This window comes from Tauraco erythrolophus, chromosome 5 (assembly GCF_009769465.1).
Source record: "Tauraco erythrolophus isolate bTauEry1 chromosome 5, bTauEry1.pri, whole genome shotgun sequence".
Taxonomy (NCBI): domain Eukaryota; kingdom Metazoa; phylum Chordata; class Aves; order Musophagiformes; family Musophagidae; genus Tauraco; species Tauraco erythrolophus.
The window spans coordinates 15886656-16175013 of record NC_141469.1 but is presented as its reverse complement, the minus strand read 5'-3'; the positions used below and the strand labels follow the sequence as shown (position 1 = coordinate 16175013).

General features: G+C 41.6%; 4 protein-coding genes across 5 annotated transcripts; 1 reads left to right on the top strand and 3 right to left on the bottom strand.

The window, feature by feature from the left end:
- Positions 1-49456: 49456 nt before the first annotated feature.
- On the bottom strand, positions 49457-51168 carry POU4F2 (POU class 4 homeobox 2). Its single transcript, XM_086611934.1, has 2 exons — positions 50851-51168; positions 49457-50398 (listed from the first exon to the last, which is right to left on the bottom strand). Exons 1-2 carry the CDS (start codon positions 51166-51168, stop codon positions 49457-49459), a joined length of 1260 nt encoding a protein of 419 aa, XP_086468060.1.
- A 31707-nt stretch (positions 51169-82875) lies between these two features.
- On the top strand, positions 82876-232360 carry SLC10A7 (solute carrier family 10 member 7). Of its 2 annotated transcripts, XM_086611834.1 has the most exons (12): positions 82876-82975; positions 86708-86790; positions 91810-91946; positions 96517-96592; positions 134321-134359; positions 182110-182145; positions 196483-196566; positions 207403-207568; positions 210552-210603; positions 212138-212211; positions 228773-228918; positions 232231-232360. In XM_086611834.1, exons 1-12 carry the CDS (start codon positions 82876-82878, stop codon positions 232273-232275), a joined length of 1038 nt encoding a protein of 345 aa, XP_086467960.1. In that variant the 3' UTR covers positions 232276-232360. The 2 variants fall into 2 exon arrangements, with proteins under 2 accessions (XP_086467960.1, XP_086467961.1); XM_086611835.1 differs by lacking the exon at positions 182110-182145.
- Positions 232361-246290: 13930 nt separating this feature from the next.
- On the bottom strand, positions 246291-254887 carry REELD1 (reeler domain containing 1). Its single transcript, XM_086612523.1, has 6 exons — positions 254677-254887; positions 252967-253189; positions 251201-251367; positions 250173-250473; positions 249450-249513; positions 246291-246878 (listed from the first exon to the last, which is right to left on the bottom strand). Exons 1-6 carry the CDS (start codon positions 254870-254872, stop codon positions 246291-246293), a joined length of 1539 nt encoding a protein of 512 aa, XP_086468649.1. The 5' UTR covers positions 254873-254887.
- Positions 254888-265760: 10873 nt separating this feature from the next.
- Positions 265761-271021, bottom strand: LSM6 (LSM6 homolog, U6 small nuclear RNA and mRNA degradation associated). The gene is made up of 3 exons (XM_009988939.2): positions 270928-271021; positions 267312-267425; positions 265761-265795 (listed from the first exon to the last, which is right to left on the bottom strand). Exons 1-3 carry the CDS (start codon positions 271019-271021, stop codon positions 265761-265763), a joined length of 243 nt encoding a protein of 80 aa, XP_009987241.1.
- Between the last annotated feature and the right edge of the window lie 17337 nt (positions 271022-288358).

Sequence of the window (288358 nt, the reverse complement as noted above, 5' to 3'; positions counted from 1 at the left end):
CAAATGGTGCCCTCACTGTTGCCAGGCACTGGGGGAGCTGTTTCTGTTATACCTGCCTCTCAATAGCTGTACTGAGAAACATGCCGAAAGTCCAGTGCTGAGATATGTTTAATTTTGATATTATTTTCTTTCCAGTGAATTTGTTTGTCAGCACCAGTTTTTATCCCTAAGTTCAAGTCTCCAGTATTGGCAGTGGTGAAACATCGAGTTTAAATAAAACAATGAGTTTCCAGTCATCTAGTTGTGATTTTAGCAGAGTCAGACGTTGTTAAAGCACCAATCAATAAATGGTTAAAGCGTTGTTTATATAGCACCTCTATTCCTGCTAATACTGAAAAATTCATAACACCATGACATTTTTCAGATAGAAGTGCATATGTCGTTGCAGACAAAAAGAACATCTCCTTTTATGTATCAATATACCAGTGTTTGATTTTTTTAATCACACGGAATGAAGTGTGATGGAGAAAGTAGAACATGTAGCAGAGGAGAAAAGATTCATGTTTTGATAAAGTATAAAATAAGAGTAGCTGTGGTAGAGATACAGTTGCAAGGGACATCAAGGATAACAACTATTAGTAGGTTATTAGCCAGAGGAAGATCAAGAGGAGTATCGGTGTGCTATACAACAGAGGGGAGAGAAACTCTTAATAGATGACCTAGGGGAGGGCAACATGCTTTAATGCTTTTTTTGCTTTAATCTTCACTGAAAAGGTCAACTGGGATCATGTGGCAAACAGAGTTTATATCTGCCACAAAAAAAACAAGATCCAAGGCTAAAATAGGAGAAAGTAGGCTAGAGAGTACTTAGAGGAGTTAGATCTTCAAATCAGATGGGCCTCAGAAACTTCATCCTACAACACTTTAAAAACTGGCTGGAACAATCTTGAGGTCATTAGCCATTTTTGAAAACTCATGGAGGTCAAGTCAGGTTCCAGAGTAGTGGAAAAAGACAAACCTGAAGCCTGTTTTTAGAAAGGAAAAGATGAGGAGCCACCAAGGAATTTCAGAGAGATGAGCTTGAGATCTTGTCTTGGAAAAACACCAGAACATACAATCGGATGTTTAGTAGATACCTAGGAGAAAACAAGGAAATGTGCGACAGCCAAAATGGATTTGCCAAAACTAATTGTACCAGGCCAAAATAATTAACAGGACAACAGGACTTCTGGGTAAAGAAGTTAAAATAACTTCTAATAAGGAGAATATATATGATACAGTCTGTCTGAAGCTTTTGACATAGTATTATACGCAACATTTAAAAGCAAGTAAGGAAGTATGGACTACACGAACCACGTGGCTACACGAACCAAGTGGCTGAATAATGATTATAAATAAAACTGACTATTAAGAGCTATCAGCGGTGGCTGTTAGAAATGGAAGGCTGTTTAGCATGTGCTTCTAGAGGGATCTGAGTCTGTACTATCTTGTACTTTCATTCCTTATCTGGAGACTGGAATAGAGAGTAGACTTGTTCCATTTGCAGATAGCACAAAGTAGAGAAGGAACATAAGCATTCTGGTTCATGATATTGCAATTCAGAAGGAGTTTGACAAATTGAGAAACACATGTTATAACCTTCTTGGAATTTGTGTGTGTGTATGTGTGAGTATATATAATGAAGAATAATCAAGTACAGAGTTACAAAAAGGGAGCAAGAACCAGTTCTGTAGAGAGGAAAAAAAAATCTAGACTTGCAGTAAATGATGAGCTGAACCTGAATCAACAGTGTTAAGCTGTTGTAAAAACTGCAAACATCTTACTAGGGTATTAAAAAATAATGACTCATGAAGTAATCCTTCTGCTCTACTCAATACTTTATAAGGTCTCAACTTAGTATCATAGTAGTTCTGGATATCATGCTATATGAAGTATGCAGACAAGCTGGAGAAAGCTCAGAAAGGCTGAAAAGGAGCCAAAAATCATGACCAAAAGAAAATATTAATTTAACTGTAGCTTTTGAGCTTCTGTGTATACAGAAGAGACCCAGGGAAGACACAACAGCAGATTTGAGATGTGTAGAAATTGGAGAGGGGGAGAAAACAATGATCTTTTCTCCTCGTCCACAATAGGTCGAACTAAAAGTAGCGGGCCAGAAAAATACAATTACTGTAAGGATGCTTCTGATTAACCACTGGGAAAAACTTTGTAACAGTTTGAGGAATGGATTGTGTGATGTCCATTGTAGCCGCATATTTCAATGGTTTATGAGTTGCCATAATGAAGAGGGTGATTATTATATGTATTTGTTCATTCGTGTCAGACAATACAGACAGCAGCATTCTTGACGTGCAGTAGTTCTGAAGATAAGGCTGTGAAATGCCAGTGACAGGGTCTTGTGGCCTAGCAGAGAGAAAAAGAAAGCTAAATTATTTTCTGGGAATAAAGAAATGTGCGTTTTATTTGAAAATAAACACCCATCTGCTAAGGAAGCTTGGGTAAATCATTTAATTTCTTTGTGCTTCAGTTTGCCCGTCCGTGAAATCAGCTTTAAGATGTTGATATTTTTTTATAAAATAGCTTTCCAAAATACTTCTTAAGGATAGTAAGAGATAGATATTCCTTGCCTACCCCAATTCGTCCCCTCATCCTTTCCTCCCTGAAAGGTCTCCAATTCTTTCTTCTCTTCTTATCCCTGCTCTTCTCCTTCTCAGAAACCATTTCAAGGCTACCAAAATCCTGAATTCTGTCATCCTATAGATCCTTAGGGCAACAATATTCAGGTTTGCCTATTGTTGAAAAGCCTGAAATCTGCTTCGTATTCAGGTTTAATGTGAGGGAAGGCTATGAAGATTGAGAGTGAAATCCGCTTTTGCCTCTTGGGAGCAAAGTTTTAACAGCTGTGGTTTATACTCTTCCCTCCTTCCACTGCCCGTTTCTCCTCTGCCTAGATTAACAAATCATCCTTTTCATCCTGCTTGAACAGGTATTGCCATGTGTCCCTTGTCCACTCTCCAGCCCAGGACTGTTTCTCTCTTCCCATTATCAGGCTCTGGGCTGCCAGGACTACAAGTAGTAAATGCAATCTTTTGCATTTTCAGCTGTTGTCTCAGTGTTTCCTTGCAGAGCATCGTCCCTTGGGGCTTAAGCCACGTATGTGACCTCATATTAAGTTGCTATTAATGACACTTTTCATGAACATGCTGACTACACAGTACAAGTTTGTTGTTGGTCTTGTGGAGTTTTTATCCTCAGGTTCAGATATTTTCAAATGCAAATATCCAAGTCAAGAGAACATACATATTCTAAATTTGTGACCTCCCCTTTTGCTGTTCCCTGGGCTGGATGCCCAAAAACTGACAAGCCTGTCTTAAGGGAGCAGCATCACGCAGTGCCTTCAACATCCTTTCTGCATAGAACCTAAGGGCTAACATTGGCAGCTTTGGCTAGACAGGGTGGGAGGCTAGGGTGCCTAGCAGCAACTCAGTATATTCCTCAGGGTTTTTTCACATAAGCAGTTTGGTTGTAAACAAAATGGAAGCTATAGGTAATGGCATGTATGCATGCATACGTTGATGAACATGGTTTTTCCTGCAAGTGCTGAAAAACTTCCACCATATGAGAAAGAGAAGTGTAGTTACTGAATGGTTTATAAGACGCTTTTGTGCTCAGTCCTAGTATTGTGAAGAATATTGAAGCTCCTAACCCTTGTGTAGGAGTTATTTATGAAAACCTGAATATGGCATCCCTGTATAGCTGGGATATATGTCAGGGAGGAGCTCCAGTGCAAATCATTCTGGAGACTGGTGCACAGATCCTGTTTGAAAGGCATGTGAGAGCAGCTTACAAGTAGTAGCATTAGGATCAAGAGTAGCTTGCAAGTAAGAATTTGGGGTGGAGGTTATTTCCTACTTTCTTGTTCTTACTTCATTTTATGAAGCTTCCCTGCTTCTCCAAGGGCGAGTCAATCTTGCCTTGAATGTTTTCCAAATAATGCACTGTATAATTACTGGTTTAAAGCTACTTTAAGGTAAAATGTTCCTGTATTTGCATTTTTGAGTCCCACAACCTCTCCTTAGCATCCAAAGGTGACTACATGCTGTAACTGAAATGCTTGTTTCCACTGGCTGGTATCAACCAAGAGATGTAGTTTCTCATTCGACATTTTATGTGCACTCACAGGATTGTTTTCTTGCTGCCAAGTCATCTGATATAGTGTGATTTTCATTAAAATTCATTTTTCAATTTAAAAATGTTTCCATGTCAATTCAACTTTAGGCATAGGTAACTAACAAGTAAGATGAATTGACAAATTCTTTTGGGTCTGTAGTGTTTTCTCCCTCTACTCATTATTAAGGGATCCATAACCCAAGAAATAAAGGCTTTTGAAGGTAAACTAAGGAAACAGAAAATCAAGGTGGGGGGTTGTATGCTGTAAAATATTACGTGTTTGAGCATTTGTTCGTGTCTTTTGACCTCTAGAAATTACAAATATTTATAGATTTGAAATTCAGACAACTATTTGAAAAATGAATAGAGTACAATATTTTATGGTTAAACTTTGTCTATAATTTCACCCATTTCCTGCAAGTGTTTAAACTATTTGATTGCTTACATGTTGAAGGAAGGAGAGAAAGAGAAAAGAGTTGTAGAATGATGGAAGTTGCTTCAGAGTCTGACTTAATAAATGTGACAATCAAATATGAGGATTTTTGGAAACAGAGATAAGTGATACTAGCCCGAAGGCTGAACTTAATGTCAAAGAGGGCATTCATGCAAAGTAAAACAGTGTATCTAGTAAACTAGAGAAATATCATCTTTGGAGATAAAAAACTCTCTAAAGATTTTACGCCACTTGTAAAAGACAACAACAAAAAGGCCCTGGCTGTACCTCAGGATATGATCAGTCTTTTTGAACTGAATTTGTTCAGTGCTTTTTTTGTTCTTCAGTGCTGTCTGCAAGCGTTCCCTGTCTCAGTCATAAGGCTCGCAGTTTGGCAGTTTCATTTCTTTGTTATATTTTCATCATGTGAGATAAAAAGTCATGGATGAGTGATATAATGGAAACAAATGTTACCTGTGTCTGAGCAGGAGGAAAAAAGCCCTCAGTTGCACTGAATTCGTGCTCTTATTCTTTCATAAAATTGTTTGAATTTTTTTGAAAATGGTAGGTGATTTTTTTTTAAGTTCTTTTTTTTTTTCTTTTCTGCTCAGCCAAACTGCCTTTCTACTAGAAGTGAAGTTCAGTAGCCACTTTAGGAATATAATTTCTCAGGATAGCTGAGGTTCAGACTGTTGTAGGTATGATACGTTCAGACTCGATAGGAGGGGATGAAGGCTGCATGGCTCTGGAGTAGCCCCTGGAGGTTAGCTCAGAGCAGCAGTACAGCTTTGGAGGAAGCTGTCAGCCCTCTGGGCTACAGGGATGTGCTGTTTTTAATAAGTACATTGCACAAGGCAGTACCTACGAGTTAAGGTGTATTTTCTCACAAGAAAGTCTTTTTTAAAAGAATGATTAATAAGCCTAAAGCCACATAGATAATTTTTGAAGAATATAGTGTATTCAAAATACCAAACAGTCCTAGATGTTCTAAATGTGAATAGAGCCTAAATAAAATACATTCTACAGACGGGCAGTTTGGTTCATCCCTTGCTCAGAGATTTGAATTTGAGCTCTATTTGGTTTTGGCAGTTGCGAAGGAGTTAGAGATATGAAGATGGTTTTATTCAACAGTGGCTCTTCAGCTAAATAATATTTAATTTGATGAGCCAGCATATTCATTTTTGTGGGGGAGTAATTGAGAGGACGATAAAAAAAATAGGGACCATCAATAAGTATGCGTTTTCTAGATATCACAATGCCATACATATTGCAATAAATTGTATTTCAGAATATGGAGTGCAGCAGGTTTTGAGGCTATTGTATATACCTTGTACTTTCATTTCTTGCTTTAGTATTTGATGATGGCAAGCACTTCATGTATCTCATATTTTTTCAAGTTTAGCTAGTTATGCTCTTCAATTAGTTACTGAAAGATTAGGCTTTTTTATTGGATACACGGTAAATAAATACATCAAAAAGTTACTCAAAAATTAAAACAGAGCATTATGTTATTAACATAATAAGCAAAACTCATACATTCACGACCAGCTACTGAGCGAGCCAAATCAGACAATACTTTAAATATGACATGACAAGGACTCTCTTGTATTTTCTTTTATATTATATTATTATTTATATTATAAAATCTTGTAAATTTATATTCATAGGCACAGTTCCCTGACCTGTTCATTGGATTTGGGCAGTCATAATCATAAAGTCCTGCAGAACGTCATTGACAAACTGGTCTAAAATGAGACCTCAAGATTGCCTAGCTTTTATTTCCAAAGAAATGCATGTTAGCCAGAAATGAAGGATGAGGTTCTGGTTGTCCTAAAATTATTATGAGTAGGAGATTATACGGGCATATATGGTAGTGATGAACAGAGATCAGAGAGACCAGAACATCAAGGGGAAGGAGAAAGGGGAATTAAGAGATCAAAGATTGTAGAGAAACTGGAGGGAGAGTTGGCTTTGTCTTCTCTGCCAAAAAAGGTGTGTTTTTTGTAGTGAAAAAACTAACAGTAATGTTAGTTATTTTGCTGAAGAAGACAACAAAAGCTCTGTGGCTTTTACTGTGTTGTAGCTGAACAAGTTCAACTGCAGAAGTGAACTGTAACACCTCTGTCCTTTGTCTCCCTTTTTACTTAACAGTAAGATAATTTTTAATGAATGAACAGTGAAAAAATTACTCTGAATTTCTTCGCTTTATTTCATTGAACACAATTCAGAGAGGACAAGCCTAACAATAAAGAGCAGCCTAACTTGGACAAAAAGGATGGAGTCTGATTTTCATACTACACAAAATTTGACAGCATAGGAAGGACTCACACTATCAGCGAAGCACGTAGAGAGTAATATCTGGAGAGGATAAGGTGCTGAGGGTTGTGCGGTATGAGATAGCAATTTATTTCCCTCTTTGCTACCCATTTGCTTTGTGAGTGTTGAAAACACACTTTTCCTCTCTGATATGTTTTTTTCTTGTTTCTTAAATAATAACAGAAAAGCACAGTTATTCATTAATTCTTCTCTTAATCTTTCATTATTCAAGGAAAAGAGCTTACTGAAACCTAGGGTCAGATCTCTTTAAAATTGACTATTTATAATTCGGCAGTGAAAGCCATACCTAAATATTTCAAGCAGTTTAAGGTGTTGATTACCCATAACTCCCAATGGAAATATACACTTTATTTATAAGAAGCCTAGGGAGAGAATGAAATATGTGTATTTTTGGAGTTTTTGAAAGAGTATGTTAGAAAAGCATCTGTCTGTCCAAAGTGGTTCAGACAGTTGATTCTGATTCCCATCAAAAGTATTATTCCAGGACCATTTTTTAATTATCTTGCACATCTTGGATTTCAGTCAAAGACGTGGCATTAAATGCCTAAATGTAGCACTTCAGTTTTAAAGATATTTTCTACAAATTATAGCTTTTATGTACTCTCTCATCTAAAATTAACTGTGTCTTTGAGGAAACTTGTCTACAATTTTCCCCCATCTCATCAGCAGTAGGCAAGGCTTTGTCAGAAAGCTTCCTGTAAAGAAGAATATGTGAGAGCATGCTTATGCTGGGTCATATCCTAAGTCTCCTTTGTCATACAATTTTCTGTAGAAGGAATTCGCACATGAGTATTTGCGTATAGTAGATCTAGCAAGAGTAGAATTTCTCATGCATGAGTTACATGGGAAACAGTTGCTTCTGTTGGTGAATTATTTTAGTTCTGTTAAATTTTCATCTACAAATGCGTACTAGAAGCCAACGTACCTACCACTAGTTTCTTGTTACTTTCTGGAGAATGTGGTATATAATTCTCATTTTTAGCACCTGAGAAATGATTAAGAGTAAAACTTCCTCACCCCTGAAGTTAAAGAGCAATAGTAATACAGCCAAATTGTAATAACTTTATTTTCTGGTCTTCAGGATAGACCTCACAGTAGTATCCTCACAAATTCACAGCAAAATAATAGTTTTTAACAGAGTAAATTTTCCTCTAGGATTATGTGTTTAACAGATGTCTACTGTATACCTTATCTAGGGACTTGATTCTTTGTTTAGTATAAGTAGCACTGGGATCACAGTAAAAGAGAAGGCTAGTCTCCTTTGCTGTCTGCAGACTAGATTGCCTTAAGAGACATTGAGACCAGTAGAGAAAAAAGAAATTACACTGATCCAATAGATATACTGCTGAGAGGTTTCTATTATATTCTTACCTCAGACATTGTACCACCATTAAATTCACACTTTCAGGCCCTGGGAATCAGGTCAGCATGACAGAGAAGTTTGGCTAAAATGAATCTGCTATATTAGTTTTTGTGAAAATGATTAAGCTCTGCAGGTTCAAGATCAGTACTATTTTTCAAGCAGTCATTGTTTCAAAGCTAGGCAAATAAACCCTAATATAAAAGAGAAAATGATAGGGAGCCAGCCAAAGATGAAGTTGAGTAGCAGAGCAAACAAACTACCTGAATACATGATCTCAACTAGAAAACAACACAAAGTCATTCATTTGGCACAGTTAAAAATCAGCTGGCAGGCAAATTATTTTTTTTTTAAGTATTTTAAGTAGACTGCCCATCAAATAAGCATAATTATAATCAAAATTCTTACAACGTTCTCAAAATTCCTAAAGGCAATCAGCTCCACTCAAATTAGTAACTTGGATAAATCACCATTAATTAGCTAATATAAGCCAGCAGGTGGTTTTGAGCCCAGAGAGATTCCCTGGTTATTTAAATTATGTATACTATACTACACCAAAGATAGAGTAAGTGAAACAGAAACAACAGGCACAAGTTGGTTTAAGAACAAAAAACAAAACAAAAAAAACCTAAAACTGTTCAGGGATGATGCTCAGCTAAAGTCTTCTCCAACTCCCACATCCTACCAAAGGAATACAAGGCAGCTTTGACCCTCAGCTCGGCTAATATAATCCAGGAATGTTCTGCATAGTTCCTATTTCAACACATGCAGGAAACAAAATCTACATTGGAAGCTTGCTTGAATAGATTTGTTCTAAAGATGTTGTAATTACTAGAAGGATTGACATAGCAGTGACTATGTTTTATAAAAATGCATCATCGAAGCCATAAGGATGGCCTTGTCAGCATACACATTAATCACAAAAACAGAGGGCGATTCTTTTTTGTGAGCTTGTGATAGGCATTTCCTATAAATAAATAAAATAAAAATTAGATAGTTTTGAGATATTAATGTCCAATCTTCTGTGATCAATGCTGTCATTCTCAGTTGTGGATGATAACTGTCAGGAACCAAGCTGTACGCTTTTGCATTAGTACAGCAGAAGAAAATCAGAATTTTTTGAAATACTGCTACTGATAACTTCATGAGATTCAGAGATTCTTTGAAAAATCTGACCCAAATCTGTGTGCAAATCTATTGGCTTGCAGTAATTTCTGTTTGCATAGTGTGTTACCCTAAAAATCCCAGAGATTGCCAAAAAATTTGGTCATAAATTACTGCCACCCATAAAACTTATGCTTAGTGATCACACAAAATCGAGGCTCAACTATGGTTTACAGTCTGTGATTGAATCTAATGACATTGTGTGGGAGGAAATAGCAGGATCAATACAGATATTTGCCTTTGTCCCAGTGATAGCATCTCTGAAAGTCAGGACTGTGATGCAGTAACAGTACTTTAAAGGATTAAAAATCCTGCCAGGTTTTGCTGAATGATGTGCAGGTCTGGTAGTAATATTTAATCCCAATGCGTGCTCTTGGATCATCCACGCCTTTCACATTGATCAACTCGGTATAATGCTCTGTTTACAAAGAACTAAGATTGAATATTGCATTGTATTACTGCCTCTGTGTCTGGCAGGCTCGTTGCTGGCATATACTTCGTGCTGGGTGATGTATTTTGATGAACTTGTTGTCGTACATTTGTGCAGGTTTCTAGTCTATCACATTTTTTGCAACGTAAATGATAAATGTATTATAAATATATTATCCAAGAATTATTTAGCGTTTCCATTCAAACACAAATTTCTGTAAATTGAGTCTGTTTGATACTAGAAAAAATAGCATAGGAAGAAGTTTTTTTCATTGCCATGCTATAACCCAGGTCATGAAGTCCTTACTGTTTCACTTAACAGAGAAACCGTGAAGCCTGAACCTACCTAAGTCCTCCCCACTTCCACAATAAACACTTAGGAACTGGGTTTATCACTCATAAACAGAGAGTCAAGGCATCTCCCGAGTTACCTGAACAAGCCTCAAGACGTGTTGCGAACTACTGTGCAGTCTTCACAACGTTTCAATTAAAAATCACTATTCTGCGGACCGTTTCCTATGGCCTCGTAAACCTTAGTGGATCCAAGTCCCTCACAGAAGAGGACAATAGATATATACTGATTGAAAGCATGAAGACAGTGCACATTGTCAGCTTCCCAGCTGTTGACTGAGACTCAGTTAAAAGGTGAATACAGACTGGAGCTTTATTCATTTTCCTGTAGACTTCTTTACCCATCGCCAATCTCCATGGTCCTACCGCAATTGCTTTAGGCCACACTGCCAGGAATGAGGGAGCCTGAACAAGAGTGTGTGTGTTTGAGAAGGCCTGGGCAGCACAGGAGTTTGCCAAATTTGAGGGTGATTTTGCCTTGTTTTTAAAAGGTTTTCTTAACCTTTGCCCCAGCCTTTCATTCTTCCACGGAAAAAAGAGTGTTAGGGTGTAAGCAATGATTTCAGAATGTATCCTCAGTCAAATGCAAAATATGTGAAAATGGTAACAACCATAACTAATTCAGCAGGTGAAATTAATTCCATGTATACACAGAAGTAATATCACTAGTTTTTAAAAAAATGTATCCTGTGTTGTATTTTAAACTACCTTAAAAATTCTTTTTTTCTGGGCATGGTATAGAAGTGTACAACTGTTCAGGGAAAAAGATGCAGACTTGTTGCTCAACACATGCAACAGTGCCCTTTGATATCTTTTTTTGGACTTTGTAATAATGCTGTGACTACCGCTGTTCACAAATATTTTATTTATAAAAGCTGTCCTCCCACAGGGCTGCTGCAGATGATCTGCAAGCTGAAGACTAGCCTGTAAACTCCACTCGCTCTAGGAAATGGTGCTTCTGTTTTTAAATGTCAGTACTTGGATTGGGATTTTTAGTAACTAGTAGTATGCTCTCAATTTCAGTATATAGAGCGAGGGATCTAGCTCTTGGGTAAAGTGTTGAGATAATAGTTTAATTTCTAGTCTTGCTATGATGATGCTGTTAAGCTCTGTTGTCAATAAAAAAATGTAGAAAAACAGTCTGAATGCCTTTATGTTAGCACGACAGGTAGAATTAGTGTTATTTTTGCAAGTAAAAATAATCATTTGATATATTGGAAAGATCAGCACTCACAAATCGTTGTTTGTTAGTAGCTTTTGAATGGAAGCCAAATAGGCATTAGTGCTCAGAAAACGTCAGGTTTAATAGAATGAATTTTAATGGGCAAAAATAAGAAATTTAGAGAGTGATGAAAACCCTGGGATAGTGTTTAGCAGAGGTAAGTGAAGTCTGATTTCACACAGTGAACAATTGGAAGAGTTCCTATGTAGGTTTTTTATGTTAACCCTTTTCTAATCTCCACAGTTAGAGATCATGCTTTTCTAATAGTAACATGATATGCTGAAAAAAATGACTGTAGTAAGCCAGATCAAAGGTCTGTCTAGTCTGGTATCTGTCTAGCAGTGGCTAATACATTAGGAAAAAATATAAGAATAAGAAATTTGGAAGCAACACTTCTCTCTGGTATTCTCTTCACATCTTCAGCAGCCTGCAAGCTGGGGACTTTCTGAAGAAGTTGTTGAATGTAGATCCCACTATATTTAATAGGCTTTCCTGTACTTGTCCATGAATTTGTCTGTCCCATGTATTTCTGACTGTGGCGTAACTTCGGCAGCCAAGACATCTTGTGGAATTTCACAGCTGAAAAATATCCTCATTGAATCTGTCCTTAGCCTGTTGTTTTGCAATTTCAGTTGTTGCCCCTCACCTTTTGCTCCATGAGAAATAGCGAGTGATCATTTCTCACTCCTTTTCTTCATGGCACTCATGAAAATACATACATCTCTTTATATCCCACCATCAGTCATCTTTCTATCAAGATGAAGCTTGCAATCTACCCCTGCATAAAAGACTGTTTTCCACATCTGCATTAATTTGCATTTATTAACACAGAATTTTATTTGATGCTTTATTGCCCAGTCACAAAATCTTTTTGAAGTTCTTTAAAGTTTTTATTTTGATTATCTTGTGTAGTTTTGCGTCAGCAGTAGATTCTGTCACTTTGTTGTTCACTAACAGTGTTTTCTTTTTTTTAGTGTTTAACTGTACAAATTCTGCCTTAGATCCTTGTTGAATTCGCTACTGATGTCTTCGTAGTGAAAATCAATCCATCTATTCTTACCTTTATTTCCTACGTTTAACTAGTTATTAATCCAGAGAAGATATCTGAAGCATTCTGGGAATCTAATCAACCAGGTAATATTCATCCAGATCCTCATGTGTTCCTCAAAAGAGCAATAATCTCATGAGACCTCTACAAAAGCTATCTTGATTTCTTTTCCTCATTATAACATTTTAATTCACTGATCTACTGTTATATCCTTTATTAAAATTGTAGCTAATTTGCCTAGTATGGAAGTCAGATTTTTACTGGTCTCTCCTCCCATGGAACATTCTTGGTTTTAATTAGTGTCGTCTTTAGCGCCTCACATTATTCTGGTATTGAGGCTGATTTAAGCAATACCTATGTGCGTGTCCTTTAAACCTCTTGAGCAAATACTGTTTTCTTGCCCGATTCATTTCTCAGTTTTTTCTAATCCTCCTCCAGTGGTGTTTCACTTTGAGACAGTTCCTCTCACTCTTATGTAGAAAATAAAGATGCTGATCTAGATTCCTGCTGGAGGTCTTCCTTAGTAACCACCATCCCAAGAATACATTTTGCCTTCCTGCTGTTATATTTTATTCCTTGAGTTCTCTTTTAACTCTTTTTGTGTGTGTGTGTGTGTTTTTCTGGAAAAAATAAAAAGCAGCATACAATTATGCTTTTTCCACTATTTTCTTTAAGGACACAAATGAAAATAGGAAAACAATGCAATCTGTGGATTTGTGTAATTTTGTTTGGATACTAAATCTGTGCTCTGTTATCTGCAATGGACTAAGTTGTATTTTTATGCCTATATCCTGAAATCTTCCAGCTTTTCTACTTTAGAAAATTGTCTCCAATATCTTGGCATCATGAAAGTTAACTTTAGAGCTCAGTTTAAAAATGGGCAGTCACCAGCTATTTGTAGGTGCAGTGAGGGTGTCCACTTGATGTTCTTGGGTTGTAACAGTGAGCAGGTTTCTGTGTTGGTGGCAAACAAGCAGAGTGATTGCAAAACAGCTACGTTCTCCTGTGCTATCCAAGGGAATTTCTGACAGGCATGTCAAACTACAGAGGTCCTGAGTCCACTTTTAATTAAGAGCTATACGTTAGAAACATCTATATCTTCCTTCTTGCATGTTGAAAAGTTCAGGGAGAGCTTCCACAGTAATCAGTGGCAGAATACAACCTCATGTGGTAATTAAACTTTTAGCAACTTACTGTTTCTTCACTGTATTGTCTTATTCATTAATCGTATGAAAAACATTGCTATATTGTTCATGACCATTTCCACCCTTTCTTCCTTCATCCTTCTTTTCACATTTGTGCTGTCTTGAGGGTTTTCTTCCTGTTTTTCCCTGCATTTCTTTCCTCACAGGGAATTCACTCCTAGTTCTTTTATCACAGCACTGGTTAAATAATCAGAGATGAAATTTGACTTGATAGCAAAGTGTCATTGTTTGAATTTAGAGATAACATCCTAATCAAATAGGCAGTGGAGGAAGCCGCTTACTCCTCAAGGGATGTTGCTTTAAGTTGTCTGCCAACTTAGGCAAGTACCACTGCATTAGTTATTGATCCATCAATGAAGGAAAAAGTTGAACCTCTTTAGGGAAACAAATTGAGGGAATAGCTCAGTGAAGGTATCCTAGAAGTCTTTGGGTGCTGGAGAGAAAGGGAGAGAGAAAGAATTTGGAATCCATAAATGTAGTGAAACAATAGAAAGCATCTTAGGTACATGGACAGTGGGATCGAGTGCACCCTCAGCAAGTTTGCCAACAACACCAAGCTCTGTGGTGTGGTCGAAACACTGGAGGGAAAGGGTGCCATCCAGAGGGACCTTGACAGGCTGGAGAGGTGGGCCTGTGCGAACCTCATGAAGTTCAACAAGGCCAAATGTAAGGTCCTGCATGTGAGTCAGGGCAATCCCAAGCACAAGCACAGGCTAGGCGGAGAATGGATTGAGAGCAGCCTGGAGGAAAAGGACTTGGGGATGTTGGTTGATGAGAAGCTCAACATGAGCCAGCAACGTGCACTTGCAGCCCAGAAAACTAACTGTATCCTGGGCTGCATCCAAAGAAGTGTGGCCAGCACGTCCAGGGAGGTGATTCTGCCCTCTACTCTGCTCTTGTGAGACCTCACCTGCAGTACTGCATTCAGCTCTGGTGCCCCTGATGTAAAAAGGACATAGAGATGTTGGAGCGGGTCCAGAGGAGAGCCATGAAGATGACCCAAGGGCTGAAGCACCTCTCCTATGAGCATTCTTGTGTGATCTGATCTAGGTGGTCCTGCTGAGGCAGGGGGATTGGGCTAGATGATCCTTTGAGGTTCCTTCCAATCCCTAACATTCTGTGATTCTGTGACAGGCTGAGAGAGTTGGGGTTGTTCAGCCTGGAGAAGAGAAGGCTCCGGGGAGACTTTCTAGCAGCCTTCCAGTACCTAAAGGGGGCCTACAGGAAAGCTGGAAAGGGGCTTTTTGCAAGGTGCATGTAGTGACAGGACAAAGGGCAATGGATTTAAACTAAAAGAGAGTAAATTTCAATTAGATTGAAGGAAGAAATTCTTCACTCTGAGGGTGGTGAGGCACTGGAACAGGTTGACCAGAGAAGCTGTGGCTGCCCCATCCCTGGAAGTGTTCAAGGCCAGATTGGATGGGGCTTTGAGCAACCTGATCTATTGGAAGGTGTCCCTGCGCATGCAGGGGGGCTTGGAACTAGATGATCTTTGAGGTCCTTTCCAACCCAAACCATTCTGTGATTTTATGATCAGCACTCAAAGAAGGAAAGACTTACATCTTCTAAGAATTAATTCTTCTATTAACTAATTCTTCACTTATATCTTCTAAGAATTAATTCTTCTATTAACTAATTCTTCTAAGAATTTTTCCTGGTCACCCCAAAAGTGGGGGCAGGGATTTGAAAGAAATGAAAAATTCAATTTGTGATCCTTTTTTTTTTTTAATTCTTTTTTTCCTCTGATGTGTTTGTAAAGGAATCCTGAAAGCTTCTAGACTTGCTAACTTGAAAATTTCAGATGTGGTGTGTGTCTATAGTATGTTGTGTGAGCTTTCCAAAGTTATCTTTAAAGCTGGCATATTACATTTTCGCCAGATTACATTTTCTCACAAGCATATGATGTATGCTTGAATTAAGATGTCGTGATTTGTTTAAATGTTCAAAAAAATTCAAAGAACAAAAAATGAAATAAAGTTCATGTCCTTTTTTCAACAGCTTAACATTTAATCTTTCACTTTACAGCGTCCTAAGATTGCTGGATTTTCTGTTTACTGTCTTGACATAGTCAAGACCTACATTTAAAAGAACAATGTGTAAAAGTATGTAGGTAAAAATGTAACCTTAGATTGATATTATATAATCTTTTTGTATTAAGGCCTTGTCTGCAGATGTAAGGCCTCTTGGCTTTCAAGTTAGTTAAGTGGCATCATAACACAGTATTAAAAAAAAAACAACAAACCCAGACAGATAAACTTTTAAGCATGCTCTGCATACAATGAAATACTTTGTGCGTGTTCCAAATCCCATCATAGTTAGCAGAGTGCATGCACACACACAGGTGAATAAACACTAAGTTAGAAGACCTTTTAAATTAAAGGGTAATGTTGACAAAGAACTTTTTTTTTTTTAATGAACTGACTCATTGATTGGTTTAGGGCAGGAACTAAAGGTAATGAAGTTTTGAAGAAACCCTAAAAATAAAGTATTAGGGTCTTCTGTTAAGGTAGGACTTAATACTTCAAGGAACAAGATTATGCTGTGTGAATGCCACAGTTGGACTATGGTCCTAAAAATTCAGAGGGTATTGATTCAAGCTTGTAAACTGAAGAACTGAAAAATTTTCAGGCACTCCTTGATGCCTGATTCAGTGATTCCGTTTGGGAGAGTAGCTTATCATTCCCTTCATAGCTCCCTTCTATTCAAGACAGTTCTTTATGGTCAGTTTTAAGACTATTGAGGGTCTAGTTAGTGCAGTTTTGGTTTCTCTCCCTCTCTCTTTTTCTTTTTTATATAACATCTTTAGAAGTGAGGTTCAACCATTGTCTCAGTATACTTGGGGAGAGATGGAAAACAAATTTAATTTTAAGATTTTGAATTCCTTGGTGACTTGAGTGTGAAGTAAAAGCCTTGACCTAACATTTTACAGAAAATATCTAGCTGTACAAAAAAGTTTCATTAGAATCACCAGATTTCAGTTGCCATTAATGGAAGAATTCAGTTCAGATTATTTAGTACCAATCCCTCCATTGTTTTGTGAAGAGATTTGTGAAGCTTTACAAAGTCAGGATTCAGTCCAGACCTAAACCACTAATTTGGCAGTGATGCAGCTCGCATTAAGTTGTTTATTTACCCCTTACTTTTGGTGAATAGATATTTCCTTAGCAAATGTATTATATACAAAATAATTAATTAGCATTGTCTTAATAAATTTAGTTGTCCTTAAACAGACTTAGAACTCTTCAAAATAAACCTCTCGCATTTCATAATTCAAGCTTCTCTACTAAAACTTTTAAAATGCCAGTAGCTGTAGTCTTTATTTATTTGTAAATCCTTTGTGTGTGTGTGTAGTTAAACTTCAGAATAAGTTATAATACATACTCTGTTTTGTTACAGCATTACTTAAAAGCTCCCAGGGAAGTGAGTTGTAAATATTGCTCTTTGTGACATGTTTTTTCCTATAAAGTAGGAAAACCAATTTCATACTAAATTTGCCTTTTCATATAATTATTACTTGTGAGGATTTTTTGCTGTTACAAAAAATAATGTGAATGCAAATATATCAAAAAGATTTGTATTTGAGAAGTCTATACTTTTAATAGAGGTGAATTTACTTAGCAATCTCTAAACTAACAATGTCCTAGAAGACCACAGAATGATTCCTCTTTCTGAATTTCACTTAAGACGTCTAGAATAATGAATAGTAAGAATGACCAAAATTCAGAAGTGATTTAACTAATGTGCAGGTGTGCCTCCATGGATGTAATCGTTCTGGTCTGAATCAGGTAACATTATCAGTAACATAAATAACACATCAAATCAGAAATTCAGTTGTGCTTCAAATCGAAGGTCTGTGCAAGTCACTTTTGTGTTGCTGGCATCTGGTACTGTCTAATGTCAGCTTTCCCCTTCACAGCTGTACTCAGGTGTTACAAAGAACTAAACTTAGACTTAATCCTTGCAGAATTTCCCAAGTAAGAGGGCTGGTGTTGGGATTGTGTTACTGCAGAAGTACCCACTTTTGGGAAGGATTCGAACTGTGTTGAAGTCTCATTGTTGATTTATTGTGGACTCCATCCATGTTGTTGAGGTGAGAGAGCAACTTTTGGTAGTGTGAAATGGTGATGAGTGGTGCAAACGAACAACTTTTCTGTCTGTCCTCTGTGTGTTGATAAAGGGAAATCTGACCTCACTGCCTCACAAGCCATTTCGGCTCCATGTCTTGGCTTGAGTTTATACAATACCAAATCTCTAAGAGTAGCTTCTGATTAGAAATTCCTTGTAGTAAGTCTTTGAATATGCCATCTTATGCCAACATAAGGAGAGGGTTTGGGGAGAACAGTACTTGGCTACAACTGATGTATGCAGGATGAAGATCTTTAGTGTCAGTAAAAATAGAAGTGAATACTCCTTTTTTGAAGAAGTATTGCTTCAGCAATATTGCATCAGCACATAGGAAGGAGTAAAACCATACTGAATGAAATACCAATAATAATGGTATGATTAGTGTACATATCAATAAGTTGCACAAATTGGTACTCTAGATTTGGATTAGCATTAGAAAACTGATCATTGTGAAAGTTATTTTATTTGCATATTAAACAATTGCATTAACGAAGAATACTACTGTTAAAACAAATACATAGTTAAAGTTCTTACCCAGAAGTAGAACACACAAAAACTAACACTGACTTTGTTTTCTCTTCTTTCAAGTAAATAAACTTGCAGATAGGTTCAAAATAATTTAATTACTATTAAAATTGAAATCAGTGACTAGAAAGAGCATCTAGTGAAAATGTGCATTGCAGCTTACCCCAAAGGAAGAAATATTGGGCCGATGAAAGCAACCTATAGAGAATGTGAAATAACAGCCAAGTGCTGGCATTTTAGGAATGTCTGTTCACAGATGTGCAAGTTTTATTTCACATTGTCCTCACCCTTCTCAATAAGAATGACTGATAGCTTCACTTTGTGATTTCCCAGCTTTTAAGAGTCTATTTTTATTTATTTTTTATGACCAGCCTTACACTTGTTAAATGTAATTTTTGCTTTATGTAACATAAAAAGAGCACATCTGCAGTATGCTGTCCCATGAATTAACAAGAATGACTGGACATAAGACAAGAAATCCTTTAAAAACATATGTTCACATTAAATATCTGGGCTATCTCAGTAAGGGAGGTCTTATGGGGTCATTTTTGATGCAGTGCAAGTAAACCATTTCTGCTCCTCTGAAATAGTTTCTTTCAGGTTTATATTGAGCTTGTATAAAGGCACATTACATAAATAAGGGCTTAGTTTGTACATTAGTCTTTTACATCTTGGATTCTTACTAAATCCTTGTTTTTACCAACTTGATGCTTAAGAGAGATTGATTTCTGTTACACATGTCTACGGTGTTTATTTTGATATGTCTGGGATTAAAAACAAAATTAACACGCATAATCAGTTTTCTTAGAATTAAAAAGGATTCTTTGGTACCTTTGGTTGCATTCTTCTGAAGAAAAAGGAGAGTAAAAGAGATGTGATAATAAAGGGATCGATTTATTCAATCACTGGGTATAAAAACATTAGCCCTGGGAAAGAGCCTTCCTCTAAGAGCTTTAGCTGCCCAGTCTCACTCGTGTGGCACAAAATAATTTGCATTTTTAGAGAAATTTCATGTCTTCTGTGAGCTCTAGTGAAACATGAATAAATCGCTTTCTTTTCCTCTTTTTCTGATTTTATAAAGCTGTATCCATTAGGGGCTGATTCAAACTGTAATGAAAGAAAGGAAACAACTGAGGTGATAGAAACCCTGGATTAGATTTCTTAGTAGTCCAAGCCCAGCTGTCATGGCCTACGTGTCAAGTTAGTGCTCTTTGGGGAGGCCCGACAGTACTTGTGAATATTTTTTTTAACTGCTGTGTTACAACAGGTCTCTGAAGCAGCTAGGAATTAAAGAGAGAAGCAAAGATTAAGAATTAAATAGAGCCACAGCAAGCGGTTCACCGGAGAGGTTTGCAGTCAGACAAGTAAACCTTTCCAAGGCTGTTAGCCCGCTGCCATCCGCCTGGCGGGCTCACATGTGACCCCCTGCTCCCTGCGTGCACGCCGAGCCGATGCGATCGCTGAAGATGCGTGTAAAGGATGCGGCTGTGCGTGTTACTGAGCGCCCTGGCCTGGCACTGCTCTGGCACGGTCTGTCGAGGTCGCCACGAGCCAACGCTCCGCTCAAGGAAAGCGTCTGCGAAAGGTTGGCATTTTTATTCTTTCGTATTCCAAACATTCTTCTTGGCCGGTTCATAATATAATGGTACGATCTAAACAGAACCCAGAAGAAGCTGAAGCGCAGTTTCTAGTTTTATGCCTAATAAAGGAATTTGCACACCAGGATCAAATTAGGGCTCTGCTATTGGAAGACAGGCAATCTTCAAGATTTGTGCCTGTGAAATATTCCTTATGCTGGAATGAGGCTTTGTTTGAAGACTCTTAAACCTCCAAGTAGAGGAGTGGTCTTCTAATTTATAGCAAGAAAATTTGTCTATTATACCTTGTGAGCTTTGTGCTGATCAGAACATAGATTCCAGCATGGATTTTAAGGGGAAAGCCGCACATTATTGTGTTTATCAGAAAGAGCTGCTTTCCTATCAAAGCACCAAACATTCATCTGAGCACACTCTGGTGTTAAATTGTCAAATTACTGTTACCCAGAGTCTTCTACCTAATGCTTGGAATTTATCCAACTTCCAAAGAGACTCTCACTTCCTCCCCTGAAGGGGATGATGACATAGGCAAGGGGTCCCCAGATCTGTAATGGATTCAGATAGCTGAAATCATCTTACTTTCCACATTAGCTTTGTGAATTTGGGGAAATTATGATGTTTTCAAACCTGTATTAATTTCAAAACAGATTTCCTGAATTGTGAGAACAGTTAAAAAAAAGAAAAGAAAAATCTGCCAGAATCTCTCAGAGACTTGCATCTTGGGCAAAAATTCTTTCCTTATTTCTCAGCTGGTGACTTTGCATGATTTACCACGTCTTAGGAAGGCATTTCAAACTGACAACAACTGTAACTGAAGTGGTGCCTGCCTCTACTTCCGCTGGTGCCTTTGTGAGGGGGACAGGACTGAGAGTCAAACCTTCCCTTAACAGTCTAACCTATGGCAGCAACACCGAAATAGCAGCGTTCCCTTTTCTCCCCTTGCATCATGGTTTGGGGAAAGGTCCAAAAGAAACCAGATCACCTGTGGCTGCTCTCCTTCCCTTGGACCTTGAAGTCCAAGCCTCGCTTCAGCCTCGTTAAGTCTCTGCTGCACTGAGAGAATCTGGTGGTGATTCTTATCTCAGCCTTGTCACTGCAGTCGAGGAGTTGAGTGGCAGGGCGACATCTTGTACTTCATGAAGACATTTGTTTGCCTGGTGGATGTTTCTAAGCTCTGCTGTTCCTAGAGCAAAGCAATGTGATTGGTATGGCATAATTCAAAGTGAATTTAAAATTACTGACGTCAAATGTTTTCTAAAAAGACCTGTTTTGAAGCAATTTGGCAAAGCTGACATAACCATGCTGATTTCAGTGAAGCTGCATTGGTTGCATCACTTGAGGTTTGGGCCCGGACTAGCCAGAGCATTTATTTTTAAATTCTAGCTTCTACTGGCATGTTCCTAAAAAATCTCAGTAGTTCTATAACTTTCTAAAGTAGCTCACAAGTCTTATACTGACTGCTAATAAAATAGAAAATCCATTTCCATTTTTCAGAGTAATCTTTTTTTCATGTGAATCTATTTCTCATCAAAAGAAGCAGATGACTGGCCTGAAAGCTGGAGTTCTCTACTTATCAATAAAGATGGAAGAAGACACGTAGTGGCCTTTCAAGTTGTCTCATGTTGTCTGAAAGAACATGACCATAAATCCGAAAACTAAGAGGAAGAAACCCAACACTCAATGTTGCTTTGACCAAGAAAAGTATTATTCCCAATGCCTGGTGAAGAGAAGTAGGTCTGATCTCACTCTGTTGGTAAAGTCAGCAAGGAAAGCTAAGACAAAGAAGCTTCTCCAAAGTGTCCATGGGAAGAGGTATCTCACATAGCATTATATCCATGCCACCACATGTGAATGCAAGAACTCTGCATAAACCTGGCCCTTAATTTTCAGCAGCTGTTTTTTTGTTGCATGTTGTGGGGTTTTTTAAGAGAGAAGTAGGAGCACTTTGCATCAATCTTAGAGGACAGCTTCTGCTGCTACAGTGAATTGGGCTGGGGTAGAGCCAGAGATGAGATGCTGTATTGAAACTTCAGTAGTTTGGATTTCATGTAAAATTTGTTGCCAGTAAAGGTAAAACTATAAACTAAAAACTGGCTGCTATTTTTGTGTGGGTTTCTTCATGTTTGAAGTGATCTTCTTGATGACTGATTTTCAAAGCTGATTTTTCTGTGTCACGAAACTTTATGTAGGATTTTTGTGATGTATGTGTAACTTCCAGATACACAAAAGACAGTGTCATATTTTAGCCTTGAGAAAGTCCCTTTTTTCTACCTACAGTCAACAATCTGACCTGATAGAGCTGTTATTTAAAGTTAATACTCACAAAAACTGTTTCTGCAAAAGATGCTGCTCTACTATATTGTCACAGACTAGTGTGTAATTTTCACAATGAACAGAATGGAAAAATGTAAGCTCAAGAGAGATTTCCGTTATTGTACAAATGTCTGGCACATGCCCAAACTGTGTGAGAGACAAAGATTAACTTGTCTGAGGACTGTTGAATATGAATAAGTAAACAATGGAAGTTATTAGGCAGGGAAAAATTCATATTCCCGTTAGGTTTTCTCATCCAAACCAGAAAAACCTTGCACTTTCCTTATAGTGCCACAGTCTGAGTAGGCTCTTTAAAAGCATATAAAATAAATTCTGCTTCTCATTCATAAACTTACCCATCTGTGAAGCCTGTACTCAGAGAAACCTACCTGCTGAAATGCTTGCTGTAGTTCATTAAAGGCTCCCATTTGTACTCATAAAGACTCGTTCATTGCCCTGAATAATATATACGGTATACTGAAAGAGAACCAACTCCTGCTTTTACAATCTAAATTAAACAACTTTGTCTAATAAAAGAAACACTGTCTCATGTCTAAATAGGCCATAAGCCCTAAGGGTCTTGTATGTGTGCATTTATTTATTTATTTTTGCCAAATTGTCCTACAAGGATCTGAGAGCTAAGTGAACCGAGCTGACTAAATTGTTTCTCTTTTTCTGCCTGCTTAGAAAGACTGAAGCAAGCATGGGCACAGTTGTGTTGAAGTAAATACTCGTCCATAAACTTATTCTAAAATGCAATCGGATGATCTCCTGTCCTTTTCTTGGTCCCACCTTCTGACCTTTCTAATCTTGAGAGTTCATCTCTATTATATGTGGCTCTTACAAAGGCCCATGATTAATAACTACTGTGAGTCATTAGCCTGTGTTGTTGGTATTGTTTCCCAATGGGACTATTCGCTATCTAGGGACAGCCCATGATTACTCTGCCTTGTGGAGCAGTAAGATGCTTTCAATCTAATGCACTGTCCATGTTTTAGCATAAAATAATATTAAGGCATCCACATAATGGAACCGTGTGAAGATCCGTTTTATTAAGCGCTGAAAGAAAATGTGTGTGTGCTTGTATGTGGGAGGGAAACATAATCAGCAAATCTTTTTCACCAGAAACGTAATTTCAGTAAGCGTTTCGCGTAAAGACGCAGCTGTTTTGAGGTATAGTTCTTTGGATTTGAGGTTGAAAAAATACTTTATAGCCAATATCTTACCTGGTACAATTAACTTACTCAAATTATATATGGCCTATTCAAAGTAGGAAAAATAGGAAACAGAGTTAGATTTGTTAGATTTATTGTATTTATTCCATTTTGCGGGTATTTATTTTAAATGCAATCTACCTTCAAGTACAAAGCTGTAGTGCTCTTAAAGGATTACTGTTTCGAGTTACTTCGCATACCTTAACAGAGCATGTAACCTTTTTACATTATATGATCAACTTTTTGACAGTGCAGGGCCAGCACAGCTAATGGAATAATAGCCTGCAGGGTCCAGCTAAATGATATACGAATATAATCAACCTTTGTGATGACTATTCAAAAGTAATCCCTTTAGCTTTCAACCGCAACATATATTTCAACCAGGCAAAGCCATATGAAGAAAATCTCTGCAGACTCCACTGATACAATATGGCCTTCATATCCCCACAGTGTGTTTGCTGCTCACAGTGAGTTTTAAATTTAAGGTAATGGCTACTGTATATTCATGTGAGCATAGAACAATACCTTTGATTTGTTGAAGAAATGTTACATTAGCTACCAAGGGCCCTATTCGGTAAACTTTGACACTACCCTTATATATGGTTTACTGCTCATTCTAAATGGAATATGCCTGATAAAAATGCTTTGCATGCCCAAATTGTACAAATTCATTAATCTTTATATTCATAAAACCTCCAAGTACAACTGCCTCCGTTCCAAGTGAATCTAGTCAGGATACATGGCTAAACATGTAGGCCCAATCTGCTTTTAAAAAAGCATTCCATCGATTTTCATTTATCAAGACAGAAAAGAAGTAGGAAAATCCTCTACAAGTGTGGGACGTGCATGTTGTTGGCAGTCGTATTATTTGCTGCTGTATCTTTATTCCTACTTCATTACATCATTCTACAGATTATGTAACTGGAAACAGCTGCATGCCCTTTAAAAATGTAAGTAGTTTTTAAATTACAATAATGAGTAAGATCTCACCAGCTGCATTATACCAACTTGATAATCTAGCATACCCTGCCAAATCATGGGGTGGGTATAAAGAATATGGTGAGATAGTCTTGCTTTCTCTCTCTCCCTTTTGTGACAGAAGTACAGTATTGGCTAATAGTGAATCTGAATACTGGAATTATATGAGAGGAAAAGAGAGGTAATGAAAACACTGCATTGCCTTATATTACTTCTTGTGTATGTACAATATAGTAAGAGTTCACTCACATTACCGGCAGTTGCAAATATGATCTTGTTTGCATAAATACGTGTGAAAACATAACGGCGCTGTTGCTGTCTTTTGTTCGAGGTGTTGTCTTATAGGGTTTTATGCCACTTAAATGAGTTAGCTGTAGGGGAAGAGTAAGAGAGGGTACAGACTTTTCTACTGTTAGTTTGCCGTGTCGCTTTTTAAGCCCGCAGAAAATTGGGCAATCCTCAGCATCCTGCAGCAGGGAGTTCCAAGGAAGAGTTGACAATGCACAAAGAACCCCTTCCTTTGTCTCCAAGCCCATCACTTGCTACTTTCAGTATATCCTTCCTCATTCTTTTACTGGAAGAGACAGTGAAAAATGGTTTCTGGGTCACCTTCTGCATTCTGCTCTCATTCTCACTTTTTTCATCTCCTCAAAATATTGCCTTTCTATTTTTTCAAAGCAGTTTCAGCTCCCCAAATCAATAGTCCTCTTATGATTCTTCATCAGTTCATGGAGCTTTTCAGTGGAGTTCTTGTTTAATAAAGTCCAACAGTCTCTGAACAATGCAAAACTTGGATTTGAATGTTTTCCCATCTCATGGGCATGCAAGCTCAGGAACACAGGTGTTGCCTGTTTCATTTTCTTTGTAATCTTTCGAGAGAATGATGCCTAAAATTCCTGTCCTCTCTGGAGTTGGTGATTATTTTATCTTCAGTCTTTGTAGGTGCGGCTTTCATTCTTTTCTATGACTTTTCAGAAATCATATTGTGTAAAGGACTAGCAGTTCTGCTTAGCTTTCTCCCAGGAACGTGAAATAATGAGATTTTTAGAAGTGTAACGGTCTTTAGACAGACACATGTAAACAGCAAGAACAGAGATGCCAATTCTAGCTCCACTGAAAATTCGACCAGACAATTTTAATTGTATTTTATCAACAGCAGTGATAATATGTCAGGAACATCCTATTATGATTAATTATATTTACATACTATTAATACATATTAATGTTTATCTCTGCGTTTTGTGCAACACAATAAGATAGAAGGAGAATGCTTGATGGTATGATCTGTGGTGGTATATATGTATTATCATTATGAATATGAGATGCTTTTATTGTTGCCAAACAGCACAGGCCAAACAAATGCGAAGAAAACATTTATGGCTCAGTATTCCATCAGTTATCCTTGATATGCTTCATATTTGCTGGGAGGGTAGAACTGTTAATCAGACAATAATAGCTTGGTGTCCTAGTGTGAAGGCAAAGGCCAAAAGGTGCATGATAAAGCAATTTATGCTATAATTCCCCATCTGTCATGTACGTATCCTCACCGTTTTTTGCATGTGTCAGCATATGTAGAGTACATTGTTGTCAGAAGCACACTTTTATGTGTATTTACTCGCAAATACATATATTATAGTACATGCCTAGACACATTTTGGGCTTGAGTCACCCACCTGTCTTGCACCACTTTTTCAGCAATGAGCTTCCACTGGAAAGGGCAATAATGCTACACTGGTGTGAAGCTGGGGTGGGGCAACGTAGTTCAGTCCCCTTGTTACCACTTCTGAATTGCATGAGGCTCTCAGCTGCTTCACAGTGTTTGAGTTCCTAAGCCAAACTGAGAAGTTATAGGCTGTGCAGCTGTGAGCAGAGCCTCTTGTATTCCATTAGGTTTTATTAGATTTTTTTTTGTTGTTTAGACACAGTCTGCTAGTAGAAGATCTTCCACTAATGTACTTTGGACCTAGTTTCAGAAAATGTTGCCTGGAATAACTACGTTGTTAAATACAGAGTAAACCACTGACGTACATGTTGTCCTTGTACAAAATGAGACTTCACACGATAATTTACGCTAATTCTCAGATATTCCTCATAGATTTACTTACCCTATTCTTACTTGCATACAACTATGGATGAAGTCCTAGTTAGCAATTAGACTTAATAAAAACCTATGATATGACAAAACATAAATTTTACTGAGTCTTGAGTGGTCCAGTAGTTTGCGTCTGTTCCAAATATTGCGCCAGCAGAGACACTGCTTTGAACACTATTTTTCATCTCCACCAGAACTGGATTAATGTATTTATTTTGGACATGAATTAAATTAGGATGCCGAATAAGCACCATTGGTACTGCTGTGACTGAAAGACAGAGTTCAGTTTTAGGCATTACAGTGCAAAGAAGTAGTGACAAATTGAGGAGGATCCAGCCAAAGATTATACAGAGGTCAGAAAACAGGAGCTCCTTTCAAATATTGAAGAGACTGCATTTGCTTAGCCTCAACGAGAGAAGATTAGAGGAAGGGAAATAGTCTCTCAAGCGATTAGGAGTTATTAGAAAAGAGAACGGTGTTCCTTTGCTCTTCATGTCTACAAAAGGTGGAACGAGAAAAAAATCAGCTTAATTTGCAATGAATATTTATCTTAAGTATTAGGGAAGAAACTGAGCTATACGATTGTGAAGCACAGGAACAGAGAGATTAGGGATGTTGTGAAATGGCCTTCATCAGACGCCTTTGAGAATAGATTTGACAAATAGGTGTCAGGGATGGACTAGATATATGTGCACTTTCTTCATTTGAGGGGGTGAACCAGATCAGTAGTTCTCAACATAGGAAACAATCCCCCAGGGATTGTGACTAGGCAGAGGGAGGTATGTTGCTGGAGAGTCACTGGAGAGAAAGCAGAAAGTGCAACAAGGAGGTGGGAGTTTGGTGCAGAAACGGAGCAAGGGAGGAACAAGGCTGAACACCACAGATCACTGGAGCAGAGGAGGTGTGTGGCTGCCAAAAGCTGCGGAGTTAAGGCATTGCTTCCCGGCCACCTGCTCTTTGATCACGTCCCATTAGGAGGACCCCACTGAGAGGTGGCAGTCTTACTTATCCAGCCTCCTCATCCTGCTCTGGCTTTCTGCTCTGCTCCCTTCTTCCCCTGGGTAGTCTTCTTACTGCCTGCCATCTTTCAGTACTGTCTTTGCCATCACCTTCTCTCGAATGCATCTTCCTTGTCACCTCCCCAGCTGGATCCACCTGGACCGATCCTGCAAAACCAGCCTGTTTGAGAACTGCTGCACAGGAGTGCAAGAAATAAGAACAGAAATCCCTGTCAGTTCTGTATTTCTAGGATTACATCTTATGTGGCTCACCTATCTGTTGTCTTAGATTTCCTTTTCTTGTGACTTTTTACTATATTACCTGTTTTTCAAATAAGCCTTCTAGGCTTTTTTACTATTAAGAATGTTTTAAGTCTAAATCACTAATGCACTTTTTTTTTTTTTTTTTTTGATAACAGAACTTGATAAAGAAACAAGTGATTCAAAGCCCCTGTGAGCTTCATCCAAAGACACCAGTTCTAGATCCTTCCTGGTACAGTATTTGCTCTTACTCCATAGTCTTTATACCAATATGCTGATTTTTGCAAAATATCATCGTTATCAAAATTTAACCTGATTTTGACAGGCAATTGCACATCATCTCTGTTTTACTTTGTCCAAATAACAATATTTTTCCTGCTCATAAATGAACAAATTCACACTTCCTCCAGATTTTTTACGTGTTTTCCCAGTTTTAGAATTTAATTGTCTTTGGTCATGTAATTGCTTTTAATCTGCAGAAATAAGCCTTTGAGATAGAAACAAATCTATTAACCAGATGCTGAACCCAAATATAAAGCATGTAGATATCAAAGTGTATATATAAACTTACAACATTTACTATCTTTTTATTTGTTGTTTTTCATTATAGAGAATGCCTGCTTACTTACAGAGAAGTTGGTAGATGTATAATGAGTACAGGAAGATCCTTGAAGAGTCATGCAGCAAAGTAGGAATTTCAGAAGAAATTTTGTCATTTAAATGGGAGCACAGTGTTGCAGTATAAATATCTGAGAGCTCTAAGTTCTTTTATGTATGAAGTGTGGCTTCAATGTGTATTACATGTTTTTGTCAAAAATAGCTGGTGTCATTGAAATAAATACAAAAGATAAAGAGTAATATAGAATAGAAAGTTTGCACTTTGTACCCCTAATGCCTATTGTCTTCCAAAGTGTTAAGATCCTCCCACTAAGATATTAAACATCCTTTATGCCTGCTGAGTAGGAATCCCAGATGCTCGATACCTTATAAGATTGGGTTCTAAATGTGCCCAGAGAGTTTTCTTTAAATCCCAGATTGTTGTCCCTTTCAGAAAAAATAAACTACAAGCTTGATGCCTTATTCATAGGGCTATCAGTGATTTTAGCAACTGTGCTTAACAGTTGTCATTCAACTGTAATTTGAATAGAACAGATCCAGCCCGGGTGGTGAACTATGGTGCAATTTTAATCTAATCTATAACACGGGTTGCACCCAAAACACAACTAAGTTTAAAATCTGGTTAAGCACACTCATGAAACTGTTGAAAGCCTGTACAATCAAAGCATTTGAAATGCCATTGACTGTCTCAAGTGCAACATCAATCTATAGGCACAGCTGAAACAACTATATTTAATGATGAAAGTGCATCTGGTAGAATACCTGTATGTCACATTTTCAAAATTGACCCGAAATTCCCCTTTGGGCAAAGCCTGTGTTCATTCACAGAATCAGGCAAACTCGAATTCTGCCTAGATTCTTTTTGATAAATAATCTGAAGCATTGATTTTAGAGTGTGTGTGGAGAATTGTCTCCCATTTTGAGCTGATGAAATTCTTGACAGTGGGTTCCCAACGTGACCCACAGCAGTCCGAATCCTATGGTCTTCACAGTCCTCAGAGGGCATTTTCCAGCTACCATCACTGTTGGGCCGAAGAAGAGTTAGAGGACAGAAGATGGCGGTTATCACTTTGCAAAATATACGTCAAAGCAGGCTTTGGAACCTTTAAATGTTATTTAGGAAAATTGATGTAAGCTTTCATAATTTCACGTATTAGAAAATCTGTTCTTTCAGACTGCATAAACAAAGCTTTATGAACCCAAACAGTCAACCATTCCTTTCTTTAAACGGAGGTTTCCACATTTGGAGTTTGAAGCATGGTCCATTAGATCTATAATCAGTTTTTATGACAGTCTTTGAGCAAGCAATAGCTTTTGCCATAGTAATAACTCAATTCACGGTTTTCTTCAAGATTGCAATTCGAGTAACTGGTTGACATGTGACAATAGGATTTCTCTCTGTTAAGGCGTGGTAAAATGTATCATTAACCAGCTTTATTAGACCATTTTTGATCAAGATGCTGTGTACATGCAATGTAAATACAAATACCTCAATACTTCTGTCCTTTTACATAGAGGTCTTTATTGTCTGAACACCAATCTTATTACAATGTTCATTTAGAATGTTTTTACAAGGCTGAAAAGTTGTAGAGGCATGTTCCTACATGCAATTATGCACGCACATAAGCATACAAATCTCTTTACTGAGTGTTAAAAAGAGGTAAACATTTTATGAAAACCAGGAAGAGAAACAGGACCATGAATTAAATATAAACATTAACAGTATCCAGTTTACCCCTTATATTTTAATGTTATTGATACCAAATATGAAAAACATTATAAAACTAGTACAGTTTTGCAAATATCTGAAAATCACATTAATCTACAAACTCTTCTAATTTTGATAATTACAGCATGACTGCTTGTAAAAGGTTGCTATTTTTAGATATTTGGAATTTCTTTTATCAGAGTATTGTCAAAAAAAATGGCATATTTGAATTTATCCTTCATCGTAAAAAAAAATATATAAAATAACATAAACCAAGCAGACATTCTAGAAAATACAATTATCAATTTTTCAAAGGCAAATTTCTAAATTCTTAAGAGTTTTCTACCTCACATACGTTTCTGCAGCAACTGAACATTCTGTGTATGTGTCCCAAAAACATATTATGCAGTTATATTAAGTAGCATCCATGATCATCACTGTTTTTTGCCAATCTGCAGTAGTTACTAAGTGATAACTTTTGTATGCTTGTGAAAAAATGGTCACAAATTAATCTTCTAGGGCATTAGCTCTCCCATACTTCTTAATGAAACTTTCCGATCATAAAGCTTTTAATAAATATAAGGGGACTTTTATCATACATCATCCTATAATAACATAAATGCAAGTTGTGTTCTTCAGAGTCAAAAAGCTTTGGGAGAAAATTATATTTATTGAGCTAAATGTACCTGCCTCCCATCCCAGGAATGATTTGTCTGACAAGTAACAATCTGTCTGGCAGAATGCAGGCGTTGTTCTGCTCCTTGCAGACTTTTTCAGCAGGAAAACGAAGGCTCTGCTTTCCCCTTCAAATTAATGGGGCAAGGAGGTTAGGCAGAATGCTGTTCCATACGTTATACTTTGGACAGGATCTTGGAATAGAGCTCTCAGCTGTTAGAAGCAGTCAGAGCTCCGTGGGTCATAGGCAGGCCTCGGCGCGACGCCTCGCATGATCCAGCTGAAAGCACCGTGCTCACCAGCACGTGGCTGCCGTATCAACTCAGTGTTTCTTTAGAAGAAAAATCACCACTTGCTGAATTACCAGTGCTTCTTCCAACATCACTCTTCTTTGGTGATCTCTTGCCGGCACAGTCCTGCTCATGAGATCAGCTGAGATCAGAGCTCAAATCAGTATAATGGAAATTTTGTACTTTGTCTCTTTACGTGAGAGATGCTCTAATTTCTTTAAGGAGCTCCTCGTATGGAACAGAATTATTCTGCACTCTGCCTGGTTCATTATCCTTGCAGTCTTTCCTCCAAGTTTTTCCAGAAAGCCTCTGATCCCCTGACTCTGAAGACTGCAATCAGAAAGAAGGACTCATGAGGGAATATGAATTGCTGTTGCGTGTTTTTCTGTGCTCAGAGAAATTATAGGTGTAGTTGACTTTAATGAAGTTAGGAAAGCAGGTACATCAGTTTAGCCTACAATGCCAGTTGTTTGTTTCCAAACAAAGACTTGTTAAACGTATTATAGCAGATGAATCTCTGAATAGTTCTGAAGTGTAATATTGATGTCTCTAAAATCTACGTCGTGTAGGTGCCTGAGGTGTGTGAGACTGACAATCAAGACTGCGTTTTGGATAGGGTTTTAGTAGGTTTCACTCTGGATGTATCAGATGGTATTGACTAACAATTCATAGCAGAGGGGAAGGTTGTACCATAGAAAGGATTCTGTTTATAATTATGAAAAGCATGTTTTCTGACCATTAATAGGGTATATCTTGTTAATTATGATGATATATAAGGTATTTCACCTGTGAAGCCATTTAGAAAATTAATGTTTGAGTCACAGAAAGGTCATTGCCATTCTGGAAGGAATCCATTCATCTCTAAATAGGCCATCCGAATATAGGCTAAGAAGTATACTATATATAATTACCTAGAAATAGATGGAATAAATAAGATTGATGATAGGTATTACTAAAGTCACACTGTAGTTTCCTGCTAGGAAAAGGTAGAACGTAACTGGAAGAAACAATAATATACATGTAAAAATGCAAGAACTCATCAGCCTTCAGAAGTGGTGTATATCAAGGACTTTGTCCTGAGATGCAGTCAGGTATTTCTGAAGACAGCTGCAACAAAGAAGAGAATAAGGATGATTTTTTTTTTTTTTCAAAACTGTGTCTTGTTCGACAGTATAACTTCATAGTATCTTTATATTTGCCACACTTATGCTTACAAGTAGATAAAATGTATGTGCTGTCTTTGAAGATAGGCAAATAAACACATGAATGAATGTTTCCATGTGTGAGTCGTCTTTTGACACAGGCATATCACTGAAGAGTGATGCTGAGCATGAAGGAGCCCAGCAGCTGTGATGGTGAAGCACATTGACAGGAATTTAACCTTAGGAGATAAACGTCTCTTTCTAAACATTCAAGGTTTAGTTTTTCAAACTATGGAATAAAAGTCCAGAATGGCTCTTGGTCAAGTGAGCTCTGAAGCCCGTTTAGCAGAGGAGGAGAAAGAAAAAGGTGCAAATGTGTCTTTAACTGAAAGCCTGCTATTTAATCTTAGCTCATCTGTGGGATGGACAGAGTGAGTCCCAGATTCATACCCACTCACTGCAATGCTGGCTTGGAGGAATTAATCTCGATAGGTAAGAAAGCAATTTAGTAACTAAAATTCCCTGGCCCAGTCCCTGCTGAATGAGTAGGTTTGTTTCACCGAGGTTAACAATGAAGTTACCTGCTTGTTTCACTACCACATGAAAGGCAGACAACTTTGCAACAAGAGCAGCTTTCAAGCACAGGTGACCTGGGTGAGGTCTGAAGTGGTGGCGATGGCCCTGCCGGAAGTGTCTGGGAGCTGAGGGCATGCAGCCCCAGAAGAATTGCTTAGCTCTTTGTAGGATCACAGAGAGGATGGGGAGAAGTCTCAAGTTGTCCTGGCAGCTACCTATTCTCCAGCTCAGTTCTGCAGCTTGGCCACCTGCAGTATGGGTAGACGGAAAACTAGTGGACAGCAGATTTTCAGTAGCACACGGAAGACCCCGGGGCTGAGAACTTCTGGGAGCAGCAATAGCTCCTGGCTTCCACTCAGCTCTGAACCCAGCTAGGACTCAGACCTGCTAGCCTAGCAGACTGATGAGAAGTACGCCTTGTCTCTGCGAGGCAGCTTCCTTCAACACCAGCTTTCATAATTGGCACATTTAGCCCCTGATTTGGGACATACATATCCCTACTCAGAGGTATATCACCTTTAAAAGGTTGCTACCTCCTACACTGAGCTATTCTACTTCTGGCAACGTTGCTCCCTGGTCTTCCTGGAGCGTTTCAGAAAACATCGTCCCATTTGGCCACAAGTTCACTGTTTGTAACTGAAGTGGCTTGAATCTGGACTTAACCACAGCGGTGCCTCTAAAAACATCTTCAGAAAGCCCTCCCTGAAGCATGGTGGTCACTGTTATTTTCTCCTATTTTCTTTCATAAGAGTTTTCTGCCTCCTGGCACCTCAGCATCAGTTGGCTGAGAAAATGAGACATTCTCCCTTTCCACGTGAGTACCAGGAAATCAGTTTCCCTGGCATTGCTGTCTGCTTTCTGGGCAGACCGCGCTCATGCCAGGCCTCACAGTACAGATTAAAACAGAATTTATTTATGATAAGGGAAGTTCAGGATTACCTGGCTTCCATCTCCAGGCCCCGCTCTCTCACAGCAGCCCCTTTAACTTCTACATTCTGAATTGTGATGAGCATTCACGTCTGCTGAGGCCTGATACTCTCAGAGGAGCACTGTGATATTAGAATGATTGATGAATTAGAGCCTTTGCTTTTACTTCGCCTCTACAAACTGTGGTCTGGGAGAGCGACATCACCGACACATTCATGTTTTGCAGCACGTTTGGCAGAAATGGCTAAACAACTGCTGGAGATGGGGACAGTTAAGCAGAAAGGGGTGAGGATTTATGGCTCTTTGAATTCTTCCAGGCGCTCTGAAATCCAGTGCTGGTTGTACGGAGGCTCTCATGGCAGTCAGCAGCTCCCTTTTGTGGCAAACATGGGGTTTTTTTAAATGATGGCTGTAGGCCACCCAAGCTTGGGGCTCCACAAAAGCAATACAAATCGAGACGGCACTATGTATTCTGTGTAACTACGGGGGAACACCACAAACAGGTCTTAGTGATGTGCCTGTAGGGGAAGTTCTCATTAGCCAGAGTTGATAACCCTTGTGTGAAACCAGCCTGGACCAAGCCAGCTCAATCTCCTGAACGACAAAATTTCAGGCCAGCAAAGGTGACTCCGGCAGGGGCAGGAAAGATGTCCAGGATCAGTATGAATATTTTAGGTGCAGTAGGAGCCGATTAGACTGTAAGAAGTTAGGACTAGGAACCATCCTTGAGATAACTTGTGTGTACCAGGCGGCTTGGCACGGTAGCTGGAGACCGGGAGTGCTGCGCTGGCAAACTGGCTTGGAGCAGGCAATGTTCAATCAGCATTGCTGGTTGGGGTCACTCATATAAGTCATGTTCTAGGTTTTTTTACCTCCTTCTTCCTAATTAGAAAATTGTGAGATAGTGGCACCTACCTAGAAAATTACTTTCTGAGACCATCTGTGCCACAAAACTTGGTAGTTTATGCAAAGTAAATAAAAAACAGGCTGTGAAGGCGAGCAAAGTAAAAGAATAAAAAACCTAAACTAATATATTTGCAAGAAGTATGCTTGCCTTAGTCACCCTCTCTGTTTCTCCCAGATCCCACATCCCACTGTAGGGAGCTGCAGTATTTCCGTAAGTGAGACAATGCACTTTCCCTTGAAAGCTGCTGGGTTTAATCTCACCATCAGATGGTGTGATTCATTTCTGCAGTCCCTGTTGTACATTTCTTAATATCAGACATGAGTGAAATATCTTCAGGACTGTGAGTGAGAGTGGAGTTAACTATTTTTTCAAAGGAAAAGGAAGCTGGCAATATATAGTGGTCCTCATCAGCTGAAAGAGCATGTGAAACCAAGGCCAGACTCCTGGGCTGCACATGATGAGCCTGTCGTGGAACAGACTAAGTGAACCAGAAAGAGTCTTTCACACCTGTAAAACAGAGCCAGTTTGGTTCAGCCAAATCCTGGGCATAGTTCAGAGCCTTTGGCCTAGCATGCAGCTGCCTGGACATGGTCACATCTGGTGACAGCTACACCCCGCAGCGGAGAGTGCCCATGCCGGCTGCAAGGCTGTGCTGCATGACGTTTGCCTCTGCGTGCATTCATCCTCCACAACACAGCAAAGCTTTCCTCTGCCTTTTGTAGTGCTATGGTGGCTCCACAGAACTGCATGAACAGATAAAAAGTTTCATGTGATAGTTTAGGGTTTCTCTCATCTTCTGTGAGACCATGTACATAGTCCGCTTTAAATGTGGTCGTCGTACGTGTTGTCTCAAATCGTTGTATAGGTCAAGAAGTCCTCCTGAGAGCTGCATTTAGTGAAGACAGGCTGAAGTTCTTTTACCTTTTCCTCTGGTTTCTGAGCTTCTGAAGTTTGTCCAGGGTATATGCTAAAGCTCTTTCGTGCAACAGCTTTTCTGCAATGGAAGCTGCAATTCTCAGGTCATCACTTGACTTCTGAAGCAAAGGCGCCAAAGCCTCCCCAGGTATTGCAAGCTGAAGAAAAAAATCTGCATGTGGAAGCCCTGAATTATGTGTGTTAACACCTTGGCTTCATGATGGTTGTACTCAGGCCTTTCGAATTTCTACCTGTAAATAATCTTCAACACCTTGGAAACACAAGTGCTAATAATGTAACTATGAGCTAAAAAAATTACTTTCATGGTTTAAAGTGGTCCTGCCATCTTTAGCTGTTCTTTTGCATCCCTGCATAATGATCACCCATTTGGGGGGAAAGTACTTTCCATGATTTTGTCTGTTTTGCCAAGACCAGTTCCTTGGTTAGGAGGTTGATCCTCTTCTCTCACCTTTCTCCACGTGCAGCATTGCAGCATTAAAAAAAATAATCCATTGATCAGACAGATGGATATTCTCACCGGAACTACTTCAAAATCTCACTCCCCAGCAGAAAGGCTTTGAGTCAAGACACAAATACATAAATTACAGTAAAACTGAAATTTTGAGCCTGCTGTATTTCTTTCCCATTTGCACTTTCTTCCCCACTTTTCCTTGTACTCATTTGTTTCCTTCTTCCCCTTCCTTCAAAGTCTCCCGTCTTCACTGTTTTGATTGAGTTCTGCAAAATCTCGTTCACCCACCCCTCACATCACCTGCCAAAAAGTTGGCATATGCAATTTCTTCTTTACGAGGAACCACCGTCTCTTTTATCTGATTGTCAGAAACCACTTACTAACCCAAGGTAAGTCACGTCTCCAAAGTGATCATGCAGTTGTTTACACTGCTAGGAAAAGTGAAACTGTTCTGTACTACTGAAAAATGAGTAAACTCATTGGCTCTGTGCACATGAGAAGTGGATAGGTTCAGTTTATCTGTGTTTATTCTTGACTTCACAACTGTTTTCCCCAGTTTTCAGGTGTCAGCAACCTTTGAGGTAGCAGGATTTGCTCTGTATTGCTATAGCCTGGGATTTTGGTCTGTCTGCTTTGCTTCGTAGCCTTCCTTCCTTGTCAGCCTTGTATGCTGCTGAAGGAAGACTTGATACAGATAAGAAGTAAAGACAATGAGATATTTCTAATTAAACTTTGCTGCAAACAGCTGATTTGTAGAAGTTACCTTATGCCCTCAAAAAAAAAAAAAACGAAGGTACTTGAGCCTAGATCACCCATCTCTGTACACCAGCCTGCTGCTAAATGCCTGCCAAACCCTGCCCTTCAGGAACTCGGATCCTAATCTTCAGGTCTGGCTGCAGGGCATGCTAGTGGATCCGTACATCAGAGCAACCCCATCAGTTGTAACCTGGTAGTGCTTTTACCCAATATCATCCGCAACGGCCTCCCCATTAATTCTCTCAGCTTGGAAGCACCCTGATGTCTCCTTAACAGGGGTTAGCATTATTTATAGCAATTTACAGGTGTGCTGCTAAAAGACCAAGCTGTAGATCACCTCAAATGTTCCGTGATGAAGTGCCTCTATGTTATTTAACAAATTGTTCCACCATGACTGAACGATGCACAATAGAAAAACTTGCCACAGAAACGTAATATTGAAAAGGCCACAATACTGCGTGTTTAGTTCAGATTTGTAATTGCAATTGGTATTCTTCTGGCAGTTTCGTACTCCAGGAGGATCTTCTGCTTCAGAAAAGCAGAGTACTTCTGTCCTGGGGCTGTCAGCGGGGCAATCCGATGACTGATACGTGTGACACTGTTATACAGCTGGCCTTGCAGATGTATTTGACACAAAAAAGACCGGGCTGCATGTGCGTGTTTTAGTTACAGCTTACTGCCTAGAGTGTAAGGTAGCAATGTTGTTTTACAGTGTATGAGAGTGATTCTGCCTCGGTAGAAAGAAGATTGAGGTGTGATGAAATGCCAGCCAAAAATGCCTACAGATACCTCAAAATAAAAAACTACACGTGTTCTGAGATGCTGGTCCATCATATTCGGCCTTAATCTGAGCACAGTGCTTTCCCGGATCAAGGAAAGGCTCGTAATTTTGACACGAGAGGAAAAGAGGATCAGCATCTTCTTTCCTAGAAAGCCTGAACTGAAAATAAGCCACATCAATTGTTATATTGGTCCTTTCTCTTGTCATTGCAGCTGGTTTTGCTCCTTCAGATGTGCAGGTACTATTATGCGGCAAATGGCTTCTGTTTTTTCTTTACTTGCTCAAGGACAGTTTAAAGATTGTCATACCTGAAACATACACCTGGTTGAGACCTCACTGGGTGAGATCTGGCACAAAACCTAGCGAAGCAGCCCGGCACCAGCAGCCAGGTCAGCTGCTGATTTCCTCTGGGAAAAAAAACTTGCTTGCAAACACCAAGGGGCATATTTGGAAGGGCAAACGAGAGAAGAAGGGATCTGGAGGGGTGAAGGGATGGCTGGTGTCAGCGCTTCCTTCCCAGGGATTCAAGGTTTGGAGGTGTATGAATTAAAGAGTCTTTTTTAAAGGTGAGAACTGAACAGCCCCGGCAATGCCTCTGTTGCTTTAACTTTTTTTCAGTTTAATCTTTTGAGTTTTTTCAGTTAAATCTCAGCATCAGTCAGATCTCTCCTAATGTGAAGTCCAAGACCTTCTGAAACTATTGGTGAGGATGTTTAAAACATTACTAACAGAAATGAAGCGTCCATTTCCACATGGATAACGGGGCTGTTTGTGTTCACGTGTGGGTGTTGAAACGTTCACCTGAGCAGCATCGCTTCTTCAGGTGGCTCAGGGTCAGATGGCAGCCGGCTTCCTCAGGAGGGCCCGGGGGACCACACTCTGCACGGCTGTCCCTCTCTGTTTGTGCCTCTGCCTGTGCCTCCCCCAGCCTCAGACTGGCTTTAAAACCCTTAACCCACTCCAAGCCAATGGAAGAAATAGGGAAAGGGCTTAACCGTGAATATATCCCCACGGATTTTGTGCAGCGAAGCAGCTGACAGAGGGGACAGACCCCAGGTGTGTCCCACAGGAGGGAAAAGGCTGAAAATCACACACATCTCAGAAAGCCTCCCCCAGGCAAGAGGTTTTATTAACTCTCCATCCTCGCAAAAAGCATCAGTCAGAGTTTATGCCTTATTTGGCACCAGAGAACCCAACCAAAAGACCTGAATCCCAAGGAAGTCGGCTTCCACTGTTACACTGCCACTCTGCCTCCCCACTGCGGTACCGCTGAGGCTGAGCTTTGAAAACGACTGCTGTGCTGCTGCTGGGGAAATAAATGACTTCTTGCTGCAGTCTGAGGTGAACAGGTGTTTCACTGGGCACGTCATCCTCCCAGCGTCCTGGGAGTAAGATATTCACAGACATTACTGGTTCAGCTCTTTGGAGGTGCTGTCAGATGGGGCAGGGTTGGTGCTCTGGTCTGAGCGCTCTCCTAGGGCTGAGGAGACTTCTTTACAGTTTCTCTTCCATTCCAAACTTCTCTGTTTTCCTCTGCTGTAAGGTAAGGTAGCAGCATGTCCCTGCCTCCTGGGGACATTGTGGGGATCAGTATGTTAAATACCTTGAGGCACTCTGATACTACCAGAAAGAGGGGCAAAAGCACTGAATTGCCATAAAGACCCAGAAAGAACTGTAAAACCCTTGGAAAAAAAAAAATCCCTTACAAAAAAAACAACAACCAGTCCTTCGGGACGCAGTGTTAAATACAGTCACTCACTCTCAGTGTGGTTTTCCCTTTTCTGCATGCTTCCTTCCTCACATTGCCACTGCTTTTGCAATTCGAGCCGGCGGCATGTATAAAATGGGACTATCGCAGCACACACAAGCGTTGGAGTTTGGACTGTGTGTTTTCCTTCACAGAGCACCGCCGCCTTGGCACTAGAAACCTCATAAGTGATGCATTTTGCAAAAATAAATAAATAAAGGAGCGAACGAAAATGTCATCTACATAAACATGCCACAAGAAGTTTAGTCTTTGGATCAAAGTGCTCAAAACGAGACAGCTTTGAAACAGAAAGGTAGGAATCAAAATTACACATCCCCGCGTATCAGCTCGGATGCCAGCTGTTTAACTGAGGTGTACGTACCGTGGCTGATTAAATGAAAACATTTTAACAGCTGTCTAAAAAAGTAAAAACCTCTCCCCATCTTCCCGAGGCTGCCTGGTAAGCCATCCCCATGGCCTGCCCATGGCCACTTGGCTCCAGCCCTCACCTGCCCCGTCTCCGCTCACCGGAATATGCGTGGAGACCACCGGGCACACACAGCCGCTCTGGGCTCATCTGAAGGATGAGCGATAAGATCCTTGGCAAGGTCCGGACCTCCTCGAGTCCTGGTGCCATCGACTCGCAAACCTACGTCTGGGCAAGAGCCCGTCGGCTGCCTGGCTCTGATCCAGACTGTTCAATAAATTAAAGGGAATGCTGGCTGATTCAGGGGGACAAAGCGGCTCAGCAGGTTGAGGGGAGAGGCGCTGGTTTTCATATCCAAGCCAAACACAGCCCGACCTCCCCAGCGGGGAGGAGGCTTTATGGAAGAGAAAAAGCTTTAGGTAAGTGGTGGGTGGTCTCTGGTGGCTGCGTCCCTGCCAGTCTGCAGAACCAGCTGGGAACCACTCACCAGCCCTGGGGCCGAGCAGCATTGCGTGACTGCTAATTCCCCTCCTCTCTTCCCCTCCCTCCCCAAAAGTGCGTGGGCACAACCGAACTGCCTGTTTGGAGCAGATGCTGCCCTCAGCCTATGGCCAAGCATTGCTTGGGAGGGTGTTTATCAGCCCTGTCCAGCACAGCAGAGGCAGAGCTCTCTGGGGCCAGGCTGGTGCCCCCATCCTGCCTTGTTTCCCAGTGCAGGCACAGCCAGGAGGTGCTGCCCCGTGATGCTGGGCTGGACTTGGGGGGGCTGCACCAGATGGCCTCCCAGGATCCCATCTCCCCGGCTATACTGGGAGGATGGTGATACTTTCGTGTAGTGCAGGTGTTGCCACAAGCCCCAGCACTGAGTCAACAGTGTCCTCAACAGGGCTGGCAGCAATCGCACAGCCTGGACAGCATCAGCCATCGCCCCTCTCCAAATGTGACCACCCTGGCTGTGGGGGGTGAGTGTTTCCCCAGCCTTCCTGGGCAGACAGGGGATTAACCTGGGCAGAGAGACAGGGACCGGAAACATCACCCCTCCACCACCCCCAGTCCGCTGCTGACCTCCACCTCGCGCCTACCTATCGATGGAAGCCGAAATGAAGAGTGGTTTAAATTGCCATCAGTTGGAAGGATACAGAGGACCAGGCAGCCACCCCAGCGTTGTGAGGGAGCTGCATCAATCAGCAACGGGATCCTACATGGACCTCCCCCACGGCGATGCCCCTTCTCCGTGGGGAAGGGCCAGTAGGAAAGGTTTGGGAGCATCTTCACGTATAAAGCACAAGGAACTTGGGACAGTTACGTATCAAGGCAGCAGGCATGTCCACTCACACTCATTTCTAAAGATGCTGCGTTTTAAGACTGTATTCTTAAAGAATCTGTATTTCTAAAACAAAGAGCGATCAGGAGAGAAATTTTAAAACCCAGGCTGTAAAAACAATTTCAAAAGGTGACATCTTTTGCTTTTTTTTCTTTTTGCACAGCATCTGTTGTGTGCAAGTGTGTGCATGTGGTTTTGTGCGCACCTGTGGGATGGAGGCTTTTATCATGCTAAAGTTTTTGCAAGCCCTCCTCGTCACATTCTTCTTTGGCCAATGGGGCTTTGCATTGCTGCCAGGTGGGTGCTGCCACATGTGTCGCTGCCAGAAGCCCCTCTACAAGAGTCACAGCCATTACCAGGGTGGGAATAGAACCTCTACATGGCTCATTCACTGCTGTACATCCACCTTTTCTGCCCACAAAATACGGCAAGAAACTGAACTGCTTTTCACTTGTTTAGAAGCCATAACGGCTGTTGTCGTGAAATGTTGTCATCGTCACAAGACTTTTCCATGGCTTTACCTCCCCATCTGGCGGGGGCTGACTTGCCCAGCTAAGTTTGACATGATGTTGGATGCCAGGTTGGATGAGGCTTTGAGCAACCTGGTGTAGTGGAGGGTATCCCTGCCCGTAGCAGGCAGGTTGGAACTAGATGATCTTTAATGTCCCTTCCAACCCAAACCATTCTATGATTCTATGTTCTTTAATGGCTTTTTTTAAATACAGACAAAGCTATCTCCCTGTAAAATGCTCCCCAGAAAAAGTATGTTCTCACTGTGAAGTTTATCCCACCTACTTCCACAGCTTTTCTTCCAAAATAACACCCTGCCACAGGCAAGAGAAAAGCTACTGTTTCGAGTGAGCAGATGGGTGAGAAAGGGCTTTCCACCATGCAGTGAGCCCTTCTCAAATCCAGCAGGACACACACATGTGCCCACATGCACCCTGAGAGTACTCGATCCTCAAATGCCACACACAAACGGACAGGGACAAGACATGCCAGTCACATGCTCAGCAACGTGCCGCTGTGCTACATCTCCTATATGTTCCTGCTGGCAATAACTACAAGCACATCTGCAAGTACCATTCAACGCGTCAGCCTCGGGCCTTATGGTGGCTCTTTGTGCCTCGTGTTTTTGCCTACGCAGGGTGATGCTTTTGCTCCCCATCCTGAAGGTATTTTTCTCTTCCTCTGCCCAGAGAGCATCTAGGACTAGAATAGTGGTGGTGGCTCTAGGAGGGGGCTCACATTGCTGGTGATGACCCTGCGATCCGCAGAAGCCGTGTCTGGCTCTTGAGGAGCAGCCGTCTCTTGCGTGGGGGTCAGGGCTGTATGCACCCCATGTCACACAGGTGGGATGTCCCCCGGCCTCGCTACCCAAGAGGTGGGGAGGGCTGGATTCAGTCGTGTGGCTGCTCAGACATCGCGCTCCTGGCTGGAGATGATAAACGTTCCCAAGGGTGTCAGGGTGTCCCTGGTACTGTGCGGTCACGTAAACATCCCCTTGACACAGGCCTGTGTGGAAAGCCAGTTAGAGCCCCTGGGGGGGCGTTTGTGCCGGGGGTTTGCCCGGCTGCAGCGGGGTTTGAAAGACTCCTGACAACCGCACCCCCCCACACACCCTCCGCAGCCCCCTCTGCCCTGGCCCCTGACCCGTACGCTCTGAGGGGATTCCAGGCGCAAAGGGGCCTTTCCGATGCGTGGTGAGAGCCCCCTCCTGCAGGAGGGGAAGTGCCGGCGCCCTCCCCACCGCGGCCCGCGCGCCGCCGGGGCAGCGGGCGCCCCTCCCCGGGGCCTCGGGGCGGGCGATGCGAGACTCCGTGTCCCTTTCCCCGCGGGGAGCCAGCCCCGCCGCCCGGCTGTCACCGCTGCCTCCTCCCCGTTATTTACATCCGTCTTTAGCAGTCTAATTACCCGCTTTATTGCTTTCGCCCGGGGGAAGCCCGGGGACGGCGGCGCAGGGGAGGACCCTCCCCGCAAGCCCCCCCCGCGCTCCGTTCCGCTCCGCACGGCCCGGAGTGGGGGGGAGACACACACAGCTCAGCCGGGACTTCCCCCTCCCCGCCTGGTTTACAGCAGGATTTCGGGCGGGGAGAGGCGGAGCAGGTCTCCGGAGGCGACCGCGGCGGCGGCCGAGGGAGCTCCCGGGGAAGGGGGCGGGGGGGCGCTCCCCAGCATCCCCCCTCATGGGGCGGCTTCATCGTGTTGCACCAACGCCACGTGCGCCAGCGGAGAGGGGGAAAAAAACCCGACAGAATATGTGGCTTTTCAGAGAAGCAGCGAGGTAATTTATTGGCCTTTATGCTCTTCCGATGGAGCGAGGGAGAGACGGCGGAACCGTGTCTGCGCGTCATTAAGCGCGTTTATTCCGCCTCAGCCAAAAGAGGTTCCTCCCCAGCCCCCCGCTGACGGGGGATCCCCCGCGCCTCAACCCGAGCACGGAGGCGAGCCCCGGGCCTCCCCCGGCCAGGGCTCGGCGCCACGGTGAGGGGCCGCCGCACCGGGGTGCCGCTCCCGCAGCCCCGGAGGGGAGCCCCAGCCTCTCCCCGCTCCTCCAGGTTGTCCGCGGCGCGCTCGCTCTTCCAAACTCATCTAAATTACATCAATAACAGAGCGCACTCTTTAATGAGCTCTCAACTTTAAAGACTTGAAGGATATTAACAAGCCGCTTGACAAATGGTGCTTAGAAGCACATTAAAGACGCTGCTAATGGAGCGCATAATGACGGCTAATTTTCGATCAGATATAAATTAGAGCCCCAACAGTTATTTGCCTTAAGGACTTTATGTAAATGATCCTGTTCTGTATAAACGGGGAGGCGAGGCGAGGCGAGGGGAGCCGAGCCCCGCCGCGCTGGGGAGCGGGGCCGCAGCCGGACGGGGCGCGCAGCCCCCGGCTCCGCCCGCCGCGGAAACACCGCGGGGCCCCGCCGCGCCCCGCCTCCGCTTCCCCTTCCCCCTTGCTTCACCTCCCCCCCCTCCCCCTTCCCACGCCGCGCACAGGCGGAGGAGGAGGAGGCCGAAGGCTCGTCCCGCTCCGGGGCTGGGCCTGCTGTGCCCGCCGGGGAGGACGGTGCCAAACGCCCGCGGGGGTTGGGGCCGGCCCAGTCCGCCCCGGCCGGGCAGCGCTGCGCCCCGCGGGCTCCGCGGCCGCGGAGGGCTGGGGCTGGGGCAGGGGCCCAGCTGCGAACCCGGCTCCTGCACACGCTCCCGGGGCTGTCCCAGCTGCCGCCCGGCGCTCCTGCAAGCGCCTTTTTTTCTTCCTCCGTTGTTTTGGTTTGGGGCTTGTGTTGAGTTTTGGGGCAGGTTTGGGTGGGTTTTATTTCCTTTTTTCTTGTTTTTAATATTTTTGGCAACAAGTGCCAGCTGGGGGCCCGGCCCGGGAGAGGGAAGGCGTGACCCACCCCAGCACAGCGGCCGCGGCTCCTGCCCGGCCTCCGGGATGCCTGAGGCACGGAGGAGCCCTGTGAGCAGGTCAGCAACGCCCCCGCCGCGGGAGGGGGGTCCCGGCTGTCAGTGGGAACCCGCGGAGTTTTCTTGGGGATTCTTTGGCTGCTGGATTGGGGTCTTTTTTGCTTTCCGCCCCGCTTACTTGCGAGGTGTCCTCCTCCCTCCAAAAACCGCGGTTACCTTTGCGGGGCGCGCCGAGCCGCAGCCGCGGGGCAGGTCCCCCTCCTGCGCCGCCGGGCTCCGGGCTGCCTCCTCCGGGAGGGCCCGGGGGTCTCACCTGCCAAAATAACAATGACAATAAAGTGGGAGGGAGAGTGTTGTTCCCCGTCCTCGCCCCCCCTGGTTACCGCGCCGGGGCCACAAACCAACGGGGCTTCCCTGTGAGCAGAGCGGCTGCCGCCGCAGCTCTAAGGGGGGGATCCGTCGGATGGGGGGCGGGCTTACCCCCTCCGACCAGCAGCCCCCCGCCCCGAGAGGGGGTTTTGGGAGAAAAACCGGCGACCCTCCCATCCTTCCCTGTGCAGCGACCCGCGGGCTGGGGCGACCTGCCGCCCGTCGGGGCGGGCCAGGGCGCGGTCGTTGCGCGGACGCGGAGAGCTCCGCCGGCGGCCGTACTCACCCGGGCGGCCCCGGGGCTGCGCCTCCTGCTCCGCGCTCGCTGCCCCGATCCATCGATTTGTTCCTGAAAAAACGCGGCGCGTTCTTATAGCAGCTACGAGCAATTAATATTGCATTAACCCTATTTAAAAAAAAAAAAAAAAAGGAAAGGGAAAAATCCGCACCCTCTCAAAGCCATCTATTATTAACGCGAGTGTAATTGGAGACCCGAGACGTGGGTGTGTGCGTGTCGTGGGGCAAGGCAGGCAAACACAGGCGTGACAGTGTGGCGGGAAGGAAGGGGAGCCGAGGGTGGCTAATATTTAATTTCAGGTCTGTGGTTTTCTAATTCGAGATTAAAAGCAGTCACGTCTTTGAAGCCAGACACTTGGTGTAAATGTACAGTTAAAATATTCTATTCCACAGTCCCCAGACAGAGCTCTGCTACTCCCAGGCTTCATTAAATTTTAATTATCATCCCAGACTGAAGCAAGGGAAGAAGGGGAAGACTGTCCACCTAATTGCAATTGATAAAGGCAAAGAAGCCTGGATCTTTTTCCTCTCCGCGCACGCACAGCAGTTGTTGTTGTTGTTGTTGTTGTTGTTGTTGTTTTAATGCGGGCAGAGCCGAGTGAGGGCAGCGTGAGCGTCTCCGCCTATAGATCTGCTGTTTACAAAAGATGCACGTGAAAGAAAGCTGGGAAGTGATGTTATAGATGGGGGGGGGGGGAGATACACACACACATATAGGCTCTTGGAGAGATCTGGCGAAAGATCAACGGAAGAGGCAGAGACCCTCATTAGGGCTCGGCAGCTTATTGTCTCCCAAAACAAAGCGCGCCGGTGCCTCAGACCTTCCCGGCCCGGGCGACGGGGCCGCGCGGCAGCAGAGGGGCTGCCCAGGTGCCCGCCCCGGGGCTCTCGGAGCCCAGGAGCCTCTGTTCCCCCCCACCCCCCAGCTCTTTCGTGCCTTTTCGTTTGTTCATAATCCGCATGTTTGGGACAGGCAGGTACGGGAAGAAGGCGACTGATTGCCCCAGGTTTTTAATTTGGGAAACTAGAGAGCAGTCTATCTCCAGGCAGTAAAAAGTAAAAAATAAAACCCGCCGCGTTTGCTTTCTAAGCAGCTTCCTATTATCACATCGCCACTTAATTTTATTTCCATTCTCTCCAAGTTAAATAGAAAGCCGAGCTCACAGGGGAGCTGCCATGTGCCTACAGACTGGGGATGTCAAGCAGAGAGACTCACTGTGCAAAGTTAATTTCAATTCCCGAGGAGGATTTCACATTCTCGCTCGCTCTGACCCACAGTAATTAGCTGAGATAACTAATGATACTTACTTATTCCTTGTAATTATCTGGATTTAATAATTCGCTGTGTAATTTATTAATTCGCCCGTAATAGCCTTTAAGTGAATGGCTCATTTAAGAGGGCGAAGCGGCGGTTCAGGGGCTGTTCACCGCCTGCTGCCTGCGCTTACTGACGGGTTTGGGGGGGCTCTCTGCTCTTTTCGGGGGTCTTTTCGCCTGGCCCGTGCCCCGCCGGCCTGGCTGACCCCGGGCCCCCGAACCGCCGCTTTCCGCCGCTCTCGCCTCTGAAACGACCCCCGCGGAGGTTGCGCGGCAGCCCAGCCAGCGGCGGCGGGGACAGGGAGGCCTTTTCCCCCCGCTGCCCGCGCCGAGGGAAGCTCTCGGCGGGAGACGCAGCCCCGGCGGGTGCCCGGTCGGCGGGGCGCGCAGGGGTGCGTGGGCTCCGCGCAAGGACAGCACCACCCCTTCCCAAATTGCCGCCCCGCGCCTGCAGCCCCGGCAGCGGCTGGAGGAGAAGAGAAACCGCACTGCGCGCCCGCGGGACTCCTGCGCGCCCGCGGGGTCGTGCAGTACCGTTGCGGTAGCGATAAGGGTAACGAGAGCGGCAAGCGCGGGCCGTGCCGGGGCCGCGGAGGGCCGGGAGCGGGGCCCCGTCTGTGCCGGCCGGGCCGGGAGGGGGAAACGAGGCGCTGCTTCCGCGCCCGCGGAGCCACTGTCCCGGCCGTGCCAGCAGGCCAGCACCCGCGGAGTGCCCGGGCGGCTTTGAAGATGCAGCCGGAGCTGGTGGCTGGGCGGAAATATGAATATTTAATAGCGGTTCGCGTATGATCTCCTCTCGCCCTCCCCACCCGCCGCCGTCGGGTTTCCCCGGCTTTTGTGAGCGCCACGCGGGGAAATTACTTTTTTTCTTCCTGTTTTTTGTTGTTTTGTTTTTTTTTTTTCCTTTTTGTGCGCGTGTGGCACCTTTGACTCCGGGATGCAGAGCGGCTCGGGGCAGAGCGGGGGCTCGGAGCGGGCACCCACCGACCCCCCTCCCCTCCCCGCGCGGTCACGGCCGCGCACACGGTCACCGGCGGCAGCCGCTCGGCGGGCGGGGCGCGGAGCGGCGCGCAACGGCGCGGAGCGGAGCTGTCCGTGGTGCTGCCGCCGGCACAGCCGGCACCTCCCGGGCCGCCCCCCCCATCCCTCGCCCCGGGGGGGGCCGCAGCCGGGCCTCCCCCCCGCCCCGCTCCCCGCTGGAGCCGGCGCCGCAGGCCGGGCAGAGGGGTGGGGTGGGGGGTGCGGGACCCCCCGCCTCGCCGCGGGGTTTGAGCGAATCCCGCGACCCGGAGGCGTCGTTGAGCTCGGGCAGAGGCTCGCGGTGGAAAACAAGCGGCAGCAAAGGCGCTTTGCCAATGAAACGTTAAAATCCTTTTTTCTTTTTTTTTTTTTTCTTTTTTTTTTAATGAAAGACGATTTAACAACATTTAAAAATAACTCAGTACAGTACTAGAATAAATAAACCTCCTATTAACAACAACAAAAAAAATAAAAACCCAAACAAACCAAACCATAAAAACAACCCAACAAAAAAAACCAACGAAATCGGGTCATGTACAGAACTTAAAGACTTCAAACAGTCTCGGATAGAACAGCGATACAGCGGAATCTGTAAGAATATATCTATATGTGCGTCAACGCCAATGAAATATTTACAATACATCCCGGTACCCAACCGAGTACCCTCGTTTTATTGTTGTTGTTCCAAAAGAAATGTACCAAACCATTTGTGAATTTTACAAGTAGTGCAGCCTCGCTCGCTCGCTCCCTCCCTTTCCTACGAATTTCAATTTGGCTTTTCTACAAACGGACCTCCAAAAGGGCCTTTCCTCCGTGGAAAAGTATTGCAATTAAAGGTAATAAATAACCGACCGACCCTCCAAATAAATAAATAAATAAATAATAAGCAATCGGATAGATAAATAACCGAGCCGGTCTGAACACCGTCGCGATACAGCTTTGAAACCGAGAAAGACGGATATTGTGCTGGCAAGAAACCCGAAGGGACAAACCCACCCCACCCCCCACCCCCCCACGCTGTCACCTACGCGGCCACGTCCTTTCTCGCTTCGGGAGCAGCGTGTGGTGGGGACAATATGGGAATCCCCATTAAATATGTAACGCGGTAAACAAATACCTCGGACAGTGAATCAGGCTACACAAATAATGTAGGACATCTACTACAGGGTGCCGACGCCGTACGAATAAGGATGCTCGCCAGAGAAATACCTTAGGTTCAGGTGACAATTTACAGATGGCCAAAAGGGACGTTCAGAAGAAGAAGAGAAAAAGCTCACGTTCATAAATCCTACCAACACAAAATATTTGATTCTCACTATCCATTTTTCTTTTACTTTTATCAAGACTTAGATTAAAGAGGTGTAATTAATTAGAATGAGCACAAAATGAAGTTGCTAGAGAGATAAATTAATAATTTACAAGGGGTTGTTTGGCAGTAATCTAATAATAGCTTTTGAAGACCAGTGAACACAGCAGGATCAGCTCTTTCCCTAAGCGTTATAACTTCAGAGAAGGAAAAGGATAATAACCACAGTAAAAATATATATATATTTATATATTTATAATACGCAGTGTAAATGCAGAAAAACCTGCCATCTGTTTTTTTTTTTTTTTAATCATTATTATTATTCTTTTATTATTTAAATCAAAATACTTTTGAGACGTCTCTCGCGGCGCAAGCCTCAACTCTAGATTCAAGTTTGGGTCCCGAGAAAACCATGGCACCGCGGCCACGCCGCTGCGAAGGGCACCTTTCGCGCCCGCACCCGGGCGAGGTCTGTTAAGAATAAAAACCAGCGGTACTTGCCGGGGCGGGTCCGGGCGGCGGCTCCGCGGGGAAGTTCCCCCGAAAGTTGGGCGCGGGGCGGACGGTGGGGGTGGGCTGGGGGCGGCGGGGTGGGGTTGTTGGGGTTTTTATTTTCATCCTTTCCTCTTTTTTCGTCGTTGTTGTCGTCGCGTGTTTAATTTTGATGGTGTCGATGACGGTGATCTGTTGCGCCTCCTCCGCCGCCGGCTCAGATGCCGGCCGAGTACTTCATGCGCTTCTGCTTCTGGCGCTGGTTGCAGAACCAGACGCGGACCACGTTCTTCTTGAGGTCCAGCTTCTCGGCGATGGCGGCGATCTTCTCGGAGGAGGGCCGGGGCTGGAGGGCGAAGTAGGCCTCCAGCGAGCGCTTCTCCGGGGCGGCGATGGAGGTCCGCTTGCGCTTCTTCTCCGCGCCGCTGAAGAGCTCGGGCTTGGCCAGCTTCTCGCGGTGGGACTTCTCGGCCTCCTCCAGCCAGGCCTGCAGGATGGGCTTGAGGGCGATCATGTTGTTGTGGGAGAGGGTGAGGGACTCGAAGCGGCAGATGGTGCTCTGGCTGAGGGAGCCCACCCCCGGGATCTTCAGGTTGGCCAGCGCCGAGCCCACGTCGGCCTGGGTCACCCCCAGCTTGATGCGGCGCTGCTTGAAGCGCTCGGCGAAGGCCTCCAAGTCGCGGGGGTCGGCGTCCACGTCGCTCATGCAGCCCATGTGGGCCGGCAGCCCGTGGGCGTGGGCCATGCCCAGCGCCGCCGGGTGCATGGGGTTCATGCCGGCCATGTGGGGAGCGTGCCCCGGCGTGGAGACCACGGCGCCGTCGGGGGCCGCCATGGCCCCCAGCGCCAGCCCCGGCGTCAGGTGCTCCAAGAGTTCCCCCTCCAGCGCCTGGTGGGGCTGGTGGTGGTGGTGGTGGTGGTGGTGATGGTGGTGGTGGGTGCCCGACAGGGCGGACGGGTGGGAGATGGGCACCGAGGAGGAGGAGGCGGCCGAGGTGCAGGGGATGGTGTTCATGGTGTGGTAGGTGGCGTCCGGCTTGAAGGGGCTGTGGTGCGGCGGGTGGTGGTGGTGGCTCTTGCTCGGGGAGACGATGTCCACCGCTGCCAGGGCTTCGGCGCGGGCCAGCAGGCTCTCGTCCAGACCGCCGAATATATTGCTCTGCAATTGCAAATAGAAGGCACACATAACGCTCAGCAGGGAATTCGCCTCCCCGCGCACATCCGCCGTGCCACTAAAACCTTCCCAGCATGTTAAAAGAGAAATCCTGGAGAAGGGGAGGGGGGGGTCGGGGGGGAGGGAGAGGAGAAGAGAAGAGGGAGCGAGCGGGGCGAGGGAGCGGGCGCGGCGCGCAGCCGCTCGCACAGAGGCAGCCGGCGGCGGGCGGGCGGGCGGACGGACGGACGGACGGACGGACACACGCACCAGCCGCACGCAGCATCCCAGGTCATAAAAATTAATACGGGCGGCAAGAGCCGCCGCATGCATAAGTTGGGCGAGCGCCCGGCGGCGCCGGGTGATTTGCTGCGCGGCCATGAAAAAATCATCAGGCGGATCCGGGGGGCCGCCGAGGGGCTCCCCTTAAAGCGGGGCGGCGGGCGGCGGGCACCTACCGGAGGGGCGGGCAGGCAGGCCCGCCGCATCGCCTCCGCGCCGCCGCCGCTGCCGCCGGGGCCGGAGCCCGAGCCGGAGCCGGAGCCGCCGCTGCCGGGGCCGGAGCCGGAGCCGGGGCCGGAGCCGGAGCCGCGTCCGGCGGAGCCGCCGGTGCCGGTGCTGGTGGGGGAGCTGGCGGCGGGGGCGGCGGCGCCGGCGGAGGGGCAAGGCGAGGCGGTGTGCAGGGCCGAGTACTTGGTTTCGTGGAGGCCGCCGCTGCCGCCGCCGCCGCCGTGGGGGAGGCCGAAGGGCTGCTTGCTGCTCAGGGACATCATCATGGTGCTCGCCGCCGCCGCGGCCCGGCCCGCCGGCAGCCGGCCGCCGGAGGAGGGCAGGGGCGCGGGGCCGGGGGCCCGGATCCCCCGGAAAAGCCACAGGAGCCCCGGCCCCCCCTCCCCGCGCCCCCACCCCCCGGAAAAAAAAAAAAAATTTAAAATCCCACTCGCCCCCCAGCCGGCTGCCCGAGCCCCGCCGGGGAGGACGCGGCCGGGAGAGGCGGCTCCGGCGAGCCGGGGATGCGCGGGGGATGCGCGGGCTGCCTCCCGCCCGCTCGCCCGCCCGCCCGCCCTCCGCCCGGGCGCTCGCCGCCGTCCGCCGCCGCCGCCTCCGCTCCGGCGCCGGCCCTCGCCTCTCGCGAAGTGCCCTCCCCGCCGCCGCGCCGGTGGGTTTTACTCTCTCCCCTCCCTCCCCTCCCCTCTCGCCTGTCACTACAGCCCAACTCCTCGGGAAGGGCCCTCCGCGCCTGCCTCCTCGGCCCTGGCCCCCTCCTCCGCCGCTCCCTGCCCGCCCCCCGCCGCCCCCGCGCCCACGCCCACGCGTGCTCCCACACTCACCGCCGCGCCGCACCCCGCCGCCTCCCGGAAAGGGGAGGGAAAAAGCCAAAAAAGCCAAAAAAAAAAAAGGGGGGGGAGGGAAGCGAGACACCCCCCCTCCCTCCGCCTTACATCCACCTTCCATTAGAAAGATTTTTTTAAAAAAACAAAACAAAACACAAGGAAAGGAGAGAAAAGTCCCGTCCGGGCTCACGGCGAGCTGGCAGCCAAAGAGTGTCCCGGGCGCTGCCCCGGCACGGCTCGCCGCTCCGGCGGGGTGGCGGGGGCGGCGGGGGCCGCTGGCCGCCCGGCGCTGAGCGGGGGCGGCGTAGGAAAAGGCCGGGACCCGCTGCCGGGGTCTGTTCCCCCACCCCGGCGTCCCCCGTCGACGGGGAGCCGGGAGGATTCTCCTGCAAAAGCGCACCGCTGTCCCGTCAGCTTCCCCCTGCCTCTCTCTTCGAAAAAGAAGAAAAGGGAATTAAAAAAAAAAAAAAAAAAGAGAGAGAGGGAAAAGAAATCGGAGACAGTCACTTTTACTGAAGACGGCCGGGTTTATTTCCATGAATTTCACTTTGCAGCAGAAAGGTTAAAATAAGTGCTTAGGTGTTTAATTTCTCACCTAAACAGCAGACTGAGTAATTTTAAGGGAAATAAAAAAAAATTACATTGTATCAGCTCTCACTGTCGCCAGCTCGGAGAAATGAAATAAATCAAAGTTAAAAGCTTGAGTATCATTTAATTATGGTGCGAATAGCGCTTGGAAAGAAGTAGAACAACATCTCTAAACAAATTATGGCCGGGCCAGGAAGGAATTATTAGATTGAAATTTCATTTAGGCTCGGGAGACACAGCGCTTCAATATGTAATCTGTTATGCCTCATCTGATTTGTATGCTTAATTCAGCTTGACGAATTTATTAGTTTTCATAATAGTAAAAAAATTGAGCAGCACTATGGGCTAATGCATTGTGTGTACTATAAATTGTATGTCACCGTTGAAAGGCTGAAGTCTATAGAAATCTTTTATTAATGACAACATAGGAAAGAGGATTTTCTTGCAAGCCTTTAAGGAGTTCATGCCAAACCTCCGCGCTTCGTGTCTCAGTAGGCTATTAACATATCGTCATACTAATTAGGCTACTTCATGAGTGATATAATTTCAAACTTTAAATTATGTTCTAATTAACAAGGGTTGTCCAATTTGCTTAATCTTCAAAAGGCTTTTGGCTTGTCTAATTAGTCTAAAGCATCGAGCACCTCCAACGCCCAAGCAAAAGCCATCAATAATATTTTTGCGGCTTTGCAGGGGATGCCGGGCAGAGCCCACGCGAGGCGCGGCCCGCCCGTGGCGGCCGGCGGGGCGGCAGCTGTCCCTCCGCCTCCCGCCGCCGGAGCCCCCGCAGCGCGCCTGGCCGCTCCCGCGCTCCCGCCTCCGCCTCGCTTCGCGCTTCTGCACGGGCGTGCCAGGAGCTGCGCGGGCGAAGGAGGAAAACCTCCCACTTTCGGGAAACAAAAAAAAATAGATTTAAAAAAAAATGTAAAAAATAGAAGAAAATACCTCGTTGGCGCTGGGAAGTCCGAGCGCAGCCAGGCTGCCGGGTGCGCGGAGCCGCGGAAGGGGCTTTGCCCGCCCGCCTCTCCGGCTCAACTTTGGCAGAGAGAAGGGCGAGGAGGAGAGCTCTCCACGCTATACGTTTAACCCCTCCCGCATTGAGTTTAATTACTCGCAATAGTTGGTCTAATGTATGCTGTCACACGGGAGAATTGAGAATGCATATCGTTAATATGAATTAATCTTGATTTTAATAGCGACTGACAACCGATCTCCAAAACGCCGAGCGGTTACCGCCGCCCCGAACGGCCGCCGCGGGGGTGCGGCGGGGCGCGGAGCAGCGCGGCGCAAGAGCTGCGCAAACTTTCCGCGGTGCCGGGCCCGGGGGCTGACCGCGGCGGGCCCCGGGGGTCCCCGCGGAGGCCGCGCCCGCCGCTGGCTCTCCGCGCTCCGGGGGCTCGCCGCCGGCTCCGGGGCCGCGCAGCGCCGCGCCCCGCTGCCGGCAGCGCCGTGCCCGCGGCATCGCCGTCCCGGCAAACGCCGCCTTTCCTGTTTTTACCCCCCCTTTTCTACCTTTTAAAAATTGTTTTGGTTTTTGGTTTTGATTGGGGGGTTTTGTGGGGTTTTTTTGAGAGAGAGACGCCGCGATGCCCAGCTGCACCCCCCGCCCGGTGTCGTGAGGGACGCCGGGGGGAGCCGCAGCAGGCGCGGAGCCCCTGCCGCCCGCCCCTCGGCAGCTCGCCAGCCCCTCGGGGCCGCGGGCCCCGCAGCCGGCTCCGCGCACCAGTGGGCCACCTAAATAAAAAGAGAGCCTCCCGCCCCGTACCCACGCCCACACCCTGACCCACGCAGACATCTGGGGAGAAATCACTGTCGCCTCTCATGTATCCATGTTCTGATTTACGATTAAAATTTAAAGACGCGCATTCATATTTTACCGAACCTAATGCGCCCTATGAATTTTTAATCCATTAAGATGCGGGCTACACTTTGAGCAAACTCTACCTTTGTTTGGAGCGCAGGGCAGCGCCGGCCCTGGCTCTGCCGAAGGGGCGGCCCCGGTGCCCCACACCACCCTCGGCCCCCGCCGCCGCCGGGCCGCTCCCCCGGGGCTCCGGGGGAGGAGGGCGACCTGGCCTTGCCGCAGCGGAGACGCCGCGGGTACGGAGAGCTGCAACCCGCGGAGCCGCGGCAGCCACTGGGCTGGGACACCCCGTCGGGGCAGCCCCGCACCCGCGGCGGTCCCTCCGCCTCCCCCCCGCCCTTCCCCAGCAGCCTCGCTCCCCCCAGGCTGGCATCGCTGCCTGCACCGGCTCCTGCTTCCCCCAAATCTGGTTTCGGGGCCGGTGCGTGGTGTTGGGCCGTCACCGGGGCGGTGCACCCTTCGCGGCTCCCCCGCCGCCCCCTCGGCCTCGCCGGGGCCGCGCTGCCGCCGCGAGTCAAGTCAAGTCACGAAGTCAAACTTAAAGCCCGGAACGATCAATGAAGACTTTTGCCGTCCGTGGCGCCTCGTGCTTCCTGGCACTAAAATAAATGCAAGAAATCGAAACTTAATTACTTGAAAGAAATCCAGAAATCCCTCTGCATAATTTACCCCGGCATTTTTCGTGCCGTTTGTGTTGAACGCACGCGTTTAACTCCGCACGCACCTCTCCCCCGCGCCGCTCCCCTCGGCAGGCGCCGGGCGGCGGGCGGGCGAGAGGCGGCCGGCTCCTCCCCGGACCCCCGCACCCCCGGGACCCCGCCCGGCCGAGGGGCGAAGGGAGGAGGGGGGGGGGTGTCTCCGAAGAAGACCGCGTTTCTGCCTTGGGGTCTCCTAGCGCTGAGCCCCCCCTCCCACCTCCGCGGCTGAGAGCATCTCCTGGGGCAGGGATGCGGGCAGGATGGCGTGCGGTACCCTCCGCTCACCGCCTGCCAGGTCTGAGCCCCGAGCGAGGCGCTCGGCAAATATTTTCTGATCAGGAGTGTCTGGCGTAACAACCCAAGTCTCCTAAGCGTAATGGAAAGTGCCAATAAAGTAACTCAGTTATTCTGATAAACTCTCCCCTTGTCGTTGATGATACCCCCGTGGCCTCCGCGGTCCTTCTTATGAATAGGGTATGACACCTGCTAGCTGGGGGTAGTATATTAACTGGCAATGCAGCGATGACCTCCTCGTTTGCCATCTAGCCTGGCTGCTGCGAGCCCGCTCGGTGAGCCTTTCGCTGAATTCATTAGGACTGGGAGTCTGCCGGCTCGGGAGCAAACTTTATCATAGACACCTCATCGAGAAGTTGAAGTAATGTTATGAAAGAATGAAAAATACATTTGGGAGCTGCCTGGAAACTGAAGTACATTTTGATTTAACTTACATTAACAGAAACCTAATGTAAAAGTGAAGGGATCTAACAAAACCATTAATAATTTAAAAATAATTACAGATAGTCTATCCTTACTATTCATAACCACTCAACATTTTAGACAAAGAAAGCTGAATATTCTTCATGGGAGAAAGATGTGAACAGACTGCTAAGCAGGAGCCGTCCGGCTCGCGCTGCCTCTCCAGTGCTCGTGTACGTCGCACGTTCTCCATGGCACCATCCAAAAAGTACCTCTCCAAGACGGAGGGTGAAAGTTGGCTGGAGGTGGAGGGCGGGTCCTGCCTTTGTGTGGGGCTTTTTGGCAGGCGTACAGTGTGGATTTCAACCCCTCCTTCCTGATGGAGTTGCTGTTTGAGGTGGGCCCAGTCTGGCAGGGGAGACCAAAGATGCTCTCACCCCTCCTTGGTCTCTCACAAAGCTCTGCCATCCTTGGTGGCCTCAGGAAAGACCTTTTCCATTCGTAGTCTTGGTTAACACCAGTGGCAACAGTGACTCTCCTGTCCTGTGCTGTGCTGTGCTACTTAATGACAGCTGATATCAGCACTATACATCATCTGCTTGGCTTGCTGTGGCTCCGTACAAAAGTTATTTTTGATGCATCCATTTTAATTCAAGTTTCCATCGTGTGCTTTATAACTCAAGGGTCTTGAGCATCCCGCAAGGCTGTGCCTTTGCCTGTGTATCTGTTCGTTGAGGGTTTTTTTGAGATGCACCTGCTATCCAAACACTGTGTAAAATCAAAGCAGATGGATACAAGGCAAAATTCACAAGTTTTCCTTACAGATAAAGATAAAATTGTAAAGAGGGAAATTCACAGACATTAAGTGGCTTCTAAAGGAAAAGAAATATCGGACAATACAAAGCAGGTAAGAAATTCAGATTTAACTCTCACAGGAACCTATCTTACAAATAGCCTCACAGGTGGGGTCCCTTCCTAACAGCTTCCCCAACCGCTCCTTGCACTGAAAACATTAAGATCTCATGGATCATTAAAATAAATAATCCTGCAAATCACATTGTGGATGTCCTTGGGTCTCTTTTCTTGCTGATTTAGACAAAACCCTGGTATCTCAGATTACCCTCCATTAATTATTTTCATTAATTTCCCTTGTTATAGATGTATTATCACAAATCATATTCCAAACACATCCCCTAATTAAGCACGAAATTCCTCTCTACCTCTGTATGCCATTTAAATGGAGCAATGAGAACGCGTGCGTTCAGTGCGCCTCTGCCACGCAGCCAAGCCCGGTGCCTGGAGGCTGGTGGCAGGCGCTCACTATGACAAAAGACAGTGCTTGCATGTCAGCTGACTTTTGGGACTTGCTGTAACTTCGAGAAAATATTTTGATTTTTCTATTTGGTCATCAACATGGGCACGTTCTCAGCTCAGAGCTCCTTGCCCTTCCAAATTTTCTATGTCCTCTATCTTCTTCTGTAGGGTTTTCAAAGTAAATCTGAGTTCCTTTTCTCCCCCTTGCACCATGTGAGGTGTTGGCTGCTCTCTTTATTTTCCCCAGGATTCACCAGGCCCCACAGAGCACCCTTCCCTTTCAGCCTGGAAAAAAAGCTGTGACAGGTGATAAGCACTGAAAAAGGTGATGAAAACCTCGTGTTTCTGAGAAGGTTGGCACCAATGGATAGATGCAATTTTAAAAATGATTTAACAGTTGTGTCACTGGATTGATGTTTGTACCTCAAAGCCATTAAAGAGTGTGCTAAAATACTTCTTTAGGTAAAGAGGATCCTGCGGCCCTGTGTGAGAGGCATGTAATGAACAGCTGTGGTATTTGGGGGGTGTGTGTGGCATGTCTCTGTAGTTTTGGTGAGGTCTTGCATAGAATCATCCTGCTTCGTGAATGGGCAGCAGAAAATATCTGTGAATTATTCTGTTTTCTCCCTTTGATGCAATGTCCACACAATCAGAGCATGACGGGCCTCGACCCCGGCTGGTGAGGAAGGCCCGCGAGGACCAGCTTCTGCTAGAAATATTAGATATGGGCTGAAGCATCGGTCCCTGCAGGACCAGGCACACTCAGCTCAGACCTAGTCTACAGTCTGCTTGAAAACCAGGCTTTAATTCTCAAAAGATGTATCTGTATGTAAGAGCAATGATAATGTGTTTTTTTGGGGGGTCCACCTCATGTTTGGACATAGACATTTGTCTATGCTTTAGTCAAAGCTAATCACAAATCCTCAACTTCCCTCCCCCCCCCCTTCTTTTTTTTTTTTTTGTTAAAATTCAGTAGAAATGCATTCCACCTTTCCTACAACCTCTGGGCACACATCAAAGCCCTTCCCTTCACACACAGAGCATGGGCAGTCATCTGCCTGTGTTCTCCTAGCCCCTTTTATAAATGAAATACTGTATGTTCTGAAGACTGTTAATATAATGAAATGAAATTTTGAAATGCCTCTGCAGCTCATATCAACATTTCCTATTGGAAACAGTCTTTTAGGACTACGTTATCATGTGTCTCTCGCAGTCCTGAGACAGCAATCGAATTCCAGTGAAATCTCTTACCAAAGGCAATCAAGTCGATCAATGGGAGTTTTGCCAGGAACATCAAACCTGATGAAATTGTTCTGTGTTAAGAACTGCAAACATACACATGGAAAAGCAGACAGATCAGAAGACAGGACTGTGAAGACAAAGAAAAAAACACACACAAAAAAAGAAATGATACCCAGAAAAAAAAAAAAAAGCAGATTAGTAATCGACTGCCATATATAGCAAACCCAATGCAGAGTTTAAAATGTGGACAACTCAGTTTATAGCCTGCAACACAAACTTCTGTACAGGCATTTACTCAGAAGAACTCTCATCCACACATCCTGCTTTTAAATATTCTGCTGAATTGCGATGAACTAAACCCGTGCTTAACTGCTTCACTGTTTGTTTTGACAGGGGACACCTGGGACAACCTGAAGAGGCTGTCACTTTGAAACTTTTAAGTATCATCACCAAGCTGCACGTGTCTGTTGCTACATATATAGAGTAAATACTGCATCGAATCATATTTTTACTTGTTAACCCCTTAACAGTCATGTTGCCTGGTAGGTACCCTGATACAGTGAACTTTTTTGAGTAAAATGCGTTTTATTTTTCTTTTTTAGGCCAGCACGTTTCCTTGGAGTAAGTAAATTTGTTGCTGCACACCCGTGAGGTGGAGGCAACACTTTTCGCAGCATCCCTGTTTTTCCCAGTGACTTGGGCTCCCAGCCCACTTGGCTGTCTCTCAAAATGTTCCTGCTGAGTCCAGATACTCTAGCCCAAAGCAGACCAAAATGGTGGAGGTTTTTTGTCTTTTTTAAAAAATTATTATTTTATTTTATTATTTTTCTGTTGTTGTTTGCTTTTTTTTAGCTTGATATTATATTTAATAACGTTCGTAGGTATTTTTGAATGAGCAGGTTGGATCTGACGAAGCTTTTACAACCATTAGAACTTGTCTGCTTTAAGTGCTGACAGCTGTGGAACGGCTCTTAATGAGGACGGATGCACTCGGGAGCGCCCTTTCCGTGGTTTGTCCCTCCGTGTCGGTACCGGCCGGGGGCGCCCCACGGGTGTTCCCAGGGGTGCGGGTGGCTGAATTCCAGCCACTCCGTCTGTATTCCAGCCGGGGCACCCTGAGGGGCCACGAGAAGAAACGAAGGGCAGGTTGTGCCTAGGAGGGGCTGCTCCTCTGTTGTTTTTTTTTTTTTTCCCGGGCGGCGGAGGCAGCCCAGACGCTGGGGAGATGGGCTCAGAACCAGGATCTTCCTCTGTTCTCCCTGCCCCAGCTCCGGGGCGCGGCGGCCCCGGGTGATGCTTTAGGGCGACGGAGGCTGGTGACAGTTGGAGCTTGTCCGTGGTTCCGTGGGTAAAACCGGGCACTGGGGAGCCGCTGAAAGTTTGCTCTGGGAGGGATGACCCGGGAGGCGCTTCCCCATGGCCGGTGCAGGGCCGGGGGTACCCTGGGACAGGCGCTTCCCCGCTGCTGGTCCCCAGAGAATAAGGGAAACTCCTGTCTCTTCTCAACTGGAGCCAAAAGGAAACCCTCCTGGAGATTCCCAGCAGAGCCCTGTGACCTGCCTGCTTCGAGGGTTGTGCAAGAGGTATGACTTGGAATGAAATTAATGATTTAATTCTTACTTTGACTCTCTGTTACATCTGATGTCCTTCTATGTCCACGGTATGACATCTCATGGCATGTCATACTATGTTGCAGCATGCTCTATTGTGATTTGTATGTAATAGTGGGCATGCTATTTTATTTAAAAAAAAATCCTCGAAGGGTAGGAGACATGTCAGTCTAGAAAGAAGATGGTTCAACTTGTTCAGTTGCTCAGAATACTTAAAATAACCAAAAGAGCAGAAAAGCTGAGGAACCTGACAAGTAAGGGTTATGGGCTTGGAGGCCAAAGCAACTTAAGTTCACCCGTAAGCAAGGCCCAGTTCCTTTATGTACTTAAAGGTAGGGAAAAACAACCCAAACAAAACAGATGGGTCAAAAGACTATCTTCTTGCAGGCAAGTGAGGGGAAGAAGGTGATGAAAAGAGTTTTTGTTTTATTTGATTCAAAATTGAGCTCCAGCTGTGAGTGGGAGCCTGTGCTCTGCAGGCTAGGTGAACCCTGGCTTGGGGAGGGAAGGAGGCAGGGCTGGTTTGTAACGCTGCTATTTCGGAGCCTGCTGCAGAAGTCAGAAGACTTGCGTAGGGTTTGATGTTCATTATTCATACAGTTGTGTTTTAGCAGGGGTGAGCTCTCTACACACGGCTGTCGTTTTCACAGTCTTGTAGATAAGCTGTGTCAGCACAGCCTTTATAAATCCCATTTTTACCAAAGATTTATGATGTAGCTGTAAATGTGTGCTCTGGACTGGTGTCTTCCATAGAGGGTTTTAGTGAGAGATCTTATTTTTAGAGGGTTGGTGCATTTATTTTCTATGTCGAAGATACATGACGAAAAATGTAATTTATAATGTGGCATAATAAAAATGGATGATCTTTGAGGAGATGGCAGGCTTACTCCTGTACATACACCATACCTTTTTTGGTAATATTTTGAAAATGACTTTATGTGTGCAGTATAGTGGTGTGAGTGGTGGTGACAGTGCATCATACAACAGTAGGAGCTGCTGTGTCCACTCTGACCTTATCAAGGCAGCTATGCATGTACAAAGCATACACGTTGGACAAAGAGGGTGGGAAGAAACACTCATTCAGCAAAGGTACACTGCCAGATTTTGCTTTTATTTATTCACTTGAAATCAGAAATAACCGAGTGAATTGGAAGCATCTTTGCTGAATTAATACATGTGTGAATGCTCCAAACGTTTCAATATTCTTAAAAAATTCAGGCAGACCTGGGAATAGCTGAGCGGCTTTCTTCTGAGAGCTGAGATACGCCACCTCCTGTACTAGTTTTTGGCAAGGCTGCCTATTTTAAAGAGGCAGCACAATGCTACAGCTGGTTTTAAGACAGGCTGCGTTCCCTATTTGATTCTGTGTGGTACTGCCACATCTATTTACTTCATGGTAATCATGATAACTTTTTTGTACAAATCAATCTGTTACACATAAAGTGGTGGAAAACAACAGATCTCTATACCTGTATGAACAGTGGTTGGTTTTCCCCTTACTCAGGGACTTTGTGTGCTTAAGGTGCTACAGGCAGGCATCTGCAAAGCAAAAGCCATGGAAATGACAAATGAAAGCTGGGCTGGTGCATTGTTCATTATAGCAAAGCTCCTGCCCAGTCAGAGTCCAGCCATCAAACCTGAATCCAGAGGAGAGACGTAGGCTGCACCAGTACTAGTAAATTTGAAAAACTGCCAAGTGAAATTTGCATTCTTGTTTTGGTGGGTTGTGGTGTTGTTGTTAAAGAAATAACCGACAAACCAGAGACTCTAAAAACTTAGTTACTTAGTGTATATGCAGTTACCTTTTGAGATCACCATTCCTTTATATTATGCAAGCAGAAATTGCCACATATGTTTGCACTTCCCTGGTTTGTTAGCTAATGTACGTATGAATTGGACCTTAAATACTATACTGGCACACATAAGAATATTAAGATTTCAGGTTATAGCAATTGTTCACTTGAGGGCTATAACATGACCCACTTCCAGTAGTAAAAAAGAACACAACCATAGCTCAATGAAGACATTATTTTAGGTTTTGTGATGTTCTTGACAACTCCTCTGGTGTAAAAGCCACAAGTTTGCTTGCTCATCCTGTTTGACAGGCCATCCAAGTAGAAGCAAGGAAGGGCGAGCATCACTTTTTGGATAAAACACCCCTACGGTTTTGGAGAGGACAGAAATGGGAAATTTAGTCTATCTGCTCATAGTTTTTAGACCATGTTTCCAAAGCACATACTAGTATGAATTCTGTCACTAGCTGAAAGAGAAGCAACTATGGTCTGAGTTGTCTATGTTTACTTCAGGTTGCTAAAATTGTGCTGTGCAGATCTTGTTTGAAGTCTACTGATGGTTATTTGCACATAAGCATAAACTCTTTTTTTTATCTGCCCCTAATTGTTAGAATCTGTCATGAAGAGAAGAGTGGGAACAGTATTTTAAAGCAGGTGGAGGATGGTGGGATCAGAGGTGAAGGCAGTGCCGGATGCGAGGAGGAAGCACGCGCCTTCTGAGGTTAACTTTTGCTGTTTAGTTAGGTCAACATTTCAGAGGAAAAGCAGTAGAGGAGAGCAAGGTGCTGGAGAGGAAAAAGTAGACCACTACGTCTTCAAGATGAGTCTTGCATGGTGGAAGTTAGCGTTGTAGGGGGTGGGTGTTTTTATTTGTTTTTTATCATTAATAATTGCCTCTGCAAAAGGAAAATCTTCCTTCAGGACTGGCCCAAGGTGTGGAACAAACACACCTAGGAACTGGGGACTAATGCTTAGTACCTTCTACACCTGGGCCAAACACTTATCTGACTTGCTGATACAAAGACACATGTGCATGTGTGCTGAAGCATCGCATCTCATCTCATACCTACTGCCAAAATGAAACAAAATAGCAGAGCATTATAAAAATATGAAAATCTAGGCAGGAGACAAAAAAGTGTAGTCTGAGTGGTTGGGATGGAGGGTAAGGGAGCACAGTAATCCCATGGTAGTCGTTACTTACATTGCTTAATGTGTCCCCTATGGCAACACTTGGATTCTCCAGTGAGTGCCAGGACGACGACTGGAGAGAAAGGAAAGGTCCTTGCCGGGCCATGAATACGGGCAGGGGTTGAGGGGTGCGTGCTGCCAGGACCTCGTGAGAAGGGCGAGCTGTTGAGCAGGAGGATGAGTTTGCCCTGGGTTAACGGGATGGGTTTGTCATCGTAAATTCGGCTGCTAACAGGGGCAGTCCCCCGCAAGCGTGGGTTTTCATATCCACCAGCGAGGGTCCCAGGAGAAGGAGTTGGGTGTTCGGGCTCAGTCCGTTAGCCACGGTGTCTGTGAGCAGCTTGGGTTTGTAATTTCCGGTAGCAATTAACATGAGACAACAAAACACTGGCTCAATGAGGTGAAGCAAATATCATACTTTTCAGTGCTTATTCCACAGTTATTTTTCATCCCTGCACTTAGCTTTTCTCCCCATCAGAATTGAATTAAATCAAGATTTTAATCCCATTTATTTCAAGATCGTGCTCCAGAAAACTCTAAACAAAAATGCTGTGGCCAGCGACTGGCAAAAAGGTGTGTTTGGGCTTTAGAAAGCAGCCACTGGAAGATGTTTTCTGTTTGAAGCTTCTTGCTGGCTCTAACTCTTATGAAGTTCAAACTCTGCGTAGGCCCAGCTGCTACCCAGCCTGGTAACCATCACAGACCCGCGTTTCCCATTGTTAACTCATGCTCAGTGAGAGTTTGATTGCAAACAGCTGAAAAAATCAGATACTAATCCCCTGTGTAGAGTATGCTGGAGACTTATGTCCTGTTGGTCTTGGAGTAAATTAAACATGGTAGGTTTGGCAGTAGGTGGACTTCAGACTTTTTCTTTTCATAAGAAGCTGACCAAATTTTGTTGGTGAAGGATAATTCCTCTTTGTTATTTTAAATCATCGAGCAGCTTGTTTAGTAACTCGGATGGCACATGAGCATGAGGCTCTCGGCTCTTTTTCAGGCAGGGCTGGGTTCTGGCAGAGCTGGGTTCTGCCTGCACCAGGTCCCTGGGCATCGCTGGGGCTTGGCTGCGGGACCATGCAAGGTTGTCGACTCTTCGGAGTGACTGCTGTCTTCTGGTGTGCGGTTACATGCTGAAAAGCACAGTAGTTCTTGCTTCTGGCTGGGGTCTTCAGAGGCTGCTACGACACCAATAAGTAAAAGTTAATTGCAAATTTATTTCCACGTAGCAATAAGGGAAAAGCACTTGGGGCCAGTTTCCTTTAAAGAAAAGGGGGGAAAAGCCTGTTCTACACTCATTTGATTAACCCGTGCTGTTAATCACTGCCAGGTTTATGAACCTCTATTATAAACTTGTTACTCTAAGGGGTTTCAGTTCAGTGATTGAAAAACAGCTTTAGGGCCTGGGTAGGTAAGAGTAGTGAGAAGTACAAGTAGAAGCACTGAGCCTTTGAAGAGGTATATAAATAATTAGCAACATATTTCATGTGGACTCTCGTCAAGATACACTGTCAGGCCTGGGATTTTACCAGAACATGATGAAAATATAGAAAGAGCTCTATATTTATTCCAGTATAACAATGTTGAAATCTAAAATAATTTGGTATATTAGAAGATATTTTAGGTCACAGGTAACAGCTCTGCACTGCTGAACTGCTCTTGTATCTACTATGGTTACTTCTGAAAGCAGAAAGTGTCTGAAAGGTTCTTTACACTCTTGTGTCTTTTGAATCTAAGATCCATATTTCATGGTTGCAAAACATACAACACAGGTGAAAACCTGAACAGCATCTTAATAAAGCAAAGCGATGAATAAATACTAGCCCATGCAACTTCAGGAGGTGGAGGGTAATATAGTGGGGGGAAAAAAGAAAACAAAGGTGGGGACTTCTCAAAACACTCCAGTGGGAAAAAACCAAACCAAAACCCACCTCTAGGACATACCCATGTGTCTCACTGAAAAGAAAGTGGCAAGAGTTTGTTCTTGCTAATAAACAACAAACACAAACCTTTCTAACAAAATATAAGTATCTGGAAGCTAATGGCATTTCAAGTGTCTTAGCAAGCACGATACAATTTTAATCATGATTTGGTTTAGCACGATTCCCGTTGGTTTGTCTCCCCCCCCCCCCCCTTTATGTGGTAGAACTGTTTGCTTTTTAAGGCAAGACTTCTGCTCTTCCACTGCCAAGCACTAATCCAGATCACTAGGGAAAGCCCCAGTTCCACCTGTTGTAGATTGCTTTGCTCATTCCCACCTGGAGGAGGAGCTCAGTGGGCATCAGCATGAGTTTTGTCCAGCTAAGAATTCATTTCGGCCTCGAAATAACCCAGTGTTGGCCAGAGGGTGTGGGACCCCTATGAGAAACTCACGTGCTCAAATGCAGAGGTTATTTTAGCAAAAACGTATCAGTCTCTGCTACTTTCAGAAATCCCAATGGGACTTGAGCGAGGTCAGGACTTCATGAGCGCTTTCTCTATTAACCTGAACAGAATCAAGATTTCACTCTTCACCTTTTTCTACCAAGGCTTTCTGCCCAGCTTTGAAGTCTGGAAGAATAAATCAAATTTGAAGAGTGAACTTCATTTTGCCTCTGTTTCAACATTTGGGCTGAGTGATGGTAATCTTAGTGCAAGACCACAGGCCAGTGAATTTCAAAGTCGTGGGCATGAGGCATTTTCCGTCCCTTCTACTTCCATTAGGGATTACATAGACCTGTTTAAATAATGATTACAGTTATTTTTTTTAATAGCTTTCATGCTTGCGTGCATTTGTATTTTAAGAGGCTAGTACTTAGCTAGCTTTAAGTTGTATTTGTTCATTGTGCTTGTCAAAAAATTTTAAAGGCATATGCTGCTTTATTAAACAACGGTGTTCTCTATTTGCATGTTATGTGACGTGAAATGCAATGGGATCCCTACAAAATACAATACAGAGTGAAATGAGAAGTTACAGCTGGTATGTGGAAGGAGACAGCATCACCCCTAATCCTCCCGCGCTTAGCTCGGCAGCACATGAGCTCCTAAAGAAATACCATGAAGCAAAACCAGACCTGATGGGTGCCTGCGGGCACTGCCCGTGACTCTGGCCGTGCGGTCAGTGTGTGGCTGCTCCCTCCTGCCAGAGGCACTGTTTGTGAGCAGGCCAGCCTTTGCACACCCAAACATCTCTGCAGGACTCACGGACGGTTTGTCACAAACCCAGTTGAACTCGGTGGCAAAGTCCTAGGTGCAATTCTTCACCAGTCCAGGTGCTACTCTTCTGCAGAGTGCTATCCAAGTTAGCCTTTCTTACTATTTAAATGTTCACCTCCACTCTTGCAAAGAGTGTACTACTCTCTCATTTTTACGCTTCTGTCTCTAAACTTGCCTTTGCTACTTAAGCTGGAAGCAAGAGACACCAGACAAAATACCTGGGTAGATGCAAAGCCAGTCCTCTTTCTCAACAAAGCTGGTTCTTCTCACCCAGAATTTAAACTGGAAGAAATGCTATAGAAATCCATAGGCTTCAGCAAGTAAGCAATGGAAAAAGAAAGTCCCTATTTTGTCTTCTGGTGCCCCCTGGAAGCTGGCACTAACCTGGCTATTTCATGTCCCCCAGAGTCAGATTGACTTATTTGGTAGCCATCCCTGTGGTGTGTCTGATTTTTATGTAGCCCATAGGGCAGGTATTACACTTGACAAGTGAGTGGAAACTGTGCCACTCGCCTATTACTTTTTAATCTGCTAAGCAAGAAAGTGAGCCTTTTAAGTGCCTGGCTTGCGGGAGGTCATCATTAGTCTGTCAAGGTATTTCTTTATTGCTACCTTCCATAAATGTATTTGATATGGCAACTCCTAGCTACGTTGTTTTGAACAGACAAGACGTACTGTTCATGAAAACAGACTTCTTAAAAGCAAACTGTGATGGCGGGTAAAGGAGAGGTTGTTTACAATATTTTAAGGCAAACGGTTCCTTTGGCATGAGGTATTCCGTAACAAGTGAGAACAACAAGAATTAGCTCTCTCAGCACTTCAACGAGCAGAGATTTTTGTCTGTAATGAGAAGAATGAGACTTGTTTGACAGAAACTGTAGAACAACACAGGAAAGATGAAGGAGGAGGGCAGAAATACATTACTGAAGGTGAGGAGAAACAAGTTTACTGCTCTACTGTGAATTCAAGATTTTTGCTTCATTATAATGTATAATTACAGCTGGCATCATTCCAGAGGAGGGTTTGAAAGAAGGTAGGTCTTTCCAACCGTGCTAAATCCTATCAAGGAACTGACCACAGCAGCGTCCTGCCTGAGTTCATCTAATCCAAATTGTTCCCGTTTTATTTGTCTGTACAAGTCCTTCTTTATGCAGAAATGCAAATTCTCTTTGGACTCCTGAGATTTGAAAACTGATTAGAATTTTTATGTTCCCTTCGTTAAGGGTAAAAATACATTATCCCAAGATAGACAGCCCCCCAAATTATATACTGATCAGAGAAAATGGGAATAGCTTGCTTTTGTCATTAAATGAATAACTACTTTCAGCAACCAGTACCAATGACATGGTTGCACCTCTTCTTGTCTTTCTGAATTTTTGTTGTCTTTCTGAATTTTTGTTGTCGTTCTGAATTTTTGTTGTCGTTCTGAATTTTTGTTGTCGTTCTGAATTTTTGTTGTCGTTCTGAATTTTTGTTGTCGTTCTGAATTTTTTAGCAGTTTAGTGAAAAGTTTACTAATGCCATATTCTGTATACTTGAAGTGGGATATTCATTCATGTGTCACTTAAAAGCAAATCTTTGGTTTGCTTTCTAAATCTAGTATGTGGCTGGGAACAGCGGAGAGATATTGTGACTATCCTAATTTCCTCTGCCGCTCTCCCAAGGAACAGAGCTTGAACTCACTGAGGAGATGGGGTTGAAGTTTAAATGTGTCTGGGTAGATATGTGTATGTGCAGCCTCTAGGGCATGGGGCATGGCTTTGTTTTTAAAAGCAATGATGGACCACGATACTGAAGGACAAAGTGAATATTTATTGAATTCAAGCTCAGAATGGTTGTTGGTGGCCAGGTATTTCCTGTGTAATGAAATTGTAAGGCTCCTACTACCTCTGTTTTGTGTGTGTGTTTTTTTTTCTTTTTTCATCCTTTTATGTTTTCTTCCTCCCCCTCTCCTTTTTTTTTTTTTTTCTTTTCAATTTTCTTTCCTTTCTCCCTTTGAGAGCAATTGCAGGGCTAGGTTGCATTGCTGGACGCCTGCTCCTTTCCCACCAGTAAACGATGTCATCTAAGCAGCGGTGGCTGCGCACAGATGACTCCAGGCCGTGGTTTCCTGGCTCTGAAATACCTGCCCATTTGGTGGTATGGGGACAATGATCACTTTTCTTCTGGTCTGGCTCCCAAAGGCTCTTCAAACCTCGTGTATCCGAGTTCATTGACATTGTTCTTCCCTTTCCAAGATCTTCTGATGGCTGCAAAACTGGAGCTAGGCATGAAGTACTCACTTTGTCACTTACTTTCTCCCCTACTCTTGTTGGATGTTTCATGGCAGCTGTCTTGGCTTTGCTCCCCTCCTCGACTTGTAGTGCATCATGTGTACATGTGCTTCATTTCACTGAAAGCTTGGGATAAGAAACTGGGGAAGTGGTCTGGTTGGAGGGGGATGGTAGAGAGGGAGAAGCTAAGGCTCTGTGTAACAGAACAAGTCTTATCTATGCAGCTTTCCTTCTGTTTGGACACAACTGTGTGCTGCTTATTAATATTTCATTTGTATTGCACATGCATGCTGCTAAGAGCGGTGCTTATCTAGGCATAAAAAGGCTATTAATAACTGGTCCTATATGTACGAGTTTCCAGAATCTTACTACAGAAGTGGTTCTTTCTGCCCACTTCTGCTCCAGTGCTAGAGGCTTCACTTGCTTCTGCTTACTTTGCCTCCATATAAGCCCATGATTTTTTGACTGGATAATGAGAATAGCTAAGAAAATCAAGATGTCTAAGGATCTTAAAGGAACTAAATAATTCTTATGAAACAGTTTAAGAAGAATTATTTGGAACAATTTATTCCTTTTATTTCCTGTTGGCAATGCTGTTTTCTTTACTAGAGCTGTCTGGGGGAAGTAAAAATGTGTGTTAAAGTCAAAGGGATGTGTATTTCACTGTATTTTAACAGTTTTTGGCTTAGACCCTGCGCTGTTACTCAGCCATAAACCAGGGTTAATGTGATTGTAATAACAGACACAAATCAGGGTTAGGTCTGCTAAGCATAAAACGAGAATTATACTGAAGTAAAGATTTATGGGGCTACTCCTAGTTATATCAGGCAAGGAGAAAACCATGGATGTCTGTGTAAGCAGGTGGATACATGCCCACCCCCCCAAAGTTACGAGGTTATACTGAACTTTATTATTTTTTGTCTATATGATAAAGATTTATTAAAATCAGCAAGAGGAAAATGAATCAAGTTTTGTTGCTATGAGAGAGTTCTTACAATTTCAGGTCTATGGTGTTAGTTTGGAAAACAGAGGGTATTTTTTGGTTTCTGTGTTTTGTTTTTTTTTTCCTCAACACTGGTATGAACTATAATTAAACCAGGTACCCATATGTTTACATAGAAAGACAAATGGTCTGTTTATTTCAGCAGCTGTTTAACAAGCCGCCAGCACAATCAATTAAATTAATCCCAGGAAATAAAACTTGAAATAAAGATGATATCTGAAATAATTTTTATTCATGGTTAGAGACCATGCAGATTCTTTTGACAAGTCAAAAAATCTTATGGGTGATGTTGAAAACTTCAATGTACAAGTGCTAATTCAATTTCAGGGCAAAAAAAATGGACTTGATAGAATGGTTTCTGTAGAGATATTACTAGAATAGCAAACCCCCAAGCAATACAAAGGCAGCCAGAGTATTGTATGCTCATTACCTGAATTTTCAAACACTTAACAACTGTGAGAAGTATGAATATGCAAAGCTTCCAGACTCTGACCAACATTTTTCTTACTCTTTTCTATTCTTGGAATGAAAAAGCCAGTGGTTTATGTCATCGCATACATATAACTGTTATTAACTCAGTTTAAAGTTGCATATGATACAAGGTCATAGGTCTCTAACTCAGCAGAGCATTTAAGTAAATCAGCCTCTTCACCAGTTGCAGCACCTTAAATATGTGTGCAAGTGCTCTGTTGAACTGGGGCTGAAATTCTGCCCTTGTGTCTTCACAGCCGTTACGCAGGGGAGATGAAGAGTGGGGCTTGCATAGACAGTGCAATATTAAAAAATTATTAAATCACAACTATGGAGATTAAAATATTAAAATGGGACCGAACTCTTGCCTTTAATGGTGAGGGTCCTAAACAGTCATCTGCACCTCTAGAAGAAAAATCTAAAAGAAAAGAGCCTTATAATGCATGTCCCATGTGAGGGAATGGTTTGAATAAAAATTCCTCTCCCACATGGAAGACCCCTTGACCTCTGTGAGGATTTCGGGGACTTACTGCCACATTGGGTCTGAAGGCTCCAAAGGCAGTATTAATTTGCCTATTTTAAGTTCTGGGCCAGATCCTGCAAACTGTTGTGTGCATATGGACTCCATTATGCCTGAATATTTTGTGGTGGCATTTTAAGACAGGTAACATATCAGCCCTGATGTTTTAACTGGAAATGTGAAATACCACAGAGTGTGCTCACAGTTACACTGCTATTGTTGCCTGACCCTTACCTTTTGCTTTTTCTCACTGATTTCTCATGGACAAAAAAACCCTGAAATATTTGTGCAAGACTTAAGATTTTGTGCTTACTGCTGAATGCTCAAAGCTTTGACATCCAGTCTTAAACAAGATAGTAAAAACTACAAGAGTCTTTTTTTTTTTTTTTAAAAAAAGCTAAAATCATGTTGCTCTAAATAAAGGAGGACACCAATCTTTGCAGGTTAAGGCTAACAAGGCAGTAGCAAATCTGTTAATATTAGACTGTCTCTTAAATATAAGAATAACATGTTTTAAAAAGAAAAAAGCTGAAGTGTGTGTAATGCTGAAGAGTGCCACAAAAAAACAGTTGATATACCATGAACGCTTTTATCTTTTACAAGCCAAGTTTTTATTCTGTACAGGCATTAAAGGATTTATTCTGAGACCTTTCCTTCCGAGATACCTGCAGTCTTTCTGCTCCTTGCTAACTCTTGCTGGTGCTGTTTGCAAGAGACTTCTCAGCTGCCTGAGTCCCTTTGATGGTGACAAGTAGGCAAATATTCTAGGTTATGACAAAAGTATCGAGGCTCCCAGCAAAGAGTCGGCAACACCTGTGTTTGCTCTGGGCTCCCAAAGTCCTGGTGCTCTGATCGCTGCGATGGGACCTGTTGAAGCATGCCTGTGGACCTTCTCTTCAGCCTGATCGCTCCAGTTTTCTGTGGAAACCAAGTGGTCCAGTGGTGAGTCGGCAGTGCTGGGTCTTGTTTCAGTATGCAGGTTGGTGGTACTGTGCCCTGGGAGCTGGAAGGTGCCGCAGGGCCCTTGGCGTATGTGAAATTACAGCGGAGGAGGGGCTGGGGAAATGTGGCTGGGATCTGAAGTAAGGCTTGCTAAAATCAGAGTTCCTCTCTTGTTCGTCAGCATCTCCACGGTGAAGTCCCTCCACCGACACGTTGTCTACTGAAAATTTTCACGTTTTCATTACTTAACCTGAAATGTAAAAATCAGTCCAATTTTCTGCTTAAATATTGTCAAAAAATGTGTCCACTTACTTGCCCACTGTAAACGTGTAATGATATGTGTAATAGCTGACCATTTATTGTGTGTGTTTTACTGAGATCAGGAATTCTTTTATAATGAAAGAAAATGAAACCTGCTGGTCTTTAAAGCACTAAATCATTTGGAAAATAAGCATCTCGTGCAATTGAAGAGCTAAGTGCAGAGAAGGAACGGTGTCACTTTTACATGCCCAATGTTCAGAGCACGACTGTGTCCTAACTACAGAGAGCCCTGCCAACTACTGACTGGAATTTAAGGTTTTAGCTGTCATGTGGCTTCCTATCTTAAGAATTGACAAGTAATTTGAGTAGTAATCAATATGCTGCTCCTTCCTGGAGTTGTACACATTTCCTAATAATCAATCCAAATTTTTGTTTGGCTGTTGTTAAAGATGATCAGTGTGGCGAGTTGACCCTGGCTGGACACAGGTACTCGAAAAAGATGCTCTATCACTCTCCTCAGCTGGACAGGGGAGAGAAAATATAACAAAAAGCTCATGGGTGGAGATGAGGACAGGGAGTGATCACTCACCAATTTCCATCATGGGCAAAACAGATTCCGCTTGGGGAAATAAGCTTAATTTATTACCAATCAAATCAGAGTAGGGTAATAGAAATAAAACCAATTCTTAAAACTCCTTCCCCCCATCCCTCCCTTTTTTCTGGGCTCAACTTCACTCCTGATTTCTCTGCCTCCTCCCCCGCAGCGGCCCAGGGGAATGGGAGTTGCAGTTGGTTCATTGTATGTTGTCTCTGCTGCTCCTTCCTCCTTGGGAAGAGGACTTCTCGCACTCTTCCCCTGTCTCAGTGTGGGGTCCCTCCCACAGGAGACAGTCCTCCATGAACTTCTCCACCGTGAGTCCTTCCCATGGGCTGCAGTTCTTCATGAACTGCTCCAACATGGGTCCCTTCCACAGGGTACAGTCCATCAGGAACAGACTGTTCCAGCGTGGATCCCCCGTGGGGTCACAAGTCCTGCCAGAAAACCTGCTCCAGCGTGGGCTTCTCTCTCCACAGGTCCTTCCAGGAGCCTGTTCCAGCATGGGCTTTCCACAGGGTCACAGCCTCTTTCGGGTGCATCCACCTGCTCTAGCGTGGGGTCCTCCACAGGCTACAGGTGGATAACTGCTCCACCATTAGCCTCCATGGGCTGCAGAGGCACAGCCTGCCTCACTGTGGTCTTCACCACAGGCTGCAGGTGAATCTCTGCTCCTGGAGCACCTGCCCCTGCTCCTTCTTCACGGACCTTGGTGTCTGCAGAGTTGTTTCTCTCACATATTCTCATTCCTCTCTCTGGCTGCAGTTGTTCTTGTGCAGTTTTTTTGCCTCTTCTTAAACGTGTTATCACAGAGATGCTACCACTGCCGCTGATGGGCTCAGCCTTGGCCAGCGTCCATCTTGGAGCCAGCTGGCATGGGCTCTATCGGACATGGGGGAAGTTTCTACTAGCTTCTCACAGAAGCCACCTCTGTAGCCGCCCCGCTACCAAAACCTTGCCACGTAAACCCAATACAATCAGAAAAGGGGGCTGTGAATGTAAATGAAGCATCCTGTTGCTCTAGGCTGTGCTATGTCTAACTTGTGCAAAATGATGTTACTTGGTGTTAACTCCGTAGCTTTCTTTTTGCATAAGAAGGCTGGCTCTGTATTTTGGAATGCTGAATAGAAAATTAAAAATGCAGGCCAGTCTTCGGGAACATTTTACTTACTGTTTTAATAAACTTTTGTTTATGCCTAGAGGTGCCATTAAATTACCAGCCAGACATTAATATACAGTACACAAGGGATCTTGTATATAAGCAGTGATTATTACTACGTGACTCAGATGAAGCTTGCTATACACAGATAGCTGCTGGATGGGAGATGAAAAGTGAACACCTGTCTGGATAAAAAGCGGTGGTGCTTAGGCAGTGGATGTGCCGTTTGGTCAGCTATGGTTAGAAGTCAGCTATTTTTTCAGAGCAGAAGCCTGTCATGGTAGAAACACCTTTGCGTTCTTTCATAAAATAATGGAAGGCAAGCACATGGTGCAGATGATCCCGGAGCTAAAGGTACTAAGCATTTCCAAGTGAAGTATTGTTCTGGACCCCCTTAAACAAGGATTCTTTTTTACACCATCGAAGCATCTGCTTCAGTTGCTGACTCTGAGTGTGCAGAGATGCTGGAAATGGTTAATTCCAAACACAGTCTGTTTTCTGTGCTACTGCGTCCACAGTGAGAACACCACTGAAGGAAATGAAGACTACGAGAACAAGCTGAAGTAAATGTGGGCCACAGACACCACGCTGGAAAGCATCTGTTGGAGTAACAAGATGGAGAGGTAAAATCACAAAGATGTATTTTGCTGCAGGCCTTGTGCTTGCATGCTTCCATGGACAGGTACGACTTCAGACGTGAGATTGCAGGAGTGTTGTAAGTTCATCTAGAAGGAAGAAATTCAGAATCCCTCCAGCTCCTGAAAAAATGTATGCCAATTAATTCTGAATTGGGATTTTCCTTTACATTTGATCTACTTAAGAATGCACCACGAGGAAAGCTTCCTATGAGGAAAGCTTAGAAATGCTCTCAGGGAAAAGGCACCATCGTAACTCTCCCACTTCCTAAAGGGATCAGGGCAGAACTCTGCTTAACGCACATCCTCTAAAGGAAATATAAAGCCCTACCTAATACAGCCTCCTTAGGTTCTGCTGCTGCAAAAAAACCCAAAACAACCAGATGATCCCTCCCCATCTCTGCTCTTCTTGTTTCTAGCTTCCCTACTGTGCTTTCTGACTGATTTGCACCTACAAGAAAATGAGTTCCTTCCCTCGGTTACTACAGTACGAGGCTCTGGGATTAAAGCTGCTGACATGGAAAGAAATGGGGGGGATTGGATGAGATCTGTGAAGTGAACAATTCAAAACTGACCTAAGATGACTTGGGTGGTATAAGCCGGATAGATGGCAGGCAGCGGACAGCGCTGCCCGGAAATCTTTGTGAAACCTGATTATGTTGTAGGAACGCTTCAAGTTGGCAAAGGAATAACTCTTTCTCTCCTTGAGAATAGGAAGGAGAGGGAAGAGTGTCCCAGGGGGAGAGCTCTTCGGTGATGTCCCAGTAAAGGCGGGGGGCAGATGCTGAACAGGAGAGAAGGGAGGAGTGAGAGGGCTCAGCAATGGTGTTGGCAGTGCCAAAACGAGTGGTGGGTATGTGAGCACCAGGTGTTCCAGAGGTGCAAAAGTCTTGTCTCCTGGTTAGAGCAGCATGACGGTAGGCTTGGATATAAAAGGCTTCCCTTCAGGCCACGTCCTTCATGATGCTGTTTACCTTGAGATGGTGTGTACCCCAAACCTCTTACCTCAGCTTCACTTCAACCCTCGGTTCCCATCTGATCTCCCATCTTGCCTCTCTTTGTTTAAATTCACAGTTTCTGCTGGATGCTTCTGGAATAACAACTGCATCCAAAACTTTCATCAGACAGTGCTGATTTCATGATTTGTATCCAATTACCACCAAAAAATGAGGCAGTCATGTTTTCCTTATACTGGATGGTTGGAGGGGCTGTATTTGTTTCCGTGTTTTTGTTTTTCATTTATGTCATTGTTTGCCAGCAATACACAATCATGTCCTTTGTTTTAGTTCACCTTCATTCCGTTGTCCTCATGTGATATTGTTATAGGCACAAAGCATCCCATTTTTTTTTAATACTTCATCACTTATTAATGATGCAGATCGCGGGATGAAGAGTTGTCAGCATCTTCATTTTTTCTGTATTGACAGATATAATAGCTGATTTGTTATTAAATAGCTTTTTCAGGATCTCTTCCCCTCCGGTTATATTTTTTCCCCAATTATTTAGTGTGTTTCCCAATAGCTTATCTCCCTTCCTGACACCACTTTTTTGGGGGGTCTGCTTTCACATTTGAGAGAAGTTTTCCACTTAACTTTGAAACTTTGAGATACGAGGCAGAAGTGAACCTGACCAACATCAGACATATCAGACCCCACCAATGTGGTCTCGTGCCTCTGTAGGAGAGGGCTTGTGAGGATGTGTGCAGGAGGTAGAGGAGGAGTTTTGACTCAGTTTGGAGTACTGCCAGTGGGGATCTCCTGACAGCTGTGGCCTGGTGGTCTCCATTCATACTGAATCGTAGAATCATAGGATAGTTTGGATTGGAAGGGACCTTTAAAAGTCATCTAGTCCAACTCTCCAGCAGGGACATCTTCAACTAGATCAGGTTGCTCAGAGGCCCATCAAAGAGGATATTGAACATTTCCAGGGACAGGGCACCAATGGTATTAATCACTGCAGCTAGTACTAATGAGGGCTACATTAAAGTGACGTCCATTATTTGTATGTGCACTACAGTTACTTGATTGCAGTGTAAATGTGCCTGGGTTTATGCTTGCACAACACCTGGTGCAAAGAAGCCTTGCAGTCTGACCTCTGAATTCTGCCCTGGTATAAATAACAATTTAGGAAAAAAAAGAAAGAAAGTAACTTGATTCCAGCACTACAAAGGGGTCTAGTGCCACACGGATGGCTGGGAACATGCACCTTCCTCTCAGCACAGATGAATGCAGCACACAGATGCACTTACGTTCCTGCAGGGACGCTTTCTAGTCCATTTTAAATCAAAAGGCCAGATAAGGCTGAGATCAAATAACTTGATTTGCAAATAATGTGGCATTAACTGCAATGCAGGTAGATGATGGCACTGTCAAGCCATGCGACTGTAAGCTCCCCTCTTTCCTGGCACTCAGAAAGGCCTGGTTTATTAAGGGGAGGGCAGGCAAAACCTTCCTTTGTAAATCTGTACCCTCGCATGTGTAACAAGCTGCTTGGTTTCCATCCTGCTGGGATGTGGTGGTGGCTGGTGAGGACTGAATGGTCAGGCTGTGAGTTATGAACATGGTTTGATGTTCAAAATAGTCAAAAGAAGTCAAGGTGCCAAGCTAGGCACAAAGGATGTGTCTACACTTGCATCTTTCTATTGTGCATCATGTTGATCCTGAGACTGCAGTCTCCTAAATGTCCAAATTGGCCATGGTCAGAGTTCATCATAGCTCTGTCTGGGGAATGTACGTGGCTTTTCTCCAGACTGATGGAGAGCTGAGTCCTGGCCTGTGGTGAAGACAGGAATGGCAATGACGTGACATGCAAAGATCCAAGAGGTATGAAGCAACAGGTGCCGTAGTATGAAGTCAAACTGACAAATCTGAGAAAGTCTAAAGACAACTTCTCTGGCATTCTCCCTCAGGTGAGCTAGTGAATTTGCCCTATTTCTCCGAACCTTTAAACTTTTTAGTAATGTTAAAACCAAAACGGACAGACACAAGAGAAATCAGGCCTCACCTTCCATCCAGCTGAGTGAACACAGAGTTTGGAGCATGGGCTGTCCTTCCTCTTGGGCAAGCCCTGCTATTCCTTCTTCTAGAAGATAAAGCTTAAGATTCTAAAAGACAGCTTTCAGCAACCTTAAGACAAACACTTCTTCTAGCAACTGCCTCTTCCTCAAACCTATATATGCTCATGTATTTCTGATTTCTCTGACAGCTGCTTCTTCCAAACTTGACCTTTGTGACAAGGTATCACTGCTGGGATGATGCTCTCCTCTTTCTGCTTTCTGTGATTTGCATGCTCTTCCCGTTAAGAGCAGCTAATTACTCTGAAACTGTTGTAAAATGTTTGCATCTGCACATATGTGTGTGCTCACACCCAGGAATAAATCTGCTGCTTCTCTCCTATAAAAATACAGCAGAGGTTTGTATATAGAAACTGCTCATGTTTTAGGTAATATCAGAAGGTCATTTTTGTAAGCGTAAGGAGAAAAAGATATAAAAGAATCACCATGTTATCTCTGAGGTGTCTTATTTAGTAGGTTAAATCCAGTTTGTTGCTCACTGTGAATTCATCCAGAGAAGCTATTTCATGTTCTCGCTTTCATTTTTCAGGTTTAAATATGTACAGCTTTTCATGGTTTTCTAAAAAAATACAATTTTTTCTTGTTTTCAAGTTGCAGTTAAAGAAGCCCATAATTTTTTCCAAGCACAGCTTTATTAAGCCGATTGCTTTTTGCTTCTCTTGTGTTTTTTTTTAAATCCAAACTTCTGAATGCATTATAGCCTTGCTGTCTACTGGGAAACCATATTTCTGTGAAAAAGTGCAAAACATGACAATTTCTTCAATCTATATGCTCTCTTGGAGATCTAGGAGGAGAAGGCAAGAGAATATCATGAGTGAAGCAGCACTAAGCCAGGTTCTTTCTTTGTAAGAGCAAGCATGTTCTATGAAAGGGATCAGCAAAGCCCTGTTTGTTGCCTTTTAAATTTTCTTCCTAATGGCCAAGATTAGTGAATGAAAATTTCTTACTGGGCTCATAAGTAAAACAAAAATTGCTTATTTGCTGGATACTACATTCATAGGATGACCCTTTATTATAAGTTAAAAAAAAAAAAATCATTATGCATTTAAAGTCTCCGGGGGGAAGAAAAAAAATCATACCATGATAGAAGTAAAACCAAAGATCCACAAAACCTTTTACCATCTTATAGCTTCTATTTAGAAAAGCATACCTATACATGTGTTTAAGTCCCATTAAGCGCTGTTCTAAATTGAACTCGTACATAATTCTACTACTACATTATGCTAATGGTAGTAAGTCCTGCAGCCTATGAGCACATTTAATAATATCCAGTAGCAACAACCAAGTGATCCCTTGCAGATGCCTGAAACAGTATAAGCACCTAGGCCAGGACAGCATAAGAGTTGTGAATTCCATTTCCATGAGGAAAACCAGCTAATGGGATCAGTGTAGTATTTCCTTAAGCTGCTGAGGAAATCTGAGATCATGCCACTAAGTGCTTGTGAGAAATATAAATGTGTTGTAAACTGTCTCCCATATATTTCCACTTTTTCTCCTCAACTTTCCTATTTATAATTAACACCTCTCTTTATCTTATTCCTTCTGAATATCTTTGTTCTTTTCAAGTTAAATTATTTAATACTATCTCTTCCTCTCGTTTAAGCTCCCTTTATCTCATGATCCCCTCTCCTTTATAGTGAAATCTCTCCTGTCTAAATGCATAATCAGATGACATCTGCTACTACGGAACTTAAAAATCCAGCACATTCCCCTAAAATAACTTAACTGTGTAGTTATTAGACAGCCAGGTATGTTGTGCAGATAAGAGGCTGGGTACACAAAAGAAATAGGCTCCATATGGCACAAAGAGGAGCTGCTGTCTCGGCATCAGTTACAAACACCTAAGACTGATTGTTCATAACATGAAGCCCAGAAACATTCAGTCCACTTCTGCCTCTTTGCAGACATGAAAAAAACAGGGGTCGCTCACATAAACAGTCCTGTTGATTTCAATGGATTACCTGTTGAGTAATGAAGATTTGGTGTCATGTAGCTATGCATGCATGTGGTGAAGCTTTTATATTATGCAGAAGGAAGCACGAGGGTTTTTAGAGGCAGGAAAGCATCTGGAAGCCCTGAGGTGTGTTTGCCATTGAAAAAAAATTAAAATTTGGTCATCTGAAGTCAGAGAGAAGCTAAATTCTTGTTCCTGTACTGTGTCTAAGTCACAACTAAACATATCCCAAAATAGTTTTTATGATGTTGTAATAGTTTAATCCCAGCCAGCAACTCAGCATCATGCAGCTGCTCACTCACTCCCCCACACAGTGGGACGGGGACAGAATCAGAAGGGTAAAAGTGAGGAAACTCGTAGGTTGAGATAAAGACAGTTTAATAGGGAAGGCAAAAGCCACACGCACAAGCAAAGCAAGGAATTCATTCCCTACTTCCCAGGCAGGGACATGTTCAGCCACCTCCAGGAAAGTAGGGCTCCATCACGCCTAATGATTTACTTGGGAAGACAAATGCTGTCACTCTTAACTTCTCCCCTTTCCTCCTTCTTCCCCCAGCTTTGTATGCTGAGCATGATGTCATACGCTATGGAATATCCCTTTGGTCAGTTCGGGTCAGCTCTCCCAGCTGTGTCTCATCCCAACTTCTTGTGCAGCCCCAGCCTACTCCCTGGTGGGGTGGGGTGAGAAGCAGAAAAGGCCTTGGCTCTGTGTAAGTTCTGCTCAGCAATAATTAAAACATCCCTGTGTTATCAACACTGTTTCCACCACAAATCCAAAACATGGCCCCATACTACCTACTGTGAAGAAAATTAACTCTGTCCCAGCCAAAACCAGTACAGATGTAATGGAGAATATACGTACACATGTGCCAGACCATTCTGGGATCTGGTCAAGTCCCAGGAGTTAATTAGGATATGCATATTATCTGTATGGGAACCTGATGAGGGAAGTGAAATGTTGCGGGATATAGTTTTGGATGACAGACACTGACTTGTCCCTCTCCAAGATTGACCAAATGCCTCAATATGGATGACAAAATTGCCTTATAGCAGCAGCGATGCTGTTTTGCAAACGGACTTGGGATGCGTGAGAGTCCTGCCAATTATACAATACACTTGTAATGCTTTCTTCCTTCCTGTTCTTCACTGGTAGGGCAGGGCTTACAGAGTCCTCTCTTATTTAAGAACAGGAACAATTTAATCTATTTCATCTGAGACACCTATTTGCTTATCAAGATAATCAAAGAATGGCTTTTGATGACCATCGGCAAACCATTAGGGTTTTTTTTTTTGTATTTCTTAACTGTTCTAAATGTAATATGCAGTGAGATAGCTCATCCTTCTCTAAAGAAGGAGAGACAGCCTTGGGACAGCTCACAAGGAGTGATCCTTTGGAGGGGAAAATGAGAAGAATCTTCCAGAGCCCAGGACTGAACCTGAGGTTTCTAACTTTTGCCAGTTAGATCTGCTGTGAGCAAACATCTGAAACTTGTTGGCAAAATGAATCTCAAATTAACTTCAGCAGTGGGCAAGATTGGAAATTCATCATTACTATCCACCTGCAAAAAGTGAGGGGCAGGATTAGTCCCATGTGAAAACTATGATGCAAAAGCAGAGAGAAACTGCTGTCTTTACTGCAGGATGTTATTGGCAGACCAAGTGCCTTTTGTACCTGCCCCTTCTTTGCATCCATCTACAGCTTCTGCAGCAATTGATGTTGCAGCAACTTCATTTGCTATGAAATTTGGCTTCTTCTGAGTGCGTAACTTTCAGCCTCAATAGATTATTTGTCATTTTGCTTTTCCTTGGTAACAGTGTTTCCCAAATTGTGCTGAAGCTGTGTCTTCTAGCCCAGCTGGGGCAAAGTGAGGCCTCTGGGTCATGTACTGAAGCAGCTGGGCTGGAATTGCCAGGCAGAAAGTGCAAACCCTCCTGCCCATCTCTGTTAGGACCCCCAGGGCTATATACGTGTCCACAACAAAACGACCTGGGAAACAGTGGACATCTGCCCTGTCTCCTGCTGTGTTCAGATCAGAGGGCCCATGCTCTTGCTAGTGTGCTTTCCGAGCCACGTAGGAAAAGATCTAAGCACTCTGTTCTATGAGCGGTGCAGATAAAACCCATGTCATAGAACTAGAGCCATCTCACTGTGAATATCTACACAAAGATTTAATATCATTTATATGATAAACATTAACTTTACATCTTTAGCTGATTCATCTTATCCTTCCCGTGCAGTAATCAAATTCTCCAAGTAATCAAATCCTATGCTTGTTATAATCACAGCTTGCTCTAGAAGAACAGCTGTTACGCATTTGTTTTCTCTTAAAACAGTCAACCTGTAGCAGTTGCACAGGCAAATGCAGTGAGGTTTTGCAATTTGGCTCTCGTATCTGAGAAGAGAGCAAGGACCAATGTGTACTCCAGGAAGCTTTAGTAAAGCCATGAAACGTATAATCATTTTAAACTGGACATTTTGGATCCTCTTGTGAGTAGGAGGAGGCACGTTCTCTCCATGTTAAAAAACTACAGCTATGATGTATATGTGTTTACACAAGTGAACCTCACAGGACGTACAGCAATATACGCCTCCTGGAGTAGCTGAGATCATAGCTGAGCTTTGAGCTATAAACATTTATTTACTCGGTAGCAGAAAGCGTGTGGCAGGGCTATTCTTTGAAGCCTGAATACATCCACAGAGACTCCGAAGTATAAACTTACCTAAACGTTTAGAAACCACGCAGCAGAACTGTTGTGTGTTTGCAACCTGCCGGAACAAGGCAGCCGTGGCGGTACCGGTGTGAGCAGCTGTGACGCTAGAGCCTTCCGTACTTTATCGTTTCCTTGTTAATGTGATTTAAAGCCAGGGGGTCGCGGCCGGCCTAATGAATCCACCGGGGAAGCGGAGACTAGAGGGGAATAGGAAAGGGAAAGTGCGGGTCGAGCACCAGAACGAGCTTTTTTTTTTTTTTTTTTTTTTTTATACTGTGGTTTAATGGAAACGTCTGTAACACTGAAATAAACCCACCGAGCTCCGCACGGGCGATCGTCTCCGGTTCGGAAGCCGGCTCGCCCAGCAGGCACTCACGCACCGCAGCAGGGGAAGGATGTCGGCAGGTCGCGATAGGCGTTCCTCTGCCTGCGGGCAGGGCAGATGCCTTTGGGGCTGCTCAGACCGGGCAGGCAGGCGCCTTCCTACCGCAACGAAGCGACGAATTCATCTGTCATTCGCCGCCTTGGCGCAGTAACGGGACAAGGCGCGCACACAGGTGATACGCGTGTGACACAGCAGCCACCGCCTGTCCGGAGCTCTCCGGTTCCGCAGTACGGGCTGTGCCGTTTTAACTGTCCATGTCTTCACTACCACCCCCAGCCCGCCCTCACAGCGAACCGCCTCAACGGAGAAATCCCGCCCCGACCACCCGCGGCGCTTCCGCGGCCGGCGGTTCCCGGTTCCCACGGGGTGGAAGCGGGCGGCGGAGAGTGCCCGCGCGCCAGGGAGCGCCCTCCGCGCCGCCCCCTCCCGCCCCGCCGCGCGTCAAGCGCCGGGCGTCACGCAAACGTTGTAATGTACCGAAACACCGCGCACGACCCGGCCGCCCGCTCCCCCACCGCGCCCGCCGAGACGCGCGCCCGCGGGGGCCGCGCCCCCCCGCCGGGACCGGCTGCGGAGGGCACGCTCATCGGCTCGCCCGGCGACAACAGCAACGTTGGCGGGAGTCACCGTCCGGTCTTCCCACCCCTCGCCGCCGCGACCCGCGGTGGCCGCCGGCGCCCCCCCCTCGGCGCGAGGATGCAGCGCGGGGCGCGGGCGGACGAAGCCGGGTGGTGGCGGGGGGGTACGGGGAGGGGGGTCAGCGCTGCGGGGCGGGCGGGCAGTCGGGCGGGCGGCGGCGCGGTGGCTGCGTGTCTATTAGGAGGTGCGTGGTAGCGATGGCGGCGGTGGGTGAGACTTTTCCTGTCTGCGGATCCGGCTGGTGCTGCCGGCGGGCGGTGGGGCTGCACCGCGCCCCGGCGCTGCGCCGTGCACCGCGCCGGACCGGGGCGGGCCGGGCGGCGGGCAGCGGCGGGCAGCGCCATGGGGCTGCCGGAGCGGCTGCGGAAGGAGTGGTTCATCCTCGGGATCGTGCTGGTCATCGCAGTGGCGCGGCTGGAGCCCGCCGTCGGCGTCAAAGGGGGTGAGTCCGGCCGCTGCCCCGCCGCGGCCGGTGCGCCCCGGCAGCTCGGCGGGCGGCGCGGGGAGCGCCGGCGGAGGGCCGCGGAGCCACCGCCCCCGAGCCCTCGGGGGGCCCGGCGGTACTTTGTGAACTCCCGGCGGCCGCCGCTGCCCCCCGCCCCATCCTGGCGCGTTTCGGTGGTGCCGGCCGGGCCCGCCGCTGCCCGGGGTGAGCCCCGGTGCCGGCGGCGGGGCGGGGAGCGGGCCGCCTCGCCGCGGGGGTGCGGAGGCAGGGGAGAGCCTGCGGGCCTTTCCGCGGCTCCCGGGGCGGAGGGTGCCGCTCGCTTTGCTGCCGGGGACGCTGGGACGGCTCGGGGGTCTCTCGGCCGTCGGGGCGTCCGCGCAGAAACTTCGGAACTCGAGTTGCGCGGGAGTGCGGGAGGGCAACCCGCGGGGTAAGGGGCACAGCCCGACCCGCCGGGCCCTCCTTAGCAGCTCCGCTTCGCTGCTCCTTAGCCCGTCGCTGTTTCTCAGGAACCCAAGAAATATTTCCAGGTGTGTTCCTGTGTGTACCTTTGCTAGGCACTGTACCAGTTGCTGGAACAATATCCCGTTCTTTTTGGATTAGTAACTTACTTTGAACGTACTCCTGTTAACATGAGTAATAACTTCAAGAACTCTGAGATGGGCACAAAGTCATTGCAGTTCAGTTTATGAACGTCTGTCATCTGTGAGCTTCTCGAGAGGTGTAGTGTATTGTGTTAAAATCTCAGGTGCTATGTTTCAGCCAGCTATTTTTTTTATTCTATGATAACACACTTGTATTTTAAAGATTTTTTTTTTTCTCTCCCCTCTTACTTCTTTATGAAAAATGAGGGAAAACAGTGAAAATTATTCTGTGTCAAATGCTCACAGTAAACAAATCAGAAGAAAGATCTGGCTTTTTCTAAGTGGTGAGGTCTTGTGTGTTTCTAGTAACAAGAGCCGATGAAATATCCAGTGTTATTTTAAAATAAACAGTGTGTCTTGAAGTGTAAACACTGGCAGCATCTTCTGGTTAGTCTCCATTGTAACTCCAGTTCCAGATGTTCACAGTTTTCAAGAAGAAATACAATTTTATACATATATGTGTATTTTTTTTCTAATCAATCTCTGAAGATTTAAGAAAAGCGATGGAGGACACTTGAACAAAATTCCTATAGCAGTTCCATGCTGTGGGAGGGGAGAAAGAATCTAGCTATGCTTTTATACACATAGAATTTTGATTTTTTATTTTTTCCTTAACAGAGCTGAAGTTTGAGGATAGACAGCTTCTCACTGAGGAGCCAGCCTTTCCCCCCCGCCCCTGCTTAGGTTCTGGGAAAAAAGAAAATGATAAAAAAAATATGGCTCTGAATACTTGCTGTGGTAACTAAGGCTCCGGTACTTCATGGAGTTCAGGGTAGGCAAATTCCTGCTGTGCAAGGATCCCTTCTAACATCTGCGTGCTGTTTTGCATAGGTAGATAGGACCCACATGGAGCTTCTTGCAGGATCCATGCTGCGTCTTCGTCAGACCTTAAAGACAACTTTAAATTGATAGTATTGGGTGGTTTGTCCTTTTCTGGTTTGACTGTCGTGCTAATTGTGAGTAGCAATGTGGGAGATCTTTTTGAGTAGAATACGAGATAATTTTTCTTCAGCTTACTTCCTGCATGGAAGCACTATGATGGAGCACTTCATTTAATTATCCTACTGCAAAGAGATGTCAAGCCTTGACATGGCATTGTTCCTGGGACAACTCGTTTGAAAAATCTTGTAAGCATTGATTGAAACTTGTGAGCACGTGTTTCCCAAAGTGGTATCCGTCTTCTGAAGCGACGTGATCTCAGTGCTCGTTCTAACACCAGAAAAAAAAAAAGCAGTGTGTGTGGGGAAATATCAGCATATGAAAAACCTTAGTTTATCATTTTCCAGCTGACAAGACCATGCACTGTAATTTGCAGGGCCTTGCTGAATGGTATGGATGATCCAGCATCCATACCAGTGCGACATTGTGCCACAAATAATAAAGATTTGCGCTGTTGCCACCTTCAGGGCATAAGCCAAGCCCTTTTCGTGTGTTTTCCTGTTTGATGAATGAGCCTATTTAGTTCCTTTGTGAAAAGAGCTTTCCTGACCAGTCTTTGGCACAAGAGATGAAGGGGATCTGCTCTGACCAGAGTTCACTGTGCTCCGTGAACATGTGGTTGTTCTAGTGGTAAAGGTTTCTCCTGCGTAAAGGAGTTCAGGTAGCCCAGTGAAAAGCCCTAAAATAGAAAAACTGAGTCCTGGAAGTACCCCAGTCTTAGCCAGACTAACTAACCCACTGCCTATCTGCCTGGTGTGTATCTACATATATGCTCTAATATTCTAAAAGATTAGAAAAACTATATAATTCTATATATAAAATGTAGAGTTTTCTGTATAACCATATATATTTATATAATTTTTCTGTGTGTTTTTTTTCTCCCCCCCGGCTATTCAGTTAACATGCTATAATCTTGCAGCTAGCCATGTGCTTTGTTGCAACTTTAACTCTTGCATTTCCTGGCTTATTTTTCCCTTACGCGTCATATAGGTTGATTGGTTAATTTTTTGTGTTTAACACACACGGTTTTAGCGTCTCATCAATAGAGTCCTCTGTGAGAGCAGGATTCGGGTTTAAATTACTTGAGATGCTAATTTGATTAGACTCAGTGTACTATCAAATCCCTCTAATTTAAGAGTCATTGACCTTGCTCCAGTGTAACTGTCAATGTATCATTCATCCGAGAGAGCAGAAAGGGGCTTTTCTTCTGGAGTGTCAAGTAAAGGCTTGCTTGTTCGCTGCTGCAGTTTTGCTCCTGAGAACTTACTGTCACTTGCAGAGTTAGGATATTACTTTGATACTGTGTAGACTGCTAATATTTTGGTTCTAATATAATAACTGGTTGAATGCTTATGAAAAAACGAGTGTATACATTTTGCACTCGGTGGCCTCCAAAGCCAAAGTGTATTAAGAGAATTCATCATTTTTATAGGAGTGTAAAAAGTATTTTATTTTAATCTCCCTAAAAAAAAAAAGTATAAATATATACAAATGTAATCCTTTAATATAGTGGAACTCTTGGAGGTGCAAACATCTGCCCTTGCTGATCTCGCTGCAGCAGTGTGTCTGAAATGTGGTACTGTAGGGCTGGAATGAACCGTTTTTCCCCAGCCCTGTTGTGGGGGAATAACGTGGAATTGTATTGTCCCAGGGAAATCATTGCAAGGTATGATTTGGTTTCCTCTGTGCAGGCAGCCAGACAGGTGGGTGTGTACAGTGGGGGAAGAAGTGAGAGGTAGATATGTGAATGATACTGATGGCCCTGTGGAGGAACCAGCTAAAATTTTTATTTGAGTGTACAGTTTGAGTTTGCTGATGCTATAGGGATACTCTGACAGAACTGTGAAAATTCCCCATTTTCGCATTTCTAGAATTTACCCGTTAGTTCCCAGTGGTCTGTAATCACAGAAGCCAAATTTGTATGACATTATACCTCACTCTCCACTCACGGGTTTGTTTTTATTTTAAAATGAATAGCATGCTTTCTGTAAGTTAATAGAAACCTCATTCTTTTTATTAGAGACTTTAATGATTAGATTTTCTCCAGGTATTTTCCTAAGTATTCTCATTTACTTTGATGTAATATAGGCATATCGTTGTCTTTGCGACTATAGTTCACTTTGTTCTCTATGTCTGTGTTTTTTAGGACCCTTGAAACCAGAAATTACCATAACTTACGTTGCTGTTTCAGCTATATTCTTTAACAGTGGACTCTCCTTAAAAACTGAGGTACTGTAGTTTCTCATTGCTTCATTCTTGTTCTGTTTTAAAAGTTTTTGTGTTGCTTTTGATCAGGTTTGAATGTAATCGGAATATTTCATTACTATGCTGCTGTTGTTGATGCTGGGAGAATGGCTAACGAGAAGGTAAATATTAGACGTTTATGGAATAACCCCTCCTTGATTTCAGAAAATTCTTTGCAAAGTAATGAGCATGATGAGAGGGAGAGTGTGAATAAATTTCACGCATCCGTAGAGGGTGGATTGCTTGGTTTTGCAGGGCTTTGGCTAAGTTGAAGTGCTGAGCACAATTTTGAGACTAGATCTACACCCTGGTTGTGTTCCAAACTCAAATCGGGGTGAGACTCAGGAGCACACTAGCACCTGTCTTCTGCCACCCCTTCTGCATCTTGGCTTTTCTACTGCTCAGTTGAGATACAGGCCGGGAAATGAGGCAAATCCTAGAGCAGAACGTTGTGGGGAACTAAGCAGAGAGGGACTATATGGAGTCTCCATGCCTCTGTAGGACACAAAGAGAAGGTGTGAGCTCTGTATGCTCCTCTCCTTTGTCTCACCTGCTGGCGTGCTCTCAAAGTAAAACTGTTTAGGCTGGTCTCTACAGGATTGATGCAAGCAAAGATCTGGTGGCTTTAAGTTACCGCATTGGGTAGGCACAGGACAGCAGCTAGTATTGGCACAAAAGGATTCCTTCGCAGATGCAAGGCCAATATGCAGGTACGAAGTCTTGGCAATCTTTTCCTATAGGATTTAGTTGTGGACAGGTGGACTTGAAGTGCCTATGCTCCACTGCATATCACAGACACTGAGACTCGTTTCAAGTTTCATGTCACACGTTTTTTCAAAGAGGAACAATCTGGGAGTAAGAAGAGATGAAGGAGAGAACCTCTTAGTGGTGTGTAAAGGAGGCATGGAGAAAGGAAATGATGGCTGTCTGCCAAGAAGAGAAGGAACAGCCAGAGTTGAAGTGAAACACTGCATGTCCCTGCGAGTCTAGTTTCTTGATTCCTTGTATGCTGTTGGCTTGCTAACAGGTGATGTCACTCATATGTTGCATGATACTAATACCTAAAAGAATTATCATGACACTGTCCAGTTGTCTTCTGGGCAAATTGGGATTTGGATGAACAGCATGTTTCTGTACCTGTGTCATTGTTTTAATGACAAAGTTTCAAATGGAGGTGGTGGTTGAATTGATGGCAGCCCTCTCCTCCTCTGTCTGCTGGCATTTCTGGCACTAGCGCCTCTGATTCTGCTGGAACACAGTGTGAATAACTTTAGTCAATTCTGTAGCAGCTATTTAGAGCCTTGTGGTCTTATGGGGAAGCAGGAAGAACCATGTTATCTATTTGCCTAGGACAGCAATTAATCCTAATGGAAATAGACTGTGGAGAGGCACTTTTTTCCACAGAGAAGAGGAACTGAATCACAGAGCCTGAGTAGTAATAATGGAGTGGAGTTTCCTGCTTTCAGGGTTAGGAATCTTTGCATGCAGAGAAAAAATGTGACACTTTTTTTCTTTTCACTAGTTTGTATCCTTGAAGCTTTATATTTGTTAAGCAGCTATGAGAGTGAAATCAGTAGTAGTATTAGTCTTCATTATTGATTCTCAATGCTAGTGTACATCTAACTTTTCCCAGTTAAGGTGACATGACTGACAGGTTCCTGGGCTAGTGTCATGTCCTGCTTTGAACATGCATAACTTTTTTCATCTGTGGTTCTAAAAACATTATATTGATGGAAACAAAGCTTTTACAGGAGCTGATGTTTATGTCCAAGTAGCTGATCTCCAATTGTTTTGGAAGCATCAGTTAAGACTGGTGCTGTACATCCAGCTTTATGTTCCATCGAGAAGCTAAGCATTTTCAGAATTTCTGCCATGGGGGTAGAAGATAAAGAGGAAGAAAAACGTTTCAGTCATTGTACCTTGTGTTATTACTTTCTAAAATATATGTTAAAAACAATCCTTAAATGAGTTAGGAGGCCAGGTCATGATTTTATTAAAACACTTTGGGGTATGTTTTAATAGTTTAAGGCACAATCTAAAGTTGGTTATTATTCGTGAGTTAATATATCTTTTTATTGGATTGCAAAGTAAGTCGTTTCTGCTTTTGTCTTTATTAGTTCTTGACCTGCGTGTCCGCTCTTCTACCTTGGATAATATATTAGTTAGGTCGAAACTAGTGTTTGATGTGCTTTATGAAATGATAAAAAGGTGTGTGTTAATGGAGGCCTTCTGATAAATCTGACAAAATTAGAAATAGCTGACGCTCTTTTAAGGTTACACTTCTGGTTGTATCTGCTGTGAAAGCACATCCTCAAAAAAATTGACTAACATGCATTCAGAAAGCATTTTACAAAATAACTGCAGCGTGCAGGGAGAGCCTGCCTGTGCGTGGCCTTGTTAACGTTTTCAAATTTAGGGGTAACTGAGGTCCTCTTACATTTTTAGAAATAGTCTGTGTCCAGGAATGACAAAAACATTTGATTCCACCTTAATATAATGCTCTTTCAGTTTTCAGTGACTGGATAGCTTGCTCTTTTAAAGCAAATACCTCCTGTAGGGCCCCAGAAATTAAATCACGTGCTTGAGTTACCCATTTCAATGAGGAATTTGGCAAGCCACTGGAAACACTGTTTGCTCTGTGTGGGTGTTTGCCCAGAGGAGTCCAGCTGTGACCGTCTAAGCATGGCTAGATGGAAACAGGGACCCACACTGACCAGCGAGAAGCTAGGATAAGCTCTCCAAAGGGTCTGAAATACTGGGAAAGACAAGGTAACCTGTTCTGCCTTGTGTGCAGAAACAGAGTCATAACTTGGCAGCTTCCAGTAACTTTTCTGAGACTTCTGCTTTTTTGAGGGCTACAGTGATGAATATATTTTGGGACAAGCCCTTGTAGATTGCTTAGGAGAGTGAAAGCTGTTTGCCTCAGTGTTTGTTCTATGCTGATACAGTTTAAGGAATAACTGTTCCAAAAGGCAGTCCCTAGAGACATTTTAAGGAACTGGTAACTCAGATCTAACTGGTAACGCAGATCTTCTCTGTTCCGCTAATACGGCGTTCCTTCATGCACTAGGTTGGCTGTGTTGTAGTTGCCTTCCTTGTTCCCTGGAAGCTCTAACCGGTCTTTCCCAAGTTTTTGTCTTGGATTTTGCTTTTGAAAGTGTCAGAGTTTTCTTCAAATCATCTGGTTTTAAGGTGTTTTCCAATTGTAAAAATATTAAATTGAAAGGGCACTTCTGTATATGTGATGATGCCTAGATTGGGAGTGCCTTCACGGGCTGGCCCACTGGGAAATTTGGGGCTGGAGGTGACTTGGCAGGAGAGGGGGAGGAATTAACAGCTTTGCTGAAAGAAGTCACTTGCTTTGTTTTTTCTGAATTGTATTATTTACTTTTAAAATGTACACTTTTACATAGGTATTTCCAGATATCTTTTCTTCCCACATAGGATATGTTTCTACTACTAGCTTTATTTTTGCTTTCTTTTTGAGATAAAATAAAATAGCACTACAGTGAAGCTCTTGATAACACCATAGGTACTGTGACAGGTTATGTGTGAAGAAGGCCTGTTTTTTCATCCAGAGTGACACCAGTCTTCTTAACAGTTTATTTTTTAAAAAAAAGGCTCTTTCAACCAAGTGCTGAATGTAATAATACTTTCTTGGTAAAACTGGATCAAGATGTACGTTCCAAGTCCATGTTTTGTATAACTTTAAGAATAGGAAATGAATGGATTTGTATTGTTTTGTCAAAGGTTTTTTTCCCCTAACCCAAATTTGTGAGATAATTTTGTTAAGAGAAATAAAGTAGTAAGGACACGGTGCTGAATTGCTAGTACTTTCAGATGTATAATTACATCAGTGTGCATTTGGATAGTCAAAAATACAGTATTTGACTGTGTTTCATGGTAGTTCAGCTGTTTTGAAGCTGAGGGTGGCATTTGAAGATTGGCTGCTGCACTATTGTACATGGAAATACAGTAGTAGTTTTTATATTGTTCGTTTTTTTTTAAGACATTGGAGGTGTCAGATAGCTGGAGAATCCCAGCAAATCAGGTTTTGAATAAAAGTGCTGTCAGTTCTTTTCCTGTTGCATTCTTTACTTGAAAAGAAGGCAAGTTATTTTGAGAGAGAAAAGGGATTTTTCTTCTCAGTCGATTAGAGTTGAAACGAGCTGAAATGTACAAGGCTTTTTCCTTGTACTCCAGAACTGTGTAGAAGATCCTTGGAGTGCCCAAAAAGACAGAAACAGAGAGACACAGAGCTTACCGAAGAGTTTATTGTGTAAGGGTACTCAATCACCTCTCTGGAGTGCTCTTACGTGATTTAAAATTAATATTTTTTTTGTTTTGCACTTTATTTCTTTGAATCTTAGGGCTTAGCTGTTGTTAGCTTGTTATGGTCTTGGCATTCTTTCTTTGCTATTCTTGATCAGCCTAATTTTTTTCTATAAATTTCCGATCTGTTGATACAATAAATAATGAAGATGTGCTACGGATTACTTTGCTTTTTATGTATGTTAGTCTTTCCTTAGAAAACCTGCCACAAATGATGACTGTAATGTAAACATCCCTTTTCGATGGTGTAAATGAGAATTGCAGTTTGTGGCTTGCTTTGTACTAGAGAAACCTGAAATCGTGTGGACGCTACAAGTTTCCCTTCCTCTGGATATCAGCAGCCAATAAAGTAAACAGGCCCTCAGCAAAGTTAACACAGGTTTTGAAGCAGTGGCAAAGTGCTAAGGCTGCCTGCTGAAAAGCTACCGTTACGAGAGCTGCACTGTTATTGAAGTGGTGGACAATTCTGTTGGAAAAATGCCCAGGAGCAGACAGAGCTTTTATGTCCTCTGGATGTACTTCATTATTAAAGAGGAGATCAGATGATCCCTAAAGGTGCCTTTTTGACATGCACTCTTTGTATTATAAAGATGATCCTAGTTTTAAAAGCACAAACGTGATCTTACTTCAGCCGTTATGACTGCAACTTCCTCTCTTCTTTTTCTTTTGCAGGAGCTGACAAGTGCTTTGATGCATGTGAAACTACACCTTTTTGTCCAGATTTTTACACTTGTGTTCTTCCCAACAGCAATATGGCTCTTTCTTCAGCTATTATCAATCACACCTATAAATGAATGGCTTTTAAAAGGGTATGTTTAAGCATAATCAAATGAAATATATTTGTAGCCGTCTTCTTTAAGGGCTGCTTATCCTGCAATGGGTATTCTAAAACTTATATTGTGAACGGATTTTGCGGGATATTTTTGTGCTTCAGCGCTTTGCTGTCTAAAACACGGTACTTGCACAAGATTATTCTTTCAGGAACCTGGTCTCATTTTTAGAAAGTCTGGTCAGTTAGTTTCGTATGTAGGGAGCTTGCAACAGGTTAGCTTTCTCTTTCACAAAACACAGCTGAAGTGTTGGGTCTCAAGGAGAATGGGAAGGAAAGAAGAGGAGTGCTGAAGGAAAAACATAAGTCGTGAATAAATACTGCATATGCCACGTATTGATGTTCTGTTCTTGAACAGTCTGTATTGAGCATCTCTTGCATGTGTCCGGGGTGGGCTTCAGTATTTGCTCCTAGATAAGCTACTGGGGGGAGGGAGAGTGAAGTTTTGGTAGGAGGAGAGCTTTGAGATGAGCAGAAGCTAAGTTAACATGAAAACACTGTGTTTTAAATCTTTGATGTACTCCACCAATGTGTGCTTCCAAAACTGTATTGATGGTGCAGTAGTGATGGATGTTATGAAAAATCCAAAAAATAAAAAGCTTTTTTCAGAATCAAAGATCAGTACCTAGTGCTGTGCAGCTTTACTGGAATGTTTGAATGTAAAAATCATTAATTTTAGAAAACTACTTAAAGAATCCTCATTGTTTCTTACTGCTTGGCGAAAACATTGCTTGGGGAGAGTGCCCTGTCTTAAAAGCTTAATGATAAAGCTGCTCATGTTTATGTTTTCACAAGGCCTAAACCTGCAAGAGCATTTGTTTTGTTTTTGAGAGGCTTCTCCAAGTGTTCCACCAAGTAGTAGTTGTACAAATGATACTGAGAAGGTGAAATGACATCATTTAAAAGTTAGAACTGTTTTGCTTAACAGTAATTGGTACATCAAGGAAATAACAAGGCTGCTCTACAATGTCCATTTGCATTTGGCTATTCCTAGTAAAGGTTATTCTTTAGAGTAAAATCGTGAAGTTTTTCCTCAGCTAGAACAGAGACATGATTTTCCACAGTGAGCCAAAATTTCCTCCTAATCCATGGAAGCCTCAGTTTCTGAAGTGCAAGAGATTTTTGTGTTTAGCTCTTTGCAGCACTTCTCATCCTTTTTTTCCTATGACTCTTATGCCACTTTGGTTCTTAGTATTTACACGATGTGATCTGTTACGTGCACAAGTATATGTGTATGTATATACATAAACATCTGTGGAACTGTGTGTAAAACTATGTATGTGTGTATTTTTGATTTAAAGAGAAGCACTTGTATGTGTATCTCCCTGAATGTGAACCCTAAGCCAGCCTTGTTTTTCATGAAGGTGTGTCTGTGTTCTACCAGTGAGCTGATACACTTTTGTGTGTTTCAAGCTGCCTTGCAAGCACTTGTTCCTTGAGTGCTATGTCTGTTTTGACTGTCTTTTTAATCTTTTAGTGCAGTAACTCTGTTGTATTGAGACTTCATTCAAAGAATGGCCAGATTGAGGAGTTTAATGAAGGTGGTTTGTGTTTGGGGGTGGATTTTTTTGTTTGCTTTTTTGTTTGTTTTTCGAAAGAATGCTTTCTTGGTGAATACAGCTGTTCAGGACATGCTCAGAGCAGCAGCCGTTGTGTGGCTCTGGAGGCATCCACTGCAAAGGGAGCCCGATGGGAGCTGTTACCTTCAGTGCTATGCAGGTGCAGAAGATTCTGAGCTCTGTCTTAATTCTAGGATAACACATTTTAGAGCAGGTACTCGCATGTTGCTGTATGGTATGTGAAAGGAGAGATGAGGAGCTGATGTGAAGAACTGCCTGTGCCTTGGCCTCTCTGTGTAACCACAAGTTCATCCTAGTGCTCCGCAGCTGTAGTTTTTATTCCCTGGAAACACTGAAGTACCCTAATGAAAACGGGGGAACAAGATAGGCTTTGGGAAAGTTAATTCCTCATCACAGTTTGTAGTGGGAGCTAGTTGATAGTTCTCACAAAGGTGTGGAAAAATAGGCATATGCTCCCAAAGGCATGCAGCACCTTTTGGCAGGGTGCCTCCCCTGAGGGCTGTAGTTCTCTACTATTCTCTGCACAAAGTTATGCCTAAAGGGCACAGCCAAGGCCACAGTTAATTTCCTGTCCTTCTTCAGAACGAATGGTAGGTTTTCTCATCCTCTGTAATGGTCTATTGTGCTGTAAATGTAATTTGAGAGGCAAATTCAGATGGTACCAGCTTTTCATCTATGTTTCTACAGTTAGGTGTGGGTTTTTTTTTTTCTTTCTTCTCTGTCTGGAATGGTATTGGGAGGTTTGTTGCTTTGCAACTATTTTGAAATATATAAAACAGAGGAGAAACTGACATAATCCCAAGCATCTTTTAAGATAATTTTTTGTTAGCTGACTAGTTTTCGCATTGACAGCATCCCTTTGAAAAGGAACATGAAGCAAGTTGTTGAAAAGGAACATGAAGCAAGTTGTTAATATTTGCGCACATTCACCTTTTCTGCCATTCTTGGCATCCAGCACTTACAGCAGAGGTGGAAAGGCGCGAGATGCAAAGATCTGGTACAAGGTATGACTTTGGTAGTTCCATATCTAAAATACGTGACTTCAGACTCTACTCAGTTGTCTGTAATGCATTAGCAGAACAGATATTACTGCTCTTCAGCAAGTGTTTAAACCCCTAATGTTAGTGCTTATAGCATGGCCTGAACCAGTGGAATGTTTCAGTTTGTAGGTTATCTGTAGTAATCTGTTGCCATTAGAGGAATTCGCTCATATATTGGTAGTATTGTGTGTAGTTGATACAAAGCAAGAAAAAAAAATTAACAGGTGCATGTTTCAATACACTTGATTAAAACTATTTCTGTTTAGTGTATACCATTTTTTTGATACATTAATATTTTCATACGAATAATATTTAAGACCATAGCTTGATAGTGATTTGTGGGTTTTTTTTGAATTCCAAATGTATTATTTTAAATTAGCGAGCGTTCACGGAGATTGTGTCATTAATCCTTTCCCTTATAGTGTGGAAAATCCCTGCCAGCTGAGATGAATACCCTTGCACATATTTCATACCTCTCTGGATAACTTTGAACTTAATCCACCCCTTATTAGTGCAGGTGGGAAGCTCAAGGAGCTGGCTGCCAAGAGACCACATAGAAGAGTGAGAACAGTATCACAACCGATGTAGGGGATGGACATCAGAATCGCCATGTATTTGTCTGCTGTATTGTATTCATATATGTTTCCAAACTTTTCCACACCATTTCTTTTTCCTATATTTCTTTTCCCTTCCATATGAGCTTATGCTGCTAAGTGCTGACAACTCCGCTTCCATAGCTTGCTGCACTGTAAGCTAAAGGTACTATATGCTTCCAAGGTGGTGCTTGACACTTTGTGATTGGATTTATATAATTCTTACATTGGTTGCCTCTTTCGTTTTCCACAGTGGCTGTAGCTGACAAAGTGAGTACCGTCGTTGTCATTCACCTGTTTCTTCTATTTAAGCTTTTTGTATATTTGCAGCACATCAATTACACTGTAATATGCTCCCTATTGTTTGGATTTAATACTTCTGTTTGCTACACTGCGTTTCTTGGGGATGGACTAACACAGTTACAAGTGTGAAGTAGTTCACCACTAGTAATTGATTGTTCTAGACTAGAATGCTGTCTCAAACTCTAGTAGTAGACAGCATATGTAGATTCCGTGCTTTTGGGGGTTTTTGTGGACTGTCTTTGAAAACAAAGGAAAGCTTACTACTTTTTTTCGTACTTTACAACAGCATTTACTATATACATCAATAGTTTTGCTGCACAAACAATGAAAAAAAGGACAAACAAGAATAAGAGTGTATTTTAGACTTCTAAAATGCAGGAGAGAGCTTTTGATATTTTGATTAATGGAAGTCAAATGATTTTACCAAGAAGTGAAAACATACATAAAAATTAAGCATTTGATGGCCTTTTTAATGTTCAGGAAATAAAAAGCTTAATTGCATTTTTTTGTTTGTTCATTTTTTAGTAGGAGTGAAAAACATGGTGTAGAGGGAGCCTGAAATAGTGAGCATGGTTCTTTTTGCTCTTCCACTTAGCAGTTAAGTGTTTTAGTCACTGAATAGCTTTTTCAAGAAAATAGGAGTTTACATCCTTATTTTCTTTTTTTCCAAATAGCTACAGGTATCTCAAATCACACTACAAGCTTTACTACATCAGGACACGTGATGCAGTTATCTTTATCAGATGTGTAGATAGATTTGTGAATGGTAGACACAGTACTACAGATGTGAAAATAGAGTCACAGAGAGGTTAAGCATTTGAGTTTTTGACTGGTGACATGACTCTTCACTGTGGTGGTTGGTAAGATATTGCATAGAAATCCCACCAGCTGGTGCAGGGCTGTAACTGTAACACAAACTGATTGGGTTGCATAGGCGATGATTGTTTCTACTCTGTTATTTGATATTTTAAGTTTTAGGTTGCATAGTGTTTGCATCATGTGAGGAATGTAACATTTCTTTTTGTTGTTTTCAGCTTGCAGACAGTAGGCTGCATGCCACCTCCTGTGTCTTCTGCAGTAATTTTGACCAAAGCTGTTGGTGGAAATGAGGTGAGTTTTCATTTAAGTTTGAATGTTTGTTTTTTTTTCAAACAAATATTTATTTATGATTAACTCGTGGCAAAACACTGATTGCATTGTGATGATATTGGGGTTTGTAAAAAATTCTAGAATTAAAGCTTGGGTATTGTGTGGGTGTCAGACAAGGGAAACAGCAATATGTTATCTGCTGGTGTGGGTCAAACTGAAAGAAGCTCAGTTTTCTGAGGTGATAGAAATTGGTGTTAGGAGATTTCTGCTTGTTACTGCACTGTAATTCCTAACCATGTAAGGTTCATACGCTGTTTACTGGTTATCTCATAGACCATTAGGTTTGTGGTGAAGATCTGTCCTTGCAGTGATTGTTTGGATAGTGTTTAGTATTAAGAGGCCCTATGGTAGGAGTTCCTCAAACTTGAATCTGCAAGTGAGATGATGGAGACACAAACATTAATTTAAATCTTTTATTGTCATTTGAGACTGCATGAAATGAAAATTCTGAGAACGTGGAGTTCTCTGATAGTGATGCAATGCAAAGTTCTCAACAGATTGGAAATGCCAGAGTTGAAGTTGTTTGTGCAAACTCAGTTTGGTCACATTATATTTCTGCCTTAAAATGGCATATGTGGATTCTTTATCCATGAAGATAAAGATAAAACTTGGTGTTTTCAGGAAGACCTGGTAGATGGTATTTAGGAAATTAATCCAGGAGTGCTAATTAATGAGGTTGTTTCCTTTAGATCTGCTTCCTCATAATTGCTGAAGTAGACGAGACCAAGTAGGTGAGGAAAGGGAGAGAATAACCGATGAAGAGGTTGTTTTTAAAATTAGGGCTGTTGGGATGCTGTTCTGGAGAGTTAGAGCCAAATCTTAATTCAGCCATAGAGCTCCTGCGTGAGGCTGGGTGAATTGCTTCAGCCGCATTTTTTAAATATGGCCATTAGTTGTGTACTGCTCGTTTTCTGAGTTCAGACTCTTGGGACCGATTAATGTCAGCTTTGAAAACACATGATAGCACTGAAATAGATTGAAGTTGTACTTTGTACTGACAAAGTGCTGTTTAATTGCTCTATCCTCTGAAGAGAGACCCAAAGCATCTCAAGTCAAGCATCTCTAATTACAGGCAATCCTGATGCACATCTCCCTCTCCCTGTTTGCTACCTGAAAACAAGAATCGTAAAACTATCTGATGGAGGTGCTGTGGAGTAATTAGTATAAGGAAGTAATTCAGGTGCATAATAGTGATCAACAGGGAAATGAGAAGTTTTGCAGGTATGATTCTTGATGTAGGTGCTGTACATTACTCAAAGATGCCGCCTGGAGAACAGTGAGGATGAAATGAAGTATTGAATGAGTGCTGATTCAGTGTTAGCACTGCCTGTCCTATCCTTAGACCATCATCATCATCCTCTGGAAGAAAATAAGGTGTAATTGGTTAGGTTAAGGTACTATCATACAGCACTTGTGTGCAGGAGTGAGAAAGGTACTTTAGTTTCTTGACCATTAGAGTACACTTTTTTGTGGTATCATTCTTCTGGGATGGTGGGGCTGTGTGTATTTTATACCAGCTGAAAACCAGAAACTTTCTATCATGGCAGGCTTGTGTAAGTAATTGTATAAATCACTGACAAAGGAAGTTCGAACTTCTAATTTCTGTACCAAATCAGTGTTGGAGGAATGTAAAAATGCATACCTTGTTAGTGATTTTTACAGATGGTTGCCGACAGCGGAGACAGTGTGAATCAAAAATTGGGTGTTGGGAATTGAGAGTTCTCAGTCAGGCTCTGGGAAGGTATGCAAAAGAGAAACACCCTTTAAACACACTCAGTGTAAACAAAGTGTTTGGCAAATTAATTTCCAAACTTGACCGAGTTTCCAGTGCAAACTTATTTTTGAAATTTGGTGCTTCTCTGTTATTCAGACTATTGTTAATTTTTCTTCCAAAGAACAGCAAATCACATCCCTCGTGCTAGGAGAGAAGACTCTCTCACATCTCTCCTCACCAAATTTCACTTGTTATTGATATATTTATCTTTCTGATATGAGCAGAATAATGCACTTTTTTCCTGTTTGAATTTAAATCCATTCTGATATACGAAGAATTTAAACCTAGGAGTCAACTGGAAAGATAAGTGATTGTGCTGTGAGAGCATTTGTTCGTAATATTGTCTCTTAAACCACTTTTGCCTCGTCAAGCATCTATCCCTTACCTAGAGAAATTGATTTGTCTGAGGGTGTATCTACACTGCATAATGTAATATGAAGATAAATGAGCTTGCTCAGAAGCAATATAGTGAGGAAGCTCCACATGAGCTAATTAGTCTGAGAAGTGTCCTGCTGCTGTAGAGTACAGGCACGCCCTCAATAAGTGCTCTGAAGACCTCTTTGGATTTCTTGAAACGCAGCACATGGGAGCTGTGGTACTTGACTGTATTACGACAGTATAGAGGGGCGTAGGTTTTCTTTGTCAAAGTAGAAGTGACTGTTGAATGTCAGTTTGGACTTGGGTTATTCTCAAAGAAATATCAGGCACTGTGGCATGGTGGAAGTAGTACTCACCTGGGGATGAGGAAACGTGGATTCTATTTTTAGCTCTGTCATTAACCTACTGGGTAAAACAGAGTGGGGTATTGTGTCTCTGGGGTTAGCAGTAATGGGTAATGGCAACTTTGTAAGGTGTTTAAAGATCAGTGCTGAAAAGCCTTATATGAGCTATATTTTATTGTTCTGGGACAGGGTAATTAAGTATTTGGTCCAGTGCTTAAAAAGAGAGTCTACATCATTAGAAGCTACTTGGATGGGAGATTTTGCTGCATATCAATTGGCAAACTCAGTTGTGAGGTGATAAAAGGAAGACGTTTTTGTTAATCTTGCAAGGATCTGTTTTATTTTTTTAATTGATGCATGCCTGATGGCATGGAATAAGATGTTCTTCTTTTGTTGGCTAAGGAAGGTGTGGTCACCAAAGCTGGTACCAAGAATACTGATCAAACTGTGTTCATTGTTGAAAAAGTTAATGTTCTGGGATTTTAAGTGCAAACCCAGGTAGCCTAAAAATCTTTTTTAACTGTCAGTATTTAATAGCAACTGCACTATCTACCAGTGTTTGTTTTCCTGGTGGTTCAAACACATGGTATTATCAAAAAAGAGTATCTAAACTTTAAGTCCTTTTGATCTCTAAGAATACAACAGTCACTCAAGAGTGCAAATGTAAAATTGTCCAAAGCAAAAATAAATCTTCCTTCTTCCTATACATCATTTGATCACCAACCCTGTGATCTATACTGCTTTCAAATTTCTAGTCTTAGCAGCTGTTAGGTGTGCCCTCCGAACACCACCACGTTAGCCATTTGTGTTACTTTACAGTATGGCTGGTAGATGAGCAAGTGGGGGCTGGTTTTGATGGTTGGGGCATTCCAGAGGAAATAAATCTTTATCAAAAGCCCTTTGCCAGCCAACAGTAGCCTTCCATTAATAAGGGAAGACAATCAAGCCAGTTAGCACCTTTGCTTACTGTGGTGCTATGGTGGGGAGAAGCATTGTATTTGGAAGCCAAAAGACTTCCAAGTCTTTTGGTGTTTGAGGGTGAAAATTAATGTCTTCACTTAGCTCTGATGTGTGAGTGGCTTGGTGGCTTGTTTTAGGGGACTGGAAAGAGCCTTCTTCACAATCATAGCGATTATAAGGGGGAAAAGAGCTCTGTAGCTTTATAAGGAAGAAAGGGAAAGACAGCAAAGAGATAATCAGACTGAAAACCTTTATAAGTGTATTGTTTTGTTTTCCATAATCAGTGGAGGAGAAATCCAGTCTTGACATTAGTGGAGTGGAAGAACAAGAGATTCTAGCTGCTAAGAAAATAATGGAGTGACTAGTTCTCTGTCAGTACTGCTTGTTACCTGGGACTTAGGACAGACTTTTCAAATCTCATTTCCTTACACACCACCATTGATGGCAGTGGCAGCAGCAGAGTACTACTTACAACCTGTGGTTGTTGGCAGAAGATCTGATGGAGATAAAAATTTCTGCCCAAATATCTACCTGTATAATTCAGTCTCTCTATGAGCTAGTATCATTCTATCCAGAGAGGTGTTGTCAAATGGGAAGTGTAAGGGGTGGGGAGGGAAACCTCTCTGAAAATCTTGACTTTTGGAGGAGACGAAGATAACAAGAGATAGAAGAGCCATAAGTTTTGGTGGAAGTAGCTGTTCTTGACGTGATGAGCAGAAATACAACTTGTCTAGTAGGGCTGCAAATTCACACCTATGGACTCTGTGATCCAGTCTTAGGTTTCTTCAGCTCCTCTCCCTTTTCTCTGTATTATGTGTGGTTTGTTCTCTCTGTTTCTCCCTGTTCACCCTGATTTTCCATCATCCCTCTTGTGATCTCTTCCTTTATGATATTACTTTGATTAACCATGCAAACAACTTTCTAAAACACCTGTTCTTAGCTTTCGTCGCAAATAAATTTGGTTCATTAGCAAAGCCAGTATCAAGTACTGAATTTAAACTGATGCATATGAAGTCCTATGTGAACAAAAAAATGTTCATATGTACACTGACAAAAAATAAGGAGGGATCACCATGAGAAATCAAAATCTAATTTTTAATTTGGTGATATTTTCTTAATTACTTAAGTGTTTCTGATGACAAACAACTATGAAGTCTCTTGATTTGTGAAGAGGGTAGTCCATATAGTTAAAAAAGTTGGAATGAAAAACAGAAGGCCTCACTTTTGTTCCCTGCTCTTATCCCGACCCCTCACGCCTCAATTTTGATGTCATTTTAGTCTGACAGCACAGAACGCTTTTTTTGTGTCGTTTTTTCCCAAAAAGTGTTGTAGTTTTTCAGTGAAATGATAAACCCCCTTTCTTTACAAGTCTGCTTCTAACTATCCATTTCTGCAAGAGGGAGACAGATAAATATGTCAGCCTTTCAAGGTGCTGTAAAGACAAACCTATTAAAAGGCTCAGAGATCCTCAGACGGAAATGCTGTAGAGATGCCAGATATTACTACAAAGTATTCAGACAGCAAATGTCATACTCTCCTTAAGAATCAAAGTAATGAAGAAAAGAGATTGAAAATTAGATCTATAAGTCTATTATCAGTTTGGGAGAAAAAACAATTTGCGATGACTTTTATGGCAGCTTAATGACATATTTTTGAAAAGTGTAACATAACAGGCAAGAACTGTGATGGAATTGTGCAGATAAATCGTGGCAGACAGTTCATTTTATTGAAGAATACTTGGCTATTTTGCTATCTCGTACACAACAAAACCATTGAGGTTTTTTTTTGTTCAGTGAAGCTGTTGCTTGTACAAAGCCTCTTAATCAAGGTGCCGTTTTATTTTTTTTTTACAACTTTCATGTGGATCTGCTATGCCGTTTGTAAAACAAGGTGTTGCATATGCAAGACAAGATTTTGAAATGTGAAGTAGACTATAATGAAGAAAGCTAGAAATGTATTTACAAAATAAGGTATAAAGTAAAGAGACAGTTCTAGTATTGATTTTTAGATTTGTTTTTTTTTGAAGCAGATGTGGAACATAAACTGGAATATAAATTCATAAGGTCCACAGCTAGCCTTTCTGGAAAAAAAGAGAGTAGTAACTTTTTGCCAACACATTATATACAATATTTTAAATTGATATTTTAAAGTAAAGAGTATGTGAGTACTTACTGAGAAATGAACACTGGAAAATTCCTCTGTTTGCAAGTGGTGGGTGTTTTTTAAGTAAAAACAAAAAAGTGAACCCTAACACTACTGTAAAGTTAGAGGAAAGATATTGATTTCTCTAAAAATATCTGAAGTTCTTTGAACTGTGTATACATGTACATTAACCTTTAAAAAAACAAAATAAAATGAATAAAAAGAAGTACAAGCTCTAATGGTTTGTGATTCATACAGTGATGCACCAGTGTACCAAGAGTGTTTATCCTTGGAAGGCAGCACATAAACATTATGAAACAAAATAATTTAAGATCTTTAAATAAACTATATATGTCATGATGTTTAGTTGTCTTCTATAATATAGTTTTTTCTTCTCTAAATATAATTCAGAATTTACAGTAGTGTTGTCTAAAATTTGATTTCTAAATTGCACTTGAAATATTCACATTTTTAGATCTTGTTAATGAAAAGGTATGTTACTTCATTCTACTGTTTTTAAATTTGATACTGTAAAAGGAGAAAACTTACAATGAAAATGTTACTTTTTTTATTTCCTAAGTAATAAATTTTGTTTGCCCACACAGATTAAATAGTTCTAAATGAAAATGGAACTAATTCTGCCATTAGATACTACACTGAAGTCTCTGGGAAATGTATGTGGGTGTCAGAGAACAAATGTAGGGAAGATGTCTGTATTTCACATGTACAAATATAAAGAATTAACTGTGTCAGCATAAGCCTTGTATGTACATAGGAGCTGTTGTGCTATTAAATTCACTCACTCTATTCTAGTATTACAGTCTAATTTTTTATGTATCCTAAGAGTTTACTTTTCTTTTATCATTACTGTGCCTTGAGCAGATGGTTTTTATTGAACTATTTATTGACACTTAAGATTTTTTCCTTCCCTGAGTGGTGAGTGTATTTTATACCCATCAATGCATAGGAGTAGACCAAATTATTACTTACAATATGAATTTCATCACTATAATGTGTCCCAGTCACACAGTTCCATTAGGTATCTCTGGAGTTCCTCATCGTCTTCTCAAGTCTTCTATAACCCAAAGCAATTGTGGAATCTTTGTGTGTTCCCCTCCCCCCCCGCCCCTGCCCACTGTTCTCCTTTCCTTTATGACTAGTGGTTCTGATTCACTATTAAAACTATTCAGAATGGAAGGAATTTTCAAAGGCATTCAGCTCTGCTCTTAATTCAGTGGAAGCAAATTCAGGCTAACAGTGAGGCTTCCGAAATCCCTATATTCGAGCACTTCACCTCCAAACTCCTTACTTAGTTTGTACAAAGTTTCAGATTCTCCCAACACTTTGAAAAGCAGCTGATTTACTAACCTAAGGTGTCAGTCGTTGAGTTAGACTTGTGATAAAAGATTTCATTTTGTCCCTCGTTGCCAGTACCTGTAACTCGGGGTCTTTCATGTGGCTCTTAAGGTGTCTAGTGGAAAAAGCCCCTCTCCTACACTCCTGGGAGTGTTAAAAGATTAGGGACGTGCAAGAAAATCTCTTAACTACACAACTTTATGTACTGTAAAATGTATGACACAGAACTTGCAGCCTTGTGCATGTTCAGCCTTCCCAAATCTGAGGTGCTTGTAGCAGCTCTGCCATAATCTAGGAAGTTGTAAAATTACCTGTTTAAATTATGCTAAACTGCTTGGGCTGTGGCTGGGAACTACCTGGAGTCATCATAACCTGGTGTTTTTACAGCTGTGTTTGCCCAACTGTCCTAGACCTGACTTTGTAACAAGAGTGTTTTCAGAGGCTTTGCTGTTGCTATTCTACAACGCTTGGCTGGGGACATAATTTTTTTTGCCTGCTGTGGGACATTCAGTGACCCTGAAAGCTGTTTGTGGCATAAAGAAGCCAGGACAGAAGAAGAGTCTTGCTCACATGCTTAAAAATGGCCTTTTAAAGCAAGGTGGTTTTGTATTTGTCTTGGTCTGCAGGTTAATTTTGTGTAAAATTATATAGTGTGCAAGAGCTTCCTTTATTTAGCAGGGAGTGCTATCTGAAATGCATTGCCTATGCAAAGCAAGCATTTTGAACTGTTTGAACGAATCTGTAATACTTCTATTAAAATATTTGCAGAGAGTGGAGTCTGCTGCCCCCCTAAAATTCAGCTTCTGTACTCTCTGCGGTTTAATATTTATGGATGTTTGAAAGAGAGATTGTGGATATTTTACTAGCGAGGGAAGTGTGTTACCCACTCTCCCTATGTCGGTTTTGAAAAGAAAGACTCTCTTTCGGAGAGCAGTGAAGACTGAAATACTATTCTGAAGGCGACAGCTTCAAAAAATTACAAGTGATTTGTTTGCAGCGGAGTGTTTTATGCTGTCTTAATTCCTTTGAATGCCTGCACAATGCCAGCCTCCCCTGTGTAAGGGTTGTTTTCTAATGGCTTTCTTTTGGCAGAGCAGTGCAGTTGTTTGCTGGCACTGAAACCCAGCGACGTGCCGTGTTCTGGTTCTGCTGTCCCTCATCTATTGGCTTAAAAAGCAAACGCTAATTTAATATTAATTTTAATAGTAAGCGAAGTGTTTAATCATTGCATATGTTAGGATTGGTGTTAAATCACTGATAGAGCAGAACAGAAACTGTTCAGCTTTGTCTTGTTGCTTGTAGGTGGTTTATTTCCTACCATGAACAATAAAGATGGTTCCTTTGACATCTGGGCATGTGTTCACCTGTCTCTGTGGACCTGGGCCCTCTTGCATGAGGGGATACTACTGCAAATGGTTTAGCGTGGCTCTTGGTGGCCCCAGTGTTGTGACTAGGAGTGAAAACGTATTTATAAAACTAGTGAAAGCTCATATGCAACAGCATTGATTGTCAAAAATGGAATTGATTCAATATTTCTTTCTAAAAGGTACATTTGAAATGATAATATTTAAAGCATCACTAACGTTTTGAAATCTGAATAATACCTTTTAAATATGACTGTTTGCAGCTCACTGCAGATAAATCAAAATTAAACATGTCTATTGAGAAGAGAAAGTGCCCTTTAGGAATATCTTTAGTGGATTTAGTCAAAGATAGCATTACTGTTCTTGAAATGTGCAAGTTCTGAACACTGGCTTGTGAAGAGATAATGTTGCATTGTTTCTCTTTTCTTAAATTTGTCCTTTGTGTGTTCAAATCAAAGCTTCAGAGTATTTCACTTGGGAAAGCTTTTGTTTCTATCCAAGCACGTTTTTATCTGGTATGAATATATTTGCTTAGTGGTTAATAATAATATATAGAAAATAAGGCAATTTGCAGGCTTGTAAATTTAATAGTTCTATAATTTGTTTTCTTTAGCTCTCTTTGGATATGCAATATTAAGCCCTGATTTGTGGAAATCATAGCTGTAAAACATGAAGCAGGATTTTCAGTTAAAATTACTATTATCTTCAAATTTCAGTCTTTTTCAAGGGTATTAAATTGATTTTATTATCCTTTTTTTTCATCATTATGTTATGAAACAACGTCCTGAAGGTTTTTGTCTTCTAACTTGTTTGTCAAATGATTATATTCAATATATCTTAAGAAAAAGCGTCTTACGTCCTATGAGGAAAAGGTCTTCTGCGTGAAGAGACAGAACAAATTTCTAGATTCCTTTTATTTATGTAAAAATAAACAAGCCCAAATTTATTTAAAATGTTTTTATAGAACTCTTATGAGAAGATAGGATATTTTGGAAGTGTTTCCAGTTTGTATTTTTGTGTTAAACTGACTTCTTCATTTGTTAAGTTAGAGCATTTGGCAAAAAATGTGGAGAGCAGTAGAGCAGCAAATTTTCTCTGATTTCAAAACATTAGTTAGGCTTCAGTTTTTGGAAAATATTGGTCCTACTATGAACTCTGGAAACAGCAAGCTGCTGGTAAGCTGTTTCTGGACATGTTGAAGAAAAGCCACGTGCTTTTTCCTGGGAACTCGTTTTCAGACATGCAGTCCCCATAACCGGATGCTTTCCTGCTCAGCTAGGATTTTTGCAGGTGTTCCCTCGTGCCTATGGCCTTTTCTGTCTGGAATCCACTACTTCTGCTGCCGCTTCTAAATTAACAAGGATGGAGGGGAAATACCAGCACTCAGAGTAGCTGTAGCAGAGGCTTAAACTCTTGTACTCACATGGGAAGCCTCCATGAGAGGATGGTACAGCTTAGGAAATTCTGAGCAGCAGGAGACTGGCAAAGGAGCGTTAGTGCATTCACTACTGTAGGTGCCCTGAAAGCACTACAGCCCCTGGTTTTTCATCTGTGTCGTGGGGGCGAAGAAGTTTTACCATTAAATACAATCTTTGCTGACCCATTTGGTACCTCATCATATATATCCCCACCACAAGCCACTTTTCAAGACCGTTTGTCTCTCTGGAATTTCGCATCCCCTCGCCACCCTCAGCCTGACCTCTCAAGGTCCATGCTGCCCGCTTCCGAATCCTTCTGTGGTTTAACCCGGCTGGCAACTAAATGCCACGCAGCCACTCGCTCACCCTCCCCCACCCTTGGGTGAATGGGGAAGAGAATTAAAGGGGAAAAGAGGAGGAGACTCGTGGATTGTGATAAGAACGATTTATTATTATTGTTACTATTATTAATAATATAATATTAATATATGATAATATGTAAAACATGATATATACAGACAAGTGATGTACAGTGTAATTGCCTGGTGACCAATGCCTGTCCCATCCTGGAAAGCAATCCTGAAACAGATAAATCCCAACACTGCAATACCAGATGAGTGAGACGCCTGAAAAGAGCCAGAGAGAGCAAGCGCGCTCTGGGAGGGTCTGAGAAAAGATTGAGAGAGTCTCCCCAAAAGATAGAGGAGAGATTGAATTCCAACTTCTCGGCCAACCCTTAGCTATATACAGGGCATGATGTTGCATGATATAGAATATGCTGTTGGCCAATTTGGCCCTCAATCCTAAATCGAAGTTCAAACGATAAGGGGAGCTGTGGGCCCTTTATCCCGGCCATGTTCCCCCCCAGCCTGTTGTGCTCCTGCACACTGGCAAAAACACGGGAAGCTGAATGCTCCTTGCTGTCTCAGCACCAACTATAAACACCAGTGCGCTATCAATGTTCTTCTTATAACAAATCCCAGACTAAGTGCAAAACACAGAGCTCTGCTAGCTGCTAGAAAGAAAAACTAACTCTGTCCAAGCCGAAACCGGGACACCCTTGTAGGTATCCCCAAGGGAGTCAGCACCGACTGCCTAGCTGCTCTGCGAGACAGTGGTGATGTGGGAGCCAGTAGGAGCCATGGACGCACTCGGCAGCGTGTTATCATTCATCGATGTGCACTTCACACTGTGAGGCAGTAGCTATGTGCTCCTTGACTAAGGCTGCAAGCCAGTGCTTGAATTTAAGGTAAATATCATTTCTGAAGGAATTTTCCCCAAGATTCGGGGGAACAAAAAAGTTGGTTGATATTGAGGTGGATACAGTAGTTCTGACTTCGTTTCTTTATTTTTAATAATAAAGGGATGTTTAGTGAGAAATACATGAGCAAACAAAGAAGCTAGTGCACTGCTTATCGACAAAGTCAGCAGCTATAGACTAACTAGGTAGCCTAATGCAGCAATTCTGGTAATTATGTGGCACATAAACTAAAGAGACTGTTACTGTACTTGAACTGAATTGTGTTGGAGCTGATATATCCAGAGCAACAGCGTATTTCTTGAATTAGTTTGCCAATTTACATATGTTAACTTCTTCCATGAAATGTTGAAACTCCTTGTTCTAGCAGGTATTGTGGATTATTGCAGCAAGATTCCCAAAATGTTGAATTTCTAGTGTGTGTATGACTTTGCTTAGCTGGACCTTTTTGTTGTTATATTTTGTGATGATCTAAATCCGTTTTGTTTGTTGAAATTGTTGCAAAATGTCTGTAGCATGTATGGGGTTGTATACTTTGATTCATACTGTGTGAGTGTTTCAGCTCCAACTGCATATCCAAAACCTTTTAAAAGGAAATCTCAATGAGCCCCATGGGGCAAAGTAAATTATTACATGTGGTGAACTCTTAAGTCATAGACCAAGGTCATGGCAGTGAGAGTGTATTTCAAAAAGGTTTTATCTGTGCTTGGAAAGCAAATGAAATCTCTCATCATTAACTTTAGAATTATAGTTATAAGAGGATTTTCACTAGAGGTGAAAGATCAAGTTCATGGCGGACATAATGGAGTCTGAAAAGTTCTTTCTCAGACATAATACTAGGGCGTGAAACATTCACTGAGGTTTTCTCATTATCGATGGGGAGTTTACAGCCTCCAATCTGGATACTGAAGATTGGAATCATTGTAATTATTGCTATCTATTGTGACTTTATTTCAGCCTTTTTAGATGAAAAATAACCCTCTTTTTTGTAATGTTTTAAAGACCTTTAGAAAATTTTCCTAGCTTTTCAGCTGTGTGAGTCTTTGTCCTAGCATACAGGCAATACCTTCCTTAGTTAATAACAATGATCCTTCTATAGAAATATAGTTTAACCTGAGTGGTCTTCAGTCCCTAATGAATTAATCAAAGCACATGTGCATGCAGTGATACGGTGTCTCCATCCTTATTTGTCGATAGTTCACATAAACCAGAAAGAACAAATGTTGAAGGGCAACAGGGTGAAAAAGCATAAGTAGAACTGAGGTTTATAGTGACCCAGACTATTGTCCTGCCAACGGATATTGGTTTGTCTGTTTATTCAACAGACTCTTACCTTTTGGTAGACTTTGCATGTGTGCGTGCGTTTCAGTGGTACCAATGAGCTGTAGAAGTCCGCTCAGTAGCAGAGAGTCTGAACTTTGTGCCTGCAGCTTGGGAATGGTTTTGCAAATATCTCTGCCAGTAACAGCGCTCGCTTGTTCAGAGTTTAGAGTGCTCAGTCTGTTTGCTTGTAGAAGTGTTGAAATTTGCCAGTGATGTGCTGTGTTTAAAAGTAAAGTGTTAAACAACCATCGGCGAAAATGAATCCCTTCATATTTGTGCTCTCACTGTCATGGAGGTTGTTATGTTTACAGGAGGGTTTCAGCTGTGTTTTTTTTTCAGAAGAGTCTGTTTAGTCCTGTTTTCATGCCATTTCACTTCTAGGTAAAATTTAAGGTTTTGGTGTTTTGCTTTCTTAAATCCTTCCATCTACTTAAAGAAGAGGTGTTTGTTAAAAGGTGCGTTTGTTGCCTGAGTTACAACTACAAATAACAAGTACGTAAATATTTTTGGCAAGTGATATTTCAGTGTCTTTGAAAATATAAAAAACACAAACTAATTCTGCAGGAAGATTTTATTACTGGAACTGTCAGGTCTAAGAGTGGCTATCAGGTTTTATTCTACATAAGCAAAGTACTTTGTTTCAAAATGAATGTGTTTTTAGGAAAACTTCATATATTCAATATATGTGATTTCTTATAAGTCCTATGAGAAGAGGAAGCATAAGCTGGATTGATAGGTTACCTGTAATTCAAGAAATTACAACATTAAAGTTGGACATAAAACCTCAGTTCTGATCTATGGATGTGTTTTATGCTTCTGTTTTAAAATGGCATGTGATCATGCAATTTAGAAAATATATCCTATAACATTTTTTTTGCTGTAATGTTAATGTCACATATGTTATCTCAAAAATACTTTCTTTACTTTCATTATCCAAATGGTCCAGAATATCTATATTGAGTGAGACTTTCTATATAGGTTATGTTCTCTGAGGTGTATATTTTAATAATTTAGTCAATGACTTCTCTTACATATTTTCTCTTCAAACAGCGGTGTAACCTCTTCTGTGCAGTTTTGAGGCATTTCTGCTTCTAAGTATAGTCACAGATGTCTGTGACCTATTGATACTAGGATGTTTTTGCTATTTGTAGCACCCATGTTGATGACTTCTGCATGGCTTGATTCTCTGCAATTCATGATCTGAGAAACTCAGAACAATAGATGTTTTTTCTAAGTATGGAATAGCCAGAAAAATGTGCAGTATTGTAAAGTGCTGTCCTCTTTCAGATCCCTTCTGAAAACGAGTCACTCCAAGGCATCTCTGCTTCATAAGGGGGCTACTGTCATGACCCCTTGAGTAACAGATGCCTATGTTGCTACGTCTGTTTTTTCAAACCTTCCTGATGCTCCCAACAGATAAAACTCAGAGTAGTCATCTTCTGAAAATAACAATGAACTACCTACCTTGTAGCATTATTTTTTTTTAGTTGATTCCTAGCATTTTCTTTTAAAATTTTCTTTAAATTTAGACTGTTACATTGAATTAGTTCAGTTTTATAGGTAACAATTTTCTCTCTTTTTAGATGTGTATAAATTCAAAATAGTAGCCTCTGCACTAGTTCTGATTTACTTTGTTTTATGTAAATATGAAATCCTAGAGCATAATGATACTTTATAACCCAGATACTTTGCGAGTCTGACAGCTGAGTGCTGAGTTGTGAACAGGATTCAGATGTGCATTTTTACCTTTAGAACGTGTAAAATTTCTTTCTCACTGTCTTAGCAATATAGTTGTGCTTACCACCCTCCCAATTCTTTCCATCTGGTATTTTTGTATGCTGTAAGACACTGTGCCCATTGTGTAAGCATCCTGTCATGTCTCTAAGTGATCAGACTGATTTTAATTTCCCTCCTCTTTCAAATCACCAGCCAGTTCCAGCATGTTGTTTGTCATCTTCCTTTCTAATACAAAACCACACTGAAATCTGCAGTAGTCTTCTGTTTCACAGACTGCCTGGTCTTAGTAGCAGTCAGTGCTTCTAACTTTCAAGAGATTATTTTACTCAGGAGAATCATTTGTTATGCTGACTTACCATGCAGTATCTTGTGAGGTAGATGGCTCATTTAGCAACACTTCCAGCAGGATATGTTGATGGTGTCTTTATCAGCTCTTCTAGGTTTTTGTTTTGTTTTGTGAGTGGTGGGAGGCAAGTGTCTTTTCATACTCTCTAATAATTTGTTGCAACCTAATGCATATCTGCTATACAAGCAGATTTTAAGGACATTGTCTGTCTTTCAGGCTTCAAGTTCCTTCTAAATTGTGTGATGCAAGGCAATGGAAAAATTCATTTTGTCAGGTTATTTCCTCCTGTAGAGCATATTGTAATATGCTGAGACTTTATTCTGAGCCATCTCTCTTCTTAGATGTTTTTAAAACTAGAAATAGTTGAATTTGGCTTTCCTGCTAATTAGCAAGTGCCAGCTGCTACCAGCAAAAGAACACCTGTGCTGCTAGTAAAGATACCTGGAAACTTGGGCATGATTCTTCTCCTTTATCCTAGTGTAAATCAGATATTCTTCTGTTGAAATCAAAGCAACGGACTAGGTAAGTATAGATGAGAGTCACAAATGAAAATTGAGTCTATATGATTTGTACTAGGTGGATTCTATGATCTATGATTCCAGAAGCAGTAATTGGTCTTAGCTGGTTGTTGTATGCAAAAGTGTGTGCTTAACATAAAACGCTCATTAGATACATAAATAAGTACAGTACTGCGTTTTTGTTCACTGTATTCTCATACATTAATTACTGTCTTTTTGAAAATATGGTCTTTGTTTCAAATAAAAGAAACTGTGCCTGCAAGTTTAAAATAGGAAACTGAAGGCAAGTGTCATTATTTTTCATGTTGTGAGTGCTTCTAAAGACAGAGCTTTATTTGTAGGTTAATTGTATGTCGTTATCTTGGAGTTAATCATACTCATCTTTTTTTTTGGGAAGTGTATTCATTGGAAAACATCACTAATATTAAGATAACTTACAAGATAAGAAACAGCTTTGCTCAGTGGAGGCAGTGTGGAGTTCTTCCATCTGCCTTCAGAAGCACAATAGAAGGCTACCTCCTCCAGCCTTCACTGGAGGTGAAGGCAGCCTCAAAAACCCAGGAGAATTTAATCAAAGTAGTTTATGGATGTTTTCTCCTAGATTTGTTCATACATACAAAAATAAAATATCTAAATCGTGAAGAGTTGCATATTATGCATGTAGTCAGCAGTGAACTATAAGGCTACACTGTTAAATGTCCTAGATTAGGAAAGAAAAAAGAAGATGTAATAGTTGTATATAGTATTTCATATATATGTTGAAATCGGGAGTCCTAGTTAGATTTTAGTACTTGGGCAGGATTGGTGGTTCTGCAGTGGGATCAATGCTTGAACTGTATGTTATCTAAAATACTGTTCATTAACTCTTTTTGGTATAGACTGGCTAGGTTCTTGGAGGAGTTCCAGATGTTGTTCAAGGTGTTGTTATTAATGTCTGAAATGGCTTTTCCTCTCTCTGTTCCACTGTAATGACAGATAAATGGGAGCTGCTCCATTCCATTTCCAAATTAGGAGAAGCGTTAACATGATTTTGTTTGAAGACCTTTTTTCTCTGGAGTTTGTTTTCATATTTGATTTGCCTTTGTATGGATATGTTGGCATTCCTGTCATGCTACAGCGCTCCCTTCTTCCAGCTGTTTAGTTTTTCGAAAATGGCTGTGGGGAGTTTTATTTACTGCTTGAAAATCTCACTGAATAGCTGTTATTTTGAAATAGATAGTGCAAGGCAGCATTAGCTACCAATGTTTGGATACCCATAGAACATAAATGGATATTTAGAGCAAACAGAGGAGTATTTGTGTTCTGAAGCATTTGCTTATTTGCTGTTGGAGTCCTTGTGATGGCATATGGCTTTGAAAATAAGTCTGTAATATGTATGTCCAAGCTGTAACTGTAGTATTTAAGACAATTGTACAAAAATGTGCTTTTGGACACAGAGAAGTGTTGGTTAGAACCTGTATCGATATCCTTTGTATTCTTCTATTTTTAATATGAGGAATTAGTGTGGGGTTTGTTTGCTTTATTGACTAAATGTTCATTTCCTCTGTATTTTGTGAAGTAGATCTTACAGGTTCGTATGTGGAGTATTGTTTGTTGTTGATTTAAAAGGAGTAGGGGGAAAGCTAAGTGTGTGTGATGCACCGTTCAAATTATATGGCAAGTGACGACAGAGGGTGGTATAATTAAGCATCTTCAGTGCATAAAATACTAAAATTAAAATTCCACCTAGCCTTTACTTCATTTTTTTTAGTGTTATTTGTATTAACGCCATCTCCACTGATACAGTCACATGCTGTTTTTTAAGCACATTAGTTTGACCTGTTCTACCTTGCAATTCTTTTCTTACCACACTGCAGGCTAGATCATTCTGCAGTAGACGATGTATTAATAAATACAACATAAGTTTTTAGTGTGGTAGTATGGAATATTATATGACTCTTTCTTGTTTCTGTTGTGTAAAGCTGCATAGCTACTCGCAAGCTGCAGCAGTCATGGAAGTCATCAATTAAACTGCAACACCTGATATCATAGAAAAGCTTTTAAGAGAAACATTTGTTAAGCACGTGTTGTGTATAGAGAGCATACCAAACAGTTTATGTTATCCTGGTCCTGCTGGTACTTTAAATTTTAATTATTTGGACTAATTCACATTCGTGCTAACAACATACCTGCTTGATGAGAAATCGAAGGAGAATTTGCTTAATTCATATTCAGAAAAAAAATTACGTAGCATCTTTCTGAATTTCTCAGAAGTATGCTGAATTGTTCAGGGTCTTTTTTTATTGTTGATATGATGTAACTAAAGCTAGTGAAGCACAGGTTCTTATCTTCTTGATCCAACTGTTACAGTGCATTAGGAAACTGCTGAAATACATTGGGGTAACTTTGTAGTATAGTTTCTGCCACTGAGAGGGGAATGTGGTGGCTGGAAGAAAGCAGGATAGCTGTGGTGTGAGAAATATGAAGAAAAAAAAAAAGTAGGATGCTCTGTAACAGCATGATCCCTAGTAAAGTTTAGTATGTGATTTTTCAGACTGCTTCTGTCTGTAGCGGTTTTTAAAGATTTTGGCAGGGATTTGTTTTCTTTGGGAGCTGGTGTGATATGGCAGATTATTTAGAAGTTTCTCCGAAGCTCTGCTGTGAACACTTTGAAAATATCCTGAAATAAGGCAAAGTTAAATCATACAGGCCTGCTCTTAGAAGAGGATTAGAATATGAGTTTATTTAGTGTCCATTCTTTTTAACTTGCTCTTGCCAATGGAGGGGAAGAAAAGGTGCGGTGGTTGATTTGAAGCAAAAAGGGCACCCACACAGGGGTGGTCTCTTATTGCTATTGCTGTGTGCCACCCTTGGGTTTTAAAAACGATGCTGCTTGGAAGTACGTGGCTGGGATAATGTTCATAGTATGGGGGTGCTTACTGCCCTCACAAAAATACATTTGAGATTTTTTCTTCTTCCAGATCTAAGTGTCCTGGTTGTTTCTGTTGCTGAGCGCAGGCAGTAAGGGCGCACTGGGAACACGTAGGATGTAAAGGCACTGCTGTAGGAAGGACTTGGACCATCAGTATAGGGAAAAGTGCCTTCTCCCACAGGGCTGCCTTCAATAGTTCTTGTCCCGCTGCCAGCGTCACATCCAATGTAACCTATAGTGGTTTGGGGAAGACGGGAATCTGATGGACCAGAGTTTGTGGCAAAACCCATGTAGCCTCTGATGGTAGGGGTTCCTGGCCTGAGAATTAAGCCTTCCTTTCTCTGTGTTTGCAGCCCACTTTATCCGTGTGAGCTCAGCGCGTTGCAAACTGCCCCGTTTCTGAGCCCGGAGCAGCGAGTTGGGCACTTGGCTGAATCTCTTGCAGTTGTCAGAGGGTCATACTTCAGGGATAACACTGCTGGCAGCTGAAACCTATGAATTAGTCAAAACTAGTGTGTTTGGATGTTGGAGTAGTTTTTTGTAGGCTTTTAAAAACGTTGTTTGATCATGCAGTGTGTTGACCTTTCAATAAAATCTTCATTAAATCCACCCATTCCTTGCAGGTTTTTTTTTTTTTACTTCTGTTTGCCTTTGTCATGTTCTTTCCTGGATTATCATTCATTAGCTTCTCCAAAGAGATTACACAGTTCCTTAAAACAGGATCATGTGCGTTCTGGTGTTCCGCATGAAAGCGGAGCTGGAGAGCAGAGAAGCCACAGGATCCCTATAGAAATTTGAAGACAGTTTTGATACTCTAGTCCACTCAAAAATCTGCTGATACGGTAATGTTTTTTCCCTTGCCAGGACCCTCCTTGCCTGGTGTCATTTCTTGAGCTCCCCTGGGATGAGATTAGTCTAAAACAACAAAGTAGCCAGATGTCTGGTTCTGAGAGAGTCCCAGAGGCCAGGGTATGGTAGGCAACAGTAATCGCTTGGGGCTGAAGATCAAAGATACCTGAGAATTACTTATGGGCACATACTATGTGTCATTGCCATTATTAACAGTCTGAGAAAATTTGTATTCCTAATTAACCCGTTTGTTGGTTCAATTTTCTTGCCAGTATAGTCCTGTCTGTAATAACTATTTGTTCTTTTTGGTACTGTTACTTAAGTAAGTGTTAGTTTAAAAAAAATAAATGCAATACTCTCGTAGTAGCAAATTTATGTAACCCATTCAGATCCTTTTTGTCCTGGTCATTTGTAAATATCAGAAGTTAGCACGATTGCTTTTTGTTTACTGTACCATCCTTAGGGCTGGTATTATTCCTATCCAGAACTGTGTCAATAAAAATAGTTAACTTGTCAGGGTAGTGGTTTTAGTTCATTGCTTCCTAATCTAAAATGAATTAGAATCTGATCCCAGAGGTGGGATGTCTGCACATCACTGCTTTTTCACATATTGATTTCTAATGGAATGCTAATTGATATTTTTAGTGATCAATGCTTGTTTGTATTATATACTCTGAAATAACAAACTAAGATTGTAAGTGCTGTCCCTGAATTCTTGTAGTGCTTTTAGAATGAATGGCTCTTGGAGAGAGAGAAAACCCCGATTGTAGCCTACGTGCTTTTTTTTTTTAATCCTCCAGATGAAAATATGAAGGTTGTGAGTGGAACGTCTATTTCACTAAATGATAACATGTTCTGCTGTTCTAGAATTGAAGACTGAGAACAATATTTCCTAGCTTTTGAATAATAAGCTGTAGTTATCAGAGATACCTGTTGTTTAATATAACTGCTATGATTTCACTTTCTTTAAAATGATGTAGCATTAACGTGTGGTACATACTGCATGTGCGTGTTTGAGTGGGAGGGTGTGAGTTTCTGGACACACCGAATGTGTCTGCAGTGTATTGCCTGTATTACACATATTTAACAATTCTAAGAGACATTTTTGAGCAAGTAGCGAGTGAGGAAAATATCCCTGGAGTGATTTAAAGGACAGAATTGATTTATCTGTTTCAGTCTTGACAGTCTTTCTTCAAAACATGTTATTTGAGCAAGAAAGCCTAAAAGCTGACCTGCCTGAGAGGGTGTTTTTACATTTCCACTTTGACACAGGTATGCCTGCTGTCTGCACCTTCCAACACAGCCATGACTGCTGCTTTATTGTCCCCACTCTCGTTCAGTTGCATACCTCATCAGTCTTGCTCTACACCCGAAGTGGTGTTTAAAATAAATCAGCATCTAAAAAAATGTGAGGGTAAAGTTTTCTGGTGATGCAGGGTTATTGAACCTTTCAGGCCCTATGGCTGTCAGCAGGTGTAGCTGATCATCTTATTAATATTGTGAACCTCATAATTTTCGTGGTATAGAGACAGATTCTGTGCTTCTCAGAGACACAGGGAAGGGGGCGCTGTAGAAGTTCACAGGCAGGAAATAGCTGTTTCCCTATGGATGTTGGCGCTCTGGATTTTGGATTGTTTGTTGCCATTCACGTGCCTTAATGCAGGCACAGGGGCCTCGCTGTGACTGCTCGGGAGCCACGTGCTGCTCAAAAGATTCTGGCTGGCTATCCTGACATTGAAATTGGCTCTTCATAACATTTGGATTCTGTTTTGCACAGCTCTTGTGGATTGGGTTTTTTTCCTTACTTTTTATTCTGTGTTATTTCCTTCGAGAAACATTGCAGCGGTTTTGGTTGTCTGCAGTGCTCGTTGAAGGTCACAGTCAGAACTGGAATAGGTAAAATCCAAGTGTCCATGAAGTTGTGTTTGCAGAGGCCAGTATGACTTTCTTTCAAGTAACCTCACGCAGGCAGCAAGGTGCTTCCCAGGAAGGTGTTGAATCCGTAGCTGAGGTTTTGGGAGAGTGCTACGAGATGTATTTGGGACATACCTGAGACAGAAATGCCTTTCACTTCATTCTCTTTTGTTATCTGCCTGGCGCTCTTCGAAACGTGCCACATCTACTGCCCACAAGCAACAACATGACAAAGTCAGCAAATACTAGATTACTGTATAGAAGTAGAAACACTGCCATCTCCCTTTTTTTTTTTTTTTTCCAGGCTGGTAAAACTCATAATAAATTTTGAACACTAGTGTCCCCTCTCCAGTTTAAGTAAAAAGGTGACTAAATCTGAGGTGATGCAGGAGATTCAAATGCAGTGCGGGAGCAGAGAAAAGCCCTGCAGAACTACTTCTCTCTGGTAGATACCAGCTACTTTTTACGTTGAGAGATGAAGTTATGAGACACTAGTGGTTATTAAACCAGTAATTGGAGTTTGGAACTGGTGAAATTATTGGTCTTTTGCAGTTAGATTGTCCCTCCGATTCTTGTTCATGTAGCACGTTTCTTTTCTGTACTGCAAAACGTCTTAGGGACTTATAAAACAATTCTTTATTTGGACTTAGGGAAAGACAGGCTTTAGAGCAATTTGGGTGTTTGACTAGATTCAGAAATAGATATAAATACCTTATACAAGCTGAATAAATTAGAGTACATTAAGGTGTTATATTGCATACTAATGAATAGTGCTTCATTCTGGGTATTTCCATTACAAGAGAGTCTTTATGAATTTGAAATAACTTTTGTGAAGGAGAAAACATAGAAAATAAAGAGACTTCACCCTACAAATCTGTGGTAGCAATGTTCTCTAGTTAGGGCTGATGGGCATCTAGGGGTTACAGGGTCATATTTGTTCCACTGGCACAGCTATGTATGGAAGAAAACAGTTGTTTGTTGCATTCATGTACTTGTCTCTGGTATTTAAGAATAAAACTATGGGAACTGTGCTATCAAAGAGCAAGGGCTGTACAAGTAGTCAGGAAGAGTGAGTATTGCAAAAGAAAACATTGTCGTTGAAGAATACATTGTGAAGGAAATTAAAATACATAGAAGTACATCATAGAATACATCATATATATCATCGTATATGAATACATCATCATAGAATACATCATCAGCAGTCTGCTTCTCTGGAGATGTTCAAAACCCGCCTGGACGCTTTCTTGTGTGATCTGATCTAGGTGGTCCTGCTCCAGCAGGGGGATTGGACTAGATGATCCCTTGAGGTCCCTTCCAATCCCAACATTCTGTGATTCTGTGACTTCAAGGAAATACGGGCGCTTTTTATAGTGGTGTTGGCATATGAAATATATTTTAAACAACGTGTATGTATTTTCCTCCGTACTCTAGCTTTCATATTTAGTAATTTCCGGAACGTTCACTGTTTTAAACAGCCCATCACAACCCAAGCACATCCTGTATCAGAAACTTCCCTTTTACTTATCTGAGCCCTTGCAATGTTCTGACCTTGGGCTGTGTAAAATCAAATAAAAAAATCTCCCATTGACTTAATTGAGACATGGATCCCATCTAAAGATCATGCCATGAAAAAAATAGAAAAATCTGTATTTCCATTCACGAATTTGTTTCTGTTCGCATGTTCCATTCACAGCATTCATCATTTCTCCTATTAATTCAAATGTAACTAATATTGCAGCTTTCTGTTTTCCTCCGCTGGCAACATGTCTGTAAGCACAAAGCGTTCACCACCAACAAAGCTACTTGATGACTTGATTATACTCAAATTCTTGGTAGAGAATTCTTGCTGTTGAACTTCTGGTTTTCCAGCACGTCTAGTACAACTTGCTGTTACTTAAGTTTGTGGAGTTTCTGCCTCTAATTTGGAGAGAGAGGGAAATTAATTGAACAAACCTCTAGAAATCTACAAGTGTTCAAGGGATTTTTCCTCTAATCTCTTGTAATGAAAAATGTCAGCTCCTTTTCCTGGTTTATGGATAACCAAAGTCATTTATATTTAGAGGTGTTGAAGGAGAAAAGCTGTAGTTAATGTTTGAAGTGCTATTCAATTTTACGTCACCAATGTAATGGTAATTTGTTTGTGGCAAAGGAGGTGGTTAGAAGGATCACGAGATAGTTGACAAAGCTTTTTCTCTCTAAATTGCAGGTCTTAAAAGTCTAAATAAAGTCATAGTAGATATATGAGCTTGTGGCGGTGTAAGAAGACACTTGACTGTATTAAAATAGTTTGCAAACCCCTAGGTTATCCCAGTGTTTTATCAGTGACTCTGTGACCTAGAATAAATTAAATGCAAAGGGCTATTTTAAGCTGTGCCCCTCTTCCTGGTTTGGAGGGGCATGCTCCTAACAAGTTATCATGACTTTGGTGGCAGAAGAGAACGTCTACGTTGTGGAAATTGCTTGCTTGTAAGCAATTTTTTTTTTAAATGTGTCACAATTTTCATAATTTATAGTTTTGTTAGCATTACAGAGTCAAGGAGTAGTAACAGGCAGAACTTCTGTAACAGTTGCTTTCTAAAATATTTAAATTATATAGCTAGCATTATTTTACACGGTCTTTCTCTGACAGACTGTTGTGACATGGATTACTATGCATTATGCTTCTTTGTACTGATAATATAACAACCAAGCATTTAAAATAAAATATGAAATTGCTTCTGAATATTTCCTTCTTTGAGATGGCTAGATAAATGAAAATTAATGAGGTTAAGGAAATTTTGCTTCACCAGTGATCAAGTAAATCTGGCTTTGCACAGTCTGCAAAACATGATTTTAATAAGACTGTATTAACATTTCTGTTGTGCCTTCCATTTTTAAGGGAAATTAGAGAATATGTATTTTTAAATGAAATTAAAAGCTATATTAGAACAGAGGCTTTTTTTCCTGGTAGTCTTTGAGATTGTCTTGAATAATATGAAGAAAATAGTATCTTTTACTGTCAAGTGTGTTTAGTTTTCTTCTTTCTTCTTCAGTACCTAAGCTTGTACTCTGTACGAGCAGCATATATAGTGTAAATAACAGGGTTTGTAAGGGAACTGCATTGAAATACAATACAAATAAAAACGTTTGCTTCATTTAAAGGACTCAATATAGGGGACATGCAAATTAATATTCTGAGTTGTAGTTTGCTACCCAAAGCATTTGAAATATGGGAATATTTCTTAGATATTAAGAAATGTTAGTTGGGAAGGGTAGTACAATTATAAACCTCCTTCAAATTGGATGTTTTCATGCGTCTTGCATCTGAAATCAGCATTATATGGTGATTCTTGGAGGTTTCTTAGATGTGTGTTTGTACAGCTGAAACCTTGTCGTGGGCTCTGTTCCTTGATCAGTAGCCATGTCTCGCGTGGTGGCAGGCCTCGTACCAAGGGTTGTCAAAGATCTTTGCTGCTGGAAATCCTCTGGTGTAGCAAACCCCAGAAAGAACAAGTAAGCCAAACCCTGAACCAGTTTCCTCGGATGGCATGGCACAGAAATAACAAAGACGTATGTCGGCCTTTCTGTTTTTTTCCCTGCTTTTTCTTTCAGGGAAAAATCCAGAGGATAGGTAGGGCTGAAAGTTGCATCTGGAGAGCAACACTTTGTATTTGAAGTTTTGTTTCACGGTCTGGTTCCTGCTGGCAGCGCCAGCAGCAGGTCCTGTTAAAGCCCCTAGACTTCCCAGGAGCTGAAAGGCGAGGAGCCAGCCCGCTGGAAACGACGCGGGAAAGGTACGTTCAAGCTGTAAATCAGAGCCGTGCGGCGGGTGCGTTCAGCAGACGTGGAAAAAACGGACACCTGCCTTCTGCGGGAAGGTGATGGGGCACCAGGGCTTGGCAGGAGGTGGGGGCGGCTGCCACAGGTTGATGGGCAGGTGATCCCACGGCTTCCACCGGCTGCGCAGGAGGCCTTCCTAATATGCTGTCTGCCCGGAGGGCCTGGGGGAACGCGGTTGGATTATTATGTTAATGCCTGAGCCTGCTGCCCTCTTCCTATCCCAGCTGGGCTCCCCGTTGTTAGGAACGGCTTTGCTCTGACAGTGGAGTAATATACCTCATGATTGAAAGGGCAAAGGGGCCGGCGAGAAGAAAGAGCAGAGATGTAAATGGCGGGGGGGGGGAAAGGCTGTAGGGAGGGTTTGTGCATAGGTGCGGATGGAAAGTTTATTAGGAAGCGAGCGATATAAATCTGCTAATTGAATTGTTATTTACAAGTCCCGTTGCCTGATTTGTTTCTTTGTGCGTTACCCCCCTCTAATGCTGATGTACAGTGAATTCGAAGTGCTTACCAAAGCAGGCACTTAGGTTGATTTATTTTGAACCGAGGTGCTATAATACACTGGTACCAGTGTACAATGCTGACAATGGTGTATTTTTCAGGACTTTGATTACTGTTTCATGCTCTGCCACTATTTCATTGCACTGCAGCTTATAGCGGTGATATGATTCTTTTATATATTGTAGATAAGTATATCACTCTGAATATTGTTGATACTTCCACAAGAGTAGGAGCTAGATACAGATTACAGAAATATATTTGCTGTGGCGTTAGAGCAAATGGAACTTTGATTTGATGAGATGGTGACTATGTTGTGATATTTTTGAGGTCTTTTCTGCAATAGAATTGACTAAATGGTGTCTCGGTTTTAGAATGAATGCATGTAAGAGAGGAAAATTTGTTCCATAAATAGATTCTATCTATCTGTTTATTTATTTATTTATTCCCCCTCCGATGATGATATGACCTGATATACAGTCTTTCTCTACCTTTTATCAAGCTTCTATCTAACTTAACTCAAAGTACCAGCCAAACGTGTTTTTTAACATCCTTATTTGTCTATTTTACCCCCAAAGGGCTGATCAGAGACTACTCAAAGAAATAGCTGTTAACATGAATTAAACTTTTTAAAGTGAGAGCTGTTTTTTTTGAAATGCAGCTAGTGTGTCAGATATGAAGTTGTTTGATAAGTGACCTCATGTGCTTTTCCTGCACATTTAACTTGGTGTTTGTGTAAGATGTGACTTCTGATCGCTTCTAGTGTACAAGGTGACTTTTTCTACTCTTCATGCATTTGTTTGCATATTCCAATTCTGTTCCTTAGTTTTGTGTTCAGATGCATCGCTACTCTGCCTTGCTATTAAGAAGGTGTGTCTGTCTTGGCATCGGGACCTTCTGCTGCGCAGGAAAGTTGGCAGCTCTCGCGCTTTTGACCTGACAGTCGTGAATGTGCTTCTTATGCAGTCTTGTCTGCATATGTCTCATAGGGCATCTTATGTTACCGAAGTACTTCAGGGTGGAAAAGAATTCTGGATCTAGATTGCTTCTGCAAACTTAGTTTGGTCTGACTGTGTAGATACAGGATGTTCTGGGCTTAAATGGCACAGCAGAGTACAATTTTGCTTCCATGTCCCTTGCATCACTGGGTGCCCATGATGTGTAACTGTCACGGAATAGGTGGTAGCAGTATCTGTGTTCTGCTAGAGCCTTTGTACTTAACACAAAATTAATGGATTTATTTATGGAGTTCTCCTTGGAGTTCTTTGTGGACTGATCAGAATGCATGGGCCTTGTCTCTACAGTTTATCAGTAAGGCGAGAAGATAGTTTTAACCTCGAAATGCTGGAAAATAGACACGTTATAAAAGAAGTGTTTTCCAGTTGAAGGAGGTTTTTTACGGTAATTGCATTTTTATTTTTCTTTCATAGTGTACATGCACCTAGTTCTTTAGTAACTGCTTTAAAGTACACAAGTTGGGCTGCAAACCATGTTGAGTTGGGAACTTTTCCATTCTTTTTTTTCATCCCCCTGTGCATGCAATGTAGACTTTGTAGAAATATTTCCACTTTCAGGAATGTAAATATTTTGTTTCAGGTCAAGTTAACCTGGGTCCATTTTGCAAACAAATCATTTTGACGTCATCCACTTTTTTCAGTGTAATTTAGGTACTTCGTGCTTTCATTTCTCTGGATTAACTGATCTCCCTGGCTGTACCTTCTCAGTGCATCATAAGAATTTAATAACAGTGCTGCATTGTGAACCAGCTGAAAAGCTTTGAACAGAGACGAATAAAGACAGAGGCCATCTTCCACTAGGCACCAGAGCAATTCATCTGGAAGCAGCAAAATACCAAGATGAAATGGTTGAAAAAGAAAACTTCAATCACTGTATGAAACGTGGTGATTCTAGAAGGAGAGCATTTAGGCTTAAAGCAAATGTTTATATGCTGGAATATCCTTAGTGTTGAATATTCCAGTTTTCAGCCAACTCCTGGAGGTAAATGGAAGCTGTAGAAGCTCAGTGAATACTGCCACAAAGAGCATGTTCAATGTAAATGGCAAATTTGTGACCTTTTGCAGTAAAAGAAGTTTGTGCGTTTCTGAGACTCGCACCCAGCACCACCCTTGGTGAACCTCTGCTCTCCACGAGTAAAATTCTGTACAGCAAGCCCATAGGTTTTAATATATTCTCTCCACCTTTTCTTCAGAGAAGTGGTAGCTGTATAGTATTCTATCCCATTAGAGAATAAAGTGAATTACTTCCTTGAATTAATAAACATATATATAAAAAATACATGGTTACTCAACAAAATTAAATGTATTTTTATGTTAGAAATATATGTATATATGAATGAAAATTCTGTAGAATAGTTTCAGAGTTTCAGCATTTTTGTAGTTCACGGTGTACTCCTACTGCTGGCCAAGTAGTTGTGAAACCCAGTCGCTGACCTAGACTTGATGGACATTTGAGTATTCATCTAGAACTTTAATGAAGAATAGCCCCCCTACCCCACCCTCTTTGGATTGGAGAGTATAGCAGTTCTCTTAGAAAATGGGGGCAACTAACTGATCAGAGTTTAAAGATGTTTTGCACATGCTTCAAAGGAAGGGTGTTGGTAGATACCAATGTTGTAGTTAATATGTTTTCTGAAAAAAAAAAAAAAGGCTTGGAGCTTCAGTTGTTACTGATCCACTGGTGAACTCCTTGGGCAAATTTTGGGGATGTGTAATGTGTAAAGATGCACATTTATGTGCTTTCTCACTGTGTATGTGTAACTTCTAGTTATATGAATTTTAATTTAAATGACAAAAGCATGTGTGCAGCATTTAAAATAATGAAGTTGCATGTCTCAAGATTGTTCCTTTTTTACCTTCAGGCAGTAACTCTAGTGCTTGTCTCTTCCTTATAGTATGCAACTTTTCTTTCCCTTCTCTTCTTACCTCTGCCACAATATTGCAGCATGTGGAGCTTTGTCTGGGCTCATAAAAAGGGAATTTCTAGTACCATACAATACTGGCTTATGGTAAAGCCTAACCTTTAGGTTGGGGAAAAAAAAAAAAGTAACTGTACTTCTTTGAGATATGGGCATACATTTGTTGATGAGATGAAAATTTCCATGTCTTTTAACTGTGACCAGTGACACATTCAGAGATGAGCTTCAGAGATCGGGGTTCATAGAATGGTGCAGTAGGACACTTTTTATTTTACAAAGCTGGTACTTTAGCCAGCCTCCCCATGCTGTGGCCTTCCTTGCACTAGTGTTTTATTTTCCATCTCCTGGCATTGCACTACTAATAGTGAAGCTGTTCCCAGTGGTAGTAGTGACAGGGACTTTAATAACAAAGCCATTCTGACCTGGTTTGGATGGCATAGCAGTTAAAATGTCTGGTTCTGCTACTAACTGCCCAGAAAGCAATATGACAGTGGGATATTTATAGAAAAATACTGGTGCAGGCACAGCCTTACAGTTAATGCAAAGGGCACCTTTTAAAAAGTGGCCTTGTGCTTTCATTTCACTTCAGCAGGGAAGTAATACTCTTTGGAGTTGTGGGATGCATTGTTTAACTAGACCTCTAATCATGTTATGGATGATGTGTCTCCAGGAGAATCAGGGGACAAGACCTTTAAGTGTTTTTATCACAGCTTAAGATCTCAGAAAATGTGAACTTAAATAAAAGTATGTTTGGGAGGTTGTTATTGCTCTGTATCCTTTTGAGGATACCTTCCACAGTAATTTTTTTTTTTTTTTAGAGAGAAAGTCACTTACATTTATGAAGTGTTTGACCATAAGAGAAGATCAAGTTGACAGAGTTACTTGTATACTGCTGTTCAGCTGAGCCTCCTTTATTAAATCATTGTTCAGCAGTCCATTGTTCTGGTGTGAAAGCTAGCGTCTTCACTGCTAAGGTAACAAGCCTTAAGTCACTAACGAATACATGATGTGCATAAGGTTTGTGGGTAGTTTCCATACCAAAGTGTCAGTAGATTCTTCCCTTATTGCCCCCTAATTGTATAACATGGTTTGTTTCACAGGTCAAATATACGACTGCTAAGGCTTATACTTTATGTAGATAGAAGGGGGAAGTTACTTTCTGTTTCCCCACGTCTAGTAAAATTGTGGAAATGGGCTTTCCATTTGGGGAAAATACATACAAAAAGTTTGAAAAAAAAAAAAAACACCAAACCAAAAACTTTCTGGCATGGCAGAGCTGTATGAAGCTGGTGGAGGAGTAGGTCAGATGCTAGATCATGGAGTTTGCGGATAATTATGCACGTACGTACTCAGTATGAGAGAGCATGTGTTGTTATGAGTTAACTTTATATCATTGCTTGCTTGAATGTTTACACTGGCACTGGGCAGTAATTTTAATATTTGCATTTACAATTTTTAAGTAGAGGAGAGAAAAAGAGAAACTGCCTCTGTTTATTCATGTTGATATTCAGAAGTCCACCGTAGATGTTCAGGTTATTGCTCCGTTGGGGTGTGTGACGTAGGAACCAACACTGGAAGGCACTGTGTTTTGTGAGTGTGATTTTGTGTTTTGTACTGCAGCTGGTGGGAGGACAGGAAGGTTAAGCCACCGCTTCAGGGTATCAGTGGGCTTGGGGTATGACTTGTCAAGGGCTGTCTCACATAAGGACGAAGTGGGAATATTGGTGGCTCTCTGCTGGCAGCCCTTCTCTTTGTTGAAAGGAAACAGGCTGTGGTTGTTAGAAGGAGGAAATCTCTTCTCCTTGGCATCCTGAAGGGATAGATGTGAAGTTGCAAGAGTTGTGCGTTACCTACGTTTGCGTTTCTGGACAGGGCCTGGATAAGCCTTTTCCCCTTTTTGCCTTGCGAGCTTCGCGCCAGTTTTTTATGCTACACAGCCATGTAAGCATCTGGTATGGTTGGATCTATGGCATTTAGGATTAAGCAATGAAACTATGGACAAAGCGACTCAGTGTTGTACAGCTGATAACCTGGGCTAGTCAGGCACTGTGCACTATGTCCCGTGAAGCGTCTCATCTCTTCCGTACCCAAGAAGACCAAGTTTTGGTTCTTTCAATGTGGAGATGGACGTTCCAACTTGGGACAGAGGTTCTTCACTCCTGGCTTCCTTCACATGATCTTTCTGATACTGAGAATGAAGAATTTTGATTTCATTCTGCTCGGTTATGCAAGTAATTTGAAGTAAAATGATCCAGCCATAGAGGACAGTGTTTCTTTACAACTTTTGCTTAACATGAATTTCCTGTTACTAATTAGTGTTGGTGGAAATTTGTAGACTGACACATGAATGTTCCTGAGATCTGAATACTTAATGTTTGCCATTTGAATTGTTAACAAATGTTTACATTCTGGTTTTACTCTCTGGAAAAAACCTTTAATGTATATACTCTCCTGGTTTTAGTCTGCGTCTCATACTGTCTCTGAAGGAGAAACACCATGCTGCCTCTGCAGAACTCCCTTGAGACATGCCAGTTGCTCACAGTAGACAGAAGTTACGATTTCTGATGAAAGGAAAGAAAGCGGGATGGTTTTCTTCCTCTGTTTCAGTATTGCTGAAACTATTGGTGAAACAGAGAAGCCTTTCAATGAAGAGCACCAAATACACTAAATAAGTGTATCTAAAAAGCCTGCCTTTTGACATCCTTTTGATGGATGGTTTTGTATTTGTAAACATTATTATCAACAGGCGGTGGTGGTTATGAGGAACTACAAAAATAGAAGAGTGTGAAAGGCTGATTTTCAACAGAAAGAACTTGGCAGGTAGGAGGTAGGAGGCAATAACTCTTTGCCAGCAGAGCCCCCAGCTTGTTTTCGTGCACTGTGTGTGGCAGAACGTTGAGCCTGGCTGAAGCATGAACTTGTACTCAGGTGATGGCAACCTCAGCCAGCCCGGGACAAATCCGTAGTGTAGGCAGCTTCGGATCCAAGGCTCAGTGAGGTGTTTTAGAGGACATCATTCTCTGGAAGATGTTCCCCTGCTGAAATGCAGACAAACAGCATATTGGTTATTCTGTTTTCATTTTCCGGTGCCTTTTCAGTGTCATTTCCATAAACTGATGGTTATTGAACATTGTTGGAACAAAGAAATATTTTCATATTGTCAGCTCTAAAGGTAGGTTGGGGATTAGGTGATATCTTTTTCACAATCAAAAAATTGTGTTGGGCCACAGGGAACAGGGGAGTGAATAAAAACATAATCTGCTCCATACCTTGGTGTGTTTTTCTCTTGGTGTTTTGGGGTTTCTTTAGTTGGTGGGAGTAGGGCTTTTTTGTGTGTGTGGGTATTTTTGGAGTCATGTTTTGTTTGGGATGTGTTTTTTTCAGGGGTTTTTTGGTTGTTGGTTTTTTTTAAGAGGATAAAGTTATGTGTACGGTTCTACTCCACTAAAAAAATTAGAGCAATTCAGTATTTTTTTAAGAGACTTTTTGAACATGAGTTCATATTTTTGTAAGATTTTTTTTGACTCAAAATTTAGTTATCATCAAAGTCTGTTTTTTGTTTTTGTATTGTTTTGGTTTTATTGTGGTTGGTTGGTTTGTTTTTTTAAATACCATGTTGAGGTGCCCTATCCTATATACAACACATGGGGCCAAACTCATCTGTAAGATGTATACTACAACTTCTGTTGAATTCAGTATGGAGTGTATATACGTCTCGAAGGGTCAAATCTAGACCCTATTTGTTTCTCAAAGATGATGCTGGAGTGTTAAAAGGCATGTACTTTGCCTTTGAGGGGGCAACCGTGCAGCCAGAGATTTTGTTGAGCCGTTAACACTACCTCTTTTATTTTTGCCATGCTGTAGCAGGTTTTTTATATGCATTTTAACAGTTATTTAAGAGTCCCCATATGCTTAGAAAAGAATCTGAATATATGTGCCTTTTTTAAAGCTGCATCATAACTAGGTTATTCCATCAATACAGTAGAATGACTGGGAGCTGCAGTTGGAACAATATGTAAAAATACAGCTTGTAAAAGATTTCCTTTATTAACTGTCATCATCCACAGAATATATGTTCAAATAAACGTTGTGTAATAACTAAATTTGAGATTAATAGGCCCCTTAAGAAACAGCGAAGTCATTCAGGATAGTCAGTGAAAAATAGCCTGTAAGACTGTAACATGCACATATTGTCCTGCTTACATGCTCTCTCTGGTGTCATTCCCATTTATCAATGTCGGCGGGCTCTGTTCTCATTAAAACACTCTTGCACAAAAGCAACTTAATTTTCTTAAGAGAAGAGGACACCTGATTCAATTTAGTGCTCAAAACCAGGAACTTGAATATATATATTTTTTCCTGTCTGAACTCAGATGAATAGTTATGAACAGCAACACAGATTAAACCTTATTAGGTATATTTATATTCTGTTTGCAGTAACAGTGCTGTGGCAAATAGCTTTCTACAGAGCTGTAACATCTTATTAATGGAAACAGCAGTTAAGACATGAGCTGCGGTAACACTCACATGAGATTTTATTTTTAAATAGGAGATTGAAGGAGTTGTTTAAAGGGACTCTGCCGACTCATTCAACCTACTTCTGACGTCCTGCCTTCTTCCTCCACCTTCTCGAACTACACTGATCTCTTTGGGTAGATAAAATTTCCTTTTCTGTCCTGTTTGGTCAAACCATTTCCGTCACTTCAGTCTTTTTTTTTTTTTTTTTTCTATTTTTTTTTCCTTCTCTCTGTCAAATAGGAGATGTAGATTTATTAATTTTGCATTAGTAACACGGACACTGTAAAATGTTATACTACCACATTGTGTTCTCTGCCCTCTACTGCAGTTGTACTGCTAGAGTCCTTGTTTTTCTCCAGATCTTTTCTACTCTTCTGGGTTTTTCTCTCTTCTTCATTGTGCCATGTGTATTGGACAGGATATTGAGCTGGCTTTCAGTCTTATGCCTGGTGCTTGAGCCCATCCCACTAGTGCATGTCTGAAAATGATAAGGCTTTAGCCGCAAGTAATTGCGGCTTACACAGAGCAGCTTTGTATGATGCCCCAGCCACTTCCTTCTGAGACGTTTTGAGGCCGTTTAGTTTCGTTCCTCTGCATCTGCGGTCTTGGCCCTGGCATATCCTTTCCACAGAGAGGGGACAGCTGGGGGCCAGACAGGTCCTAGTGTGCACAGCACACAGCATGTGTGATGCCTGGGGGACACAGGTCCTGTGTAAGCGTAGGGTAAAATACGGTTAGGAAGGTTACCTCCCTAAAGGCTGGCAAATGACACTCAAGAATCCAATGTTTTAGTGTTAAATATATATATACATATTGGCAAAAAAGCTTTTACTTTTTATATGGTCCACGTTTAAAGCTATGAGACACTGTTGTTTCCCTGTGACTCCGCAGTAAAGGAAATTGTAGATCCAGTTGAGTTGTGCGTTAACAATTTGATTCGAATCCTGTTGGTAATGATAAAATGTTTTTTGACCCAGATGTTCCAAATGCTGCCCGTGTACCTTTTCCTCTTATTTAATGTAGTTCTGCTACATTGTTATCAAAAGATATCTGGTCTAAATTCCAAGATGGTTTAGTTTAATACTAAAATAAAAGGAATTTGAACAGAGTTGAGAATGTATTTCTGTGTTGAATGCTATGGAAACCTTAGCGTGCGTGTTTGATGTGCTGCCTCAGTCACATGTACCTGAGTGCTGCATGTGCTTGCTGCTGCTGTTGGGTACCCACCCGTGGGGAAGTGCCCAGCCCCTTGGTTATGGCTTTGCCTTTTTCTTTTGTCTTTTACCAGCCTTTGCTGCTATGAGGACTGTCTTGGATCTTGTTGCTGTTACTGTTACAAATCTTAGCGGTGTTTTCCGTGCATATATTCCAGGATAAGGTGAGAGATGGAGGAATGAAGCTTTGCAGTCGGCTCAGGTGTGGGCAGAGGAAAGCTTCTGCCAAGCACTGCCAGATAGGTTTCCTTCAGAGGTGGGCTGGTTCCTTCTCACTTGAAAGTGCTCCAGGCCAGCTGATCCTCCCTGGAAATGCAGACTCAACAAGAGAGAGTTCCTTCAAGTCCAGTGCTGTACTGAGTTGGCCGAAATTGTACCTGCTTAATATTAAGGAAATTTGTTATTTAGTGGAGCTAATGTGTACTGTTTTAAACACAGGTAGAGATGTTACGTGCTCTTCTGTACTAGCCAGTTAAGAGCACTGGCAGTGACTTTCAGTCTTTGTTGTCTCTGGGTTGATGTAACTTGGATAATTGGTCTGATTGTTACTACTGCTGCTTTTGAATGTGGTCCAGCCTTGCATTTCAATGCGTGGCTGTGCATTTACCTTTTGAAAGGATCTCACCGTTGATTTTAGAGAGAACTCTCTCCTCATATTAATGGTAAGCGCAATGAACGGTTTGCAAACACATGCAAATCTGAACTTGGAGTATTATAAGGACATCTAAATGTTTTCATGTTTTATTATTTCATTTAAGCTGACTGCAGATGGTCTGATATCTGTTGAAGCACAAAAGGAGCAAACGCTAAAAAAAGTTATACAATAATAGTGACTAATAAATGTTTTAAATAGAGAATGAAGAGCCTAGCTGTATCATGTGTCAGCACTAATGTTTATTTGTATCATCCCTCTAAGGATCTCAGAGTGCTTTTTAAGCAATGAATTAATTTTGACAATGCCCTGTGAGGTATGTAGGCAATATTATCCCTCTTGATAGAAGGGAGCTGGAAGTGTTGAAAGTGTTTAAACTCTACAAGGTCATGCTACTAGGTATGTTTAATTACAAATTGGAGCAGTTGATTCAATTTACTACTAGCTTTTTTTAGCTGACCCAGAATCACAAATATGAGCCCCAGGTTTGTGGATATGAGAAAAATTTACTTCTGAGTTTATTTTGCAGGAGAAATGTTTATAAAGAAAACTGCAAGTAGGGTAATTGACGTGTATAAGTCCTCCCTTACTGAGGCAAATAATCTGAATGATTATAGCTTTATTTGTAGTCTTCCTGATGTTTTTTCTTTCTTTTGCTGTAATGAGTGTGTAACAATCTGCCATGGATGAATTCTGACACTTAGGAGAAAGGGAATTAAAAATTGCAAACTAGTGTACCCCTGGACCAGTTGTCAATTATGACTTTTGCACGTGACTGGCTAGTACCTACATCATAAAATTTGTCTAAGATTGTTGTCTTACTAACTGTTATATGCTTGAGAATATTACCGCCCCCAAAACCCCAGAGATCTTCCTGGTAGGTCAGGAAGGAAGAAAGAAAAGAAGTTTCTTGATGGCCAAAATATATCCCATGAGAACTATCTAGTATCTCTCCTTACCACCTTTCAAGGTACAGAATTTCTCCTGGAAGTGGAATTGCAGCATCTTTTTAAGTAAAAAAAATTTAATGTCTCTAGGTGATCCTCAAATCAGCATTGGTAGCCACTGATGTGGCTAAAACTAGAGGCACAATGTCCTTCTAAATGTGTCTGTTCTTGGCAGCTACTGCTTTGTTCTTTGTGCATGGTCGAAATGACCAGGGAAATGGTTCAGGGCTGTCTAGCACCAAAGTTATTTCTCTTGCATCACTAGAGGTGGTCCATTGGGGCTCACCTGCACCATAAGCAGTGCCTGGCCTCAACCCAATTTCTGGTAGGGATGGATGTTTTTGAGGCAGGGAGGTAAGTTTAGCGTGTTAGGGAGAGAAAGACTACTTTTTATGCTCTCTATCCATTTTATGTGGGCTTCACCAGCTTTCTTGAAGAGCATGAGTCTCTCTCTGACTTTGTAGCGGACAGAAGTGTAGCTGTCGCTCTGCTCACAAAATCTGCATGGGGTGGAGGGGACCATTAAGTTTCCTCCCAGCCTTCTGGTGCGGAAGGGGAGCCCAGATGCTTCTGTCTTTCAGATCTTAGCAGTTGATTTACACTGTTTTATATAGCAAAGACTGTTTTGCAAGGAAGAGATCTTTTAAGCGTGCTTAAAAATGGAAGTCTAGATCCTCCTTCATGGTTTCAGAGACAGGATGTGATAAAAGGGACCTTTCTACGTCTTTATCAGATTGAAGTGGTCAAATACAATCAGTCTGTGTAAAAGAATGGCCCATGACCAACAAATACCAAACAGACTTGATAAACCTGATGTGTTTTTTTTATAGGAGCCCTAATAGGAACCTTAAGAGGGCTATATTAACAAAACCTGAAGAGGGATATATTAATGAAAGATATCTATAAGGACATCATCTGTAGCAAAACTGATCCCTTGCAGTAGGTTTGCGTGCGTGGATGTACCGTGTCTCTCTCTTGCCTCATGAAAGTATCAGCTGCACAGTTCAGATACAAGTAGAAAATCCTGATCTAATTCACACTTGTTGAAGAATTAAGTAGTACTCGCTCTTGCTTTCAGCTGTGATCTCTGGCAAGAGAAGCTGTTTGGACTTGTGCCTCTTTTTTTATGTTCAGAAAAGGAATGCTGATGAGGAAGAGGTGTTAAAATATGTTACTGTAGTTTACAACTGTCAACTATAATGTTTTATTTAGCTGTATCTATTCAGATGCTCCCTCCGCAACATGGAGTGCCATATGCCATTGTCCCTGTTAGTAAGCAAGTCAGCAAAGGTTTCCCAGTCTGCATTTGTTTTTGTATTTGGGGCGCTGAGGAGCTGCGGTCCAGTGCCATCTTTTATTGATAGGGCCAGCAGAGGAGGAATCTAATGAAATTATCAAAGCTTTGAATTAATTATGAACTTGAATAAGAAAGCTAAGCTCTCTAGAGCCAAGGATCTCATTACCCATTCATTTTCATTGCATCCTCTTATGGAGCAGAAGGCAGGTTCAGCCACAGCTCCTACCCTGATTTTGGACTTTATTCAAACTTGCTAAACTCGCGAGTATCCACTTGTTATTAATCTGTGGCTGAAGGTGTCCAGGGTGATTAATTTGACTCTGCTCTAAATCTTCATGTTAAATGGCAGATTTCCCGCCTCCTTTTCCTTTTACCTTTGCTGTGTGGCTTTTCATCGTCAGACTGGATGCCATACAAGAGTTTCTGTTTTTTCTTGGTAATTGGGGAAAGCTATTCAAGACTCAAATTTTAACTTCCTGGAATTTAATGAGTTAATATTAAGAAATAATACTGCTACCTTGTATTTCCTGGATATTTAGGTAAGCACAAACACTTCTAAAGTCATTATCAAAATTGTTTATTTTCTCATTTTAAAGGACTATGGAGTAAAGAGTAATTATTTGACATTTTGGCCTCAGAAGTGTGGGGTTGTTGTGTGTGGGGGGTTTGTTGTGGGTTTTTTTGTTGCTCCTATTTTAAATGTGTTGGTCAAACTAGAGAAACTTCTGAATTTGTCAATACTTTATTGTGATGAACAATTAAATTAGTTTGCCTGATTAATATTCCTTTAAAAATTGTTAGAAGTCTGTGAAAATGCAGTGGTGTAATTAAATCAGATTATATTTGTTTTAATTAATAGGTCAATACGTAAAAATGTTTCTCGCAAATTGGAGCAAAAGTAGCAAGACCAAGCTTCTGTGTGATATTCTTAGTTCTTGTGGATATTCCTCTTAAGTCTACCGGCAAGGATTTTCTCCTCCTCCTGCTTTTGTCCGTTTCAGCACATTATTTATGAATGCATAAACTAGAACCTATCAGTCTTCATAAGTTACAGGCCGGTGGCAATTTTTTAAGCAGTGGCTAACTGCCTAATGGTCTCTGTGTATGCGTGATTTGGAGAATCTAATAGCTTGTTGGGCGGGGGGAATAACGTTTTGTTCTTGTACTATAGCTATTTTACCATTGGTGATATTTATCTTTTTTTCTCTCTTCAGGCAGCTGCTATATTTAATTCCGCTTTTGGAAGTTTTTTGGTAAGTAATGCAGTATTTATAGCAAGTGCTTTAATAGTCTTGTTTTTAACAGTATCATGGGCGTGTTTGTATTTTTCACATTAGTGTTGGTGGAATTGTGCCATTTAGCTGGCAAAAATTTGAATCATCTTTCAATTTGTGTCACCATGCCATTAAATACAGATATTACAATTTCTTTTCTTTTCCTAAACTCTTGAAAAAAGTAGTGAATAAATTGTCTCTGCTCACGGTAAATTAATAATGTGAAAACACATCTTAATTTTCTCCTTAATGGGTTAACAGAATCTATTATTATGCAGATGTTTCAGACATGGGCATCAATGTATTGATTTTTCTAATAAGGCCCATCAAATACTCATTATTTTCTATCAAGAGGCCATGGATTTTGAAAAGAAAACATGACCCAGCTGATCAGAGAGTAGATGCTAATTTACTCAGTGACATGTCATTTGTTTAGCATATTTCACTGTCAGTGAAGCCACTCAATGTCTCTGAGGAACGCACTGAAATAGCTAGATATGAGAAAGCAATCAATCCAGCTGGAAATATAACCGTTTCTGTAAAAAGCTAAAACAGTATTTGTGGGCCTGGTAATCCACAAAGATTCAGAAAGGATGTTGTAAAGAACTCTAAATAAATATATTTATGAAGAAAGGAAGATTTCTTTTAGTGATATGTTGTTTAGAGAGACATTAATGAGTATTAAATATAAATTACTTTATATGTAGGCAAGCTACTGTAACTGATTGTTTTATTTATTTAGGCAGCTAATAATTGAATTTGTTGTTCTTTACTAGAATTTGTGCGTGTTTAGAAGTGCGCATTTGCAATTTGAGTCTTGTGTCCCCATAAAAAGGGCCATGATGTGTAAAATGAATGACAAAATTATTTGAATTGGGAAATGAAAATAAAAACTGCAAGTACGAAATAACTCGTTTTACGCATATCCTGTTTATGAAAAGATGGAATTTGGGAGTTTAAGTATGTAAAGCTGCACTGCCAAGAGAGAAAGTTGCATGGTATTTTGAAGTTATGCATTGTGCTGCTGCTTTTTTGAGGGACCAGGTTAAAGTTAGGAGGGTAGATGTAAGTTTTCTGGATATGGATGACCGTTCATGTTTTTAAAAGCTCAGTTCCCAAATAGTTGTTTCTTTTTGTCACCTATCATGGTCTCCAATGGGAAGAAGGCATTTCGTGCCTCAAACTGTGGAATCCCAGTGTAAGAGCAACTTTTAAGTCTGTGTATGTATGTGACATTTTCTCTTGTTGCTTGGCATGAGCTCCAGTTTCTCTACTGTCCGTAGCTTTCAGTTCAGGAGGTTTCCTTGATACCTGAAGGCCTCAGTTCAGCTGGCTTTGGAAGAATGACTTTGGACTTCAGATAAGAATTTAGGCCTCAGAGCATGTGACTGGCTCCTAGAAAAGCACCATAAACATATTTTAATTTTTAGAACCTGTTTGTAGCTCTTTGGAGAAATCTCAGTCAAAGAAGCTGAGCTAGTTTCTGTGTTCATATAATACTCCTGATTTTGGTTTTAATCTTAGTTTCATGAACTGATCATTGGAAAGTTCCATTTACATATAATTACATTTCACTCTTCATTCACTTTAATTATTTATTTATTTTTTAAAAAGTATATACACTTGTTTGCAGTCAAAACTGTTCTATAAAATATGAAAATAATTGGCTTGTTTCTGAGAAGATAATGGAAGGTCCTGGTGGTGTTTTTGGAAATCCATTGGTTTATATTGGTGCCCAACTTATGGACTTGGCTATAGGTGGAGATCCTGTTTCCTGTATCTTTGATTCGTGATGAATCTAAATCACATTTGCATTTTTCTTATTAGTGTCTGATGATGTGCTGTCAGTGGGTAGGCTTAGGTGTAGTTATATTCATTTGTGATCATATGCATGTCCTGGAGATAATTTGTAAGAGTTTGACCATTGGCAGGGCTGCAATTTTTCTAATGTTCCTTGTCTTACAACGTGTAGCACGTGGGCGGGTTGCTGCACTTGTGTGTAGCCCTGACAAAGCCAGGAGGACAGTATGTTTTCTGTTCTCAGACTATGCCCTGTGGGCCAGTGCCTGTGTGTGATAGTGTGAATCAAGCTGATTTATAAGAGCTGAAAGATGTGCTATGCTTTTAACTCCTTTTTTTTTTCCTCTTTTTTATCTTTTTTTTTTTTTTTATTTTAAAGACTAGGAAATGGTTCTTGAGAAGTCAGATTAAATTAAACTGTGGAACAAAACATCTGCAGGAAAAGACTCAGTATAATCTTAAAATGATACTGATAAGAGCTTATTCAGATGAAAAGGAACACATTGTGATACGCAAAACATAGAAATGCCAAATATGTCTTTATGACCAGAAATACACTTAGATTAAGCATTTGGAGGCGTTTTCACTGGTAAGGAGACTTACAAAAACAACCAACCAACTGTGAAGTAATTCTTTTTAAACTCCACCAAACCCATATTCCTATAAATATGCAGGCAAAACAATGCATAGAATGATATTGTACATATTTACACTTAGTTTAATAATGTCCCAGGTCTAATTAAAACACAGTGTTTTAAAGAACTAATTGTTACAGAAAAGTGGGTTTATGTAGCTCGATTAGTAATAACTAACGATGGATGAATTCAATTTACATAAATTTCAGCCAAGAGAATATTTAGAATCATACCACAGAGGATTGCTTTGAGTTGGGTAGTTAATATTATTATCTCCTCCCCTCGTTTAAACAGTTTGGTTTACAATAATTGTGGAACATAATAAGTGATTTAAGTTTTTCCTCTTAATGGAGTTTTAATAAAATCTGTAGCGTTTCACTGCTGTTGGGTGATTGGTTATCAGCAAGGTTGCTACTCTAAACAAATGCACGCTAAGATGTGCTGAGACAGAAAGCACTGAGGTAGCTGCATCCACTTGCAGGAGAGGATACTTTTGCACCTGAAGGCCAAAGTGATTGTCTGGGATGTTAAGTATGGGTCTGCCGAGATTCTTAACGTTGGATGCATTACCATGCTTCCTGAGGATTTCTATTCTGCCTCTAAAAGTTGTGCTGCAACAGAAAAATGGTGCTTGAAAAATGTCCAAAGTGCAGAGCAGCAGGCAGGATACTGCCAAACATGCTGTGCTGACGATGGTTCCATGGTGTTTGCCTGGGTGGTTCAGCTCTTTGGCTTCGAGTTCACCAAGGCATACTCTGTCATTGAGGCTGTTCTTGCACTGAAGTGAAGGTACGTGCTCGGTTGGGAGCTAAACTCAACTTGCAATGACAGTGCAGTGCCATGTCCGTGGAAGAAGGAGAGGGCCTAAAGTCTAGAAGAGGATGTCCTTACAAAATGCTCTGCACTGCTAGACTAGAAACAGGCTTGTCTGATCTCTTTCTGCCTCTCATTAATCTCCTTTCTGCTTGAGACAGTGGACTTGGAAACTCATGAGAGCATCCAGCTTGTGGTTTGAATGGATGTTCTCTGATTCTTTGGTGCCTTGGGGTTCTGAATAGTAAGTATGGAAGGAACAGCCACCAGCTTCACCTTAAACAAAGAACTGTAATCAAAATCTGAAGGTCTGTAGTGACAGGAAATCGAGAGGAAAAGGGAGGATTCATAGGACTCTGCCCTGGTGACTATTGCAATCCTGAATAAACAGAGAAGAGGGCAAATGAAAAATGGAAGCGTTGGTTGAGACTTTTTATGATGCTATCTTGGATTAGCTTTGCTTCCTCTATTGAAACCTCTAGGATGAAATAATGCGTGTGTCCATGTTACACGAGCCAGTCTGAAGGAAGGAACCTATTCCAGGTTCCCATTGCTTCATTAATCTCCTTTGTCCAATTAAGTATGTATGGTTTTATTGTTTTATCTGACTGTCTTTCTAAGGGGGTAGAGCTGGTTCATGCTGTTCAAAACTCAAATAATTTTTGGAGCAGCCACTTGACTAATCAAATTAAGGCTAGTGTTTTATTTGCATTGTCTTCCAAACGAGGGCTAAAGCCAGCAGGGAATGTGAAAGTTAGCTTCTCACATATACACAAAGCCTAGTTGGTTAATGAAAATGTATGGAATTCTTATCTACTCTGCTTTAGCAGGCATAGTGATTTACACAGCCTGACAGCACTAGTGCAGCAAGTAAATGCATTAGTCATAGTGTCCATTTTTCTTGCAAATTTGTGACACAGATTTAATTATGGGAATGACCAGCAACTTACAAATCTAATTTTGGTAGGCTGAGCCAACTTTTTTATTTTAATAACAATGGATTTTTTAGCAATGATTTCATTACTATTTAAAGAAATCCACCCATATGGAAATAAACAATTGGCTGAATTTATTTACTTTATTTTACCTTAATGGGTGTTGAATGGTTTAGGTTTATTTTGGTGGGTTTTTTTTTATTATCACTTTTTTATCTTAGTTATTTCTAGGATAAATATCTTTATCTGGGTTAAGTATTTCTAGCACAAACACTGTAAATATTTTTCTAAAATCAGGCAAATGTTTGTATACCTCTTTGTTACCACTTAGTTGCGTCTTTGCAGTATGAAAAGGGGTAGAACAGTCATCTGGGATTCCCTTTTTACTGTGATAGCAGTTTACAAGAAAATCTTGTCAGGAAGCCTGTTCACAACAGGGGCTGAATTCTAGATTCAGTTGTGTTTAATTTCAAAGTGGAGCTGCTTTATGGTGTGCCACTGCACTCTTAGAAGTGGTCTGTTCTTCTTCTGTGAAGCAGTACAGGGATGCTGCTGGTCTGTGCTCGAGTTTGATTCGGGTAGTTCTCAAAATCCTGAGCAAGTTCTCCCTGTTGATCAGCCGCTTGGGAAGCCACCTCAGCCTTCAAGGATGTTTTTTTGCATGAGTGGGAGGGAATGGAAGATATTGGCAGCAGCAAGTCTTTCAACCAGATATTATGTACCTGGCAGGAAGAGTTTGGATTACATGGAATTTAATTATCTTGGGAGCCACTTATGCTGCCTTACTGTGACTTTCTCTTATTTTGTGACTAGTGCTCAGTTCTCTCACTGTTATTTAGCATCTTTGTTTAGCTAGCTTGAGCTGATATCTCAATGTAAGTTTGGGCATCATCAACTGTTTCCAGATCTGCTGAGTAACATTTTAAAATGTGTAGGCCTTCGCTCTTCCCACGTATTTGTGCTGCCTTTGTATAGCATGCTCAGTTTAATACCTAAGTTTGAGTTGACTTGTGCTGTTTTTGGTGCAAGCAAGGCAGAATAACAAAGCTTACTGTGACAGAGACCTGTTAGTGCAAGCTTAAGAAAAGAGCCCTTGATACAGATAATTATTTTGAGCGCTGGCTAGGCATGTGCACCCATCCCAGTATTCCTCCCCTCCTTCCCTCAAAAAGCCAAACTGATAGAGTGGGTGTCAGTTAGAAACAGATGCAGACTTTTTTATAAAATAAAAAAAAAGTCTGCTTGTCTATGAGTAATGCTGAACTCCTTTCAAAATAAAAAAGCAGTAAGTATAAAGATATGATGGTCAGAAAGTTAAAAAGAAGTAAACGAGATCTTACTGCCAAGGGACTGAAAGAAATCAAATAGGGGGATAACTTGAAATCTGACTATTATAACACCTAGGTGATGTGTGGTCTGTCTGATGACACAGTCGATTTGAAAAGACCAGTGAAGTCGATAAGGATTTACACGGCCAGCCAGCGCAGACTGTCTGAGAACCAGTTAACAAATAACAGCCCTGCTGGTGATTTTCTGTGGAACCTTAGGGAGAAGGAGGGTAGGTAACAGTAACCAAGAGCAAAGAAAATGTCCTATTAAGTTCTCAGAAAAGAGTATCCTCTAGAAGGCCAATGATTAGTCCCTGTATTAAACTTTTTTTTTTTTGCAACAGCTAAAAGAAGAATGCATTGAAATCTACATAATAACAAAAAAAAAAAACCTATTAGCTGTCAGATGTTTATAAATTATGTGGTATGTGGGCTGTTATTGGTCTCAGTTCTTTCTTAGTTTTCCCATTAGCTTTTGCTACTGAGTATTTAATTCATCTCCTTCGGTCTTAACGGGACACCGGCAGCCAGTTCTTCCAAAAAAGGTTTATTTAAAGGTAGCAATAAGTAGGACATTAAATGCATCTCTTTATATTTTCTTTGCAATCCGAAAATAATTGACTACTGTCTTTTTAAAGAGAAATATAAAAAGGATAAATATAATGTAATAAATAAATATAATATAAGAAAGATAAATATGCTTGGATATTCTGTTTTTTCCTCATATGACAGCTAACTGTAGGTAGGATTTTTTTGCTTGCACCTGCTGTTGTGGTCAGCAACCCCATCTAGTGCTTGGTGTAGTTCTTGGTGACTGCTTTTGAGACAATACGTTGAATCCCCTCACTCTCATCATTACTGTTTTTGTGGATTAACAGGCTCTCAGGGAAAGAAGTAGCTGAGGATATATGTACAGTGGTATTTCTTGAGTTAGTAAAACAAGCAGCAAAAATGGAAGTTATTGGAGAAAATTCAGAGACAGAGTCAGGGTGTTTGTTTCAAATTGGAAAGATGTGAGTGTTCAAGCAGCTTTATTCTTCCAGTCCAATTGTCATGTATGCATTGCAAAGTAGAAGGGAGCAAAGTTTCAGGAGCTAAAACTGGACATTCAAAGTACCTTAAATTTTATGATCCGACTTATTTCTTCTGATCACATAGTGTGGGGAAACTGGAAATGAAAGTGCCCTCAGACTGACTATGGTACAGTCATCTCTTTTGTTAATGGAAATTGAATACTGGAAACTTAGAAAAAGCTTGATTCTGTTTTAAATGAATACTAATGAATAACAGAGTCAAAAGAGTATGTATCTTTGGTAACTATCATTTGGAGAACATCTAGAGGAGGAAATATATGTGTTTAATATTATATAATCAGGCAATTTGTTGGATTAGTATGGAAATCACATCTGTGCTGATAGTCAACAAACTGATTTTATGGTAAAACCGTGTAAGATTACTTTTGTCATGATTTGTAAAATCCATCATTGCCCTCCTTACTTGGAAAATATAGTGGTTTTGTCAAAGGAATATACTTGTTTTGGGCTATTTTTTCTGGTTCTGCTTGCTTTTTGTTAATGGTCAGGACTTGAAAAAAACAATTGCACTAGGGCGGAACTTGTGTGCATATCATAATGTTGAAAAAGGTCCTGATAGTAGTTTGTGGTGTTCTCGTGTCTTCTGTTTTGTAACGGTTTCCTGTCTTTCTACTCCAGGAGAAAGTAAGTAAAATTAACAGGAAGAAATATCACTAGTTGTGTTAGAAAGTAAGATCAAGATGTCTGACTTCTAGTTAAGTCACTGAAGCTTGTGTCATGGGATGATGCCATATCACTTATTTGAAATCAGTTTTTAAAAAATGGTTGTATTGAAAAGCTTCTTTATTTGTTTCTGGCTAATACGTGGAAAAATATTTGTGTGCTTTATTTAAAAAGGTGAAGAATTACACTACAAAACTTCGAACAATTAATCTGTAAAACAAGAGATATAAAATTCTTGCGAATAATTAGTTGTGTCTGTGGAAACCAAATGTTTGAATTTATTGGTTGTGTTAGGTAGGTTGATACATGAAAGAGAAATTGAGAAAAGAGGAAGTATGAAAGACAATTTGGTTTTTATTTTGCTCTCTGTAGTATCTTGTAATACTGGAAGAAGCAAAACTGTGTTCCTCTAGGGCTGTTGTTGTACACAGATGTAGTCATTTGGCCTGATTTAAGGGCAAATGTTCCCTGCAGAAAGATTTGGAAGTGTACAAAATATATATTTTTTTCCTCCCTTTTAAAAAATTAATCATAAGAAAATGAAAATGTTTTTAGAATCTACTGTTAATATTCTCCCCCAAAGTCTTAGCATCTGATTGAAATGGAATTTCATCTGTCCTGCAGCTCTTAGTCACACACGTGAGAAAAGTGTGTGCTGGGGCGAGGGGGAGTGGAGGAAATCACCCCTGTGTTTCGAACAGGGGTATTTAAGCCCATCTTCTGCTGCATCATTAGCACTTTCAGCTAGTGCTGCTGCAAGGAGGAGTTGTTTCACATGACATCTTGTGTGTGTTATAAAATACAATCCAGTATGCTGAGGAGTCACCTACATGGATGCAGTGATCCATAATGGAGCATGGAACTCTTTCTCCTTCTGCGTCCGCCAAATGTAAGCAGTATGGGTGTTTCATGACATCCCTTTACAAACAGCAATACCAGTGCTGTATCGTTCTATGCAAACTTCCTTTTACCTTAAGTTGACTCTTCAGGGGAAGAAAAATATCCCAAACACATTAATTTATTAAGCTTCTTGATTTTTGGCCCAGAATAGGTTAAAGCTCTGCCTGGATTTGGATGTTTTTTTTCCTGTGGTTCTTCTCTATCTGACCTAGCAGTGCCTGTTCAAAACTCAGCGGTCCACAAATCGGCAGTCCTCAGTCTCTAGGGGTAAAAACAAGAGGGACGTCGTTGTTATTGTAAGCTGAGTGTCTGGAAACCATTCCCTTTGCTGTCCTGGTAACAAATACTGTATTAATGGAAGTGCCAGAGGTTAGGTCAAAAGCTTTCGCAAAATCCTTAACTCAACTAGCAAGGAAGGCATGGTTATCATAAAACTGGAACTTCCTTTGGAAATTTGTGTTTGTTTATTATTTATTGTTGACCTTTTAAAAGGCAGTTTTAGGAAACCATTGTGACCCTTCAGTATGAGACAGCAGTAGTTCCTAAAATGTTTTGAGTGGCTGTGCTTGTGTTCTTGCTAAGAGGTTCCCCTTCATTATCATTTTTCCTTAGCTTCTTTTAAAGTATCAAAACAACCTACAGCTTTTATCCTTAATGGCACATATTTGGAAATAATAGTTATTGTGAAGGACGGAGAGAAATATTTTAATTAATGGTCTGTCATTACCTGGCCTCTTTTAATGTTGTTCCATCAGTGGAATAGATTTTTCATTTTGACTTTATTTAAAAATAAAAACAAAGCAAAAACCCAAACAAACAAAAAACCTCAACAAAACCCAAACCATCTTGTAGATACTTCCTTCACTTGCCTTGAGACTTAGGCTTGCTCATACAGTTATCACCTTTCTGACATGACACGTGAGTAAATTCACCTCCCAGCATCTTCTTTCCTTCTCCTTCATTCCAGTAATGATAAGTAAATTGTTTATTTGTTGCTTCTACTTTTTAAAAAAGATTATATCACAAGATTCGTTTTCTAAAGTACTTTCTGAAGGTGCCTTCTTGATCAACTCCAGTGTAAGGGCTTGTTGCAAGAATGGTTACGTGATGTCCTTTCCTTGTTAGCTGCTGGAAGGTCAGACTAGATGGTCATCAGACTTTATGTATGAAAAGCTCAGTGCATTGTGCAAAGTGGGCTCACATCCTGAAAAGACTATATGTGAGCTCTGACAAGGTGAAGCATTAGAAAATTTGCCATCTTTTACATCCAAATAAAAAGAATTCTGTTTACTGTTATTGAAATGTGGTGACCACCACATGTCAAGTAGAAAATTTTGTATGTTAATACATGAAGATGGGATGTTGTTTCTACATGTATAAACTATGCTTTGTGTTATCTCCTGGTTTTCAACCAATGTCTTGAAAGCTCGTCATTGAACGCTGTTGTTGGATACCTTTATTCTCCAACTATTTAACTTGACTGAGACCATGCATGACTGGGAACAGCTTTTTTGCCTGACATAAACCCACTGGATGAAAGCTGCATGCGGTTTTATGCCCTCCCTGTACTCTTTATGTGTCACTTTTTATGGTGGTATGATACAGACGCTAGCGTTGATGCCCACCTGAGTGGAAAAGTCATTCCAGCTTCTTCCTCCTAGTGCATTTGAGACGTACTAAGGACCTGAAATGCACACCTTGTCGTGCCTCATTGCTTAATTGTAGTCTAGTTTCTTTCCCATGTTTTTACTATTGTATGGAAAATGAATGTTAACTATTTGAAGGAGAAATATGTTACATAGGATTAGATAACATGAATAATGTGAAAACCAGGGTTTTTAAAAAACTCAAACCTTTTAATAAAATGGGATGTCAAATATGTGAGCATGTCTTTCAAGAAATGATCAAAAAACATGTGAAAAGTTTCATATCCTTTTTAAAGTCAAATAATTATCCACCATCATGTAATTTTTTTGTTAGATGGACAGTACAAAGATGAAAGAAAATTTTATAGATAACATTGCACTTCACAGCTGACTGAAGCAGGTGTTAGAAATGCAGATTAAGTGTACTGACTAAAGACTATATAAATTTGAAGTGAAAATGCCACTGGTCTACTTACAGTGCCCTGCACATGTGAAGTTTCAGATAGCTAAATTATTAATTTTATTGTGTGAGATAGTGCAGCAGTTAGGGAGAAAGTCCTTGTGCATTTATGATGTTTTTTTTTCTCACTGTAATCTTTTTTGTGGTACATGAAAAGCAGCTAACAGAATTTGCTTCATTGTGTGAGTTTTACTGTGGAAAGAGAGTACATAACGCAGCTAGATGTATCCATAGTGTAAGTTTATTTGCCAATTAGATGTTTTACAGGAACATGCAGTGCAAACGAACAATCGTGGGTAAATACAACTTCTATAAATGGAGGAGACAGAATATTAGTAGTGTTGCTGTACAAATCCTCGGAGACTGGGAAATTTGTGGTTCGTCCTTTAGCACGCTCCTGTCGAAGAGGTAGAAGGTGTTAATTTCCAGGTCATTCTTTTCTGGACTTCATAGGCTTTGTGTGGACATTATGCGTCATGATGTACAGGTGCTTCACTCGTGTGGGTGGTGTGAAGCTTATTAGGGTTTTGGTAGGAGGGCATTGGGAGAGGGGTGAAGGTGGTGTGTTTTCTTCCAGCAACTCAGTAACCTGCTAATAAACTGTACTAGCCTGTGAATTTAATTTTGTCATGACTTATCAGGTGCCTGGAGCTAGTAATCAATCTGTAGGAGGTCTAATTCTTGGATAAATTACAATTGGAAGTGGATTGGGAGATAGAATCTCTTAAAGGAAGTGAGGAGTAGTACTGAGGCCGTTGCTCAGCATGAGGGACAGTCAATTTTCTTCTCATTCTGGACTGTTGTGAGAAGAGGGTGGTAGGATCCCTGCAATAGCCTAACATCTGTCTAGCGAGGGAGACAATAACAGGGTCATGGTGCTGTCCTACATCACCTAGAATGACTGCAAGAAAAGGACAGCTTTTGCAGGATTTTTTTCTTAGTAAGTAATCTCTGCATCTGCTAGTTCTAAAAGTGTGTTGCCATGAAAGAATGGCTTTTTTTAAAAAAAAATAGACAATATTATTTTGTCTGTCAGCTCACGGAGTGTGGTATTTGCATTGGCAGCAGTTCTGCTCCGACTGGAGGAGCTAGTCCATAGTCTGTAAATATCCTGTATATGGTTGAGAAAGCTTGCTTGTAATGAGTGGAACAGATATTCAAGTGTCTGTCCAGTGCTTCCTGGGAGATAGACAGCATGCAGCTGGCAAACCAGTCATTGGAAATTCAAAAAAGGCTATGAATGGTTATAAGTGTTTTGCATGTATCTACTTTATTTTTTTTCCATAAGAAGAACAAATAAATCCCAGATGTTTCAATGTTTTCCATGCACCTCCACCCATAGGCACCTCGACTTAGCTCTATTTCTCTCTCATTTCTGATAGCTGGTGCTTAGAGACACACGTTTTTGTTCCTTCAGTGACGATCATGTGTCTTTCCCTGTGCTACAGAATTGAGTTACCTACAGTGGGTGCAAAATCTTATGAAGTTGTATGAAGTTCCCAGAAAAACCACTTGCTGCATTCATAATACAGATAATGCACTATAATGAAGTAGTTAGCAAAATAACAATGTAAATTTTACTCTAGCCTTAACTCATATGTAGCATTCCAGTAAGATTTTTCTGGTCATTGCCTTGTAGAAACAGCTTCTATGCATCTTTCTTATTTTGCAGGCCAATTAAAGCAGAGCAAAAGACTACAGATAGTCTATAAAATGAACTATGTAGTGTCCCCAACAAAGAACTGTTACATGAATTCATGTGTAAAATGTATTTATTACCATTGCTTTCCATGTTATTAGTAGGTAGTTAAAAGACAAGCTAAGAGCACCACTGTAACACAAACAGCTTGAAAAATAGTAAAATTGAGATGAAGCCTAATATTTATGGAGTACTACCTTATGGCTTGCTTTAGACACTCAGTTAATAAAAGTACAAGTAAGGTTTCACTGTGCTTTTTTTTTTTCCTTTTTTGTCCCCTCCTAATTACAGTGCCAGCCTCCCAGCTAGTCCATCTGCCGTTTTGTCTTCCAGTTCCAAAATCCCTTCAATCTGTATACGTGTTCAAGTCGGAGAACTAAAATAGAATTTCATCACTACTATCTCAGTTTGCTTACCCTGAAGCACAGTTAGTGGGGAGGTGATCCTCTCTTCATTCATAAAGATTTGTCAAAATGGAATATGTCACTCCAAAGATGTTTGGAAAAATATATTATCAGAGTCCTACTACATCAAACTGTGGTGTAATTATTGCACAATAAATGCTTGCAAAGTGTTATGCTGGCTCCTTTTAATTTTTTCAGTCTGATTTCTTTTTAAGTTTTGGGATTAAAATTGTCATGCCAATTCAGACAACAGCACAGTCCGGTGCCAGCTGAACTGGTATTGAGAACATCTCTAGCCAGTGTTATGAAATAATATACAGGAAATGATATTGTATGTAATATATGGGAGGGGGACTATAATTTTTGTTTGCTGTTGTAATTATTTTAGAAGCTATTAAAAACCGTCTACAGCCTCTTCCAGATAATTATTGTGCTTTCTTTTAGGGGCAGGAAAGGCCAGCACTGATTGGCAAGGTCACAGCATTTTTTTCCTATCTGTTCCATAGAACAGTTCAAGCAGCCTAGATGAGCGTGATATAGATGAAGGCTTCTAGGCGTATGTTTTGCCGCAGTGGTAGTCACTGTCTCTAGGCTGTCCAGATAAATTTTTGGTTATATACTTGGTGCGTGGCTTTTTTGAAGCCCTGTCAGAGTAAGAAGGAATTTCTTCCTCTTTGGAGAACTAGCCAGAGGGAGGTCCAGCAGTCATCAGAGTTCAGCCAAGCACTGATGTGTCCAAGCAGATTAAAGAGAGGTTTGTGACCGAGAAGGGGTTTGGGACAGGAGAGCCCTTGGAGAGTAGGAGGTCTAAATTAAGACGATATGTTGGAGAAGCATAAGCGAGAGAGGGTTGGCAGATCTCTGGGGAGTGCTTGGATTGTGCTGGCTTCGGTGCAGAAGGAAGAACAGCGAGTTCTGGGTCAGGCTGGACTGGGCTCACCCTGAGGCAGCCCCTGCCTGGGAGCTCCTGTTTTGAAGAGGCGGGTGTCCACACCACAACTGTCTTGCACATTCCATCTGCACGATGGCCCCACATCCTCCGCCTGTCTGTTGTTCTCCCTCCCGTGGTTTCTTCTTGTCAGAAATACAGGATACCTCGTACACATAATTGTTTAAGAGCCAACACTAACGTAACGTGTTTAAGCTGAGATGGGAACATAGCTCTTCAGGGTGTTGAGATCAAGTATAAGCTGCTGTAGTGATAAACTCTTGAATTAGATTTTCCAGACTGATAAAATAATTGTTTTTGACATTATATGACAAAGTTCTTGAACTGAACTCATAGAGGGTTCCGTTTCTATGGATAATCAGGCAGTAATCTTGTAGAGCCTTTGGACACTATCCTCCAGGTTTTACAGGGAATATCTTAAATCATGGTGAAAAGCTAATCAGCAGGACTAAGATGCTGAGGTGTACCTCGTGCTGGTAGGATTCTCTTTCTCCTCACCTATGAATTCATTGACTGAAATATTATTCCAATGGAGATTTAGTAAATTAAAGAAATATAACCTCAGTAAAGTACCTCAAAATAAGTACTGCATTAGCTTCTCTAGTGCCTGAGCTTTGTGCTGGAGCTTTGGTCCTTCTGCCACTTGGGAACTTTGGTGCACGTTGAGTTGTGCATGCCTGCCATAGTGAAGGCGCAGTGTGCGTGTATTAAAAGCATGCGGACAGAAATGTTTTTGAAGTTTTTCCTGAAAATTGTATTTTAAGAATTAAGGCTTGGTTATGAAAGGTTTTCCTGCCTAATTGTTTTGAGCTCTGTTTGAGCTTACTTCCGTTCTAGAAGTGGAAAATCGCTACGCTAAATTAGAACACAGATACACTTGTTTCAGTGTAAATGTATCCATACCTAGAGTTACCTTAGATTATTTATTGCACTAAAGCCTGATTTTGGTCTGTATTTCACAAATACCACAAGTGTCTCAAAAGGACGCGTTCTTTCTGGGCCTACCATTGCCATGTGCAAAAGGGGATTTTTGCACTGAGACCTGATAGTTGTGCATGTAACTGTTTTGCATACAGAGCTGTTAGATTTGCACTTAGAAGTATAAATGTCTGAATCAAGCACACAGCTTTATCTGTTTAGGCCATAATCTCATACAGTATCTGTGCTTACAGTAGCATCTTGCATAGACAACGCTACTATCAGGAGCTTCATTGCTGGCTTCCCATCCCATTTTATGTCTTGAACACCAGTGTACATGCATGAGTAATAGAGAAGAAACCTTTTCTGTATAATTCTTATGGCAGTATCTTCTTAGAAACTGGGTGGGTTTTGTTAGAAATACTAAAAGGTTTTATTGTGTAAATTACAGAAAAAACATTCCTGAAGTCCTTAAGAAAGAACCATTCTTTTCCTCTGCATCATGATAAATGTAGCAATTGTGTGTGTATACTAGAATAGATCATATTGAACATCCCCTGAGCTGCGTTTGCAGACAAGTTCTATCTCCACCATGACAATATTCCCATAAGAGTTTAAATTATTAATGCCCTGGAATCTGCGGGATTCAGCAGATATGTTCAGCGTTATTGATGGCAAACTTTATCCTTTTATTCCTAAGACACATAATGAAATAGGGAGTCCCTCAAATAACTGCGTTTCGTGTTTAGGCTAATTTTATAGAGGCCAGTGGGCTTTGCCTTAATGTGTGTAAATACAATTGTTCTCTTTTACAGCAGATTGTGTGGTAGATGGGAATGAGACTGATTTGGCACTAATTTATGAATCCTTTCTAGCATTCTCTGTGTGCTGCACCCTGTGCAGGCTCAAGATGCTCTAATTACACTTACTCTATATAATGAGAGCTTTTAATGACAATTACTGATTGTAGGTACGGATGTTTAGGGACCATTTTTTTCCTAGCTTAAGATGATGTATTGACTTTTACAAGAGAAGACTTTTATTTTCACTTTATGTAATATCTCTCCTTCCTCTCCTTAGCCTTCACAGCTGATAGACTGACTGGTGATGCTGCTAAAGTGTAGCCACAGAGAATTATTGTTCAGTTAATTTAACTTCAGGACATAAAATTTTTCACTGTTTTTTTATTTTTGAATTAAAATCTACACATTCACATGTTTTTTTTCGTAGCAGTTTAGTACTTGTAGTGATGCTATACAAGTTGAATTTGTTTTATATAGCAAGATAAAACTTTGCTTCACACTGAGTATGTCCCTGCCACGTTAAGCAAAAACACTGAGAAAAATGAAACTTTTGTAAATGTACTGGTACAATGACGTTTTAATACAAAGCTGTCGATTTTAAATAGGAGTAGGTTTAATCTTTGTTCCAGTTTTCAATTAGATTAATTATAGTGGCAAACAGTGAGCCCGCTCACAGTCCCAGATTGCAAAGTTGCTTTACGTAAGGCTCGCTCACTTGTTTTTTAGTAAGACTGTGAGTGTACTTCTCATTGACAGTTGTCTTTAAATATAAATACAGATTTAGGCAGCTTCCAGTTTAGTGGTCGCTTGAGAAAGCGAGCTATCGATAATTGAAAGATCAGTTTAACACTTGTGAGGAAGAGACAGTTTAAAAGATGTTTTGGGGTTTTTTTTCCCCCCTTTCATTTTCATTTACTGAGGTGTTCAGGGGTATCTTTCTCTTTGCTTTGATTCCTGCTGCTGGCAGTCTTGTATTGATATGGGAAGTGAAGCCGCCTTGTAATTCCGGGGAAGCAAAAGAACAGAACATGAGAATTACCTGTTCACTTTAGCAGCACTTACGGCTGCTCATTCCCACGTATCCCCTGCAGCTTGCCTTATCTCCCGTTGTCCTAGCACAACTAATAGAGGGAGTGGGCTGGAAGACAGACCTGGTCTGAGTATTAAAATAACCCTTTCTATGTTTGTTGTGGCTTTCTTGTGTTTTGTTGTGTTTTAAATCCTGACCTTGGCAGTGTGGTTTATCATGCAGCTGTCTTAAGTGAGAGGATGGTATTCCTCAATGTGGGAACAGAAGTAAAAGGCTGGATGAGAGAGAAAAGAGAATGGCAGCTTCTGGAGCTCATTTATAGCAGAAGACAACACTTAGGTCATGAGACCGTAAGAAAGATTGTCTGTATACTACTTTGTTGTGATGGTCTACAAAACCTGAGCCTTTAAGTCTGATCTCAGTATTTTACTAATAATATTTATGTGTGCTTCACACTTACTTGGTAATTCTGCTAATGTGGTAATGGAAGGCTTTCATGAAGTCAGTTCAGGTCTCCTGTAGAAGGAGCCAACTCTTCTACTGTGTAGCACAGTTTTCAGAAGGAGTTTGTGAAATTAGAGGCTTAATTTGTCACTGTTAGCACAATAATGTCATTGCCTTCTCAAAGTATTGAGTGTATGTAGATGCTTTATGACTGAAGCATTGCAGAGGCTGATGTCTGTTATTTGAGTTCATACCTTTGGATCTACTTGGACGACTGAAAGTGCACAGATAGTAGCTGATAAAAACAGCCTAGTTAAACATAAAACAACAATTGTCTCCTAGGACCAGTAATAGAAAGCAAGAATCCTACTTCCCTGTGTTCTGGCGTTGGTTCATAAATACTTGTGTGACTGGCACACAATGCGCATTGTGTTTTGCTCTATAGGCTGATTGACCTGTGCCTATGACTAAAATGATCTGGGTCGCAGACACCAACCTGCTGTGATTGGATCCAGTCTCTGAATCCCACAGACTTGCATACCCCTGGGTGTAGACTGTGATTAGTTTTGCTTCCTAGCAGAGGACCTCAGTTATGCTTAATCTCCTCAAGTAGAGGAAACCTGGCCTCCAGGCCATGGAACCAGAATCTTAGTTCAGAGATCAACAATAAGCAGCATGGGTGCTAAAGAAGATGCCAAAGGAGAATGTGAGTGGCCCTCACAAGGTCAAGGGCTGGGAGGCACAGCATCTTAAGAGCTGTCTGCGAAAAGTGACAGCTCCTGGTTTCTGTTTCCCAGTAAAACTCTCAATTAGAAGAAATTACAAGAACCTCACACAAAAATAGGATTATCAGCATCTCTCTCGCTCTTGAAAAGGAGCAGATCTGGGCTGCTGAGCTTCTGAATAGACTTGCATCTCTGCAAGTAGGTTTAGCCTCTCATTTCAAAAGTGGAAATGCAGCCTGAGAGAACACCCTTACAAGGATTTTGACCAGGCTTAGCCAACCTGTGCTCTATGCTGGTTATTTTTGGTTTATCTGACACATACCCTCCCCTTGTCTAGTGATGAGTTGAGGCTTTAGTTTTCTAATTACCCTTAGCAGGAACCACGTGTCAGGAAAGCAAAGAATCATGGACTTCAGAAAATGAATTTCTTATTCACAAGTCTTATGCAACAAGAGTTACCCTGGGAAAACCAGAGACCCCAGTTCCCTTGTTCTTCCATCACTGCTTCTGCGAGTCTTGCATTTGTGCCAAGCAGTTTTTCCTGTCATCTTGGCTCAGTGAGCCTGTTTTTTGGCATTGTTTGAATTTTGTTGCTTACAAAAGAACCAACCCTTTCGAAACTGGCTGGTTCCCAAGTCTGCAAACTGGGTGGTGCTTTCAGGTCCCAGCCCATGTCTTCATTTCCAGTATTCTCTTCCCAACCCTTCCACCTCTATGTAATTCAAAGTTCGTGCCACAATTAGTGCAAAATACGCCATTGTTCTGGAGAGGAGTCCTTCTGCACTGGTGTGTCCTGTTTGCCCTATGACCATATGCTTCATGTCAAGTCTCTGCAGCATGGGGAGGTTTCTGGATGTGTTGGCAGAAGGCGATGGTGGTCAGCACAAACGGTGGTAGTGCTGTAGATCGTGAATTGAAGCTTTCTTTGCGATCATCCCTAATGCACAGGGCAAAAAATGTATCACAAGGGCTACAGAACCACTGGGAGAGTTATCGTGTATGACAACATAATATTTGGAAGAAAATTTATTTTTGACACTTATATGCTTGAGTAAATTTTTTCTTGGTTAATGGAAGTTTTTTCCTCTTAAGGAGGGCTGAAAATATGTCTGAAAGGGTAAAACTGAGTGTGAAAAGCATGCGGGGGTTTACTACGTGACCAGAGAGAAACACTTCCAAATAACTCACAAGTGGAGTTAATAAACTTACCTGCTAGAAATGACATCTTGGATGTCTCATGTCTTCCTTAGGGAGCTGCCAAGCCTTTCACTGTAACTGTGGAGTGATTAGAAGTTGTTTCTGTCTAACAAAGATACGGTAGCCTTTTCAGGAAACGAGTTGGTGAGCAGGTTTGAAGTTATATCCTTTGCTAAAGCTTGTCAGTATAACTATAGGCTGTTAGGTCAGAGCCTGCTGATTTTTATGGTACCTGGCACAGTAAGATCTTTCTGTGAGGTCCTGCAGGAAACTTGAGTTGTACAACTTTTATTTTGTACAGCCCTGAACAATGATGAAATGGCTGAAAGAGGGATATTTTGTGAGATGCTTTGGATAGAGTTTCTGTAGTAAGTCCAACCAGAGTCACTTCACCATGAATTTGGGACCATTAGAAATGCATTGATTTCGATAGGTTGTTTAGGTGAATGGAACTACAAAAGTGAAAAAACATCAAATAGGTCAAAAAATGAACTTGACCTTTTAAAAGAAACGTTATGATTTAGGAGGTAATCTTGTTTGGAAAAAAAATGGTGGCAGGAAAATGGGTTCGGAAGTGGCTCAAAATGGACATTAGGCAGTTTTGTGTGTTTCAGTGACGACATCCCAGCAGTTCACAGTTTGCTGCTGATGCCTGGCAACATTGAAGAACACTGAATTTCTTGTCTTACTTGCTCTGCTGCTTTGATAAAGCAAGCGATGTGCTTCAAATGCTGCAGTCATATGGGATTATACTACGTTTCAAATAAGGGGATATCTTTTCCTGGATGTGTTTACTTGTTCACTTCAAGTTACTCTGTTTTTGAGGGTTGTTTTGGTATATAGAGGCAGGGTGCTCAGCGTGAAAAATGTTCCTGTCCACTGTCCAGTGGCTGTCTTTTTTTTAACAGCCACTGTTTTTTACAGCACTTTCAAAAGGGAAGTATGATCCAGCAAAATGGGATTTTTTTTTTTTTAATATTTTTATTTAAAATCTGAAGTGCAATTCCTCACTGACTTCTCTGGTGACAACACCAGTTTAAGACGTGATAACCCTGCTTTCCGCTCCTCTCGTGCTGCAAAAAACTGTGCCAACCCATTGGTTTCTTGGGCCATGTTTTAGACCAGTACAGTGAAGTGAGCTGAGTTTAAAAACAAAAACTTGGGGTTTATTTCCCAGACTTGGATCATGTCTGTGATCCATTTTAGAAATGGTCTCGTGTATGCCTGAAGAACAGGAGGTGGTTAACGGTGGCCAAAGGAGAGGAGGCTAAGGATAACAGTTTATTAGTCAACTTTGTTAGAGGAGACTGAAGTGAAGCTGTGCCTTGTGTAAGCTTAAAGGGTAGAATTCTGCCCTGATGAAAATCAATGGAAAAGGCTGTTCTGGTGCCAAAGTGCAAGGTTTCTTTAATGTTTTGCCACAAAACAGTAGAGTCAGAAGGAGAAGTTGCTTTTTTAAGTGGGGTTTTTTATTGTAGTGTATTTTGAAGTTTGTCTTGTCAAGTATTGAAGTGCTCCAAGGTATAGCCAGGAAAAAAAACAACCAAGCGTTCGTGCTTCATCTCTCTCTCTTACAGCTCTTATCAAGCTCTTATTGGCCTTATCACTCTCTACAACTACGTGAAAGGAGGTTGTAGCAAGGTGGGTGTCAGTCTCTTCTCCCAAGTAACAAGTGATAGGACAAGAGGAAATGGCCTCAAGTTGTACCAGGAGATGTTTAGATTAGATTCTAGGAAAAATTTATTCACTGAAGGGCTTGTCAAGCATTGGAATGGGCTGTGCAGGGAAGTGGTTGAGTCACCATCCCTGGAGGTATTTAAAAGACCTGTAGATGTGACACTTAGGAAGATGGTTTAGTGGGACTTGGCAATGTTAGGTTTACAGTTGGACTCAATGACCTTAAAGGTCTTTTCCAACCTAAATGATTCTGTGATATTTCATTCCAGTCTTGAGATCTGAGTGTGGTTAGAAAAGTAGAAATGCTGTAAGCTCATACACTTACTCTTACATAGTCTTTCTGATAATGTCCTTCTCATAGCTCCACTGCATTCCTTCCCTGGACTGCATGACAAATCATGTACACAATATTCTCTTTCCATAACTAGGATGATATCTTCTCAGCTGGAGAAATGTTACTTTTTTCAAACCCCTTTTGCTTGAATGGAACATCTGTAAATATTTTTGATAAGGTTACTTGAAATCACTTACTTTTCAAATGCTAAAGTTAATAGTTGAGATACAAAATAGTACCAAATGGGGATATAAGCATAAGTAGCACTGTTAATATGTTGTTAACATTGCCTTTTTTTTTAGTAAATATCTTCCAGTTGCATTTTTGAGTATCTGAGGGACATGTCACACAGTTTGATAGTGAAGTTAAGAGTTGGTAATGCTTCTGAGAGGCATGGATATTAAAGGAAAGGGTCCAGAAAAAGCCTACTAGAATACTCAAATCAGATGGAGCTTGAACTTTTCTGGCTTCTTTGCAAGAAACCAGAGGAGAAATGCCCTTTGTGAGTACCAGTGTTACGTTAGTGGAGTGTGGGCTACACTGCTCCAGAGGGGACCTCTTATCTGTCTTATCTGCTGCTTGATGAAGCCAAGTGGGGCAAATCTTCAGTCCTCATTTATTTATGGACAGGTGGTCTTATCCCCCAAAAGGTAATAAAGAAACAGTCTTTTCTGTGTTATTCGATTGTTAATATGAACTGTGATATGCATGCAACATAGTCAGTGTTTTTTGTTTCTCCTTCTCGTAAGCAGCCCTTTTTCAAGTGCCAGCTCTTACCTTCCTAGTTCTCAAGCAGTGTCGGTCAGCAAAAAATAATGCGTATTTAACACTACTTCTTAATCCATCGTCTTTGCCAGCCTGTTACACCCAATTTTATGTGAAATGCTTTGAATGCTCTGGGTGTGCATTTTGCAAAGTCTCATCTTGTGCCAGATCTCGATACCTTGTACTTGAGCTCACTGTATAGGTATCTACTGAATCCATTCTGTTCTGGAGCACGTGAACGGATAGGTGCGCTCGTTCACTTCATGCCGTTACTGTTAACTCCAGTGACTCCTCAGAGATTTCTGTTAAAAATCCAGTTTTTGGGGAAAAAAAAAAAAAAGAAAAGACAAGACAGAAGCCAGACAAACCCCCTCATATATCTATCTGTCTCTTGGCTTTCTTTTCTGTCCTCTGGGATTTTTTTAATGTATGTCTCATAAGCCAGGTTATAGACTTTTGGAGGAAGAGACTGCCTGATAAATACATACAGTTCCCTGCACATAGGGTTGTCCAACCATTTAGCACTACTGTAAAACAAATAATGCAAATAACTCTATTCGAGTGCTTAGAGTCCCCTGTTAATTTGTAGGTGAGCACTTATATCTTCCTTTTTATGCTTTTGTTTCTCCTGTATGTGTGTATGAAGGTTGCATACAGATGAAATAGGAGACTGATTAACTGGCAGAGTAGAAAAATCAGTGAAACCAGCTACTCTGGCTGTTTGACAACCATTTGCATACTAAACTGAGCAAAAAGGAGAGGTGCTCTTCAGTCTGTTTCAGTCACAACAGCCTAGTGAATTGTCCATAGCTATGTAAGTTATTAAACATAATTTGTGCTTGAGTTTTTTTAGAGAGTTTATTGTATTCCTTTTAAAGACAATCTGTTGGTGCTTTGGTACAAAAAGGAGGATTTATGTTTTTGCTGTACCATTAAATAATTTGAGATTGTGCCTTTTTTTTAACCTACTTGGATAATATTCCTCTCTGGCATTTCATTATACAGATAATATTTAAAGTGAGAGAGAGAGAGTGTTCAAATTGTGTACAAGAAGAGCAATTTAAGAAACCTCATTCATTCCTTTAATTAACATTTAGCTGCCTGTGTGCTCTCCATGTGCAGTCAAGGCAACATTTAAGAAAATTCTGTGTTCAAATACGTCTTATCATAGAGGAAAGACAAAGAGAGTTTGCCAGGGCAAAGGGCAAGGTTATCAATTTGTATTCACTGAATGTGACATATATTGCATAAAGAGGACTTGATCAAACCTTTTTAATGTACTTTGTTCAAGAGGTTGAAAGGAATTCTAATATAGTTGTCTACACTGTATTGGCATAAGAAGGACAGATGGCTACTAGAGAACTCTTCACAGGTTTTCCCTTCAAATGATTGCAAGTATGTGATAAGTGAAATCCTGGTTTTGGATGGGGTTGCGTTGATGTCAGTAAGACAAATTCGTATACATCTATCTACAGAATTTCCCCTAATCCAGATGCACTAACGTAGAACTAATACATACTGTAATTAATGTACTGGGGTTTCTTTGTTGTTTGGGTTTTGTGTTTTTTTTTTCTTCTTTAAACAAGTTATTACTGTCCTTAATTTTGAGACTGAGCATGTCCCAAGATGGGGATAAAAAAATAAAACAGGCAATTGACTGTATTCTTATGTATCTTGTTGACCGTAGATGGTCATACAGTTTCAATAAAGTAATGCACTTTTTATCATGTCTGATTCACAGTGCCATTTTTGAAGATTATGGCAGTTTGTATTTTTTGCCTTGTATGTACATATTAACTGGATAGTAAACTTTTCAGATTCAGTGATGGAACAAGATTTTATGTTTATAGTAATGAATTTTATTTTTCTAAGTTTTCCACACTTCCTTATGTCAGTGAATGCATTTGCATTTACTCTGTGTGTGTCCTGGTCATCTGAGATTCTGTAGTATTTTGCTGTCCCTGAAAACCTTTCCCTGTTCAACACCTTATTTTTATTCCATTGGGTATCAGATTTTGTTCAACAATTTATTTTTATCTGTCCTCTTTGTCCGAAAGAATAAATACCGTGTTGGAGGAAAATCTGATACATTTTGCTAGGAGATCTGTAATACCGAAGTGCATAATTTGGCAAGAGCTTGGGGCTATTCTCCTAGCTGTTGGACATTTTACATCCCTCAGCCACCAGCGGTACATCTTGATTCATTAGAAAACAGTGAATGGGGAGGCTTTGTTTTCTCTGCAGCCTGGAAACGTTCGGTCAGGAAGAGAGCAGTGTCCGATACGGTGTCTTAGCTGTCTGTGTAAGAAGCTGGTGCCCTGTACTGAGGCAGCAGATCGGCAGAAAGCATCTAATTGCTAACAGAGGTGACATAGCTCAAATAATATTCAGACTGACCCAGCGGTCTTGCAGGTTGTAGCTGCAGATCTGTTCACCGAGGCTTGTACTGTGGAGGTATTTATTTCTAGATTCTTTGCCTGAGTTACTCAGAAGATAGCTTCAGTGGAAAGGGAGTTTTTGTGCCATTTTGGCCTTTTAGCCTATTTTTTTGAACTCGCTGTTCTTTCATAGCTCTATCTGCAGGTAGAGCCATGCAGATAGATTAGGGAGCTTTCCGTTGGATCCGTTATTCTTCAAAGATTTAATTAAATGGTACAGTGTAATTAATCTGTCGTCTTAATTTCTAAAATTCTCCTAGCGTGTAGGTAATAAAACAACAGAGAGATTCTGTAGCTGTTTGGTTTTATTATGAGTCTGAGTGGAAACAAAGAATATATTCTTTTGGTGAAAATGGGTTTATACATGGATGGCTGAGACCGTATTGCAGTACACATAGAAACTGCAATACTCGAACTAACCAAAGGTCATCTGTCCAAACATTCTTTCTCTATCAGTGGCCAGGAGCAGATATTTAAGGAACGGGGAATTCATATATGACACTTTCCCCTAAAGTTCTCACACTCTCTAGCTCTGTATTTCCTGAGGTAGTTATAATTTCTGTGTATGTAATACATTTCTAAAAGTTTATCTTCTGAGAACTCCTGTTTTCTCTTCAACCCATGTATATGCATCCGGTTGTAAAAGATAAAGGATTTTAAAGAAAGAAAGGTCTGGGATGAGTGTTCTTGTGTTAGACTTAACCAGAAGGTTCTGCCATTTCTCCATGTGTTGAGTGTGCTTATACTAGCTACTACTTTGAGTATTTTATTGAAATAGCAAGGTATCTCAGTGGCTCACACACCAAGTGGAAAACAGATAGCTCTTTGGCTGCAAGTCTTCAAAAATAAAAAATACTATCTGCAGGAGCAAGGCACAGCTTTAATACCTGGTTGGAGATGGGCATCAGAAAAACTTGCGTTTGTTTGCTGCTTGGTGAGGACTGTCATTCACTGAGATAATTCTCTTCAGGAGACTGGTCCAAAGTTTTGTTTGGGGATAAGGAATGAACTGGAACTGTCTGCACAAAGGATTATGTATGTAACCTGTACTTCTTCCGCTTTTTCCTTTTGTTGCTTTGAATATATCCCTTCTGATAATTTCAGCTGTAGATCTTGATTTTGCAAGCAAAACTTCTGTGCACAACAGTATCTTTCAGCAGTCAAAAGCAATAATTTCATACCTTAAAAAAAAAAAAGTCACAAGATACCTGTATATGCTTACAGAAATGCTTGTGTACACTGTTTGCCAGGTTTATCTCATAAGGATAAAATATATGTGGGATTTTCTTTTGTGTTTTATTATAGCTATTGATAGAAGAGGGGAATACAAATGTAACAAAGAATAACTAAACAGGCTCTTTGAATCTCAGTTCACAACAAACATTGAAGAAAAATGCACCGCCACCTGTTAACATAGTATGAAAGGTTAGGAAGTGTACATTGTTCTCTACTGAATTATTTTGCTCTTTTAAATCAAATTTAACTAGCTCAGAGGTGATTTTATTTCAATAGGTGGATCTTCTTTTAATCAGGTTACATCTGACATTCTTCCTACTGTTGTTGGGATGGGAGATGCCTTTCAGTTTCATGCTCACTTAGTCTTTCTGGGGCACCATAAACAATCTGAGATAATAGTGTTGTCTGATTATTTTTTTTTTAATCTAGCAGTCACTAAAAATTAAGCACGATGCTTATTAAAAATAATTGCTGATCCTTTTGATATATGTTAGCTATTTTGAGCATGTATGCACTAACAGAACTTGCGTAAAGTAACTGTGTGATCTGTAGAGGGGAAAAAAAGAATGATTTATATGAAAATATAAATATAAAAACTTCATGCCAACATAGTTTCTCTAGTCTGCACATTCTTTTGTTCAAGTACAACTGTTTTATTGATATATTTCTCTTGTATCATTGTACTGCCAGCTTGATTTTCATAACATTACGTCAGAGCTTGAAAAGCCAAATGTGTGTAAGCAAACATGTGATACAATACTGCGCTGACACAGGAGGCTTTTCAGGTGTTTGCTGGTGTTGATTGGCTGTGGATACTTGTATGTAATTCTGAGCTTTTTGCAGGTTAAGGGAAGTGTGTCGCTGACAGGCAGCGCCAGCCTCAGAAAATACGGGCAAACCCCATAGTATGGTATTAGCACAGTGTTTTGGTCTGGAACAGTAGATAACTAGCATGGATGCAGTCAGGTTCAAAACTGGAATGAAGGGATGCTCAAGCATCACAGTAGAGCTGTCAAGGACCCAAGGTTCAGCATTAGAGGAGTTTTATTTTCTGAAGACTGGACAGGACCAAAACTCTCACTTCTTGCTGACTCACTTGAGTGTCTAAACACAGAGACTACAGATACTCTGTATTCCACTTTCTGGTATCTGCAAGCAGAGGCCCATGACAGCCCAGAATAAGTTGTTCAGCTTGTACAGGTCAAACATAAATGAAAGTGAACTCTGTGTGTGAAACACTTGTGTTTTATTCCCTTTCTGTTCCTCTGAACAAGGCCAGGTTACATCAGTTTGCCTACCCGTGCTTTCACCATCCATGTGAAACGGAATGTGTTTGCAAAGCACACAGTGATAAAGATAAGCTGCTTTCTCTCTTCCTTCCTGCAGCCAAAGTCCAGGTTGGTAAATCTCTAATGCAAACATGAGCTGCAGAAGCTCAGAAACAGCAGCTTCTCCTAGTCATAGAATGGTTTGAGTTGGAAGGGGCCTTAAAGATCATCTAGTTCCAACCCCCCTGCCACAGGCAGGGACACCTTCCACCAGACCAGGTTGCTCAAAGGCTCATCCAACCTAGCCTTGAACACTTCCAGGGATGAGGCAGCCACAACTTCTCAGGGCAACTGTTCACCACCCTTGGAGTGAAAAAGAATGCCAAGAGAAGCTGGTAAATAAAATAAACTTGAACATATTTCTGTGGCCGCACTGGACAGCACAGAAGAGAAGCATACAAAGAAAATACAGCTTCTGCTTGCAAATTTGAATTACTTAAAGGGTACGGAAAGTAAAAGCTTTAATTTACGTTGTTATTCAAGATACATTAATAGGATAATGAAAAGAAAAGGGTTAGTTACTGGCATTTATACTGTGTCTGCAAAGCCTACCATTGTTTTCTTCCTTAGCGTGTATAGTTTTAAGGTAGCAGCACAGCAAGTTGAATCCTGATTTGACCTTACGTGCCTTGCTGTTCAGCTCAGTGGTTTCCCTGTAGAAACAGAAACTGACACTGCCTCACTTGAATTTTCCTCAATCAATAGGAGTGTGGCACAATACAAATTATACAGTAGAACAGTATTAAAGGAAAGCTTATCTATTGATACAGATGGCTAGAGAAACAGGTTTTTGTCTAAGAGTTATCAAAGTATTCTTTATGAGTGAAATGAGACTCCACGGAATGAATTATGTATTTTGTTACTTTTTTAGATGCAGACATTCTTTTGAGCTGGTTTTAGCAGTGTAGAATTCCTCCGTATAAAAGTTAGTAGTGCAAATGACTGTTACTGTACATCTAAAATGTAGCTATATAAAAATATTTATACATACATTCCTGTAAATTTTAGGACAAACCCTCAGAGGTTATGCATTGTGAGAGTGCAAGTCTACAGCAACAAAACTGTTAATTTGCCTGACTAGAAATATTAACCATACTATATCAAATAACTGCCAGGAACAATTCCCCACCATTCCCTGTGACTTCATTTTAATTGATTTTTTTAACCTTCCAGCTTCTGAGATTTCGTTTACTCTGACAGAATGTTTATTAAATGTGTGAAAAGAAAATTGTTTTGTAAATTGTTTCCGAGAGTGTTTTTATCTTCCATAAATTGGTGGCTCGTGTAACATTTTCCATCTACCTTTGTTTTCCACCCCTGTGCTCTGCCTCGTTTGGTTCCTTATTGAATTTGATGATTAAATACTGATCAGCTGGTCTGATCAGCTGTGCATATTGCTTTCTTTTAAACATTGTTCATATACACCCTGAGGACAGGGTTACATACGCAGTTATAAAGAGGGGGGGTGGAGGGGGTGTTTAGTGGTACCATTTGATCTGTTTTACAGATGATGGTGAGCTCGACAATGAACGCTTGTGAAACTGATCATTGCAATAGAGCTCTGTGCTACAGCAGGAGTAAGTGACACACAACAGTCCAAAGGGGCTGTCGGTCGGTCGCTTTACGTTGCAGAGCTGTAGTTTGTGTTCAGGCCTCTGGTGCTGAACGGAGTATTGATAATGCCTTTATGAGGATCTTTTTTTGGTCTTGTTCACTTTCTTTCTTTAAGATACTGTATATTCCATCATAATACCGTACATTCTCTCATGTATTGCTGTGAAGATTCGTGAAGGAATGTGGAATTTACATAGAAATCTAAATAATTATTTTTTCTTTGGAAAGCAGAGAACTCGTGCAGATGTAATACCACTGTTAAGTACTACCTCTGCATGATTTGAACAAATCAAGATGGTAAAGGAAATCCTCTCAGGATATTGACTGTACTTCAGTTGGAATACCAGTCTGTTTGCTGGGAGATACTGCAACATTTTATTTCTGCTTGAAACAATTACTTCAGAGTAGCCAAATCGTGTGAAATCACAAGAGGCATCTACAAAAACTGGTATTGTGTACAGTCCTCATCATGGGAGACATGATGAATTCATAACTTGTGGTAGACTGGTACAGTTGGCAACAGGGCTAACTTCAGCACTCTGTCATTCAGGTTCAGTCCTATTCTAAAACCATTGGAATCAGTGTATTTACAGTGGTGTGAAGCAGAACATCACAACAGTGAAACATACATTTTCGTTTGTTTGCCCATAGTTGATTATGTATGGTGCCTACTGACTCCAGTGAGAGCCCCGAATAGTAATTCCAGGGCTGGATTTGTCTTCTAATGGTTTACCTCTATTTCTGAAGTAGTTTCAAAATGAACTGAACAGTTAAATAATTTTCTAAAGTGTTGATTCTTCCAAGGACAATTTAAATCTCTCTGTTGTTGGCTTAGGGACAGTAATGTTGGTCTGATAACAGTAAGTTCTTTTGCTGTCAAGATTTCAAGCATACTTCTTGATACATTGAGACTTTTTGCAGATATTTACAGCATGTGAGATAATTAATATTAGTTCAGGAATACAGTTGTTATTTTAAGTATGCATCATTAGCTTTCTGTATGCTCGTGGTAGGTAAAACTTTTCAAAGTACCTGATTTGATTTCAATGGGAGTTTCACTCCTAAGCTTCTTATTCTCTTTTTAATTTTTTTTTAAATGCTTCCAGGCACCTCTGTCTGTCCTTAGTGAATTAAGTAGCTTCAAAAAATCCAGTCAGTGGGAGTTACGCATCTAAGCCACTTGATCCTTGATAATCTAAGGAGCTAGATGTGGTCATGAGGAGTATCACCTCATTTTGAAGAGCTTGGATCTGTGGCAGGTATTCAAAGGCATTACCTGGCTTTTACTTCCGGCTGCTGATGAATTATTTTTTTATTGGTTCTGTAATGTAAAAACAGGTACCAGAACATGATATCCATCCTTTGGTAAAAGATCTGATGAGACAAGTGCTCATCACTATGTGTAGAAAGTGAACACAGATATGGTCTTCTCAGTCAAGATGGAAGCAGCTGTGGGCATGCAGAATAGAGGAATATTAGGCACCTCTGTCATTTTACTGACATAGTATTTGACAGCTACAGGCTTGCTTACACTTACACAGATTATGAGATTTTATCAAATACAACTTCAGATTCAGGAAACTCAGTTCTACTCCGGTAGCACTGTAGGTGCTTCAGCAGTTACGGCTCTACCCTTTGATCGTCTATGGTAATTTTATTCTTTCTTGTCTTTTATTTGTTTTCTTTTGACTTTGCTCATACTGTGATGTTTAGAAAATTCACAAATGCTAGGGAATTAGGCCATATTTGTCTGAAGATCCATGGTGCATGTTCATTGCATAATGCTACCTAGGATACCGCCAAACACAAGGCCCCCTAGTTTAAACTTGGTACCTAGGTCTTGCAGAATCAGTGCTTCTGCGTGCCCTGAGTGTGTTACACTAGCTAGGCTCATCTTGCCTAGTGTCCTAGTTGGCTCTTCATTCTGACCCAGGTAAAACAGGTGGATACAAATTAGGACTGAAAACTTCGGACTTTAAACTTTACGGTTCAACTTGATGATCTTAAAGGTCTTTTTCAATCTAAACGATTCTGTGATAAGACGTGTTTTCTGTATACTGTGGGGAGAAGCATTTACACCATCTAACTTCAGTGCCCAAGTTAGATTTCTGATGGAGTTTAAATACAAAGCTCTCGTAACCTGTATGTTTAAGTTACATGTCTTAATGTTAAGGGGTCAAATATTCTTTCCTGCCAACATATTGTGCTTAATAGAGTAGGTTCTACCATCATATAAATTGATAATAATGTATCTTGCGCATATATCATTAGATTTGTGGAAATAGACTCAAATTAATTGTATTTTTTCTACAGTTTGAGCAGCTTTTCAGGTTTTTCTGCATCCTTAATTTCTCAGCATAGTTGTGTGTTAGTTATTTCCTGAAAACTATTTCCTCCTTTTTGTTTGACTGGAATATTAGCCATAGTAACGGCAATAAACATGTTTGTATAGCGAATGGTAAAACTTCGGTCGAGTGAGGCTTGCGTCATTAGCTGTCAGGGCTGCAGAAGACGAGTAGTTAACTGAGTAAGTAATGTGTAACATTATCATTGACGGAACGTTTCTTACCATTAAGCCTTCAAACTCTTATTCAGCTGTCAACACACGGGCACTTTCTGGAGCCAAATTCTCTCATGCTGTGCACTGCCTGCAGCTCGCCTGAAGCTCAACTTTGACTAAAAGTGTTGATTTCGCTTCTTTTAGCCTTGTTCTCATTTAGCGTTAAAACCTGCTTAGAGTCTGCCTTTTATTCTGTAAAGTACACATGCATGTGTCATCCCTCGCACACTTCTGATGTGAAGTTAAGGCGCTCAAAAGATATGATAGTAATCTTAATGAATAATTGATTAGAAAGGAGTCTGGCAGTGTTAATTGTGAGGTGCAGCTGAGTGAATGCCAAAACAAAAGCTCTTCTAAATGTTTCCGAAAACCTTGTAAAGTCTTTAGCATTGAGCAACAGGGTCAGTGCACTGAAGTGGAATTTAAAGGAGGTTCTTGAATGTAATGGATTTTGACTTCCCTTTGTCATGTGCCTCAGTGCATCATTGATTGAGCACTCATTTGTTAAATCAGCTGTATTTTTTGCCATTTGTCAGAGCATAGACACTTACTGCAGCCTTTTTCCCTTTAAACACGAGTTTCTTGTCTTAACAAATCGCAGGCGTAAATTAGTTTTTATCTAAGGTGATCAATTTTTCAAGCAGAGGTGCATGCAAAGATGGTCATAAGGAAACACATAGTGAGCTTTAATTTTCTTAACTATTAGAAGAAAAGAGAACGATCAGGGATACATTTTAGCTGAAACGTCGATAATTCATGTCTTTAAATTCAGCTCCCAGCAAAATGCTCAGAAATGTTTTTATTTGGAAACCTCTAAATGGTGTGCATTGAAAGAGAAGTTTAAGGTAACCAGTGTTCAGTCAATTCTTTAAGAAACGAGCAAAGGAAACCTGAGGGTTAAGGAACCAGCAGCGTACTGTACGTTCGCAGTGATGAGAGTTGCTCTCTGATTAGTAAAAAGGCTAATTACCTGGAGTATGCAGGAGCACTGTAGGTGCCTTGCATACCTGATTAGAGTTCTGACAGCAGGGCAGAAGAAAGAAGACCTTGAGAATGTGCCAAAAATATCCCTTTATGTAAGCAGATGCTATTACCCGTGGAAGAGAATAGTCCCTTATCCAGAATGGTTATTGCTGGTAGCAATAAGTATTCTACGGATGGGCCATCAACTTCTGAGAAATGTACATGTACGGTATTTAATACAGCAATTACTTGTCAAATCTGGAAATGTTCATCTTGATGCTCTGTGCTTGCTGGATAAGTGACCAAATCAGATTTATTTGCCAGTTGCCACCACAGCTCAGGATCTGAGTAAGTAGTCAGTAGTTGTGAGGGACTGAAGACAAGTTAATGTTTGGAGTTTTTTCAATGTTGATAATAGTAATGAAGCTGGAAGGTGTTTCTTGGTCTCAGCATTAATTAAGAGTTCTTAGATGACAAAAAAAAATGCAGGGAGCCTCAGTATCCCGCTGGGTATAGGCTTAAATGCTAGTTACAGTTGGAAGTCAGCTCTTTGGGGGTTTATACTTCTAATCTTTTACGAAAAGATTTTGAGGAGGGAATAAAAGAAAGAAGAGAGAGGAAGAGAAGGGAGAGAGCCTCGAGAAGACTGGGGAAAAGAAAAAACAATTATGTTGACAGAAGAATTTAAAGCTTCTCAATACTGTAGAATTTAGTGCTATAACTGCCTAGCTGTAATTAAAGTGAAGAAGGATGGAGAAACAATCTTCTTCTCTGACACCACCTCTTTTTTTTTAAAAAACAAACCTTTCTGCATGGTGCAGAATGCCACCTTTTTCTGGGAGGAGCTGCAAATACACAGCACCTTCAGGCTCAGGTCCCTAATGAGCAGCAATGTAAATTTACCACCCAGTTGCGGGCGAGTAGAACGACACTGCATTTTCTTGTATCGTGGTGAAACCATGATAAGAAATTTAATTATGACCATGACTTGGTAAATACATTTTGTTTTGCTGGCGAGGATGCTGCGGTGATGCCCGCTAACGTTGCAAAGGCTGTCCCCCCCTCCCAGCAGAACCCCTTGCTCCTAGACCCACTCTACAGGTAGCTTCAGCTTGAGCAGCTGTTTCCACTTTTGATACTGTCAGGCGCTCGGGGACTGTTTCCTTTCTTCTCTCTCTGGCTGTGAATCTGAAACCAAACAAAATAAAGCTTCAGTCCACATCTTTGCTCAGCCTTTACATGTGCATTTTCCTGTTTTGAGTTCTTTTAAACTGCAGCTATCAGAAAGAATAAAATAGTGCATCACCTAGTAGAGTGCTGAAGTGATCATCCAAGCAATTTTCTTCTCCCTGAAGCCAGACAGCCAAAGCTTTTTATTACTGACTGACTGAACCCTGTGTCTGTCTGTCTGGGTTGCTAGGCCACCTCGTTGTCATGATTTGTGATGTTAGAGGCTTTTGATTTTAGGAAAACCAGAAATGCTAATTTAAGTGTAATATTTACATTTAAAAAAACCTCTTACATAAAAAAAACCCTAGCTTTTTTTTTTTGTGGAAAGCTCTAGTAGGCATCTGGCAAACTGGTCCTGGAACTCTTCAGTTCACGTACCTTCTTGGTAAAACAGTATGGTTTAAAAAAAAAAACCAAACCCCAAAAAATAAACAAACCACCAAAAAAAAAGAACAAAACCAAGCTCTTAATGTCTTCAGATAGCTTGCAGCTCATTTACAGCACCAATATTGGGAACAACCATCCCAAGTTATTGGTACTTTTAGCCTACAGGATGGTTATTTCTGCTCTGTGTATGAGCTAGGCTGATGTCCTTTGTGTTTGATCCAGAAATGAGAGAGATGATGGCTTTGTTGCCTTTTAATAATAGGGCCTTGATTTGCCCACTGCAGTGTTAGGCAAACCTGCATTATGTGTATTTGCATTGCCTGTAACTGCTTTATAGATAAAAGAAACACTTATGTGCAGTTGTAAATAACCAAAACAGTTCTTTTTGTGACTCTGGGGGTGGGGTGTAGGCAGCAAAACTTCAGCGGGAAAAAAAAAATTACACTTAGAATGAAAAGGGCTGATAATAAGCCTGTGGATCAGGATCCCCTCTCTAGTGAAACATAGCCAGGCAGTCAGGAGCTGTTGTATTTCTCATTTGTAAGTTATTGTCTGCAGAATGTGAAGAGAATCTGCCTTTAACACCAAGATGAGGCTATGTAACCCCTCTGTGTTATGGATATTAAAACTGCCCTGTAGTGGGCAACTATTAGGTATTAACAGCTAATACTGAGTTGGATAATGGGTTGGGTTTTTGTAATTTTCAAAATGGTTACATCTAGTAGATGGCAATGATGTGTAACAGCAATTGTTAGGTTGTGTATCTTTATTTGTGTTAAATCAATGAGGCAAACAGCGCACCTGAGAACTGCTTTGAAAGTCAGGTCAGTTGTTAATCTTAGGATGGGTTAAATCTTGCTGCTGTCTCAGCAGTTCCCATGTTCAGGATAGAGATAGCAGGTGATTTACTTACTCTGTAACTTCTGTGGAGAAGTCCTGCCTGCCTGCCACCCACCAGGTGAAACCGTTTCTGAGAAGTGTTAGGCACACAAAATAGGCACAAGCAAATCTCTTGTTGGTTAGAAAATCCTAGAAATCCTCAGTGAAAATTAAGGGCCTTAGGGGTATATTTTGTCCCTTCAGATAATGAGGTTCTGTGCATGTGCGTGGCATGTCATTTGACTGAGTAATTACAAGGGATTTCACTTTTAAAAGGGATATATTCTACTTGTAGAATAAGAATTAATCTGGATATAGAGGGCAAAAGTACACAAATAATCTAATTCCGTACTGTGAACTTCCAGCCTTGCAGTGATTCTTCGGGAAGAGCTGGGGCAAAGCCTGAGGAGGAGTCAGAATGGAGCTTATTAGGGATTTGGGATGTCTCTGAGGACAGAGTAGACCAAAGACTCTGGCCCTGAAAAGGGGAAGGTGGAAATCTTGGATAACATCTTTTAGTTGTTCCCTTGTTTTACCTCCTGTAAAGTAGGAAACACCTTCCAAGTTAATACCGTTTTGCCATTTGAGCTCTTGGGGTCTGTGAGGGAAATATTTTCCCTTCATTTGGTTCCAGTCTCATATGCCAGCTCCCTTCCCTGCCTAGGCAGTCTCTGCTAAACTAGGACTGCTTTGTTTTCAGAAACAATTTTCCCCCTCTGGAAATACTCAGTTATGTTACTGAATCAAAGATCCACATTTCAGGGCAGATGATTTAAATGCAAAACCAGTATTCATATCAGACAGGGGAAAAGCAGGCTCCTTCTGATGACAAGTTTAGACAGCATAACTCATACAGGAAATTGAAGTACAAAGCCAAGATTTATTTGCTTCCCTGTCCCCTTTTCTTTCTTTTCCCTTTTGTTTTTTAAACAGTTAGCTCTTTAGGCTACCTCTGCCTTTGGTTTTGCCTTTCTACAGATTTAGGTTAGATGTAAGGAAGAAATTCTTCACCCTGAGGGTGGTGAGGCACTGGAACAGGTTGCCCGGAGAAGTTGGGGATGCCCCATCCCTGGAAGTGTTCAAGGCCTGGTTGGATGAGGCTTTGAGCAACCTGGTCTGGTGGCAGGTGCCCTTGCCCATGGCAGGGGGGTTGGAACTATATGATCTTTAAGGTCGCTTCCATTCTGTGATTCTATGATATGCCCAGAGTGTGCTGATGTTAGCGTTCCCAGGTGAACCATGACGTGCCATCTTTGTCATAGGACACTCCATAAGAAGTTCACTGCAGTGGACATGGGCTTTAGTGCTTGTTGCTGTGCTCAACCTCGCGCCAATAACCCCTGCCTCTTGCTGTGCTCAGATGCTGCAGGCAGCGCTGGGCACCCAAGAGCCTTCCTAGGCGGCACTCCTGTCTCCTTGCAAGGGCAGATGGTAGTTGCAAGCCAGGCAGTATGGACTCGTGGAGGTGGTTTGACCTGCCAGCTCAAAATCAGTGTAGACAGAGCTCTTTTGATGTGACAGCGCTGTAGATTCAACCAGTTTCCTGCGCGCTTCAAAGCAGTTGTCAGTTCCTTCAGCGGGTGGAGTGAGCGATTTAGGATGCTGTGCTGAGGGAGAGGCTGCAATAAGCAATACCTTGGCCCAGTAGGTCATCTGTGACTTGAGTGATAGCATGCAGTTGAACAAATGCACCATTCTTTTGTCTTGAACGTGAGATCTGTATCTAGTGAATAACATATGAAAAATGAACATCTTTGAAGCAGATGGTTTAAAAAAATAAAACAATTTACAAATATTCCAAGACTTGTATGGCATTGATAACAAGAAATGGGACTTTGGCTTATTCTACTACATATGAATAAACCTCTGCATTTTCTTGTCACAGATGTGCATGTCAAGCACATCAAAATGTGTATTAAGCAGATTGTCTTCTCGGTGGGGATATCTAAAACAATGCAGAAGTTTCATGCTCTCAACCCTGTGTTTGGACAGTAGGCTAGAAGAGGGATGGCTGAGAACTTGCAAACCCACAAAAAGGTGTTGGTAGGAGAAAAGAAGCAGTTTTTATTGATTGTATAGAATTGATGAAATGAGTAATAATCAGTCTAGTCACTCTGAGTTAGAATCGAGAAGTAACTTTTCTGCTAGAAAACAACTTGGTAACTCTTTAAATAGAATAAAATTTCTTTTGTTAAGTAAATGATCTTAATTTAATAATTTAAACAGAATCACGTGTCTGCAGTGTGGGTTTTTTTAACCTTAGTGTCCTGTAACGTGTACTTGTAATTTTTGAGGCAGTTATTTTATCTGTCACCGAAAGGTGGTTTATGGTCCTTTTTCCTTTTTCACAGCCATTAATAACATATTCAACCCATGAATGTTCAGCGATTTATGCACAGTTCAGTTCAGCTGAATACTATAATATCCCATTCTAACCATTAAAAACAGTTATCACAAGATAACGTTAGGTCAGAACACAGGGTAGACTGTTTAAATCGTATTATTGATTGCTACTTTGCGAAGATTTTCCTTAGTTGTGTTAAAATCACATGCTTTTATTTGCTACTGGCTTCTAGAAAAGATGACCTAGCAACATAATTTGAATTGAGATGTCTTGCTTTTGATGCCCAGTTGAATGTACATGCTAGTTAAATTTCTTATACGAATTATCTAGTTCCAGGCTTTCTGAAGTTAAGGCTGCATCTTCAGTTACATCTTCCAAAGTGGACAATATTTACCTATTTACTAAAAAAATTACTACGGAAGTTAATGTTTTTATTAATTAATTTTATTAATGCAGTACTTATTCTGGAATTTATGCAGATGTAGGAAGCGAGAGAGACTTGGGTTTACAACTGGGTTTTCAATCAGTTTAGTTTGTGTGTGTCCTGTAGACATTTTGTAGTCTGCCACCCACCCTCCCCGGGGGGTGGATTGGTAGTATACCAGCTGGTGTGCTCTGTCTGTAAAATGTGAGATAATCACTCCTGTAAGACTACAGCCCTAATGTCTGTAGAAATGTGTTTGGGAACACTGAAAAGAAAGAATAGATACAAGGACCACCTCTTTTTTTTTTTTTTTTTTAAACATTGTCAAACTCATTTATTAGGATTGGCATATTTTTTTAACAATGCTATTGCTTTCATTGACGGTGTGCATGTGTATTTACATGCATTAAGTTTCTTCTTCTAAGAACAATTTTATTTGAGAGTGAACTTGCTGGATTCCTAGGAAAACAAACCCTTTTTTTTTTTTTCCCCTCCCTCTATTTAAACCCTGGTATTTGACTCCTCTTGAGTATGTATTCATTATCTTAAAATAGAAACAACCTCCCCTCCCTGTGCTCAGAATCAACATTATTGCTGAATTCCCAGGCCTAGGAGAATACCGGTTGCATTACAAGCAAATAATTTTCTATTCTGTGTGGTGGAAGAAACTGTCAATTAGTAGGAAAAGGGTTAATCATATTACCCCTTTTTAAATACCCCTTTGTTTTGTCCGTCCTGTGTTTGCAAAAGAAGACACAATCAAATGGCAAACCTGTGTTTTTGTTCCTTTTCAAAAATCCCTGACAAGCCCATGACACAGGCTACTGCTGTAGCTGTACATTTCTATTCATTATTGATGACTTGGGGCCAGGCAGGCAGCACAGAACACAAGCAATATAGATTACCATATTGGGGGCTGGGTTTGGGGGGGGGGTGCGTATACGCGTGCGCACACACACATGCGTGTGCGCGTTTTGGTTGGGTTTGGCCTTTGGAATACTCAATTCTGAGAGGAAATCATATTTGGGAATTATAGTGGAAACAGATTGAATGAGCTTTGTGGTACGTTTTAGTAAAGCAATTCAGGGCACTTAGACTAAAGGAAAAAAAGAATGTATGAGCGAGCTCAGTCTCATACTAGTTATTAATAGCTTAACTTTCCAGCAGACTTGGAAATGATCCTGAAGGTTCCTGAGCATCTTTTTACCCTGGGAAATTTGGAGGGCATTCCTTACAGAGTATAGTTAGCACTTTGGTGATAAGATGTTTTCCTGACAAAACCGATGTAAGCTAATTTACATATAGCAATAATTATAGATTAACTATGCTGTTGATTTGATTTTGGAGGGGATGGTATCTTGTTTCATGGATACCACAGACCAAACTCGCAGTTTGGGTAAGTCTGAGAATTATGCCAGTGCTTTAGAGATATGTTTTGAGTGGTATTTCTGAATAGTAAGTTACCAAGGTACCTTTGCAATCCTAAGAAAGTTTTACTACTGCTGATTTATAATTAATCTTACAGATTTTTATTGGCATAACACTTGCCCATTATATAAAGTTTTTGTTTTATTCTGTATGTCAAAGAGATGTTGTACAGTGTTTCATGTGTGTATTGTTTGAGGTTCTTGGCTTGAAGAAAAATGAGGGAGATAGGAGTTCATTTAAGCATAGTGTTTATGTTTACAAAGTGAAATGTGCTTTGGTTCATATATTGATGGCATGTTTATACAGAAACTGTTCTACTTAAATAGTTTTCTGTTACAAGGAAAACTATAGAAAGAAATAAGTAGAATCAATTGTGATAACTGCTTATAATTGCTCGTTTCTGTGGTATTTGTCATAGCTTTTTTTCTCAGGTTTCTGTAATTTTTCCCTTACGCTTCTGTTTTCTTTCACGCAACTGATTGTCACAGCAGGAAAAGTTAATTCATAGTTTAATTAATTCAAAGCTTCTTGTGGTAAAATATTTTTTAAACACTCAGTGGAATGAATGAAATAATGAGTACTAGAGGGTGATTAGGTCCAGCTCACAAGGAAGGACAGAAGGGGCTTGTAAGGACCTTGCTCTGTCTCGGTCTTTGACTTTGAACATCACTGTTTCAGTTCTGGTTTATGTGTGGAACCTGTTAAAGTAAGACTGATGTAGAGCACAAAAACTGCTTTCCCTCATTTTGGGAAGGAGAGGTGAAGAGCCATTGCAGTGGAAGAGAGGCACTTAACTATTCCAAAAAGCAACGTCAGCCAAAGCAGAATGTTTGCATAGTGTATTCCCTCCATTTCTGTGGTTCTGGTTTCTCTTGTTGTGACTCAGGACTCTTGAACGCATTTCAAAAATACGGCATCAACTGCATGGCTAATTTAACAGTACAACAACTTCAGTTTCAGGAGGTTCTTCGCCCTGGAAGGTCCCACAGCACCATCTAGTGAGCCATCCTTGCGTGCTGCCAAAATGGTTTTGCGATAGCGGAGGTGCTGAGGCTGCACGTTTTGCTAGTGATGTCTTCTTAGTAATATAAAATTAGGATTTGCTGGTTACTCGACATAGATCCAAATAAAGGAGAAATTTAAATGCTTTTTAACTTTCTTCTGCAAGAAAACAGACTTAAAAGCCAGGTGGAAAAATAACTTTTCTTCTAAAATGTGTATGTTACTGCATTTCCGTTTTCCACGTACGAAACAAAGGAGAAATTGTGGTGCATCCTTAACACTGCACTAACATACCTTGCACTTAACATAGACCCCAAAACATGTAACTGTTAGTTTATTACAGCATTATTGTACATGAAACTCTTAATCGAGAAGGGACCGTGCTGACACCTACAGACACTCCTATCCTACAAGCTGTGTGTCTTTCCTCCACGGTCCTGCTAAGGTCATGCTGTATGGTGTGGGAACCCGCCTGTGTTGTAGAAATTATAGGATTGTGTCAAAATGATTTTTGTGAGGACAAGGGGATCGCTCTGAAAAATGGATGAGTGCGGATGGTTGAGAAGTTGCATTCTCCCTTTTATGCCTCCTCTGGAGAAGGCCCACCTAACAGCAGTGTATAAATTCAGTTCCTACGGTGACATACAGAATTATAATGATCTTATTCTCTGCTGACACCACATGAGAAATAAATATGAATAGGAGCAGACAATGATTTGACAAGCTGGCATTAGGAAAAGTATTGTGCGTATGAGGAAGTTTTAAAAGATTCTTATTGAGGTGGGAGGTAAAGGAGAGGAAGAAAGTCTTGAGGCCTGGAATGATGGTCAGCAATGGGAAACAGTTGGAGCTACAGGCTCAGCAGCATCATTGAAGGCACTGAAGATGTAACAAGACAGCTGACTTGAACGTGTTGCACGAGAGAGACAACAAAAAGTTGCAGGAAGGTGTTACAAGTTTGAGTGGTGAACATGGCTCAGTTGTTCCAAATACGTGAGCAAAGACCCACCAAAGTCTCCTTCAGTCATGCACAGTGCTGTGGAGCTGCTGCAGTAGCAGGAGGTTGGAAAGTACAGCCAGAAGCAGTTTACCCAGCAGCACCCCCCCACCTATTGCAGGAGCTATTCCACATTCTGCCAGGCAGCTCCCATCTAACTGGATTTCATTTAGTTATTCTTAAAATATTGCTGATAGAGGCTAGGAGGTGGAAGCACTTATTTCCACCTCTGCTCAGACTATTGTGCATCATTCCATATACCGTTCCAATATCACCTGCGAAGCCCCAAGAAGTTTTTGTAGTTGCTTTAAAACTTCAGGGTCCTTACTACTGTCTTCTGAACTATTCTGTTGCTGTGTAAGACGAAAATTTCTGATGTGTTGAAGATGCCCTCTGCTGGGAAGCCAGGCAAACTAGCCTTTATGTGGAGTTTTGCCTTTCTGCGTTACTCTTTTCATACTCTTGACTTAACTCTCAGTCTGATACTGGAACCTCACCCTTCAACTTTACTGAAAAAAGTGCCTTCTCCTTTTGCTTTTATTCTTTGCACTCAATCTGTGACAAGTGTGGCAGTGTTACTGCCAGTAGTTAAGGTCACTTTATTTACTAGTTTCTAGGTTCTGTTGTGTTGAAGAACTGAATGCTGCTTGCATTCCTTTTGATTCCCTTCCTATTTCATACTTGCCTAAAATGTGTGTAAGGGTAACATTTTCAATTAGTAATTATTAATAAATAGTGGAAATGTTTTGACTTCTATTATCTGATGCTAGTATGCTTTTTAATATTATCTTTTTTTGTTTGTTGGTTTTGTTTTGTTTTTTCCAATTTCCCTTATCACAGTAGAGGCCACTAAGTTGACACAATGGAACAAAGGTGGTACAATGTCTGGAGCAGTTCACAACGTACTGTGCATAATCTCATAGCTGATATCAAATCTGGTTTATTTTGCCCTCTCTGATAAAGCAAAAGCCATTTTGACATAGCACTTCTAATTTTATGGTTTTGTTATTAAAATTCAATATTGGCCAAATTGGATGAGTTGCAGCTATTGTTGTGGTGCATGTTTATAAATACAGTTGGATTAGGATTATGTGGAATTGTATTTTCAATTTTGTGTTTTAGTTCATTGCCTTGGTGTTGTACAGTGTTTATTAATTTAACAAAATGTGTGAATTTAACTTCATATTCTTTTCAATATCTTTCAGATTTTCCTATTATTTATTTTGGGGAGGATGGGGGTATTTAGCATCCTAAAAAGCATCACTTCATAAGCCTTTGTTCTTCCCAGCACTCAGATCAGTCATTTGATATAAAACAGGACAATAAAGAGCTAAATTACGTATTTTATTTTGAAGTCTTATGGTTGTATAAGCCTTCTCTGAACTCAGCAATGTTATTGGAGTAGCTGACAGAAATGGGATATATGGTCAGAGACTTTAAGACCTGTGTTTTGCACCTGAAATGATTTTGAAAATAACTAAATTGGAAAACAGAAGGCAAGTGATATTTGGCATCAGGAGCTTCTGTGATGTTCACATCGGAACAACGCAGGAATGTTGAAGTTGTGTCATGGGGCAATGACTGAAATTACAAGAGCACCTGAAAGTGCAGTTCTGACTTTAATGTCTGAGATTGCAAGAGATGAAACCAAACATTCATGTCATTTACATGGACATGAAGTTTGAAAGCGAGAGAAAACATGTTTTATTGTGGAAATCTACTTCAGCATCTCATTCAACAAAAAATTGTCACCTCCAGTGTTGTCTTCAAGTAGGAACAAATGAACAGCCTAGTTTATATAGCCATGCTTACAGAAATATTAATAACTATTTGAAGAACCCAGAAAAAGTTTTTCTTAAATAGGTTTCTGCAGCCAAATACTAAGGCACTGAAATGTTTTCCAGATAATTTCAGTTATGGACTTAAATCATGGTGTTAAAATGGTTTAGTACTTGAAAAGTGAAATATGTAAAATTCACAGTTGCCTATGCAACCCCGTTATCTGGCCCTTTTCTCTTATGACCCCTCTTCATTCAGCACATACTAACGGTTTCACGAGGACTTGCCTAGTCTCAACCTGACTTCTAATGTTTTTTGCTCTGCTGATTTGGAACTAAGTATATTTAACGTAGGGTTTTTTTTTGATCTTGTTCTGTGATGTCTGTCAAGAGGTTCTGTCTAGTTCCAAAGAGGGTGAGGACAGGTGAAAGAAGGGAGAAGGCAACTCATTTCTGAGGATTTTGACTGGTTATCCAGGTATGTAAAGCTCTGATTCAGCAGTGGGAGTCATTCTTTGATGTCTAAAATAAAGAATACTGCCAAGCAGTTTGGCATAGGACTATACTTTAAATCAGCTCATTCAAGAGGATGCGTAATGTGGTATGGCAGCTAATAAGCAACGTTTTACAGAGGTGTCATGTCGTGACATGGAATGATGGAGCTGTGACCAGACCAAGGGGTGAGGGTAGGATGGAGACTTGTACTCTTTCATTTGAATAGACTGAGTTGGCTTTGAGTGCTGTTATGGTCTTTACAATCTCTATCATGTTCTTGAAAAGCACATGGCTTTTTGACCTTTAGGAGAGCCCACTTTTTTCCCTTTGTGGTGGTACCAGATTTTTTGAGAACATCTGTTTATCTATATTCTGTCAGAATTTTGGTACTAGCTGTCTACTGCTCACAAACGTACCTAATTCAGACCTAGAAGTACTTTTCTAGAGGCAGAGGTTCTCTTTGAAATGTAAAACATCATAAAGTTGTCTGCAACTTTGTCAAAAACAAAATAAAGAAATATGTGTTGTGGGTGTTTTTTTTTTTTAAACACAATTCCAAGCACAAAAACAAGGAAGCAAAAGACTTAAGGAGAAATAGAAATAAATGTTTCGAGGTAAAGTCTATCTCTCATTTGTAATCAGAAAAACTACATAGAGATATAGTTTTTTGGAGGGGAGGCAGGCTGGATTTTTTTTGGTTGCTGTTTCTTTTCCAAAAAGTGCCAGCGACTCTTGAAGTACAACCATGTGAGAAATACTGCTGTACACAGACAAAGATTGAGTTTCAGTTCTCACTCATGCTTGTCTTCTGATGAAATTATGCAGAGTTCATAGCCATTTTTCTCGCACCTTACCCTCTCAGTAGTAATGCAAATGCTGCCCAGTTAACTTTTTACTAACCTTTATTCAGTTTATAACATAACGCCACTTACACTTTTGCTCCTTTTATGTCCTGCTCCGATGAAGCATTCAAGAGCATCTGTAGCATTAAGCACGAGTGGATAATTGATTTCAGAAAATACACATTTGTTCGGAATGTTGATTAGAAATGTTTTCTTTTTCTTTCTAGCCCTACTTCTTAAGACAAATCTGACGCAACTTTGGTTAAGGCTTTTTTTCACTAGTAATTGCCACATGCGTGTCATACTGGTGACCTGTAAGAATGAAGAAAAATTGCATGGGAAATTTGTGGGTAAAGGAAACGAAGGAAAGTTCACATGTATTTCATGCCTCATTACAATAATCCTTACTCGTCTTCTACCATGTGTCCCTCTGGATCTGTGCCCACCTTCCTCTTACTATTTGCATAATCTCTTTCTTAATGATTTGCTATCATAGTTTCAAATTGATTATGTTCCTTCCTTTTGCTGTCCAGTTTGGCAGCCAATTGCATGTATTGATTCTACATATTCTTTTGGAGAATGAACATCTTTTAATATCTGCTCTACAGCTATGCTATACTGGATGAAACATATAGAAAACCTCTTAATAGCTTTATCTATACAAGGCAAATAACAATTAAATGGGTGTCTAAGTACATCCTTGCTGATAAAGTGTACATTTATGCACATTCTTGCACACAAAAAGCTGCATTTAAACTCTCTTAATTAAGACATGTTTCATTATCTTTACTGTAAAAAGAAATGTGTTTGCAGATATCTGACTTGTTCAGGCTCTTATGTTGTATCAGTGTCTCAGGTCAGGCTGAGAATTTTTTTCTTCCTTTTCCACTAAAATCATTGAAATATATTCAGTCAGTCTTTCACATCAGAGGTGTAAATGGATTTCTTGAAAGTTTTTCTGCTGATACCAAACGGCAGTCACTTTACAACTTTGGCTCCATTGTGGGCAGCAGTCGGAAAGCTTAACACTCCACCCGAACTTTGGAGATGCTAAAACTGTGTAATGACCTTGCATTCTCAAGGGCAGATGCTCAGCTTCTGCTGGAAGTGCTAATCTACAATCTGTTTATCTCCATACACTATGTATTTGACAGCACTTGCCTGGAAAGCAAGGCAGGGAAAAGCATAGTCAAATTCAGTTACTTTTTCCTCTCTGATGGTGTTGGTGTCCAATGGACTTAGAAACGATAGTCTTTATTTTAATTTTTAGCTTCCTTTGTGCTTTTCAGCCTGTCGCAGTCGTAGAAGGCAGACACGCTGCCCGTGTCAGAATGTGCTCATCTTTGTGAAGCCTCTGCGAGCGCGTGAGCTGGACCTTGCGGAGTAACTGTTTTCTTCCACCTTTTCTTTATTCTGAGTGAATCAGTTTTATATTTTCTATCTGTAGGCTTTGGACTCGGTGTGCTCTCTATTATTCTTTAGTGGGTATGAATTAAGATCATAACATCACATAACACTTATGAGCAGATAGAAAAGCACGTTCCTAATGAATAGGTCATTTGTTGAAGCAAGGCGATGTGTGCAGGGAAAGATAATACCTTTTCTTAGACATACCGTAGTCGTGTAAACTCTTCTTCAAATCTGGAACAGAAACCTGAAGAGAAGGGCTTTTGCATATAAAAGCACATCGGTGTTTTCAGGAAACATATAAATGGGCTTTATGTGCCCAAAGTTTCTTCTTTACTGACCCCATCACTTGGTCTGGTAACAGAGGTTCCCTCCCCCAGTAAATCTTGCTTTGCTTACACCTGTAAATCATCGTAGTCACCGCAGCAGTACTAACTGGAAAAAAAAATCTTTTGTTTTAATGTAATCCCTGTGGTTTTTCAAACCGACTCTCCTTATCAAAATAAAACATTAACATCAGATTACTCTGATTCAGCAACAGCATCTATTTTTTAATATGAACTTGTCTGTTCTGTCAGGTAATTGTTTAGCTTCCCAGGGAATTGCGTGTATGTTGCAAATGGGAAGATTCAACCTTGTAAATCCTTTCTGTGGTGAGGCAACAGGAAACTTGCTTCTGATTATTAAGATCACCAGGTTTAATAGCAAAATTTTGTAAAGAATTGCTGGAATTGACCTTTTGAATGTTAGATTTTCAACGAGCTCAGTCAGGAGTCTATTTATGATGTATACCAGGATTCTCTTCCTCTCTGCTTACAGAATTATGAAGAAATGTAACTGTCACAGAGGTAACGTTTCCTTTTGTGACATATGCTTTGAATTAACAGTGGCTGCTGCCCATTGTGTTAGTATCACCAAGCTTCTAAAGCAAATATATATACACCAAGTTACAGGTCCCATCCTAAAAAAGGAAGGACATCATCTTTATTTATCAACAGGATAAAGGGAAAGGTTGTTTTGCTTTGTGGTTTTTTTAACCTTTGAATTTTTTTGTAATGTATAGAAGTGCTGTGAAATGTACTGAGGCGTGAAGCGCGTAAGAAATGACTAATGGTGCTGAATCAATGAGTTCCTTCAGATTTAGAGGCGAGCTGGCTGTACTCACCAGCTGGCAGCATGCTCTCTTCTCCCTACGCTCAGTGCTCATTTGGAGTACAGGATGCTTTTGACGTGTCGTCTCCCTCTCCATCCATGCTGCTCTTCACTCATGGGAAGATCTGAAGGTGGAACCCTGCTGCAGTTGTGTTCTGCCGTCCCAAAATTACAGGATGCTTAGGGGAATGCTCAGACACTTGGTAATATTTGAGCTGTGCAGTGTGGTTATCAGTAGGGAAAGGGAAAGAAGGGTAAAGCCTGGCTCATGTATTCTTGGTAGTAGCTCGTAAAAGCTGGAGTTCGGTCATCCTGATGAAGTGACTGTGTTGCATCTATGTAATACAGATCTTAGAGTCAGTTCTCCGTTCTAAGCATCATAGATGCTACTGCACACAAGTGTCGGTTCCAGTCTTGGTACCTCCCCTCTTCCTCAACTTTTGTTTCTTCCTGTACAGCTGGTGTACTTGAACACCTGTATTTCTTCATAACTTATCTGCGTTTGTTCTAGGCCTCCCTGTAAACAGCGTGTGACTCCCTGAAGCAATTCTTATTGCTTCTACTTCTTCTCTTTCTAGTCTTTTATGATCTATCTCAGCTGTGACGTGCAAAAAGATAAATGATTATGGATAGCTCAGCTGTGGGGCAGTCAGATACAGCATATATTATTTATTTTAAAATATGTTTTTAAACTCTGCAGAGCCTTCAAGTTGCACAGCTCAACTGTTGCCTCCTCGATCCTTCTTGCCTGCTATCACTTGTAGCGTTTACTTGTTGCGTTTTGTTTTAAGAGCACAATAGGAACTCCCTGTGCCTAATGGGCTGTTTGGATCTGTGACTTTTTGTGGACTCAGAAAGGAAATATTAAACTAGTCATATAAGGTTTTTCTTTATATTAGCTTCCAAAAGATGGAAATAAAGCTGTGTTACTCAAGGTTAAATGAAAAGCAGGGGGCAACTGCTTTTTTTGTTTGGTTGTTTTTCACTTGGAGCTAAAACCAAACAAAATAAGCATCCTTTTAGATGGATGTGAGCAAGTTTCGGACTTTCATCCTTTAAACAATAAAGTTTGTGAATAGCTGAAAAACTAGTTATTGAGACATATCTGGATGAAGGGTAGTCTTGGCTTAGAGACATTCTGAGCAAGCTTTGTGAATTAGCATGCATTAAATGATAGAATCATTTTATTGAGCAATAAATAAAATATTGAAGTCAGATGGAAAGATGATGGGGAATGGCTATTTGCAGCTGTGAAACTGATGCATGTCATGTTAACTCCCAATCCAAACAACACATTTTAAGATTTGCTCTCATGAAACTTAAAATCCTCTGTTTCGTCCAATCATCAGCTTTAAACCTGTTCCTTGTCAGTGAAGACAGTGAAGTCTTTTTGCTCGCGCCTGCCTGGGGGATGCAGAAAGCTGAGGTGGTCCTGTGTGATTAAATTAGATGAAAGACTTGCCTTCTACCAGTGAGACGCAAAGTCTAATCAAGTGAAATGAGTTTTGAGATCTCAGCTCATTTCCTTGGGGAATATCAGTTTACATAACACAGTCACGACACCTAATTCATCACGGCTGATGCGGCTTTCGCTCAGAAGAGGACCTGGGACTGGGTAGCATGGGACTTGATCACAAGTCTCCCCCTAAGGAGGAGCAGCTTAGTGAAGTTAAGGTACCGCAATGAGGGGACAGCTTTAATATGCTTTTTTAAAATAAAAATGATCTGTATTTCTGTGTATCAGATGTTTTAGAATAGAGGGGCTTGGGTGCAAAATGGGGAAAGCTAGAGGTAAAAAAAAAAAGGTACTTTGTACCGAGTATAGTTTATAAAATGATCGATGTACAGATGTTAAAGAACAAACAGTGAAGAGCAAAGTTGAACTTGTTACTTCATTTCTGTGATGTTGAATGATGTTTGTGTATTTCCACTCACTAAGGTACAAGGAAGTAAAGACTATTCTGCTTCCCTGACTAACAGACTTTTTGTTTGTTCGTTTCTTCCAGGGCATTGTTATAACTCCACTTCTGCTTCTGCTTTTTGTAAGTATCTTGATCTTAAGATGTCTTTTTACTGGGTAACCTTGCACCTATTAGACAGTATATTTAAGACGTAAATTTGGGTGATTTAACAATGCTTAAATAACGAGGAAGATTTTTCTGGTCAGTATTTGAAATAAGCTGCCTCCCAGAAAGGCCATCAAAGTGTGTCGCAATGCATGCAAATGCTACCTGCACTTCATTCTAAGAGGACAAAGCCCCTTTGTTCTTGCTGAATTACAAAACCATATGGTATTAGGCTGAGTAAAATACAAGCACTTGCCAAAGATGATCGCTCAGTTAGGAGATCTCTTGGAGACCTTTTGCATGCGGGAGCTGGACAAGATGATGCTGATCCAAAATGGATGGCAGGCCAATTGGGAAAGCACTCCTCAAACAAACAGAGCCTCGCTCTTCGGCAGCTAAGCCCGTGGGTATTTTTGTGGTAGAGGTTAGTGAGATAAGAGCAGCAGCAGCAAGACAAATTACTAGAGCCCGTGTGTATCCCTAAATGTCCTGCTGCCTTGTTCCTGTTAGTTTAAGATTTCTTTTTCAATCATTAGTCTTCAGTCAGGGCCTTGGGTACTTACAGTTGGTTGTAGAAGAAAAGGGAGAAACCCAAGTTTTATCTTCATGTTTTATAAAGCTATGAATATTAGTCAGCGTACAATGAAGAGACTGTAACAGATGGATAGTGGTGCTTTAGTAGGTCCCTTGTCAGTTAGGAAGTCTTAGTGCTTGAGCGTTTGCTGGCACGAATGGTATGGTATGGCGCAAGTTACTGAGGACTGTGGCTTTGTGAAGAGCGGGGAAATAGGCTGAAGCACTTCAAGGATTTCAGGAGAGATATACATTGTCTTTTATGTTTATCCTACTAATTGCATTGTATGTAAGCCAGCACCCTGGAAAGGAGGGTAAGCGTGAAGTTAGTCTGAAGCAGTTTGTGAGCGGCATGCAAGTGGCACCCTGTTTATAGTAGGGATGCGTAAGCAGCATATGTACTGTATACAAATATAGCAGTGTATGCTAAACTGGGATAAATAGTACTGTGAGAGTGGCTGTAACGTTATCACCTTCAGTAAAGCTGTGTGGGAAGATTTTTATTTTACTGTAACAAATTGTGATTCATCTGATGTAGCTATGTTTACACAAGAACTGCTTTGACCATATCATAGGTACCAATACACATCAGGTTGAAAAAGATAATTGCTCTAAGAAAAATAGGTGGTTTGTTATTCTTGCACTGAATACATTGATACCAGATGGTCTGCCTCACTGTTTTCCTGTCCTCTTCCCTCCTGTATGGGACATGTTTCTTCCCCAGACATTCACCCAGAGACCTGTGCCTTTGTTTCTAAGTGACTGAAACTTCAGCTTTTTTTACTTTTGCTTGCTGGCAACTTTCACCCTGCTATACCTCACTGAGTTTTGGTGCTCTGCATAGCCCAAAAGGATAGTTTCTGTAGAAATGGAAATGTTAGGGAATAATCCAGGTGGCCAAAAAGGCCAATGGGATACTGGCGTGTATCAAGAATAGTGTGACCAGCAGGAGCAGGGAAGTGATCCTGCCCCTGTACTCGGCACTGGTGAGGCCGCACCTGGAATATTGTGTCCAGTTTTGGGCCCCTCGCTTTAAGAGAGATATTGAGCTCCTGGAGCGAGTCTGAAGAAGGGCGACTAAACTGGTCAAGGGGCTGGAAAATAAAACTTATGAGGAGAGGCTGAGGGAGTTGGGGCTGTTTAGCCTGCAGAAGAGGAGGCTGAGGGGAGACCTGATTACGGCCTATAAATACTTGAGAAAAGATTGTGGGGAGGTAGGGGAAGGACTCTTTACATTAGTGATGGGTGATAGAACAAGAGGAAATGGGTATAAGCTTAGTCAGGGGAGATTCAGGTTGGATGTTAGGAAGTATTTCTTCTCTGAAAGGGTTGTCAGCCACTGGAATAGGCTGCCCAGGGAGATGGTTGAGTCCCCATCCCTGGATGTGTTTAAGAATAGGGTGGATGATCTACTTGAGGATATGGTTTAATGGGGATTAGGGATGGTTGGACTCGATGATCTCTAAGGTCTTTTCCAACCTAGAAATCTATGAATCTATGAATCTGCGTACCTTTTCAAGCAAGATAAAGATCTTTCCTTTGGTGACTTTATGGACAGATAACAAGATATTCTATCCCATAAATTGCAGTTTTCACTGTTACTTCTCAAAAGAGGTGATAAAACGTTATGTGTGCAAGAACAGGAAGGCAAAGCGTGTGCCTCTGTTCTTCCTACAAGCCCTGGAGACACTTGTAGGAGAAGTGTGTATAATGCACAATGATTGTTGTGCGGTTCAACGTGACTTGAAGCTGCTGTTCTTGAGGAAAATACACACATGAATTATTTTTTTCGTAGGAGAGATAAACTAGTCTGGGGATAGGGGGAGTTACAAAACCTGCTTTTTTTTTTATTTTTGGTCACAAAGCCCAAATTTTGGCCTCGTCTTGGGATATACAAATATTTAAATCTCCTTGAGATCTTCGAGAACTTCACACATGAAGAATAGCCATTCTGGTCAGCCCAGCAGCACATCTTGCTGAGATGAGATCTACCTTCTCTGAAGGTTCAGTTTATCTAGTGGCAGATACGTAGAATAGCAAACTAAACGTGCATGCCCTGATGTACTGTTCCTGTACCCTGGCAGTCAGTGGTTTGGACAGCCGAAACTTTTTTTTTCTTGAGAACCTCTCTAATTTTCCTTTGAGTTTCCTTGATGCATCAGGCTTGCTCAACATGTAGTGGATTCAAGCACACAGTTCACATGTTTCTGTTGACTCATTTACAATCTGCTGCTTGATCATTTCATGTGGTGCTGAATAGTTACTGTGGAGTGGGAAACACTGACTCGTAATTTCCTGGTCATCTTTTCTGGACCATTCATTAGTTTAGTCGTGTAACTTAGCCTTAGTGCTTAGTTCATAAAGGGTGGAATTTTTAAGTTTCAAGATAAAATTCTTATTTACCTCAACAGTAGCTGAGCTGGACTTCTGAATAGCATTCAGGGACCTTTGAAGTCAATGCCTTCAGTGAATTCCAATTCCTGAATTTGGTACTCATGAGCATTAACTCTTCCAGAGTCATACTACAGTAGTCTGAATGCTATATTGTATTAGTGATCTTATTTGTTAGTCTTCCTGTGTACGGTGCATAAAATACTCTTAGTGCTGCCAGAAATAAAATACGTTGTTGTCCATTAACTTTTGTAATGTAGCTTAACCTGCAGTAGTGGTTATGGTTTAAATTTTGCCCTATGTGCACCAGAGAATATAATGTTCTGAACTGCCTTTTCTGTTCATAATTGCCTAGTAGTGTAAACATAAGTTGTCCAAACAACATTGATAAAGACATGTTGAGGCTTATAATAAATAATCCGTTTAATGCAGATAATTTATCATCTTAAAGGAATGATGTTGAACATAAGATTGTCAGTTACATTTCAGAAAAGTGTATTTCTACTATGAAACTCCTGGTGTAAACCTTACTGGAAAAAAGCATTCCAGGAAGTTCTGATTGATTTGAAGAAATCTTAAATACTGTGCACGTAATTACCGGAGTGTATCCTAGTGAGGATACCTAGCTAGACTTTAAATAGCCGCCTTCACCTCGGATACCTGTGATTAACATTTTGCCTAGTAAGACGCTATTGAATCTGGCTTCCAGATGGGTTAATCTGAAATATCATCATCCTTGTGTTAACCCTTATTATTAACAGTTAATATGTTATTTTCCCAGCAAAGAAGTTATAAATGGGCAATGTCCCATAAACTATATATAATTGATTGGAGTTCATAAATGTGGTGAGTGTTGAAACAAAGTGCCATAAGATACATCAGTTTCAAGTTAACACGGGGTTATGCTGTTCACATTTCTTTGCAACATTCTACAACGTTTCATTAATGAAAATTAGGAGGCTGCATATGAAAGCATTCAGAGAAGGATGCTGTCTGTCCTCCTCTTGTCAGGTCATATACTTAGCTGAAGCCAGAGGTAACAAACAGATTGATCATGAAATTTTTTAAAGCAGAGAAATCAGTTTTATTTTCTCAAAGACATTTGCGGGGGGGGGGCGGGGGGCAGTGCGGGGAGGAAAACCACCAACTAGAAAATGAAGTGTAGACTAAATTTTGCTTTTGGAAATAACTATGTTGCCATCAATAAATAATGGCTACGAACAGGTTAAGTAATGCCTGAGGAAGTTAGTCACTTGGGTATGACTGTCTATCTTTAATCATATGACTTGTTCTGTATGTTCAGTTTAGTTATTTCCTTTAGTAATTGTAATAATGCTTTATGATTTCTAGTAACAGTTTATGATTTGAATTCTTAAGTATGCTGCATTTAGGCACATTTACATTACTAAAAGACAGTTAAACAAAAGGTGTCATCGTACTGTGAAGATAATAGTGCTGTGATCTCCTTAATAGCCTCGAGATGTCAGCACCTTTTTATGATGCCTCCTTTGAGATACAGAACTTCAGGAGCACTGCACTCTGCAACGATTGTAGTTATATCGTCTCACTTAGATTGTAACTTTAGTCATGGAGAACCAGGAATATGTAGGAATGCAGGTTTATTTTCATTGAGGGATTTCATATGCCTTTATATTGCAGAGGATGGAGGCCAGCCTGATGCCTCAGCCAGGTCTTGTCTCTTGCATTTGCCCTGGAAGCAGAGTGAGCATAGATATTGTGCTACCGTATAAGAGGATGACGCAGAGTGACCTTTCTTGTGTGAACGTAGCTCTGTTCCTTTCCAGCCGCAGTGGGATGGAGTTGCCCTCTCTGTCCTTAAAGTCAGTTGAGCACGTGGACTGGCAATTTTACCAAGCCACACAAGCTTATGATTTTATTGATTGTATTTGGTATCAAAATACGAGAAGTCAGTCATCTGCGCACCTCTTGGAGCCAAATGTGGTGCTGCGGTGTTTATGGCACAGTATCCCAGCTCTGCCACCTTCTTGGTATTACCCTTACTGTTGAGACTCAGTGTCTGACAGATGTGGTCGTTTCAGTTGTTGGAAATACAGCCAGTAAGCTATCAAAGTAACAAAAGTCAAGGTATGTGAATCTATGTATTTTTATTGAAAGCCATCAAAGAAAATGTTAGAGATAAGTAAGTATTTTACATTTTTATGTTCTTTACATTCTTCAGAAGCATACTGCAAACCAGTTAACGTGGAATGTTAAAGAGCCAATGCAAAATTCATGTGGATTTTTAAAAATATACTTGGCAAAAACCTCCATGTAACTGTCATGCATTGCTCCCATGTTTGCTGTTTTACCAAAGAAGATTACTGTGACGTTTTGTCAAAATGGAATCTTCCCAAGGCTTTATCAGCTTGCTCCTTTTCTTGATTTAGTCAGTGATGTTTTCTTTTCTGGTACCCTCTGAAATTTTTCCATGTTATAGTAGGGTTTTTTTTTTATGGTGGCATAGTAGTGGTGATGCCATAAGTACTAGAAAGTAGCACTGCTGAAAGAATTCAGGAGTAGACAAATGAAGGAAATTCGGTGCGAGTATCACAGAAAAAAAAAATAAAATGACTGATGAATAAGGACGTGAATGAAAGTCAAAGCTGATTGAAATACTGAAGTTAAAAGCTTTCCCATATACTCACAATCCTTAAATAAAAACATTGTTTTAAAACTTGTTGATAACTTCTCAAATTTTTGCCGTCTTCTCCAATCCCACATATTTCAGATAAATATTTTTATTAAAAGGAGCTGTCTTTTTTTAAAAAAAAAACCCAACCATGATTTCTGCACACTGTACCCTCTTTTTCATCTCAAGCACTTGGTAAATGAGACTTGATACCAGTCAAATGAATCGTTAAATATGCAAATATTTTAGTAGCTGGAAGGCCTTGGAAGTTGATAAGAAAGTTGCAGCTAATGGATTTCACTAGTATGTGACAAAAGGCTGATTACAGTGCGGGGGGAAGGGAGAGGAAGCAGCATAGTGCATTAGCTGTTAACAGATCAACTCATTCACGTGGAACATTTAAAGTGCATCATTATTTCTACCTGCTTATTTACCTCACTGTTTCCTTTTGCTTTAATCATTGGGAAGACAAAATTTTCTGATCCGATCCAAACCCTTTACAATTAAGCAGAACTTTTTAATGACTGCCATGAAATATTTGCTTAATCATTTTATTCCTTTTCAAATTCACCTTTTATGGCTTTGTTATATAAATTGAATACAAATAACCGTCAGAGAATAACAGGGGCCCTCCCTCTTCCTGATACATGCACAAAATATTGTAAATTTGTCTAGGTAGGAGACTCTAAAATATGTAGTGTTTCCTCGGAGGACTTTCTTTTCCAATTCATTTTGCTCTTGAAATTTTCATGTATACAATGGTAGTGGAGCCTTTTAAGTACACATCCTGCTTCTACATAGCAGACGCTTAATAGGATCATAGAACCAGGATACCAAGAGGATTGTGTTGTGACTCACCCAGTCTGCTGCTTCTCCATGCTGTGCAATTCACCTCAAAACTGAACATGATCCAACTTAAAAGTAAGGATTTTTGCTCTCCCTCCACCCTTGCAATACTAGGAACTTGTGTCTTTCATGAGCAGAAACTAAATTTCCAGTAAGTATTTGTGACAGGTGTTTTACCCATTTGTCTTTATTGCCAGTATTATCATACACCCAAATAGCAATTCTCTATTTATCACGCTGGTTCAGACATAGTGTACAATCCTAACCTCTTTCCCAGTCTTCAGTCAGATAGGCTAAACAAGCCATGCATTTCTGATCTTTAAAACATAAGTACAAAAACACTCCAACAACCCGAATCCCATATTCTGAGATGTTTTGTGCACCTGTTCCAGTTTTAATTCCTTCTTCTGCCCAGGTCATAAGAATCACGTACAATTGTGCCATGTTCTTCACAAGGGCTTATCCAGGTCTTGTGCAATGTCACAACTATCCCCTACTTTGTTTGATTTATTTCTTCTGGTAAGTCACAGCTGCCTTTTTCATGGATACGTAATATTCATGGTTCTTAATTATCCTGTGTTTGCCAGTCTATTTCTTTCTAGTTAGTCACCCTCTTGTTTGCAGCAGAATTTTTGGATGCTAGTCCTTAAGTCTCAGATCTCCAAGGGTATTAATCATGTAACTCCCATTTAGGTGCCTTCGGGCTGTATGCTTGATCTTCTTTCTTTACATTAGCCCTCAAGATCATTGTACCATAGTAAAGTGGAAGAGTAGCTCTGGTATATTTCAAATTAAGAATACCTATGGTTATTTTTACAGCTCTATAAAATGCTTCGAAATAGACAGATCTGTTTAGATTGGCTTAGTATTTAATGTGTCATAGGGGAACCCAGAACGGGATTAGGCATCTGTTATCACTTTAACAAGGGAACCCCAAAATACACAGTCTCCTTGCCCAAGCCAGAGGGGGGAAAAAAAAAAAAAAAAAAAGTGGACGGATTGTCAGCTTTTCTTTTCTGCACTTCTGATTATGAAACTTTGATTTTTAATTTTTTTTTTTGGGGGAGGGGGGGCAGGCCAAACAAAACTGTAGGGTATGTGTAGACAGCTAGTTTTTTTTAATGTTTGTGGCAAACCAATTCCCATGGCCACAGAAGCATATAGAATATGATAGAATTTACAAAATATACCATAAGACCAGAACATCTCTTTTCTTTAGCAGAACTAGAGACATGTCTGCCTTTAATTTTTAAGAGTAATAATGAAGGATGTATTTGTCAAAATACATGATTGCCAAACCATTGAATGTGATCTCTATTGTACTTTTAGCCCCTTTCTCTGAGTCAAGCGACATATCACAGTTTTTGATAGGCAGAATTAAAAGTTTTATTTTAAAATTTAAATACATTCTATGGAAACTCTGTTCTCAGTGATATGCCTTCCCTTCTTTCTCTTTCTGTTAGCACCCAGTAGAGGTGAACAATTTCAGTACCAGTGACTCTTGGTCAATCACTGGGAGCTGGCATCTTTTACACAGCTTCTCTGCTGACTGAGATACCTAAATGCTCTGCATTTGAATGCCTTTAAAGCAATGGAGCAGGAAGAACATATAGGTTCTATAGGAATGACCAATTCGTTTCTTTCAACCTCCTACCTGAAATCTAGAGCCGAGCACCATGGAACTTGTAGGCATCCATCAGTGCCGTTCCTGTGGAGTAGCACAGACCCTTCCTACTTCCCAGAGCCTCAGCATTGTTACAGTTACTGCCCAGTGCAGAGTATTCACTGCAAAGCATTTCCATTTGCCAAGTACGTGGGTTACGCAGGGCAATGTGCATGCTTTTCTGCTGTAACATAGTGTACTGCAGTCACTGGGTAAGGATAAGGGTTCTGGAAGGGTCCAAAGCAAGGAGGAGGGCTTAGTTCAGCTGATCACTCTTGTTCATTGTCCTTCATTACTGAACTGGATCCCACCCACATCTTTACCAAAAGTGCATCACCTTTGATGTCCTTTCTGTAACTGGGCTGTCATCCACAAGAGGACATAAAGGTATTAGCACATGGAGTGGTCCAGACAAACCTCTAAGGCAACAAAATCTGAACTGGAGGAGAGCAACCAGAAGCAGTGATGATACAGCACTGAACGCAGAATTTTAAAGACAGGTATCAGAGTATCCTGACCTGAAAGTGGAAAAGAAAAGCTTAAATTAAACATCTCACAGGAGAGCAGCCAGTGACCCTCCTGCTCAGCTCTGCCCTGATTTCTACCCTGCCTCGCTTCCTTGTCTGTGCCCAACAAATGGCGAGGCTGAAGCTGGCTGATGGTGTAGGAAGAGCACAAAGATGCAACCTGAGGCAACATGTTAATTGCAGGAGAACACTGGAAGAGTAAGGCCCCAAAGGACATCTGCCTCCAAAATAGACTCAATATGTGCAGCACATGTGGCACTGGATTATGATTCGGTGTGACTGGTTGGTAGGAGCTGTGTTTCTTCTGAGTCGGTGGCAGTTGTAGACATGGAACACCCGCAATGATACCTGCCTAGTCAGCCAGAAAGAGAATAATGGAGCATCTGGCTTGTGGAGGCCAGAGGAGAGGTGGGAGTTGTCTTGTTTTTATGCAAGGAAGATTTCTCTTGTTTGGTTGCTGTTTGATTTTTTGTTTTTACCACAACCAGTTAAATATAGCCTATCAATTAAGGATAAGCCAATGTTTCTTGGGGAAAGTGATTTTTTTTGTTTCTTGGGGAAAGGGAGGTGATTCTGCCCCTCTACTCAGCTCTCGTGAGACCCGACCTGGAATACTGTGTTCAGCTCTGGAGTCCCCAACACAAGAAGGACATGGAGCTACTGGAGCGGGTCCAGAGGAGGGCCACAAAGATGATCCAAGGGCTGGAACACCTCTGCTATGAAGACAGACTGAGAGAGTTGGGGCTGTTCAGCCTGGAGAAGAGAAGGCTCCGGGATGATCTTATTGCAGCCTTCCAGTACTTAAAGGGGGCCTACAGGAAAACTGGGGAGGGACTTTTTACAAGGGCATGTAGTGATAGGACAAGGGGCAATGGCTTTAAATTGAAAGAGGGCAGATTTAGATTGGATATAAGGAAGAAATTTTTCACTCAGAGGTTGGTGAGGCAGTGGAACAGGTTGCCCAGAGAAGTTGTGGCTGCCCCATCCCTGGAAGTGTTCAAGGCCAGGTTGGATGAGTCTTTGGGCAACCTGGTGTAGTGGAGGGTTTCCCTGCCCGTGCAGGGGGGTTGGAACTAGATGATCTTTGAGGTCCCTTCCAACCCTAACCATTCTATGATTCTACCACAAACTCATAAAGAACCTCTCTAAATAATTTGACAGGAGTTTTTTAAAAGAAGAAAAGTCTAGGACTAAAGTAGAAAGAGTGCTGCAGGTCAGGTTTGAAGTACTGCATGGTGACAGAATTGTTGGGATCGATTTGCCTGGAATTGTCTTTCATTGCAGCCATATCCAGCAAACACTTGCAGAACATGCAGTTCCTGCTCATCTGAGTTGTCCTTCTGAAATCACTCAGATTATTTAAGTAAAAAGTGTCTTTCCCTAAGCAAGAATGTTCAGGGTCTTTTTTTGAATAGTGAGTCTATTCAAGCAGGGCTGCCTTATTAAGGAACTTTAACTGAAATGCTGATGTCCAGAATAGTACAGAACGATCACTTTACAATATCAAGCTTCTGTTTAAAAAAATGTTCTAAAATAAGCATAGACAATATAGTGGCATGAAAAATTGTGATAATTTTTTCATTAAATGGTGTATTTTATCTTCACTGAGAGATTCTAATCATTATTTTCTACAGCTATAAATCAGCAGTTTGATTCTATGTTTTTACACCAGTTCTTACGGTAGTACTTCTGTTTGTTTACCTGTGAAGAAAGGTTAATTTTTAGGCATGGAGGTTATTGTAACACAGAGGGCAGCCGAATGTAATCAGACATTTTAGCATAATGCTAATTTTGGTGCAATGCAGATCATTTAGGTGGTTTTTGAAAAAAAAATTGTCTCATGACAGCAAATGGAGCACAGAACTGAACTTGATCAAACCAAAACCTGAGCAAAACCGTATTTATTCATTCAGACAGGATATTTGCATTTGTAAATGTGTAGGGAGGTTTGATTAACATTATATCAAGCTTTTTATTTCCTCCGTTTCTCGGTTCTCACTTCTGTTTCTCAAACTGGATGTGAGAACATACGCAAGTTCAAAGGAAGTCTGGAACCCAGGCAATGTCTGAGAGTCTGTGGGACACTTACGTTTGTGAGACTGATGAGTTTGCATCCTACAAATGTTGAGGCAGTCCTGGTCAAATTAGGCATCCATTAGCTGTGAGTCCTTTACCATTTGTAGTTCCTCATAGACAGACACTGTATGTCCAGAGCCTGGGTTAAAAACCCTTTTTCTTCTGTGTAATTGAGAAGTTCCTAGCTTCTTTTTTCTTCAGTCTTTGTCTTATCTTCTGTGTCTTTCTCTGGGAATAGATTTAAGATTAAGATAATACAAGAGTTTATAGATGTTGTCTAACAGATTCTGATAAAAACCAGTCCACTGGAGTTGTTGTCATAATATACAGAAGGGAAACAAAGTTCAGAAGTCTGTTTGAAGAAATAATGTCAGTACAATAGGTGGGACAGGGAAGTCTAATACCATAGCAGTGCATGAAGTGGGGGCAGAGCCTAGCAAACACGCTGCTCCTGGGCACAGAGGTTCGGTGTGGTAGAGCAGAGTGTTAGAACCTCTTACGGACCCTAGAAAAAAGCTAGCTCTGTGCTGTTCTGTAGAAAGTAGCGTAGGTGCTGGAGACTGGCAGAAGAATGTGATTCTCAACTATACAACAGAAACAGGATCAAAAATAGTATGGTCATAGGAGCATGCAGGAGAAGAGTCATATTAGAAGCAGAAAAACTTGACTTTTTCTACAAGAACAAGAGTTTTTTTTTCCCTACAAACCAGATGTCGTTGAAGAACTAAGTTCCTCTGGGCAAAACTCATGTAGTTATTTATTCATTTTGACATTCTGGACTGATATGTGGATTTCTGTTTCGTTGAAAATGTAGTCAGGGTGAGATAGTTACCTGAAACTTTCTGCTTTTTTGGTGGTCCAGATGACAGTGAGATGAGCCTGGATGGGTGGAGTGAAGCTGACAAAGTGAAGAACCATACCCTGATATCCTGATAAAGAAGAATGGTCAATTTGAATAAAATAATTTTAATTTTCCTAGGTAAACTGGTTTAGCATGCCAGCCAGTACCTATAATTCAGTTAATAATTATGTAAAACAAACAAACAAAACCTGAAAAGCATCACACCCAAAGCAAAACATATCCTTATATATACCAAGTGCTTAAGAATCCACAACAGCTTGAAGATGCTACAAAAAAAAATGGCAAGACTATCGCTGTTTGAATGGCCGCCTTTTGCAGCAGTGTGTTGCGTTGTTGAACAGTTTTTCATTCCTGGCTTAGAAACTTATTATGCATCCACTGAGCATAAAACTTTAAAGTAGTGAGAGAAGTCCAATCAGTGTTTTTACGAAAGCGCGCAAGAGCCACTGCTAAAGTCTCATAGTTTTGTGAAACTATGCAGAGGGTCCTGGCGTACAGCCTGCTTGGTTAGATTCATTCCTCTGTGACCCAGGCAGATTTTAAAGTTTAAAAATCTTCACTTTCACTTGAAAAAGCTTCCTTGAACACACAGTAAGTAATGCTTTTAGCTCCTCAGCACGTAGCAAAAAATAAGTCCAAATACAGCTTGAAAAACTATGAACGTTTTAAAATTTCAGAAGCTCCTTACAAGAATTAAAACAACAAGGAGATCATGAGTGGTATGATGGAGTTTTCTGCTCCACTTTCTGCAAGGAATCATAGAGAGAGCCCCGTGTCCCTTGGGAATGGAGTAGCTGCACTGCCTGACTTCAGGTACTCACATGGGGGATCTGACTCTTCCCCTGCAAGCCCTTACTTCTCCCTCTTGCCTCCATGGGCAGTTTAGGCTCCCTAATCCTGGTGCTCTCACTTCCACCCTACTTGCAGACCAGAAGTTTCACTGATGACATCATCTTCAGGTCCTCTTCAACCATCTTCCATGCCCACATTGTTAAAATCAGAGGCAATGGGGATGAGATGCTGTAATTTATTAAATGGCCAAACTGAGTCTTACCTGATGTTGCCAGTTAAGGTAACACGTAGGAAACAGCCGTATCCCGTATGTTCTGCCCAAGGCTCTCTACCTAGAGTGTATTCAGACAGGGACATACGAAAGCAAGTGGCGGAGTATGTTTAAAAAAAAAAAAAAAGAGTAGATTTAGTCTGGTCCTGCTCTCTTAAACTCTAAGCCAGCCAAACAACACTGTCTTGTGATTTCCTTTTGTCAGAAGTTAATTCCATTTCATGCTGTTTCCCAGTTCTGGTGCCATCTGCATACACCAAAAGCTCAGCTTGCATAAAGACAGCCCTGCTGGTGTGTGCACCGTTTTCCCAAGCAGTGCACATGCAAATGGCATTTACAAAAAGCAGTGCATCTACACGTAAACCACTGCAAAAGTGGTATAACTGGCATTTTCTCATCAGTGAATTTGCCTGGTTATTATCTCATCTGGTTATTTTCTGTAGGTAAAGATTTTAGTTGTACGTTTCTGAATAAAGTAAAATACTTCAGTATGTGAAACTTCTGATTTTTCTGTTCTTTGAATTTCTGAAGAATCTGGTTTTATGCCAAACCCACTTTTGCAGCCATACGTTGATTTTTCTAGGCAGAGTTATAGGAAGTGACTAGATTGTGTGATCACCTTGTCTATCATGCCTGCAGGTAGCTTTGAAAGGAAGATAAGTGTCAAAAGAATAATGCAGTCTGAGCGTAATTTATGAGAATGACTTATATGAGAATGTTTTAGGAAATCGGCATCATTTAGATGGAACTGAAAAGATTCTGAATTCTGTCATCATTTTGAGGATCTTTAAAGTGAAGTGCTAAATGTAAAATAAGGTGGATCTGTGAAATCCTCACCGTTGTGCCATTTATCCTCATCATGAAGCAAGCAGTTGTCCATGGAAGCTCTGACAATGCTATTTCAGTCTTCTTACTATATGTTTTTAATGCATATTCTATTGCTGTTAAAGATATGTTACATTATGTTAAATGAAACTTTTTCAATGACCTAGCATAAACCAAGTCCAATTAGAATGTAAAATATAATGAATATTTTCCTAAGCAATCTGAAATAGGTTGCACTGCATTCAGTTCACTTTTTCTACTTGCATCTTTTAGCATTTACAATTGTAATTAAGAGATCACCTACATGAAGACTAAGCCTGTCACTGTTCAGTTGTCTCAATGAAAGAATAGTTATATACTTTCAATAGATCTCTTCTTTAACATCATTGAAATAAAACATGAATGTCTTTACTTTTATTATCATCATTTTATTTATTAAAATAAATACACCAATTTTTGTTGCTTGATATTTATATAAATGATAAGATTAGTTGAGCTAACTGCTTAGTTAAGAAGATTCACTCCCTGTCTTTTTAGACTATCATTCTGTAAATGCTTATATGATTTACTTTACATATATGTGTAGCAGGATTTCCATTAAATGAATAGTGATGGAACTATTACCTTAGATTATAGAATAATCAACCAGAGATGGTTTTAGTTTTGTTATTGTGGAATACCAAATGCTTTATTGTGACTTAACAATTAAACATGTGTGCACATGCTTCCAAGTTTTTATGCATAAAATAAAATGTATATTAATGTGTAATATCAGTGTATGAAGTTTGCAGATACTAAGAAAAAGTGCAATATTAATGGTGTATTTTTCTTTTGTAGCTTGGATCATCCTCCTCTGTGCCTTTTACGTCAATATTCTCCCAGCTGTTTATGACTGTTGTAGTCCCCCTTATTATTGGACAGGTATGTCTTTTAAATATACATTCTTATTTAAAAAAACAAGATGAAGAGAGCTATCTTAAAGACAGACTGGCAGCCTGGTAAGCTGCCACATAGGAACAGCCTCAGGATAGTGAAGTCTAATATCAGAGAAAAGATGCTACAGTGCTCCCTGGAGCCACATTGATCTTTGTTGAGATTGAGCATCTGTCCCTCACTACCACAAACATACGCTACTGCATATCGAGAAGGGAGTTTGTGAACATAAAGTGGGAAAAATGGCAGCCCAGACTGTGAGAAATTCCAGCCCCATACAAATGAGCTTTGAGAATACTATATAGTCCTTTTGTCACATGCCCTTTGCCTGGAAAAGGAAGAAAGTTCTCCCTGTGTAGTATCTACTACTAATTACAGGAATAAAAAATCCTCTACATTAAAAAAACATATAAGGGCTAAGCAGTCAGAAGTTAAGAAATAATAAAATAAAGGCTGCCCGAGCCTTTTTGCTTATACTTTACAATAAGGGTTTTAATTGTGCAATTGCAGACTATTCTTTCTGCATGACTCTTCTATCATTTGTTACACTGGATGGAGAGTTTTCATGGAATAAACAGCTGTTCAGTATTTCATTTTATATTTGTTCATGTTGAAACACAAGGCCTTATTTTTCATGGCATATTATTGAAATCTTTCACTCAGTGTAAACATACTAATTGCAATATAGGATTTTCTGTGACACTTGTCTCTGTGGTACCTGTTTTTTCACAAATATTAATTATTTTTTTCTCCCATGTCACAGAATTCCTATATTAAGACCAAAAGTTGTCAGAAGTGTCCACTGTTCTTGGACACCAAAGCTGAAACACTCGAAGCCTAATTCTTACATAATTTTAAGTATTTGTCTCAGGCATTCAGAATGCATGAAGGGAGTATCAGTGGGATTTGCAGTTCATTTCCAAAGGGTACCATTGCTGATTCTAGCAGCCAGTTTAACTGTGGTTTCAGCTGAAACTTTCTAAATTTTGTCAGCCTAAAGCAGTCTGTGAAATGGAAAGGCGGTTAAAACGTAGGCAAATAGAAGTGGAGTCTATAAAGGAGCACCCTGGACAAGGTTAAGAATATCTGTCGTTGCCTGTGCTATGTAGAACAGACAATCAGTCTTGTGTCAAACTGTAATTGCACATTTCAAAATTGGCACATACTGTAACTTAGCAAAGTCCTAGTGAAGTTTGTTTCTTGTATGGTCAAAAATCCCATTAAAGTCTAATAAGAAAATGAGTATGATAAGCATTACAGTAGCCACCAGCATCAGTACCTGCGTAACCTGGATGTAACCATACCATGTGGAAAGTGGACATAACCTCTGGGTCTCTGAAGGCTATTGAATTGCTCACATGCTTTGAGTTAAATGCCAAAGAACCTCCTTATTAATTAGGACCACAGAGGGTTGCTGATGAACCTACCTGTGTATCACATTTTTACCTTGTCAAAATTAAATTAAGACTCCACCAAAAACAGAGACACAAAAGTACTTGAATCCTCTGGTCCTGAAAGGTCCAAAAACTGGAAGCTATCAGTTGAAAGCCTTAGCTGGAAACTTCTAGGAAACAAATAGCATGGCAGCAGATCCAGCAATAAAGTAACCTATAGTGGTGCAATCTCAGCAATCTGTACTGCGATGTAGTAAGTCTGAAGATGATGGTAGATTGCTAGGCACAGTGATTGCAAAACTTCAAGAAGGCTTTCATCTGTATATATAATGGTGTTTCACTTTGGAAAGATGTTAAAAGAGATTGCTATGTGAGCTAACTGGTGGAGTTGGGGGTTTTTTGGCTGCACTGAATAGTAAGGCTAAGTAACATGAATTGAGCAGTGAGCATATAAAGTTAAATGCTCTGAATGATCCAAAGTTCAAAATCAGAATTGTGATGAGACTTCACAGGGAACGGATGTGATTTTGAAGTTCTGATAAAGACTGAAAGAAAAAAAATAGAATCTTAAAGCTTTTGTAACTCATTCACAAATTTATTTGAGAGTTTGGTTTTTATAAATACACTTCAACAAGAAATAGGATGATGCTCCTTTAAAAGTGTTTGAAGCGGTTTCTGGAAGTAAACGATCAACAGAAATAGCTCATGTTCCTCTAAGCATAGAGACTTTGTTTCTAAAGTTATTGCACTTGATTGTATCTGTTCAAAGGCTATGGAAGAGAGGGAATGCTAAGGGTAGCGACAGATCAAAAATGCCAAGCATAGTTTACATTAATTGTCTTGATGAGGTAGAACTGTACGAAGTTGTATCTGCTGCCCAGATAGGAATAGAAGCCACTTTTGAAGGTGGATATCCGAAAATAACATGCAGTAATTGGGGAAAACCAATGAGCAAGAAAAGGACTGACACCAAGAGATACAGTGGTATCTGCTTGTCCTTCATCCGAAGGTGGCATGGATCTGCTCCCAACTAAATGGGAAGTTTCGTATTTAGTTCGTAGACCACTACTCACTCGTTACTGAACTGTTGCACAACATGCGGCACAGCAACGCAATACTGCTTTGTGAATCACAAGCTGCTCGCGCTGGGATTCCAGATGCATTAAGAGATAATGGCCCGCAATTCATGAATGACATTTTCAGCAATTACTTCTAATTTATTGTTTCGTGCCCACAATGTCAGTTCCTTACCAGGCACAGTCATACTGTTCAGCAGAAAAGTCAGTGGAAGAACGCCTGGTAGGGTTACCTGGTACCAAAGAGCTTGATTGGGGAAAAAAAAAAGCTTGGAACCTGCCTGCTTGGAGGATTGCTTCCCTTCAGCCCTCCTAACTCAGCTGTGATCAACAGAGGCTTTACGCTCGATCCACATCAGTGTAAAACAGAGAAGGCTGCTTAAAGGAAGCATTCTCCAAGGGCTTTATTTTCCTTAAAAAAAAAAAAATCTCGCCTCTGGGAAAACCTGTGTTGCCTAAACGCTCATTTCCTGAGCAGGCTGAGGAGCTGGCTGTTTGAGCAGCCCCTGGGATATAAGCAAAGCAGATGAGAAGGTGCTTTTAGATTTGTTTTGTTTGGGGTTTTTTTGTTTGCTTTATGGAAAAATGTATCAAGAGTTTTGGTTGCTTGGCTGACTTGTCAGAATTTTTAATGATGGCTGGGAGAAAGAAGTCACAATAGTGTAATTGATGCTTATTTTCTACTGTTGCTCAGAACAATTTTTCCGTGTGGCAAGACTGCCGTTGACAGGAGTCAAACACGCTTTTCTAGCTGCTGACAGTCAAATGTGTAAGGGGCTGCAGGTACCGGCTCTGCTCAGGTGGTGGCTGCCATTCGTCAGGTAAAGAAAGAACTGCTAAAGGAGGAGGAGGAGATGTTATTAGAAAGGCCCTGAGTCTTACAGTTAACAGCTACTGATAGATGGTCTTCAATAAGGAGAATCGCTTTGTCCATCGTCAGAGGTGTGCAGGTTGTCTACACCTAAAAAAACATCGTCGCCTGTGTCCTCTGTGTCTACTGATGTGTTTTGCTGATTGACAGTATGGCGTTACTCAACTCAGTATTGATAGTGTAATGTTGCATTTGTATTTATACAGTAACAAATAAGACCTCTCTGACAAGAGGCCTTGAAAAGAGACAGAATCTGTAGTATTTTGTAAAGATCTAGTGTTCTATAAGCCTTGAAGGTCTGTAGTGTGTAAGAGCTTGTTATTTGTGCACCACTCTTGTATACCTCTACGGGGACTTTGAGAAGACTTGTTATACAGTAAACATGGTAATAGATATTTCATGGAAAAGATTTTTGAATTTACTCTGGCAGCTTGAAGTTCTGATTATTTTTTCCTGGGTAACAGAGTTCTGATGAAGATTGCTGCTCCTCAGCTGTTGTGATTTTGCTAAAATAATTATTTCCTGTCTGTAGATGCTGGTAATGCTTTCAGCCAGCAAAACGTAAGGTTTTGAGAAATGTCTAAGCAGTTTCTTCGTGACCAGTTGTGAGATTTGGCTGAAGAGTGTTGTTTCTTTAGTTATTTTTCTCTTCTGAAGTGACAGATAACAGGAACAGTGAAAACCACTGCAATATTTCCTTTCCCCTTTTTGCAGACTTTCTCCATTCTCTACACCTAAGTGCTTATGACAGACTTTTATTTTATGTTTTATATTAAAGAGCGATTTATGATTAAATGTTAATGAAATAGAATTTTCACTGTGCTTTCATTATATTCTACTAGTTTGAACATTTTTCAAAGCAGCACACCAAAACCCGCTGTTTTCTATGAATAAATAATAAAAAGCTTGTCTGTACATTATCATTCATGCATTCTCTAGTTGCCCCATTGGTAATTTGTCTGCCAGCGTAAAGTGGGCACTTCACATTAAACAGACCTTAACTAAAGCTAAAATTAATGTTATGATTCTAAGTAGTTCTTCTTCCCAAATCTATAAAATGAAGCCAGTTCTACAGAAATCCTCGCTGAATCTAGTCACACAAAAAAAATCTTGACGTCCTACAAGCAAAGGATTTTAAATGCCTTCTGCATCGTTGCCCAAAATGTTCCAGAGGAACCCCATCAGCATTTGGGAGGTGTGCTTATAAACACAAGTCTGAAAGGGCGCTATGTTGCAATACAAGTTGTCAGTGAAATTGAAACTAAAAAGCTTAGCAATGTATTTATTTTTAAAAGAATAAGAAATTGAAAGGGAAAGATAGGTGGCAGTTGCTAGGGAGTAGAAGATAGTGTTCACCTATGCCTGATGTTTGTTTATAGTGGGTGAGTGGGGAAAACAATAGTTAAAGAAGCTGTTATGAAAAGGGAAGAGTGTCAAATCCTTTCATTCTCATAACTTAAATCCACGTGGAAATAGCCCTACTTTCTCTTCAAAGTCCAGAGGAGCTGCAGAGAGGAGGAGTGGTACCCTGGGAGATGAGCGCTTCTGGAAGCTCGTTGCAGAAAACTGAGATGGCAGATAAACAGCGTTCAGACCACGGTTCGCTCCCTTCTGACGCTTGCCTCCAGCAGGGAATGCAACCCAGTCTCTGCAGAAATACAAAATATGAAGAAAACATGTTTTGCTGCTACAGGCCCCTTTTACGTTTTTGCCATGTTGCACCTGTTTGTAATGTTTTAAAGCAGCAGTTGTAAAATACCCCAAAATATGAAAGTTAGTTTTTAAAATGGCCTCATGTGGGTTTTATAAAGCTCGCTTTGAAGATGTGTATGTGTCAGGAGCTATCTCTTGGGAATAAACTGACTGACATAATGGAGTAAGATAGCTTTTAGGGGAGTTTGGTAAACGGAGGAAAGAAAACAGGACGCTTGGAAAAAAAAAATTTTTCCCAGATTGCAAAAGTGGTTTGGGGTTGTTGTTTTTTTCCATCCCATCTTTGGAAAAGAAACATTAGGTTGCACACTCCATTTAGATTTGACATTTGTTGATGTCCTAGAAGGTACAGAAAGGTGGGTGAACCAGTACAAAGTTTGAGACTTCACAGCAGCGTACAGGACCAGGTGAGAATGTGTGCTTTCGCACAGGTATGGTACCTATAAAATTATCAGGACAGGGCTGGCTAAAGTGATACGAGCTCTACTTTGGAAAAGGGCCTGTGCATTTGAACTGCGATGCAAACCTTGGGTATATGGAGGGTGGCTACGCTATAGAAATCTGTGAAGGATTTTCCATCTTATTTGTGTCATTTCTACAACCCACATAATCTCCCTTCCGTTCCAGTATCTGATTCTTTCTACTGGTTTTCACAGTCACGGTCATCTTAGTTCACTTTTTTCCCCGAATTTTTCCCCTTTTCATGTCTTCCAAGCTTCGCTGACATAGTTTTCAATATTCCATGCAGTCATCATTCTTGGTTTACCATCACTATATAAGAAGAGATATTGAGAAGTTATGGAACTGTTGCAAATATCTAGCCTGACTCAAAGCTTTCCAAAAGTAAATTTTGCATTGCAGAGTTCATTGCAAAAGTCTGTTGCTGTAAATAGTAATAATATTAATTAAGAATGGGTTGGGAATCTTACCTTAAAAGGCAAAGTAAATAAGGTAACTGCCGCATTTAGGTATAGTGATAATCCAGCATAGTTTCAGCTTGTTTCCTTGTGTATTTCAACACAAGGAAGAAGTGTCTTGTCTTTCTTTGTTGAAATGGTAAAGCCCCAGGTGTTTTGTCCAGGTATTTACAAGTACCAGTACATAATAAACAAGAGAAGCAGAAGCGCAGTAAAAATATTGTATATTCTTTAAAGATTGAATCAGTCCCAAGTAGTTGATAGAATCAGGAAAAGTCTACTTTGTGTAATGATGTAAATACCAAGAGATACTCTTGTGTGTATAATAATAATAAACAGAAAATGTACTTCATAACAATTTCTCCTCTTTTTTTTCCACTTCATGGGTTTAAAAAAAAAAAGTTGAAAATCTAGATAATTTTTTAAAGATGTACTGTATTACAAAGGTCAGAAATTATTCCATTCTGTGTACATGGAGGGGAGCTCCTTGCCCTGTTTAGTTCAATTAATAATGAACATTAACGAATTACGATGTTTATTGCTTTTTTTTTTTTATCTTGTGTGTCCAGCACTTGAGCAGGCAGGTGGAAACAGTCTAGCTATATTTTACTGGCAGATTTCTCTAAGTTTGACTGTTACGAAGGTACCATTAGATGAGTGTTTTTCTATAATACATCTTCTGCTATTTCCAGGTATGATCTTAAAACAGATGAGCGTTATTTACCTGCTTTTCTGGAATAGCAGATCATGTTTCTTTGTACAGGGGATAGATGATAAGTGAATTAAGCACATGAGCAGCTAGCCGGTTTGCTTAGGGAGTCTGGTGTTGAGACAAGGAGGTTATGGCAGGATACAGAGCAGTCTGGAGGAAAAATACACTGAATGTGACCGTTCTGGTAGAACAACTGAATTGAAATGGGGACACTACTGTTAATTCATGTGTAATTACATTTCTTTGTTGTTAAAAATTAAATCTTGGGCAAGAATAAAGTTTGAGTCTGGAACTGTGTTTTGAAGCAAATTGGAACTGATACCTTTCCAAAAACCTTTGGAGACTGCCCGGACGTAGTCACCAGAAGACAGTTGCCTGATGAACACGTTTATGTTCCTTTATCATCTAACTTTTCCGTGAGTTTATCAGCATCTTTCATCATGCAAGTTATTTGTAAAATATCACCTACTACAAAGCTTTACTTCTCTTCTCTCCACTAAACCGCAGTTTGAGGGAAGGATTCACCATGCACTGTTCTTTCCTGTGCAACCTCTGAGTCAGCCATCCGGAAACCCCTGCTTTTGGGGGCTGGCATTTAAATCTGCACAAATTTCTTTGCAGTTCATCATACTTAATGTGATCACTTCCGTAGGACCAGAGGCCCCAAAGCTGTCCTAGCAGAAGGAATTCTGCAGGAGTCTCAGCAGGCATAGGATTGCAAGACCTTTGTACCTTGAGATTTGTACCTTAAAAATTGTGCATGCATTCTCTGTGACATGGTAGCAACCTGCAGCATTTCTCCCTGTAAAGTACGCTTTTAAATGCTTTTATGTTTCATGTAATGATTATTCTTCCAACACCTCTGCCCCCAACTCCCCAAGATCTTGTTTTTAAATTCTTTTTTTTTTTATGTGAGGAATTCCCTTTCACTAGGAATTGTGGAATTATTGCATATGAAGAGTACTCCCCTTTTTGCTCTTCCCCATCAGTATCTCAGTTTGATGCATCTAGTTTGGCTGCCAGTTGTTCATATTTCAAGTCCAGGCAGTAAGTTTGTCTTTTCACAGGAGTATCAGTTCTGGTGTTTTCTCAACTGCTTGTTTCTCTGGTGCTTGTCCTTCCCTTGTCCCCCATTGTACTGGTATGTACTTCAAAATACTGGACTTAGTTGAACTAACAAAGAGGTGGCACACCAGTATGTTGCCCAAGGCTGGTGTCCTTCATACTGGCCACAACATGCAAAAATGATTGTGTTAGCTTTTGCTGTGTTTGCAAACAAATGAAGCTTAATATCTCTGCCCAGGCTCCAAATTACCTGTGAGATTCTTTATTTAATCATTTCAATCTGTGTTGCTCGTGGCTTTTCAACCTCTATTAGACCTCGTGTCAGAGAGTGCCAGCACCGCAGAACAACAAGGTTCGCTGACTGGCTGGCTCTGTGCTTTCTTGTGTGTTGTCTTTATTGTATTTGTGGGATTTATTGTTATTTCACTACAAATCTTCACAATTATTTTTTTAAGTTCTGTATTAACCCTGAAAAGTTATGGAATTGGCTTAAGAATTAAAAGGCTTTCAAAGCATCCTTGTCCTGAAACAACTCTGCAGGGCATGAATAAGTAACAAATGGATTGTTTTTCAGTCAAAATGAATCAGCTGACATGAGCTTCCCTGTGAAAAATCTAGTTGAGTTTTTACGGATACCTGTAGGGTTATATTTCTCTCCTCTTAAGTTATACAATAATTTAGATTACTTTGAATAAATGATTGTAGGCTGAATCATAGATCTTCTTGATCTTGAGAAGATCAAAATGTATGAGATTCTGTTTTTGAGAGGATGTATTTTGTCTGTGTTTTTACAGTGTATGTTTAGCATGATGCTGGATTGATTAGATGATTTCCTGAAGCCACAATTTAGTTCTTCAGGGTCTGACTGTCATTTTTTTAAAAATACAATGTGCGACAAAAAGCCATACTGGTATTTATGGTGGTTGATTCACAATAATTCCAGACTAGATGGAGGTGGATATTTAAAGAGCATATCAGCTGATTGAAGATTTTGAGGAAATACTGCTTGCAGTTTCATTCTTAAAAATGTTTTTTTCTTTCTCTTCCATGTCAGTCCATGATAAATATGTGTATAAAGTTATTATTGTCATACATGTTATGATTATACCTATAGTTTTCGTAATAAATACCTCCAGTGTAAGTTGTACTGTGATATATTTAACCATCACTTTTCCTTTGTTACTTTCAGTATAAATCTTCTGAAAGGACCATAAATAAATAGCTGGTCTGAAGTAGCTTTTCTTTTTCCTCAATGTGACCTTAATTTAGAGGATAATAGGATTTTCTTTTTAAAATTCCCTTGAAAACACTCATTTTAGAGGTGAAAGACTTTGCTTTTTGCTTCTGATAATTACAGTCCCAGATTTGCTCAGATTAGACTAATCTGGTCTTCCCATTTGATGTCTTGCACACTGCACACTAAATGTCTCCACTCGGCTTTCTTGCGTCTTTCACCAATGCAGTGTCTTATTCCTACCCGGTGGCTTGTAAGGAGGTGGCTGAAGGAGCTCCCCTGAATGCTCTTTCGGAAGTTTGGCCGTGTATTCAAAGTTGTGTTCTCTCTTTAACATCTGGCGAGTGTGAAATTTTAAAGTTGAGTGTTTTCACTGGGGTGTTGAGCATTCCCTGACATGGTTTCTTGTAAATCTGTTGTTTTTCACCAGCGGGAAGCTTCGAAGTGCTGGGAGGTAAGTGCTGGTCTTCAGCCTGCTGAGCTTTGCGTAAACCCCTCATGCCAAATTTTTAGTATGAGCCCTGCAGTGTGGTCGATGAAGTCTCTTTGCTGTGGTCGCTGGGATAGCTGCATCCAGGACTTGCCTATTGAGAGCCTTGCAAACGAGCTGGGAAGGCAATGAGGAGAACTGACAGCTGTGAGGTCAATCCTGCAGCTTTGGCAGTTAGTGTGTGAAAAGGTCCTGTGGTAGCATTGGTGATGATGCTTTGGTATTAATCTTGAATACCTCTAAAATGTTCTGTGTTATTAAACCGATAGTGGTGATGTTTATTAATGGTACCGCTGTGGGAAGGGAACGAGACACCTTTAGAGCCCTCGGGTAGGAATGGTTCAGGAGCTCGTGCTGTTTTTTCTGAAAGAGTGTGGTAACCAAAAACATCGGGAGGTCTCGGGAGAAATTAGGCAAGATACTGTGATTGCTGAAAAATTAACACAAAGTCGCAGCTGTATGATAAAAGCTTTAAAAAGTTTTTTCAAACCACATAAAGAGAAGAACTAAAAGCAACTCCCCAGGCAGGGCTGAAATAGATGCATTGTATCTGCTGAGGCTTAGTCCTGTAGTATTTGGCATAATTTGAAAGTTGAAGTTACTTTAAAATTGATAGCTGTTTCTAAAAAAAAATTCTTGAAAAACAACTTCAGATTCTGTTTCCTGAAAGTGCAAAAGTTCCAGTAAGTACAGTAGGTTTCCTTGTTTTCATGTGTTAATTCTGGTATTCTAAAAGCGTGCAAATGGCATTTGTCTTTGGATTTACAAAAACTCTAGATATTCAGAGTTTGAATTATTTAAACTCCCACAACACATGCACTTTTGCTTTTCAAGCTTGAGTTATAATTTAATTAAAAACTTCTGGTGCATCGCTAGCTATTTAAATATTAAAATGTTCCATGGATCACTTTCGATTATCTACCGTCATGAAATTCCTGAAGATGTCAGATTTTTAAGATTCCCAAAGTTGCACTTGGAATTGTCTGTTGATGCAAAGGGGACTGTGATAATTACATACATCCATTAGTATCAGCAGAGGAGATAAACTTTGGGGAGGCTTAATGGGCATGTCTCAGTGACAGCTAGCAAAGAACATTTGGCATGATTAAGGATGGATTTGAATGTACTTGAAAATATACTCTCATTATGGACGCCCAGTGGAAGTTGCACTACAAATGTTAAATTCCCCAGAAGAAGAGTTGTGTGGCAGGGAAGCTTTGAAATCCACTGTGGCCGTCATCCAAATTACTCTCTTCTCTTTGTGTCTTTCCGCTGTCAGATTCACTTTGTGATGCCCAACTTGGCTCCCTGCATCTTTGAAAAGAGGCAACCTGTTGGTTTCTCTGTTTCAGATTGTCCGAAGATACATCAAGGACTGGCTTGAAAGGAAGAAGCCTCCATTTGGCGCTATCAGCAGCTGCGTGCTCCTGATGATCATCTACACAACATTCTGTGATACTTTCGCCAATCCAAATATTGACCTTGATAAATTTAGCTTGATTATCATAGTGTTCATAAGTAAGTTCAGCCTTAAAGCATCTCTTTTAGCTGCGTTTCAAGCGTGTCGTGAGCTGCGTGTACTGGGAAGGGTGGGACTGCAGGGATACTGGCATGGGGCTAGAGCTTGCGCTTTTAACGCATCTAGTAAACCAGATTACCAGGCTTTTTAGGGCTGGATGCTTTTAGGAGATTGAGCAAGCATTTAGAGAGGGATGAGCCCTGCTATTTACATGTGCCTGAGATCGCTCAGTGATCCTCCCTTTCCAAAGGGGCACGGTATTACTTTCCAAGCGTTAACGACCATTCTGGTTTGGCTTTTTTGTTATTAAGCAACATAAATGCACAGATGTTGCATTCCAAAAAGAAAGGAAAGATCTGGGCTCGAGCTGTTGCTCAAAAGCACTGTTAGAACTTTTGAATAGTTCTTCCTTACCATATTATAAACCTAGAAACTAGTTGGGAGTTCGAATGTGTTGATATATTTCTGTGGATGAACACATTTCTTGCAGAGTTTGTTTTAGAAGCACTCTAGTCATTCAGCCTTAAATAACATACACATGAGAATAGACTGCTGGTATCCTTGCCATCAGTTAAAAATACACTTGCAGATCACTGCCTCCCAGGAAAAGGCAGCGGTATACAGGCACTGTCTCCTCTCCCAAGAGGGAATACCCGTCTCGCTTCAGACTATCTGGAGACAGAAGTTGCAATTTGCTTGGAGGAGAGGTAACCACAGTATACTGCAGTATAAATCACATCTCACACACTCTAAAACTGTTAGACTTCAAGAAATCAATGCATCACCTACCTTGAAGTGTGTGTATGTGCACTTGTTTCTGTCTAGTAAAAATAATATATCTTCTATAAATCCAACCTCCACTAAAGCCAGTAGGAAATTTGCCGCTGCCCATTGTAGGTCAGTTCTTATTCCATCCTAATTGTGGCATTTTCTTGGATTATGAAACGCTCTAAGTGTGTAAAATACTACGTGGAATTATAAATGCTACGGTATGAATACTTTACTCTGAAAGCAAACAAGAAGGAAGCCATGCTAAGGAGCTTTTTTCCAAAATGGTGGAAATACTTGTTTGCATAGACACCTGAGAAAGGACCACATCCCAGATGCTTTTAAATCAGTGCGGATTTGTCGGCAAAGAAGATGGATATGGAAATTTTCAGTTCTGACTTAACATGCAGAGAAACTCAGAATGAAGTAATTGTATGTTACTGTGCTGACCGCTACTTTGGAAAAAAAAAAAGTTCTTTTTTAGTTAAAAAGGCATGTTCTTCCTTGAGTAGTTGGTGTAGAGTGGTTGCTTCCATTGCCTTTCTTATTCTTTCTTTTATTTTCTCTGCAAGACAGCTCTGCATTTGTGCCATGTGTAATTATATATACCACTTGCAGTGCAATACACTGAAAATTGTTATATATATGTTTTCATTGCCAGCGTGCATAACTGGAGTTTTATTAGTAAGAATATTAATATAAGCATTGAAACTTCTTGGAACATATTAGACATTTGTTTTTTTTCTAAAATATTTACAAAACCAAAAAACAAGTTGTGAAGATGGATATGCACATTGTATTCTAGAAGAAGTTTCTGTACCACCGTTGGATGTGTTATCTGGATGTGTGTGTTCCACCAGGATGTGAAATTAGCATGAAGAGTTTGAGATAAAACTGAATTTATTATTTTGCTGATTAATGTTTTTATGTAATTGTTATGTTAATATTCTAGCCACAGCAAAATGTACGCAAGGGATAATTGGTAGCAACACATGCTTATTGCTTTACAGAATTATACGTATTAAGGGATTTTTTTTTTCCTGTGCAAATTAAATTAATGTACTTCGTTGCAGAAAAATTGTAATTCAGGAACAATGGATTGGTTCCTTAGTTCATGAAGGAAGAATTAAATACATGCTGTGGTGACATTTATACGTCCTAGGAAATATATGTAAGAGAATGAAAAATGTCGCTGGTAATAGCTTATATCCCTGCCATGTTTCCCAGTTGTAAACTGGGGTCAAAATCAAACGTATTGGCTTGGCTTGCACTACCCTATGGGACACGTCAGCCTTATTGCATTCACAAGTTTTGCAAGGAAGAGGGAGAGGACCAGCCCCAGATTCTGCTGTGAGTAAAAGCCCTTCCCCCATAACCCACAAACACCAGAAAAGGTCTGTGCAGGTCAGAGGGTTTCTCCTCCAGCTCTGCAGGGAGTTCCTGCACTCCGGCACATGCTCCATCTCTGCAGTCCCAGCAGCTACTCACAGCGCAGCGGGGAAGCCGCTTGCTTCTCCCCACATCTCCCCAGACCAAGGGTGGGCTCTGTGCACCTCAAAACCCTTGTGGGTGTCAGGAGAGCTGGCAGAGAGGAGACCTCTCCTCAGAATGCTCAAAAACCATCCGTACTTTTACAAAGCTGACTGAGCTTGAACGAAAGCTGCTTTGTCTGATGTAAGCTGCCCAGTTCAGGAATTAGCCTTTGTCTCAGAGAGGATTAAACCACCTATGATGATCTTTCTTTTAATAGCGATCATTCATCGGGAGGGTAGTATACCCAGTGCGTGAGAATATTTCTTGTGATCGTGCTTACACGTTGTACTTTCTCCTGTTAAATAGGAAGGGGCTAAATTGAAATACTTGGCAACCAGAGCATGTCTGAGAGATTTTTATGTTGTCAACCCAATAAGCAAAACTAGTGCAAACAGATGTGCAGCATGCCGTGGTGAACTTTCCTGCCGTTCACCATGTCAAGAAATGCTTGATTCAAAAGAGTTATCTCAGTTCAGAACACAAGTTCTTCCTGAACTTATGTAGCCACAGTATTAGCTCTAGCTTTCTTGAACGTAATGATACATATTGTTCTTCCAGATGTGATTGTCTTTAAAGATTGTCTGTCTTTGGATTTCACTGGATAGACTTGATCCAATCTGCAGAGATTGAAGCGATCTTTACTTCTGTGATCTGAGTCTAATTTTAACTTTTCTCTTTCAGTATTTTCAGTTCAGATGAGCTTCATGTTTTTGACTTTCCTCTTCTCTACAAGGTAATGGAATATGCTGAATCAGAAGCTTTGAATATTTGTTTTGTGTGATATCTTTGGTTTGGGTGATACAGTTTATGCGAATGTGTAAGGGCAGGTTTCTGAATAGGGGTGACCTCATTTTGGTATTTCATATTGTCCTTACTGCATTTTCTCTGTTAGAGTTTCATAGGCTGAGAGAGCAGGACCTGAATTCTGTCCTTTCTTGTGTGTTAATTACAGAGTTGTTAAATCTCAATCAATCACTGCTATACCTCATCCACTGAAAAAAATGGATTTGCACAGATGTCACTGAAGGTATAATTTGCCCTGCAGACATGCTGATGACATATGAGAGAGAGAACTCAGTTTGACTTTTTACATCTCAAGATACATGTGCTGGGCTGGCAATTCAGTCTTTTCTGTATATGTCAAATGTGTTTCGTTTATATGGTGATTCTTAAAAGACAGTTGGCCTGAACTGGTGTTTGGTAGAGCTATTTTTATATTATTATTTTTTAAATATCAACCAGGAAGAACAGTTGTACATTCACTTCTCAACAAATAGTACCGTGAGAATGATGTTAGCCAATGGCTTAGTGATACTAAGTGGTAGATACTTTGACCAATGGTCAAAGTATCTACCATTGTCTTCTCGCTTAGGCTTACTGAAGTATTTTTCTTAGCAGCACTCTTCTGAATAAGAATTCTCACAATACAGCAGACTTCAGGCATATGCTTTATATAAATTATAAAGTATCTGTAAGGGAGTATCACAAAGAAGGGTGCAATGTCTTAGAGCTACTTATGCTTTTTTAGTGTCACAAGAAAATTTCTCTGTGACAAGATCATACGCTGACCTTAGAAGGCATTTTTAAATAACTTTTGAACTGCTAGACCTAACCTGGGGGACAATATGTCCCAATTGTAAAATCTAAAATGCTTTAAGTAGTAACCAACTCAGGCAGTATAGTAAATGTTTAGAATCTCATAAAATGATTCCTAATTAACCAGTCATATACCTCTCTCCGTATGTCATTTTTCCATCCTTCTTGGCCTTGCTCCCAGTGTGTAAATCCTTAGATGCAGTTTTTCTCTGAAGTGGAAGGTAACTACATATTCTAAGCAGTGCTCATAGTGTAGACTCAATATACTATCTAAATTGAGCATTTTGTTAACATTACATGCTAGGAAAATAAGTCGTAGGTCATTCTCTTTTTTTACAGAGGCAAGGTGGCCACTGATGTGATATAGCATGTTTGCAAAAATAACCTTGACTGGAATAAAGTTGTGTCCTACATACCATGTGTTCAGAATTCCTCTCCTTTACACAGGAGCGTATTCGTTAGAGAGTTTGCCACAACTGAGAAACAATTCTACTTAAAAAAAAAAAAAAAATCAAATACTCCTGTTCATTTGTGGGTAGAATTATTTCTGTCACTAGACCTGATCGAAGTGATGTGAATGTGCATATGGATCCTCAAAGTAATATATTTGATCGATGATGTTTTGAGAAGGTTTGTGCTATCAGAGGTTATTAAAACTCTTTCTTTTCTAGGAGTAACTCTAGTTTCACACCAGCAGACACAGTGGCCATCATTTTCTGTTCCACACACAAATCCCTCACCCTGGGTAAGTCAGGAGATAAGCTTTTGAGCATAACAGCAGTAACATTCATACCTTGCTGTGTTGAAAAAAATGTTGGTTGCTGGCTTTTCTGCTTAAATAGTTCTGGGTTTAGTGTGACAAGTAATGCTACCGGTATGATACTAATAGTAGAATAATATTCTTGCACAGATAATATAAATGCTTGTTACAGGGCAGACAACATAGTCTTCACAGCTGAGATTTTAGTGGTTATACAGTAAGACCACCTTATTTATGGAAAGCTGAATTTTTCTTTCTATTCATATTCGGTTCTGTTGCCTAATCCAATATTGATAAAATTTCAGGTTTGTTACTGAAAACATTGTAAGGTATATCTGCCGAGTCTCACAGTAAAATCTTACACCTGAAAGCTGAGGTGTACAAGTGAAAATCAAAGCATGTAGTGTATTCAGAAATCACAAATAGACAATACTGTCTTTTCCTTTGCATGAGCAAAATGTATATGTTTGTTTCAAGTCTGCAGATATTTTTGGATAGTTTTATTTATTAGAATTCATTTTTCAAAACATCATTGAGATCTTTGTCACTTAGGACCCCGTAGTGATAGTAAGATGTGCTGATGGAAATTGAGAAAGTACTGCTAAATCAATTATGCTTACAGCCACTTACTATTGCTTCATCCGTTACATTCAGTCAGTGAAACAACTAGTATTTGAGTATTTTCTTACTGTTTTTCAAAATATGAAAACGTGTTTGATAAAGCATATGCGACTGAATAAATGCCTGTTCAAGACTGTATCTAACAAAGAGAAACACAGCTGGTGTCAATAACAAAGGTAAGAACTCAGCCTGAAACAGGGGAAGAACAAGTCGGGGCTTAAGTGAGATGTTTTCCAAGTCAGTTTGATATAGTGAAACTCATCTCAGGGTTCTTTGCTTCAGCCAGGCCTGTGCTGCAGAACTGTTAGAAAGTGCCCTTGAAAGTCTGTGGGAAGTGAAGGAGTTCCTGGAAGACAAGAAAAAGGCAAACATAATGCCTCTTTTTCACAGTGGAAACAAGGAGGGGAAGAGGCATTATAGATCAGTGAGTTTAACTTCATTTTGTAGAAAACTACTGAAACAAATAATTAAATAAATTATTTTAACAGTGTAGGAAGAAACAAGGATACGAGTAACAGCCTTGTAGATTAGTCAAATGTGTCTCGTACCAAACTAACCTAATTTCCTTTCACGCAAGGTCCTGTGGGTTGCAGAGAAGTAGCAAAAGTTGTATGGCATGAGAGTATTAACGGCTTTTGACGTTTGCATGATGTTTTGAGCTCCACAGTTCAAAAATTGTGTGGACCAACTGGAAAGAGATCAGAGGAGAGTGCCATGAATGATCATAGATCTCAAACACGTGACCCCAGAAGAAGGTTGAAACAATTGGTATTGTTGAGAGAAGACAGTTGAAATACAGTAGTGATCTTCAAATGCATAAAAGGTTGATGCAAAGAAGGAAAAAAGCAACTCTTCCACAGCAGACTTTGAAAAGGGAAGGACTTTGTTACAATGATGATGATGATTTAAGCTAACAATCAGGGAAATCTGTCTCATGTAAAGCAGTTTAGCTTTGGAATAAGTTGTCTATTGATGTCTTGAATCTCCTGTCATTGTAGACAAGCCTCAGACAGGAATTAGATGGCTAGAGGTGATCCTGCCTTGGAGCAGAGCATAGATTAAATGACATTAGGTCTTCTTCAGCCAAATGTTGTATGAAACTGAAGCTTCAACTAATAAATGAGCTTGTATTCAGAAGGACAGTTACACTTGTATTTATAGAAAGCAACCACACATGCAAGTCATAACGCACTACCGTGCTTGCTATTTGGAGGTGCATTTAAACTTGGAACACAACTGTGATACTACAGAAGAGAAGTTGGTTGTATTTAACAGCACAAATGTGAATACTTCTTCAGCTTGCTATGACACTAAGAAAATAAGCACAAAGCCATTTTTTAATATGTAAGTCCTAGAGGGGCTTACTGTCACCCAGAAAAAAAAATGAGGACTCTTCATTTCTTTTATTTACTCTACCAAGCAGCCTCATGCAGCCCCATCTTGACCTGCACCCTATGCACACAGCTGAGTCAGTTCACATTTCTTCTGCTAGTATGCTCTTCTTTTTATATTTTATTATCTCCTTTAGAAGAACCTAGTTTGAGGTTCCTAGCTCGCTTGACTATTTTGGCTCACTTTTTCCCAATTCCAAGTTACTGCTTTCATTGGCACAGCCTGATGAGTCAAGCTTTTGTATTTTGCAGCTTTTTTTGCCTGAGCATGCCAACAGAAATACTTTGGCCTCCTTGACTTTAGGGACTCCTACAGCTTCTTCCCAGCCATACATACATACACACACCCTGCTAATACAGATGTCTCATGGATAAGTGCGCAAGCTGAAATGAAACAGGCAGATGGTGGAATGCAGTATTGCGGGACTGTTTCTCAGCTACAGACTGTTCCGTTTGTCACCTTCAGGACAGAGTGCTTTACCTTCGTCCTTGAAGAGCTGGTGTCTCATGGAAAGCAAGTTTGCCTCCTAGGAGGCTAGTCACAAGACGTAATTCGTTCTTAGGTTTTGCGCTCTTACACTACCTTTCCTTACTGCTCAGGGCCTGTGTTGAGATCACTGGGTGGTTGGGACTTATGCTTCCCTTGCTGTATTCCATCTCTGGTGCTCAGCTTGGTGAAGGTTTCTTTGAGGCTCCCAGGCTTGTCTTGCCTGGGGCCAGCACCACCCCTGATGGGGAAATGCTCTTTTTGGCAGTCCCTGGGAGCCCGTCTTCAGTAAGGCTGAGGGCGCCGCTGCTCTCACGCGCACCCTACGTAGTATGTCCACTGTGTAGTAGGCATGTGTGCTGGCTGTCGCTTTGATGCTGGCTGGTTTTGAGACCACTGCTGCTTTACTCCTTTCAGTATTAATACCAGGTCTGAATAAGGTAGAGCTGCATAAACACACATTTCTGTGTAAATAGGGAGGATCAGGTTTTATAAAGCTGTAGTGTGATGAGGCAAGCCACTGAGCTGGTGATGTAAACTGGAACGTTAGCCGGAGCAGCTAGCGTTTATTCCTTCGCTGAAGGCAGAAGCACAGTAGCTCTAACTTGTTTTTAAGGATCAACCATTTCTGAATGACAGTTAAATCTACCCGCAGTAGAGTCTTGTCCACCTTGATCTTAGCAGAAACAAGAACAGACGTAGGCATTTTGGCCCTTACTCTTTTGTTGTTCTGTCACATTTCTCCTTGTCCAGAAGTGTTTGCTCAAAACCATGCAATGAGAAACCTCCTGTTCTCTTGTAGCGGAGAGAGTTTTTCCCTCTCCCTCTGTCATGGCAATGCCTGAAAGCACAAACACAGCTCAGGGTCTCGTTTCACATCCGTTGCGGAGCTCCGCTTTGTTTGTCTTCAAGATTCCAGTGGTAGTGTATAAATGACCCCCCAACACTTGTTCTTTCGCTTTGAAACTGATTTCTCTCAGCTTGGCAGGTGAAACTCCAAATAGGTACGTCTGGCCCGTTCCCTAGGGAGCTTAGAATGGCACCGACTAAAGTGGGAGAAGAGCTGACAGCTTTAAAGCTTTAGAAGTGGTAATAGGAGAGGCATGAGAAGACTTTTATAAGTCACTTTTTCCCACACCATATTATGAAACCAACTAATTCCCATGCAGTGCATGCTCATGAGGCCAACTGCCACTTCCACTGTTGAATCCATGAATAAGTGCTTGCTCTGCATGGAGATGAGTGCCGTTCCCATATGCTAGGTTTTATTTTGTAGACAGAACAGTTGACACACTTTTTGTCTCAAAGATCAGAGTGCAGGGCATGTTTGTGTAAGGACAAATTACGCAGCGTAGGTGCCTTTGTGTTCCTTAGCTTGGAACACAAGCTGATATTTCTGCGTAGAGGTGGGTGCTTCAGCAGTTTTTTGAATACAGTGCATCACATGCAGAAAAACTAATGTTTATTTGTGTTTCACTTAATGAGTGAAACAGGATATCAACTTACAAGGAGCGAAGATAAATACAGTATTCACGATGCCCTCTGGCATATTCACCCTCACTTTGTTCTCTTTCTCTCCTTCTCCCTGCTCACATATATGCACAGTACATGTGAGCACACACATATGCAGACATTTGATGCATGGCTTTTATTAGTGCATTTGCCATTGATTGATTAGTACTTAGTATTAGTACTTCTTCTATTGATTGATTGCAGATGAAGTGACTATTTGACCTTTAATTATGAGCCTTGCTATTGAAAATGACATTGAGCTATGGCTTCACATAATCCATCTGGAAAGCCCGACATGATGCCATTCCCTGGAGTTCATTCAGTGAGAAGAGAAGAGGCCTCAAGGAAGTGCAAAGCTATCAGTGTGGCTCATCTAAAAAAATACTGCAGTTGTTGCTTGCACTTACACAAAAGTTGCAGCCAAGTACAGAAGATTATTTTATTTTTTACAGAGAGTGAATTGCTAGCTAGAAATTACAACTTAAAAGTAAATGCAGGATTGTAAAAAAATACTTTCACTTAAATTCTTTGTATTTATTATGTAAAATTATTTTATCAGCAAAAGAATTGAGTATCGCTGCCTATTTTGGCTACCACAGGTGCAAATGTTAGTATTATAAGTGTGGTGAATGGCAGATTGGTAAAAATTCAAAACAAACCAACAAAAATAACCCCACCTTATAGTAAAAATCAGGGTATTGTTTATGATGCAGAGTGCATTGTTTGGATTTATCAATGTAGCAGCTCTTTCACCATGGACTTCTTAAAGTAATGCAATCAAAGTTTCTAGGCTACAAAATACTTTCAGGAAAGAATAGAGTTCATTTTGCAAGTAAAAGCCAAAGTGCTAACTTTCTTTTGTATTGTTTTCAATTCATTCAAATTTCTTTTTTAAATACTCAGCTTCTTACTGCATGAGTATGGAACTGATAGTCTGTACTTGAACAATTCTTAAAAGCCTGCTCTAATGCACAAGTAGATTCAGAGACAGCTCAATTGTCTGTGAGCGGATCATCTAGGCTGTGGATTAATCAGCCCGTGCCTTCCCCTGAGTTCCCCAGCTGCACAATGTGACAGAGCACATCGTGCTCACTTATAGCTCCAATCTGCTCGCAGCTATCTATAGTTCACTCATGTTTTCTACAGATATCTCCTTACAAGATAAATAATATATTTGCACAGCCTGAACCACTGCTGTTTAATATTAGCTGGGTTTTTGCTTCATCCGTTTTTTTCCTATACCCAAACTCTGAAATGCTGAACTAATCAAGCACAGGCTCTTCTTATTCTGTTGTGATAATCACCTTTCTCCTTTAGACAGAAAAATGCCAAAATGTTCTAACTGGTGTTAAGGTAAAAGGTAGATCATTTTGATTTTAAAAAGGAGGCATATCTTAGTAATTCTGTAATAGAAAGTAAGATGATAAAATCAGGTGCATTGCCCTAAGTGAGTATTCAGGCTATCCTCTGAGGTATTTTTGAAATGTGCTGTTTTTTCTCTGCTCCTGGCAGAGAATTGTCCTCTAAGGCAATTATTCCTCAAGGTACTAACTGTGACTAGCTGTACATGTGTGAATAATTCCTCTGACTTTTCCATAAAGATCTAGAAAATAATCCTGGTTAATTGCTCTCTGAAAGTTTTCAAGAGTAAGACTTTTGATACTATCTCTTTTACTTTCAAAATTTTCCTCTTAGTGTTGAACAGGAGATGTTACTGCTGGCATTATGTCATACTTCTTGGTGTTATTAGTGCTTGAATTTGCATATTTTCTTACCTGTTACAGACTTTTAGTCTCATTTCTTCCCCAGATGTCCGATAGCATGATGTAAGTGAAAATGATCTGGATACTTCTCTGCCCGGAATTGGTGGACTCTAACCCTTGGGGCAGAAGGGAAGCTGGTGGGAGGAATGTGCTTGAAGGAATGTGTGTCTTGTGGAAGCTGTGTCTGGGCCAATATGTACCCCTTACTACTACCAGAGAGTTACAGACTCTCTCCCATTCCTGCTTCTTAGATCTCAGGGGGCTTAGTGGCTCCTAGAACCTTCAATGAATTTTGATATTGTGATTCTTTGGGCCAAAAAGGAAATTTTTTTCTTATCTCTTCAGTCTTTGCCCAGCATTTGCTTGGAAGGAGCAGTAAGTGATTGGCTGGGCTTTTTCCTCTGCTCTGTGATTCCCCTTCTCTTTGTCCTCTCTCTGCCTCCGGAAAATAAGAACTGAGAGATTCATGTTACCTGAGATGATAGCAGGGAGAGTAAAAAGCACCCGGATCTACTGCACTTCTCTCATGTTAGCATCTTTTTTTTGTAGCCCAGCTTGAGGGCAGGGGGATTGCCTTTCCTAGCTTGGCAGTCTTCTAGAATGAACGTTTGGTTCTTACCAAACCGTATTATCAGTCAGGTTATTACCAGGTAATTGTCATGTCTTCTTTCTCAGTAGACCCCAAGGAATGCCTAGGAAATGCTGCTATTTTCTGTACAGCTGCCATATCAGAACATTAGCAAAACCAAATATAGACTGAAGATTTCTGTAACTGGGAAGAGTATGAATGTTTTGTGCTTGCACAGACAAATCCATCCAAGGTGAGATGCCGGTTTGCATGTATCAGCATTTCTGTAATACTAAGGTCACCACTCACTGGAAGGGACTATCTCCACAAGAATTCAGACAGACATCTTTGAGTAGGCTGTGGTCGCTGCGATAGACTGTGCCAGAGCATCTTTTCTGTTTTCCTTTGCTACTCATATACGTGGCTGGGCAAGCACCCCCTGTTCATCTCCTTCACACTAGAGCGTCCGAGGGGGCATCCTTTCAGGAAGGAAATGTGCTGACAGGGAAATCTAAAAGTAGGAAATGGCATGGTCCGGTGAGTTATAGTGGCTTTTGGACACAGAGTACTCGATTCTCCCTTTGTTTTTTTAATCACAAGATTCACAATATAGCATGTCTAACCTATTGCAGTTTACTCAATTTTGACCAGTCTGTGATTCCAGAAGGGGAAATACTAGAGTAAATTAGGGAATCTCCTTTCTTTTCTGGACCTGAAATGTATGTTTCTTTGATTAGACTTAGAATGTGGCAAGAAATTCAGTACCAGCTCCCAGGGCTTCCTTTTCATCTGTATACTCTGCCAGTAGTAGGTTTTTTATTAATATTTAGAAAGTTTGCCTCCAGCAGTACTAAAATGTGCATCAGAGGACAACAGTTGTTTACTGTGTTTGAACTGAAGAATCTCACCCAGGAGATCTCATTCACTTGAAGTTTACATCTCTCAATCTCGACTTGCAGAAAGAGATCGATGAATAACAATTGTCATTTCAGAGTTGCACCTCTCCAATTATTTATTTGGTTGTGTGTCTTCCCAGATGTACATGTAATTGGATCAGACACTAAAAACCGGATTGCAGGTTTTTAATGACAGCAAGCTCATACCTTTTTATAATAGTAAAAAAAAAATTAACACACATATCCATCTGTAAAATGATAATGACACAAGAGCCCTCCCTCCCCACCAACAACAGTTAAAGTTAATTTATCTGCTTTAAGAAACTACATTATATTCAGCAGACAGCTGACAGGTTACCCTTGGGAAGATCCACGTTTGGACATGACTCAAGATTATTTTTTTTTACCTCAAGCTGGCAGAGGCTACAAGTGTCACCCATACTAAAGCTGGTGAGTATTGAAGATGATGTTCAGTCTCCCTGAGAGAGTTGCATCTACATTTGCTGCTCTCAGTGCACCTTCTGGCAGCCAGTCTGAGCTGCTGGCTCCAGACACTTCTAAAACAGTGGGTGCAAAGATGTGAAAAATCAACAGAAGCAGCAAAATTTAGAAATCTCCTATTACAGGATAGTCTTGGGAATCTGGGAGAGGGATCCTCCTCTAAAGCTGCCATGACCACTGCAAGCACATAACCCTAGTCCCTAGAGTTTTAGAATAGGAAATAGTATCCCTCAGTATTTCTAGGTAGTGAGCTGTTTTCTCAAAATGCCTTCCCAGATGACCGGAGTATTAAAGCTTTTCTGGCCTCGTATCTTATTTCTTGGCCACAGAATTCAGATGAAGAGAGAATTAAAGGAAAAATTATGCTAGTATTCGTAACAAACATTTTCTTCTTTATGTGTTCTTTTAAGTGTTTCCTTATTTTACCATTTATAATGAATTTGTGTATCACGTTTTAGTTTGCATTGAGGTTTCAGGAGAAAAAAAGCTTTAAAAAAGTCTAATTAAAAGATAGTATGAAACAGTTTGGAGCATAATCCTTTCCTGCTTGTGTTTACAAATATAATAAGAACAACTGTAAAACATGTTTATGATGGCTTTTTTAATAATATGTGTAAATAAAATCCACATAATCAAAGCTTTAATGCAAAAAAATCATAGCCTCAGCTATGTGTGGAAAGGTCAGTAATGCTTCAGGAAATAATCAAATTAATCAAATCTCAGCTTCGTGGTTTTAGGACATTTGTCAATCTCTTTGTCCAGAATTCCTTTCATTAGTAGTATTAAACCTTTAAAAAGCATTGGCTACAAGAATTATAGAGAAAGGAAGGAAGTGTTTAAATTCCATTCATTTGAACTTCATAGCTTGGATATTGCTAGTGAATTACAAGGAAGAATGCTGTTATATTATGTGTATGAAGAATGAACTGATATCCAAGCAATAAAAAAATCACTGAAGTGCAAGAATCAGCTTACAATGTTGCTATGCCCACGTTGTGGTGCCAAATTAAGGATAAATCACGTTTAAAATATGACTTACTTTTTTTCGATTCATTCTTGAATTTCCTGTTAACTACTACCATATTGTCAGACAGGTGGAGGTGTTTCGGAGTCTAAGGCACTAGTCTTCAGTTGTTGGTGTTAAATGTTTCATTGTTAGCAGCTGGTGAGATTGCCTATGTTGTTCATTAAACATCACTTCCAATCTGAATGCACCCGTTGAAAACCCAGAAATAGACAAACTGTACTTTCTTTCTCTTCCTCCCAGCTTTTACATTTTTATTTACTTAAAACTTTGATAGTGTCAAGATGTGCTGTTTCCTTGTAACTGTACTTATGTTGCACTTAAATTACTAATTTCTGTGATGAGTATAGTGGGCCAGTTACCTGAAGAACAAGAACGAATTCAAAGCATAGGTTTTCTTCATTTTTTTATTCTTGTTAGAGTTATGGCAATAGAAATATCTTATTTCTCATTCATTTCTCTTCCTCCTTCTCCTTCTTTACTTAGATAGTAGTCCGGTCCAGTCTCTTGCGACATAGTGTGAGTCTCAGCAAAATTCTTGCATCCTCGCATAACTATATGGCCAATATGTGACCACATTGCTCTGATTCAGTGCAGAGCCTTCCCAATAATTCTAGTCCTCCAAAAGAGGTAAGTCATTTAATGTAACGTGAGGGCTTGTTGAATATTCTCGTAAATCATTGTTCCTTTGCAAGGAGAGGGATGAAGGTGAAAATGTTTTTAAAGATTAGGGTCCATACAGACCTCCAGTCTGGACTAGGACAGCCCTCCGTTTCACAGTTTTCCCCTGCAGCTCTTCCAGATTCCCTTAACGTCTCACCAGTCCCTTGTAAAACCTCCCCCTCAGATGTTTGTTTTTACCAGCCTGTTTTTTCACTTTCCATTACACTTATCACTGACCTGAAATATGAAAACATACTGAAAAAATTGTCTCCTCTTCTCTGAAAATATTTTAAGCACAAGTCTTCATACAGCATGTATGTGGGCAAAAAGACAAGGGGAATATAGTCTCAACTGCTACAAACATTGCAGATTCTTCGCAATCAGAGATTGAGTGTCATATCACCTGGAGGCAGTTGTGGTTGTGCTGATGGATGATCTCTTTACACCTACTGGCAAAAGTCAGATTTCCATGGTAACACTAGGCTTTGTCACCGAGGTGTGATTGAACCAGAAGTGCCACAAACCGTTGTACTGTTGTAAACCACTGTCTAGGCACTGCAGATGGAATCTTACCTTGACACTGCTATTTCCTACTGGACAAGAGAGTGGCAAAGGTGGTCTATTATTTCTTTCAGCCTTGAGTCCTCTCCAGAGTACAAAATGACTGTAAGGTCTAGGATCTCTTGGTTAGGGCTAAGAGCAAAAGAAATCTGTGTTACAGCTGGAGTAGGGCTGGAAAAGGACTACCAAATTTTCCTCTGAGTAATTTTTCACCTGAGCAAGAGCTTGACTACCTGTTTTGGGCTCAGCTTCAAGTAGTCCTTTCTCCCTCCAATGTATTGTGAGTTCATATTACACTGGAAGGTGCTTTCTTCAGCTGAAATGGAAATACTCAATAGCAAGCAAATATTTGTATTGTTATGGGTTGTCAGATATCATTCAGCTATTCCCATACCTTAAAGAAACTGGTCCTGTGGGAAGAGTGTTTAACTTGAGTTCAGTGCATGTGCTGGAGAGGGCATGGATATAGGAAAAAGAATCCTCAACCAGTTAATTTGTCAAAAGCGTCTTCTCGTATCGTGATCTCGGTATGTCAAACAGAGTCTGAACAAGGGCAAGAAACATCTTATATCGCTGGCTAGCCTTCACTGAGGGTAAGCATAGTGTGTAAACTTCGGTCTCCATAGCAATGTGATTTGCCTGGGAAGGAACGGGGAAACTCTTAAGAAAGTTTTCAATCAAGAGACTAGCAGCATCTTGCCATTCTAGTAGCTATCTGCATGAACAACCTTTTTCTAATCCTCTAAACTGGATTTTGCCCAGATCTCACCACCCTTCCCTACCATGCAGTCGCTGGGCCACATGCAATGCTATTCTGAAACTTGGCAGTAGAATTTCAGGTGCTCGTTTGGCACTGTCTTTGCAGGGATAAGCGCGGAAACCCCCTGCTCTGACAGCTTAGGAGGGATTTAATGCAATATATGCCCCTCTTTGCAGGCTTTTCTCAGTTGAAGAAAATAAATAGCTATTTGGCCTACTGATGCACCCTTCACATCAACCCCGAGAGGATCCTTCAGACAGAGAGTAGCATGGAGAGTGTCAGAGAAGCTACCGTCATATACTTGATTCATTTTGTATTATGCACTTGAAGATTATGGCAATTGAGACTTCTGAAATGTATAGATGAGTAGAAGGGAGAACTGAAAATCGAGAGGCTAAGGCTTTTCTTCAGAGTATTTCCACTGCCTCTTTGTGAGGGTTGTTCTGATTCTTGAATGCCTGGTGTTTCCATAGCCCTAGTGATGACCTCTTTGTTTTGCCCCAAACCTCTTTTCCTCAGAAGAAATGCTGCAGCGTTTTGTGATTTGGAATGTGCTTCAATAATGTGAGCAATAAAGTTTTAGGATAAATTGTTTGTTATGAAGACATTGAAGGGGAAAAACCTATACAGTAAAGTATGTAAGTAGAGCATCTAGCAATAATTCTGCTTTGGGTGTGAGAGATAATGGCCTACGTTTCGGTGGTAATAAAAATGTTCTATTAAGTTCTCTGAACCCATTGCAATGTGATAGAAAACAGCAAGTGATGAAACAGTGCTTTGAGGGGAGCTTACACATTCAGCGAGCATAAAATAAACATATTAAAATAGAAAAAAAACCCCTTGATTTCCAGTGCTTATTGTTTTATCACTTCCATCATGGGTATAGGATAAAAGAAAACTCTTACTTGCTTGTTAGAAGAAGAAAGCTCCTACTTGAAGTTCTTACTTGGCAGATGTCAGTTGAAAGCTCTGCTATGGAATATGCTGCAATGTCAAACTCTGTTGGGTAATTTTAGACAAATGTGTCATGTGTGACATGGAAATATGGCATGCTGTACATTAGTGATTTCCCAAGTGTTTGGATCAGGTAGTAATGTGCTGAGAAAGTGCTCTTTATCTCTCCACACTGTGTACTTGTATAGCAGTGGGGAAAGGCTTTTGGTAGAAATTACTTCAGTCAGAAAAAGAATCCATTTACAATATGTGCCTTCTAACATCTTTCAGACAATGCATTGTATTAAAGAGGCATTTTTTGATTAATGTTTTATAAACATTTTTCAGCATGACAGCTTAAAGTCCCTGTAAAATTGTAAATGCGTGCATAGTGCTCACTTCCATAAAGTCAAATGCCATCTCATAAAGACTAGTTGGATCCTGTCAGTGACAGTGACACAGAATCAGTACCTTGGAGCATTAAAATTAATTTGCTTCATTTATATTACTGCAGTGATAGCTAGATGAAAAGAGTCCTATATTTAAATTCTCTTAAAAGTACCTTCAAATCTTTTAGGATTTTTTTATTATTATTATTTTACGGTTAACTAACTGTAGTGAAGTGCAGCATAATATTTTCATGGGCCTTTTAGGAAGGTGACTATGAAATGCCAAAGTAGCAAAGGGGAAAGGGGAGGATGTGGGAGGTTATACTGGCTGCAAAGCTGAAAGATAAATAGCTTTCAGTCGTGCAGGCTACTAGAGAAACGGTGGCCTTTGACCAGGGCTGAGAAACCACAGCCTTGGAGCCAAACTGGAATACCCTGGAGCAGGGGAGAACAAACAGGGCTCGCCGATACCAGACCGTAAGAGCAGTCCTCTGCTGCTGTTGAAGGTCGTGGATAAACAGCTTTTCTCTCGCTGGCTCTTCCTCAGGTTTGCAAAGTTCTTAACGTGAAACGGGCTGAGTGAGGACGCAAACAGGGAGGAAAATGAAACGTACTCCGTATCACAGATCTAACTCGCTTCTCTCAGTTGCAGTGGGGCTGTGATTTTAGTGCCCACTGCACTTGGTGGAGCTTAATGGTTTTAGTGGGAGTACCCAAAATTTGCACTGCTGCAAGTGAGCAGAATCAAAGGTCCTGGGAAACAAAACAAAGCAGGCTAGAAAGCATGGAAGTGGAGAAGAGGAGGAAAAAAGAGGAAGGAAGAAAATACAAATAGAAGAAGAGCCTCTGCATACTGGAGCCAAAGAGCAAGGAGGAAGATAGGAACATGGGGGAGCACTGGTAGGAGAAGCACAGCCAAACACAGGACAAGAGGGAAATATAGGGTGAAAAGCTGGGAATGACGATTTTGTTTGTAAAGGATATCTGTGGGATGATCTCAGTGCTCCCTCACTTCTGCTGCAGTGCGCTGTAGTCCTGGTCAAGTGAGGTGCTGTTTTCTCACCCAGCTGGGTACCACTTTGGAAGTGAGTCGGATACAACCCTGACTTGCGCTTGTCACAGCATTTGGTCAGCTCTGGTACAGGAGTTGGACACGCATTCATTGGAAACTTAAGACTAACGTAGTGGTCTGGGATTTAACATATGTGATTTGATCCTGTGCAAAATTTTATTTATCTTAGTGTAGCTATCATACTCCATCAGCACTGGAAGCAATGTGCTCTAAAAGATGAGGAAAAGAGGAGTGGACAGCCCAAAATAAAAAAAAAATATATCCATTTTGCTTAGCCTCTTTATTCCTTGCTATCTATCTGAAAGATTTAGACTCCTCTCATTCACTTTATTAGTTTTGTTACAGCAGCACCTGTTCATGTCACTACTGTTTCTGTTATAGCTTCTCTCAGTGCTAGGTCTCTCATCTTGAAAATACATTAGTGGCAAAGATACAGCATACAGTATCAGCCCAGGCATTATAATGTCACTTTTCTTCCTTTGGCTGAGATTTGATTTTAATTTTGTTTGTTCCACCCCACTCCTAAGTGTTTTTTTTTTTATACATATATATATAAAATAAATATGTTTTTCTTATGTATATGTAAAGAAAATCCAGTTAATTTTTTGTAAGAGAAGGAAAAGTAACTACTAAAATTTTTCCTAATTAGGAGTTTGCATGAGTTTTATGTATTTGGAAAACATTAACGGCCATACTGATGCTTGCAGTTACTGTGTATTGCTATGAAAAAGTTTAGACAACGTTTTTAAAAATAAATAAAACCCATGCTGTTTTGTTTAGCTTGGTGGTAATATTACTGACACAAGCATTTGTGACGGTAGTCTGTGGATCTCTGTTGTGAAACATTTTCTGAGAGAGTTGCATACTGGCAAAGTTGGAATGATAAAAATCAGGAATTTTGCATAAAAAGGCAACAGGGCTTTTTCTTTCCATGAAACAAATGCTTACCTGAAAAAAAAAAAAAAATATTATTTCTTCTTTTCACCAGTTAGTTTTTCCTGGTAAATAACAGGAACTTTAATTGCACATTAATGGCTTACAGGAACCTATTGTTGTGACATGTATTTAAACAAGCTGTGAATTTAGAACCTCTTTCTACCCAGTGATCTAATTATATTGTCACACTAATTATAGTATTTTGTATTTATATTGGACAACTTTAATTTTCCTTTCCTAGTTTACTGAAATAGCTTTCCTCTAGAGAATTTACCTTTTAGGCTGGAATTTCTCGTCTTTTCTTTCAGTTTAGAAAAATGTAGAGTAATTTAAAGCATGTCTCAGTCACTTTGGATCCATTCTGTTCACGGCTCTGCCGTTAGTTTTCTGTGTGATCTTAGGCTAGTCGTTTTAGTGTTCTCTGATTCTCTGTAGGAGTCCTGTTCAGCTTACTAAAGTGTTTTTGGATCTATGGATGAAATTGCACTGCCAAAACACCAGGTACTGTCTTACGAACATAAATACAGCATGTTCATAGCTTGGGACTCTAGTTTATTTTTCGGTGGTTAGAGAACAGAAAAGGACCCATGAGGGTCAACTTGAGATTTGGAAACAGGCAATAAAACCTTTATTGGTTTACAAAAACAGTATGATGGGCATTTAAAATAAATTGCACTCCTTAATATAATGCACGTGCCCATTTAATTTCTATCCAAATAATATCTATTCCCAAGCCCCAGAAATTTGCGTTAATAATAAGCAGCCCTGTTGTGTGATAGGTCTGTGATGTTGTTTTGAAGGTAATTATAATATTGAAATTAAGTACACAAGCCTTTATGTATTTGATTTAATCTTTCCCTGGAAATATCCACGTAAGTAAAGGCTACTAGCATGGGGACGAGATTGTTAGTGGTGTAATGTGATGGAGCTAATCAAAATAATTACAAGAAATGATGCTGTGGAAACATCATGAAGATTTCAGCAAGCCTGGACACGTGCCAGCAATAGTGGGGCACTGGTAGAACGGTAAATATTCAACAAATAAGCTGTTTCCTCACATAGGGAGGAGGCAACTTTTATTAAGGGAAGCCTGAAAGGATGTTGAGAACAGGAATTTATCTAAGATACAGGCAAAAGTTTATGTGAACATGGCAACTTTGACTGATCTGAAACATCTACTAATGGGGAGATGGAGGCCATGTGGCACAAAGCTCAGCTTTTTGTCATTGCTACGAAAGGAGACACGCAGATGAGCTCTGTGAAAACTGCTTGTGGTCTGCTTCACTGCAAGGTTAATGCTGATGGAAGAATCCTAGAACAACACTTAAGATGAAGGAGAAAATACGGTATGTTCTCAGGAGGCTCCTGAGGACTTGCAGGTGCAATCTCCTTAGCAACTATGCAAATGTCTGGCCAAGCAAGACAGAGATGGTTGCAAGTTTTGCCCACACTTACGCTTTGTGGAGCATGGTAGCAAAGCTCAAAGATTTAAGCTGATAATTTTGAACAATGACATGTTCAAAGTAAACAATCGGTTTCATTACTGCAAAGCTAAATCAAATTTAATTTTACATATCACATCATCAAGTGGGAAGATTCTGCATGGAGACGTCTAATAGAATTAGCATCGTTGAGTGCAAATTCAAGCTCTTGGGAAAGTGGCCCATCTCTGGCTCTTAACACTTACTTCTTCCAGCATCTAGCAACTCCTGTACTCTAAGTCTTCATAGGCATGACCACTTCATATTGCTCACTCAGTTCACGAAACCTGTTCTCTCTCATGCTGTATATCTTCTGAAACATAGGGGTAGAGCAAAGAGTTTTGTTCTCCAACGCACGAGCGTTTGCCTGCTCAGTACTTGACTCTGCCTTGAGTGCATGGATGAGTCAAAGCAGGGAAGGCTGTTACTTGGGTACTAACCAACTGGCAGGGAGTACACCAGGAAAACGCAACCATCCTCCAGTGGAGAACGGACGGAAGAAAGGTTACAAGCAGGAGTCAGGCAGGTTGGATGGAGGACAAGCAGGAAAACAGGAAATGGAGCACAGTGAGAGGAGGTAGTAAATAAGCAGTACAGAACTGTGTTCAGCAACCGAACAGTCATGCTATAGCAGAACATGTGTTCTATCAAATCTTCATCAGGAGTTTTACAGCTATTAGCATGATTAGAAAAGATCTTTTATGGCATTCCCCTGCTCCTTCCTTTCTGCCACAAAACTTTCTCTACTGTGTATGTTTTTTGTTCATGTTCTTGCTGCTTGGTTTGGGTAGGGTTTTTTGTATAAAATTTCTGAGTCTTTGTTTTGTTTCTTTTGTTTGGTTTGATTTGGTTGATTTGGTTTTTTTTGTGTTTTTTTTTTTTGTTGGGTGTTTTTTTGGTGAAATGTCAACACAACATAAAATACTTTGCTTTTATCTGGAGCTCAAAGTCTGGGGTGAGAGTGTGTCTCCTGTTTTTCTGCCTGCAGGGATTCCAATGCTGAAGATAGTATTTGCAGGTTATGAGCACCTGTCCTTAATTTCCGTCCCCTTACTCATCTATCATCCTGCGCAGATTCTTCTTGGCAGTCTGTTGGTACCGACAATAAAATCTTGGATGGTTTCTAGGCAAAAGGTAAGAATTGCTGGCTTGGATTTGTAATAGAAAGTGTGCTATGAGGGAAAAAAAATAACTAAACACATCTTAAACTTCTCAGGTTCTTTCTTGGAGATCTCATGGTAGGAATTTTTCTGGTTTTTTACTTTCTTTATGATGATGATTGTCACAGTAGTATCAAAAATGCTGAACTTTATCCCCCTTGGCTCTGAAAAGATTCAAATCCTGAAGTTAGACCTCTACAGTTAGTTCAAATTACGAATTCATTCAGATTATTAATTCAGATTATGCCCAATAAGAATGGCTCCACCTTTAGCTAATAATCACAGCTTCAGAACTCTCTTATGGAGAAGTGGCAAAGATCTGTCCACTAGCACGGGAGCTGGGGAAATCAGACAAAATAAGATCACTTTCTGAACTGAGCTGAAGCAGAATGAAAACTTTTTTTTTCCTCCCCTCTTCCCCTACTTGGATCATTCTTTACAATAGCAAGAAGTCTACAGCAATCTGGTGCATCACAGTTCGTGCCAAAATTACGACATGAGGTAGCTTGTAGGATTATTGGCTATAACCCAGAGGGTTTTGCATCAACATCACTGATTCAAATTACGCTTATTTCAGTACAAAGTGAAGCTATTGACATCTGACAGCCATTCTGTGATCTATATGAAATAATTGCAATGATTTTACTCACCTTCTCAGAACAGTAGTAACCACCTGGCAGAAAGCTAGTCCATGCGACTGATTTTCACGCTGTCTTTAATGTTCGGACATGATAAGGATGAAGAAGCTGTGCCAACTGAAGCAGTCTGACAGCCATTTTAGGTGAAGGTTGAGACCTTCTGTGGGAAGCCCAGTGCCACCAGTACCCTGCATTCTCCACTTGTCAGTGGAGCAGTTTTTTTTGATAACTTCCAATTTTCAGCAAGACCCAACAGGCTGCCATTTTACTAGCTTCCCTCCACTAAAGTCACTTTGCTAACTTGAATGCTAAGATTCCCCAAAGTAGTGTTTTTTATGCATGTCTCCTTTTGGTTACCTGAATTATAAAAAGCAGGAAAATTCTCAGTTTTCAGGAACTGAGTCCAGAAATCTGACCTTGTTAAAATATACTTATCTTAGCATCCGAAAATGGAAATTTGAGAATCATATGTCATTTCTCCATCAGTCTGGAAGTCATAGGTTTTTTTTTTAATCATAAGTTATCAGGAGACAATACAGGTTGTGTAAAGAAAATTCCATGCTATTTCTGCAGAAAGGTAGCCTAAAGTTGACACAACTGGTGACAGAACGATCCCTGCAATGCTGATTTCTCTTCAGCATCCGACTGCTCTCATCAGCCAAGACCAAGAGTGGAGCTGGAGCTCATCCAGAGCTCCCTGATCCTCAGGGGCAATATCGGCCTTCAGGGGCTGCTGTCAGTTGCTGCAAGTTAACACAGCCTTTAAACAGGGCATCAGAAAAGCCAACCAGTACTAGAGAGATTTACAGTTCACCAGCACTAGTTTCTTATTCATTAAGCATCAAATAAACCTCCTGTGCTAATCAGACGGTAGTGCTCCCATAGAAGCACTTTGGGGGATTGTTGTTCTGTTGCAGCAGTTTCTTCAGTTGGTCTTCTGTATTATTCACAAATGTTGTTTTAATTACTCTTTGAAAAAAAATCAATGAGGTTGGGTCTGGTACAGTTATAATAAGTATAATAGGAGTGAATGTTGTGACTGGATAATGGTCTCCCGCTTTGAAAATAAACATGTCATCATCACCCTTGATGTTTATTTTCTATAAACACCTTGGCTTCATTTTGGCATCTCTCTTGCAGGGGGAGACGGTTATCCAGTCACAGTACTCAACTGCAGTGACATTCTTTCTTAATTATGATAGTACATGTGATCTGGTTGTATGAAATTGAATTTAAATATTTAGAAGTTCATCTATGCTAAGGTATTTCTAGTTTGTAAATATGGCAGCAGAATCTGCCAAACTACAAAGTTAAAAAGTTGTTTCCCCAAACAAAATGTGGAATGATGTCTCTCTCCAAAGTCTCTCGCTGAATAATATCCAAAAGGCTCATCTCGAACAGCTAGATTTAAAAATAGTTAAATGCTGGTGTTTCTGAAAGCTGGTGTTTCTGAGGGGAATATAGCTTATTTATTTTTAAAGGTTTGGATTTTTTTAAGGGTTTACATTTGTGCTGGAGCGTTCTTCAAGCAGTGCTTACAAGCTTTAAATGTACAATATTAAAGGTTAATATCTACAATAAGAAGACTCATCAGACATCTCTCAGACTGGAAATGGCTTGTTTAGCCAACCCTCCAGAAATAATAAGTCTCTCACTCGACAGGCAAATGCCAGTCTGTCAGGGCACTTCACCCAAAAGGCTAAGGAAAACAGAGGTTCTAAATTTCAGGAACTGGCGAATTTCACGACTTTACCACTCACTCAGGCTGATTCGTCCCTCCCAAGAAAGCACCGAGCTTTTTTGTTGCAGAGCACGCCAATAGGAGGCATCCCTCTCGGTGACCACATCGGCATACAAGAGCAGCTGAAAACCGAACGCCTTTTAAGCAAGTTACAGAGGCTGCTTCCTGCCAAACTAAAAGGCAGAAGTGATCACCTGTCATTTGAGTTGAACTTCGGTCACGTACTGAATAAATAGTTCAGCTACCATAGTTGGCCAGCCCTGCGGGGAGCACAGAGCTGGACCCTGCCATCAAATGAAGGCATGTGGTTTCTCTCCTCCTCAGTAAGAGCAGACTGGAGCTACAAAGACATGAGGTGTCCCTTGGCATAAGATCACCTCTGGACTGGTAGACTTTGGCTTATTCTTGCCTTTTCTCAGAAAGGAAGGTATAAACGTCAGGTGCCTGACATCCACCACTGCAGCAGTGACTGTACTCTGAGCAGGCTTCGAGCTGTGTGGAAGGAGGCCAGGGAACACAAAGGTGGTAGCAGAAATTGTCTTCACAGCCTTTCCCTAAGCGGGTCAGAAGTTCTTGTATCTGTGCCACAAGTGGCTTGAGTGGGATCTAAATAGTTGCTTTCTCAAAGACATCTGAGACACACCTCAGCTTCCGTCGCTGACACCGTAGCCATACTCGTGGTTCTTCTGTTAAGGCTTCTGTAGTGAGGAGGTTGTGATGGGCTATCAGAGATAAAAACATCATCACAAAACCTAGAGTGGCCTGTCAGCTGCATGCTGACTCCCCACCCAGCCTCCCAGAAGTACACAGAGCATTTTGTCACCCCTTATAAACGAAAATCTTGTCTTGTGCTGTTGCTTGTCTTTTAAAAATATAAAAAAGTGACTGTTTTGTTTACTGTTCACAGGCACTGAAGTTAACCAGGCAGCCCAAAGCACCGGTGAAGGTATAATTGTGGAGATGGCCTGTGTCACAGTGAATGTATATATGTACTATACTGTACACACAGACAATTGAGACAACTGGGTATTTGTGAATGTTGCTTCAGTGCATATTTTATTTTTATATATATATATATATTAAAAAGATACCTGTTAAGTGCCTTACAGATGCATTTTTGGCAAAAGCGTTGTTTCCAGAAGCCACTTTGTTGGTTACTGCAAGAGGTTGTACAGTATTTTGGAGTTCTTTAATTTTTATTTTTCTAACCAAGTGAACGGTCGTGACCAGCAGCTGTTTCTTCCCTTGCCCCTACTTTGAAGCCAGGGTGCACCAGCTGTAAGTCTCTGTTTTAAATGAGCCAAAATGACCAGAAGACTATCCCACTGCTGGCTTACCCTGAGGAAGAGCTTTCTGAAGGTTTTTTTCTCCAAGATTGACTTGAATTTCTGTGTGACTCTATTACACTCCCTAGTCATATGACTGTGACATGCCTTTTTCTTCTGAGTTTGTGTATACTCAGCATGGGGCCATCCATTGGATAGAAGCTGAGAAGCATGAATTATTTGCATTTGTTGACACAGTTGTCTAGACATTCCTTCAAAGTTAATGGTTTCTCAAGAAAATTCTTTCAATTCCATTGTATGATATTGTGCCATTGTATATCTTAAATGCCTCATAAGCTTCTTCAAAGAAATGGTCTGGTGCTTGGGTTATGAGTGAAGTATTTGTGTTTGCAGCTAGGAGATCTTTCATAATTTACCCCTGAAGAACACAAATTTTTGTTTTTCTTTTTTCTTTTCTCTTTTCTTTCCCCCTGTGCAACACACAGAGATCTGCAGTGACAGAATTTAGGATGCTAATATCGAAACAGAGCCTTTATTGTAGTAAGCCAAGCTATGTTTTCTATATTGCTGTATTTGTAATGAATAATAGCTTGTGAGGACAAGAAAGTTGACTTTTTTTTTTTTTTGCCAATTAAAAAGATCCTTATAGTAGCAGAAACGCTATCTTAGCTAATTTGACAATCAGTCACAACTTTTTTAAAAATAAAATGTTACTCTTTTTAGTAAACTTATATAAAAAATAATACAAAATACTATTTCTAAGAGGAGTGTTGAAGAGAAAAGAACACAGGCCTGTATTTAAACATAGAGCCAGCACTGCATCTTGTCTGGGAGATTAAGATTTCAGAGGTGTACTCTAGTCCAGACTCTGAAGTGTACCCATCTGAAAAAAACGTGCTGGCAATTGTGCATTAAAACATTAAAGGAATGAAAGAAATAGGTCAAACTGGGATCAATATAAATGCAGAAGTTTCATGTGTGTCATGGTTAACGTTGCAGTAAGTGGTGCAACTGAGTGCAAACACCTAGGAGCAGATCTTTAGCAGATGCAAAGTATCTCGGCTCTGATACGGCTACAGCCATTGGCACAAGCTAAAGATCTTTTGTACGACAGTAGGCGTGTGAAATTCATATCCTTTTGCCTTACTGGAAAAAATTGTGTTTGGTTTACCTAGTCTGTTATTCCTAGACAGTTATTCCTGTGAACAACAGGAAAGTAATCTGGTACCAATCGTCGATGCTTTCCCTGATGGTCAGTCTCTGTGCAAGGCTGCTCCATTGTCATCTGTATGAGAAAGTGGTGGGAGCCGACACCGTCCCCTGGTTCAGAATTGTCGTCACCAATAAAGCAACCGTGTAATGGAGGTATGTGAGGTGGCAACATGCTGAATTCTTTCGTTGCCTGGAGGGGGATCAAGCTGGGCGCGCTGAGCAGGCGGGAGAGCTGAGGGACACTGCCCACCGCCCGTGTCCCCCAGGGCCGTGCTCTCTTCTCACTATGATGGGAAGAGCAGCGGGCAGTGAGCTCACAGGTTTGCTCGGCGCATCCCTCGTTAGCATAGTCAGATCCGCCAACAGGCCAGCCTGCGAGGTCATTGGAGAGAACAGCATGCGTGTTCTTGGGCCAAATTCAAGGTTTCCTTTTCTTCAGCATGCTAACCGGCTCTGTGTGGGGAAAAAATTCCTTTGTCTGGGCTTAAAAACCCTGCTTGCAGCGGAGAGTCCTGGCTCAGGACAGTTTCTTTTTGTTCTGTTTCAATGAACCTGAACTTCCAGAGTATATAAGGACTTAATCCCAATCCCACTGAAGTCGATAACTCTTTCTGTTGGTTTTGAATGGCAAAGCAACAGACCCAGAAAGGGTGCTTGCTTTTTAGAAATATATAGGAAGAGTTCAAGCATACAGTAATTTACTATGGTTGTGTCAATGCTAAATAGTCAGAACACTGCACGTACCCTTACTGAGCTACCTCTACGTACTGAATCTCTGACTTTCAGTACATCCAACAATTTGCTTAGCTTCCACTGAACACATCCGTTTTTCTATGTTAAGTATTTTCTACCTTTAAGAATATTTCAAACTGTTTTAAGATGGAGTTTTGTTAGAGCCTTTACAAAGTCCTTGTTGACTCCTTGGGGCAGCCTAAATATTGTTTATGAGTGTTGGAGGTGTTGGTCTAAAGGGAATATAAAGCAAAACTGAAATACGTATTTTAAATCTGTACTTAATGAAACTTAATTATACATATCAATTCTGTTACGTTTAAAGACTGTTAAGATGTTTGTTTTATGACTTGTTATTATGTTTATATGTCTTTAATAAACAGAATGGTTTTGAATTTAATTTTGTTAATAGGAAAACAAGATAAAATTACTTATCCTCTAGGTCAATTTTTTAACTCTGTTACCTATGTTTTGTTCTTCTGTGGGTAAGCTTTTAGACTGTTGGCTTGTTCTTTAAAAAAAAAAAAAAATCCGTGAATTGTACAGAAATACTTTATGAACTAAACTTGGGAAAAGAAGGTCCTCAGAATACTGCAAGTTATCATCAACTAAAAATTAATTCATTGAACTCCACTGGTTTTTCAGTAGAGGGTTAGAACTGTCCTGAATCTTTCCAACTTCTTGGCTTTAAATATAAATGAGAGATATCCAGTATTGAACATAATCAGGCAAAACTGATGGCAAATGAGAATTTTGCCCATGTTAAACCACAAGGATTTTCTTGATCATCAACACTTCTTATCTTCTGCGTATCTATAATCCCATCCAATGATAGCAGAGGAAAAAAATGCCTGAACAATAAAAGAGGACTTCAGAGGTCCCAGGAAATTTTAGCACTTTGTGTTGCGTTACTCAAACGTTTTATTTTCCCTTTTTGTGCACTAAATTGAGAAGCTTTTGATGACCCCAGGAGTAGGTCCAGGATAAATCATTTTTTATGTAGCTAAAAACAAAATTGTGGTTGGTTTTCTTTTTCGTATAGATCCTTCAGTTGATGTGAATAGGTTTTATGACAGAAAAGGCAGTCTCAGCAGAAGCTGCGCAGTTGTGCTTGTTCACAGAGCAAAAGGAGAGTAATCCAGCAGCTTGGTTTTATGGAAGTAGTCTCCTACGTTATTCTGGCAGGCAGGGAGAGAGAAGCTCTTAGTTTTATTTGTGTATGGTTTTCTGGGGAAATATCTTGACAGCAGGAGGTTAGAAGGCAAGATGAAATATTGTCTGTCTGCAAGCACATTTATTTATGTGCAAGTGCATACGTGCATAAGAGATGAGCAGTTGTATATGTAGAAATCACTAGAAAGGACCAAGTCCCTGGTATATGTCTTTTTGCAAGACTGCGTATGGAGAAAGAGCTGCTTTTTTGATGTTACTCTGACATGAAAAATGAAATTTCAGACACTGAATTGTGTTTTGTATTTGAATCATAATCTCATACGGAACCTGTACAGCAGACAATCGCAGCATTGTATTTGTAAACTGGAGACTGTTTTGCACTTAAATAGATGTTGATGCATTTGGGAATTACAGAACCGTAAAGGGCTAAATCATAGTTTCTCCATTTTGTTATAATCCAAATGCATTTATATTACTATTATTATAATGTGCCAGAAACACACACAGCCCCTTGCAAACACGTTAAATAGACAAGAGACTAAATTCTGCCCTTGCTTACACTTGCCCATCTCCAGTGAAAGGGCTGTTAAGCTGCAGAGCAGTCTCCCTAGGGAAGCTGTTTGAAAAGCCCTGCCGTTGTTCTAACAAAGCTCGGTGATAATGTAGCACATGACGAGAGTAAATGAAGAGTATTTTATTTTAGATTTGATTGCCTGCTCTTTCCCACATCTAAGAAACCCAATGTCTTTTGTCCCTGTTTCCACGGGTTGCTCCGATCTCCCAGACCGCAACTACAGCATCACATCAGAAGAGTTTCAGAAGAGGGAGGTTGTCTCCTCTTGCCGTTTTCTTGCTTAAACCATGTTATTGCTCTTGATCATTAGACTGTGACTTCTTTGAGAAGGTGTCTTGAATAAAATTCTTCAAAGTTGATCCGTGCAGTTCCTGTAAAATTCTCATTCAACAGAGAACTCTCTGCAGGGTGGCAAGTTATCTGGAGTAGCATGGACAAGGACTGCCCGATGGCTTTAGATATGTGCAGGACTGGAGAACGCAATGCTGGGAAGCGCAGGTGCGAGGCATTGCTACGGCAGGTCTGCTTTATGCCGGCATCTTGAGCTGTAGCAGAGGTCATGAAAGCAGCCTCTAAGTTGTTCTCTCGCCAGAAAGGTGGAGAGGGAGATCCTCAGTGAGAAGTGAAATTAAGTTTGTTAGTGATTAAAAGGACAAGAGAGATGTGTTGGAAGCAATTGGTGCCAATGAGGCCTCTCAGCTGCTCCCCTAAGCAAATTGCAGTCTCGGTGGAATATCAGCTTCTCAGTCCATCAAATTGCAGTAATCAAGTCTGGAGCTGGTGGGAGCATGAGTCACCACTTAATTTTCTCATCAGCGGAGGCCAAGTTTTCAAAATATTTTTAGATGCATTTCTGCAGAGATTTCTGCCAGCCAGTGACCTATGGAGTGACAAGAAAATGAGCAATAGCTGCTGTTGAGTCAGGCTCTGCTCCCTGCCACCTACCCTCCTGACTGCAGTGTGGGGCAGGGAGGTCAAAGGCCTTTGGCATTGTCATGCAGAAGAGAGCCCCACCGAGTTGATCCCAACACCTGGATTTGTTAAGTGATAAAATAACATGTTAATTCTTAGGCTATCTGCTAGGTTCAAATCAACTCTGACTCTGTGTTGCTAGCCCAGACCAGAGAAGGTGTGAGATTAGAAATCAACTGTGATCTCTGCTCGGAGGGACAGCTGATATCCAACAGCTGCCGCACACCGAAGAGAGGCCATGTGTCTCCTAAGGATCCCGTGCTGGTGCGTATCGTCCGCTCTTCACCTGTGCTCCAAGTTGCCACCTGGCACAACCGTTTTTCACCCAGTTAGGGAGAATTAAAAAAGCCTCTTTGGATGGCATCATCTGTGGGTGGCTCCATCTAGTATAATTGTGACAAAATCAAAGGCTTGCAGATGTTAGCATGCTGATGTTAGTTGATCTCTGTGAGAGAAAACGTGCTATTTATGGTCAGTTTTCTTATGAAACAGTTCCAAATTCTAAAGGAAATCAGCTCTCTTGAAAGGGAAGGAAATGGGCTGCCTTGAAGAAAAGACTATTTCATTGATAGGATTAAAAAAAATTACAGAGGTCATGTAAGAACTGGCCTTTTGCCGGAAGAATTGCAGGAAATAAAATTTGAGAGTCCCATGACAATAATTGGGTATGAAATTCTATTGACAAAAGCTTTTGCGATTCTGGTGCCCCCTCCATTTTTTAGCGTTGTGACTGCAGCCCTTCCCCACTCGTGTCCTTTGTCTGCCGCACAGCCCATACCCAAGATGTTACAAAATTCCGTCTTATTTCCTGGTGCCTTCCCTGTGTAGTTTTGCCACTTCCTGTCAACGGTGCTTGATGAAATAAGTGATAAAATGTTTTTTTTCCCCCTTATCTTCAACCTTAATTCCCACCACTACCTTCTTTTTTTTTTTTAACTTCTCGCAGTTAGCTGTCCCTAACTGAACCTGTTGGTCTCATCACCAAGATGCTCTCATCTGCTTGGAGAGCATCTCTTAAGAAGATGCTCTCTTCTTAAGAGACCTCATCCCATCGCAGCATGACAGGATAACCATGACAGAGAAGGCAGGGCAGCTTTCCAAGATGCTGCTCGGGGAATCAGAAGTCAGCTTTTTTGTGCTGACACTGAAGAACTGTACCCATGAAAATCATGGTTCTCACGTTCTTCATTGAGACTTGGCAGCTCCCCTGGATGGAAATGCCTGCATGCACATGGGCCTGCAGCTCACCACTGTGTCCTTTAGAGTCACTGTTGATCCTTTGAGCAATCCTCTATTACTGCAGGATATGTTTTGCCAACTTCTTCAGCAAATTCTCACTTGTCCTGTTTCATTATGTTGCTTTAAATTTTGAGGAATTTCGGGAGAACCTCAATTTTTTTTTTTTATAAAAATGACAAAAATTCTTTTTTTCAGTGAAATATTTTATATCACTGTTGGTCTGAAAAATTAACTATAATTTCCGAGCAGTGGCTCAGGACTAATAAAGATGTAGGTACAGTATTTAGTTCATGCATTTGCTCTGCCCCTTCCCCAAAACATACATTCAGTCTTTCAGGTACCTCACAGTGAGTTGCCTAAAGCCTCCTTTAGAAAACTGTTACAACATCTGCGTAGGTCCAAATCCCTCATAAATAAAATATATCCCAGAGGCGTAATAGCGTACTAAAAATAAGAGTATGACACAATTTCAGCCAGCTAATATGATAACTCTTATTTGATGCAGCTCACAGAGCGTTAATGTGGGAAGGCTGTATCTTTTCAGCTCGGCTGTCTGCGAGCATCTCCTCGTGCAGGTCTCTCTTCAAGACGGAGCCAAATCCCGCAGCAGCGTGGGAGCAGTGCTTCCCTGGGGTGCCGGGGTTTTTGCCACCCTGTGCTCACAAACTCCCTTCCAAATGTAAAAACATGGCTGAGTTGTAGCGTGGGATTTTGTGTGAGTCAGGTGAACGGAATAAAAGCACTGCTGTCTGTGGAGCCTGAATTTTACCATGTTTCTGGTCAGGTAATATGTACTTGTGATGCGTAACACTAACGTGCAACTTCACTGATTATAAAGGGTGTAAGGAGCCCTATATAGCTATACCATCACGTATCAGTGTTCCCAAATAATCCCTTTTAAAGCATCTATCAGGACATTGTTTAGAAAAGAAGAAAACTCAAGTCTTGCTGGTACCAGATTTCTGGAAGATTTTTAAGATATCTTCTTTATATCTTTTTTTTTAAGTAAGGTGCATATTACATGTAGAAAAACTACTCTCCGTGTGTAACAGGTTATATAATAAATCATTACCTTCTATGTTCTATAATTTAGTATTTTATATCTATTTAAGAATGTATTTTGCTTGTCTAGCTCTTTACTTTCAACAGCAAACTCTGCTGATTCATCCTGTTTTAATTTCTAACTTTGATATATACATAAATATGTTCCAGTGTATTGCAAGCAGCAGCTTTCTATGTTTTAAAAACAAATTTAGTGAGAAAATTCAATATTTTTTAAAACTGGTGAAAATAAAACAATTTAGTCTGTTAATATGGCTTAGTGGTAGTCTTTGACTAGCTGCTGCTTGGAAGGTACTTGACATTTTTTTTCAGAAGCCCCAGTTTAGGAGTTTATTGTCTTAGCAACAAAATGTTTGCTCTGAACAATCCCAGAAGCACAATACATTAGCAGAAGGAAAAGAGTATTTATAGCCAATCATTCGGCTGTTATAAATTATGACTGTAAAGAAAGGGAAAAGGGTTCCTTTTTAAAACTTGCTGCCAGATTCTGATTTCAATGATGCTGAGTAAGGTAAGTAATGTCCTTTTGATTAACAGTCAAGCCTTGAGTGGTTTTCGTTTAAAGACGACTTTATTAAGCTTTTTTCTCAAATTCATCTTTTTTGTTCTATGTTGAATGGACTTCCATCTGAAGAAAACTCACAATGACTTTTTAGCCTACATTACATTCTCACTGACAAACAGATGAGAATTATTATTAATTTGCTCCAGAAAGAACTAATAGGCTTTGCCAAATAAATCATGCAGATCACCAAGTCTGCTATTCATCTCTTCTGCATGTTATTGCTTAAAAATCATGATAGGTGTCCTTCAAAAACCAAAAGTCAAATCAGTCCTTTGACTTGAAGTGAAAAATTTGGACAGATGCTTGTCTTGGGTTATTTTATTTTATTTTATTTTATTTTATTTTATTTTATTTTATTTTATTTTATTTTATTTTATTTTATTTTATTTTAATTTTCAGTTCAGAAAATGACAGAGAGCTGGTGACTGTGGATTTTTAGCTTCTAGGAATCCATCAGTTTGTTCCTTCAACTCGTTGTGTCCGCGTCCTCTGCTTTAATGGGGATTTTGCAGCTCGGCCGCACCTGGAGACCGGAGGGAACCGGGGTGTTTTAATACGGGGTTCAGCGATTTCCCTGCCCGGGACCGCGGACTGCCCGAGGTCTGCTGGGCAGCCCGCAGCCCCCAGCCCCCGCCGCGGGCACGGCCCGAGGGGCGCGGGAGGGCGCGGGGCCGCGCGCGGCCCCATCGCCGGGGCAAGGCTGCCCCCTGGCGGCGGCGCGGGGAGGGGGGAGGCGCGGGGAGCGCTCAGTCTGGGTCGGTTTTCACCTCTGGATTCGAATTCAGTAGGAAGCGCAGGCGAGGGGGCGGTCGCGGTGCGCTTTCCGTCCGGTTCGGCCCGGGGAAGGGAGCTGGAGCGTCCCGCCCTGCGCGCTCAGCGGTGCGGGCAGCGGCAGGCGGCGGCTGTCACTGTTCCACTTTCGCCGTGGAGCGGTTCCCGGTTTGCTGCCGCATCCGCGACCCTTCCCGCCCAAGAGCAGCAGGAAGGGTCGCTCTGCCTGCACTGGCTGTTGCCGGAGTAGGAGGTCGCGGGTAACTCGTCTGACGTGTGGCGTTTGTGCCGCATCGGGCACTGGGAGTTACTGCTGACACTTTTCCTTGACTGGGTTAAATATTTTTCCACTTTGGGCAGCGTGTTTGCATCATAAAGATCAGAAAGTCACATCTTCTGCTTTTCCCTCTTATACCAACAGCCTCATGTCCTTGGTACCTGGCTGTCGCTTCCTAATGTACATCAACGCCGGCTGATCTACGGCGAGGCCGATCTTTGACTCGCCTTTGAAATAGCGACACATTTTCTCGCCGACAAATTAGACTTTGACGTTAGAAGGTGGCAATCTGTAATGGATATTGCAATCTGAAGATTCAAAGAGACTCGCTGTGATCTTTGTCCTCAGCCGAGTAAGCTGGAGTCTCTCTTCCCTCCCACACGTTATTTGATTGTGGTGCCTAACCTTGGGACGTGCTAATAATCATTAGTCAGAGCTGATACATCCTTTATGGGCCTGCCCTGCTCAGGGAGGGAGAAGTTCTCTAGAACGGCAGTAAATCAGCAAAACATGCGCTTAAATATACAGTAAAATGTGGTTTGAGACACCATCCTTCATACATCATATAACAAAATGTTTTATTGAGGGAGTCACACGTGCGCTAATGAGAAAAGAGGGCTGCTGCAACAAGACCTGTGAAGAGGAAACGATTTGGTGGCAATCCCTGAGCAGCTCGTGGTCCCAAGGGCAGTCGTGACTCCCCAGGTCCTTCTCTGCCCTCTTGTAGGCGATGTGGTGTCTTGGAGGAGCTGACAGGAGAGAGGGGAGAGGGGCAGAAATGAGGGGAGCCCTGCAGAGCTGTCTGGACACGATGACTTTCAGACTGAGCCTTGAGACTGTGGCAGGGCAGCGGAGGGGGTCCGGCGTGCCAGGAGGAGTGAGGGGGCTGTTCTGCTGTTCAGCAGCTGGGCAGGTCAGGTTGCACTTTGTCGTTGGTTTTTGCTGCCTTTTTGCAGCTGAATGTTGCAGGAGTCATTAGAGCATCTCCTCATCTTTTTATGGGCGTTTCTTACCGTTATGTAAATCTAAGTAACTACATAACACGTGCATCTGCAGCTCTGCCAAGGAGGTGGCTGAAGTGGGGGCAAACCCTCAGGGGTGAGGGAGGGGACGAATCCTCCCCCCTCAGCAAGGTAGCCCAGGCGGCATCTGCGCGTGCTCACTTTGCTGGGGAATGTGCTGAATGCTTCACTCTGTGGGTTCCTGGCCTTGCTGCTTTGCCTCCCTTGGTTCGTGTGGTCTTAAATAGTTGCAGAAACTGTCCCAAAAGGGCTGGCCAAGCCACCCAGCTGGATCTCCGAAATGCCCGGGGCCTCACCCCACACTGTTTCGGGGAGAGTGCTGCCTCAGCTGAGAGCCGGGGCTTCCACATCCCTGCTGACCCCGAGCTGTCTCCTCTGAGTCTTGTCACCCATTTTGGAGCTGACCAAATCAGTGCACGCTTGGCTTTTTTGTTTAGTAGTGGCTGTTCAACCAATGCAGGAATCGTCCATGATGACTTAACCAAGCTTTGGGCGAAGCGTGTTGCTTAATACAGCGTCTCCACGTTACATTTAGTGCCACTGATGTGTTGGGGGGCTGCCATCCTCTGCTAACTGCAATTGGGGTGGGCGTCTTTAATACAGCTGATGCAGCGTTGCATGAGACAACATCTTCTCTGAAGCAGAGGGGGAACAGATTTATGGAAGGGCTTGATGTTGGGCAAAACCAAATATATTTGGTTTATATATAATAAATATGTTTCAGATACCATGCAAAAGCAGTAAGAATCAGTGATGGTGCTATATGCTCAACATGCAGGACTGATGGTCTAGGGGCCGTGGTCTATATCTTTGTGGAGCAGAGAGAAAGAAGGAATCACGGTGACGTGAAATGGGAAAATGAGTATGCAAGTAAGAGCATGATGAACAGGCATGTCTGTACACAAGTTACTTATTTCTAAGTCTTTTCTTTTTTTCTCTCTTTTTTTTTTTTTTGAGTTTGGATAGCTCAAGCATCGTAATGGCATCAGATGATTTAAGCCATAGGAGTTTTCGCTGTCAAAACTGCATTTGATGCCTGTTTGGCTGGAGGGGAGACAGACTCAGTGTGTGTTAGAGCTAAATGTGAGCTGCTTGCCACACCTTTGGTCAGTAATTCTGACCCAAAGTCTTGTCACTTTACTGAGAGGTGGCAGCCTAACGTGGGCCACAGACGGCAGGCTGGCCCATGCTCAAGGAACCAAGATCCCCAGTTCCAGGAGAATGTCTGTGACCAACACAGTCATGGACCTAGAGAAGGAAACAAGATGAGTCTTTCACTTGTTCTTCCAGTAAATATTACAGTGGTTCATGCCTTTCGTTTCCTAATTCTGTCATTTATTTTCTCTTAGATCTGTTCCAAACACGAGCACAGATGAATTTCCATACAAGGCGAGTCACTTAAGAATGGGAGGTGTTTGAATGGTTTGCCTTTTAATAAATTAATCAGTGCTCGTGTTTTTTAAAAGCTTTAAGAAAAGATAAAACCTCCATCCCTCTTGTCATGGCAACTACGATAAACAAAACATCGTTCAGAAGTCAAGAAAAAAAACACAAGCACTTGAGGTCTCAGCCAAGTCCACAAAGTAGCAAAACTCATTACTAATTCAAAGTAGCTGTGTCCCTCAGAGATCACCATTACTGGTTTTACTACTAATAATACTGGAGCTGCATAAATTTAACAGAAGGCAGTTTGGCAACAGGGAGATTGGTGTTGAAGTGCCACTATCCTAATCAAACATCTCCACGAGGCCTTTCCTTGCTCCAGTCAGCCTGGCAAGAAGTGGTGCAGGGTCGTGGGGAAAGAGCTGGGGAGAGGAAGGTTACAGTTTTATAGCTATAGCAGTCTGGTGACATTAAACCTAGAGAGAGAGTGGAAGAGGCCATAGGTAGTTGTAATTTATTCATAAACAGCTATGCCATCATAAGAAACTTTTTAAAATAATATGTGATAGTTCTTTAAATATTTAAGAGTTTGTTGACCTATTTTCTCAGTTAATTAGGATTTTTTTGGCTGCATTAACAATGACTTGAATGCAGTCTGCTTTAGTCACTACACAGTTCAGCTACGCTGGGTTACAGAAACATGATTTCTTTCTAAGGTACGTGCCACAGGAGAGGAATACCACTGTAAGTGTCTAGGCTTGTACTTCAAAAACTGTAGACTTCCTAGTCGGTAGTGCTTCAGCTCGACTTATTGAACATAAAACCATTCACCTGACATCCTTTCAAGTCCTAAAACAAATGTCTTCTCAATCACAGCACTACCCTTGGTCACTCTGCAGTGACCATGGTGCAGCCCCCCTTCTCTTCAAAGTGCAGTGAAGACCAGCAAGCTCGTCTCTGCAAGCTGCATTTGTGAGTATGCTTCTTTTCTTACTCATTTATTTTGCCTAAGGCTCACCAGGCCTAGAAGCTAACAGAAATTTGGCCATGTGTTTTGCGCAAAGCGTCACGTCACTAATCACAGTCTAATAGTATGGTCAGAAACCAACTTTCTCTGAACACTGATAGAAGGTGCCATTAGCAAAAGATGCATTATGCTTGTCACGCTGTAGGGGTTTGAACAGGAGAACTCATCTATGTCCCACCTGTTTCCTCTGATGTCAACGGGAAGGTAAGGGAGGACGTGAGAGCAGAGCTTTGACTATCAAGCTTGCCCATCAAGATACTTTGATCTGATACTTTGCAATTGAGCATATGCTCATTGTATCTGATCATCACTGGCTGTAGGGCTTAATAAATTACAGTTGGACTCAATGATCTTAAAGGTTTTTTCCAACCTAAATGATTCTATGAGTCTATGAAGATGGCCAGCTAGTTGGAGATGGCCACAGGGCCCTTGTGACAGAGGAGGAAGTTGTCACCAGGAAGGATGCGTCAGCTATCAGGATCCTGTCATTATCTCAAGGGGAATTGCTGCAGGCCACGAAATAAGCTGCAGCACCGAAGTTGAAGTCTGTCCCCCATTACACAGCTTGGGGACCATCTGAGCTCCTCCACCCTAGAAAAGGACACCAGAAGGGGTGATTCCTGCTCTCTGAAAGGTCCTAAAACGTACCTCTTAAGAGGACTGTTACCAGGACTGTTTCTGGCTCTTCCAAAGCTGCAGTAAAATAAACCTTTACTCTTGCTCTCCTCATCTCTCCTTCTTAGAAGATGTCGAGGATCTTCACGCTTCCCAAGGGCTGTTTTAGTGGCCTCCTGCAGAAAACCGCACGGTCGGAGAGAAGTTTGCACAAACTCAGCATTCAAGGATGCTGTTAACTTTCCACGCAGCCTTTGCTGGCCCTCTCCAGAGTGACCTGGAAGGGTACTTCTCAGTGCGTGCTTCTGCACAGAGTGTTACTGAGCTGACTCGAAGTAAAAGTCTGAGTAAATGCTGGCTGTCAGGCTTCAACAAGCTTCCTCATCAGGTGCAAATGGACGGGAAAGATTTTCTTCCATTTGCACCTGATGAGGAGGCATGTTTCTCCCCCAAAAGCTGGTGTTCGCCACCCTGTGTTTCATTCCCGTAGATCAATTCGGCATTATTTGAATCCATGTTCTCCACTAATGAGTTATTGCTTTTTATTTTCAAATAGAGACTTAAAATCCACAGGCAAATATTTTGTCGTCTGAGAGATACTAACTGCACAGAATCGAACTTGTAAGCTCCTAAACGAGAATGGTTGGGTTTATATCAGGGGTTTCTAGTCCTAGAAAGAAATGTAACACTAGAAACTTTCTCTGAGATTACACAGGAGACAATACTACAGTGCGGAGGAAGAGTTTCTATTTTTGGCTACACTCTTAAGGCGACAGAGGACATGTATGTCATGGCTGCGGTGACAGCTAATGAGCAAATATACAATATTAATTGCAGTGAGTGTAACGCACCGAACAATCTATCAACTTCTATTTTCTCAGCAGCTGTAGCTTAGATACTTTGGACTAACGCCTCTGTCAGAACTGGCCGCTTCGCGTTCGGTTACCTATATGGAATAGAAGAACCACCCCACCGCTCCCTGTACCCCGTGCTGTGCAGTCCGGGCTATTTCCACCTACACCGGCCGCTGTTGCGCCGCGTTCGGCGTTGCAGATGTTCAGATGATTGTCTTCTTCCCGCTGCTCGAGGGGCTGACCCAGTTGTACTCTGCTTGCACCAGCACAAAGCTGTTCTCCCGGATCTTTCGGAAGTGCATCACCTCTCCGTTTTCCCTGACGGTGATGACGGCAGTGTCTGGCTCGCTGAAGGAGACCTCTGTCCGCTTGCGGCACCGCTGGGTGCAGACGGAGCGCATGGCAGCCACCAGCGCCAGGCCCAGGGCGGTGGTGCAGACCAGGAGGATGCTGAGCTGGGCTGCTAGGAGTCGGCTCCCTCTGCCAGGGTCTTCCCTCTTCCCGGGAACAGCAGATTTGGGAGCTGGTCTGGTCACCCACGGCAAGGTATTCCCACCCGCCTCCTCCTCCTCCTCCTCCTTGCCCCTGGCGCCTGCTGTCTCTGCCCGCGGTGCCAGCTTTCTTTCTGCCCTTTGCCTTGAAGCCGATGACAAATTGCTGGTGGCATTGGCATCGCCAAACCGGGCTGTCGTCGCAGCGGCATCACCCAGGTGAGCGCGTACGTGCAGGGAAGAAGGTGTCGCTGTCGCACGTGGGGAGGCTTTTAGGACGGCCCCGCTCATGGTACTGGCCTTTGAAAGCAAAAACACGACGAGATGTGCGGTGAAGGAAGAGAAAGGAGGTTGATCAGGTTCTCAACACCTACCTCACGGTACAGTTCAGCTCCGTAGTTCTGACACTCCGGTGTCCCTCTGGTCTTGGAATAACGCTGCTCCATCCCCTGCTTACTCTGTAGCTTTTAGAAAATGAGGCAGATTCAACCCCACTCCGTCCATATCAGAGTTGCCATGGAAGGGACAAGGCACGGGGGGTTGGTCCCAGGGTGACAAGACTGAGCGGGTTAAAGGGCCAGAGGAGAAGGGCACAGATGGAGAGGACGGTCACTGCTTTGCCTAAGCAAAGGGCTGCAGCTCCTGTTGTGGTGGTGGTGGTGGTATTTTTCACAGGCACCCTTATCACAAAAAAAAATCTACAATTCCCACCTTGAGTGATGCCAGGGTCATGCTGAAAGGACCAGCATGATCTTCCCAGCCAAGCTTCGTGTTTAGGGTCACACTGGGCCCACTGGGATTCAGTATCACCCTTCGGAGGTTGTGGATCAAACCGTGGAACAGAGGGACCTGGAAGGTTGGGGATGGCCTTTGACATCAGCATCTTTGGGGCAGTCATATACAACCTGTGAGCTCTCCCCAAAGCCCGTCTTGCTCTCTCAGTCTACACAGCCAGTTTGAAACCCGCTGCCTCCCAGTGATGCTTAACCACCCATTTTAGTGGGAACGACTGTTCTTGTGTGCTCCTGTTCCTAGGGGCCCCGCCTGCTGCCGCACACCTTATTTATCCATCACAAAATGATGGCTGCTCCATGCCGGTTCTGCAGCCCAGGCTTTGCTGCAGATAGCATCCAAGACTGACTGTGAAACAATCGCACAATTTAGGAGGCCCCCACCGAATTTTTCCATTCCCACTGTGCACCTGAGCCCCCATCCAAAATCTGCAAAATGTACTGGAGCCTTTTCTTTGGCTCCGCTGAGATTTGGATCTGGCCCTCAGCAGCTGGCGCCTCTCCAGCCTGTCCAGCCCAGCAGGCTTTTTCACACATCCATTAATTACACCAGAGAAACTCTCACCCTCCACCATCACTGGCGATTCCTAAAGCTTGCTGGAAAGACAGTGTGGCAGGAGCACAAAGCTGAGGTAGGAGCCCTGGCAAGCTGTGAAGTGAAGTAGGGGAGGGTCAGAGCATCCTTTGTGGAAGAGACCATTTCTGAAGCTGCTAGTAAAATGCAGTAGTAAATAAAAGATTTTCGGCAGCTGAACTGCAGACTGTAAAGTAGCTGGCTGGCAAAGTTCGGATAGCGTGTGTGTGGATCACTTGCCCTCGGTGCAGCACCCTCATACCCCAAGCTGAAGGGGTATACTGCAGGATTTGGGACAGCAAATGGAATTGCCTTTCAAGTCCTTGCCCTCTCTCACCTCATTTATCCTTTCTTTTTGTACTGCTTCTCTCCTTTCTTGCCTAATTCCTCAGTATTGTTACTTCCTTATGTTCCCTGGTCTTACCTTGCGCAATAACTCTTCCTGCCCTTTGGTCACCATCTTCTGTTGTTTCTCCACTTCTCTCTATGGCTGTGCCAGATGCTCATGTTACATGTCTCTCCTTTACTTGTTCTCTGTCCTCCACCCCTTCCTAAATACTTCTGCCTCATTCTCTGCTGCACGGTCCCTTCCTCTCTAATTTTCTGTGAGATGACTTCTTTTTCTCCTGTGGCATCCTGCAACTCAGGTCTAGCTCTTTATTTTCCTTGTGTTTTTTTTCTCTCTGTCCCCTGAGTATTGGACATCCCCTAATAACTCCATAATGCCTTACCCCGTGTCTGTAAGCCATCCCTGCTTTCCAGCTGCTCCACTAGTTCCCATTTGAGCAACCTCCTCTCTCCTTCACAGCCAGTTTCTCTCCCTCCTCTTGCTCTCCTTTTCTTCCTCTATCTAATTCCTCACATGCCCATTACACCTCCCACATCTTCTTCCATACATACAGCCACCCCACTCCCCTGAGGCTGCAATCCTTTCTCACCTTTCTGGGCTTCCTTTCCTGAGGTCACTCATTCCCAAAAGGCGCTCCCACCCGCTCATCCCATCTGCCAGATCCTGCTCCTCCAGCTGTCTCCAGTGAGTGCACCCCACACCTGTGGCTAACACCACCACCATCACCACCCACCACTTCCTTTGCCTCCTCCTTTCTGGTCCATCCAGCCCTCAGAAAACACATGGCTTCCTTGGCCATCCCCAGGAAAGACGAAGTCTTTGACGCTGGTGAATGTTATGGGTGGTACTTATCCAGCACCTCTGGAAAGGAACATCTCAGCCTGCCACGGGAATAAAACACGTTTCCAGCCCAGTAACATCCAGCAGCCTATAGCCATGTATACATATGGAAAAGTTATTTTAGATTGTTTTTACAGCGGAACTCTTAAAAACCCAGGCAGCGGGCTTAAAAGGAAAGCAAAAAGAGATAGAAACCCGAAATCCTAGTCAAAGTAATCACTGCTTGGTGCTGTGATGCAGTAGAGAGGTTTTATCCTCATCTTCTCTCAGACCTTTCTGTCTTTGGAGAAGACATCCTCCCCGTCCCCGCTGCTTACCTGCCTGTCTTCTTCACACGCCAAACACACGCTCGGAGTGGCAGTGCTGGCGATGCTTCCCACTCTGAGACAGGGACAGAGGAGAGGCAGGGTTAGTGAGCGGGACCTGTCGCTGTGGCTCACGTGGAAATCCCTGGGCGATCCCTGACTCTCCCTAGAGACTTGACCACATTGACTGCGTGTGTCCCGAGGCTGCATTTTTAATGATGCCTGGTCATTTATTCCTATTCCCATTGTTTTCACCCACAGTATGAAATGTCGTATGAAAGCTCCTGCGGCCCAAACCCTCTAGGACTTCTGAGCAGACATCCTCAAGCCCAACTTTCATAAATGGTTTGAATCCTTCTTTCCTTTTCCCTGCAGATGGAGAAATAGGTCTGCTGAGTGCACCATTTCATTGAATATTTGGATGCGCTTTTAGAAAAATATTGTAGCAGTCAATAATTTTTATCGCATTTTTCAGCCACCGGGCCAGTCCTCTGCTGGGCTGAGCAGTGTAACGTTGGGTTTTTAAGAGTTTTGGATTTTCTCCCTGTCTCTCTCTGTCATGTGCAATCTCCAAAGGCTTATTTCTCAAAATTTCAGTGAGCAAACACCCACTTGCCTTCTTTCTGAGCCACAGACACTTTCCTACACCGACCCTTGCTCATCCACAGAGAAAGTAGTACTATTTTCCTTCCCTAGAAGGGCTGGGGAAACAGCTCTTCCCACCATCTAGTTTACCTGTCAGAGATGCTGTAGCTGGAGATGTTGTGCCAGGAGAGGAGCCCTCGCAAGCCGTCCGCCGTGCTGGGGTCTCGGGTGGGGAGAGAGGGCTCCAGTCCTGGGCTGCTGGACCCACCGCTCTGGCCGGACACAGCCCGTGAAGGCCGGGCCAGCTGCTTTGGCTCTGCAACGGGATGGGTGTCTGACCCAACACTGAAACCTGGCTCCGGTGCCGGTGTTGCCACGATGGTGGTGGGGCTGGCAGGCAGTTCCGGGGTGGAAGAGGGGAAGCCGGTGGCAGCCGCAGGAGAGGTGGGACCTTGTCCAGCATGGAGACAAAACAAGAAGCAGGGAGAGAGGAGCAGAAGTCTTTTGTCTTAAGTTTGTTTATTTCAAATCCCACTCGGTGCTAATGTTTGCCAGGAAGGATCATTAATAATGATTTTTTTTTTAATTTTTCATTTTTGTGTCACTTAATTTGAAGTGGGAACTCAGATGGAAAGAAAAGCAGCAAAGCCCACTGCCTACATTACGTCAAGTAAAATAATTAAAACTCAGTCTTGATGCTGTGCCAAAAATGCTGAGAAACACATCTGATGTTAGTGTAAGTAAATTTTTGGAGCATTTTACTGATGAGAGGCTGCATAAATACAACTAAACACATATCTTAAGGGCAATAGTCACATTTAGAGACAAATTTATTCCTTTAGACAGTATTGCTAATTGCACTCGCTGTCTTCAGGAGCTGAGAGTTTAGGTAGAGTGTGTTGTATTTTAGGTTTGGCATTGAAATCGTAAGATCTGGCAACCCTGTTTATCTTTCTGATATTGTCCTCAGGCCTGGCTCCCTCACCAAGAATGCTGACCCATGCCCTCTCTTCAAGGAGTTTGCCACGGCCATCACTGATCTCCCCGACAGCCTCAGGAGTTAAACAGGTCCCTCCGGCTTGTTTGGGTCACTTGCGTTCAACATTTGCCTGGAATAAGCTGTAACACTACTCTGCGGGAAGGGGTCGGTGGGAAACCCGTACCTTTGCTTGCCGTACCTGCAGGGTGTGGGTCGGCCGGTCCCTGCGAGCGTGCCAGAGTTACGGGGAGTACGGGGTCGGGCTTCTTGCCGCTGCCAGCAAGCCTTTTGTTTTGCCCTCGCTGAGCCACGATAGCGGATTCGATCTTTGCCCAGTAAACAAAGTAGGACTGGACTACGGAGATGCTGTTAAAACGTAATTAGGCAAGAATTCACTGGTTCTATAGCATTAATAAAACATCAGGCTGTTTAGCTAAGCACAAGGACTGCTTTAATCCGAAGAGAGAAGCGACGCAAAAGTGTTTTAAAGGATTAGCCCATCACACGTTTTATATTACAAATAAAAGATACCAGGTCCCATAAGAAAGATGCAGGGTGTAGAATCACCACTTATAATTAAAATGTGTGGGAATTTAAAGTAAAAAAAAAAAAAAAAAGACTATTATATTCATTGTGTTGATAGAAGTACATTTGGAAAACTTGGAGTAGCTCTGCTTATAATCTTCTGTAGGCAGGGAAACAACAGTGGTATTTACTAATTAAAACAAGTCAATGTAACTTGTGCAAACAGCAGAATAGGTAGGGAAAAAAAAGAAGTCTCTCTTCTCAGCCCCCTGATATTTGAGCCCGCCTGACCCTCTGCTTTTTGTCAGGTGCCAAAACTGCGTTGGCCAACCTTTAGCTGTTCACCCAGAAAACTTTATTTAAGCTGGAGATTTGGGGAGAATTTCAGCTCAGATTGCTCAGCTCAGAATTAGCTACGGGGAAACCAATGCAGGTTTTCCTCTGCCAGATGACTCTTATGAGGCATTTTCAAGCCTAACAAAGAGTTTTTCCGGGTACCATGACAGGGAGAAAAGCGAGAGGCTATCAGAAATGAGCTCGGAGGGTCAAAGGAGTGAAGGAAGCATCAGAGCAGGTGGCTGGGGAGAGGTGGAGTTGGGTTTGGGTTGGGTTTATTTGGTTGCGTTAGTTTTGCATGTTTTTAAGAGTATTTCCCAATCTAAAACAACAGGCAAAAATTGGAAATGCCAAGCAAAAATGTTTCTGTTTCAATGAATTTGTGTTGAACTAGGATGAGATGCAAAAGCCACGGCACTCACCAGGACGCTTATGTTTTGGGGAACAGCCAAAGATCTGGCCAAGCAGCTTCTAAGTGGTTTTGTAAAGTCAAAACCTAACAATTTAATCTCTTCTAAATGAAAAGTCACTGTGCTTCCTCTAAGACAGCTAGTCAGAAGATGTTTAATTTCATTCCAAATCAGAACCAAAATACTTGGACAGTTTGGGACTTTGGTGCAAAACAGAGATGTTGAGTTTTGACTCAGTGCTCACTCTCACTTCCTACTGTGAATAATTCTGTTTACATTTAACTTTTTTTAAAACAATTAATTTTTAATTATTTTTTTTTAAAAGAAGTGATATATCAGGTTATCCTGTAGGCAGGGAAGTCCTATGGGCTGTGTTATTTAGAAAGACAGGCAACGTGATCACAATTCTCTCTTTGTGCCTTAATATTTCTATATCCTAAGTGTTTAGACTGTCATCTTCTAGTGTATTTATTCTGAGAAAATAGTGACCATGTAAATAAAAAGCAGCACTACCCAGCGGATATAAATGGTGATTTACGTACCAGCGGGGACACTGTTGCAGCATTTGGTAAGTATTTAGCTATATGGGGTTCAAATACATAAACCACTGTGCTGGACAAGTACGTTGGAAAAATAAAGCCAAGGCTTTAACTGAGAAGACATAAATTCCAGTTAGGAACCAGCATGTTCTTACAAAAACTTGATGTCTCCAATGGGTTGGTCTGGTGCTTTCCATACGAAGGACAGGTTTCTCTTCAGTGCCTTATCTGAGTGGGTGACGGTGTCCCCATCTTCAAAGCAAGTCAGCAGCTTGGAACCAGGAGGCATGAAGATGAACGTGCCAGCAATTTCATTGTTAGACACTTTGCGAGCTTGAAGCAAAAAGCCCATAAAATCCCGGGTGCTCCTCACTGTCACTGAAAGGCAGAACATGGGACACAAAGGGATTTGTCTCATAGTTACGGGTTGAATTGTTTCCAGTGGAGCTGCCAAAAAGAAACCAAAAGAAAACCCTGTTCACAGCAACAAAAACATCTTACTGTCTTTGTCCTCACAGTCTGTCTTGGACACACTGGATGCAGGAGGTCAGAATTTAACTTCAACTTTGCAGTATGTAACCGCACACAAAATTTGCTTGAGTCTTTTCCCCCCTCCCTTGGTTATAAGCTGCTAACCACATTGCGTTCGGCAGCATGCAGCCATTTTTAAGGAAGGAGGTTTGGGTACCACCCTGTACATATGCAAAAACTTGCATGCTGCCCTCAGAGGGGATTTGTTTTGCCTGGGGATGAGCAGGCAACGGCCAGGCTGGGAGCGGTGTGTCTCAGCTCTGGCCGCATCTGCCTCAGGAGTGGCAATTCCAGGGATGGCACATGCTGCCCAACTGTACCTCGGAGTCAAGTGAGTCACCCAGACCCCTTCATGCAGTGCAGAGGAGAAGGGAAGGTGACTTTACCCTCTGGAGGTGCCTCTCACACGCTGTTGTGTGTGATGAGGTCCCAGTACGGCTGAGAGAAATGAATCCCACCTAAAGCATCCAAACCTAACGGCTGCCTCCGGCAAGCCACCATGGTCTGCAACACGGTGAAAACCTGGGGTCAGCCATCAGCTGAGAAACCTTAGGCCAAGTACTGCAAACAGAATCCCTCTGTAAATACATTTGTTTCCCTGTGACAAGAGAGGTGGTGTAGCTCATTTGGAGCAGTTATCCCTCTTCCCAGCCCTCACAAAGATTAATGTCGTCACTTGAGATCTGTTCTCATGTATCCTAGGCTGCATCTAAAGCAACGTGGCCAGCAAGTCGAAGGAGGTGATTCTGCCCCTCTATTCTGCTCTCATGAGACTCCACCTGGAGTATTGCCTTCAGCTCTGGGGTCCCCAATGCAAGAAGGACATGGACCTATTGGAGCGGGTCCAGAGGAGGGCCATGACGATGATCTGAGGGCTGGAGCACCTCTCCTATGCAGACAGGCTGCGAGAGTTGGAGTTGTTCAGCCTGGAGAAGAGAAGGCTCCAGGGAGACCTTTTAGCAGCCTTCCAGTACCTAAAGGGAGCCTACAGGAAAGCTGGAGAGGGACTTTTGACAAGGGCATGTAGTGATAGGACAAGGGGCAATGGCTTTAAACTGAGAGGGTAGATTTAGATTGGATATAAGGAAGAAATTCTTTACTCTGAGGGTGGTGAGGCACTGGAACAGGTTTCCCAGAGAAGTTGGGTATGTCCCATCCCTGGAGGTACTCAAGGCCAGATTGGATGAGGCTTTGGGCAACCTGGTGTAGTGGAGGGTTTCCCTGCCTATGGCAGGGGAGTTGGAACTAGATGATCTTTAAGATCCCTTCCAACCCTAACCATTCTATGATTCTATTATTTTTTTCAGATGCAGGAATGAGAAGCTGTTCCTTACCTGGGACCTTGTCACCCGGGAAGTAGAAGGACACATTGGTGTGGACACTAACATAGTTGTTGCTGGGGCTGTGCAGCTGCGCTCGCAGGTGCCTGGGCATCATGTCGGTGCAGGCGGAAAGGCTCGCACCGTGCGAGAAGGCGGCCGCATAGGAGACCAAGCACAGGGTTGTGCATGCCCAGCCAACAATGGCCATGCGGGCTCTCCTGCCGTCCTCCTTCCTGTACCGGAAAACAGTGGGCAGGTCCACTTCAAAGCAGCGGCTTCAGCAGCCTGTGCGCCCGTCTGGTGCCTTTGGATTAGCTGAGCTCCAGAGCCACCCTTCCCACAGCCTTTAAACAAAGGAGAATAAACGATCTCTGTGGCGCGTGGAGCCGCTTCGGTAATCCACAGCATTTCACATTTTGAAGTAAATTGTCGAGGACAGGAAGGGAAAGGCCCTGCAAAAGGCTGTGTTTCTTGTGAAATCACCCATGGAGGGAGAGGTGAGGGAAGATTTGCTCTTAAACGTCTGGTGGCATTTAGGAATGAGGAGAAGGCTCTGTATGACCACGCTCAGCTCCCTCCACCATTCCCAGCCGAAATGTACAACCTGATCGATGGGGGAAACATCTACCCCTAAACCTGCAGAGCTGCTACTTGCGACCATCGGACCCATCCCTGGCCACCCAGAAGCATTTCAGCTTGTCCTCCTCAGCCAGGGCTTGCTGTTGCTGACGAGACAGCAGCAATGCTGTCTTTGAAGTCAGCATTGGAAGCCTGAGATAAACGTGCAGCGGTTTTGGCTAACGCCAAGATTTTTCCTTAGTCTCCAATTTTTAACCCAACCAAGCAATTTTTCTCGACACAGTCGAAGTTTAATATTTGGTATGCCATGTCTTTCGTACCTCTCAGCTTTGGTGGCTGGCACAAAACACGTTTCCAGGTTAGCTGGAGTATTGTGTTATTCTGATTTTTCAGCATGCACTTTCGAAAGTGAAGCTGAAGAATGAGAGCAGAGTGTTTATTGTACGGGATATCGGAAGGCAGGCAGTCCTGCTTTTATTGTAGCGCTTTCTAACAACCTCTTTTCAACATGCAGCTTTTCCTCGCCTAGATTTCATTATGCTTAGTCAATAAGCAGATGTAGATAAACCAGAGGAAGCCAGAGGCTGAGGAGGTCTAGCTTACACCTCCCTCTCCAGTGCATCTGGAACTCGCCATCTGACTCTAACAAACTGCCGCCGCGTGCGAAACCGTTCGTGCCCTGCAGACGGATACAGTTGAACCTTCCGCAGCTGAGCATCGTGCCACTAGTTACGTGCCAGAAGATGCTTGTGAGAGTCACAGGAGCCTTTGCTAAATATCCCAGCCCCTGCAGGACCAGCAGTGGGATGCCTTCTCCTCCCAGAGGCAGCCTCCCCTCTAGGCACACTTAAACCCCCCTTGCTGGGTAGGATTTCTTGCAGGAGCTCTTGAAAATGCCCCTGAGCAGCAGCTCTTTTCCTTGGGAGTTTCCCAGTGTCATGGTTTGATGTGGAGGGGGGGGTGGTTCTGGTGGCAGGAGAGGGGTTTTGCTCCCTGCGACCTCCCCGGTTTTGGAACCGGGTTAGGCTTAGTTCTGGCCACCATATCAGACTGTCATCCCCCTCGGGACTGAGCCAATAGGGCGCCTCTGCGAATTGCCCTATTTAAGTCAGGACAAAGGAACCAGAAAAGGTGCTTTGCCCAGGATCGAGCAGAGAAGGGAGGAGGGCACTGCCCCCGCTCCCTGGCTCCCGGCCGGGCAGCTGCCTGCATCGGGCCGGCGCCGCCCACGGAGGATGGCGGCGGCGGAGCCAGCTGGGGAACTCGGGGGCACCCCACTCCCGGGGTGCCCACTGGGCTGAGTTCACCTGGAGAGGACTGAGATCTGAGAGAAACAGCCGCATCGACAGCAGGTCAGTGAGGATGGAGCGGGAGGAGGTGTGCCGGAGCCGAGTTTCCCCTGTGGCTGATGGTGAGATAGCAGGCGGCCCCCCTGCAACCAGGACGGCCTCGGTGGAGCAGAGACCCACTCGCAGCCCGTGGGGAGAAGATGCCTGAGCCTGAGGATGGTCATGTTGGGGTGCACGACAAGGCAGAGAGGCATCTGGAGTCTGCGTGACGACCCACGCCGGAGCGAGTGGCTACAACTCCCTAAGTATCCGGGACTGTGGTAAAGCCCACACCGGAGCAATCTGTGGGGAAGGATTGTTTCCAGTGGGCTGGACTCACGCTGGAGAAGTTTGTGGATTTTTCCTCGTGGGTAGGGGATCCATTGGAGCAGGGGAAAAGGGTGTAAGGACTCCTTCTCCTTTAAGAAAGAAGCAGCAGTAACAGCACGGAATGAACTGACCTGCACTCCCCTGTCCCTGCCCCCTGTGCTGCTGGGGGGAGGAGGTAGAGCCGGGAGGAAAAGGAAAGGGGGGGGGAAGGTGTCGGTTTTAAGATCTGGTTTTGTTTCTTTCTGTCCTCTCAAGTAATCGGTTTTTCTGTTTCCCTTTGTCCTTCTAAGTAATCATTAATAAACTCTTTTGCTTTGAGAAAGCTCTGCCTGTTTTGCCCGGGACCATGGTTGGTGGGTGCTCCCTCTGTTCCTGTCTCAACCCTCAGTCCCTTTGTTTTTTTTTCCCCTCTCCTCTCTACTTTACTGGAGAAGGAGAGACTGTGTGAGTTTTAGTTGCTAGATCAGCCTAAAACCACGACACCCAGGCTGAGCTGCCGTTTCCCATCCCTCCCCCATCTCCCCCAGCTCCTGCTCCCCGCTCAGGCTCAAGGAGTGGGAATGTGCTCCCCAGGGCCACCCGAGCTGGGGTCGGCGGTACCGCCATCGCTTACCTCGGGACACGTACGCCGCTGGGCTTGCTGCCGCCGTTGCTGCCCTCCCGGCCTGCCAGAGACCCATCCTTTCAGGGACCTTCTTCCCTTGCTCCTCTAATGGGAAGCGCGGCAGCTGTTACTGCTAATACCCACCACCTACGGCAGGGCAGCTCGCCGCCAGTGCCCAAATCCTGCCTTAATCATATTAGTTTTCCTCTTCTCATCCCAACCACTTTTTTTCTTGTTTGTTTAAAATCTCCAAGTTTCTGCAATGAAAACAAAGGCAACTAGTGGGGGGGGGGGGGCGGGGACGGGCAGCAGCAAGCCGTGGGGTTTCTGTGGGAAACGCTGGGACTCCTTTGCAGAGGTACAGGAGGGCTGGACTCTTGCTTGCTGTTACCCTCCCCACATTCCCCCCCTTCTATGCTGAAACTTTGCAAAGCAAAGCCACGTCAGCTCCCGCTAGCCAGTGCCCCCGAGCAGTGTGCCCCTGGCTCTCACACTCACGTGGGAGTTATTTGGGCAGTAAAAGCTGAATTTTGCTAGAAAGGCCGGGAAGGTGCATCCCACATGCCAGCCCTGCCAGGAGGAGCCATTGACACCCCACAAGCCCCTCAGAGCTGGCACAGGGGACAAACCATCTGATACGTGTGACTGTCCCCCAGCCCACGAGCTGCATTTGAATCCAGGCTGTCACCCCTGCTTCTTGCCCAAGCTACACTGCAGCCGTGCCAGTGCCTGGCCGTGGAGCTGATCCTGTCCCTGGGCTTCCCAGCTCTTCCTCAGATCCACCTCATTGCTGTAGACTGCTCTGGTGGTTGGGACTCTCAGCCAACCCTGGCCATTGTCAGCAGGCTCACCCCCTTCCCTGCCAGCAGCTCCTTGCTCACAACGGATAGAAATTAAGGTCCAATTTCTCGTTATCGTTAGAGCCGCCATCAGGAGATGCTGGACAAACTGCTGGCAGCTCGCAGCCCCAAGTAGGGCTAGAGGAACGGGGTAACAACCCCATGGGCTGGCTGGCTTTTCTTCTGCCAGCAGACTCTTAAGAGGCAGCGTCAGATATCCCAGGGCCACCAGGAGGGGAGTTGGCCCTGTGGTGCAGGAAAGCTATTGGAGATGGAGGGGCAAAGAGTGCTTGGTGCCCTTTAATCCTCCTCTTCCTCAAAACAGTGTGTGTCTGATGGCTGAATGAGTTCATGCTGGTGCCTAGGTCATTCTCCCTGCAGGACATCATGAAGCTCTGTCCTGTACCACGACCAACACATAGGTGACACCACTGCGTTTTGGTTCTGCAGCTCCAGTGGTGCCTATATTTGATCTCGCTTGGGGTCTGACCAGTGTGGGAGTCTGTCTGGAGTGGGCACTGTGGTGACCTCTGCCTGGGGAGCCCCCCGAAAACTGGAGGCAGGCTTCCAGACACCCCACTTAATAACACTGTTCCCATCAGCCTGCCCTGCTCTACAGCTTGTCCTTCAGAAGTGAAACAAGACGCTGGGCTGGTGCTGAGGTGCTGCCACTGCCAGCCCAGCTCTCGTCTGTTCAACTGGCTTGAAACTATGGGAACTGGTGGTACTGGGCGCTCAGCAGCCTGCTCATCTCTGCATTTTAATATAATTAATTATATTAAAATAATTAATATGCTATATTAATTCATGAATTAATAATTCATGCTATATTAATGACAAATCCTTTCCTGAAACTAGCTGATCTCTTATGGCTTTTCCTTACTAACTTATTCCTAAACTAAACTATCCTTTGCTTATAATTCCAGCATAATAAAGCAGCAGTTGCAGACCTCTGACCATCTGCAGGGGAAATGCCAAACACGTCACAGCTGTTCTGGCACAGTGGCCAGGTCTGAAAACAGTATTCCAAGTAAGTGTAGGGCTTTGCGTGCAGAGCTTTGCATCACAGTGTGGTGTTACAGCATTGCACGGTCTTCTTCGGCTGCTGCTGTGCGTTGGGCACACATTTTCATTACGCCAGCTCCAGTGAGGACCATTTCTCCACTGCTTCCACCTGAAAAAGGGGCAAAAGCTGCAGAGTGCAGACCCTGAAACAGCGGTGTCGGGTGCTCGCTGGAGCTCTGTGCAAAGCTATGGGGAGAAGGGAGAAGAGCTTCAAACAAGTGAGACCCAGACTCAACCCATCTGTAACAGCACAGGATGTACCGCAGCGCCGAACTGGCTCCTCTTGCTCCCAAAACTGGTGGCAGTCTCCGGGCAGGGCAGGACACGATGCGAGGTGGGTCAGCAGAGCTGCATGGTGCTGCCTGGACGCAGCATTAATTGCTGGGCTGATCTGAAATACAGCCTTACGCAGCGTTCGTCCTCGCTGCCTGCTCTCAAGCAGAGGAACTCGGTGGCTTCAAAGCCGCACACAAACCAAATGTCACAAGCACCTCCTCCTTAGAGATGGAAAAAGCCTGTCACAGTCATTACCGTGACGCAAGCACCTACCAGCAGTCTCGAACTCCACGTTCAAATGCCAAGTGACAGGCAGATGTTTCCAATAAGAAATACAGCCCCTCCATAGCCTCTGGTTGCATCACCCACCAGGACAGCATTGCCTCAGCCTTCTCTGGCCGGTTCTTTGACCTGCTGGAGTCACTTGAGCTCAGCCAGGCTCTGCGAATCACTCTGACGATGGGGCCCAGACAGACGTGAGAAGACCACATGGCACTGCTGTCACTAGAGAGGTTTGCCTTTTTCCTGTCATAAATTTCTGTGTTAGTAGGAAGCTGGCAAGGAGAAGGGGACGTAAGACAACTTACACCCTGCCTGTTGTTTTCTCAGCAGCATTTGTGTAGTGAATTTCTAGAAGAAAAAAAAAAAAACACAGTTGGGATTTTAAAATAGCACTAGGGAAAACTGTGCATGTTCTGCAATAGCGTGATAATTAAGCTAGTCTATAAACCACATAACTTGAAATTTCATTGATGTAGTGCACAGAAGGATTATAAACCCAGTAACATTCTGCTCTTTGATGCAGAATCTTTCTCCTTCTTGCAGATTGTTTCTACATCTCCACATCGTTGGAGCACAACAGGGACAGCAGACGTGGAGCAGCAGACACGGAGGAGGTGCAGTGGAGATCAGTATATAATACGGGCATGGGTGTAAGCAAACCAGAGCTGACACTCAAGCGCAAGCTGGTTGCTTCACTGACAGGTTGAGAAATGCTTTGCTACAGCAAGACAATCAGTGTTATAATAAGTTAGAATTCCTTCAGTGGAATTCAGTGGTCAGTTAGTGGCCACCTGAGTCCTATGAACAAAGTTTGGGAGGCATTGGAGAAGAGTGGGCAGGTGGATCATGTAGAGAGCTTGAAGGTGGCAACAGTGAGTTGAGTCCAGATCACAACACACTGATCATTAAACCAACAAATCTGGCAGGACCATCTTATATAAGAATATTTCAGGTCATCTTTAAAACAAAGTGCAGTGACCAACTGCAAGAAGAGCAGTTAAAAACCCACAGCAGACAGTGGTAAGAACCCCTGGTAGTCCCACAGGGAGAATGCAGAACAATGCCTACAAACTGGCATCTCAAGGTTGACCTATGCATGTCTGTGGCTGTTTGGGGAGACCAGGGGAAAAAGGATGTTTCTCTGACATCTAGTTAGGCGGAAGGTTGGCAGAAGTACTGGCAGGTCCTTCCATTTCTGAGCAGCTGACTATTCTTGCTGTTCCTGTCTCACACTTACTGAAGTGCGACAGTGGATTCAAATGTTACTGCTGGGAATGAACGAATGAACGGGCACATATGCACATGCAACATATAATGTGACCCTCCTTCCCTTACAAATTCAGCCTAAAAAAACCTCAACACAACCCTTCATTTTATGTGGTTACTTCTGCAACCTGGGCAGCTGTTCTGCACCAGAGGAGGAGGTTGAGGGGAGAAAGAGAAGGCACGGGGCTCTTCCCGTATCTCAGTAAGAAAGGCCCAGCAACCAATACCTTAATGACTGCTTTAATAAGAAAATATAAAAGAAGGAATACAGACAAGTAAATTGTACATCCCTTCAGGTGCTGGGCACCCCACATTCATGTAGCATCGGACAGAGCCCAGATGGATTTTCCCACGGCGTGGTGCACAGAGCAGATGCAACCCTGTCTGTGGAGAGCAGCTCCGCCTCTTCATCACTTGAGCTATTTTACAACTTCCTCACGAGAAAACAACCCTCGTCCTAAAGGATGTTCTCATGGGAACTTACTACTTTGTTAGATAAAGGCAAGGCCAGGCAGGTGGTGCAATCGCAGTGCCGAGTGGGAGCTGCCCGTGAGCTCTGCCATTGTGACAAGCTGGTGGAGGTGTCCTGTAGCCAAGAGCTCCGTGCGGCCCAACGGAGACCTGAAAGCCACACTGGGCATGCAGCCCAGCCCAGGCCAAAGCTGCTGTGTGGATCACTGACTCCTAAACATCCAAGGGTCCCTCAGTCAGGAGCAATACAGCGGCTCAGGAAAAGCCTTCTCCCATCCGATTTCTCAGCCTTGGAGAACAGTTTGGCACAGGAACCTGGACTTTGAAACTGCTGGCTCCACAGGCTGTTTGCATTCAAAACCAACATGGGGCTGGAGCTGGCATGGGCATGGGTTGGCACATTAAAGGTCAGGCATTGCTTTGGTACCATCAGTCAAACATTCAAAGGTGGTCATTTTGCAAACGCTTCCATGCTTTCCTGACTACCATGAACAATGCAGCCAAAACCTGCAGCTGTGGGGCACAGCTGTTTTTTGGAGCTGGGTGGTAAGAGCCCTAGGACTTAATGGGCAAGTTGTACCCAGGGCTCTGGGTAGCTGTTTTGTATTGTAACATCGTGAAAAAGATAGAAAGAACTCAAATAATGTTCAGAGTGGTTTGCCTTGGATTCCCTTTGAACTAGGAAGCAGGTGGCAACAAATTGTAAAACTGAGAGGTCATATACCTTTAAAGCAAAACTTTCCTAGCATGCTCTGCTCCCTTTATATAGGGGCACTGCAGGGCACTCCAGGCTTTAGTAGTAACCTGGCTTCTGGCTGCTCCACCACTCTGTGAGTACTTACCTCCTTCCTTCAAACTTGCTTCCTCTGGTTTGCACAGGGTGTGCTGTGCTGCTGCTCCCAGCCAGGCTTTTGATTAAGATGTGGCTTAGTTTGGCTTTTCAAGTGCGAGAAACTTACAGTAGATGTGGGGATGTAGCAAATCCAGAGTTACTGCTCTTCACTTCTGTCTGTGAACTGACAGTATGGAAAGGGGTTGGGTAGTGGTTGAATGGCCTTGGTTTCATGAAGTGATCTCATCACATAAAAGCACAAACTATGTATGTGAATGCAGCTTTAGTCTTTGAAATTCAATTATTTTTGTTTGTTAGTTTTGGATTACTTAATTTTGCGTGCGTTCTTCTAAAACAAGTGATGGATAAGCACTTGTAAGTTGCTCAAGGAATGTTTCATTGTTGGTCCTGATCAAGATGAGCTTGATCCACAAGTAAAACTGTTTTATACACAGGTACTGGGACAACTGCATTAGGCTATGGTAAATGAGTAACATGAAGGACATGAGCATTAGTAGCTAATACTGTCTTCTCTGTGTGAAGATATATTGCGTTTGTAGGAGTGTATTTGTATCTCCCAATGGGATGAAGATCTTATAAATTAGGTTGAGTCATTTTTCAGCATCAAGAGTTTGTGAAATACACCATTCTACTTTGATGTTTACATACATATATAATGAGATGGCTCACCTTAAAACTTAAACATTGGATAGTGTTCCATGTGCTATTCTGAAAGCTGTCTGGCTGGTGTTTGATTTACTTGCAACTGGTATGCTGTCCTACAGAATATAGTAAGTCAAAACAATATAAAAGATAAGTAAAATAAATCAAAGATTGATGTTTTATCCAACTCAAAACAAACTATATCCAAACATTAGACTGCCTAAATGATGTCAAGCTTAAATGTCCACTTGACTTAAAATAGGAGCTGAAAATTGAATTAAAGGTGAAAAATCTTGTAAAATGTATATAAATGTCAGTGATTGTGGGGAATTAAATGTTTAATTTCTTTAGCTGCTTTTGAAATTTGAATGTGAATTACAACAGCTCATCTTTAATGCAAACTTTCCTGTCTACCTAGTATAGTAAATGGTGACTTCATGATCTAGAATACATTAAAAAGACCCTCAGCATGTGAACTACATAGTATCTTCTAAGGTCAGTGTTTAGCATGTGAATAGACCATCTGAAGTAGCAGCACACAACTGAAAAATGTTCTATAACTAAACTGGTAGAAGCAGAACTGCAGTTAAAGTTAGCAATGCAAACTCTTGAGATAAATCCAAGTCTGTGCAAAATGTGTTGCAATAGGTGCGTAAGTGGAGGAGGGGACAAAGGTAGAGAAGGAAGAGGGGAAAAACCTAACTCCATATTAAAATTTTAAAAAAATCCCACAAACTCCATTCAGTCTCTAGGAAGGAAAGCACATAGTAACCTGCCAGCTGCATCTAGATGACAAAACAAATGAGAAACTGCATGAGTCACTTGGAGGTACATCTTCCTTTTTCCTTTTTTTTTCTCTCCAAAGAAGTCATTTACAGAAGAGCAAGTTGGTGATTTGTACTTACATCCTGGATCCTTTTCAACCCTTGTCAGAAAATGATAAATTATTGAAGGATATTATAAAGTAGCATCTCTATGTTCTGTAGTGGCTTCTGAAGTGTTTAATGCAGAAAGGTTAACTGCTGATTGCAAAATAACTTAGAATTATTCTTTGATCTTAAAAAAAAAAAATTAAAATTTGCAACCCACATTCTCTCCCTTGGATAACGGAAATGTTACTATTCCCTGCTTGCATTAGAGCTACTGGTACTTGGAAAGAATGGGCCAATGTTACATTCATTCACACAATTGTCTTGCATTAATCCATCCACAACTAGAAGTATTTTTTTTCCTGGGGGCACTATAAACTGCCCAAAGAATAAAGCAGGGCTTCAGAAAACTCATTTTAAAAAATTAGCTAAATAATCTCACCATGAGGTACATTCCCCTAACTTGTATCTTTGTCCTGAGGAACAAGAAAACACTCTTGAGTATCTGGATTTTAAGTACAGAACACTCAGATTAAGAAGTATCTGAATGTTTAGGTGATTTTTTTTAATTGGCTGACTGCATGTAAAAGGAGAAAAGATATTTTATAAATTGTTTTGAGTATCCATGTAAAACTGAGCTGGATTTACCCACTGGGCTCTGATTATCTGGCAGCATTGTTACAAAACATAAACAAGTTTGTTGCCTGCCCAGAGGTTCCTCCTCCCTAATACATACCCCATACAACAAACTTAATGTATCTGTTCTCATTTCTGGCTAGTACATAAAGAGAGAGACTATCTAGATGGTACTAGGTTGCAGGGGGGAAGTGGATGGGAGAAAGTGAACTGTCTGAAGAAGATACATATGGTATGTTTACAAAAGCTTTTAGATTCCTGATCTGTTTCAGAAGTAGCTTTAGAAATAAGTTAAAATTGCTTTTTATTGAAGAAGTCCGTTGCATTTGGTAGAGATGCAGGGGGAAAAAAGGTAACTGCAAGCTGAGGTAGGGTTGGGGGTACAGAGGCAGAAGGTGAAGCAGCTGCTAGCTGTGTTGGTGTACCAACTGAGAGCTTTTCACCTGTGACTGACTTCCTCAGCTGGCACAGAGCTTTCTTTTCACCCTTGGGGCTTTTCTTCCATTTGATTCAATTCGTTCCCCACCCCTAACTGTTGAAGTGTCATGGTTACATCCCTTGATTCAATCCCCAATTCAAGATTTTTAGGACTGCTAACTTTTTACCTGATGACTCTTACTAGATTGGCATTTAAAGCTGACCCTGTGTTTTCCAAAAGGCACAGGTCATTGTCACTGAATGACAATGCATTTCCCTTCCCAATATCAGATAAACTATTGTTCTGCCATCAATACAAGGCTGTGATTTGCAATTACTCCATGCCTGCTTACTTTCCAGTCAGTATTTCCCTAACAGTTAGGGTAATTAAACGAGCTGTTGCTTTAAATTAGTCTTGCGACACTATTACATGCTGCTTTTTTATTTTTTTTTCTGTACAGTGGAACAAAGCAATGCTTTGAAACAAAAACATTCAGGAAGTTTACACTGGTTTACATTTATTTAAAAAAAATATTTAAACACTTGTGTATTTCATCTGTGGAGTACTAACTACAAATCAAATAGGGCTCATGGCTTTGAAGAGGTTCACAAGTACAAAACAGCCTCCTTCTGGCATCTTCACATCCTCCTCTTCTGGGTGCTTATGTACAATACTGTGAAAAGAAAGCAGCACATGTAAGACGGCCCTGGTAAATAATGTGCAGAAGCCTGTTTATTTAAAACATCTTATTTCCATGGCTTGTAAAACAACAGTGTAATGAATCCCATTCAGCATGAACAGAGTCAGTAAACTTTTAAGTCCAGGTTTCAAGAAATGCTACCGAATTTGTCTTACGCATTACTTTAGTTTGGTATTTATTCTATTTGTAGCCAAACTACGCTCCAGCTGATGCAGGCTGAACAGAGGGAGAACAAAGCCAGCTACCCTGCGGTATTACTTGTGGGGAGAGTGAGAGTTTCTAAGCAGCAGAATTACAAGTGTCAGATACTAATGCCATGATCTTTCAACAAAAGCTGGAAATCACAATCACTTAACGCGAAGCTAACAATTACCTATGAAGCAGCAGACATCTTCCACCTGCTTGGCTGGTGATATCCCCAGAATGGATGCATGCACAACATGAAAACTGCATCATGCTCCCAAATCTGGGATGTCTAAGTTCTCTGCTCAGCCTCCTGCCTCTCATCCATTTGTTACAACTTTTATAATAGGTTCTTACTTCCGTAATTGATTCTCCAGCTGCAATGTCACTGCACGCCTTAGCATTATAATCCAAATTCCTTGCAAAAAGCACTTGGCCTCATTCAAGGATTATTTCTCCTCCCAAAACACTCTTTCACACTGGTGCCACATTCTCTTTGACTCTTTTTGTAACGCGGAATTCAGTTCTTGTTTCTTTTTATTCCCTCCCTCCTTCCTGTCTTCCATTTTCTTCTCAAGTACCTCAGTCAAACTCTGCTTCATTTACCATCTCTACAAGTCTCTTCACCTCTGACTTGTGAACCTTCTCTATTTTTAGATATTCTTCTCCTTGGCATGTCCTGCTATTGCAGCCTAACTGATACTACAGAGTCATTTCAGAAACGTGGGATTGTCCTTAAAGTGCACTAAAATCTGTCTACTGCACTGGGATCTCCAAAGGCTCCACAGTAAAATACAAGTGATTTTTCTTGATTAGGGTAAAGTCTTTCCTCATAAAAATGAAAATAGCCTCCACTACTAATGAACAACATTCATTCCCGTCTGGACAATTGCATCACAAGAAAATATTACAGTGTCATTAACATCTGTTCTGTATCATAAAGTTACACAGTAGTTTACCTAGCAAAAATCAGAAACTTCTATGGAGCAGAGGCCACCTAAGCAGGTAGTAAGTGCAAAAGCATAAACCTGTCAAATGACAGAGAACAAGTTCTAAGGAAAGCTAGAAAAGAGCATGCTTCTCTAAGTGAACTTCAAGTTCAGAGGCAAAAAGGGCTACAGGAATGCTGAAAAGCACAGACACTGAAAAGTGAAACTGTAAAAACTAAGTATGTTAAGGTTTCCAAGAAAGCCTAAAGCTAATATTCTTACAGGCAGCTGGCTTACACCTCAGCATCTCCTCAAATTCAGAAGCAAATATCAAACACAATCTTCTAATGAGCAATAACATAAGGCAAAGTAGTTACCGTTATTTCCTCGGATAAATGCGTCCCCATACTTGTTCTTTAATTGTCCATTTACATATTCTTCAGTCTGTTCCAGAGCTATATTCATATACCCATCCAAGCAAGCCAGGACACCTAAAGACAGTGACAGTTTAAAAGTGAATCAGCTTAAACTTACTTTAAAATAAACAAAAATGCATTGTGTTTGAATAGTACTGGAAAAAACCTGTATCTTCATAACAAAAGCCCAGGCTTGGCCAAATGAGTCAGTAGATAAGAGTATTCTTCAAAGAATTAAGTTGGGAGTCGGGAACCCCAGGCACTCTAGAAGCAAGTTTATCAGTTGATGCAAGAGTAGGGGGGAAGAAATTAAGTTGTTAAAGCATGACTTTAAAAAAATTGACAGTTTCCACTTGGAAAGTTTCAGTTGTCCCTTCTCACTTGTGTTTTAAGCCACACACCTGAAAAGAATCTGTGACATGAAGTGTAACTGGATAACCTAAGGACGAGGCTATGTAAATCGAGTTTTCATCACAACTTGTGAAGGACATAGCTGAAAAACAACCCTTTTAATACAGAACACCATACGCACTTTTTCATTTCTATCTTCATGCTTACAGAGCTAGAATAACATTGTCTGCAAGTCTCTGTTTTGATGTAAACAAAATTCAACACCACTTTGAACAGGCGAAGGGTTTTCAAATGACACTCCTCCCACAAAAATAAAATTACACTGTTTAACACAAGAAAATCTCTGCCATTTGTAATATTAAACGTTCTTTTGATCAGGAAAAATATGCATTTGAGTAACACTGATTTTTTTTTAGTGTTACTAAACTAAAACAGGCTTTGCATAGCCCCTGTTGAAGGCTGCACCTTTTTCACACAGTACTTCCTATGTGCTGGCAGCATGATGGCATTTTTTCGTTCAAAATCATTCCTTGCTGTCTACATCCACCCTTAAGACAAGAACCATGACCATCGACAAATTTAACTTGCTTGATCAACAAACAGACTATTCATGTAAAGAACTGAATGTGGGGATTAACAGATGTAAAGAATAGCTCAGAGGATGCAATCTGACTTGCTAATCATGCACACAAAACAATTTTTAAAAAGCTGTATTGGTTATCTCCATCTTGCATGTGTGTTTTCCTGACTTCATCCTTGCACACATAGACAATCCTACTAAAATAATTTTTTTCATCTGTTTGAAAAACACCCAAGTTATTTAGCTGGCATTAAAACTCCAAATATAGTGTATTGGCTGTACTTGGGGAGGGGGAGAAAACTGCAGTCTGAGAATTCTCCTGTAAGACGTGTTCTCATTTTTCAGAAGTGTTACTGTAATATCTTCCATTAAATAATTAGGAACTCAAGTTCTCCTGCCAACTTGCAATGGTTTGAGGATTATTATTTTCCTTTATGTTTTCCTTTCCTCCGTTTCCACACAAATAGGAAAAACTGACAGCTCAAAGTGTTACTAAATGTACCAAAGAACCCAAACCAATCAAAAGTCACAACTCTTTCACTCCAGTAACCCTGAGTGCTCCACATAACAATATAAAACAAAGTTACATTTGTCCAAAATTAAAATTGGACTGTGTGGATTTTCTTAAGCTACCACTCAGTAGGCCATAAATGCAGTATTTTCAAACTCTCTTGTTTCTAGAGTGCATTCATGGTTGTTTCACTTTCCTCCTTTTCTTTGCGTTTACTGTCAAGCCAGTAATGGCACAAAATACTGTTACTGCCCATCCTGGCTAGTATTTTATCTGGTTTATCTATATGTAGAAATGTTTTAATGTACATTTCCATCTCTATGCATGGAAATCATACATATTGATTACTTTACCAGGGCTGCTTCCCTTAGACGTGCGCAGCACTTGTAGCTGTAAAATATCTTTATTTGCTGCCACATCAACACTTGTATTAGGCCACGTTTGTGCGTGTGGTGGCTCGGAGGGTGGAGGTACAGAGAGAAAATTAGCAACACAGCATAGAGGAGGAACCTAGACAGATCTGCAACGAAGGCCTGAGATGCTGGCTTTTTTAATGTTTGGCTTTTACAAATGTTGGTCAAATTTCTGCAGAAAACAAACTGAGTGCATATTTTTCAAACAAGAACAGTATATAGGCTTTTAACAACTGGATCACATCAAGTGGGATGGAAGGAGAACAGAGGGAAATAAGGAAGGGAGGGGAAAAAAAATCCAGTAATAAATACGGATGTTCAAAGGAACTATGGTTCAACTCCTGGTAAGCCTGATTGTAGGCATGTTAAACTAACCTTGTTGAGGGGAAAGTTGAGTAATTTATCTGCAGCAATTACAAACTGATCTTACTGAACAGAAGGTACCAATGTTCTCAAACAAAACAGAAAGTGCCTCCAAAAACCAAATCAGGTTTGGCCCTGCCTTTTGTGTATCTTTAGGTAAATGATGACTGACTTTAATTGACTTTAATGAGCTGTCACTACATTCTTCTGCAAGAAAAAATTTACAGCGGCCAAAGGCCGATGAGAAGCAGTGAAGTTTTCAAGCCACCAACACCACCCAAAGTGCTCAGACTACGTGGTTCTCAAAGAAATGACAGACTGCAAATTTTCTCAGCTGAGAGACGCTAAAGAGGAACAGGAAGGGATAAGAAGGCACTGCTTGCTCTGTCAGTGAACAATAACAATTTAAAATCGTCATAATACAGAGATTCCTTGTCACAGTGCAAACAAGTCTCCTCTTACAAGTGCCAAGCTGAGCTAATTGAATTAAACCTATCTGTAGCAGGACTATAATGTTTAAATTATTCCAGAATAAAATGTCTAAATTGTGCACAATAGGAGATGCATGACAGTTTTAAGTTTGGATACTAGTAAAAAAAATGGACAGGCTGATAGTCTTATCCTAACGGGAGAAGAACCATGACATTTCACTGAACAGACAAGTTTAAGTTATGGGTTAAAAACACCTACAATCCTACATACAGTGCAAGAAAGCATAGGCTGAAGACTTCTAGAATAAAACTGCTGGAATGTCTTAAAAGGAACGGGGCATATAATAGCAAAAGCCACGCTAAGCTTTCTCCTGTATCTCTGTGAGTCTTGATCCAACACTTGTCTAGGCGGTTGTTTAACCAAGGATGTAAATAACTCTTTCGACCCTTGTGTAAGAACAGGCTTATGATTGATGGCATAGTTTACTGTTTGAAGCTTTTCTGGACCAAAGTCTACACTAGGAATTGGAGAACAGGAAGATGAAGAAAAGGGGAGTTTCAACAACAGTTGCTATCAGAGCACTGAAAACGGGACTGCTTGGCCATTTCAGGACTTGTAATTCCAGCCAGTCTTCACAAATACCAGTTTAGAAATTCCGAATCATCCTGAGACTCCAGCCGAACCATCTGTGACTAAGGACATTAATGATTTAGATAAGTCATTTTAATCTCTAAATCCACCATTAACCTCCTTTTCATCGGTTTCTCCAGAGTTGATTTTCAATTTTTAATGTCACTGTTCTGAGATCTATATTCACATACTCTAATATTCTGGATCACACTGTTTTGCTTTTCAAAAGCAATGCATCTGTTCCAGCATCCCCAAACAATTACTTTACTCAGTGTGAGAGACAGATGGAGAACTTACCTCGATAATCAACTCCAGAATTTAATTTTACAACAACTGGCCTTCCAATGATTTGTTTTAGAAAGTCACTAGGAGTTTGCTTCCGTAGACTCATCTTGATCTCTGGTAAACTGGGAAGAGAAGTGAGAGAAAACAAACGGATAGCAACATGCTCACGTATGGTCTTTAAACACTCAGAAGAGACAGGCAGTCCTCTGATGCTTAATACTTTCAGTAGGAGAAAATATCAAAGGAGATAAAAGCAAACCTTAAGGGTGGAGGTGGAGAGGCAGAGCTCCTAGAGCCGCAGCATTAAACTTTCCCTTTGGCATTTTTAGAACTTCTGAAATTATTAATAAGAATCCTTGTTTGCCACGCTGTGCATCTTGTAAACTTCCAAAGGAGCCAAAGCCCTCATCTTCTCTGTAACACCTTTTGCTAAAACGGTTTTACTAAACTTAGAGAGCTAAGTCATAGTTACTGGTTCGTATCTTTAGGCGGTGGAGGGAGAAGGCAGTACATGCTCTGTATGCAGAAGCCTGAGCCAGAACAGCAAGAGAAGGATTTTCGATTTCAGCTCACAAATACGAGCAAAGAATAAATCTGAAAGGCTGCCTTCCACCGAATCAGTTCAGTCAGACTAAGTTCAGAGTTAAGGCTTGTGACCGAGTTGTACGGAGACCTGAAAAGACGCTGCGATTTAAAAATTCCCGGTGCGGCACATGCACCCACTTCGCAGGAGATCCTCCCTCCCTCAGTATTGCTTAACTTCTGCTTCGATGTCACTTTGTCGAAGTAAAACTTGTAAGTTTTACTAAGTAAACTTAGTAAAAAAAACTAAGTCAAACTTAAAAAGCCTTTTAAATCGACGGCGGAAAACAGCGCTAACGCTGACACCCAGCGCAGCGCCGGCTTCTCGCTGCTTGCGCTCCGTGGCGAACTGCCATCGGCTCTTCCAGCCGGGCAAGCATCGCCACTGCTCTTCCCACCGGCACGCTGTGCCACCTGCGGTGCTGGCCCGTCGGGCTCGGCGGCGTTGGCACTCCATAGCCGAAGCTTTCCCTGGAAACAAGCGCGCTCGGACCCCCGAAACCGAACATGCTCCGCCCGGTGGTACGTGCCGCCGCCACAGCTGTGTGTTCGAAACCAGCTACGACGGCGCGAAACTCGTTTTGACAAACGTCCCTGACGGAAGCCCCAAGTGCAACGCGCGGCTTTACTGCCGGTTGCTTAAAAACCGGGAAAAGGCAGCGGCGGCCGCCGCAGGCGCCAGGAACGGCTGCCGCACGCGGCGGCGGGCGCGTGCACCGCACAGGAGCCCCCCGCCCGTAAAAACCAGACAGCCACCCCCCCGCCCCGAGTCCCCTCCCCTCCCCGCGGGTCAGACGCCGCCGGGGACCCCGTCACGGGCCCGGGCCCGCCGCGCACTCACCGGCCGCCGCCTGCGCCCCTTCCCGGCGCTCGCCGCGCGCGCGCGTCCAAGGAGCACCGCCCCGCTACGGCGCGGCGGCGGGGACAAACCGCGCCGGAACGCGCGGGGCGGGGCGCGCAGCGGCCCCGGCGGCGGGCGGGAAGGGGCGGCTGCGCCCGCCCTTCGCCCTCTGCCTCGGCTGTGCGGGCCTGCAGGGCGGGGTGGCACCGGCCCCGCAGCTCCGGGGGCGCCTTTCCTGCCCGAGTCCGTGATTTCAGGTGGATTCTTTCACCCCCGCTCCCTGGCGCGGGGCGCTCGGTTTGCTTTAGCACCGTGGCGGTGTAAAAGCACTATTGATTTCTCGTATAACTCCCGAAAACCCATCAGGCGGTGTCGTGAGGGGTTCACCCGTGGCACTCGTGGACTTTTCATTAGCTGAGCTCCGATTTCTTCACGGAGATTCGTTTTTTTATGGCTTGCTTACACTTGTGCTGAAAATGATGTCTCATAGATTTTTTTATGGAAAAATTATATGATCCAGTATATAATTCTATTCTATGATCCTATTAATTCCAAAATGATCTGATATTATATAGGCCTAATTGAAGAAATACATGAGCATCTTGCAGCTGCTGGTAAAGGTGTCCGTACCAGAGCGAGGTAGGAAAGTGGTGCCCAGTTCATTTTACAGATGAATTAGTGAGCGTAGAAGCTGAGGTTTTTTTCAAAGGTCGCCTGGAAAGAGCATAGCACAGCAGGAAGCTGAACTTTTGTCTTCTACTTCTGCCCATCTTCTCACTGTCTTTTCCCCTTTCCCCCAGCTATCCCCTAATATCTGGAAAATACCTCTTTTTTTTTTAAGGGGTTTAGTACCGTGACAGGAGTTAATCAGCTGTGAAAGCTGCTGGACTGGATTTTTTTTATTCTTCCATAATTGATTTAGTATCTTGGTGAAACTCTGAATTCTTGTGATACAAAGAAAATGTACTATGGCTTTTCAGAACCTGGATTTGTATTCTCGCTTCCTTCCGGAGTTGTTTGTCTTCTCTTTTTGAACACGTATTCAGTAACATTTTTTCCCCCAAAGCTTAGGCTAAAAGCCTTTAAGAGGTGAGGTCTGCAAACCTGACCTAGTTCACCTGGTGGTCACAGAGTTCAAGCACAGGCATGGCCAGGAAAGTTGGGGCACGTTGTGCCCATGTTTCCAGGCAACCGTCACGTTAATCAGGAGCATCCAACTGTGCTTGATTATGTCTAGTACCTGAACCAGAAAAGGAACATAAAATAGTTGTTTCAGGGAGCAGGCTTGCAAAGTTTTATTTGGCTGCCTGGCTTCAGTGCGTAATGTTTTGATAAAGGAGCATTCTGGTTTTCATTGTTATCGATCTCCACGATAAAGACTGGGCAAATAGGTTTTTCATGCCTGGGCTGGTAAATTTTCACGACAATTTTGCAAATCCAACTAGGGACATTATATGGTTTGGGAGCCTTCCTCTTTGTTTTATTTCTTATAAGTTTGTCTTTATAGTTTGTATTTCTATTTTTTCCTAGCCATCATAATCTGCTGAGCTGTTTTGCCTTCTGCTCAATAGGCTGCTTTCCAGCTACTTTAGGCATATAGTTAGTTACTGTTTCTAGATATGGACACTGTGGTTGGTTGATGTCAGCAAAATCCTAGTTTCCTGCTTCATGCCCTATTAACCTCACAAACACATCTAGTTTGAATCACTGACATTAAGACTGGTTAAGTTTTCTATGCTTAGCTCCTCTCTTTCATGGTTTGAGGTCAAGTCACGAACCCAAATCTTAGGTGATTTTCCTTGGTTTGCCATAGGTTTTGAAGCAGTCTCAGGTGCTGTTCCTAGTGGTAAATTAACCTTCATGCAGCAAAGTGTATGTTGCTGAGCACTTTGGTGTAGCATGATTTGCACCTGGGAAGACAATTCCCATCTTGTACATTCAGGAAGATTATGTCATCGCATCTGTTATTAGGCAACCTAAAGAATGTGCTACTTCCTGAGTGACAAAACCCCAAGGACCTCAGGAAGGTGGCCTTCAAAGGGTTTAAGTAATCCACATTCAGTGGACTCCTTGAAGCTTTGAAATCTTCAAGAGTGAAAATAAAATTAAGATGTAATTGGCTAATGATACTCTTTTGTTTGTCATCTAGATGAAAACAGATTTTGATTTAAAACATCACATACTTTGCTCTCAGTAGATTCCTTTAAATACTGCATTGCTTTATCCTTTCGTAGTGTACTATGACAGAGCTTTTTCAGCTGTATAACTCATTGAAATCAGCGAGATGCTGCCCTTGCGTTTTAATCAGGATGAACTTGAAAGGTGAACATTGTAAGTGGTAGAAATTATTTATAATTTGGTAATAAAAGTTTATGTCTAACACTCCAAATTTCATACATCTGCTCTGTGCTGGCCTTGAGATACAGAACAACTGCAATTGCCTTTACATTTGGCCTTAGATGAAAGGTCATAAATTACAATGATAGAGTTCATAGTCCTTCCCAGCTCACAAAATTTCCATATTAACATCTTCACCTCAAACATAAATGGTTACAAAGTTACAAAGAAAAGAGTTGTGTTGGCCCTTGTCAACTGAACTTAATGATGGAAGTTGGTGGATCGTGTGCTATTGCCAGCTCTTAAAGCATCGCGGAATCCTTGTTCAGAGGACCTAATTAAAACTTTACAGTTATCTTTAAAAACGAAATGGGATTTGACAGTCTCTTTCTCTCTCTTTAATGCAATAAAAACCACTTCAAAGCCAGGAAGGTTTTTCTCTCCCAGCTACTTGAAATAAAAGCATTTCCATGGAGCGAGGTGACTGTATAACACAGAATGTCTTAAAAGGAGTGTCCAATTTTTCTATTTCTTGTGAAGTGCTCACCATTTATGTAAGTTAAATGCAGAAGAACAACAACCCAGATGACAAAAGAATGTCTGTGGCAGATTTTGAATTCAGCCTAAATAATCCCCAGCTACAACCGGTAGATGAAAAAAAGAAGATGTATTAAACAATCCTCACCTGAAAATTGTGTCAGAAAGGACAAACTCATTGTGGCCACAATCACAGCATACCCCATGCTTTTAACGATCAAATTCGATGCCTGCTTAGATTAGAAAGAAAAGAAAGAAAAAAAAAAAAAAGAAAATTATGCAATAAAACAAGAGGCCAAGAACAAGTTCCAATCCAGGGAAGCTTTCCTTGTTCAGAGCCTCTGAGAGTGTGGGGGCAGAAGGAGAGGTCAGCCTCCATGAAACAGTGTCGAGATGGAGAAGCTCTGCAATTCAAGATTAGCACTGTTATTGCAGGGTTTCCTGAGGGCCCTGAAGTAAACGTGATATTACATTTCTGGAGCTTGAGAGGTGGAAGGTGAGATTCTGCTCCCACTGAAGCCAGTGGAAGTTTTGCTAATTACTCTTCTGTATTAAGGATGCCTCTAAATTATGAAAACACACCTGAAATCTCAAAACAAATCCATCTCAATGAGCTGGTACCAAAAATATAACAGACTGATAATTGTCACAGCTGGGGTTTAGAAAATTCTCAGCAATGAATGCCGGCTGCTGAGCAAGGAGTTAGCCCACTGGCCAGATCCAAAACTCCCCCAGTGGATTCAGGATAAGACTCTTAGGCTGCAGATCCTTTCCATCCACTTTGGATCAAGAAAACACCATACATGCTTTCTCTACTGCCATCCCACGGCATTCCTAAGGGACAACCTCATGGCAAGAAAGCTTTTGCGACGCGAGTGGCTTGTCTGCTTTTCAGTCCTGAAACAACTCCTGTGCCAGAAGAGTGGGGATTAACTTCCTCCTCACTGCTGTGGATGCCCAGGCTGCTGTCTGATAGACAGTTAGTGGGAATGATTTGCTGAGGGCTTCGCATCTCACTTTGCATTGTCAGAGGCCGTGCTGTGAGCAGAGAATAGATCAGTGCCAGATGCGCGCTGTGGCACAGGACTGCTGAGGCTGAGCTCATGACTCCCTTGAAGTTGGCAAAACCTCTGTGCTCTCTGTTCCTTTCTTCTTCCTTCTGAAGCTGTATTGTTTCACTATGATCTGTGCTTCTTAAAAGTCTTCTTCTGATGACCTGAGGGTGAGGAACAGGACATTAAGGGATTGAAGGGTGCAGGAAGAAGCAACAGAAAATATTAGGACCTCCCTCCTTTTCCTCTTCAGCAAACTTCCTGGTAACCAGGGAGCTGTCAGCAGGTCTTCAGGGAGCTGGGGAGAATAATGTGAGAACTCAGCCTGAGGCTTTCTCTCTGTCTCCTAGACTTTCAGGTCTGTACAAAAGAAAGAGAAATGCCCAGAAGCTTTCAGAATTCACTTAACTCCCTTGGAGTTTTTGAGAGTGCTCTCCTTGGCTTCCCCAAGGGACAAGCATTTTCATGAGCCTTAAGAGGTTTGACATGCCGCTTTGCATGCATTTGGATGGGAGAGCTCAAGCCTTTCAGCATTTGAATGATAGCCTACCTGTGTCCATACAGTAAAAGATCAAAGATTTTTTTTCCCCTTAAATGAAGGCTTAGTTATCCAACATTATTTCCCATGCTATGCTAAGATCACCAGAGCTACCGATTCCCAGCCATGTTTTCAATTAAAAAGTTAATGCATTTTTAAATTGGACTTTAATAAAAAAGTATTGGGTTTGTGCTACAGATTTTAGATAGAAGAGCCTAATAAACTTCTGTCTTCTTCAAGTTCTTACGTTGTGCTCACCACCTTGGGATGTTCATGTCCTCCTATATGCATTAAGTGACACGACTTTTTGTCAAATGCTTGTCTCTCCTACTTTCTGTTCAGTTAAAATATAGTTTGACAGATCACGTTAAAATTGTGCTTTTTATTAAGTAAAAGCTGGAAGCTCCACTTGATTCTTTTCTGCAACACTTAGCTAGATTCTATCCAAAATATGATAGAATTGGACACAGCCTTTTGTGTTTAGACTTTCTAAAATATTTACATGAAAGAAACACACGTTCACTATTTTTTCCAGTGTGGAATATCAATTCCAGATGACATTTCAATGTAAGCTTTTTCATATCCAGTTTGACGATGCTAGTTCAGTACTTCAGGTTGAAAACTTTGGTGTTAACTTTAAGCACAGACATGGGCTGAAGTGGTTACTTTAAACTGACTTGCTAGTGTGAGGCATCTGCAAGGTTAGTTCCTAGTTCCCCAGAAATGCTTCTGATGCGGACCTGGGGATATCAAATAAACGTGAGGCAGCTCTAATTTGTAGTGTGGTAAAAACAATCCATACTGTGTTCTGAAATTCAGTGAAGAAGATTAAAAAGTGTTCAGTCACCTTTCTGTCCCTCTCTGAGCCTTTCCACTTAAGGATCCAGCTGATGTTTTAGGGAAGAAGTGTCATGTGGCTCATAGGACGATTAAGTCTCTTTTTGGGAACTGACTGGATCTGCCTAACTTCTTCAGGCCTCTCAACCCAATTTTTCCATTTATCTGACCCTCCACAGGTACTTCATATATGGGGAAAATTTGTGTTTGCCTCTTCTCAGAAAGATCTTTAGAGCCTTTCCATGGGTTTCAAGTAGTGGATTAGGGATCAAGCCTAAAATAAATTGAGTGTGTTTTTTTCCATCCATACATCTCAGTCTTCCAGAAATTCTAAGACATAAGCCTGAATCCAGCACTTCTACTTCACTGTATGGAGCAGCTAGTACATTTTAAGTAATAATTATAATAGTAGCAAATTGAGTTTTACTGACACAGACCATGACATTATATAAAAAAGGAGTGTAGATAACTGTGAAATTCAAAGCATTTGCTGACATATACCAAGAAAAAATACTGGAAAATGAAGACATGAAAAAAGAGATTGAGGTTTCAAACTCTGGACTTGCAAACCTTTGTTTTTTGTTGCTGTTGTGTATTTGTACAGTGTGCAGAACCTCCTTAGACATTACTGAAATGCAAATAAAGAAATGATAATCAAATGTTAGAGAGAAAATAAGTATACAAAGATGATTCAGTTTGTCTATGTGAGAAGCTCCTTCCTGGATATTAGCCAGACTAGAAGGCACATGTGCAGGCTATCAAGTCAATGTTTATGCTGCTGCTACTTGTTACTGTTGTGAGGATACTGGAAATAGGCAAAACCCATGGTGTTCGTTGCAATTCAGAATACCTGGGTTCTCATATGCCTCTGCCAGAGGCTTCCAGGGCGACCTTGGGTGAATCACATCCTCAATGGCTCAGTTCCCGCAGTCAATTAACAGAAATTTGATTAGATGAAAGAAGCTATTTTTATTAGTATAAATTATTTTTGAAGTGGAGGGAAAGTAGAGAAGATAGATGTAGAAAAATCTCAAATATTCCTAGTTTCAGTACTTGTAAACATAAGTGTTTAATCTACTGTTAATCCAGGAAGTGAAACAATTAAGTATTTAAAAATAATGGAGATTGTGGTACAATCACTCTGTTCTTTCTCTGCCTTTACTAACTGGAGAGCTCAATTTTTTAGAAATAAAATGTGATTTAGTGTCAATGTTAGGTCACTCCTAGAGCATTTGTGAGCTGATATTTTCCAGTGGTCTCAATTCTTGGCCATTGACTACAAAATCATGATTTCTGATGTCAAGGGAATAAAAGGGAATGTGATTATTTTCTAACGTAACAACAAAAATAGGTAAAATCAAAAGGGAGGACTAGAAACTGTATATATGCAGGATAAATAGTTTTGTTAGGAATAGAACAAAAGCATAAAGTTTCATATTAAGTCAGAAGTTAAGTTTTAACTGAGTACATTATACAGCTCTCTTGCCTTTTTAACTTTATTACAATTTCAAGGGAAATTGTAATAAATAAACTCGTGAAAATAAGGGTGCTACCTATAAATATAGACCTGTCAATATGGTGTGAGTGTGCCTGTGACCCAGTCCCCAGGGCCTGCAGTTTCAGAGGTAGTATAACCTCAAACACATTGTTCAGATCTGATTCCCTGGTGTTCACACATGCAAAAAAATATTCCTATATACTTTAGTCTTGACTGCTTTTACAAGAAAAAATATGTCACTGGAAAAATTATATAAAACAATATTGAAGGTTATATACTAACTCTTCCAGATCTGCAATAACAGTTATGAATAAATATTATCTTCTAGGAGAGAGGAATGATGCAGGGCAACAGACTCACTGTTCCGTGGTCCGTTTTTCGGCTTTCAGGCAAAACTGCCATCTGTGCTATCAGTGCAGCTCCACTAGTCCTAGGAATTGTAGGAGCTTTAGGGCAAAACCAACACCTATCTTTTCTCACTCACCTAATCCTACCTAGAAAATTTAGAGGGCAGTAGCATAAAGTGCCCATAGCAATCCAGACCACCTGTCATTAAAAACTGCACCCTTGCGACTGCCGGCGGACCTGCATGGATGTTGAAAACAATGGAGAATGCTAAGATACCACTAAGGATAGACAAGACTTGTGACAGTGAAACTGAAAAGGTTCGAAAGGCTCTCCTGAGGAGAAGAGAGATGGTACAAAAACCTGATCAGTAGTCCTTGCAGGCTTTTGTGGCTAGGAAGGTGTTGGCAACATTGCTGTAAAATGGGTTATAAATCCTTATGACTTGGATCATTAAAGAACTACAGCTCTCATTACTTCACTCTGCTCTGTTCTACATAAACGTTCTACAAAAGAGAGGAAGAAAATCCCCTCTGCGCTCAGGAGAAACTGGAAGGTGAAGCAGAGAGCTGTCTTCATGCCATGCATCGGTTTTCTTTGGTTTCTTGTTTCGTTTCACTTCTAGCTCCACTGAGTGACACATGCTCTGGTTTCCTCCATGACATATGTGGAATCATCTGATCTCACCATTATCTTCAGACCATATCCCAGCCATGTCATCTCCTCAGCTACTAAATTTTTCCTATGCATTCAACTGCCTCATCCAAATCACTATTTTTTTTTTTCTCCATGGTTTTCACCTGGGTGCTTGTCTGCTTGGAACTGACACTATCAATTGATTTCACATGATGCACACAGCACAGCCTAAATATATTATTTCTGTCTCTGGATGTAGGGTTCGAACGTTAAAATCAATGCCTTGGAGCTGAAAGGCTTCATCGTTCATAAATAACTCTTGAGCCAGTCGTTTCAGCTCCTCAAACAGCATATCAACAGTGGAGTATGTCATCTGGAAAATGAAAATATGCATGCTATGCTCACATGCTGAAGTTCCTCAATTGGAGGGAATTCTAATGGAAACGGGGAATAGCAGTATTTTCACACAAAATAGATAAGGAGATTTATCTTTTTTTTAATAATAAAGAAATATTTGTGATAATTTTAGCCTATTAATGAATAATAAATGAATAATCACATGCTATGTGAACAATTCAGGGACACAGCAGCAAGCGATGCAAATTTCCAGTGTGAAATAAGCAAGTCCAATACTGGACAGACTAATCTAGAGGTGTAGGATCTGTTCTCACTTCTGTTGCTGAGCTGCTCTCAAATGTTAAGACAGGTCATCTCACCTCTCTGTGTCTCAGTTTCCCTTCTGTAAAACAAGAGCAATGATATATCTAAAGTGCTTTCAGATCAATGGATGAAAATCTTTACGTAATGGCAAGGTATTATTAATACCCTAATGATGCTATGAGAGAAAATGATCAATAATTATTTATTTTTTCCTTTGCTGTTTTGGAGGTATTTTTCTGCTGTCTGTATTTTCTAAAGTCGTATGCATAACAGCAGAATGTTGTCACTTTCTTGCAGAACATACAAGCCTTTTGTATCTATATGGTATAAAGATGAAAAACAGGTTAAATTCTGGTATGTCATTTCTCTCAAGGCTGGAGGGCCAAAGTCAAAGGGAAAATCTAATGATTTACTGCATGAGCAAGTGCAAAATCTATGCATTAATAAATTCTACAGGACATATGTTCATGCTTTACTCATAGTGTTTTTTAAGCTTGAAATTTTTTAGAAATTAAAGTAAAAAGGGATGCTTTCAAAATTGCCCAACATTAAATAATCCATGTTTAAGAAATTGTGTATTTATTTTTAAAGTAACCTCATTGCTACTAGACTACTTTTTTCCTTTTGACAGTAAAGCAGAGTGCTTATCTTCCATATTTTCATAATGAAAGCTCCAAGCACAGGATACTGTGGCAGATTTACAGCCTGCGAGCAGCAGAACTGACAGGCATTTTAATATGAAAGGAGATATGATGTCTTTAATGTACAGTGATGTCACTTCTAACAAGGTAGAAGCCTGCTTTTTGCACTGCAATCACCATAAGAAGTGAAACCTGTCTGCTTCGGGAGAGACCTTTTAACCCAGGAAAAGGTCACAAATAATAGAAAAAAGACGGGACTCTGCTTTCTCAGGTGGAAGGGCACACTGATGTTGGAGGAGCAAGGCTATTGTGGATGTGCATTATCTCCAGGAAGTTGAAGCTAGAAATAGTCTAGCTAGAGCTCACCTTGAGAACAGAAACGGAAAGGATAATGAAAATCCTCAAGGGAGTGTTAAACTGAAAGCCAGATTGCCTGTTGACCACCTTTTTTCCTTTTATCCAGCATTGATTGGATCTAATAACTTGGAAGTGATATTGACAGCAATATAGTCTACCATTAGCTGGACACATGACTATCGCACTGAGAGAAAGGACAGCAACCCAGTACCACATCCTAGGTCTTTCGTTCTACGTTAGACCAATAAATTTACTACTTTGTCCAGGACATATTGGCCAGCAATTTTAAAGGCTGATTTAAAATGTGCATTTCTGAAGTCCCTTCTTAAATGTGCTTCCAGCTCCTGACTGAAAGATTTTATCATGTAGTTCTGAAACTGCACCTTTCTTAAACCTTGTATACAAGAGCGCAAGCTGAAAAGGCCATAAAATGGCAAGAAATCTCAAGGTCCAATAAGTATCTTGTGCTAGCATTAGGCTGGTGACTTTGGTTAAAGACAGGAAAATAAAGTATGTGGACATATGTCTATATTTATATAGAGATCTCACCAAGAGATTCACTTCCTCCAAACAAAAATTCAAGAAAATCAACTTTGAATATCATCTCTTTTGGTACTTTGGCAGTTTGATTTTTTGGTACTTTGGCAGATTTCATAGATTTCTAGGTTGGAAAAGACCTTAGAGATCATCGAGTCCAACCATCCCTAATCCCCATTAAACCATATCGCTAAGTAGATCATCCACCCTATTCTTAAACACATCCAGGGATGGGGACTCAACCACCTCCCTGGGCAGCCTATTCCAGTGGCTGACAACCCTTTCAGAGAAGAAATACTTCCTAACATCCAACCTGAATCTCCCCTGACTAAGCTTATACCCATTTCCTCTTGTTCTGTCACCCATCACTAATGTAAAGAGCCCTTCCCCTACCTCCCCACCATCCCTTCTCAAGTATTTGTAGGCTGTAATCAGGTCTCCCCTCAGCCTCCTCTTCTCCAGGCTAAACAGCCCCAACTCCCTCAGCCGCTCCTCATAAGTTTTATTTTCCAGCCCCTTGACCAGATCTTGAAGGAACATACTAAGGGATGAAAAGTACAATGTAAGAAGTAATTATGTAGTTTTGTGTTATCTCGCAACAATCTTAATTTTAACAGGAAAAGCTTTTCAGCAGGATCTGAACCATCATGCTCTCCTAGCTGAGGTGCTGGAGCACTGAAATAGTAATATTCAGGTAAAGCAAAATGAGGAGGAAATCACAGTGTTGGCCAATCTGTATGGGGTTATCGCCAAAAGGATGCATTGATGTCCATACAGCTGCGTATCTGTGTGTCCTGCAAAATCAGAAATGATGGCTGACCTCATGAAGATACCTGTAATAGTCCACAGCTAGTCCTGTATTGTTATGAATTAACTTTTTATAAATGAGCATGTTCTTAGAGGTGATGTGATTGGTTTTAATTTACATTGAAACAGCTGTCTCTCTTCATCTCTCTTCAAAACAGAGGGAAGAGAAACTGCAAACTGAAGTTTGCATATAGAAATAATCAACTCACGTTTCAGTACAAAATGTCGGAAATACTGACAGTATCAGTAAATTCTTCTCCCCATTTCGAGCCTGCTCTTCTGACAGCAAAGGAACATCCCAAAGATAAGCCCTGTGTATGCTTCCAGATATGATAATATTTTAATGATATTTTCCAAAAAGGAAAAATACTGGGAAATGAGGTATGATGTGATACTGCTGTAGATCCACAAATCCCTCAGAAAAAAAAAAAAAAAAAAAATCAGTTGCTGTTAATGTAAGTCAAGAGTTTGAAAAGTCCTGTAATAGTTTTAAAAGATCCTGTGGCTGGAGACGAAAGCAGCTTGACAGGCACAAGTTGTGAACTGCTTCCCTGTCCACGCTACCTTATAGCTGTCAATATATTGGTTATGGAGCTCTGCCGAGGCCAGTCTCAAAAGGCAGACTGTCACATTTCTTAAAAGATAAAACATCCCTACGGGTACAAAGAATTCAGGGACACAAGCTGATGGACAGGAGCAGCGCTGCAACTCTAACGTTTTATGGCTAAGTTCAATGAGCGAGTCCTTAAACGGGTAATTGAGTTGATGAAAGGCTTACAGTTGCCCCGATTAAGCTTGTTCTTTCTCCATATGTAAGACTCAGGATAGTTTAAGCAAAAATTGAGGCAGAAACTCAGGAGAGAGACATTCATAAGCACTTTGAAAATTGGTCTCACATGAAAAGCTTGTCGTTTGTTAAGTCACATGTGCCGTTTGTCCACTCAAAGTATCCTGTGTCTCAAGAAGTGTCATTTGCAACAGCCTCTTCTTTTCTAACTAAGGATTTATGAATATTTTTAGAACATGTCTCACTGCTTCGTGACTCATTCCCCTTATGATCTTTGGTATTTTTCCCATTTGTGGTCGTGTAGCATCCCTGTGGCATATGGTCACCTGAGAAAGTACTATTAGGAAAGAAATTGAGGGATTTTAGCTATTTTTAATGACTCTTAGAAGGTAGAAATGCGGAAGAAGAGCCACTTCCAAGCAATATTTTTCAATCTACTGCATTACATCAACCAATCTTATTGTTTGCTCATGCTTTCTGTGTTGTATCCCTCTATTGTATCTTTGTTTATAACTGATTTGTAAACTGTCTAGAGAACAGGCTTTGCTTCTGCATGTGCTTATATGGTGCCAAGTGCAAGAGAGTGATGGCCCGTGATTTGGATCATTAGGTGCTATGATAATACAATTTCTAAATAAATGCATGTTGGACCAGGAACTCATAAACTCCTGCTTTTAAAAGCCTCGGGTTTAAACCTAAATCTGATTAGTAACTTGCTTTGTTATCATTAGCTTCTTTTTTAGAAAACTCAGAAGGTAGTTATGTTCTTCACGTATTCAGCAGGTATATCTCCCTTCAGAGAATGAGGATTGTACCCTCAGATGGGTAACAAACTTTGGTGCATTTAATAACGTTTAAGTAGCATAGGAGAAGAATGCTTCCTGTATGGATGAATTTTATTTGCCTAGGAATGTAAGTATTGGTTCACTGATATGTAGTGCATGAAGTTCAACTCTTCTGTTCACTCTGGCCATGATTCAGGCAAATGTTTAGAGTCAGTGAGCACTTACTGTATTGAAAGTTGTCAGTGAGGACACATGTACCTAGTTCAGGCAGTCTGAAACGAATGAAGTATTTTGGACTCTATGCACCTCTGAAATAAAGCCTATATTTGAGCTGAATTTTTGACGTTTGAGTCACATATAAGTAACTTAATATGGCTTACAAGTTGTTTTAAGACCTTGCTTGCGTGCTTACACTCTCTAAACGTATATCTTGAGTATAATCTTCTGATAGATTTTTTTTTTAAGAAAAAAGATTTCCTTGACAGTTTGTTTTTATTTATATGTATGTTTAGTGCAATTACATCTTTACGCTAGTATCGCAGTATAAGATTTGTGAAATAATATACCATGTGCTTAAATATTAATTTTTCTTCTTTAAATAAGGCTGGGTTATAACTGCAATTTTTTTCTTCCACTCAAACTGCGTTTGGATTCCTTCCACACATGCAGCATCATTCACAATTCTGTTTAAATAACCAAATTGGTGAGATATTTGACTTTTTAAAGCACCTTCTCTTTATGGAGAATTAAAGGTCATAGCTGGAAAACTGGCCATCCAAGCTCAGTCATTTCTATGTATTTTGTTAATTTTTCCTGGTTAATGGTCCTTTCAAATTCAGATTGCACAGTTACTTCAGACTCAAATCAAATGCTCCTCAGACATAGCAGCTCACAGTGGGAAAAGATAACCTATTTCCTTCAACCACTGTAGCTCTATCTGTGAACTATTGGCATCACATGAAGATTGATTAAATTTCTGCAGACACCTAATGCAAAAAAAAACCCAACAAACGAACAACCAAAATTGGTCTCCTTGCCTTTTTCAAAGAAGAGCTATCTCAGATTCTAGCTGCTTATCTCTGAGGTCTGAAACTGGCTGAATCTTTTTATCAATTAGGGTGCCAATGTTTAGAACAACATTCAGAGGATAATGGTAATGAGGGACCACAGTCATGGCTCCAGGAGAACATATTAGTACTAACCTCAATGCTAGGTCATGCACTGTCCCTTTTAATGAGGGATGTTAGGGCTTCCCAGACAGGTGCGTTTTGAGCAGAAGAGTAACATAACCTTTCCTACCTTATCATGTCAGGTGGCAAATTTAAACCACAGTGGACTGAAATAGGCTTGCTCAGCACTATAGATAATTTAATTCCTCAGCCATCTTTCCTCTTTGTCTCCTGTTGACATGCTCCAGCCTATAAAACAATAATAGTAAACCATGTTCAGATAAATGTAAACCTTACGAAGGTGTGCGGTAGGCTTTGTGCCCTTCTCCTTGTTCACCTCTGTGAACTACAGAACGGGGTGCTGTTGGTGAAGAGGTGATGGATGAACCTGGATGCTGAGTGCATTGTGCTTTGGCGTCCACCTGTCTGTGTCTGGCAGACTATCTTCAAAAGCCTCAGCAACCTTGCCCTACCTAATGTGCAAGCCCAAAGGCTTTTGGGAGGGGCTGTTGGTTGTGAACGGGGATATATGAGTTTGACCTAGTCCTTTTCTGCATGGTGTGCTTTTGCCAGTCTGTGCTCCCTTGGAGTTCCTATTTTTAAATATTATATGTATGCCTCCAGAAAATTACCTATTTAAGCTTATAATGAAAAGTTTGCTGGGAGCCACCACCTAGCTCTCTGTTCCACAATGGGCTCACTCATAAAATAAGCTTGAAATATACCTTATTTCTCTCCAGGTTTTGGAGGATAAAAGCAGTTGATTCCATTAGCCATCAGTCAGGGACAGAACAGCTCATAGATTTGAAAGTGCTGAATCCAAGTATCATTATTTATGGTTGGGAGGCAGCACGATTCAGTGAAATATGCTGCTTTCCCCAAGAGTTACATAAGAATTACCACTTTGATGCTGCTTTGCGATGTTGGATAAGCCACCTAAACGTTTTGTGACTCAGCTTCCCGTTTTATAAAAAGGGCATAATGAGACTTACCCTAAGAAAATATATATATTGCCATTGTAAAGTGCTTGGAGGCAGCGACAGGGCCTCTTTGCTACACTAATAGCAATGATCTTTGAGGCAGGACAGCAGAGAGGTGCAGGTACATCAGCATTGCCTGCTCTGCCAGGAGCGTGGAGACAAACGAGTCTGTTGACCACCAGCTAAGGGTACAAAAGCTTGGTGATGCCAGAGAGCCCTTGTAGCCACTGGGCTGTCCAGGCTCCCAGCTTCTGCTGCCTCTGCTGTACTAGAAGGCCAACCAGAAGTTGTGACCTGACATTAAGGAAAGGAAAACCCTCTCCTAAGAGCTAAGATTGTTAGTGGGTATCTAAAGGGAGATACTTGTTGCGACATTGATTTATAGAGTCTTCTAATTACATTAAAATGGGTGTAGCCAGTTACATGTTTGCAGTACAGTAAGCTTTTATGAGGCCAGACTAATGAATTAGCCCATCCGCACCTTCCAAAATCATTGGAGTCTCTCTCTTGTGTATAGATTGAAATTACAGCAGCAGCCACAGCGTGAGTGTGCCAGCACCTAGAGAACAGTCCAGTGTAGACCCATCAGTCAATCTCCTATTGATCATATTAACAAAAGTGGAGTAGTAGTGTGTCAGTGCTAAAATGTTGCCCTGGTTTTATATTTGCACATTGCTCTAGAGCTAAACGTAATTTCAGTTATATCCTCTATAACTAAATATTATTAATAACCACGTGTTTTATTCAATTAAAAATGTTCTGGCAGTGTCAGTCATCTTTTTCCATCTGGTACTAGGCAAAATTTTGTTTGGGTAGGGCTGCAGTAGCTCTGCGTGGAGCTCAGAAGCCAGCTGAGAGATCTTGAAAGAAGTTTTGATTAGTGGAGGGAGGTCCACAGCAAGAAAAATATGCTGATGCTCTGAGCTTCCTCATTCTGACCCTCTCATTCACTTATGCCAGAGATAGGCCTACAGTGGAGTTACGATTGAAACTGGGGAGGATAAGCAAGAGCTTTTCAGACATGATCTGTTCCTGGTAGCTGATGATTGATTTTAGGCGTTTGAATAAATGCACCTACCTTTTTTTTTAATATAGTGATAGAATTGTTTCTGTTGTGTAAAAGGGTTGCATTACATTGCAACACTTCTAGAGCGCAGCGGCAGCGACAGCTATATTTCAGGTGCCCTTCTTAATCACTCGGATCCAAGGAAAGAGCGTGCCTTTGAACTGCTTGAGGGACAACGTGATTGGCATCAAGCATAAGCACACCTCCTGTTAAAGCTGTGGCACCGTGGTCAGTGAGAAACCAGTGCTAACCAATGCCACTCAAACGTAGCCGTCAACAGTAAAAGAAACTCATGACAGAAAAGGATTGCCGTCTTGTACCACAGAGTGCCTCTTGTCAGCAATGCTGTGTTCCTGAGTGGACAGCTCATGGGCTAAGAGTAAAACAGCATCTGTTTTTAGGGTGAGAGAATGCAATTGTTTGCCAAAACTTGTAGGCCACGTATTTGGTT

What these genes read in the sequence shown, in the direction of transcription:
- LSM6 (XM_009988939.2), bottom strand. Translation starts at nt 271,021, where the DNA reads ATGAGTCTACGGAAGCAAACTCCTAGTGACTTTCTAAAACAAATCATT. An exon ending in TTCTGGAGTTGATTATCGAG is followed by an intron (nt 267,426 to 270,927) that starts GTAAGTTCTCCA and finishes CACTGTCTTTAG; the next exon opens with GTGTCCTGGCTTGCTTGGAT. An exon ending in ATTTATCCGAGGAAATAACG is followed by an intron (nt 265,796 to 267,311) that starts GTAACTACTTTG and finishes TTCTTTTCACAG; the next exon opens with TATTGTACATAAGCACCCAG.
- POU4F2 (XM_086611934.1), bottom strand. Translation starts at nt 51,168, where the DNA reads ATGATGATGTCCCTGAGCAGCAAGCAGCCCTTCGGCCTCCCCCACGGC. An exon ending in CCTGCCTGCCCGCCCCTCCG is followed by an intron (nt 50,399 to 50,850) that starts GTAGGTGCCCGC and finishes TTGCAATTGCAG; the next exon opens with AGCAATATATTCGGCGGTCT.
- REELD1 (XM_086612523.1), bottom strand. Translation starts at nt 254,872, where the DNA reads ATGGCCATTGTTGGCTGGGCATGCACAACCCTGTGCTTGGTCTCCTAT. An exon ending in ATTGGAGACATCAAGTTTTT is followed by an intron (nt 251,368 to 252,966) that starts GTAAGAACATGC and finishes ACGTTTTAACAG; the next exon opens with CATCTCCGTAGTCCAGTCCT. An exon ending in CGTGTGAAGAAGACAGGCAG is followed by an intron (nt 246,879 to 249,449) that starts GTAAGCAGCGGG and finishes TTGCTTTCAAAG; the next exon opens with GCCAGTACCATGAGCGGGGC.
- SLC10A7 (XM_086611834.1), top strand. Translation starts at nt 82,876, where the DNA reads ATGGGGCTGCCGGAGCGGCTGCGGAAGGAGTGGTTCATCCTCGGGATC. An exon ending in CACTTCTGCTTCTGCTTTTT is followed by an intron (nt 182,146 to 196,482) that starts GTAAGTATCTTG and finishes TTTCTTTTGTAG; the next exon opens with CTTGGATCATCCTCCTCTGT. An exon ending in GGATGGTTTCTAGGCAAAAG is followed by an intron (nt 228,919 to 232,230) that starts GTAAGAATTGCT and finishes TACTGTTCACAG; the next exon opens with GCACTGAAGTTAACCAGGCA.